Consider the following 288,358-nt stretch of genomic DNA (forward strand, 5'->3'; position numbering starts at 1 on the left):
AGGGATCAATCCAAGAAGAAATAACAATTGTAAATATATATGCTCCGAATATAGGAGTACCTAAATACATAAAGCAAATATTAGCAGATGTAAGGGGAAAAGTTGACAGTAACACAATAATAGTAGTGAACTTTAACACCCTATTTATATCAATGGAGAGATCATTCAAACAGAAAATCAATAAAGAAACACTGGTCTTAAATGACACATTAGCCCTAAATGGACTTAATAGATCTACATAGAACATTTCATTGAAAAGCAGCAGAATACACATTTTTTACAATTGCACATGGAAAATTCTCCAGGATAGATCACATGCTAGTATATAAAACAAGTCTCAGTAAATTTAAGAAGACTAAAATCATATTAAGTATCTTTTCAGACCACAATGCTATGATACTAGAAATCAACTACATGGAAAAAAAAAAACCTACAAAAACACATACATGTGGAGGCTAAATAATATACTACTAATCAACCAATGAAGGAATCAAAGAGGAAATCAAAAAATACCTTGAGACAAATGAAAATGAAAACACAATTCAAAATCTATGAGACAAGCAAAAGGATTTCTAATAGGGAAGCTTATGGTGATACATGCCTACCTCAAGAAACAAGAAAAATCTCAAATAAACAAACTAAACTTACACCTAAAGGAACCAGAAAAAGAAGAACAAACAAAATCCAGTTAGTAGAGGAAAGAAATCATAAAGATCAGAGCAGAAATCAGTAAAATAGAGACCAAAAAACCCATAGAAAAGATCGATGAAACTAAAAGCTGCTTCTTTGAAAAGATAACAAAATTGATAAACCTTTAGCCAGACTCATCACAAATAAGAGTCCAAATCACTAAAATCAGAAATGAAGAAGGAGAAGTTACAACTCACACCACAGAAATACAAAGGATCATAAGAGATTACTATGAACAATTATATGCCAATAAAATGGACAACCTGGAAAAAATGGAAAAATTCCGAGAAATGTACAATCCCCAAGACTGAATCGGAAGAAATAGTAAATATGAACAGACCAATTATCAGTAATGATATTGAGTCAGTAATAAAAAAACAAAAACTCCCAACAAACACAAAAGTCCAGGACCAGTTGGTTTCACAGATGATTTCTGCTAAATACTTAGAGAACATACCTATTTTTCTCAAACTATTCCAAAAAATTTCAGAGAAGAAACACTTCTGAACTCATTCTACAAGGCCCACATCAGCATGATACCCAAACCAGACAAAAGACACCACCAAAAAAGAAAATTGCAGGTCAATATCACTGATGAACATAGATGTAAACATACTCAAGAAATATCAGCAAACCAATTTCAACAATATAATAAAAGGATCAAACACCATGATCAAGTGCAATTTATCCCAGGGATTCAAGGATGGTTCAATATCCACATAACAAACTGTTATGATACACCACATAACAAACTGAATAATAAAAATCATATGATCATCTCAATAGATGTAAAAAAAAGCTTTTGACAAAATTCATCACCCATTTTTTATGTTACAAACTCTCAACAAAGTCAGACTGAGTGTATCTCAACATAATAAAGGGCCATATATGACAAGCCCATAGCTAACATCATACTCAACAGTGAAAAGTGGAAAGTATTTCCTCCAATATCAGGAACAAGGCAAAGAAGCCCACTCTCACCACTTTTATTCAACATAGCATTGGAAGCCCTAGCCATAGCAATCAGACAAGGATAATAAATAAAAGGAATCCAAATTGGAAAGGAAGAAGTAAAACTGTCACTGTTTGTAGATGGCATGATTCTATATAGAGAAAGTCCTAAAAAAAAAAAAAAGCCACCAAAAAACTACTAGAACTCAGAAAATCCTAAAGATGCCACCAAAAACTACTAGATCTCATCAATAAATTTGCTAAACTTGCAGGATAAAAAATAATATACAGAAATCTAAACTCTAACAACAAACTATCAGGAAGAAATTAAGAAAACAATCCCATTTACAACCACATGAAAAAGAATAAAATACCTAGGAATAAACCTAACTAAGGATGTAAAAGACCCATACTCAGAAAACTATAGGACACTGATGAAAGAAATTGAAGGTAGCACATACAGATGCAAAGATATACTGTGCTCATGGATTAGAAGAATTAATATTGTTAAAATGCCCATACTACCCAAGGCCATCTATCAATACGTATTCAATGTACTCCTTATCAGAATACCAATGGCATTTTTAACAGAACTAGAACAAATAATTCTAAAACTTGTCTGGAAACACAAAAGACCTCAAATCAATCTTGAGGAAGAAGAACAAAGCTGGAGATATCAAGCTCCCTGACTTCTAACACTACAAAATTACAGTAATCAAAATAGTACTGGCACAAAAACAGACACACAGATCAATGGAACAGAATAGAGAGCCCAGAAATAGAGACACATAGATCAATGGAACACTTATATGGGCAAATAATGTATGACAAAGGAGGCAGGAATATAGAATGGAAAAAAGATAGCTTCTTCAATAAATGGTGTTGGGAAAACTGAACAGCTACAAGCAAAAGAATCAAACTGGACTACTTTCTCACACCATATATAAAAATACAATCAAGATCGAGTAAAAACTTAAATGAAAGTTGCAAAACCATAAAACTTCTAGAAGAAAACATTGGAAGTACACTCTTTGAAATCAGTCTTAGCAAAAATATTTTGGATCTGACTTCAAAGGCAAGGGAAACAAAAGCAAAAATAAACAAATGGGACTGTATCAAAATAAAAAGGTTTTGCTTAGTAATGGAAACTATCAACAAAACAAAAAAGCCTGCCTACTGAATGCGAGAATAAGTTTGCAAATGATATATCCTATATCAGGTTAATAGCCAAAAGTATACAAAAACTTGTACAATTCAACTTCAAAAACACAACCTTATTAAACAAATAGGCAGAGGATATGAATAGACATTTTTCCAAAGAAGACATATAGATGGGCAAGAGGCACATGAAAAGATGAGCAATATCACTAATCATGAGGGAAATACCAATCAAAACAATAATGAGATATATCACCTTACACCTGTCAGAATGACTATTTTTAAAAAGATAAGAGGTAACAAGTATTGATGAGGATGTGGTGAAAAGGGAACACTTGGGCACTATTGGTGGGAATGTAAATTGGTTCAACCACTGTGGAAGACAGTATGCGGATTCCTCAAAAATTTAAAAATAGAATTACCATGATCTAGCAATTCCACTTCTGGGTATTTATCCAAAGAAAACAAAAACACTAATTAGAAAAGATATATGCATCCCTATGTTCATTGCAGCATTATTCACAATAGCCAAGATTTGGAAGAAAACTAAATGCCCATCAATAGATGAATGGATAAAGATGTGGTATATATATACAAACATAACAAATTAGAAACAGAGTCATAGATACAGAGAACAAACAGGTGGTTGCCAGAGAGTAGGGAGATGTGGGGGAGGAGAGATATAGGTGAGGGACATTAAAACCTACCAACTTCCAGTTGCAAAATAAATGAGTCACGGGTATGAAATGTACAGTGTGGGGGGGAATACAGTCAATAATTATGTAATATATTTATATGGTGATGGATGTAACTAGACTTATCATGGTGATCATCTTGAAATGTATAGAAATACTGAATCACTATGTTGTGTAATAGGAACTAATGTAGGTCATTTATTCTTCAAAAGGAAACCAACACGAACAAAGAAACACATAGAAAAGAGATCAGATGTGTGCTCCCCAGAGGTAGGGGGGTAGGTGGCAGAGGAATTGGAAGAATGTAGTCAAAAGGTACAAACTTCCAGTTATAGTATAAATAAGTACTGGGGTATAATGTACAACATGATAAATATAATTAACACTGCTATATGTCATAAATGAAAGTTATTAAGAGATTAATCCTAGGAAATCCCATCACAAGGAAACAATATATGTTTAAAAATTTCTTAAATTTTTAAATTTTTTTCACATTCATATGTGAGAAGAGAGATTCCTAGTTTTGAAAGAATGGAGTGTTTACCATTCACTTCTCTCAAAAGTCCATTGTAGTAAGCGTACATTCAAAATTTACTTTGTGGAAAACAAAAAAGATGGTATTTAAGGATAATTTATAACAGCAAAAACCACAACTCCACAAATACACTAAAGAAGGTTATGGTGAATTTGAGAGCATTTATTCCTGTGTAAGCTCTGAGAGGATCTAAATTTAGAAAAGGCAAAAGAGAGGGAGTGGGCTATAAATCTGTTGGCAAGATAATATTAAATTTATGAGTTGCCTATACATACCATTATTTTACCAGTTTACCCATGGACCACAGCATCCGTCAACTATACTCTGAGTTTTTCTAAACAAAATTAATATTTGTCTTTGGACAATATTTAGTTTTTTATTGGAGGTAAAGCATAAAGAAGATAAAAGCTAGAGATAACTTTGGTCATTTATAATGAAAATATGGAATGTGGGAGAAAAAGTAGTTCTATTCAGATATAAAGACCATTAAAGTACTCTGTAACCAGAAAATAAAAGACTCTTCTTTTTAAAAATGTCAGGTCATAAATGTAAATATAATCTATGACAGCTACCTATGTACTAATTGATAATACATTCTTAATTTGTAAGTGTGAATTTAGACTCAGCTCATACTTGAGAAAACCATTAGATACAAATAGAAAGAAAATTATTGAAAAATAAATCAATCAAATAAAAGTGCTAACCCTACAGATGAAAGAAACACAATACAAGGAATCATATATAATTCACTAACCCTGCAGATGAAAGAAACACAATACAAGGAATCATATATAATTAGAACATAAATTTAGTTACTTAAAAAGAGTCTAGAGTATATTGCCTACAAAAACAAGAATGAGTTGCTGTGAAATAAGCACTATTAGAGAACAAAAGATTTAATTGTCAACGTATAATATTTTTACATATGTAGTTATAGGACAAGTGAAGATAATCTTACCAGGACTTTTTGAAATGAGAAGCCCAATTTAGATACTAATATTCCAAATGTGTCAAGAACAGATCTACCAAGCCTCAAAAATCTTAAATTCTAAACTGTTTATACCAGCACAAGGAAACAGAAAAACTTCAACTTGTACATATACAACTTAATTTAGAGACACTCATAGTTGGTTCCAGGGTATAAAATTATTCTTTTTTAATGAAGGTGATATAATTCATCTTGTTATGAAATAAAAGAACAACAAAAGTAAGTATGTAGTTTTATTCATTAAAAAAAATGTGTTGAACAGAATACCTGAACTTGAGGTAATGAGGGAACTACGGGAAAAAAAATCTCTGCTTAGTTAGGTACACTTAAATTGCATGCAAAAATATTGTAAAATTGTAACTGTTATTTGTAATCATATTGCATTTGGTGATATAAAAGCATAATCTGAGAAATATTAACCTAATGATGGAGATGAGGAAGTTATAATAGAGCAAAAACCAGAAGAAAGAGGAGAAATTCATTACATAAAGGAAGAGAAAACATTCTAGAAAGAGGAAACAGCATATGTAAAGGCACTTACAGTGAGATTGGATGTATGAGGAACAGGTAGAAAAGGCAGGAAGTGGCCAGATCATGCAAAGCCATCCACCATATTAATGATTTGTCTTTTTGTCCTGGGAGCATAGCAAACTTATTGAAGTACTTCAATCAGGTATAGAGGTCATGGGCACTGGTGTCAGCAATATAACCAACCTTATATTTCTATAACATAACTCTGCCTGCTTTTAGGTGACTGTATTAAGGGTAGGCATGAATTAGCATCCGATTGCATTGCCAGCTGAGGGTCCTGGAGATGGGGATGCATGGCCATCTGAAACCATCCTTCCTTGACATATTCACTAGCTGTGCATGAAGGAGGAATCAAAGCCTTAGATCACTAAAATTATTAGTCATATTATAACTTAGTATGTACTACAAATATGTTCACTTATATCAATCAGAAAAGGATAAAATAATGTACCAATGAGGGCAATATCAAAAACTCTTACACTTTTGTCATTGATGCATAACTGTTTTACTTGAGAGTGATTCTGAAGAATGTTCAATTAGATCTGTCTGGGTGATCAAATATTATCCTTCCTTTTCCAGAAAAAAATCTCCCTGTCAGGTCACTGTTTTCCGTAGCTTTGATAAAAGCTTAGTTCCTGATCTGATGCTCAGATTCATTAAATTCAAACTCTAACTATACAGCTTCTTCCTTTCAGTTAGGAAACTGACATATTTTCAAGTATTATCCTTCAGAGTGGGGATAATTTGGCTGGTAAAAACTTTTAGGCTCTTGGAAAATCCTGAATGCAAGCGTAATGTTGGCAATTCCTATACAAAACTAGAAAAAGCAAAGATCAAAAACCAAAAACATATCTGGGGAAAATTACTCCCAGAACTAATTTTATAACAGAGATAATATTTTATTAAATAATCTCAAAGAATTTGAGATTTTAGAACTCATAAAATATACTACTGATTCGTAACCAGATAAAAGAGCTTGACTGATCTCTTTAATCTCCATTATCCACTTTACTGGCTGTATTTAGATTTTAGGCATGAGAGGAGAAGATTGAGTTGCTCCCAAAACTTCAAAGGCTGAGAATGTTATAAAGCAATTCAGACATAATTTTCTCCACTTGTCCCTTATTCACTCTTTTTAGATAATAGATAGGCAAGCTATAGAGCAAGCTTATGACAGAAATTTGAGTAATATCACTGAGGACACATGTGCTCATTGTATATCAGTATATTCCATGTCATGCACTTAATACCATCTATAAGAAAGTAATGGCAGTGACAATTTCCCCAAAGATGATGCAGGTGCCTGCTGAGATGGATCCTGAGCTGGCTGGTGTTTGGCCTACGCTATGATCCCGTGGGGTAGCAATGGACAACAACACATTGCTCCTAATGCCACAAGTAGCGTCCCCCTGCACTAACAGTGATCCCTCCCACTGCTGTGTACAAGCACAGCTGAAGAAGCTTTTGCTGTTCCTATGGCAGCCAGCAGTTTGAGTTTCCATTTTTTTCAAAATTTTATTTTGTCTTTTACTCACAGTGAGGAAGCTATTTTGAAATCCTAGGCAAGATTAAGGCGAAGGTCACCCTGTGGCTTTTGTGGCAGCCACAAGCACTAAACTAAATCCAAAAGGCCTTTTGAGCCTGAGGGATGCATTGCAGCATATGGGCTTCTTCCTGTCATTGCTTCTTAAGTACCATCAGGCAGCTCTTCTAGGTTCAGGCTCACGCAGCTTTCTAGAGGATGCTGATTAAGAGCATGTTTCTTTCTGGTATCTGGATTTTACTGGCAGCCTGTGTTCCGTAGATACATACTCTCCTTTGTACCTTTATTTGATGTCAAATGTATTCATATTTAAGCCACTTTTTTGTACACTCCTTAAACATTCCATTTTAAATCACATTTTGGTAACTAAAATTTTAATGGTAATGAAAAGCTTCTGCTGTGGCAAAGCTATTGTGCTATTGGGTAAAAATCTATAATAGCAACATTATACTTTTATTACAAATACCTCAGGAGTAATATTAAACCCTTTCAGTGGTTTAATTTGCCTCATTAAATTTTGTAAAGAAATAAAAGATATGGCAATGTATTTAGTTTTAGCCACAAAAACAATTTACATATTTCTCTTTTAATATATAACTACCTTTCATCGAGAGTAGCAGCTGAAAAATATCTTTAATCTTAGAATACCTTCTGATGGAACCTGGATTTCTTATTATTTAAAGAACTGTTTCATAACCAGTTAAGAAGTAAAGTATACTACACATTTTATGCAGAAGGAATCTAAAGCTCAGAATGATTAAACAACTTTCCTGCTGGTTACAAAGTGAAGTCAAATGCAGAGCTGAGAAAGTAATATATGAATCTTTGTCTCTTCCTCTACCCATTTTAGGCTGTTACCTCATTTCGTTTTTTTGTTTTTGGTAAGAGACACTTGCGTATGAAGTGGTATTGGAGTAATCATCTAATCTATATAATATTTTCTAGTCTCATCTTAGTTATGTGAACACTTCTAGATTAAGCAGTTCTATGTCCATGTTGGTGTGCTGTTAACATATTTCAAAACTATATTTTAAGTAGTCTCATGGAACATATGTCCACTTAAAGGCATTCTCATATTTTCTTTTGCTAAATTGGTCCACAGGAAAGAATTAACACACATAATGTCTTGCTGGTTCATTAAAATGTGATTTTTTTTGGTACCAATAAGTAATATTTGCTGGTTTGCTTGTGTTATTTGTAAGTAAGTTAATAATAGTGGCAGAACAAGGGGCTGCAGCAATACAGCATCATCTAGAAAACTAAGATTCAAGTCTGAGGAAACTACCAACCAAGGACAAATTAATAACTATATACTCATCTAAAACATTTATATAATTTACTTGCACTTGTACAAAAAGACTGGTTGATAATAATTTTATAAAGAAATTTGACTTTATTTCTATAATAACTCCTTCAGGATTCAGTATTTGTCAGGGATGAACTGTCAATAATATCCATTCACATTCAAAATGGCTTCAAGGGGTAATTCGTTAATAACTAGATGGCTCTAGCAAAAATAAAACCAAAGTAAGCAAACAGAACACAAATTCTCCTCTAAAAGAGAAGATAAAATATAATACTGCCTAATAATAATGGTGTTTTAGTAAATAGGGATATTTTTGTAAAAATAAATGAATATCACCATCCCCACAAAATAGGCAATAACAATTTACATGCTTTTTTCCATTCTCTAAATTAAAAAAAAAAATCAAAAGTGTTCTCAAACACAAGTAGAAATCTGTAAAGCTTAATTTTCCCTAATTGATATGCATTAGGAATATTCTGAGAATTCTCTGCATATCAGCTATAGCCCTCAACAGGATTTAAATGTGTACACGTTTACATAAATCTAAATAGCACTAGGATGGTCAGTTAAGAATAGTTTGAACACATAGGATGATAAATTTGCATATAAAACATAGGAGAAAACCCATATTAATGTATGTTCTCTTCCTTTCTCATTTCTTTTTTGAAGATAAAACCACTTCTTCAGGATATCAGAAATAATCTATTAAACACCCACATGGCAATAACAGAATGGAAAAAAGCAATGTGCCGTTCTGAAGCTCATACACATTCTCCAAATACTACATCAGCCCAAATGTGGTTTAAAATAAATATGTGATCTCCTATTCTATACTACTCAATCACAATTTCTTTCAACTTCATGATCGTCTTTTACTGAAACTGATCTCTACTCAGAAAAGCAAAGTTAGGCTGTAAATTATAAAGAAGTGGGCTGAGATTTTTCATAGATGAGACTTGAACACAGGGCTGTACTCAATAGTATTGATGATGTACTCAATAGGAACGTACTCAATAGTAGTGATGTACTCAATAGGAATGATGAAAATTAGCTAACCAGTCTATTCACTCCAAAATTTGGACTAGAAAATAACGAGGGAAATGGCCAATTAGGAGCAAGGGTGAAAGGAAAAACAGCTGAGTGAATTGGTGATGCTGTGGCAGACAACGGTAGTGCTCATTAGATGGAGAGGATAGGAGAGTAATGTATCCTGAGAATTGCCTCTGGACCAGACCAAGTTCAAGTCTAACTTAAAAAGCAAGTACTTTGATTTATTTTTTGTATTGTTCTACATTTACAAGATATATATGAACATCTATATAAAAAATTGAAAGAGCACATAAAGCTTTCCTCTGATTATCCTTCTCCTCCTCCTCTTCCTCTCCCTTTACCTCTTCTTCCTCCTTTTTGTCAACCCAGTAAAAATTTAATACAATTTGCTGAGCATTGTATCTAGGAGTGTTCATTGAAAGCAAAGGGAGAGGCAGCTGGTTCATCTGACTTGTATCACTCTCAGTTGCCTTTCTTTTCCCCTTCCATAGAACACATGGGATTGCTGAACCTCCATATTATCATGAAGCAACTTTGAGGCGAAAGCTATATAATGAGAATGGCAGAGTAGAAAGATAGGAGGAGGCTACCTCTCATTGATAATATTATAGATGAACTATACTACTAGACTTGAAACTGAACTCCATTTGTTTATAACTTGGAAGAAAAATAAATCTTTAAAATATTTACATATCTGTATTTCTGGTGACTAGGATTATCACTGAAATTTAATTCCTAATTGGTTCACCAAGTACAGTTATTCAAACTAGACAGTGGAGAAACATGTTGCATTTTTATTTCCCACTCTCATCTATAACTGTCCTCTGTATTGAGAATTTGTTAAATATCTTAGCTAAGGTCAACTTTGTCACCAGATCCATTGGAAGACTACAGGAGAGAATAGAGAACATGCCTGCAGGGCACAATCACACACTTATCTTCAACTGGGATAGTTCTTGGAGCAGTCTACAGAGCTATCCAGGAGTGATTATCCATGCCTCTCAAATGATGGTTTCAGAAGCAATGAAATAAAATTGATAAGGCAGATGTAGGAATAATATGAAACCACATGGCCCTCAGGAGCCAATATCACTCATGACAATTCCATAGACAGCTTATAGGTCCCTGCATGGGACATACCAATTTTAAGAATTACTAGGCTCAGAGAAGTCCAAAGATATGATCTATCCAATATTTTTATTTCTCCTAGTCCAGATACAGACTACTAAATTTGGATCATTTTTGCAATAACTATATGTCCTAATAACAGTTGTCATCTCCTTTTCACCAAGTTTCTAGGGAAGAGCTAAAATACTCAGGAAGAATGGGAAATGGTTGTTTTTCAGTGATTTACCCACAGACATTATGGTAGAAAACAACACGATTTTACTGATAGAGGAGATTCTTAAATGTGAGAATAAGGGGGCTGCAATTCATTCTGTATACTTTGTGGACCCATGGAAAGTAAAGGCATCTTTAAAAGAGAATGGAAAACTGAATCACCCAACATATGCTAGTCTGACCTAGAAAATTCCAGAACTTTCTTGGATTTAGAACTTATTATCATTTACTTATTATAAATGATAACACAAATTTAATGAATAATTAAATTATGTTTCCCAAGGAATAATGAATGAGATAGTGATACTAAAGGGATTAAATGTGTCTCAATATTCAATAGTTTCAGCCTCCAGCTACTCTTGAATATGTCAAAAATACAAATACATGTATATGCCACACGAATTTATAAAGTAATATAAAAGGCAATTCTAGTGTAACTTTGGAGTTTATTTCATAATTAAAACACATCCATTTTGCTATTCTTGCTATGGAATTTTACTTTCTGTTCTATATTCATATAAATTCTCTAACTTATGAAATTACTGAAGTTTTTCTGATACTGCCTTACTATTTATGGCTTTCAATTAACTGCTTAGATTTAAATGAATTTTTTCTTCACCCCTGGTGGAAGCTGTACATTTTAAGTTTTAGTCAATTTTGTTTTCTGATAATATATTCTTCTTACTTGTATTTCACTAATTCCTTTAAGGAAAATGTAGAGCCCTTATAATAAAACATGACATCTTAAAAATAATTGCTATGGGGACTTCGTTGGTGGCGCAGTGGTTAGGAATCCACCTGCCAATGCAGGGGACACGGGTTTGATCCCTGTTCCGGGAATATCCCACATGCCACGGAGCAACTAAGTCAGTGCACCACAACTACTGAGCCTGTGCTCTAGAGCCCACGAGCCACAACTACTGAGCCTGCGTGCCACAACTACTGGAGCCCATGCTCCGCAACAAGAGAAGCCACCCAATGAGAAGCCCGCTCACCGCAACAAAGAGTAGCCCCTGCTCGCCACACCTAGAGAAAGCCCGCGCGCAGCAATGAAGACCCAACGCAGCCAAAAATAAATATATAAATAAAATAAATTTAAAATGAATAAATAAATGAAAATATTTGCTATGCCATAGTTTGTATACTTTCCTTTTTTGTAGTTCCTGACACAGTTTGAAAATAGTGATTATGCTCCTTGAAATAATGGGTATAATTATGTAATTTAATGTACTATATTATAATATTTATAAAGTATTTGATTGGATTTAAAATCAACATTTTCTGAATTCACACACTGCATTTAGTATCAAGTTAATATATTGATTTTCTTTTACTTCAATTCTTCTAATTTTATCTGGTTTTAAAAGTGAATTCCCATTCACCAGCTTTGTTTTTTGAAACACTTTCCCCCAACTAATATTCTTTATTCCTCTGATCTTTTTTCCATTCAATTGCTATAACCATTCTCTTTTTGTTTTGAAAAAAAGAATCTTCAAAGAAACTATCCATTATATCTATATCCAATGATATTTTGTCTTCTTTATTTTTTCATTAGTTTTTTTTTTTTTGGTAAGTTCTACATATTGTTTTTTCCCTAGTACAGTATACACTGCTTTTTCTATTTCATTTTTCACTTTAGATTTCAATTATATTGAGAATCATAATTTCTCCATTTTATAATGGAAATCAGCAGAGAATTTAACAGAGAATTCACCAAATAAGTAATAGCAGACTTTTTACTAAGTTTTCCCTTATGTGAATATGGCCAGAAAGGAAATGGCTCTATTATAATATTGAAGCCATTTAATTTTGGTTTTAATAGATTCTATGGACTGAATTGTGTCCCTCAAAATTCATATGTTGAAGCCATAAGTCCCAATGTAACTGTATTTAGAGATAAGACCTTTAGGAGATTATTAAGGTTAAATGAGGTTCTAAGGGTATACACCTAATCCAATAGGATTGGTAGCCTTAAAAGAAGAAGAGAGATCTCTGCCATGTGAGGACAAAGAGAAAAGGCAGTGTATGCAAACCAGGAAAAGAGATTTCACAAGGAAATCTTTCATTTCAATCTTTCAATCTTTCATTTCTTTTTATGGCTATTTAACCCAGATGCATCTTGAATGACTTTATTAATTTTTACATGTTTAGGGCTTTGTTGTTATTGTTTGTGTCTTTATTTTTAAATGGGGTTTGTTATGTGTCTTCCATATTTTGCGGATCACACTTGGTGATTTGTATTTGGCTTTATTAAAAACAAACATGGAAATGAAGAGATTAAAGCATTATAAAATGTTTGAAATATTATTTCCAAACTGATACATAAACACAAATCGGCTTGCACTTTGATCTTCAACTTCCCAGCCTCTAGTACTGTGATAAAAATTTCATTTCTGTTGTTTAAGCTACCCAATTTATGGTATTTGTTATGCCAGTCCAAGCTGACTAATACAATAGATAAAGAACATCGAAAAAATTTTGTATATTTATATGTATTTTTTTCCTAAGCCAAAGAAGTTTATTAAGTTGTCAGATGGAATGGCTCAAGTCCTATACAAAGTATTATGCAAACATTTTTTAATATCTTTATTGGAGTATAATTGCTTTAAAATGTTGTGTTAGTTTCTGCTGTCCAACAAAGTGAATCACCTATATGTATACATATATCCCCATATACCCTCCCTCTTGAGCCTCCCTCCCACCCTCCCTATCCCACCCCTCTAGAACGTCACAAAGCATCTAACTGATCTCCTTGTGCTATGCAGCAACTTCCCACTAGCCATCCATTTTACATTTGACAGTGTATATATGTCAATGCTACTCTCTCACTTCATCCCAGCTTCCCCTTTCCCCGCTGTGTCCTCAAGTCCGTTCTCTACTTCTGCATCTTTATTCCTGCCCTGCCACTAGGTTCATCAGTACCGTTTTTTTTTAGATTCCATATATGTGTGTTAGCATACGGTATTTGTTTTTCTCTTTCTGACTTACTTCACTCTGTATGACAGACTCTAGGTCCATCCACCTCATTACAAATAACTTAATTTCATTCCTTTTTATGGCTGAGTAATATTCCATTATATATATGTGCCACATCTTCTTTATCCATTCATCTGTCGATGGACACTTAGGTTGCTTCCATGTCCTGGCTATTGTAAATAGAGCTGCAATGAACATTTTGGTACATGACTCTTTTTGAATTATGGTTTTCTCAGGGTATATGCCCAGTAGTGGGATTGCTAGGTCATATGGTAGTTCTATTTTTAGTTTTCTAAGGAACCTTCATACTGTTCTCCATAGTGGCTCTATCAATTTACATTCCCACCAACAGTGCAGGAGGGTTCCCTTTTCTCCACACCCTCTCCAGCATTTATTGTTTGTAGATTTTTTGATGATGGCCATTCTGACCACTGTGAGGTGATACCTCATTGTGGTTTTGATTTGCATTTTTCTAATAATTAGGGTGCTGAGCATCTTTTCATGTGTTTGTTGGCAATCTGTATGTCTACTTTGGAGAAATGTCTTTTTAGGTCTTCCACCCGTTTTTGGATTGCGTTGTTTGTTTGGTTTTTTTTTATATTGAGCTGCATAAGCTGCTTGTACATTTTGGAGATTAATCCCTTTATATGTATTTTTAAAGTGAAGAATAGACAATATGAAGTGTTTGTGACAACCTGTAATTTAAATTTCTGAAATGTTACATTAGGATAAGATTTCTCTCTTATATATTGTTAACAATGAACTAAAGGTTAGTTTTTATTGAAATTTTGTGTGAAAAGAACGATTTTATCATTACAAATAGTTGATCTTATCTGAGTATGCATCTAGTGGAAGTATTGCCATTTTGAGTATGAAAAGAAGAGCTATTCCTTAAACTTTGACTGGGTGTCATATACATTGAAATGTAATATTATCAGAAAATATTGTTTTCTAAAATGCACCCTTATCTTTTTAGAAAATATAAAACTGATTAAAAATGAAACTAAATGGTATAGGATTATTTCTTGTGTATTTTATGAAAGCCACCAACAGCAATTTGAATAAACTGAGTTTTCACTGACTAAGTTTCCAAAAGGAGAATGGTAAATATTGTGTTCCCTTTGCTAGAAAATAAGAACATAAGAGACACCCAGTGTTTCTAGCTGGAGTTTTTGGCTGAGGTAGTGCTAGACTGCCATCTGGAGACTATTTAACCCAGATGCATCTTGAATGACTTTATTAATTTTTACATGTTTAAGGCTTCGTTGTTATTGTTTGTGTCTTTATTTTTAAATGGGGTTTGTTATGTGTCTTCCATATTTTGCTGATCACACTTGGTGATTTGTATTTGGCTTTATTAAAAACAAACATGGAAATGAAGACATTTAAGCATTATAAAATGTTTGAAATATTATTTCCAAACTGACACATAAACATAAACAACACTATTGCCTGTGATAACATTTAATTCTACAGTCAACGTAATGGCTATACACAATGCGTTATGGTATAATTTGTTTCAGTTGTTGAGTAATTTAAATATATATTTTTGAGATAAATAGAGAAGTTAATCTTTCACATATATGTTATTTTCTAAAGTATACACTTTTAAAGTAATTCTTTCTCTGGTAATAATAATCAAGTTCAGTCTTTTTTAAAGATTAAATATATTTATTTAGCACCATAAAATATAAGATAATTCCTAACATCAAGATGCTCATGGTTTATTGAAGACATAACATGAATCAATGTATGCTCTGTAAAGGGCAAGTAGTTGCCTTTTCATTGTTTATGAGCACTTTTGTCTGAAATACTTTTTTAATTATAATCTAATTAAATTGATCTATCTTTTCCTTTATGCTTTGTGCTGCTTTAATAAATCTTCACTACACTGATGTATTGGAGATCTGATCAATTCCAAAATTAAGAGTACAAAATTAATTCATTTAAAAAAATTTTTAAAGAGTGTTTCCAGGATCACCAGAAAGGTTGGAGAATCAGAGACGTTCTAAAATGTTCCTAGCATCTTCTGTGGGTTCCAAAATAAAAGGTATATGTTTTTATTTTACCTAATTTTTATGGTGGCCATTCTCTTTGACAAAATTCGTCACTCAATCCAACATTATTTCTCCCTATTTTTGGCTGTGCTACAAGGAAGCAGAGCTGAGTGGTGGCCACAACTTCCAATCCATCTGGATTATCTTCTGATAGAAGTATTCCATTTTTGGATTTTCAATGCTCCAAAAAGCAGAGCCCAGAGTGACAAAGAATACTGTCAGAAATGTTGAGTATGAGCAAAGTTTATTTTTCCCTTTTTTTATTGGAACTTGGAAAATATGTTTTCCATGGTATGAAAAGCAGTATATACTGGTGAATGTTTCAGAGAATATTTTGCAATCATTAGAATAGCAGCTCAAACTTTCAAGATGTTTTCTCTGGACCATTGCTCTAATGAGCTTTAATAGGTCATCATAGCCTTCCATACAGCCAATGCTGGGAGGCTGAGGGAACATAAAAGCTATGGGTTTTAATCAATTATCTTCACATTTAATTGGAAAATAATTTCTTTGTACAGAAGTAAGATTATATGAGAAGCAATAATGATCAAAATATTCAGAAAATCCAAGAATGGCAGTGCTGATGATGTAGGCATGTTTGCAGATAAAGAAAGTGAAAATCTAAATGTCTATTCCAGTGGGGACAGATATATGATCTTTCCATAATGAAAAGTGTCCAGTGTAACCAACATTTAACCAATTGCTTAGCTAGTTCTCCTGGAAGGTAGTACCATATTAGAGTGCAGGAGTTGATTTGCTGCTTATTACAAGGAATGTCCACAATACAGTGGTTTTATTCATGTTGGGTAGACATTTGTTGTCCTTGTATGCCATTTACTCTCTCTCTCAGAGCCATATATCATGTCAAAACTATTTCTCAAAAATAATACATTTACTTGCCTAAAGGGACTGGAATCTCTACTACACTTGTCTTATTAGGACTTGCCTCAGGTTCTATGTACTTTCTCACTAGCTACAGACATGGCAAGCACCATTGATTCTCTAGATAATAAGCTTTCTCTGCAGCCTACATTAGTTTGAGAGACATTTCTTCTAAGCACCATTAAGAGTTGACAGGTTTTGAGTCAATTGTGCAGTAGGTTTGAATGGTTTTCATAAATACCACATATGAACATGAATACTGGAGGGCATGGATGGCTGGGGACCAGCTACCAGACTAGTTACCAGACTAGCTATCAATGCTTAAATGACTTTTTCCTTTTGATTTTGACTTGGTCCTTATCCCCCAGTGATATGTTGAAATTCTGACTTTAGTTAGAAATCTACAGATGACAGATAGTTTTATGGTACATGAAAACAATTGAATATGTGAACTCAAAGGGAATTTTTAAGGCAATGAAACTATTCTGCTGATATATAATGGTGGATGCATGACACTATGCATTTTTCAAAATCAGTTGAACTTTACAACACAGAAAGTGAAGCTTAATGTATGCAAATTAAATAAAAATAATTTAAGAGATATGAGGTTCCCAGGAGGCAATAAAGTCTGTGACAAAGAATGTAAGTATTTTTCCAGAAAATGAAATAACCTCACTGAAGGAGGTAAAAGAAAAAGGTGCTGACCAAAATAAATTTGGAATTGAGTGAAGAATGTAACACTAAAGGCAAAGGGAACTGGATATAAGCACTGTGTTCTAGTTGATAAAGTTGTTTTCCACAGTATAATGATTAATAATTCTGAAACCATTATACATGCATATTGAAACTGAACCATTAATAAGTGGATAGAAGATGGAGGAAGCCAATTTTCATACTTTTGGAGTGACAAGCAATGCAAAAAGTAAAAGCCTAGAATGACCTGTGTGGTAATAAATTAGCGTTGAAAACAGTAATAAGATTGTACTTTCTACCTGATTGAACTCCATTTATGAAGCTATCCCAGAAGTCCAACAGAATATTTTTAATCATATCTCACACATAAATTTATTTACATGACTGTACTTAGCTGCAAGGAAGTCTTGCATATGTGTTTAGCTGAAAGCTTTGCCATCCTCATATAAATTCAAGGTTCTTTTACTGAGGAAGAAAGCTACAATTTAATTGAGTGATACCAAATACTCTCTACCATAGATGCCTTCCTCAGTCATAAAAACAAACAAACAAACAAACAAAAAACCTCTAAATTGCTTGAAGGTATAATTATTTAAAAAAACAAAAAGAACAAAATATATATAACTATTTTTCTAATTTAGGATTGGTCACATACTTTTATGTGTAAGATAAGGAATTTTTGTAAAACAAAGGCTGATAAATGTACTTACATAAAATTTCAAGCTTATTTATGCCCCCCAAATATTTAAAATTAGTAGTAAACGTAAATTAGAAAATACTTGCAACATATATTAAATATGTTCAATTTAATTCAGTATTCAACATGTCAAAAGCCCTTAAGAGTTACTAAAGAAAAATATCTATAGAGTCTATTCCACAAGCATTGGACCTTTCCTAAAGTTTTAGAGATGCTATAGCATGGCATCATAGCAATCATCAGATTCATTATGAAATATTTTAAAATACAAAGAATTATCAAATGAATGCCAAATTCCTCACTTACTATTGGTAGTTCCTCTTTTGTTAAAATAACATGTTGTCATTCATTTATTTATGGCCAATGAGAATTTATTGGATGTCTACTATATGGTTTGAAAATTTGGGTAGATTGGGAAAGGGAAAGTTGAGGAATTAATCATACTAAAAATGGATTAAGAAATTCTAGTAATATGAAGTCACAGTTTCTCCCAATGTTGGAAGAAAAAAAAAAAAAAAGAACACAGATCATTTATTTGAGAACTGAGATTTAGGATTAAAAATTTGTCCCACCTTTCATGTTATATTAATATATGGTCATATTATATTTGATGCTCTTGAATTATTTCATATATCTAAGTTATTTCTCTTATCTGGATTTCTTAACTTTCACTCTTCAAAATCAGAGCCTCTAATTTCTTTTGTTCAATTACTTCCACATGCCCTGATTCCTAACTTGTCTTATTTTCTCCTTCACTTCTGCTTTCCACTATCTTTCAAAATTGGTAAAGGCATAGTTTGTACTGAACTTTCATTAAGTGACTTAATTGATTACATTTCCTTCTTAAAGCAAAGAACTACAAGCTAAAAACTGTAATTTCTTAAAGCAGATATTTTGCCTATCACACAATTTAATAAGGATATCTTTGGAGTAAGATCAATGGCCAAGATTACATCCTGCAAGAAGAAGTTTTACTTATCAACTTGGTTTCCTTTCATTAAAAAAAAAAAAAAATTCTCTTCAGGAACTTTTGGGTCTTCAGTTAGAAACCCAGCATCACAGAACATTATGTCTTTTATATATTTGTGTAATAGTTGGATAAAACGTCATTTTTTGACGTAAGAATATTATATTAATACATTTTGTTTATATTTAAATGATTACATTTGTTAGCGCTGTGATAGAAAAATAAAGAATCCAAATTATGTAGTAAAAATAGGCTTTGGGGATGGTAATACCTCTCACAATAAAAACATACAAGAATTTCTCTCACAGCTAAAGTAAATGACAATCTTCAGCTGAAGGTAATACTATCAGGGTAATTTAGATCAACTATGTGCTAGAATCAAGGAAGCAAGGGCGTTACTATAAAGCAAGCAGCAAAATGCTGTTGACTTTTTCCGGAACTATGCAAACATAGCAGTTTTTTGTGTTTTTTAAATAAATTTATTTATTTATTCATTTATTTAATTTTTGGCTACACTGCGTCTTCGCTGCTGCACGCGGGTTTTCTCTAGTTGCTGAGAGCGGGAGTTGCTCTTTGCTGCGGCGCACGGGCTTCTCATTGCTGTGGCTTCTCTTGTTGCGGAGCACGGGCTCTAGGCGCGCGGGCTCCAGTAGTTGTGGCTCGCGGGCTCTAGAGCGCAGGCTCAGTAGTTGTGGCGCACGGGCTTAGTTGCTCCGCGGCATGTGGGATCTTCCTGGACCACGGCTCGAACCTGTGTCCCCTGCATTAGCAGGCGGATTCTTAACCACTGCACCATCACGAAAGTGTAAGAAGTTAATTTTACTTTGTGAATTAGAAAAAATAAAACCACTAGATCAAGAAACTGCATAAATCAAAAGCAGCCCCAAATAAAAAAGCCATCAGAGGAAATGAAATAAGGCATTCTTACAGGTGTACCATGTATAAAAAGAATAATTATGTAACATATATGTTAATGACCAAACTAATAAATAAAGGTAAATGTTTTAGTCATTGAAACAATTTACTGTATTTAACCACTTAAGAATTGTGTTGCCACCAAGTTTCTGTTTCAAAATATACAGTAATACAATTAACCTAACACCTAAGACTGCATACTTTTAAGTGTTTGTTCTTCTAGGATATTAAAAAGAAACTGTGTAACAAACATTATCTGAATATAAATGATCAACACCAGACATAATATAGTTCTTATTTAACCTCCATTTGGTGTAGGCACAGTGGAAATGTTGTAAAAACTGGGGTGGGGGGGATAAAAAGACTGGTCAGAATTTAAATTTCAGGCTAATCCATAAGAATGTAGAACAGAAAAAAAAATTTACAAAATAGATGTAACTTGATATACTTTCCATTGGATTTAGTAGGCTACCATGAAGCAAACTCTAAACAAAACCATTACCTCAAAAATAAAAAGAAGAAAATGTAAATATCTTTGAGTCTTAGTTGAAGTTTATGTTCTGAAAGAAGGCTGATATTAGCTAGAACCGCAACACTATTTTAAAAAGTTCTTGGTTTTTGCTTCATATGTGTATTTTAGTTATTAATAAGAGATAAGAGAGAAAATAATAGTAAATTATGAAACCATGGGTAAGTATGTATGGCTGTTCATGAAATAAATTAAACTAAATGAATCAGTTGGATCAAGAATTTCCTACCACGCTGTTTTTATCTGTAGCTAGCCATTGTACAGTAATTCAGAAGATGTCTACCATTACTATGGACAGCATTTTTATAGTATATTAATTTTTTTCTATCTACTTTCCCCCTTGCCAAATAAATAAATTAACCATCTGACAAAAAAATTTATTTTGCAAATGCTTTGTTTTAATTACTGAAGACGTGATTTAAAATGTAAGTAGATGCATCTGCTAAACCTGAGTTAATAGTGGTGGTGATGATGATAATGATGGTAGTGAAAGCAGGAGTGGTGATACTGATGAGAAAACTAAACCCAGATTGTTACATTTTTTCTGTTTTGTGCTTTTGTTTTTGTTTTTTTGAAGATGGTTGGTAGAATGAAAAGAATAGCCAAAATCATCAGAACAAAGCCTGAGTTCCAAGAAACTGCTTCCTCTACTGTTGTAAGCTGCTATAGATTTGCTCCTGCTCTGATTGCTACAAAAGAGAGGTGTGCACCCAAAATGAAAAACATAAAACATATAGTAAAAACCACCTTGTTTTTAAAAATTAAAATTTTCTGTGTGGATAAAATTTCAAATAAGACTACAGTGATTTCCACCTTGGAAAAAAATCACTAAATGTTCAAATCCCTACAACTTTATTTCCATGTATAGAACTCAGTATTTCACAATCACCTCTTAAGGATAATGAATTTTAAAACCCAAGAAAAGTTTCTAGAGAATAATTTTGCAGCATTTATCACAGATCTTAAACAAATGAATGTGCCCTGATCCAGCAATTTCAACTTTAGAAAATACTGATGTATATAAGCAGAGATCTAGTTTCAAGAATGCTCAACAAAGCATTATTATAGTAAGAAATCTGGAAACAATCTAACTATCCCAAAACAATTTGAATAAATTGTCTTTCATCCTTGATAGACTATACCTAAAATAAGAAAGAAGTAGTAGAAGATGTATTGACATGGAAAAATATTCAAAATATGAGTAAAATAAATAGCTTATACAAGACTAAGCAAGGAATGATCACATTTCATTAAAACTCAAAACTAATCGGAAAAAAATACTTTAAAGCTGAAGTTAACTGTCTCCAGCTAAATTCACCTGTAAAATGAGGAACTAGAAACAAACAAAAAAAAAACTTTCTTCTTATTCCATGAGCATATTATTTTACAAGATTCAAAATTACCCATGCAGATGTAATTTTCAAGATTGCCAATTAATTTTTAACTAGCAATAGACAAGTTATTTCAATTATTTTTTTCAAGAAGATCAATTTCCATAAGTATTAACTGAAATTTGAAACTAATTCAGCAGACACTCAACATATGAGAAAAACCTGCTCTTTTTACTGGTGTCTAAACAATTGAACTTAAACTGGAAGGAAAAGCAGAAAACTGTTACTAGATAACCACTGAAATTCATGATACTGTATATAAATGAATCTTTGTGTCCACTGATTAACTGCAAAATTAAGTGCAATCTCCTTAAAAGTAAGAATCTTTGTTGATCCTTGCTTCTTCCACAATAAATGTTGCTTTCAATGAAATGTAAAATGGGACCAATTCTCTACTGAAAATTAAAGTTCAATATTTCAGTATTTGAAGAGATAACAAAGGAGAAAATTAGTTATAAAAAGGCACCTTGATGTTTTTTTCCCCTTCACCAGGAAAGACTGGAGTTTAAAAGTCTTACTTAATCCTGTATAATTAAAATAATACCCAGCAGAAAGTGCTCTTCTTTAAAGAGGTAAAACAAAAATATCTAAATCAACACAATCCAAAAGAAACTTCTGAGCATCTGTTTATGCAGTCCATGAACCATGACCCCAAATTATATATGATGGGGTACGTCTGCAAGGAGTACCCAACCAAGCCCAGCCATACAGTTACATATGTAGGAGCTCTAACACAGCCTGAGTTGGGGGCCTCACCTAGAAAAATGTCAATTAAATGAAACAAACCAAAACAAAAAACCCTTTCAATGGCACAAGAGATATAATCACAGGCAATGTAATAAACTAATTTGGCAGATACAGTGTTATTCTCAAAATATAATGTAGTCAAGGAGACGTTCTCTTTTATGGTCAACTGGATGTGACCACTTCACTGCTTTCTCTACTAAGTATTTGTACACGACTTGTCCTTGAACTAAATAGGAGAGCAGAATGAGGCACCAAGTCCAAAATATCACTAGGCTGAGAAAATCTTTCATACACCCAAAAGATGAAGGAGCTGCATAGAAAAAAATGGACACCAATATAAGGCACGACATTCTTGCTGACCCAGATTCTGTCCAGGCCACCTTCAGGTGGTCCACTGCCCAGCACCACAGGATGCCATGTTCTGCTGCCTGATTTCCCCCCCCCACACACACACACACTACTTCTTTATTCCAGTGAAGTAAATGGTCCTAGAGCTTCCTCCTACTTTGGACAAAATGTATTCCTAGCTCTGTACACTCTATCATACCAAACTGAAAACAGCATGAGACTCATGCTAGATAGGCCACAGAAGCCTATCTAGTCAAGTATAGACAAGTTAAAACCTTGCTTCAGAGTTCTGAACCTAATACGCAACCAATATTTAAGTTTTTTTCTTTTCCTGGGCATTTTTCCTAAGTGCACACAACTTTGAGATAAAGAAAGCTGATTACCGGCAGGATCCAGGGGTCGTGGTTGCCATAATTACAGGTTCCTTCTCTTATATCTGACATAGTTTAATCGGGCAACTAATATTAATATACCCAAGGGGTTAAGAACTTAAAGAGGCTTCTAGGGCAATAATTCTCAATCCAGATGACAGAATATCTTTTGGAGAAACTTTTCAAACTATTCTCAAATCTAAATTCATATGCATTCTCTCACAACATTATTTCCTTCTCTATTAATGTTTCTATTAAGTGTGTTTACCAGACTTTTCTGAAGGACATATGGTGCTTGGATTTAGAAAAATGGTTAGAACTCACTCTTTTAATGTTTCAGGTTCTGCCTCAAGTAGACCTGGTGGGTATTTATTAATTTAATAAACACATATTTAGCACTACTATTTCCCTAACACTGCTCTAATAGGTTTAGGTTATTAATTCATTTAATCTTATAGTAATCATAACTAATGACCACTTTCTCATTTTGCAGGTGAAAAAATAAGGGATATTAGGATAAAGAAATTACCCAATGTCACACAGCTGGTAAATGATTGAGATGTATTCGAACTCAGTCTGAATCCCTGTGTCCATGCTCTTAACCCCAAACTTTGTTTGCAGTGTCCTGAATGCAGAAAGAAAGGTCTATCATTAACAGTTGGGCAGAGCAGCATCGTCTAGACCCTCCAAGAGTGGCATGGTAGTCACCAGCAACGCGTGGCTATCTAAATTTAAATGCATATTAATCAAAATAATATAAACATTTCTATGGACTTCATACTATCCATATATCAAGTGTTTGATAAGCTACATGTCTTCAATGGTTAACATAATGGAAAGCACAAATAACGAACTTCTGTATCATCACAGAAAGTTCTACTGAACAGGGTTGAGTACCTCAGAACTTAGTGTATCATCATTTGTTGTAGAAAAGTCCCACATCATGGGCATTGTTTCTGCACTGGCAGGAAATCTGGTATACCAGTGCTTTTCAAACTTCAATGTGTATTTAAATCACTTGAAAATTTTGTTTAAATCCAGATTTTGGTTTACTAGGTCTGGGGGTGGGGCCTGAGAATCTGTACTCTGAAAAAAAGAAAAGGTGTTGCCAATGCTACTGATTCATGGATAACACTATGAGTTGCGAGATAAGAGTCAGAATCTTATCGTGAGCCATAACGGATTACTTCTTTTTTTTTTTTTTTTTGGTCTAAGGATCATTTTCCTTGGCTATCTCAGATTGCAGAAATATCGTTGCTTCTAGAGGTCAGAGCTACTTTGGGAAAAATAAAAAGTATCTCCAACATCACCTCTGGTGGCTATTAATCCAGAAACAATGCTAGTCTTATCTAGGACCAGGACAATATGCCCCGACCACAAACAGAGATGGATGCTTCATCTTTGCACCACTGGGACTGTGCACTTGTAGAGGTCATAGTGTTTTTGTACTAGCACACGTTTCCTTAGTTTCTTCTCTTCTCAATCAGGGCTTAGGAACTAATATAAAGAAGTATTAGTAGTGGGAAAATATAAAAGAATTAGATTTTGTTTTTCTACCTCTGGAGAAAAGAAGTTTATCCAAAGCCCAGTGAATTTATAATTAGATAAAAGTGAGTTTTAAGAGGAGTTTGAATTGCAGCAATAAGGATGTAACTAGAGATTATCGTACTAAATGAAGTAAATCAGAAAGAGAAAGACAAATACCGTATGATATCACTTATATGTGGAATCTAAAATATGGCAAATTGAACCTATCTACAAAACAGAAACAGACTCATAGACATAGAGAACAGACTTGTGGTTGCCAAGGGGGAGGGGAGGAGGGAGAGGGATAGACTGGGAGTTTGGGGTTGGTAGATGCAAACTATTACATTTAGAATGGATAAACAACAAGATCCTAATGTATAGCACAGGGCACTATATTCAATATCCTGTGATAAACCATAATGGAAAAGAATATAAAAAAAGAATGTCTCTATGTGTATAACTGAGTCACTTTGCTGTACAGCAGAGATTGGCACAGCATTGTAAATCGACTATACTTCATTTAAAAAAAAAAAAAAGAGGAGTTTGGAGAGAGGTAACATGTTGTACACTTTGATTTGGGGTCAAAGACCAAGTTGTTGCTCTGCTCACCATTTTCTTGCAGAATACCATACCCTCATAGGCCTCAAGAAGCAGGATTGTTCATCAGGTCAGATTCAGATATTCCTGTGTCCCCTGGCCAAAACTATGCTAATATTAGTCATTATCTCCAGTAATTACTTTTCTTATTGAAGTATGATTGATTTACAACATTATATTAGTTTCAGGTGTACAACACAGTGATTCAATATTTTTATGGATTACACTCCATTTAAAGTTATTATAAAATATTGGTTATATTCCCTGTGCTGTACAATTTCCTATTTCCTATCCTAAGCTATTTCCTTATAGCTTATTTATTTTATACACAGTAATTTGTATCTCCTAATCCCATACCCCCATTTTGCCCCTCCCCGCTTTCTTCTTCCCACTGGTAACCACTAGCTTGTTCTCTATATCAGTAAGTCTGTTTCTGTTTTGTAACATTCATTTGTTTGTTTCCTTTTATTAGATTCCATATATAAGTGATAACACAGTGTTTGTCTTTCTCTGTCTGATTTATTTCACTAAGCATAATATCCTCCAGGTCCATCCATGTTGTTTCAACTGGAAAAAAATTCATTCTTTTTTATGGCTGAATAATATTATATATATATACATATATATATATATGTATATATATATACTCATGTGTGTATATATATATATCCCACATCTTCATTCCTTTCTATGGCTGAGTAATATTCCATTGTATGGCATCTTCTTTATCCATTCATCTGCTGATGAACGCTTAGTTTGCTTCCATATCTTGGCTATTGTAATTAATGCTGCTATGAGCATTAGGGTGCATGTATCTCTTCAAATTAGTGTTTTCATTTTCTTCTAATACTGTATATACCCAGGAGTGGAATCACTGGATCATACTGTAGTTCTACTTTTAGGTTTTTTTGTTTTTTTTTTTAAAGTTATCTTCTTATTTGCATTTTTTAAATTAAATTATTTATTTATGGCTGTGTTGGGTCTTCGCCTCTGTGCGAGGGCTCTCTTCAGCTGCGGCAAGCGGGGGCCACTATTCATCACGGTGCATGGGCCTCCCACCATTGCGGCCCCTCCCGTTGCGGAACACAGGCTCCAGACGTGCAGGCTCAGCACTTGTGGCTCACGGGCCTAGTCGCTCTGCAGCATGCGGGATCCTCCCAGACCAGGGCTTGAACCCGTGTCCCCTGCACTGGAGGCAGATTCTCAACCACTGCGCCACCAGGGAAGCCCCTACTTTTAGTTTTTTGAGGCAACTCCATACTATTTTCCATAGTGGCTGCACCAATTTACATTCTAACAACAGTGTACTAGGGTTCCCTTTTCTCCACATCCTCACAAACATTTGTTGTTTTTTGTCTTTTTGATGACAACAATTATGATAGGTGTGAGGTGATATCTCATTGTGTTTTTGATTTACATTTCTCTGATGATTAGTGATGTTGAACATCTTTTCATGTCCCTGTTGGCCATCTGTATGTCTTCTTTGAAAAAATATCTCTTCAGGTCTTCTGCCTATTTTTTTAATCTGTTTGTTTGTTTGTTTGCTTGATATTGAGTTGTATGAGCAGTTTATATATTTTGAATATTAACTCCTTATCTGTCATATCATTTGCAAATCCTATACTCTGAAAACTATAAACACTGATGAAGGCAATTGAAGATGATATAAAGAAATAGAAATATATTCCATACTCTTGGATTGGAAGAATTAAAAATGACCATACTACCCAAAGCAATCTACAGATTTGATACAATCCCTGTCAAAATACCAAGGGCATTTTTCACAGAACTAGAACAAATAATCCTAAAATTTATATGAAACCACAAAAGACCCCAAATTGCCAAAGTAATCTTGAGAAAAAAGAACAAAGCTGGTGGTATCATATTGCCTGACTTCAGACTATACTATAAAGCTACAGTAATCAAAACAGTATGGTACTGCACAAACACAGACACACAGATCAATGGAACAGAATAGAGAGCTCAGAAATAAAACCATGCACTTATATGGGCAATTAATCTATAACAAAGGAAGCAAGGTACAATGGGGGAAATACAGTCTCTTTAATAAATGGTGTGGTGAAAACTGGACAGGTACATATAAAAGAATGAAATTAGAACATTTTCTCACACCATATACAAAAATAAACTCAAAATGGACTAAAGACCTAAATGTAAGACCAGAAACCATAAAACTCCTAGAAGAAAACATAGGCAGAATGCTCTTGGTCATAAACAGTAGCAATATTTTTACGGATCTGCATCCTAAGACAAAGGAAACAATAGCAAAAATAAACAAATGATAACTAATTAAACTTAAAAGCTTTTGCAAAGCAAAGAAAACCATCAACAAAATGAAAAGACAATCTCCAACAATAATTAGTTAGGAATATACAATTTTATTGTGTGTGCATGTGGGTGTGCATAGCTGTGTATAATATGTATAATATGTATAAAATAATATATATTTATATAAGTAGTTTCACTTATGTAAAAGTTTGATAAAATTGTTGTATTTGTAGAAAATATTAAATTGTCTTTTCCAAATAAAAGTATCCTCTTTCTAAAGAAATGGGTTATTTAGATGCAATGTGTGTATTTTAGTAGCTATATGTAGCAAATATTTAATTGTGATAGCCTAAATCTGAGTTCTGAGAAGGTTTATGAAAAGTCTGTTTGACATCTGAAAAAATGTATAAAAGCCATCCCTAAAATCCTCTCATTTTCTCATTCTGGCAGTAAAAATACGTAGTAATTTGCATCTCTGAAAAGGCCACAACAGTGCTAAGGCCTTCACTGTGATTATCATAAGCAAAGAAATATTATATTCCAATTACATATTCTTCCCTTAGAGGAAATTTGGATCTTGCAGGTAAAAATAATTGTAGTTTGAGGTGACAACATTTTCGAAAAATTAGAGCTATCCAATGTTTTCTGGGATCAATATCTATTGCTTAAGGCTAATTGCATCCTTTTCAGGATGACCACATATAGTAGTGACTTCCACACAAACATCATTTTTCTCTTGCAGGCCTCTTTACCAGCTGTTGTTCACCTGGTCTTAAATGGATTTAGCTGATACTGAATGAGAGCAGCTGGACTTCACTCTACGCCAAATATTGGGTTCAGGTCAGTTTCATTCCTTGCCACATTCTGGGACCAGTAGCTAGCTTGGCATGCTCTTCTCATGGTGGAAGACAGGATCGCAAGAGGTCAAACTAACCCACATGAGCACATACAAAGCCTTTGTTCACACAAAGTAAGTCACATGGATAAACATGTGGGATAAACTTTCAGTCGGAAAGTACACTCCTTCCATGAAAGGTGGAGGAGAAAGTTAGTGTTTGCTGAATATTAATATATTCTACTACACACGGTCTCTGACTTATGATTGTTCAATTTAGGATTTAATAACTTTAGAAGATAAGAAAGCAAACACACTCAGTATAAACTCTACTTTGAATTTTGAATTTTGATCTTTTCCCAGGCTAGCAATATGTGGTACGGACTCTCTCCTGGGGCTGGGCAGTGAGCCTCAGCTCCCAGTCAGCCCCACAGTCATAAGAATAAACAACCAATACACTTACAACCATTCTGTACCTATTCAACCATTCTGTTTTTCACTTTCAGTACAGTGTTCAATAAATTACATGAGATATTCAGCACTTTATTATAAAATAAGCTTTGTGTTAGATGGTTTTGCCCAAGTGTAGGCTAATGTAAGTATTCTGAGCACGTTTAAGGCAGATGAGGCTAAGCTACGATGTTCAGCAGGTTAAGTGTATTAAATGTATTTTCTAATGATATTTTTGATTTACAAAGGATTTATTGGGTTGTAACTGCATCATAAGTCAAAGAAAATCTGTATGTTTACTGACTGTCACACTTTTTAAAGGTTGAAGACTCACCCTCACTTCTGCCAAACTTGAGGTAATGAGTGTCAAGAACTGTGAAGGATCTGATATATTTATTCTGGTTTAAGCTGGCGACTTAGCCTGTCACAGTTTCATAGAAGCTGGCAAAATAGGCAAGACTCCTGGATCAGAGGCCAAAGGCTGTATCACAGTACAGCAAGCAGAATGAGCTTCATTTTTCTCATATATTCCACTGTCCCCCTAAAGTCATACTGGGGAGATGAGATGGGCAGTCCAGGCAGATGCTGCACACAGAGTGGGTTTATGTTACGGCTAATGAACTCTGAGTTTAGGGAAACCCCAATCTTTTAAGGGAACTACTAGCCAACCTGCCCAAGGTTTCCCTGAGAGGGAGACATTATCTTTATTATCCTACTCAGGAAATAAATCTGCTCTTCTTCTCCAAGAAAGGCACTATATCTTCCAAGGATTGTTTGCTATATAAATATCCTTGAATAAATATTCCAGAACAACAACTGATACAAAACATGCATAAAGAACATGGAGAACTGTCTCTCAACAACAAGGAAACTGAAAGGTCTCTTACTTTCATGCCTTATATGTATGTCCTTAGAAATGTGATACCAGTTTATTATCATAGTAATAATATATAATATTGACTGTGAATTTATTTAATGCCAGGCATGACTTAAAGTATTTTTCATTAAGTTAGTGCTCACTATAACCTTATGACGTAGATGCATTGTCGTTATAATTTAATCAATAACAAAATTGAGTCAACAAACAATTAAGTAAACTCACCAGAGAAGCACAGCTTTAAAGTGATGGGTTGGGATATGAACCTAGTTTGTCTGGCTCCAGGGTCATAGTCATTTTGCTTCAAAACGGGATTACTTTCTCTTCTCCAAAGTTTGTTTGTTTGTTTATTTTTTTGAATATTCATATAACAAGCAATGGCTCCCTTCAAATAATGGTTAATTGATGTTTCTGGAAGGTGGCTCTCCAATTTTGACACAAAATGCCTCTCATGATCAGGAAGGCCCTTTACAATAGTTCAACTTGTACTTCTAGGATTTCAGTTGAAACACAAACTGTGCTACTCAGAGATACAGGTCACGTTCACAGGAGTAAGTGTAAACAGCAAATATTCTAATATCACAGACCCTAGCAGATAATATTGTGTGTGGGGGAGGACTTTATAATTCTTTCTTTGCCAAAATGTCAATAGGAATGATCGTCCTCCAATGACATAACCTTTAGAAAACAACTGTCACAGATCATGTTAAAGAATCCTCTATGGAATAGCAATTATGTTACTCTGGTATTGCTCTATTCAACATTACCAACATCCAACCATATCATAAAATGAGCTTTTAAATCACAGAGAAGTAACCAAGAGCTACTTTTAATCATTTACAAACAGTAAATATCAAATAAATATCAGGTAATATTTAACTTATAAATCATACTTAATTCCTCACACATTCTTTGCTCACATCACATTTATCCTTAGGAAAGAAAGATATGGTTTTAGGTTCTGTACTTGGTGTCCAAGATTGTCAACACCGTGGCTAATCAATTATGACTTCCCTCTATTCTTGGTTATACACAACATATTTCCATTTTCCTGCTATAACTGACCAGAAAAAGTGTGTTTTTTATTCACTCAAATATCTGTAATGGGACAAAAAATAGTTAGTACTAGGCTCACAGGAGACCTCTAAAAGAGGACAAATAGGAGGTGAGCACTACGAGAGAGATATATACAACTTGGAGAGATATGCAACTTGGAGCTGTGGTATCTCTCAAATATGCACAAAGTAATTTGTGTACCATGGATAGACAGTAGAACTCCTTAGTTCATCTGAACAGAAAAATCCATTGCTTAAAAAGGGAAAAGGATGGAATAAAGTACATGTTGTCTGCTCCAGCTCAGGAAAGATGTTGGGTAATTCATAAAATAGAATGGTCTACTTTCATAGAATTTGCTCTGAAAATATCATGTTCCAAAATTTCTTCAGGGCTTTTTTTTTTTTTCCTAATCCATCTTTTTAAAAGCACTAGCTCTTAAATTTCTGGCTTCTGACCAAAGAATTCCAATACAGTGTCTTTCCTGGATAGATGACTTCTCAGTGAAATCATCTCCTTTCTCTTTCTACCATGCTTTATTTTGAGATTAAAACATTACAGTGCCCTTTAAAATTATATATTTGGATTGACCAAATGGTAATTCCTAGTTCTTCTAGGTTAATCATGTTGATGAGTAACAGCTGATCATTGTAAATGTCAGTTGAAGATTATTTGATTTTGTAATTATATATTTAATTTATAACATACATTTATGAGTGTCTACTACATGTTAAGTGATGTCATAGGCATGCTAAAAATAAAAGGTAAAGTTAACCAAAAATACTCTAAACTGTACATTTTGGATAAGTGGCTTTCTTAATTTAAAAAAATTAAAAAGTGGTAGATTGAGTGGAATCTCCTTAATAATCAATATGTCAGAGTGTATTAGATGTAAACAGGTTTATATAGTTCCATCAAGAACTAGGAGAATCTTTATTTGCAGGAGTCAAGGGAAAAAAGTTTTGTTAGGGGAAGAACATTGTTTTTAATTTAACCATTTTTAGATTTTTTTTTTCTTAAGGTAGTCTCTGTAATTATTTAGCAATTAATATGCTAAATTATTTTTCACGTGCTCTTATTGGGAAGAAAATATTTGCTATATTTACAATACCAAATAATTGTGTATTTCCAAATAAATGAGGGAATTACTTGTTAATTTTCCTTACCTTAAGGATAATTTTGGCACTGTATATTCACATATATTGAAGTCCCTTTTTTTCCCATATTAACAGATGAATTTGTGGGGTCAAATATTTAAAGTTATCAAAAAGTGTTAAGAAATTAAAATCTGAATATTATTGCCATCACTGCTTAGAACTACTTAGAACTACTCTTGTACATGCTACTATGCACTAACATATCAGTCAGGAGAATAGCCTCAAGTACAGAATATTCTTATAATACAAAATTAATCTATCAATATATGTACTACAGAAAGGATAAACTTGCAGGAAGTTGCATACTACTTCTATTCTAAATCTTCTTCTCATTTTGAAGCAATTGAACTTGGCTTCTAGTCATTCATAAAAAGAATAAATAGATTTATTTCTATAAATAAAAAGCTGAAAAGACTGATGCCGCCTTATACAAGAAAATAAATGTTCACAAAACAAAAACTGTGTTGCATTGTGTTTGAATTTATGCCTGATAAACTATCAGGAAACATCTCTGTAAAAACTGCCCTCTAACAGAGGAATGAAATTGTGCATCTTAATATCATCAAAGTAAATTTAGCTTTTACAGTATTTGAATAAAACATACTTTAATAAAATTTAGTGTGTTTCCATATAAAATACAGACAGCAAGTATTTAAATCACTATTAATCTTCACACTGAGAATTGTATTATGGCTGATGAAATCATCTGAAAAACACTTGTAAGCCAATTTTTAAAACATATACAGAAAAAATCAAAATACAGAATATAGCAGCAGAATACTTACTTTTTTAAGGAATGTTCTTAAAAGATCAGTAAAAATAACTACTTTTAAAATTCTGGAAAAGATGTATATATATGTTCATTTATATATATATTCATTTATTTTAATTGAATGCAAATGCTATAAAAGACACAGAGCCTGTGTTCCATTGATTAGTTCTCACAATTGAACACACTCTTGAATCCATCACCCAAAACAAGAGAAAGAATGTCATCTTTTCTGTCATCCCAGAAAGCCCTCTTGTGCCCCATTCCAGTAATCCCTGCCCCCCTTACAAGGACAGCCACTAGTTGATTTCAATCATTATAGATTAGTTTTGCATATTAGAATTCATATAAATGGAATCATACAGTATACACTTTTTTTCTGACTCATTTCTTTTGCTGGACATAAACTTTTTGAGATTTAATTATGCCATTTTGGGTATTAGGAGTCTATTCTTTTTTATTATTAAATACAAGTTATTGTATGAACATACTGGCATGTGTTTATATATTCTTCCTTTGATGGGCATCTGCATTTCTTCCAGTTTTAGGCTACTGTAATCAGGATGCTTTAAACACTGGAGTACAAGGCTTTGTGTGGGCATACATTTTCTTATTTCTTGAGTGAGTTAACTAGGAGGAGGATTGTTGACTAAAAAGGTAGATGCTTGTTGAACTCTATTAGAAACTATGAAATCATCCTCCAAAGTGTTTGTACCCTTTTACACTATCATCAGCAATATTTGATGATATTGCTCCATATTTTCATCAATATTTGGTTTGATCATCAATATTTGGTTTGTTTGCTTGCTTGTTTAGTTGTTCTATTGGGTATATAGTGTTATTTAAATGTGCCTTTACGTGAGTTTCTTTGATGGCTAATTACGGGAAGCTCTCTTATGCGTTTTGAACATTGCATATCTTCTTAATAAAATAGCCATTCAAGTTTTTTATTCACTTATTAATTGGGCTGTTTGTCATTTGTTGTTGGATTGGAGTTCTTTATATATTCCATATATAAATATTCTTTCACAGACATATACTGCAAATAATCTCTTCTAACCTATGTCTTATCTTTATTTTTAAATAATATCTTTTGAGGAGCAGAGGTTTTGATTTTTATAAAGTCCAATCTACTTATTTTTCTTTTTAAGGTTATTGCTTCTTGAGTCCTATATTAAAAATATTTTTAACCCCAACTGCACAAAGCAATCTTCTTATGTTTTTTCTTTTTTAGAAATTTTGAGGCTCTATCACTTACATTAAAATTTATGATCAATTAATAATTTTGTGTATGGAGTCAGGTGGGCAAGCGTTCTTTTATCTTTTATACATTTACCCTGTTATTACAAAACCATTTGTTGAAATATTACTTTACCATTTTCATTGACTTGTCTTTCATAAAAAATTAATTAAACAGGTGTGTTTTTGTGTGTACATGGAATATCAGTTTTGTTCCGTTACATTATTTGTATTTTATGCCACTCTGTTTTATGATGAAACTAAGTTTGAAATTGGGTAGTATAAGTATTTCAACTTTGTTCTTCTTTTTCTCAAAAAAAAAATTGATTATTCTAGATACTTTGCTTTTTCATATTAATTTTAGTATCTGCTTGTCAATTTATATTTTTTAAAAAGCCACTTGTATTAAGACTTTTGTGCTGAACACATAATTCAGTTTAGAGAAAATTGATAATAATATCATTTATTTCAATTCATGAAAAGAGAAAATGGTACATTTATTTAGTTACTTCCACTTTAACATTTCTCAGTAATATTTTGTCATTTTCTAGAGTGATACTGCATAATTTGGTTTAGATTTATTCCTATGCACTAGGTATTGTCTTGGTGGTATTATAAATGGTATATTAAAATTATTTTCCAACTGTTCATTGATGCTATGTAGAAATACAATGATTTTTTTGTACTTCAATACTGTGTGTCCTGTCACCTTCCTATATTGATATGTAAGACCTAGTGTGTTCAGTAGAATCAATAGGATTTTCTACTTACAGAATCATATAATCTATGAATAAAGCAGCTTGATTTCTTTTCCTTAATAGCTTCATTGAGATATAATTTAATACCATAAAGCTCATCCATTTAAAGTGCACAATTCAAAGGTTATTAGAATATTCACACAGTTGTGCAATCATCACCATAATCTAATTTTAAATAATCTCCCTTTTAAATTTTATGTTTTTGATATCCTTTTATTACTTTATTGCACTAAGATTTACATTAAATTATTTAATAAAAATGGTAAGAACAGATATCCTTGATTTTTTTGTGATCAAAGAGAGAAAGAGTTGTCATTTACTATTTAAGTATGTGTGCCCTGTAGTTTTTCTTTTTACTATCTTTTATCAGGTTTTTGATGCATTTATGTTGAAACTTATTATTTGAATAACCATAGATCTTATAGATAACAACTAAACTCTTTAAAAATTATTCACCAGATGTAAAAAGAAACGTAAAATTTGTTTTTTTTTTTTTTTTTTTTGAAGAAGGGCCTCTGATTCTATCATTGACTATAAAAAAACACAAAAATACACAATTTTGTCTGGATATATACTAATTTATATTAATATATAATACAAATTTATTTAAATAATGTATACACTTGATGAAAAAATAATACTGTAGATGGGCTAATAATGAAAACAAGTGTGCCCTGGTCCCTACATTACCTAGTTTGTAAATTAAGAAAATATTTGATTTCTTGAAGAGTAATTTATTTCATATATAGCTCTAAAACATATGTTTAAATCACTATTTTTTGACTTATCCATTTAGGCATACCCTATTTATTCCCTAGTACAATATCTGAGGATTTATCACAAACCATTTCTTTCTTCCACCATCACATAATTGTTATAACATGACTCTTAATTGTTCCATGTGTTTTATCTGTAATTACAAAATGTTAAAGATTTATTTCTTTTTCCATCATTTCTTGAAAACATATATGGACTTCTTACTTTATTATGTAAAGTTACTATTTTTCTTTTGTTTTATTTGCAGCTTTTCTTCTTAACTGCTTATTCAGTTATTTCTACTTCTACTTTTACATTGTCAAGTTTTCTATCATTTCTATTCACTTGTATGATGTTAGTTAACACTTAATAGCCTTGTTTGTCTATGGGTTGCTATTAAGTGTTCACAGTACACTTTAAATGTTTTTATGTCACAATTAGTTTTTAATATTATTTGTTGCAAACAAGTAATGTGCTATGATTGCATTTTTTCTAATATAACATTTTGTGTTTCCTGAAGTTTTAGATTCCCATTCTTTTTTATAAAAATTAAAATTGACATTTTTATCACCTTTTTAGGTAACCTCATATTGTTATGGATGATATAGAAATCTCTGGACTCCTTTTTGTTTCTTTATCCTTGCATCATGGTGCTCTTAAATATTTGTTTCTATATAAAGTAATTACTCTTCATGACTACTAAACATCTCTTATGGATTTTTCCCCCATATTTTATACCTTCTTCTTTCTTGGTTACACTTAGATTTTACAGAAGAACATCCTTAAGATGTTTCCTAATAAAGAGTGTGTGGGGAGGGAAATTTCTGAGCCCTTGTGTGTCTGAAAATATGGTTCATTTTTCCCTACACTTGATTAATATATTAGCTGGGTATATTATCCTACACCTAAAATAAATTTCCTTAAGTCTATTGAATTTATTGCCACATTCTATGCAAGTTTCTGAAGGTCATTACTTTTCAGATTATATTTTTTACTTTCTAGAACTTTTAATGTGCTGATCATTGATGTTCTGAAATTTTATATTACTATGATATAAATTTTCAATACACAGATATTATTTAATTTGGGGGGCTAGGCATTTACTGAGTTCATTAGATAAACTAATACTTTCATCCTTCAGCTCTAGGAATTGTTTTTACTTTAAAAAAAAATCATTCTTTCCATATTTTTGTTTATTTCCACATAAAAATCCTGCCAGGCGGAGGAGACCTTCAAGATGGCGGAGGAGTAAGATGTGGAAATCACCTTCCCCCCCACAAATACATCAAAAATACATCTACATGTGGAAAAAATCCTATAGAACACCTACTGAATGCTGGCAGAAGACCCCAGACTTCCCAAAATGTAAGAAAATCCCCACATCCTGGGTAGGGCAAAAGAAAAAAGAAAAAACAGAGACAAAAGAAAAGGGACAGGACCTGCACATCTGGGAGGGAGCTGTGAAGGAGGAAAAGTTTCCACACACTAGGAAGCTCCTTCACTGGTGGGGACGGGGGTTAGGGGGGAAGCTTCAGAGCCACAGAGGAGAGCACGGCAACATGGGTGCAGAGGGCAAAGCAGAGAGATTCCCTCACAGAGAATCAGTGCCAACTAGCCCTCACCAGTCTGAGATGCTTGTGTGCTTACCTGCTGGGGGGGGTGGGGGCTGGGAGCTGAGGCTTAAGCTTCAGAGATCAGACCCCAGGGAGAGGACTGGGGTTGGGTGTGTGAAGACAGCCTGAAGGGGGCTAGCACCACAGCTAGCTGGGAGGGAGTCCGCGAAAATGTGTGGACCTGACGGAGGCAAGAGATCATTGTTTCCAGGTGCATGAGGAGAGGGGAATTCCTGCTCCATGTGCCCACAGACAGCAGAGGACCACCTAAGCGAGATCCAGACAGCAGCATGAGCCACGGCTATCATCTTGAACCCCAGAGGTGGGCATGGACCACTAACACTGCTGCCACTGCCACCAAGAATCCTGTGTGTAAGCGCAAGTCACTACCCACACCTGTCTGGGATCCTGTGCAGCACGCCACTCCCAGGGTCCCATGATCCAGGAACAACTTCCCTGGGAGAACACACGATGCACCTCAGGATGTTGCAACATCACACCGGTCTCTGCCGCCACAGGCTCACCCTGCATTCCTATTATGAGTACCTTACCCCTCCCTCTCCCTGGCTTGAATGAGCAACAGAGCCCTAATCAACCGCTGCTTTAACCCCCTACTGTCAGGGCAGGGAACAGAAGCCTGAGGGTGGCCTACATGCAGAGGCGGGGACAAAACCAAAGCTGAACCCCAGGAGCTCTGTGAACAAAGAAGAGAAAGGGAAATTTCTCTGTGCAGCCTCAGGAGCAGTAGATTAAATACCTGCAATCAACTTGATAAACCCTGCATCTGTGAAATAACTGAATAGACAATGAGTGTTCGCAAAATTGAAGCGGTGGACTTTGGGAGCAACTGTAGACTTGTAGTTTGCTTTCTATGTCTGTTTTTGGCTTTACTTTGATCATAGTTCAGATATTAGCGCTTGTTATCATTGGTGGATTTATTTATAGGTTTGATTGCTCTTTTCTTTTTTTTTTCTCTTTTTGTGAGTGTGTGTGTGCTTCTTTGTGTGATTTTGCCTGTTTAGGTTTCCTTTTACCATTTGTTTTGGGGTTCTATCTGTTTGTTTTTTGTTTTTGTTTTTCCTTTTCTTCTGAGTCGTGTGGCTAGCAGGGCCTTAGTGCTAGGGCCAGGTGTTGGGCCTGAGCCTGCAAGGTGGGAGAGCTGAGTTCAGGACACTGGACCACCAGAAACTTCCTGGCCCCATGTAATATTAATCAGTGAGAGCTCTCCCAGAGATCTCCATCTCAATACTAAGACCCAGCTCAACCCAACAGCCAGCAAGCTCCAGTGATAGATGCCCCATACCAAACAACTAGCAAGACAGGAAAAGAACCCCACCCATTAGCAGAGAGGCTGCCTAAAGTCATACTAAGTTCACAGACACCCCAAAACACACCACCAGACAGAGCCCTGCCCACCAGAAGGACAAGATCCAGCCCCACCCACCAAAACACAGGCACCAGTCCAGCCCACCAAGAAGCCAAAAAAAGCCACTGAACAAACCTCACCCAAAGGGGGCAGACATCAAAAATAACAGGAACTATGAACGTGCAGCCTGCAAAAAGGAGACCCCAAACACAGTAAGTTAAACAAAGTGAGAAGACAGAGAAATATGCAGAAGATGAAGGAGCAAGGTAAGAACCCACCAGACCAAATAAATGAAGAGGAAATAGGCAGTCTACCTGAAAAAGAATTCAGAGTAATGATAGTAAAGATGATCCAAAAACTTGGAAATAGAATGGAGAAAATAAAAGAAATGCTTAACAAGGATCTAGAAGAATTAAAGAGCAAACAAACAATGATGAACAACACAATAAATGAAATTAAATACAGAAGGAATCAATAGCAGAATAACTGAGGCAGAAGAATGGATAAGTGACCTGGAAGATAGAACTGGAAATAACTGCCACAGAGCAGAATAAAGAAAAAAGAATGAAAAGAATTGAGGACCGTCTCAGAGACTTCGGGGACAACATTAAACACATGAACATTCAATTATAAGGGTCCCAGAAGAAGAGAAAAAGAAAGGGTCTGAGAAAATATTTGAAGAGATTATAGTAGAAAACTGCCCTAACATGGGAAAGAAAATAGTCAATCAAGTCCAGGAAGCACGGACAGTCTCATACATGATAAATCCAAGGAGAAACACACCAAGACACATATTAATCAAACTATCAAAAATTAAACTCAAAGAAAAACTATTAAAAGCAACAAGGGAAAAGCAACAAATAACATACAAGGGAATCCTCATAAGGTTAACAGCTGATCTTTCAGCAGAAACTCTGCAAGCCAGAAGGAAGTGGCAGGACATATTTAAAGTGATGAAAGGGAAAAACCTCCAACCAAGATTACTCTACCCAGAGAGGATCTCATTCAGATTCAACAGAAAAATTAAAACCTTTACAGACAAGCAAAAGTTAAGAGAATTCAGCACCATCAAACCAGCTTTACAACAAATGTTAAAAGAAATTCTCTAGGGGGGAAACAAAAGAGAAGGAAAAGACCTACAAATACAAACCCAAAACAATTAAGAAAATGGTACTAGGAATATACATATTGATAATTACCTTAAATGTAAATGGATTAAATGCTCTAACCAAAAGACACACTGGCTGAATGTGTAAAAAAAACAAGACCGGAAAAAAAAAAAAAAAAAAACAAGACCCATATATATGCTGTCTAAAGGTCACCCACTTCAGACCTAGGGAAACATACAGACTGAAAGTGAGGGGATGGAAAAAGATATTCCATGCAAATGAAAATCAAAAGAAAGCTGGAGTAGCAATACTCATATCAGAAAAAATAGACTTTAAAATAGAGATTATTACAGCAGACAAAGAAGGACACTACATAATGATCAAGGGATCAATCCAAGAAGAAGATATAGCAATTGTAAATATTTATGCACCCAACATAGGAGCACCCCAATATATGAGGCAAATGCTAACAGCCATAAAAGGGGAAATCGACAGTAACACAATCATAGTAGGGGATTTCAACACCCCACTTTCACCAATGGACCAATCATCCAAAATGAAAATAAGTGAGGAAACACAAGCTTTTAATGACACATTAGACCAGATGGACTTAATTGATATTTATAAGACATTCCATCCAAAAACAACTGAATACACTTTCTTCTCAAGTGCTCATGGAACATTCTCCAGGATAGATCATATCTTGGTTCACAAATCAAGCCTTGGTAAATTTAAGAAAATTGAAATCGTGTCAAGTATCTTTTCCGACCACAGCGCTATGAGACTAGATAGCAATTACAGATACAATTTGTACCTGTAAAAAATAAAAACACATGTAGGGTAAACAATATGCTACTAAATAACCAAGAGCTCACTGAAGAAATCAAAGAGGAAATCAAAAAATACTTAGAAACAAATGATAATGAAAACACAATGACCCAAAACCTATGGGACGCAGCAAAAGCAGCTCTAAGTGGGAAGTTTATAGCAATACAATCCTACCTCAAGAAACAAGAAAAACCTCAAATAAAAAAACCCAACCTTACACCTAAAGCAATTAGAGAAACAAGAACAAAAAAACCCCAAAGTTAGTAGAAGGAAAGAAATCATAAAAGTCAGGTCAGAAATAAATGAAAAAGAAATGGAGGAAACAATAGCAAAAATCAATAAAACTGAAAGCTTGTTCTTTGAGAATATAAACAAAATTGATAAACCATTAGCCAGATTCATCAAGAAAAAAAAGGAGAAGACTCAAATCAACAGAATTAGAAATGAAAAAGGAGTAGTAACAACTGACACTGCAGAAATACAAAGGCTCATGAGAGATTACTACAAGCAACTATATGCCAATAAAATGGAAAACCTGGAAGAAATGGACACATTCTTAGAAGTGCACAACCTTCCAAGACTGACCCAAGAAGAAGTAGAAAATATGAACAGACCAATCACAAGCACTGAACTTGAAACTGTGATTAAAAAGCTTCCAACAAACAAAAGCCCAGGACCAGATGGCTTCACAGGTGAATTATATCAAACATTTCGAGAAGAGCTAACACATATTCTTCTCAAACTCTTCCAAACTTTAGCAGAGGGAGGAACATGCCCAAACTCATTCTATGAGGCCACCATCACCTTGACACCAAAACCAGACAAAGATTTAACAATAAAAAGAAAAGTACAGGCCAATATCACTGATAAACATAGATGGAAAAATCCTCAACAAAATACTAGCAATCAGAATCCAACTGCACATTAAAAAGATCATACACCATGATTAAGTGGGGTTTATCCCAGGAATGCAAGGATTCTTCAATATATGCAAATCAATCAATGTGATACACCATATTAACAAACTGAAGGATAATAACCATATGATCATCTTAATAGATGCAAAAAAAGCTTTTGACAAAATTCAACACCCATTTATGATAAAAACTCTCCAGAAAGTAGGCATAGAAGGAACATTCGTCAACATAATAAAAGCCATATACGACAAACCCACAGCCCACATCATTCTCAATGGTGAAAAACTGAAACCATTTCCTCTAAGATCAGGAGCAAGACAAGATTGCCCACTCTCACCACTGTTACTCAACATAGTTTTGGAAGTTTTAGCCACGGCAATCAGAGAAGAAAGAGAAATAAAAGGAATACAAATTGGAAAAGAAGAAGTAAAATTGTCACTGTTTGCAGATGACATGATACTATACATAGAGAATCCTAAAAATGCTACCAGAAAACTACTAGAGCTAATCAATGAATTCGGTAAAGTAGCAGGATACAGAATTAATGCACAGAAATCTCTTGCATTCCTACACACTAACAACGAAAAATCTGAAAGAGAAATTAAGGAAAACTCCCATTTACCATTGCAACAAAAAGAATAAAATACCTAGGAATAATCCTACGAGACAAAAGACCTGTATGCAGAAAACTATAAGACCCTGATGAAAGAAATTAAAGATGATACAAACAGATGGAGAGATATACCATGTTCTTGGATTGGATAGAGAATTTCCTGCCATTTTGAACATGAAGTTAATTTTTACTTTTTAAATGGAAGAATTTCCTTGCAAAAAGGAAAAAAAGCCATAATTAGGGAAGTAAATAATTTTATGATCACATTGTCCAGTCTACTATTTATACTTTCATTCAAAAATATTAATAAATATTAATGTCTACCCACTCAATATTCCTGGTTACTACTACTATTTTTAATTATTCATATCTCATCAACTTCTTTGGATCCTATATGCTTAAAACATTTAATGTCAATAATATGTCTCAGCATATCTTAATGGTTAAAAAATGTATTTATATAAAAAGGCAAAAGGTATCTGGAAAAAAACACATCTGGTCTAGGCGGTCTATTTTATGAAAATTTCTAAGTAACAAAAGCTTTAAATTACGGAATATTTTTTGAATGTCAGACATGCTTAGTGTTTTACATTGATTATCTCACTTTAATATCTTTAGTAGAACTGAAATTAGAAAGTACTTTTCTTATTTAAAGATGTAAAATCTTAGTCTTAGGTTAAAAAACACGTTCCAGGCTACAAAGCAGATAAAGATCAAAGCAAAAATTGGAACTCGAGATAACAGTTTCTACAACTTCTGTTCATATCACATTATATTAAAATGTATTAAATTCAAATAACAACATTTAAATAAGTTTATAATTAGTTTTCTAAACCAATAAAAAACATAATTCCTAAGTAGTATACAATAAAATGTATTTTTATAATGATAAGTTAGCAATATATAAGGCACTTTTAAATAGTTTTTTTATCTTCTAATTTAAAGGATATCTTTACATTTAATAATACTGATTATGAATCTCAGTTGTCAGTCTTTCTATCATCTGACCACTTTCAAACACATAACAATGAACAACATGAATATATAGCAAGCAAAATGTTTTATATAAAAATTAGACATCTATAAAGATACCAAACATGGAAAAATACATGTCTCTATTACCACAAAAAAAGATAATATGTGATTAAAATAAAGTCACAAAAAAATTATAAATGCATTCACAGACTTACATAGTAAAGCCATCCATTCTTATTCATTAAAACAAAGAATGATAACAAACTTGGAAAAGATATAATGAAAAACATTTTACTGTAGCTTGTGCCAAAAATACTCACAGTAAAGAATTTGTTCCTGGAATTGTAAATACATGCATAGGAAAATAAGGTAATCGGGCGGAGTAGTAACTTGGTGCAGAACACAGTCATGTTGGCATTTTTGACTGCACAATTCCTTAAGTGATGCTATAGAGAACAAACTTTTCTGCAAGTGATGTGTCATGTGGTAAAAAGAAAGCTCCCACTGAAAAATGCTCATCCTTTTCTGCATTCATTATATCCTGAGACTGTTGAATTTTCAGGGCATATTTTTTCCTATTTCCACTCAAACTATGCTCTTTTTTGTAATGCAGCCACATTAGCAGACACAGCTTCAGACTCTTCATGCTGACAGGGATGCTGAAAATATTGTTGCTAAGCAACTGGATGCTGCACATTGGAACTCCATTTTTCTGACGAAAGTGACAGGAGAAAGACAGTGACATCAATGGCTTTCTGATTTTTTTTAACTTAACAGCTGCAGTGAAAAGAGAAGATGATGGGCACAATGAAAGTAAAAAGTCAAAAGACTGAAAAAGAGGAGGTCTGGACATCAAGAAAAGAACTGTGAAAGGAATGTTAAAAGAAGATTCGATTCATAGAAAGGGACAGAAAAGTATTAGAAACCAATCCAAAAAACAAATGAGCACTGTGTATGTAGAAACTGTCTTTGTAAATTAGATGGTCTACTAAAAAAACCGAAAATGAAATACAAAGTCTTGATCCTGAGGTTGAATGAATTAGTGCATCAAAACTTCCCTAGCCCTTCCAGATTCCACCTCTTTTCTCTTTTATTATGCTTCCAGGTATAAATTTTATCTCTGAATCAGAAAACATGTCTGTAGTGAACATTTTTGGCCTTTGAAATTTACCAGATGGTACAAAGGAGATTCTGAATAATAATAAAAAGTTAATAGGGATAGATAGCTTTGAACCTCTCCAAGGAATTGAAAATATGCACTCTTATTCAGGCTAATGAAGAGAGACCATCTAAGTAGTAATGCCTTAGAAAGAGAGAAAAGAAAAGCCTTTGAACGGCTTTGAATGCAATTGGGCATGTACTGAACTGTGGATAACAAAGTGGCGATAGTGATGATAGATAGACGACTCTTCCATTTCAACTTGAATGACTATAACATCAAACCAAAGTTGTAAAAAAAGATTTAAAAAGCACAAATACCATTAACAGTAAGCTACAAATGATCTGTTTGAGATATTTTAGATATGTATTTGGTTCCTGATTTCAAAACTTTCTATGTATTATGTAACTTCTCTGAACTTCAGTTTATGCCTCTGTAAAATGGCAATGACACCTAATTTTTAGGGTTTAAGTTGTAAATGAAATAATATGCCAAGCACCTACCACATGTCCTGATTTCTTTCACCAAGAAGTGCAATATATTCACTAATGCTTATAGTATAAAATGAAATATTGAATATGTGATGTGCTACATTTTATTAATTTTGCCCATTAATATTGTTGCATACTCTACCACTGTTGGTTGAGCTGAGCAGCTAAGAAATACTATTCATTGGTAACCTAAAGTTACAATTTCTAGTGAAAAAGTTCATCCTATTCTTCATTGGGAAAAATGCAGAAAAAATGCAGTGCTAAAATTTTAAGTTATGAAATACTACATTCCCAACTCTTCAATTCTTAAATATCTGGACTGTAAATTTGGTTCAGGGACTTTATCTATTCTGGTCAGTCCAGCTCTGCCTTGAAACAGTGACTGGTCCATGTTCATGATAAATTGAAAGAAAATTAGAAACCTAGGAAGACAAATAGCAAACTATTGATTTCATTCTAATTATCTTTGTAACAGTTTGTTCCTGGCTTGGGTTCGTATTAATTGCTCCTTGCAATCGTATGGTATGTTATGTTCCTGGGACATGGCTCTCACCACCCAAAAGAAGGTGCATAGAATTAGGGTATCTGATTCTGGAAGCCAGATCCTTTGAATGGAGGCTTGTAAGTTACTATAAATTTAAAAATTGCCTATCTCTTCAAGTCAAGGATTAGACTTGACTGTAGACGCCATTTAACATTTTTCAAAGTTATTTATAATTATTTAATTCATTTTTGCTATAACCTAGAGATATAAGCTATTTTCTATATTAACTATAAGTAAAGAAAGAAATATATGGAGTAGACTCTTTGTTTTCTGCAAATCTTTATTTTTCTGTGTTCTAAATCTGCATTGTTTTAGCTGTCCAAATCTACTTTGATTTTGATACTTTTGAGGTCTTTGTTTTCCTCTGCTCAAGATGCAAGTGTAATTTTTTTCATCAATCAACACACCTTTCATTCCGCTAATCAAAATCACTGTTTTCAACTCATTTAATCCTCATATCACCCCCAGAAATAGTAGTTATTATTACTGTCAATGAATAGATAAGTAACTGAGAAAGCAACTTCTCCAAAGTAACAGGGAAAATAAAAAGAAAACTCATATAGCCTGCTCCCCCCAAAAAACCATGTATTTAACTATGCTAAGTAGCAAGTTAAGCAGTTGCCATGATTGACTTCTATTCATTTTGACATCATAATATATTCAAGAGGTTGAGTTTGTTTTTACCAATACCAGAGGTTATTTTCTTCTTGTGTAAGTAACTGTAACTCCTTTCTGTTAATTATTAAGGTCGATGAGTGATATGGTAGCCAGTGAAAGTCCCTGGCTCTACCCCTGGAACATAATTTGCACTCTTTATTCCTGTTCTCCTCAAGTACACTTAATCAAGTGCTTCTTCTGCATAATTTGCACACATCTTTGGGAATATGAAGATAAATGTGAATTAGAATGTGACCCTAATTTTGAGGAACTCCCCAGATTGTAAGGGGCAATAAATTTGAAAGCAAATGAGTACAAGAGAGTGATACTGAGTTACAAGCATTGAGTATATGGATGTGATGATTAAATTTGTCAACGTGACTGAGACACAGAATGGCCAGATATTTGGTTAAATATCATTTTGGTGTGTCTGTGAGGGTGTTTCTGGATGAGATTAACATTTGAATCAATAGACTGAGTAAAACAGATTGCCCTCCTCAGTGTGGGGAGGTGGGCCTCATCAAATCTGAGGGAAGCCTAAAGTGAACAAAGGAAAGGTAAGGGGAAATTCTCTCTCTGCCTGACAACTTAAGCTGGGATATGGGTCTTCTTCTGTCCTCAGACTGGAACATACATCATCAAAGTTCTTGGTTCTCAGCCTTTCAGACTAGGACTGGCTTTCCTGGGTCTCCAGCCTGCAGATGGCATATCATGGGATTCCTCAGCTTCTATACTTGCATGAGCCCATTCCTTATAATGAATCATGTATGTTTTGTGTTTATATATATATATATATTTCTCCTATTGGTTCAGTTTCTCTGGAGAACCCTGACTAATACAATTGAAAAGTAAGAACACAGACATAGGGAGGGTCAGTTCCAAATCTGGGAGAATGAAGGAATATGATGAGGGCAGTTTTTATAAAGGGGGCCAAAAATGAATTAAATTTTATATCGAAGTATTCATTACCAGAATTCCTTTTATTCATACTTGTCTTTTTACCTTTCTTCTTTTTTCTTTCTTCCTCTATTTCTTCACTTCTTTTCCCTTCCTTTCCATTGACACTTCCTTTGAGGTTTTGGTATATCACACTGTAGTGGATAAACCCTAAGGTGACTCCATTGAGTTCTATAAGCTTATGTAATATTTCCCCCTGAGTGAAAACTGAACCTGCAATCTTCTTCTAGCCAATAAAATATGGTAAAAGTGAAGGGATTTTGAAGATATAATCAAGATTCCGAATCAGTTCATTTTGAGATCATAAAAAGGAAGACTATCCTGAGTGGGCCTGCCTTAATCAGGTGACAAATTCTTAAGAGGGACTGAGGCCTTACCCGAGGTCAGAGAGTCTCAGAAAATACAAAGAAGTCTTAATTCACACAGGAAACCACGTGAATTGACACTAACTTCAAAAAATAAAGCAAAGAATATTTATTTTCACTTCTAAGTTTTAAGTTAATTTTATATATTACTATTTGACCTAAAATCTAATTTGCATTTTAGCACTATTGATCTATATCCTATTTTAAGATATAAATAGGAAGGAGTTAAGATACAAATATCAAAATTCTCATGAGTCTTAAAATCAAATCCTTTTCTGAACCTAGCATACACCCAACACAAATAAGAAAATGCATTCTATCATAATTGGACATATAAACTGGTAACTAAATAAACAAAATGCATATTTCATTTATTCCAATAAAAAGAATCACTAATAAAGGGCCATAGGTCCCCTGGGGAAAGATTGGAAGAGGGATTAATAGTATAAATATGTGTCGGTATTGCAGGATTCCTTTTTAAGGGATCATGTCTTCCTCTTTATTCAAGGAATTCTGGGTCTTGAACTAACTCTAGTTTGACAGTTTATTGGAACTATGACTCTGTTATCTGGTGACTCAAGTCAGAATTCACTAGGTCTAGAGATTTTCTTTTAAACAGATCAATTTGGACTTTAGCAGGCTGCTCAGTTCTCGGGACACCATTATCAACTAGCCAAAGCCAAAGGTCTGTGAGAGTCAGATTATTTTAAACTGCTTTGCTTTGTGGAAATAAAGGAACACCAACCAAATGACAAAGGCAGCGTCTATTTATTGAGCGCTTGCTAGAGCAAGAGAGCCACCCATCATCAATTATCTTTTGGCAGAGACTCAAAGGTAGGCAGGGGAGTAGGAAAGCTTTATAGTGGAAAAAAAGGGAAGGTTTTGGGTATGCTCTGATTGGAGACCGTTGGCATGGACTGGAGGTGGGCTAATTAGAAGTAGAGTATTCTATGCGATTGGTTAGGAGTACGTACTTGACTTTCTCTGGTTGGTGCTAAGTTGGAAGCAGGGACAAAAATTAGGGAAGCTGTCAGTCTTTAATCAAGTCCTCACCATTTGGGGGCCAATTGCTACAGAAGTTACTGTTTACCCTCCTGGATTGTTACTATAGACTGCAATCTGCAATTATGATTTACATCATGTTGGTTCCTGGGTTGTTTATTGTACATAACGGGTTGGTTTCCTGGGTAGATTGCTGCACAACTTCAGGTTATGGGTCATAGGTCTATTTGTGTATATATATATATATATATATATATATATATATATATATATATGATTTGACCATTGTCCATTTGTATATTCAGCCTCTCAGCTTCACTCTCCTTTATGGTAAGTAAGCCCATATTTTCCCTGGTGATTAATGTGGACCCTGCTACCCCAGGATTCTAAAATTTCCATTGAATTTAGGGATCCTGGTATGATGGAAGCAGATCTGTGGCCTACAGAGAAAAGCCACCACAGATATTCAAGGGTGCTGGGGCTCCCCTCATGAATTTCTTGCAGCCTCGATGAAGTAAATGCTCTCTGGACTTTCCCAGAGGACGTAGTAAAGGGAAAAGTAGAGCAGGTCTTGCATGATAAATCTACTCAAGTATTTCAACTCCCCTAAGCCTTTGGATACATTTCTAAATAACTTCTGGCATTTTAATTTATTGTAGGTCATTCTTGGGTTGATAATTCAGTCACCCAACCAAGCAAACTACTAGAGCCATTACCAGCTTCTCAAGCCTAGCCATGAATTCAGACTTTCTGCTTATGATGTTATATCAATAAATGTGTGCTGATTCAACTTATGTATTATTTATACTCTGACCCCACATCCTTAGCAACCACAGAATTCTGTCACTATAAATTGGCAAAGTCATGCAATTCTCTTGTTATGTAGCACATTTTCTCATGGGTCACATCTTGTATCTCACTCTTTAAGGCATGCTGGGAATTCAGTCTAGTTAAAGATTTAGAAGCAGGAAAATGTGGTAGAGATAGATACTGGAAAGGATTAGCAATCTATTGTAATGAAATCACCATTGGAGAAACAGGTTCTTCGGGCAAGTAGGGAATATCCTCCATATGGAGGAGACGGAAAGGCTACTTCTGCTGGCAAAGAAAATTCTGTAGAATTTAAGAGTTCAGGTTTTCCAGCTTCGTTGAAATCTGCCCATTTGGCCACATTCTAATTTTTAAGATCTCATCCCTTCCTGAGATACATTGTATGCTTAGGTGTATAATTTGTACTGTAATTCAGTCACCTGAAGGATAGATTTTGGATATTATTTTCAGAAAGCACAGCCTTGTGGCTACAAAATGTAAGATTACTTTTAGAGTAATCACAGAAGCTTTTAGGTTCCTTATGTAGAACTTGAGTTGAGAACTAACGTAAAGGCTTGAGCTTAGCATTTTCTCTCCACGTGTTCTCCAGTGCTCTTATGAGATATCAGTATAATCCTTCTACTTACTGACATTCTCTATGGCAACAAATGCCCTGTCACTAAGAATTTTGCCTTTTGTTGGTACTTGCATTAGATTCTATTCTGTCAGAAACACTATCAATACCAAAGTTTGTATTAGAGTTCTACAGAAGAAGCATAACCACTCCAATACATGCAGTGAGAGATATATTGCAAAGATTTGACATTATGCAGTTGTGGCTGCTGGTTAAATAGTCTCTTTACTGCTGTTGCCTTTGTGTCTGATACTGAATGTTGAAGTCCAAAGAGCAGAAAATCAAGATATTAAGAAGGAGAGAATAGAGACAAGCTTAATCTCATGAGAATAAGCTAGGACCCACGAGCACAAGCAGGCTGGAATCTACAAGGAAAGACTCGAAATTTATGTTCATCCTACCATCTCCAACCTTATTAACAAGACATCCTAAAGGAGATGTTGGAAACTGTCTTTACAGTGCTAAATACACACCTGCTCCAGGAGACAGAGAAGCTGAAAGAGGTGGATCAGTTGCTGGCCCAAAGCTTTCCTACCCCAATGAAGTAAGGCAGCAGATAAGCAAAGATGTGTGAGGTACAAAAAACACCTCCCCCAAACTTCCATGCATTAAAAACAAGATGGCTGTTGCTTCACTACTGATCTCCAAATCTCATGAAGAATGTCTCTTGTCACCCAGGCTAACTAGAAATGTGAAGGGAAGGGAATTCAAGGAAATATAGTTCAGTCTAGCCAAGTTGACATATTACAAAGAGAGCACAGTAGAGAAGCAAGGTTAATCATGCACAAGTAAGTATGCCTAATAACTAGCCAATTAATTAAATTTACAAATTACCAGCATGTTTACCATAACCTGTGTTCATAATTGTATACTGCAACCCTTTCCTTTAATTCCTTTAAATATAACATACTAGTATTTTCTGGAAATTTTTATAGAAATCTTCTGCCAGTCTAATTATATCAATTTGTCTTTTGTCTAATGTTCCTTCTAACATTTCTCATTGATCTATTTTACCACTGTGCATTTAGGTATGGAATTAATTCTTATTAACCATCTAGGAATTAAGTATATCTTTTTAATCCAACATATGTGCCTTTCAACAAATTATTAAAATTGGCTGTCACTATCTCATTTAATATGGCTTCTACCATGTCCTGAGGTAATTTTTAGGACTGTTCATAAATATACTTTTCCTCTTTTCTGTACATGTTAGAATTGCATATCACATCCCTTTTGAGTTAAACTTGGATGTGTGACTTACTATGGTGAATGTACTCTGCCAAAAGTGACAGGTGTCACATTTCAGGTGAGGCTTTGAGGTCCAGTGCATAATTTCCCTGTTAGGAAAAGTGGCATTGCTCCAGATAATAGAAGTTCCATTAGTTTATGTGGGTAGCTGGAATAATTGGCCGTGACCTTCACGACTGACCTAAACTTCCAGATTTCCCAAAGGCAGTGTTCTGGCTATAATACCCTGCATTTTCAATGCTAAGGTAAGCCCTAAATTCTTACTATTAAATGGTTCCCTTTGCTTTTACCTCTGCTTTCCTAATTTAAAGATTGGCTAAAACGTTAACATTTTATAAAACATGCTGGAAATTTAAGGAGTAGTGAACATAAACCTAGCACGTGTGTGTTTCGCAAAAGCTGAGATAGAAAGATCTCCTTGAAAACTTTTCTCTACATGGCATGGATGTTTAAGGGCTAGAACTTACCTCAGCCAAGAATCAGATGACTGCACCTTTACTCTTTATGGTCAGAGAGGAGAACACAGCAATCACTATTTGTATAGATATCACTTACATTTTCTCATTCCATCTAGAGAAGCTCTGTCCAACACAGAAATCACTAGTCACATGTAGCTATTGAGTATAAGAAATGTGGCCAGTCCAAGTTAAGCTGTGTTTTCAATATAAAATACATATTAGATGCAAAACCTTAGTACCAAAAATAATAATAATAATGTGAAATATCTCATTGTCAATTTTTTATATTGAGTACATGTTACAATGATGGTTTAGATATAATTGCTTAAATAAAGTTTATGATTAATATAAATTTCATCTGTTTCTATTTTAGATTTAAGTGTTTCTATGAGAAAAAATTTAAATTATGAACTTGACTTACATTATATTTCTATTGAATAGCATTAGTCTGGACTTTGAGGATCAAATATTTCTATTATCTATAGAATGATTTCTAGTGAATTTTCCATTAAGTAATCATCACACTGAAGTTTTAAGTTTTTAGTACTTCTTCTTAAAGGAAACTCCTTTAAGAGATGTATTTATTATTGAGAATAAATTATTATTTATATATTTTTGAAAATTCTAGGGTAGTCTGAGCAGTATATATGTCTGAGTTGTGTTTACAGAGCATTTGTTAATGGAGATGTTTGATATTTTATACTAGACACCCCAGAAATTGCTATACTTCAAGGTTTTATTAAAAATGGGATTAAAGATACCCAAAGTCGGATTTTATGTCTAGAGTTTCAATATGAGACTTCTAAGATGTACATTTAATTCCTTGTCACTCAAATATATCTTTCAATTTGACTTAAAATTTATGACTTTCAAATTAGATCAGATGGCTGAAATTGTTTCTTATCCTTCACTGAAATTATTAGAAGTCCACACCACAAAGTTAGTGATATAAGTAATTGATCCAATTTCCTCTCTTTTTCAAGTATATTCGCCTATATAACCCAAGTGCCAAATTTGAATTTTGCTGAGTGATCTTAGAAAGAGAAAAAATACTGTAAAAAGTATCTTTATCTGATAACAAGTTGCAAAGTTTATGAAGGGATTTTCAGATTTCTTTGATAATGTTATATGCATGATATATATTATATTATATTATATTATATAATATTATATATTATATTATATTATATTTATGTAATGAAAATATTGAGTGTTTTCAAAGTTATTCTAATGCTGGATAGAGATGAACATACAAACAATCGAGACTACTGATAAGAGTATCTCCTAGGGACTTCCCTGGTGGTGCAGTGGTTGGGAGTCCGCCTGCCAATGCAGGGGACACGGGTTCGAGCCCTGGTCCGGGAGGATCCCACATGCCGCAAAGCGGCTAAGCCCGTGTGCCACAACTGCTGAGCCTGTGCTCTAGACCCTGCGAGCCACAACTGCTGAGTCCGCGTACCACAACTACTGAAGCCTGCGCACTCTGGGGCCTGTGCTCCACAACAAGAGAGGCCGTCGCAGTGAGAGACCCGAGCACTGCAATGAAGAATAGCCCCCACTCACCGCAACTAAATAAAGCCCGCACAGCACAAAGACCCAATGCAGCCATAAAATAAATAAATATTAAAAAAAAAAAAAAGAGTATCTCCTAGAAAACAAAATTATGGCTAAGTTTAACTTGTGTATAACACTTTTTGCTTCTTCAAATTACTTTCACATATTTTCATAAAATAATTCACTTTGAAAACAGCATTACAATAAACTTCCCTCTTAGAACTGTTTTTGCTGCATCCCATAGGTTTTGGGTCGTCGTGTTTTCATTGCCATTTGTTTCTAGGTATTTTATGATTTCCTCTTTGATTTCTTCAGTGATCTCTTGGTTATTAAGTAGTGTATTGTTTAGCCTACATGTGTTTGTATTTTTTACAGATTTTTTCCTGTAATGGATATCTAGTCTCATAGCGTTGTGGTCAGAAAACATACTTGATGCGATTTCAATTTTCTTAAATTTACCAAGGCTTGATTTGTGAGTTTATAGCAATACAATCCTACCTTAAGAAACAAGAGAGGAGCTTCAAGATGGCGGAAGAGTAAGACGCAGAGATCACCTTCCTCTCCACAAATACATCAGAAACACATCTACATGTGGAACAACTCCTACAGAACACCTACTGAACGCTGGCAGAAGACCTCAGATTTCCCAAAAGGCAAGAAACTCCCCACGTACCTGGGTAGGGCAAAAGAAAAAAGAAAAAACAGAGACAAAAGAATAGGGACGGGACCTGCACCAGTGGGAGGGAGCTGTGAAGGAGGAAAGGTTTCCACGCACTAGGAAGCCCCTTCGCAGGCAGAGACTGTGGGTGGCAGAGGGCGGAAGCTTCGGAGCCACGGAGGAGAGCGCAGCCACAGGGGTGCGGAGAGCAAAGCGGAGAGATTCCTGCACGGAGGATTGGTGCTGAGCAGCACTCGCCAGCCCGAGAGGCTTGTCTGCTCTCCCGCCGGGGCGGGCGGGGCTGGGAGCTGAGGCGCGGGCTTCGGTCGGATCGCAGGGAGAGGACTGGGGTTGGCGGCGTGAACACAGCCTGAAGGGGTTAGTGCGCCACAGCTAGCAGGGAGGGAGTCCAGGGAAAGGTCAGGAGCTGCCGAAGAGGCAAGAGACATTTTCTTTCCTCTTTGTTTCCTGGTGCGCGAGGAGAGGGGATTAAGAGCGCTGCTTAAAGGAGCTCCAGACACGGGCGCGAGCCGCGGCTATCAGCGTGGACCCCAGAGATGGGCATGAGATGCTAAGGCTGCTGCTGCCGCCACCAAGAAGCCTGTGTGCGAGCACAGGTCACTCTCCACACCTCCCCTCCCGGGAGCCTGTGCAGCCCGCCACTGCCAGGGTCCCGTGATCCAGGGACAACTTCCCCGGGAGAACACACGGTGCACCTCAGGCTGCTGCAACGTCATGCCGGCCTCTGACGCCGCAGGCTCGCCCTGCACTCCGTACCCCTCCCTTCCCCCGGCCTGAGTGAGCCAGAGCACCGGAAGCAGCTGCTCCTTTAACCCCATCCTGTCTGAGCGAAGAACAGATGCCCTCAGGCGACCTACACGCAGAGGTGGGGCCAAATACAAAGCTGAACCCCAGGAGCTGTGCGAATTTCCCTTTTTTCCCTTTTTCAGAAGAGAAAGGGAAATTTCTCCCAGTAGCCTCAGGAGCAGCGGATTAAATCTCCACAATCAACTTGATGTACCTGCATCTGTGGAATACCTGAATAGACAACGAATCATCCCAAATTGAGGAAGTGGACTTTGGGAGCAAAGATATATATATTTATTTCCCTTTTTCTCTTCTTGTGAGTGTGTATGTGTGTGCTTCTGTGTGTGATTTTGTCTGTATAGTTTTGCTTTTACCATTTGGCGTAGGGTTCTGTCTGTCCGTTTTTTTCCTTTTTTTTTTTTTTTTAGTATAGTTTTTAGCACTTGATATCATTGGTGGATTTGTTTTTTGGTTTGGTTGCCCTCTTCCTCCTTTCTTTCTTTTTTTTTCTTTTGTTTTTTTAATTACTTTAAAATTTTTTTAATAATTATTTTTTAGTTTTTATTTTAATAACGATTTTATTTTATTTTAATGTATTTTATCTTCTTCTTTCTTTCTTTCTATTTTTTCTCCCTTTTATTCTGAGCCGTGTGGATGACAGGCTCTTGGTGCTCCACCAGGAGTCAGGGCTGTGCCTCTGAGGTGGCAGAGCCAACTTCAGGACACTGGTCCACAAGAGACCTCCCCACCTCCATGTAATATCAAACGGTGAAAATCTCCCAGAGATCTCCATCTCAACACCAAGACCCAGCTCCACTCAATGACCAGCAAGCTACAGTGCTGGACACCCTATGACAAACAACTAGCAAGACAGGAACACAATCCCACCCATTAGCAGAGAGGCTGCCTAAAATCATAATAAGGCCACAGACACCCCCAAAACACACCACGAGACGTGGACCTGCCCACCAAAAAGAGATGATCCAGCCTCATCCACCAGAACACAGGCACTAGTCCCATCCACCAGGAAGCCTACACAACCCACTGAACCAACCTTAGCCACTGGAGACAGACACCAAAAAAAATGGGAACTACGAACCTGCAGCCTGTGAAAAGGAGACCCCAAACACAGTAACTCAAGAAAGATGAGAAGACAGAGCAACAAACAGCAGATGAAGGAATGAGGCAAAAACCCACAAGACCTAACAAATGAAGAGGATATAGGTGGTATACCTGAAAAAGAATTCAGAATAATGATAGTAAGGGTGATCCAAAATCTTGGAAATAGAATGGAGAAAATACAAGAAACGTTTAACAAGGACCTAGAAGAACTAAAGAGCAAACAAACAGTGATGAACAACACAATAAATGAAATTAAAAATACTCTAGAAGGGATCAATAGCAGAATAACTGAGGCAGAAGAACGGACAAGTGACCTGGCAATTAAAATAATGGAAATAACTACTGCGGAGCAGAATAAAGAAAAAAGAATGAAAACAATTGAGGACAGTGTCAGAAACCTCTGGCACAACAATAAACACATGAACGCTCGAATTATAGGGGTCCCAGAAGAAGAAGAGAAAAATAAAGGAACTGAGAAAATATTTGAAGAGATTATAGTTGAAAACTTCCCTAATATGGGAAAGGAAATAGTCAAGTCCAGCAAGCACAGAGAATCCCATACAGGATAAATCCAAGGAGAAACACTCCAAGACACATATTAATCAAACTATCAAAAATTAAATACTAAGAAAAAATATTAAAAGTAGCAAGGGAAAAACAACAAATAACATACAAGGGAACTCCCATAAGGTTAACAGCTGATCTTTCAGAAGAAACTCTGCAAGCCAGAAGGGAGTGGCAGGACATATTTAAAGTAATGAAAGGGAAGAACCTACAACCAAGATTACTCTACCCAGCAAGGATCTCATTCAGATTTGATGGAGAAATTAAAACCTTTATAGACAAGCAAAAGCTAAGAGAATTCAGCACCACCAAACCAGCTTTACAACAAATGCTAAAGGAACTTCTCTAGGCAGGAAACACAAGAGAAGAAAAAGACCTCCAATAACAAACCCAAAACAATTATGAAAATGCTAATAGAAACATTCATATCGATAATTACCTTAAATGTAAATGTATTAAATGCTCCAACCAAAAGACATAGACTGGCTGAATGGATACAAAAACAAGACCCGTATATATGCTGTCTATAAGAGACCTACTTTAGACCTAGGGACACATACAGACTGAAAGTGAGGGGATGGAAAAAGATATTCCATGCAAATGGAAATCAAAAGAAAGCTGGAGTAGCAATTCTCATATCAGACAAAATAAGACTTTAAAACAAAGACTATTACAAGAGACAAAGAAGGACAATACATAATGATCAAGGGATCAATCCAAAAATAAGATATAACAATTCTAAATATTTATGCACCCAACATAGGAACACCTCAATATATAAGGCAAATACTAACAGCCATAAAAGGGGAAATTGACAGTAAGACAATCATACTAGGGGACTTTAACACCCTACTTTCACCAATGAAGCAACTCTACGCCAGTGAAATGGACAAACTGGAAGAAATGGACAAATTCTTAGAAATGCACAACCTTCCGAGAATGAACCAGGAAGAAATAGAAAATATGAACAGACCAATCACAGGCACTGAAATTTAAACTGTGATGTATAAAACCTTCCAACAAACAAAAGCCCAGAACCAGAAGGCTTCACAGGTGAATTCTATCAAACATTTAGAGAAGAGCTAACACCTATCCTTCACAAACTCTTCCAAACTATAGCAGAGGGAGGAACACTCCCAAACTCATTCTACGAGGCCACCATAACCCTAATGCACAGGTTCAATTTTAAATTCTATACAATATCATGAGTAGAAATGCTTTGATATTAGATTTGTAACTCATTCTGTTTGCAATGCTGTGGATTCATCTCATTTAGAAAACACATAGGAATGACTAGGAATTACAATGAAAACATCTTAGGTGTAAACATAGCAAGTCTATCCAAGTTTCTTATATATTCAGTCACAACCAAAAGCATAGAAGGTGTGTGTGTGTGTGCATGTGTGTGTGTGTCTGTATGTGTGTGTGTGGACCTTGACAAACTGATTCTAAAATATAAATGTCACTGCAACGGACCAAGAAGAGCCAACATGATCCCAGACTATCTTGATGTAGATGGACAAAGTTAGTACATTTAAACTATCTGATAATTAAGAATTCATATAAGGCTGAAATAATGCAGATAGTGTGGTTTTGGCAAAAGGATAGGCTAATAGACCAATGGAACATATTTGAGACCAGAAATATACCCACAGGCACACAGTAATTTAATTTATGGTAAAGGTAACCCTCAATAAAGTGGTGGTCTTTTCAATAAATTATGCTTTGTCAATTGAATATTTACATAGAAAATAAAATAAATATTGACTCTACTTCACACTGTAAACAAAAATAAATTTCAGGTGAATTTTTGACAAATTTAAAAAGGCAGAAAACTAAGCTTCTAAATGATAACATAAGAGAATATCTTCATGACTTTAGAATAGGCAAAGATTAGTTAAACTGGACATAAAAACACTAACCACAAAGGAAAATATTATAAACTATTAAGCATTAAACTATATATATACATATATATATAAATTTGTAATAGAGATTTTTGTCAAAGAACCCATCTATATTTTAAATTCCTAAAGTATTTAAAATTTTTAAAGTTAAGGCAACTACATTTTAGAAAGCAGTCAAAAGACTTGGAAAACGTAGTTCACAAAAGATAATACCCAAAGGCAAACAAACATATGAAAAAATGAAAAAAATAACTTATCACGGAAGGTCAGAGCCATGAAGCAATACCACTATGCATCAAACAGAAATGCTAAGAAAAACAACAACAACACTGATAATTGCTAATGAGGATGCAATGAAACTAGCATTCATACTCTGCTAATGGGAGTATCAATTGATACCACTTTGGAAAACTGTTTGGAAACATCCATTATATCTGAAAATCTGAATATCCTATTACCCAAGTCCATTCCTAGGTATACACTCAAGAGAAATGTGTATTTATTTTTGCACACAAAAGGTTATGTACAAAAGTGTTTATAACAGTATTATTTGTGATAGTCCCAAGCTGGGAGAAACAAACTACTACTACATTCAACAACTGAGAGGAAACTCAAAAATAAGATATTGAGCAAAAGAAGCCAGTTAGAAAAAAGCATATACTAATGACTTCATTCATATAAATTTCAAAAACAAGCAAAAAAAATATTGTGATGGAAATCGTTATACTGGTTATCTGTTAGGGGAATGATAAATGTGAGGTGAGGAAGTCTTCCAGAGCACTGGTAATGTTCAATTTTTTGATGGATGATGTGTGTTTAAATAATTGTACTTGTGCTTTTTTATCATAACAAGCCAAACTCTATGACCCTTATTTTCCTCCTGTGCAGTTATTTTCTTTTTAAATTTTAAAGTTTCCTCCAGAAAAAGAAGAGAAGACATGGAAAAACACAATATAAGGGGTTAGATGAAAATACAATAAGTCCAAATATACCTGAGAATTATTTTGTGCAAGTACATTGCAAATTTTTAAAAATAAGAACCTAAAAGTTAAGACATGATTGAAAATTTAATACAATGTTACACATTACTGTTATCTTTGGTCATTTCACAAATGGAATCTGTCATTGCACTACCCTTTCTTATATGAGCATGAGCTTTCTCCTTCCTACTCACTCCTACTGTTGTGAAATTTCCTTCAAATTCATTTCAAACTTCACTACTACTTAAATTCTTCATTAAATTTCTCTCCCACTTCTCTACATTAACTGAAACATGAAAAATGCCTGCTTGCATTGTATCATTCTTGCATTTCCTAATAAAAATGGTGGTGACTGGAAGAATTGCTATTCTAATCCATAGTGGTCCTTTCAGATTCATTGCTGCTGTACCAAATTATCACAAATTTAGTGGCTTAAAACAACATACATAATTGTAAGAGTTATCTTACAATTCACAAGGTCAGAAGTCTCACTAAGCTAGGAACAAGGTGTCATAAAGGCAGTGCTCCTTCTGAGGTTCTAGTGGATACCTTTTCCAGCTCCTGGGGCTGTTTGCATTCCTTAGCTCACAGCCACTTCCTTCATCCTCAAAGGCAGCAGTGCAGTATCTTCATGTATCTTTCTCTGACACCCCTACTTTCCTCTCCTAAGGACCCTTGTGATTACACTGGGGCCACTTATATAATTCAGGATAATCTTCGCATCTCAAGATCCTTAACATGTGCAAAATTCCTTTCACCAAATAAATTAACATTGTCAACTGGCTTTGGGGATTAGGACATTGACATCTTTGCGGGGGTCATTACTCTGCCTACTACACATCTCTTTCAATCAGTGTGAAAGGTCTTACAATGAATTTTTTTTTGTCCCTAAAACATGCGATTCCTCATATATTACTATCCTGGTTATTATCATTACTATTCACACAAGAAATCAGCTCTTGTTAATGAATGTTAATCCTTTCTCTCTCCCTTACAGTGCATATCCAACTAATCATCAAATAACATAAACTGTAACTTCTGTTTAGTGTAGCTCCTCCTTTCTCTTGCCTATGCATTATTCATTTCCATACCATCGCTGGCTTGACCTATGCAAAATATCTTAACTAGATTTCCTATCTCCAATACTGTCTTCCTTACTCCCAAATCTATTATTTATTATGTTGCCAGATTTCTCTTTTTAAAGGGAAAATATGCCATGTTACTCTCTAAATCAACCCAGTTCAGTGGCTAACTATATACTAGAAAATAAAGTTAAAGTATTTTTCAAAGGTTACAAAGATCTTTCTGATGCTGGCTCAACCTACCTTTCACTCTCACAGGCCATCTGTGATATTTAAATTGTTATCTCTCAGCTCCAGATCTCCCCCTCTACACTATGCCTTGTGATTCTGGAACTGAGATTCTGCAAAACCATGAAATCTGAAGATAATGATTATCTTTGTGAAAAACTACTCCTATCTTGTTTTTAAACCCCTGACAGAGACTGAATACCTGACATATAACATCAAGTGATAAAGGGATCTCAGTAGCCTACTAAAAAGTGTGTGTTATCTGACTCAGCAAGCCAGTGTGGGCACTCATGGCCACAGTCTATCATCAGACAAACAGGATATTAGAAACTGGCTCCAAGAGATCCAGAGGCACGAGAAATTTGCATCAATAGGTGGTTGAGACTCCCAGAGTAACTACTCAAGGGTTTCCTCCTCTCCTTTTCCTCAATCTGCACCTACAATCTGGAAGTACATAGGCACCACCATGTGATTAAAGACATAAATTTTTGCTTGCTTAACAAATTGTTTTCATGCCATACTGGTACCAATCAGAATTGGACTGCTGAAACACCACAATCTCAATCAACAACTCCCCTGGAAGAGTAGTGTAGTTTTGCCAATAGGCAAAACCTAGAGGAGTATATTTAAGTCATCTACTTTACACTAAGAAATGGTTAGAAACATGGATCTGCACAAATTAACAGGTGATGGCTCTGATTTGGCCTTATTGTCAGGAACTGGAAAGAATAGAAGATTGGAAGAGGACAATCATAGGTTTTTAGAAAAGGATAATGGATACTAAGATGTTTGCTTTCATTTGAATGCTCACCAAAGTAAATATATATATATACATATATATTTATTTATATATACATTTATAAATATATATATACATATATATATATGTTCTTTGGACATCATTAAGCCTCTTTCCCAGCCATGCTGGTGCCCAAGTTTGTTGTGGTCATGATAAAAAAGATGGGGTCTATATATGGACTCAACAAGAGTGAAGTTTCCTCATCGAGTCTGATCTGGCTACTGCCACTGCTGAGTGCCTTCCTGCCAACAGCAGAGGCAAATGCTGTCCTGATATAGAGCTATCACAATTCTCTAGATGGGCCAGCCACACAGCTGGTGGCAGATTGATTATACTGGATCCCTTCCAATATGGAGATGTCAACTATCAATACTTTGCTTCACTGAAATAAACATGAAGCGCCTTCAGTGGACATTCATTTCATGTTCACAACTCTTCCGCCAGTGTCAAAATTCTGTGAACTTAGGGAATGACTTACTTATGTTCTAGTATTCCACTCAAAGTTGCTTTTGTCAAGGAATTTATTTCATACCAAAGTAAATGTTAGAATTGGCTCCTGCCTATGGAATTCACTAGTCTTACTGTATCTCTTTGAAGATTCTGGCATAAAAGAATGGCAGAATAGCCTAATAGTCTACTGAAGACTCAATTACATCACCAGTTGAGAGAGAACATGATGAAACTGTGTGTTTCTATCTTTCAGGATGGAGTATGTACACTGAATAATCACGTTATATGCTGCAGTTCAGCCCAAGCTAAAATATCAATAAATGAGTCCAGGAATCAAAGATTGGCATCAGGAGTTGCTCCTGCTCCTCTCATGCTTACACATAATAATCTACTTACACAAATTTGGCTTTTTATCTTTACAATTTTGGCTACTGCTAATTTGAAGGTCTTCATTCCCATGGCAGGTGACAATGCTTATGTTACATGACCAGATAAGGAACCTAGACCAATTAAAGTGCTAGTTGGGGTGATAATTAACCAAAAAAAAAAAAAAAAAAATAGATGCACAAAGGAGGAAAATATAACAATTAACCTGTTATAGAACCAAGAACTGATGAAGTTATGTATTTTCTTCCTTTTGTATTTTGTGTATGCACACACGCATATGTACACACATTCTCATGCACACAGGTTTATTTTAACTATTTTTATTTATATTAACTACACTTTTGTCCTTTACTCCTCAGTTTATATAAGAATTCTCAGTGGTAGTTAGCTTTATAGTTTGATCTCCTAAATTATAGAATATTCTGGAATCATTGTGACTGAATGAGAGGGGTAATTTACATTGCTCAGAGATGGATCCTGGGACTGTTGCCCAAAGATCATACTGTGACTCTTGGGATTTTGTTTCTCACATTTTTTGTAGAGACAGTGAATGTGTTTTATTTATATAAAAGATTATTACATCTTAGGGTGAAGCATAAATATATTGTCAGGACGTGAAAGTTAAAATGTATAGAAGGGCATGTGCAAACGCTGAGTGACCAATGAAATCCACTGTGATGGTAATTATTTTATTCCATTCCAAATTATGCCTCCTCATTGGGATGCTAAGACTGGAGACTCTATAAATATCTTTTTTTTTTTCTCTCTCATTTTACTTCTTATCAGGCTCTAAGAAGAGTTGAAAACAAGAACTAGGAAGAATCAATGGACTACTTTTCTCCTTTTGACTGCTCTTCTTGTTAGTGTTACTCCAGCTTCTTTTGGTTCACTAAAACTAACTTATCATGCACCCTCAAAGGTATCAGCACCAGCTGAGCATAATTTCCCCTCAGAGGTCTGAGCCCCAGCCTCACAGATATCCACTTCCAAGTTTCTCTGTTCTTATAATATTAATTGCTTCCATTTGTTCCTTTAGCCCAAGAGTTGGTAACTGTTTTTACTGTCATTATCTCATTTTATATTGAATTTGTTTTTCTAGCCCTCTAACACCTGTATCTAATTCCCTAAATGATATCCTCTCTGTTGAAAGCCTGATTTCTATACTATTTCTATATTATTTCTATATTATTAACCTGGGTTTCTATATTATTAACCTGAGACTGATTGATATGCTATTGCTTACAACCAGCAGCATATCCTATAACCATTCTGTAATCTTGAAGAAGTTCCTTGAATGTACTAAGTTCTTTCATGAATTAATTATTTTGCCCATCTATATCCCCTTACCTGAAATGCCTCACACTGACTCATTGTTCATGATACAGATTGAGAGTCACTCCTTTCTTCCCTTGCTCAACACACAATCAATCCTATAGAAAGTTTCTTCTTGTCAAGGCTGTAAACTTATATATCACTCTTTTAACATTCATTAAAATCAGTTGAAAAAGTTCACTTATAAATCTTTCTCATTAATCTATGAGAGTTTTGAAGGCAGAAATCCTGTGTTTTTAAATGATCATCATCTAACACAGCACCTGCACTATAATAAAACATAAATGTTTGATTTGGTCAGTGTCACAGAATTATCAAATTCTGAAATGCTAACTCATTCTAAAAAAGCCTCGTGTGGGAATGTTAAGACTCACATGTTTAAGTTGTAAGGCTATTTAAAACTATTCAGTTTGAAGTATTTATATATCTTTCATTTAAGTGTATTAATTAAGGCACATTTAGTGTGAGGCCCCGGGTAAGGTGTGGAAATTCACTAAGTTGCTACACCAAACTTATGCTCTAGTAAATGTGCCAAAATTCTACAAACAAATACTAACCCCAAACTGTTATCAAGGGGAGAAGGATGTCCAGCACTATGTGGGAGTATAATGTGGTCAAGTCTACAAAAGTGAATCAGGAGAGATTAATCAAGTAGGTGGCAATACGTCTTTACTAATGAGAAAGTTCTGTCACCTAGACCAAATAGGTTTAGGATGCAGGCAAGAATGTAGCCTTTTCATCTGAATTGTGCTTGGATGAGCACCATATAACTTTCCTGTATTTCTTTTTTCTGTATCTCTGTGTGGGCTGATCCTTCTTCTGACTGATTATGTCTTTATACTTGTTCATGTATTCAATCAAATAATAGTCCAGTTTTGTTGCCTTAAAGCCATTCTTGTGTGACATTACACACCTCTTTGTGGATGTAATACTGGTCAACTTTATGATTTAACAACAGGTAATCATGTCAATTTTCAAAAACACAAAAAAGCAATTTTATAATAATTTAAAACTCAACTATCGTCTATTTATATTTTTTCTAACATGAAAAAAATTTAGAATCGAGACCCAAGAGTATTAACACCTGTAAGAAACCCACATATCTTAAATAGGGTTTGTAGTTTCAATAACGTATTATGTATGGAAAGAAGTAAAAGAACAGTGGCAGTATGATGACAAATAGTGGATCTAAGTGAGTTATCATTTAGATAGAATTGTAATCATGTTTTTGCAATATACCTTAAAACATAGTTTTAATATTTAAACAAAAACAGGTATAAGTGTAAGAACCGAGATTAAAAACCTGGCCCAGGGCTTCCCTGGTGGCTCAGTGGTTGAGAATCTGCCTGCCAATGCAGGGGACACGGGTTCGGGCCCTGGTCTGGGAGGATCCCACATGCCGCGGAGCAGCTGGGCCCGTGAGCCACAACTACTGAGCCTGCGCGTCTGGAGCCTGTGCTCCGCAACAAGAGAGGCCGCGATAGTGAGAGGCCCGCGCACCGCGATGAAGAGTGGCCCCCGCTTGCCACAACTGGAGAAAGCCCTCGCACAGAAACGAAGACCCAACACAGCCATAAATAAATAAATTAATTAAAAAAAAAAAAAAAAAAAAAAAAACCTGGCCCAAAATACTCAGAAATTTTTATCATTTAACATAAGCTTTTCCTTATAAAGCACTGTATGTATGTATGTACTAGGTAGTTATCTTCAAAAATATTTCCTTGTAATCTTATAGAAATGGATTATTTTACCAAAAAATAATTAATTATATAAGGTATCTTTATTTTTATTATTAATAATGAAAATTGTAATGTTAAAGTAAACAAGTAATAACATTTTCTGTTTAAATTTGTTTAAAGATTTTCAAATAAAAGTCAGTGTAGAATTCCTGATATAAAAATATTTTAAATAATTTAAAATAGACATTTTAAGATATTCAAAATGACTATGTACCAAATCATAGTCAAATAGACTAATTCTACACAGCTCATATACACTCAGTACATTATAAAATCTTTTTCTCTGCTATTCTGAAAATGTTTTAGAATAAAAGATCCTGATTAAAGAGTAAATAGTTTTCCTCTAAACTCAAGTAACATGTGGGTGAATGAATCTTCCAAAAATATTTAGTATGAAACTTTGTGAAAAATAGGCTGATCCTTCAAAATATTAAGTAACAGTCTTCATAAGATCAAAAGTTATTCTTTTTAAACAAGTTTGCCTGACATTTCAATCATTAAAATTTTCAATGCACAAATTAAAATTTATAATAGCTGGTATTTTCTAAAATCCCTAAAAGAAATAAAATATAAATACCATCACTTGTTGATACATATTGTATTCCCATTATTTTGATAATCTAAAGTTTAGCAATTTTTTACTGGGGTTTTTAATAACTTTTCATATAACTAAATCAGTAAATGATAGTATAAGTAGAAACATTTACATAGCAAAGATTTCTCCCAGGGTAAGTGATCCAAGAGATAAGAGAAGGAGAAAGCTACATGTCTTTTATATCCTAATCTCAGAAGTCACACCATTATTTTCACCAAATTCTGTTTACTAGAAATGAGTCACAAAATATAGCCTAGCCATAGGTGGTGGGGAATTAGGTTTCATCTTGTGAAGAGAGAATTATCAAAGAATGTGTGGGCATGTTTTAAAACGACGGTCAATTCTCTGGCCACAAATTATTTACATCTTTCCGCATATAAAATACACTCATCCCCTCCTAGCTCCACTCCATAACATTCCATCCCATTATAGCATCTGCTCAAAGTCCAGAATCTTGTCATATAAGTCAGTTACATTTGAAGATGAAGCTCTTCAGGTGTAATTCCTTAAGTATAGTTACTTGATTATAGTATTCTTAACCTATATAATTAAAAAGATGTTATCTTCTCCACATGCACCCAACATACCAATACAATAGTGGGAAAGGCTTGGGATAAGGGTATACAGATTTATGTTCAAAAAGGAGACTATTGGGAAGCACAAAGAACTTCATAACAATTTTGAAATTCAACCTGGCATGTGTTGAAAGTTTGTTGGTGGGAACTCAGGGGCTAGGAATAATTCTCCATGGCTCATAGTTCTGACCTCTGCATCACCATTCTCTTTTCAAGAAAGGTAGCGTGTATTTGCAGGTGAATAGATTCCTAAGCCTGTTTCATGGTTATAGAAATGTGGAGGTCCAAAGTTCTTGTTTCATTTTGTATTTCCTCTTTTTCAATCTAATCTGGTGGTATTTCTGCAAATATAATACCCTTAAAAACTGCATGGGCTTCTGGTGATTTTTACTGAAATTCACTCCAGTAGATAAAAGCCTGCTATAAATGCCTTTCAGATAATCTCTGCCTTGAGCTTCTGTTGAGGGGAATGGTCCATAAGCTTATTAAATCTCTATTATTTGATTAAGATGTTGCCTGAGGAATGCCCTCAAAATCTATAGAGTATCTTTTGTCTGATTGCATGCCTTCTGAGGCACCACTACTGATCTTTCTGGGGTTTTACCAAATGATTTTATAGTAACAACCTCATTTTCATAAGTAGAGCATGTATTCTAAAAGTGCTCTAGATTTAATATTTGCCTGAAAGTAATGTTTTCTTCCCCCCTTGCTTTTTGAAGTACAATTAATAAAGTTGCATTTATTTAAAATGTACATGATTTAATATGTTTGAAATGATTACCACAATCAGGTTAATTAACTAACACATTCATCACCTCAAATAGTTACCTATTAATTTTAATTTTTTGTGATAAGAATGCTTAAGATCTACTCTTAATTTTAGTATTAGTTGCTATCTGGAGAGGCTGAAGTTTTCAAAACCATAAGCTCAGGCTCATTTTTGTTAACAGTCCTTTTACTACCTTACTTTTCCCCTCTGGAATCTTAATGCGGGTATCAAGAAGACAGGTGACACTTTCAAGATTTTGTCTGGAAATTTCCTTAGCAATATCACCAAGTTTGTTAGTCCAATTTTCCTACTTCCTGTATCACCACAGGCAGCAGAGTAGCTAAACTTTTGTTCACTACAGGAAAAGTATACTCTTTCTTCCCATTTCCGAAAAGATTTTTCTCATTTGTCTTTAAGCCCTCACGCATAGCCACTTCAAAAGTCATCATGCTTCTACAGTTTCTTCAACAATCATCAAGCTTTTAATAACACTTTCCTCAACATTCTTCCAGATTATGCCCAGTATCTAGTTCCAATGATACTAAAACTTTGCTTCCCTCTCCCTAAGATAACACTTCTGGTACTAAAATCTATTTTAGTTACTTATTGTTACGAATACATTACCTTAAAACTTAAAAACCTTAAAATAACATTAATATTAATACTTATTTTCCCACAGTTTCTGTGTTTCAGGAATCTGGGGACAGTTTAGCTTAGTTTAACTGAGGAGTCACAGTTTAGATTCTTCCTAAAATTGCAGTTAATTGGTCAGCTAAGGCTATAGTAATCTGAAACTGACGGAATAGATAGCTAGTGGGAAGCGGCCGCATAGCACAGAGAGATCAGCTCGGTGCTTTGTGACCACCTAGAGGGGTGGGATAGGAAGGGTGGGAGGGAGACGCAAGAGGGAGGAGATATGGGGATATATGTATATGTACATAGTTGATTCACTTTGTTATACAGCAGAAACTAACACACCATTGTAAAGCAATTATCTTCCAATACAGATGTTAAAAAGAAAAAAAAAAGGATCCAATTCTAAGATAGATGTTGGCAGAAGACCGCCATCCCTTGCTGGCCGTTTTCAGAAAGGCTCAGTTCCTCACTATGCAGATCTATCTACATGGGTTGTTGGAGTGTCCTCACAGCATGACAAGTGGCTTTCTCTAAAGCTGGTGTTCTAAGAGGAGGGGAGCAACACATAAGAGACAATGACTTTAATGACCTAGACTCAGAAATCATTTTACCATGAAATCTGCTATATTCCACTGGTCACAAAGAACAACCCCTACACAGTGTAGGAGAGTAGTGTACAAGGGCATGAATACCAGGAAGTGATAATCCTTAGGGACAATCTTGGAGCCAGGCTGCCATTCCAAGCAATTAAATGGAAAGCTGAAGAGGGAAATAGCATTATATACATTAAATGCAGACTGTTTGTTACATATTGTTTGAAACAATGTTATAATATTCAGAAACCATAGTGTATTCACAAATTGACAGAGTCTAAGACCTAATTTAAGCGGTGCCATATATCACTTCCATGTTCAAACTTTGTACTTCCCATTCATAAAATATAATTTCTTATTATTTATAAATTATGTGCATTACACTGTGTCCTCAGAGTACACTCATACTATACTCACACCGTGTATTTAGTTATAGATGGAAATACTCTACACATTATTACAAACTAACAACCTATGTGGAAGTTATTCTGAACTTAAAAGATAATTGTATCCATTTTATTTTAAATAATAGGGCACAGTGACTGTCTTATTTTTTCTAAGATGAAGGAAATCATTCAGCAGTTAAAATCCTAATTGGATTCATACTATTACTTGTAGTGTGGTTTAAGTAAGGGGATGCAATTTGTATTTTAAAAAGGGGGTATCAACTATGTTTCTTAAACTTAATTAATCTTAATATTAATTTCAAAACAATAGAACACATATGGGAGATATAGGAATAGATTTGATATTTGCCTACAAAAATCACAGAAGATAACAACTGCTTTGTTGTAAACATCTTGTAAACTGCAGAGAAAATGTCAAGGTCTTTGTGTGTGAATTTCTTTTTCTTAATCTCTTCTAGGGACTCATTTTGAACAAAACAAAAGAAAACAAAGACAAGTCTTGGCTGATAATAGAATCTTTATCATTAGCTTTGACCGCTCTGTTTATTAAGACTAACACATATACACACACACATAATTAAGCAACGGCAGAGAGGAAATATACAATTCTCATAAATAAATAAAGAAATAAATAACCCATCATTTTATAAGAATCATAAATTCTATGTGATTTATCTTGAACAGAGTCATTATTTTTCTTTTCCACATGGAACTGGCTAATTCTTAAACTGGTTTACATGATTCCAAATAGTGACTGAAGACTGAATGATTAAAACAGATATTTACAAATGTTTTGATGTTTAGTCATTTAAACAAAACATCCATACGATTTACTACCTTTTTTTCTGTTAGAAAATTTTGAATATAGTAGATGCAGATGTAATGGTAATATCTTATTTTTTGGCCTTTAAGAATGCCTATTTCCTACTCAGATGATTATAATTACCCAAACATCATCTGCACATATATTCATATAATATGAATAATTTTTTAAAAATATTGTATCCTTCTATATATAACCAAATTGCCATGTTCAAGGGACCACAATAAATAAAACCATTCAAAAATAACTTTTAAATGTCCTGAACTACACAAATCAAATTTAAACACAAGCAAATATGGATTGTTTGGATGTATGTGACGGTGTCTTTGGCAGAACACTTACTAAAATGTATACATTGTCATAGTAAATGGTCAATTCAATTATAATAAGACATTTCCAGGCTTATTTTTTATTAGATATTCTGACAGGAGACACAGTAGTCTGTCAGCCTGAAAGGATGATTTTTGGTTTTGGTAGATACTTCAGGAATGGAATTAGACAAAAGAACTATTGATAGAGAGTTGCCTCGACATAAAGAAATCTTTGTAGTAGGAATATATAATTATGCAAGAATCATCTGTCACATATTATATGAATACATTAAAAAAAACCTATCCTTCTATGTATAACCAAGTTGCCATGTTGAAGGCAACACAATCAATAAACCAATTCAAAAATAACTTTTATGGGCAGGACAAGAATAAAGATGCAGACGTAGAGAAGGAACTTCAGGACATGGGGAGGGGGAAGGGTAAGCTGGGATGAAGTGAGAGAGTAGCATTGACATATACATACTACCAAATGTAAAATAGATAGCTAGTGGGAGGCAGCTGCATAGCACAGGGAGATCAGCTCAGTGCTTTGTGACCACCTAGAGGGGTAGGAGGGAGGCACAAGAGGGAGGAGATATGGGGATATATGTATACATATAGCTGATTCACTTTGTTATACAGCAGAAACTAACACAACATAGTAAAGCAATTACACTCCAATAAAGATGTTAAAAAATAAAATAAAATGCTGATAATTATATAAATGGGCATATAATAAATGGACTTATAATAATAATGATAAGCAAATAAACATGGTGATTAAAAAAAAAACTTTTAAATGTTGTGTGTGTGTATAGTTCTATGCAACTGATAGGAATTACAGTAATACCATAAATCTATTTGGGGAGAGTTGACATCTTTACTATGCTGAATCTTCCAATCCATGAACACAGTATGCCTATCCTTTTCCTTGGAACTTCTTTTATTTCTTTCATCAGCATTTTGTAATTTTCAACATATAAATCCATACATGTTTTGTTAAAAGTATACCTATTTTTTTCTCTTTTTTTTGGGGGGGGGGGGAGGAAATGTAAATGATAGTGTATTTTTAATTTGTTTTCCTGTATGTTCATTATTAATAGATAAAAATCTTTTTATTATCATGTGTTGATATGGAATCCTTTGAACTTGCTGGACTTATTTAGTAGTTCTAGGAGTATACTTTTTAGTTCCTTGTAATTTTCTATGTCGACATCATGTCATCTACATAAAGGAACAGCTTTAGTTCTCCCTTTCTGATCTGCATTCCTTTGTTTCTTTTTCTTACTGCAGTGTCTAGAATTCCCTGTACTATGTTGAATAAGAGTGGTGAGACTGGATATCCCTGCCTTATCTTTGGCCTTAGGGGGGAAAGCATTCCGTCTTTCACTATTATACATGTTGTTAGTGGTGGGTTTTTTGTGGATGTTCTTTATCAACTTGAAGTAATTCTCTTCTCTTCCTAATTTACTGAGAGTTTTTATTATGTATGAATGTTTTGTCAAATGCTCTCTCTGTGGTGTAAAAAAATCATAGGTCATGATTTTTCTTTGTTAGCATATTGATATGGTAGATCACATTGATTGGTTTTCAAATGGTGAAAAACTCTGGCATACCTGAAAGATCCCACTTGGATTGTGGTGTATACCTATTTTTATACCTTGCTGAGTGTCTGGCCTGTAGTTTTACTATTATTTTTTGCTGTCCGTCTGATTTGAATAGCAGCTTAATTCTGGTTTCATAAAATGAGTTTGAAAGTGTCCTTTCTCTTCTATTATCTAGAAGAGATTGTGTAAAATTGGTGTTCACTCTAAATGTTTGGTAAAATTCTCCAGTGAACTCATCTGGACATAGGGAGTTTTTTGGGGGGAGAATTAAATGTAAATTAAATTTATTTAATTGTTATAAGGATATTCATATTACTTATTTAATCTTGTTTGATTTGGGGTAGTTTGTGGTTTTAGAGGAATTTGTCCTTATCTTCTTCTGAATTGTCAAACTTATACATGTAAAGTTGTTTACATTATTTCCTTATTATTTTTTAATGGATGCAGGACGTATAGTAATGCCCTGATTTCAATCATGTTATTGCTGATTTTTCTCGCATTTATTTTCATCAGTTTTGTTAGAGTTTTATCAATTATATTGATGTTTTTGAAGAACAAAATTTTGTTTGGTGATTTTCTACATCTTTTTATTTTTCACTTCTTGATTTCTGCTTTTACATTTACTATTTCCTTTCTTCTTGCTTTTGATTTCTTTTGCTCTTATTTTTCCTGTTTTTTAGGGGAGTTGGAAATTAGGTTATTGATTTGACATTTCTCATTTCTAATGTAAGCATTTTTTTAGTGGTATAAATTTCCCTTTTGGTACTATTTTCACCTTAAATGTTTTTATATGTGTGTTCATTTTCATTCAGTTCTATATTATTATTTTGTTTTCTATGAGACTTCCTCTTTAACTCTTAGATTATTTAGAAGTGTATTGTTTAATTTTCATGTATTTAGAGGTTTCTCCAATTGTCTTTCTGCTATTACTTTCTAGTTTGTTTCTAGAATGGTCAGAGAACACATACTGCATGATTTCAGTTCTTTTAAATATATTGAAGCATATTTTATGGTCTGGGGTATTGACTATATTGGTAAGTGTTCCTCTGGCACTTGAAAAATATGTGTAGTGTTCTATGTATGTCAATTATAACCTGTTGGTTGATTGTGCTGTTCAAATCTTCTATTTTCATACTGTTTTTTTTTTTCTAAGGAGTTCTGTCAGGACCTGAGAGAGGGTGTTAAAGTTCCCAGCTGTAACTGTGGGTTTGTCTATTTCTCCTTTCAGCTAGATCAGATTTTCTTCACCTATTTTTAAGACTGAATTTTAGTGCATACACATTTAAGATTGTTATGTCTTCTGGTGGATTGATACTTTTATCAGTATATAGTGACCCTCTTTGTCTTTAGTAATTTTCTTTTCTCTAAAGTCTACTCTATCAGATATATATCTACTTTGGCTTTTTTTGTGGTTAATTATGAATTGGTATATATTTTTCTGTCATTTTACTTTTAAACTATGTGTTATTTTTAAGTGAGCTTGTTGACAGCATATTGTTGGCTTGTGTTTTTGCACCCATTCTGCCAATCTCTGTTATTTAATTGCAATACCTGGGCTACTTACATTAATTATGAAAAATTTAGGACTTAATTCTGCCATTTGATTTTTTTTCCTGTTTGTTCCCTCTCTTTCTTGTTCTTCTGTTCTCTTTTCTTGTTTTGCTGTGTGTTACTTGAACATTTTTAGAATAACATTTTTTATATATATAGTGGTCTTTAGTATATTGATTTGTAAAGGCTTCTTAGTGGTTGCTAGAGGTATTACTATACACATAAGTAATTTATCACAGTCTATGGTATCAACGTATCACCACTTCAAGTGAGCTATAAAAACCATATTTCCATTTTGGTCCCTTTATCTTCCCCAGCTTTTAAATATAATTGTTTAGGTATTCCCTCTAAATATGTTGAACATCTTATCATATGTTATGATAATTTTTTATTCAATCATCTGGTATGATTTTATACCTCATGAGGAGAAAAGAAGTATTTTATATTTAACCTTATCTTTGTCTCTTCTGTTATTTTTCCTTTCTGAATTTACAAACCCTAATCTGGTGTCATTTTGTTTCTGTTTGGAAAAGTTACTTTTGTCATTCTTTAAGATTAGATCTGCTAGCAGCAATGTTATTCTCTTTGTTTTCCTTTGTCTAAGAATATCCTTCTTCCATCATCATTCCTAAAGATATTTTCATGCTACACAGAATTTGAAGTTGAGGTTCTTTTCTTTCAGCACCTGAAAAATGTTTTGCTACTTACTTCTACCCTCCACAGTTGCATATGAGAATTCCACTTTGTTTAAACTGGTGTTCCATTCTACATAATGCATCTTTTCTCTCTAGCTTCTTTCAAGATTGTTTTTCTTTATCTAATTTTCAAAGATGTGGTTATGATGTGCCTTGACAGAGATTTTTTTTGAGTTTGTTCTGTTGGTGATTTGCTTATCTTCTAAATCTATTGGTTTAAGTCTTTGTTTAAGTCTTTGTTTTCAGCCCCATATTCTTTTCCCTCTCCTTCTAGGATGCTAGTGGATCAAATGTTAGATGTTGTTTCATTGTCCCATAGGTCCTTGAAAATTCTGTTCCTTTTTTAATCAGTTTATTTCCTTCTGCTGTTTAAATTGGATTCTTTCTATTGAGTTATCTTCAAATTCACTGATTTCTTCCCTTGTCATCTTCAATTATTGAGGTGTCCAGTGAGGTTTACATTTTGGTTATTGTAGTTTTAATTTTATAATTAGGTTTTATATTTGTTTTTTTCCACTGAGATTTTTCTATTTATTCTTTTGTTTCAAGAGTGTTTTTAATTGTTAATTACAACATTTTTATGAATGGTACTTTAAAATCTTTTTTCTATAATTCCTAGGGGGGCTTCCCTGGTGGCGCAGTGGTTGAGAATCTGCCTGCTAATGCAGGGGACACGGGTTCGAGCCTTGGTCTGAGAGGATCCCACATGCCGCGGAGCAACTAGGCCCATGAGCCACAACTACTGAGCCTGTGCGTCTGGAGCTTGTGCTCCACAACAAGAGAGGCCGCGATAGTGAGAGGTCCGCGCACCGTGATGAAGAATGGCCCCTGCTTGCCACAACTGGAGAAAGCCCTCGCACAGAAAAGAACACCCAACACAGCCAAAGATAATAAATAAATAAATAAATAAAATATTTTTTAAAAAAAGTCAGTGGGCTTAAAAAAAAAAAAAAAGAAACAAAATTGAGTTATTTGTAGTGAGGTGGATGGACCTAGAATCGGTCATACGGAGTGAGGTAAGTCAGAAAGAGAAAATAAATACTGTATGCTAACACATATGGTTATGAAGAACCTGGGGGCAGGACAGGAATAAATACACAGACATAGACAATGGACTTGAGGACATGGGAGGGGGAAGCCTAAGATGGGACAAAGTGAGAGAGTGGCATGTACATATACACTACCAAATATAAAATAGATAGCTAGTGGGAAGCAGCCGCATAGCACAGGGAGATCAGCTCAGTGCTTTGTGACCACCTAGAGGGGTGGGATAGAGAGGATGGGAGGGAAATGCAAGAGGGAGTAGATATGGGGATATATGTATATGTATAGCTGATTCACTTTGTTATAAAGCAGAAACAAATACAACATTGTAAAGCAATTATACTCCTAATAAAGATATTTTAAAAAAATAAAAAGAGAGCAGAATAACTGCATGCATTTCTCTTCCCTTTCAAAATGTCACTAACCTGACAGTAAGAAAGAATAAAGTATTGCTTATACATATAATGAAAATAGAAAAAAAAAATAGTAGGCACGCAATTTCAATAAATTTTGAATAAGGGAACAACTGGCAGAATCTGTTTTAACTTATGAAAGCAATACAAACTTAATGTTTGGAGTGGGAGAGACAAGTGAAAAGGGAGGCAATATTACCTACCATCCCCTGAAGGGCTGGCAATTGGTGATTCCACATACCACAAAATCAGTGGTCAGCAAACGGACTAAAGATCAGTAAATATGTGAAAGTTTTGTGGTCAGACAGGACCACCTATCACCCTCTCTCTTCTAATGGAACTGATAAACTATCATCAACAGACTTCACATGTCTTGCATGCAAAATCCTCATAGTATAGTGTCTATTTCAATGCAAGACTCCAGACTTCTGAAACTAAACAGCTAAACAGAAAGATTAAAATACAAAAAAGGCAGAGAACATCTCACAGGAAAATCTGGCTTGCCACCTAATCATCCTGTAATAAAACCATTCACTTAATAAACTCAGCTCATGGCAATTCCAATCTACGTTTAATGCCTTACTTTTAAGTTAAATGCTTTATCAAAGATAGCCAGATATTTGGGGAAAGGTCTTTATCATAAAGGGGAGAAACTAAAGCAAAGAAATAAAAAAGGCAGGCAACCTGGAGGAAATATAAAAATGTAGAAGGTAGAAAATATCTTTTTAAAAGTCAAATCTATAATTGATATCCTTAGAAAGATAAAGATGTTTTGTTCACAAAATAAGAATAAAATACAGAGATTAACAAAGAACTTCCAGATATTAAAATTAGGATGCCTAATTTTTTTAAGTAAAAAGATAAAATTAATAAACAAAATTAGAGTAAAAAGACAAAGACTTTTATTACAGGATTTCCAACAAGAAAGAGGACAGAAAGAGAAAGAAATGACCTAATCAAAGGAATTTTACAAAAATATGTCCAAGACTTGAAGTACAAATGTACTGATTGAATGGGCACACTTAATTACCAATTAAATGGTTGAATGTAGATCACATGGGTGAGAAAGCTTGAGTTCAGTAAATACTTTGAACCAAAAAGTATACAAAGACTCACAAATAGTATTCAGAATAGTATCAAAAAGTTCATTAGTGGGGCTTCCCTGGTGGCGCAGTGGTTGAGAATCTGCCTGCCAATGCAGGGGACACGGGTTCGAGCCCTGGTCTGGGAAGATCCCACATGCCGCGGAGCGACTAAGCCCGTGAGCCACAATTGCTGAGCCTGCGCGTCTGGAGCCTGTGCTCCGCAACGGGAGAGGCCACGATAGTGAGAGGCCCGCGCACCGCGATGAAGAGTGGTCCCCACTTGCCGCAACTAGAGAAAGCCCTCACACAGAAACGAAGACCCAACACAGCCATAAATAAATAAATAAATAAATAAATAAATAAATAAATAAATAAATAAAATTAAAAAAAAAAAAAAAAAGTTCATTAGTATATTGTACCCTAGAAGACTTTGGAAATAAGCCTTCAGCATTCTTAAGGAAGATGACTTCATCCTAGAATTCTGTACATAGCCAACTTAGTGATGTCTAAAAAAGTAATTTTGTTATTCAGCAAAATGAGAGAGTTAATGAAAATGAAGATAGGATTGAGGAGACTGGGAATTCAACAGATGGTCACAGAGTGAAAGAAATAGCAGGATGAAGACTTGCAGAAGGCTGAGAGAGATCCCAATCCACACTCTAGCACGAAGGCAGGGAAGTATGTGAGCAAAGACTATTAAAAAATAATCTCAATTGATAGATTATTGATGTTTGGGGATTAAAAATGTATTGATATTTGGAAAAATATTTGACAGGAGTTTTGGACTCAAAAAATCAACAAACTAAGCTAATGGGGAAAAGTGAAATAATACTTAATTCAAGGAAAAAGAAGGTTGTATAACAAAGGAATTACAGTACACTAATATTGTTCTTCAAAATGTGGTCCCCTGACTGGCTGTCAGTCCTCAACTGTGCATTACCATGTAGTGAAGAGATAAGTAGCCTCAGCAAATCAACTACATCAATATGCACTTTGGTTTTTTCCCACAGGGATTCTTTTGTCATACAAGATTTTCTCTAGGAACAAAGTGTATTGATTTTCTTTCCTACCTGGGCTCCTTTTTCTGTTGTAGCCCCTGAAGTTTGAGTATTATTGTATTAGTATAGCTTTCTGGCTATGAGTTTAAACAAAAATTCTGACAAAAGTATTGTGAGGATTGAGGGAAAAGGAAATAAAAACAGCTAATGGTGAAAGAGCTATATTTTCCAATTACACAGCAAGAAGTTAACATTTACCTAAAATGTATGAATTCAAAACAGCAGTATAAGAAAAATATTAAGATATGCTGAAGAAAGTTTTTAAAAGCTAATGCTAACATTGGTTGTCTTTGCAAACAATGGTGAAGGTAAGTAAGAGTTGGGGAGGAAAGTGATTGCTATTTTTCGTTAAAGCTATTTAGCACTAGTATATCTTCAACCATATACATTTATTACTTTGATTAAAATTTAAATTGATTTTTAAATAAGAGTTTATAAAAACTTTATTAAGAGTTTGTTTATAATCGATTTCACATATATTGACAACTTATTTGCATATCAAATATCTGAACATTTTATGAAGGAAAAGAAAATAGCTGAACCATGTTTAAGAACTTTGACCAAATAAAAAAAGTAACAAAACATTAGATGAATCAGATATAAAAATAGAACTGCTAAGTAGCACTGAATAACTAGAAGAACCATTGAAGAGGAGAGGAAGAACAAAAATTATTAAAATTAAGGAGAGATACCATGAATAAATAATCACTAGCTTATAACAAGTACAGAGAAGTATAATACAGGAAACATGTCTTAGAATCCTGAATATTACAGAAATATATTGGGGACAAGAGTTAAACACATTCCATAAATATGATAGTACTTTGTCAATAACTACTAAGAATTTCTGAAATAGCATACCTTGAATATTAATATAGAGCTTGTCACAATTTTATAACTACTAACACCTTGGAACAAACACACAACTTACAAAATTTAGGAGCCTGGATTTAATGGGAAAGTGAAGAAAAATATTTATTTAAACATGTGACTAGATTCTAAAATCCTTATGGAGAAGGACTCTTATTCTAAGAACTCTGCATCTTCTAAAGACCCAACCTAAAAAAGCAACTTCAGTCTCCTGCTGAATGCTGACTAGCTTAATTAAGGTAGGTAGAACTGACTGCTGTAATTGAATTACAGTCTTTTCTAAGAATGGTTGTTGCCTTATTCTCTGTATTTTATTGACTCTTTTATGAGTTCTACTGCTAAATCAATTCTAATCACTGCATCAACTGGAAAAAATTCCACTTTCCACTGCCAGATCAATTACAGTCACACAATCAATAGCTGGTACTAAAGCCAAAAGAATGTCAAAAAAAAAAGAAAGAAAGAAAGAAAAGAAACTAAAACAGAAAGTAAGAATAATTCTATTCTGTATTAAGAGGAAAGTAAATTAATTTAACACATAAATAGTCACATTGAATATAAAGTTCAATGATAAAAATTATTTGCGGTGAAATAATATTTTCAAAGTAAGTATTTAACCTATCTTGATTTACCCTTAGTGAATCATTTCACAGTTCACAAAACTTTCTTGTGGCAGTTATATACATCAGATTGAAATTATTTACAATACCTAGATTTCACATTGAGCTTGGGACCCGCTGGCTCCTCTTCTATTTATTTCATCATTTCTTTGTCTTTGTTGTCTCTCCAAAAATTATTTCCTTTCAAGGCAACACCACCTTTTCTTTCCCTGTTAAGAAGTAACCGCTAGGATGCATTCCCATTATCCTCAATGGTATCAAAACTTGATTAATAGGTTTCATTTCTTTTAACTTTTGTTATCCTAAATGACTGCAGTACCATTTTTAGCTCACTAATAATGTACTTGTCTTGAACGTCTTTAATCTCTTCAAATATAATGACATTTACTTATATGACATAATTATAACTCAGAACATCTGTCAAATTTCCAACACATCAAATTTCATATTTTATTTTACCTTTTGTGACTGTAAACACCTTACTGCTTGTATTTTCTTCTCCATGTTGTTACTGAAAATTTATCAAGATTTCTGTTCAGTATCACAGTGATTTTCTAGCCACCACCACTTCCCTAAGTGGCTTGACTCCTGGAATAGTCAGAAACCATAGAGTTTCAGAAATAGTAGAGTCAGAAAGAGTAGAGTTTCTTCCTTGATCTGCATTACTTTGATGAGCCTCAGGTAGCACCATTTTCAGTTCTCACATGCTAAAGATGGTACAGTCATAAATAACATTAAAAGGGCATTGCACTATCAATTGTGTTCCCATGGTGCCTCAATATTAGTTAAAATACACTGTAAACATTTCGGCAGCATAGAAGCAATTCTTAGAGGGAGTCCTATATCACCACCAAATACTGTCTATCTTTTCTGGATTGCTGAGGTTCACAGAAACATAGAATTAGTGAATTCTGGTGAATTATCTTGCCTTAGGCTTTCATTAGAATGTTACAAAACAAAACAAACAAAAACAAAACAAAACAAACACACAAACAAAAAACCTTACCACTTAGAGTTCTTGGTGAGATTAGGATATGTAGCACCAAAGGTATTCCTCTAGTACTTGCTTGATATACTCATTCTAGTTATCAGTTTGCAGGTGGTGTCTTGTAGAGTGGTGGACAAAGACATGGAATCCTGGAGAGCACCCAACAGTTTCTCTCTCTGCCATTTTGTCAACATATATCCCATAATATCCCATTTAGTAACATTATAAAATTCTAGTTAAATTTATATCTTTTAAAAATACTTGAATAAACTTACACAAAATAAGAGAAATCCTCATGACAGTGTGCTAAGCAGAGTAATGGCTCCCACAGATGTCCATGTCCTAATCCCTGGAATCTGTGAATATGTTATCTTAGAGGGCAAAAGGAACTTTGTAGATGTGATTAAGCTTATGGACCTTGAGATGGAGAAATTATCCCGGATTATCCAGGTGGGACCGATCTGATTACATGAGTACTTAAAAGAAGAGAACTATTACCAGTTGTGGTTAGAAGGAAATGTTATAAGGCAATAAGGTTCAAAGAGATAAAATGTTGCTGGCCTTCAAGATGGAGAAAAAGGGTCACAAGCTAAGGAGATGAAAAAAATAAGGAAATGGATGCCTTTCCAGAGCCTAGAGAAAGGAATGCCTCCCTGATGACAACTTAATTTTAGCCCATTGAGACCCAGGTCAGATTTGTGACCTCCAAAAATGCAAGATAATAAATTTATACTATTTAAGCTTCAACGTTGTAAGAACTCATTATAGCAGCAACAGAAAACTAATACAGCCAGTAAGAAAGTGAATCCAGGGAAGAGATTCTGACTCTGCAAGATACCTTGAGTGTACCTAAAATATATAGTGAATAAATGTTTTGGTTTTAATGGCCATATAAAGAGGATGAGACAAATATTTGAGTCCCTCTAGAGTGGATAAACCAAAAATAAATAAATAAAAGTTTCAAACTTCAGATAAAAATTAGAAAATTTGTCTAGGTAAGACTTGGCTTTGATTTGAAATAAAATGAAATTCTCCCCTGGGGACTAGTTGCTGAAGGCCAGTCAAGTCGAATTTACACAACTTATAAAAATAATTTTAGCAGTGGAGGCTAACACAACATTGTAAAGCAACCATACTCCAATAAAAATTAATAAAAAAAATTTTAAAAGGAAAGGCAAACCACAGTCCAATCTTAGAATGCTTTAGATATCAATATTATCAGATAGAGGACATACAATGAGTAGTATGTACATACTTGAAGAAATAAAGAGGGAATAAAAAAGATAAGTAGGAAAAGACCAATAAAATTACCAGATGTGATTTAAAAATACAACTTCTATAAAGGAAATATAATATAATATCTGAAATTAGACCTAAGTGAAGAGAAAGTTAATTACTAAAAGATAGAATAAAAAAGTTACCCCAAAAGCAATAGAGGCAAAGAGAAGGAATATATGCAGAAGAAATCAAACAACTTCTTTTTTCTTTAATTTAATTTATTTATTTTTATACAGCAGGTTCTTATTACTTATCTATTTTATACATATTAGTGTATATATGTCAAACCAAATCTCCCAATTCATCCCACCACCACCACCCTCTCCCCACTTTTCCCCTTGGTGTCCATACGTTTGTTCTCTACATCTGTGTCTCTATTTCTGCCTTGCAAACCAGTTCATCTGTACCATTTTTCTAGATTCCACATATATGCGTTAGTATACGATATTTGTTTTTCTCTTTCTGACGTACTTCACTCTGTATGACAGTCTCTAGGTCCATCCACGTCTCTACAAATGACCCAGTTTTGTTTCTTTTTATGGCTGAGTAATATTCCATTGTATATATGTATCACGTCTTCTTTATCCATTTATCTATCAATAGGCATTTAGTTTGCTTCCATGACCTGGCTATTGTAATTAGTGCTGCAGTGTACATTGGGGTGCATATTTTCTCTGGGTATATGCCCAGTAGTGGAATTGCTGGGCCATATGGTAATTCGTTTTTATTTTTAAAAATTTATATTATTTATTTTTTATTTTTGGCTGCGTTGGGTCTTTGTCACTGAATGCAGGCTTTCTCTAATTGCAGTGAGCAGGGGCTACTCTTCGTTGTGGTGCACGGGCTTCTCATTGCAGTGGCTTCTCCTGTTGCAGAGCACAGTCTCTAGATGCACAGGCTTCAGTAGTTGTGCTGTGTGGGCTTCAGTGGTTGTGGCACGTGGGCTCAGTAGTTGTGGCTCATGGGCTCTAGAGCACAGGCTCAGCAGCTGTGGCACAAGGGCTTAGTTGCTCTGCGGCATGTGAGATCTTCCTGGACCAGGGCTCAAACCCGTGTCCCCTGCATTGGCAGGAGGATTCTTAACCACTGTGCCACCAGGGAAGCCCTCATATGGTAATTCTATTTTTAGTTTTTTAAGGAACCTCCATACTGTTCTCCATAGTGGCTGTATCAATTTACATCCCCACCAACAGTGAGAGAGGGTTCCCTTTTCTCCACAACCTCTCCAGCATTTGTTGCTTGTAGATTTTCTGATGATGCCCATTCTAACTGGTGTGAGGTGATATCTCATTGTAGTTTTGATTTGCTTTTCTCTAATAATTAGTGAGGTTGAGCAGCTTTTCATGTGCCTCTTGGCCATCTGTGTGTCTTCTTTGGAGAAATGTCTATTTAGGTCTTCTGCCCATTTTTGGATTGGGTTGTTTGTTTTTGTAATATTGAGCTGCATGAGCTGTTTATATATTTTGGAGATTAATCCTTTGTTCATTGATTCGTTTGCAAATATTTTCTCCCATTCTGAGGGTTGTCTTTTCATCTTGTTTATAGTTTCCTTTGCTGTGCAAAAGCTTTTAAGTTTCATTAGGTCCCATTTGTTTATTTTTGTTTTTATTTCCATTACTCTAGGAGGTGGGTCAAAAAAGATCTTGCTGTGATTTATGTCAAAAAGTGTTCTTCCTGTGTTTTCCTCTAAGAGTTTTATAGTGTCCAGTCTTACATTTAGGTCTTTAATCCATTTTGAGTTTACTTTTGAGGATGGTGTTAGGGAGTGTTCTAATTTCATTCTTTTTACATGTAGCTGTCCAGTTTTCCCAGCACCACTTATTGAAGAGACTGTCTTGAGAAATCCAACAACTTCTAATTACAGTTTCAGGACAGAGATAAAAAATATTGGGGGGGGGAGAGAAAACATCTGAAGAGATTATAATTGATGATGTTTTCAGAATGGATAAAAGACATTTCTTTAGACTCAATAAGCACAGAGAATTCCAATAAGAATGAACAAAATATCTTCACCTAAATGCATTATAATAAAAATACAGAATACCAAAGATATTGAGGCAATAATAATAGATATAGTAAGAATAACATGAGATATTAATAATAATATAACAGCTAAATACTTCATATGTCAAAGAAAAAATCAAAATAAAGTGAGAAAATATCTATAATACTTAAATACATATAATGTCAATGAAAATATGACATATCAAACTTTGTAGGATGCATCAACATCTGTACTTGGTGAGAAACATATAACATTAAATGATTATATTAGAATAAAAAGATGTTAAAAAATGATGACTGAAGAAACCAACAAAATAGAGATTAAAAGAGTAAATGAAAGTAAATAAAAGAAAACACATAAAATTAATATAACAGGGTAATATGTAATAAGGGGTCATCCAGAACTTGGTTCTTTGAACTGATTAATAAATTTAACATAGCACTGGGAAGACTGAGCAAGGATAACAAAGAGAAAATCCCCAAAAAGGATATATTTAGAAAAAAAGTGGGACATAGCCAGACATATTTGCAAATGATGCAATCAACAAGGGATTAATCCAAAATACACAAACAGCTCATGCAGCTCAATATCAAAAAAACAAACAACCTAATCAAAAAATGGGCAGCAGACCTAAATACACATTTTTCCAAAGAAGACATACAGATGACCAAGAGACACATGAAAAGATGTTCAACACTGCTAATTATTGGAGAAATGCAAATCAAAACTACAATGAGATAGCACCTTACACCAGTCAGAATGGCCATCATCAAAAAGTCTACAAACAGTAAATGCTGGAGAGGGTGTGGAGAAAAGGGAACCCTTCTGCACTGTTGGTGGGAAGGTAAATTGGTGCAGCCACTATGGAGAACAGTATGGAGGTTTCTTAAGAAACTAAAAATAAAGCTACCATATGATACAGCAATCCCACTCCTGGGCATATATCTGGAGAAAAGCATGGTTCGAAAGGATACAGGCACCCCAATGTTCATTGCAGTGCTGTTTACAATAGCCAAGACATGGAAACAACCTAAATGTCCATCAACAGATTAATGGATAAAGAATATGTGGTACATTTATGCAATGGAATATTACTCAGCCATTAAAAAGAATGAAATAATATCATTTACAGCAACATGGATGGACCTGGAGATTATCATACTAGGTGAATTAAATCAGACAAAGACAAATATCATATGATATTGCTTATATTAGGAATCTAAAAAAATGATAGAAACAAACTTATTTACAAAACAGAAACAGACTCACAGACTTAGAGAATGAACTTACGGTTACCAGAGGGGAAGGGTGGTGGTGGGGGGACAGATTGGGAGTTTGAGATTGACATGTACACACTGCTATATTTAAAATAGATAACCAACGAAGACCTACTGTATAGCACTGCTCAATATTATATAACAACTTAAATGGGAAAAGAATTTGAAAAAGAATAGATACACTTATATGTATAACTGAATCACTTTGCTGTACACTGGAAACTAACACAACATTGTTAATCAACTCTACTCCAATATAAAGTAAAATTTTTTTAAATTGGACAGAAGATCTAAATAGACATTTCTCCAATGAAGACATACAGATGGCAAAGAACACATGAAAAGATGTTCAACATCACTAATTATTTAAAAAATGTAAATCAAAACTACAATGAGGCTTCACCTCACACCAGTCAGAATGGCCATCATCAAAAAGTCTACAAATCATAAATGCTTGAGAGGGTGTGGAGAAAAGGGAACACTCCTACACTGTTGATGGGTCTGTAAATTGGTACAACCACTATGGAGAACAGTATGGAGGTTCCTTAAAAAACTAAAAATAAAACTACCATATGATCCTGCAATCCCAATCCTGGGCATATATCCAGACAAAACTGTACTTAGAAAAGATACATGCACCCCAATGTTCATTGCAGCACTATTTGCAATAACCAAGACATGGAAGCAACCTAAGTGTCCATCGACAGATGAATGGATAAAGAAGATGTGGTACATATACACAATGGAATATTACGCAGCCATAAAAAGAATGAAATAATGGCATTTGCAGCAATGTGGATGGACCTAGAGATTGTCATACTGAATGCAGTAAGTCAGACAGAGAAAGAGAAATATCATATGATATTGCTTATATGTGGAATCTAAAAGAAATGATACAAATGAACATATTTACAAAACAGAAATGGACACACAGACTTAGAGAATGAACTTATGGTGACCGGCGGGGGAAGGGAGGAAGGGAAGAGATAGTTAGGGAGTTTGGGATTGACATGTACACACTGTTATATTTAAAATGGATAAACAACAAAGACCTACTGTATAGCACAGGGAACTCTGCTTAATGTTATGTGGCAGCCTGGGTGGGAGGGGAGTCTGGGGGAGGATGGATACATGTATATGCATGGCTGAGCCATTCTGCTGTGCACCTGAAACTATCACCACATTGCTAATTGGCTATACTACAATATAAAATAAAAGGTTTAAAAACAAAAAGAATGAAATAATGCCATTTGCAGTAACATGGATGGACCTAGAGATTATCATACTAAGTGAAGTAAGTCAGACAGAGAAAGAAAAGTATCATATGATATCACTTACATGTGAAATCTAAAAAATGATACAAATGACCTTATTTACAAAACAGAAACAGACTCACAGACTTAAAAACAAAACTTATGGTTACCAAAGGGGAAATGTCTGGGGAAAGATAAATTAGGAGGTTTGGATTAACATATACACACTATTATATATAAAATAGATAATCAACAAGAGGTACTGTATAGCACAGGGAACTCTACTCAAATATCTACTCTGTAATAACCTATATGGGAAAAGAACCTGAAAAAGAATAGATATATGTATATGTATAACTGAATCACTTTGCTGTACACCTAAACTAACACAACATTGTAAATCAACTCTACATCAATCTAAAATTTAAACATTTTTTAAAATAAAAATAAATGGCCTTTCAAAAGGAAAAAATAAGAAAAAAAGTGGGATATAGCCAGACATACAGCAAAAATTTTTTAAATAACAAGACAATTCAGTGGACTAATTTTCTTTCTCTGAAATTTTATGATATATATAGACATTGCCTAAAGAGAACAAAAGTTGTAATAGGTACAATTACAAGTATTTGATTTTGTTTTCAATTTAAAATACCATAAATTGGAAAATGGGATTGTAATATAACTAATATATGGATATTAGCTTTTTAAACTATGTTTTCTTCCCTCACTTGCCATAGAGCACTGGTGTATCACATTTAGAGTGATATTCCCAATTTAATTAATTTAACACTCATCTACTATTTCCAGTCTTCTCGCTCTCCTCTGCATTACGCTCCTGAGATATTTTAAGGTAACAGGGGAGGAGTGGAGAATTTGGAATATGCTTATATATCTGTATATGTATACATTTCTCTGGACTGCTTCCTGCTGTTCCTCACTGTGTTCCACTGGCCCTTTTTTCTACATCTTATGATTTCCTCTCCATATCACTGTCCTTGAAAAAGTCTTTTTTGAATTACTGAACCCTTTCATTTCTGATTAACAGCTCTTTCAGTGGCCTTTTCTCTAGCAGTATTACTGCCTCATCTTCATTCCATTCTTTCCTTTATTCTGCACGTCTTCTCTTCTGTATGTTATTTAGACCTTTCAGGGATGGGCTAAACCAGGAAATGGCAAGAAACAGCTTTTAAAGTACATGTGAAATCACATGTACTTTTCTCTCCTTCACTTGAGGCTTGCTGCTGAGTGCGGCCCACACTCAAAACCTCTTCAAATTTCTCTCAGAAGTTCTATGCCCTTTTAAGTCTGACCTACATATCAAATCTCTTATCCATCCAAGAGGTGTGTACACCTCTTAAAAACAATTTTGAACTGGATTAAATTAGGGACTGTTTCACCCCAAGAAAATCAATAGTTGTGGCTACACAATGTCCTAGAACTCTTCTCAACAGGGAATAATCTCCCTAAAACCTCTATGACAATAGGCAGGTTATATCTAAAACACACAACATTTCCGCCCTAGTTAAAACACTGTACTACAATACTGATTATTTGTCTTAGCCAAAATATGCAGATTTAATATGGGAACTAGATTATACTCTAACTTCTGTGGCTTTCTCTTATACTCATTCTATTTTAGACTCTCTGGCGGGGGGTAGAGAATTTGTCATCTTTCACATTTGCTCCGTCCGTGCAGAGAGAGAGAGAAAACTGTGATGACGGAAGTGAACATAATTTGAAAATTCACCAAAATGTCATCTCTTGAACAATATTGATCCCTCAGACTTGCTACAGAAGTGAAAATTCCATTTTTTAATAACTCTCGTTTGATAATTTTTTAAAGTCATAGTACAAAAAACCGCATTATATTTGTTGGGGTTTTTACTGTGTAGAAAACACTTTTGAGGAACTTATGGTCTATTAATTTCTATAAGAATCTTCTGCAGTAGAACAGAGTAAATGCTTTGCACAAGATCAGTCAAGTGGATAGTGGCCATAAAAAATAGAAATTAGAGCATTTGTAATATGCAACACCTTATAGTAACCTACTTTCATTTTACTTGCACTCAGCCCCCAGCTAAATCCTGTTGTGGTTCTTTAAAATATATTTTAATAATTCTTCCTCTTCATATATATTACCAACCCTTTATTTCATATCATTATCAACTTATAGGTAGAGTACTGTCAAGTAATAACCAGCTAGCTGTTTTCTCCCTCCCTCCCCCAACAGCAGCTCCAGTTGTGTATCACGGCCAAGTTAAATCTCCCTACAATGCTGTAATTATCATGTGACTTCCTTATTGAAATCCTTCAATGTTTCATTATTGCCTAGAGGATAAATTCTACACACCTTGTCCTGACTTTCACCTTCTCCTCAGAGTGTTTAGTGTTGCAATATCACTAATTGTTTCATCCTGGAGAGTCAAGAGAGTATACTGTGAAAGATTATTAACTTCGAAATTGGAGTGAGCTCAACAAAATCCTCCTCCTGCCTCTTCCAGCTCTTGGACACTAGCATATTTGTATCCTCAATTAACTCAACTGTAAAATGAGGCTAACTGTTCATAAGCCATAGTATTGTGTGCTTTGAATTATTATTTATCAAGGCTTATTTTCTACTATTCCTTGACACCAAATTATTTCATTGTATAAACTTAACGAATCACATAGAAATATTTTTTTCTTGCCACATATATCATCCTTATTTGCCTACTTGCATTATGTTATGCCCAATCAAAATCTCAGAATAGAAGGAGGCAAAGTGTAAAATTTAAAAAATAAAAACACTCAGGTGAAATAACTTTGAGGATTGTATTATTTAGCAATTTTTATCATAATAAATACACAAAATGAATAATGAAATCAAAAGTATCTTTTCACACATTTAAAATACACTAACAACAAAGGTAAACTTTTTTTTACCAATTTCTACGCTGGATAGAGGTTATTCATAGTAATGCTAACAAATATGCTCAAAATGCTTGCCTTAAATGTCAGAAAAAGAAAATGAGGAGAAAAACAACTCTTGATATGGTCAAGTATGATGAGTTTTGGTTGTGAAATCACCAACCAGGGGAAGATATTAATCTTTGCTATAATAAATTTAAAAGTTATCAGTGAATAACAAGATGACTTTCAGTCTATTCAAATATTAGTTTGCTGCATCAATCTGCCTACCACTTTTTTTTTTTTAGTTCCTTAGAATGGCAATGATATATTTCTTCTAGCCTCCATTAAACTTTTATAAGCTCAGTGATCCCAGATAATGCACATCTTCATTGGTTTACCAATTGCTTATTTTTATATTCTATCAGTAAGCATATTTTGCATTTCCTAGCAATAACTCTAAATGTTTCAGTAGCTCACAGTCCATTAAATACAATTAGTATAAAATGTCTGCAGATGACAAAATGAGAAATTAAGTTATTAGCAAATCAATCAAAGAATATTGCAAGGATAGCAGAAGTGGATAATAACAGTTCCATGGCGGAAGAGCCCTTGTAAAAGCAAGTATGTTTGATTGTTTCAGCATCTGAAGATGGGGAACACTAGAATTACAGGTCCATTTTTGCAAATGACTCCCACATTAGGTGACACTTTATAGAAGTAGGATAGAGGAGTATCTTCACCACAAGGAAAATAGGTAGATTTTTATCATGGCAGAAAATTGTTATATGAGATAATGTGGTGAACATGACCCTCTTAACTATACTAGGTTCAATACTGAACTAAAATATTAGCAATTTTGCTCTCATCCTTATAAAGCTTAAGCACAATTAGAGAACTCTAATTTTTTTTCTTCTCATTTTCTGGCCCAAGCCAGCTGTATACACAACCTTCCACATCTCCTTAATAACAACTTTACCTTTCCAGTTGTTCAGGTCATAAAACCAGACTTATCTTTGACACCTCTCTTTCCCTCACAAGCCTACATCCAATCCATTAGAAAATCTCCCTGGCTCCACCTTCAAAACATAGCCAGAATCTTTTAAGTTCTTACCGCTGCCACTAAAACCATCATGACCTCAGCTTCTGCATCTATCCCAGCCTCCACTGATCTATATGCCCCTATGTTTGTCCACCTCTCACCAATCATAACACAGCATCCAGAAGGATGTGCTAGAATATGTCGCATCATGTTCCTCCTCTGTTTGAAACCCTGCAATAGGGAACCATTCCAATCAGAATAAATGAAACATTCCTTACAGTGACTTCTGATCACATCTTGTACTACTCCAGCCTTGCTCACGCTTGTTCCAGACACGCTGGCCTCTGTCCAGTCCCTAGGATAGTCTAGTATGCTGCCCACATGATTAGGGTCTTGATTTTAGCAGTTTTCTCAATCTGGAACACAATTTTCCCCAGATATCCATGAGATGAATTTCCTCACATCCTTCAAATCTTTGCTCAAATCTCCACTCTAACACTGTCACTCATTTCTTGTACTTCCATTCCTTGTTGCCTTCTAGGCCCTACACTCTCTATTCCCTCACTCAGCTGTAATGTTTGTTTTATGTTTCCACAGGACTTACTTCACTTCTGTCTTCCCTGCTGGAATGTAAGCTCCATGACGGCAGAATCCTTTCTTAGTTTGCTCATTGATATACCACAAGCCTCCAAACAGGAATTGTATTTGAGGCAAGTACTATGAAGGAATGCTCGGTAAAGTTATTAACTCTGTGTTAATAAAGTTTGATAATGCTATTTGTGCAAGAATCCCTACTAAGTGACAATTTATAATTCTCCCTTCTCTTCTCTGCCCAACAATTGAATGCCCTATCAATTTACAAAAAAAAGGGCTCCATCCATTCACAGGAAATACACACAATAAAGAATTAGAGGTCTAACTTTTCAAAGACGGCCTAACATTCACTGCTGTGTAAAATTCTAAACTGTATTAATTAAACAAACATAATAAAATATATAAAATGAAACATACTATACTACATTATATACTTCATTCTTTATTTTCTTTTCTTTTTTTTTTTGTGCAAGGTACTGATCTTTGGAATTTTATTAAGTCATCTTATTTCATTCTCACAACAATGTCTAAAGCTATTATCAGCTTTTAAGTTACTATATGTGTACAAGTCATCTTGCCTGGAAGCAAATGAATGGAAAGAGGGAAGTTTAAGCAGAGAGGTGATATTTGATTCCTCCTTAAAGAATGAAGATTTCTCCAGTCAAATAAATGGAAAGCTTACCGGAGGGATACAAAACCAGCTGTGCAGGGCATGCTGGCATGACTAGTGTGTTTGTAGAATTTCAAACATTTGTTTATATTATGTGCCCAATAAACAGTAGTTACTGGAGTGCTGACTGTTTTTCCAGGCTAGCATAAAACTTCACTCTTTTTCTTAAAACTTTTATTGGAGTATAGTTGATTTACCATGTTGTGTTAGTTTCTGCTGTACAGCAAAGTGAATCTGATATATATGTATATATATATCCACTCTTTTTTAGGTTATTTTCCCATATAGGCCATTACAGAGTACTGAGTAGAGTTCCCTGTGCTATACAGTAGGTCCTTATTAGTTATCTGTTTTATATATATAGTAGTGTGTATATGTCAGTCTTTAAAGTGATTTTTACCCCTGAGTATCCTCTTATTAGAGAGTTGATAATCGTTCAATGAGATGAAGAATTAGTGCCTTTTCCCAGTTTGAAGCAGCTCTAATGAGATTTACAATATGAACACAGAAGACCAGGTACTTTTGAGGTATTTATACAGACTCTTTCTCAAATAATATTGCTATTGTTACTAGAATATCTTGTTCCTCCTGCTGTTGTTTTGTTTTCCTTTCTACTTTTTCTTCCAACCTGATTTTGTTCTTCTACACTCTGTACTTGCAATGCAATCCTCTTTTCTACACCTATCCTTTCTCTTTCTCTTCTTAAACTCTTCTACCCCCTGTGGCTCAGACACAAGCTACTGTGTGTGGTCTTCTCAGGGTTTACCTATCTACAGTTCTAAGATTAAATAGTCTTTCAAAGGCATACTTATTCCCATTTGGATAATGTCTTTGGACAATAAAAGAGCTGCTTTATAGAAACTCAAATCTTCATGGGCTTTAAAGCATCACCAGCACAATATTTGTAACATCTCTTTGCTTATAATCCTTTCAGGTACACTACATAAATAATACAGATCTTCTTTAAAATACTGTCTATTTAATGCATTTCCTTTTTATCATCTTTCTATTATACCAATTAAGTTTTACATTGCAACTGTAGTCTTTGCCCTCCCTTTATTCCTTTTAATAATCCAAGAATTCATAAAACCCCAGTGGTCTTTTAAAGCAGAATATTTGTATAAACTTTCTTGCAGAGAGTTGAATTCATTGGGAAATTATTTCTCTTTGAATGGCCTTTACAGTTGTGGATATATACACGTGTATGTGTACATAATAGATAGGAACACACTCTATTATTATTTACTTGTATCTTTTTATGCTGCCAAATGATCTGATACAAAATTTTGTTTGGACCACTCCATCTCCTTTAGGTCATATTAAATTGTTCATCATCTATGGGCTTTATAGGAAACAATGACAGCAATTCCAACTTCCTTTTACTTAATCAAGAGATTGACTAATATTATATCAAATGATACAGATTACAAAATAATGGTAGGTGTAATAACAGTGAACTATTAGATTGTCAGATTGTTTGGAGTCTAGCTGATATTTCCCTCTTCTTATTATTTCTTCATAGTCATCCAAAGCTAGGTTCATCTCACCTCTGGGATGATGCCAATATCAAACAAACAAATAATCAAGCCTCGATTATGAAAAGACGCTTGCTCACCAGTTCTTGTGGCATCTGACTATATAAGCAATGATCAAAGTATTATCCAAATACCTCAGTGAATAATATATCCTTCTATTTTTTCTCTTTTTGCCAAGATAATTCTGCAGTATTTCTTTAGGCTGAGAACTTGTTTATTCAGTTACAAAGTCCAATTTAAGACTGTAATAGCAAACACCTTCCTAGGCAATTGAAATGATAGAGACTATCTGTGTATATTTATTTGTCTAGGTTTTTGTCTGTGCATAAATTAATAAATATCACTACATATCCCCTACAATTAAGACAACTAACAATTGTAAGATGCACCAGTATTTTATATCTTCTAAGAGAAAAAAATGCTATCAGTTATAATTGTCAGATGCCACTGATTGTGAGATGCAAACTGCTTTCAGAAATGTTAAAATGTGAAAAAGAAAAGCTAATCTAAGCTTGGATGATTCAAAGGAAAGAATGTTACTCCTTTCTCTTATGAATAGAAAACACATATTTAAGTAATACACAAATATGATTCACCTGAATGATGCTCAGATTGCAATTGAATATCATATTATAGATCAGATATTTGAAATCTCTTGAATATTAACCTCACCAACTTTAAGCTCAGCAGAATCTTATGACACAATATTTTTCATTCAAAAGTATATCCTAATGTGACCACTTCATCTCAGTTTGCTCAGGATTTTGTCAGTTGTCACACTGAATGTCCTGTACCCCAGATGTGTTAGTCTGCTAGTTCTGCCATAACAAAATATCACAGCCTGCATACTTTAAATAACAGAAATATTCTTTTTCACAGTTCTGGAGGCTGGAAAGTCCAAGGTCAAGGTTTTGGCAGGGATCAGAACCTGATGATAGCTCTCTTTCTGCCTTGTAGATGACCGCCTTCTCACTTCATTATCACATGGTCCTTGCTCTGAGTGAGAGCGGAAAGAGAGAGATCTCTCTTCTCATGAGGCTAGGGCCTCACCTTTATGACCTTATTTAAACTTAATTACTTCCTAGAGGCCCTGTCTCCAAATACACTCACTCTGGGGGTTAGGGCTGAAACATAAATTTTGAGGGGACAAAATTCACTCCATAGCACCAGGAAACCCCTCAGTCCTGGGCAAACTGGGATGGTCAATCACTAAATTATGTATTATTACATGAAAGATTAAAAAGAAAATAAATTTGGTTTTAACTCTCCCATGAAATCATTTAAAAATTAATGTAATCTTAATCAGAGATAAAACAGTTCTCTACAACTTATATTTTTCTTTGATTAATTGACATTTACATTATTTAAATACACAAATAACATTTTACATGTAGGATAGAAGATATAGGACATAGATTTAATAATCACTGACCACAGGGTAAATCATTGTGCCAGGATGTGTGAACCGTTCTTTCTCTCCTCAACACTCTCCTTGTTCTGCAGGGGCAAGAAGGCTAAAAAATGTACATTTTATAAGCTCCATTGCCAGCAGGGGTCCAATTTAAGTTTCTTTTGTAGAGAGACTTTGCACAAATTTTGCAAGACTAGATGAAGAGAATAAGATGTCATTATTGTCCCAGAAGCTTATAGCCAATAACTTCTACTGTTCTGCTGGAAAGAACGCACTATTTGTTGCTGGCAGCTGAAATCACCAGTAGTTTCCTGGGATTCCTGTTTTCTCATTTCCTGCACCCTATCAGCAGCTTTTCTGACCTTCACTCCTATAAGCTATTAATTCTTTCTGTTAAATAGAAAGAGGGTTCCTTGAACTATTTAAAGTGTTTTCTACTGTGGTAAAGGAATTATAATGAATAAAATTATGTAAATTACTTTCTGGAAATAATACAGAAATAATTTTGTTTGGTTATTTGATTTTTCTTTTCCTAATAAAACTTATAAGAAAGAAGAAAATATTTTAGTTAATTTAGTGAGGATGAGTGTGATACTGGAAGATTGTTTTTCTCATACAACTTATGGCCTCCCATATTTCCTAAAGGTAAGGTAAAAATGTAAATTTTTAAAAAATAAAGCTATAGGTTTTAAATAAAGAAAATCAAAAGAATTATTTTCCTCACTGTGTTCAATACAATATAATTATTTTTACTTTTTAAACACTAGATTTTATTTTCCAGAAGGAAAATTAAACTAATTAAAAATCTTGACAAAAATCACACACACACAAAATAGGTTTTCCCATTTACTCCATCCCATCATCTTTTGCCTGAGAAATGAGATCTCCATCTAAATATCTTAGAAAATGAAACACCAGCTTAGAAAATGACAAGGAATCATATTGCTAGAACTACTTATTTATATATGATTTCCATTTAAATCTGTTTCAAATCAATTTATTCCCATTTGAAAGAATCAAGGCAAAGAATCTCTCACTCGAGTTAGGAAGATCAGCCCACTGTAGTAGGTAGGATATCTTCAGCAGTATCTTATGTTTGCTTATATCTAAGAAATGATATCTTAGTTTCAAAAATAATTTCAAAATATTCTTATTATAACCTAATTGTCCCTATGCCCATTCCTCAAAGGAGAACTTTCTGCCTCAGAAACGAAGCAGAGCCTTTTTTTTTTTTTTTGGACACACCATGCAGCATGCAGGGGTCTTATTTCCCCGACCAGGAATGGAACCCGTGCCCCCAGCATTGGAAGCACAGATTCTTAACTACGGGACCACCAGGGAAGTCCTGAAGAGTCTTTTAAATAAAAATATTAATCAAGAAAAACTGCTTGAAGGGGAAGCTCTTTTCTAGATTTTGTCTTGTCAGCATCAAGCCAGCACAGCAGGACCACTATTTAGTATTGAATTATTTTATTTACTTATCATTAGTTACTTTGGCATTGTGTAGACTTGTTTGCATACTAACATGCTTAATTTAATTCAAATAACTTCCTACATTCCATAGCATAATCTTGTTGAAAGACTCTTTTCTCTGGGTTATCAATATAGATGATGCCATTAGCATTGTAATACAAATATATATCTCAGTTTACTTGTGATATTTTCAAATGTTACAACAAAGGTAAGATTAATATTCAAGATACAATTATAATTTGCTACCACATGCATATCTCTCTAGTAGTCCTCCATAAGTTATTGTTTGTTTTGAAAATTGTAAGTCAAAAATCACAATCAGAAAACTAATTACACTTTTGAAACGGAGCCAAAGAGAAGCTCGGCAATTTTATCCTACATCATTGGATATTTTGGAAAGGATTTCATAGATTTCTTTGTGTGTACAATTACAGTTTATTTTTATATTGTTGACTCTCAGTTACTGTCGCTAAATATGGGAATCAAAGATATACATAGGTCAAGAAAGTTTATTCTCTAAATGTCATTTATGGTTTATTCTGAAATTTACAGTGTGACATTTTAATGCATCACCTTCTTAATCTCATTTGTATAGACTAATATAATCAGAACACTTGAAGTAGCCAAAATTTTAATTTGAGTGTCTCCAAAATCAGCTATTTCAAGCTAAGGCAAGACTTAATTTGTATTATACTTGCATAAAATCACATGTTCCCAGATATGGCACCCCATCCAAACTTAAGCATGTTATTTTGCTGATTGCTGGGGAAATGTAGTATTTAGGGGACTAGTACACATCACAGTATATGGCATGGAGGTTAGGTAAACAGACAGTCTTCTCCTTTCATATAGATTATAAATATCATACATTTGATGGAATTATAAATATCTCTTGTTCTCTTGTTTAAATGTAGAAAACTGGATTGAAGTATGACTTAGATTGTAAATACAGGAAAATACAAATATTTCATATGATTCCATACTTAAATTTACTTTATGTTTACAACAACGCTCTGAGAAACAGATTGATGTCATTGTTTAAAAGACAGGATACCAGCTATCTGCAATGAAATACAAACACTTTGTCCAAAAATTAGGACTCTTGACAAAAACTGATTGGTAGGCCCTAATCAAAGGCTACACATGCACCTTGCCCAGGCACTAAAGCTAATTATAATTACTTGGAGTAGTCTATTTTCCCACTTTCTTTTTTTTTATTTTCTTTTTAAAATTTATTGAGGGAAGGACATATTGGGAGGAAATATGTTAAATCTCTCACTATGTTTCACACAAACAATTTTTCATTCTTTAAAATAGATCACTAGGAGAATATCACTTAACACTTACTTAGCTAAAATGTTAGACAAGCCAACACCACCAGCCCATTTCTAGAAGCAAAGCAAAGTTTTTACAACAATATTAACAGTAACAATAATTACTAACATGTATTGAGTACCTGGTGAAAAGCCAATATTATTAAAGCATTTGCATGCATGATCTCTTTTTGCTGTCTCAGAAATCCTGCCAGTGAAGTGCTATTATTATTTCCATTTTGCAGATAAAGAAAGTAATAGAAAGAATGTTAGAGAAAAAAAGCCAAAGTGCTGTTCATACAGTATTCAACTTCAGAAGCTGAGCTCTAAAGCTCTGTAATAAGCAATAGAGTTTATTCATTATGGCAGTGATATATCTTCCTTAAATCATCGTGCTTTTCCTTATCCTTGAAAAAGAGAAGTCAAGTATCATCGAGAAAAAACGGTATCTTTGATCAGTTTTAAGAACCTAGCAAGTGTGTAGCAAGGGAATGATTTTAAAAGGTAAGCATTGTGAAGAGCGGGATTTCCAAATTCTAAATCTCCTGTTTGACCAAGACAGGCTTGACTAAACATTAGACAAGCTTCTCCCTGACTATAGGCCCCTTGATGTCTCTTTTTATACAGCATTTCCCTTAGAAAACTTGGAATTATAAATTCTTTCTCTGTCCCTTTCTCATTTAAATCTTCTACAACTTGGGAATGTCTTTCTCAAGGACCTGGAAGCCATTCCTTTGAAATGCAATCATCAGGAAAGATAGGGACCCTATCTCCTAGTCTCTGTGGAAGCGTAACTTCAATAAGGACAATTAGCAAACACAGATGGCCTAATTGCGGTGATCTCCTCCCCTCTAATATCCTCCAATACTTTCCCATTAGCTTACCCCAGGGTTTCAAAATTCTCCCACCTTTTGTTCCAGCAGAGCTGAGTTCAATCTCTTTCCCCTATTGCAATCGTCTCAAATAAAGTATTCTTTGCTGTTTTTCAACATGTCCAATGCATTTTTTTCCCTTTACATGTTTTACACACCAAGGGCCAGGTCCTGAAGGCTGTAACTTAGTTATTATTTTCTTTTCCATGAAGGGAAACAGTGCAGAGAATCTGGATGAGCCTAGTGAGGTGAGAATCAAACTCCATGTTAAGAGTTTTGGTTTTCATTCTAAGAGCACCCACTGAAGGTCTTTAAGTTTTGGGTGCAGAGTGAAGGGGGAAAGGAGTTGACTGTGACATAATATAACTTTCATGTTGAAAAAGAAAACCCAGGCAGTATAAGTAGAAGGAGCCCAGAGTGGTTTAAGTGTATCTGTAGGCTGTGATCAATCAGATGAGAGAAGATGATAGACCCAGGTAAGTAAGAATTATAAGTATACAGTATATATTTAAGAGGTAACTCTCAGGGGTGGAGGATGGGACTGAAAAAGGGATGAGGGAAAATAAGATGAAAGTTATTCTGAAATACAGTCTATATGCCTGGAACATATTTATTTAGTATCCCCAACCTTACATGTTTTATATAAATCTGGATGATTGATGTGTTAGTCAATATTCTCAAAACATTTTATACAAATAAGTAAAGGAAAATTAATTTCTAGAAAAGGTAGTCACATAGATTAATCAAATCCATGTCAAAATTTGATTTTTCTAATTTCTTAAAGGTACAGATAGAATTTAATCAAATAGAATTAAGATTCTAATTTATCTCATGAGCAATTTTTTAAAGTTCCCACAATAAATCTGAAAGTTGCTTTTAGCATCCTTAACTAAAAAAGCCTTATAAAATATGACACTTCCACAATCATAACAATTGTCTCTTTTTCCCAAAGTTATGCATATTGATTTCTTTAATATTCAGAAACATGGGTTACTATGAATAATAAAGTAAAATGGATTATGTGAATATTTACTGTTTGATGAATGAAGGGTGTGATCATCTGAATCAGAGGAAAAACACTAAGAACAAAGCATATCAATGCACATTATTATTCATACCATAAAAGAATAAAAATGTGAATGTGATTAATATACTTTAAATATGAGGGTTGTGACTCCCCTATCCTTTCTTTCTTTCACTAAATTTTATCATAAATAACCTTTCATGCTCTCCTATAAAGGATCTAAAATTAAAAATATAATTGTGAGAAATTAAGAAAGCCGATTTTCATTTCTAATAGAAGACTGAATACCCTTCAAAAGTCATTTACTGATCCTTTTGATTTGAAATAACATGATCATTATTCCACAAATGACCCATGCATACAAACCAATAGAGAGGCCTATCCTTCACAGAGTTCTATGATGAAACTGCATTTATAACTGTACATAACAGAGCGCATCTTAAAAATGAATAAAATCAGAATTTAAAACTTATATAACATGGTTTCACTTATGCCTAGTTTTTAATCTCTAAACAGCAGATTTCATCCTGCAAAATTCTTCCACAATGTTTCATATATAAACTTAGTTTCAATAATTCTAAAATACACTAATAATCCTTCCTCCCTACATACTTTATCACTGTTTATTAAACCATCTTGCTGCTAGTAATTCGGTCATAAAATTGTTGATTCTCTTAGATGTTTCTCCACTCTTTAATATTTTATCAATCCCCAAATTCTGTTACTCTTTTTCACAATATTGTTCACCTCCATTTCTCCTTTCTCTCCCTAAACGCAGCATACTAAATGAAACAGGTCTGAGTCCAAATCACTGAGTGAGCACCTACTCTCTCTCTCTCTCTCTCTCTCTGTATATATATATACATATATATATGTGTGTGTGTGTGTGTGTGTGTGTGTGTGTGTGTGTGTGTGTGTCACAAAGTACCAAGATTAAGACCTAACTACTTCTTTCAGGGGATTCATACTCTAGATTTAGGTATGTAGGGTTTGTAATCTGAGAGATTACTATGCTGGCAGATTTTCCACTTTGTTAGGTCAATTTTTTCAAAATGATTGGGCTTCTTGTAGAAAAAGTATATAACCATTTCCACCTGGAAGGGTTTTTAAAAAACAAAGAACAAAAAGGAGAGGAAGAAAGAGATAGAATGTGTGCAATGCTTAGGAGGACATGAAACAATAGACAACAGGAGGAAACAGACAATGGGGGGAGGGAAACAACATAAAAAAGAAAAGAGAGAGTCAGAGTTGTCCACTGGAGTCCCTGAAAGCCCCCGAAGTAAACCCAACAGGAGAATAAAATGGCTTTAGAGGTAATAATTATTTCAGCAAGAAAGTTAAGTGGACCATTATAGGAAATTTCCATTTAAAAATAGCATAAGACAGGAGAGAGCTAAACAGCTGACCACCTGGTCACATCTTTTCTAATAAACTCTTTTGTCAGTCCTTTATGTAAAGAGGGAATATAGGTTTAATGAAAACTACAAAGATTTCAGAGGCCTAGTAAATATGAGATATGAACAATATGAATCTTTAATTCAAAAGATTAATCAATGTTTGACTTAATCTCAACCAAATAAGGTATCCATTGTATTATGTTTAAATTACTATTTTAAATTAAATCTTCATTTAAGATTGATATCTAATGTTGATTTATGTCCACTATTACTCATTGATTGGCTAGAAGACAGATGGGCAGAGACTCACAGGTGCAGATTTGATCCCTCTGAGTGTTGAAAATCCTCTAAGAAATTATCGGATTAATACAGTTTGGTCAAATTACTGCCTCATCTCTGTATTTTTCCACATAAATTCTTTTTTTTTTTTAAACATCTTTATTGGAGTATAATTGCTTCACAATGGTGTGTTAGTTTCTGCTTTATAACAAAGTGAATGAGTTATACATATACATATGTCCCCATATCTCTTCTCTCTTGCATCTCCCTCCCTCCCACCCTCCCTATCTCACCCTTCTAGGTGGTCACAAAGCACCTAGCTTATCTCTCTGTGCTATGCGGCTGCTTCCCACTAGCTACCTATTTTACGTTTGGTAGTGTATATATGTCCATGCCACTATCTCGCGCTGTCCCAGCTTACCCTTCCCCCTCCCCATATCCTCAAGTCCACTCTCTAGTAGGTCAGTGTCTTTACTCCCATCTTGCCCCTAGGTTCTTCATGACCTCTTTTTTTTTTTTTAAGATTCCATATATATGTGTTAGCATACGATATTTGTTTTTCTCTTTCTGACTCACTTCACTCTGTATGACAGACTCTAGGTCCATCCACCTCGCACAAATAACTCAATTTCGTTTATTTTTTATGGCTGAGTAATATTCCATTGTACATATGTACCACAACTTCTTTATCCATTCGTCTGTCGATGGACACTTAGGTTGCTTCCATGTCCTGGTTATTGTAAATAGAGCTGCAATGAACATTTTGGTACATGACTCTTTTTGAATTATGGTTTTCTCAGGGTATATGCCCAGTAGTGGGATTGCTGGGTCATATGGTAGTTCTATTTTTAGTTTTTTAAGGAACCTCCATACTGTTCTCCATAGTAGCTGTATCAATTTACATTCCCACCAACAGTGCAAGAGGGTTCCCTTTTCTCCACACCCTCTCCAGAATTTATTGTTTCTAGATTTTTTGATGATGGCCATTCTGACTGGCGTGAGATTATATCTCATTGTAGTTTTGATTTGCATTTCTCTAATGATTAATGATGTTGAGCATTCTTTCATGTGTTTGTTGGCAATCTGTATATCTTCTTTGAAGAAATATCTATTTAAGTCTTCTGCCCATTTTTGGGTTGGGTTGTTTGTTTTTTTGACATTCAGCTGCATGGGTTGCTTGTAAATTTTGGAGATTAATCCTTTGTCAGTTGCTTCATTTGCAAATATTTTCTCCCATTCTGAGGGTTGTCTTTTCATCTTGTTTATGGTTTCCTTTACTGTGCAAAAGCTTTTAAGTTTCATTAGGTCCCATTTGTTTATTTTTGTTTTTATTTCCATTTCTCTATGAGGTGGGTCAAAAAGGATCTTGTGTGATTTATGTCATAGAGTGTTCTGCCTATGTTTTCCTCTAAGAGTTTGATAGTGTTTGGCCTTACATTTAGGTCTTTAATCCATTTTAAGTTTATTTTTGTGTATGGTGTTAGGGAGTGTTGTAATTTCATTCTTTTACATGTAGCTGTCCAGTTTTCCCAGCACCACTTATTGAAGAGGCTGTCTTTTCTCCACTGTATATTCTTGCCTCCTTTATCAAAGATAAGGTGACCATATGTGCGTGGGTTTATCTCTGGGCTTTCTATCCTGTTCCATTGATCTATATTTCTGTTTTTGTGCCAGTACCATACTGTACTACAGTATTCTTTCTCTGCCCCTTTCTCATTTAAATCTTCTACAACTTGGGAAAGTCTTTCTCAAGGACCTGGAAGCCATTCCTTTGAAATGCAATCATCAGGAAAGATAGGGACCCTATCTCCTAGTCTCTGTGGAAGCGTAACTTCAATAAGGACAATTAGCAAACACAGATGGCCTAATTGTGGTGACCTCCTCCCCTCTAATATCTTCCAATACTTTCCCATTAGCTTACCCCAGGGTTTCAAAATTCTCCCACCTTTTGTTCCAGCAGAGCTGTACAGCTCTAGTAGTTTTCTGGTAGCATCTTTAGGATTCTTTATGTATAGCATCATGTCATCTGCAAACAGTGAGAGTTTTACTTCTTCATTTCCGATTAAATTCCTTTTACTTCTCTGACTGCAGTGGCTAAAACTTCCAAAACTAGGTTGAATAACAGTGGTGAGAGTGGGCAACCTTGTCTTGCTCCTGATCTTAGTGGAAATGGTTTCAGTTTTACACCATTGAGAACAATGTTGGCTGTGGGTTTGTCACATATGGCCTTTATTATGTTGAAGTAAGTTCCCTCTATGCCTACTTTCTGGAGAGCTTTTATCATAAATGGATGCTGAATCATGTAGAATGCCTTTTCTGCATCTACTGCGATGATCATATGGTTTTTATCCTTCAATTTGTTAGTATGTTTTATCACATCGATTGATTTGCGTATATTGAAGAATCGTTGCATTCCTGGGATAAACCCCACTTGATCATGGTATATGATCCTTTTAATGTGCTGTTGGATTCTGTTTGCTAGTATTTTATTGAGGATTTTTGCATCTATGTTCATCAGTGATATTGACCTGTAGTTTTCTTTCTTTGTGACATCTTTGTCTGGTTTTGGTATCAGGGTGATTTTCCACATAAATTCTTAAATGTATTTAAAATTCCATGATCACTGCCCTACCTTTTTTCCTGAAGATCCAGCTTTGTTAGAACAAATCTCTTTCATAGTCTTTAAGGAGGTAAATGATCCTACTGAAGAATTGGATACCAAAAACTATTTTAAGTCCAATGGTATTTATACAGGCTTTCTCCCCGCTAAATGTTAGAGTATTTTCTTTCAGAATAACTAGCATATGCTTAATGTGTACTTCATGCCAGACTCACAGAGGTACAGCGTGTTGTCTTATCTAAAGCCACTCCCTGTGGATATGCCAAGAGTGGAATACAGGGGTCCCACTGTGACAAAATCCTTCTCCTGCACTCTTATTTTACATATTTTTATAAGTCTTTACATTTTCCTCTATCTCATCCTTTTGTAAAGAGGCACTAAAGAACTGGTGTGAACTCTAATTATTCAAAATATTACAAAATATACTTTTATACTCCCTTCAAAATCTCTCTTGATAAGAATTCATTTAAATAAGAAACAAAATAAAAATTAAACTCCTCACAAAATATTTAATCATTGAGACTTTCAAACACAGAAAGTTTTAATACTTAAGAAAAATAATAAGAAATTTTCAAACTATAATTTTTTCAAGCTTTTCAACATAAAATCCTTATTCAGCTAGATCTGTCTTGCATGATATGATGTCTTCAGTCTATAACTGTGTAATTAGAGAAGGTGATTTGGATCCCTTGAGGCCCTTTTCATAAGCTAAAATATATTTTTCTGCATTTGGAATTTCTTTCTAGCAGGTATTCTATAACCCTAATATATGCTTCACACAGTAGCCACATCTGTTCCACCACAGGTGATATGGGAAATCTTCCACAGAATTGCTCAAGCATTCAATAAAGCAGTTAGGCAGATGTCTTTGAGTTTCTTTGGTGTACAGTTTTGTTAGATTTCATGCTGATTATGCAACAAACAACTGCTGAAAGTGTGCGATGGTGAAATATTATTGACAATATTTTGAAAAGCTGAGTTTAAATTTCAAATCCAACTTGTACAGCTACTTACACAATGTGTCTAAAAGAGAATAAAAATAGAAAGATTGACTCTTTGCTGAGCTGTGTGGAAGAAAATTAGGTAATCATACAAAGCTCTTATATGTACCTACATATTATTAGGTATGTCAGAACTTTTAAAATGTGGCGTCACACTCAACAAATGTTATCATTAAAGAAGTGGGACTTGATAGCTAATGTTGGTCTATTTTTAACTACTAAGATGAAAACAAGATAAAGAAGCTCATTAAAGTGTCTGTCTCTATTCCCCAAGCTATCCTGATAATGGTTAATAGGATCTGTGGTTCCCCTTATAAGACTGCAAAACCTGGGTAATAGCTTAGAGTTAGGTGACCAGTGTTACCTTTTCTTATCCTAAGTTGTTCTATATATAACTGAATGGATTAATGGCTTTGCATTGATGTCAACATTTTTAAAAATAATATCGGACATTATGTCCTTACTCTGAGAGGTTTAAATTGTCTGCATAGTATTTTTAAAGGTAAGAGAAAATGATCTTAAGAATTTAGATTTTTGATATGATTGCCTTTTATACTTGACCTCTGAAGTGTGCTGCTCTAACTTTAGAGAAAGGATGGAAAAATTCTTCCATCTTGTATGCGGATATTGTGGACTGAACACACTTTTATAAAATTACAGAGCTGTCCTATAGTTTCTTTCCTTCTGATTTGTTGGTGCTAATGATATGCAAACCAAGGGTTCTATTTGTTATTGATTCATAATTGAATAATTACTTTCTCCTTGAACATTCTATATTTAAAAAACTAAAATAAAACCTTAACAGAGTAACAATCATTAAGTAATATGTACATTAATTCATTTAACAAATATGTATTACGTGCCTACACTTTGCTAGTTACTACTCTAGGAACTGAGAACACAGTAGAAAAAACATTGATCTCCCCATGGAATTTACATTTTAGTGAAAGATGACAGATCATAAGTATAGGTAGAGATAGACAAATTATGTAGCTATATATATATATATGTTATGTATGGTATTTAAATAAATATAATTATATGTTAAATTTATATATTATAAATATATAAATAACATGTAGTAAATGTCAGTGAGTGCCATGTAGAAAAATGTAGAGGGGAACAGGAGAGATGCCAGGGTTAGAGAGTTGCAAAAAGATAATTATATTTTGGAGTCAAATGTTTTTGTAAAACTAATTTGGAAAAGAGAATAATGCCTGTAATTAGTCAGTTTTGCTGTGTATGTATATATACATATATGAATATATATATTGAGTATCAATATATAAATGTAGTTCTTCCATGCTTTATTCAGTTCAAATATGTCAACAATATTGCTCTTCCACTTCTAGGGGAAGTGTTTAAAAGGCATGACTTCAGAAGAAAATCAGAGTGCAAATAGAAACTATAAGATTAGAATTCCTCTTCTTCTCCTAAGCAACCTGGAAATTTGGGAGCCAGAGTTAGGAGAAGAAATACATAGGGCTGACTGGTACTGGTAATTTTAGATAGTTGAAAAGTGAATTCAGAATCTCTGAACAAGGTGAAATTAAGTTCAATATGAAAACAAATGAAGAATCAAGCAAGTCTAAGGGACTTGGTCTACAAACAAGCCCAGGGAAGACATGAAACAGGCTAGGGGTCTGATCTGGAAGAACTCTCCAGAGTGGAAGCTTTTTTATGCCACACCCACATCAAGGCTACTAAAGGGACAGTACTTGTTGGAACATCAAATATGGAGGTATATCAGGACTTCTATGTAACAGCTCTAAAGGACTTCAAAGCAGTACCTCAGGGTCACCTTGGAACTGAGAAAGGTGCCACGAATAGACAAGTTCCTTGAAATACTACCCTGATCCAATCTGGCCATCACTCTTCTATATTTTTTGCTCATTTATGCTATGTTCTTCTGAAATGTATTTGTTAACATTGCAAAACTACTTGTATGGAATAAAGATAAAAGAAATCAAAAGAATATGTAATCAATCAAGTACAATTTTCAGACACCTAGTTAAAGTATTATATAAACAGAATTCCTGTAAAAATAGCTGTTCTAATCTCAGTCTCACCTTTTATCTAGTGATAGGTTATACTCTAGAATAAATTCATAAGAGAGAATCTAAAATTTTATTTCCACAATAAACTAATTGATAGCAATTTTATGGATATTTTTATGTTTCTTCATAGAGTTAACAAAACTTTAGTATTTGTAATAACACTTAAGGCTTCAAGTTCAGAGTCTAAGGTTGTATACTCAAAAATCAGGAAATTTTATATTATCTTTTTAAGTGAAAAAGCTGGTTACAAAGAGTATGAGAGTATTTTAGTATACACACATAACACACTCATACATGCATACACACACTACAAGGATCTATAAGTTTATGTATTAGTGGATTAACAGTTATTTCCCTTGGTGAATGTGGTTATGGATACTTTAATATGATTTTACTATTTTCTGAAACACACTTCTTTATAAAAGGAAATAAACAACTTAAATGACAGGGAAGAGGGATGTGAGGAACCCATTCTATAACAAAAGTATAAGGTCTAACCTTCTTTATATTTCTGTGAGACATGTTTATCTGTTTCTTAGGTAAATGGTTTGTATGATTCCATGGATGCACTGCCTAGATTTTCTTTGTGTCCTGACAGCACTAATATGCTTTCATTGTTCCTGTTATAAAGAATTTTCATTTACTTTCTTCACACCAACTAATTTACATTTCTCTCACCATGTATCATTAATTTCTTCTCTAAAGTCAAACCATAATTTTCATTTTCATGTTGTTATTAATAGTTGCAGGAATCCCATAAAAATACTTTTATTCCCAACCACCTGTAAAAGTCATAAAATATTTAAATATTCTAAATTGTTAAAAACAGTAACCCCATAAAACCCTACTGTATAATAGCATCAAAATAACTAACTTTGATTCCTGATATGCCACTTCCTTTCTGAACATTTTGCAACACCATGACAGAGATATTATTTAACTAAAAAACTGCTGATTTGAACTTTCATTTTTAAGTACTTATATATTCTTCCTAAAATATAATTTGATAAGGTATTCTTAGAGCTATATTTTGAGTTATCCTTGATAGATTGTTGGGAAAATTTAATTTACTAAAAAATCAACTTTTGCTACAATGGAATCCTCATAAAGTATGCTTCAATAACTTAGAAGTGGCAAAAATAAACTTGAAACTTGTCATAATTTTGTCTCCAAAGACAAGTGACCTTAATAATAATAAACAATGTGAATCCTTCCAATGTTCAGTAAATTGGCTTTGCAGAAAAATGTTGATTTTCACATTAACAAAATGAAATTCAGGTAAAAGAGGGAAAAAGTTTCACACTATCTGAAATGGCTCTGAATACACAACCTCATTAGTTAGCTAAAAAGGGAATCCTAAAAGGGATAAAACTTCTGTTTGTATCAAAGAGGCACAATTTATCACAATAGGAGACAAGTTTCCAAGGGTGCTTCAGAGTGAATGACAGTTTCATATTGTTGCATTCTTAAAAAATGAAATCACTACAAATAACTCTACTGTTGTGTAAACAAAATATATTCGTTCATTGAAGATGTTTTATCACTTCTGTTTACAAAGCAGAACTGAAGCAGACAGCATGAAATTAAGGTCAGAGTTGGATCTGAAACCAGCATATGGTAATAATTGAATAGCATATATAGGATTCTTGTTTCCACTTCTCAGGAGAGCAAATTTCACTCTCATAGGCTTTACTTTTTATACTTTTGGAAGGTTTAAAGTTTTGATATCATATGTAAAATGATATAAGATGTAAATTAATTTTAGTGTAGAATTATTTCAAATAAGCCCTCTCAAAGCTAGGTGAATATGTAACTCATAAATGTGCAACTACCATACAGAAAATGTGTTGCTACAGTACAATTTACTCAATTAAATAGTGAAATACGATTTATATGTTGTCAATTAGGTAAGCAGTAAATTGTGGAAATCTTGTCGCAGAAGAAAAATGTTTCTACAAATCAGTTTTATTTCTTTGGATCTGGTTTGGAAAAAAATTGAAAAGATCAAAATATTACTCAAAATTTGCAATGTTCCACAAGATTATATCTTAGCACATAATTATTTTACACATTTTATTATTGGCATATTATATCCATCTCTATATGACAAAGTGGTTTTTAAACAATATCCTAAAATAACATTTATATAAAAAATACATGGAATGTTTACTTTCTTTATTTGAAAATGTTCCAGAAAATTTTTTTTCATTTTCATTACGTTGAAAATATAATTCTGCTTACATATTCAAAAATCAAACCTATCTAAATTCAAATAAATATATTTTTTGAGATATAAATAAAAGACTTACCCGTTGAATAGGGGTGAAATGTCCAAGTGAATAAGAGAATATAAGAATTCATTCATGTATTAATACAACAAAGTCTGCTAAGAAAGATCTAAATCGATGTTGCCTTTATTTTTACCTTACCCAACGGTTTCTCTTTATAAGGAATTCTTAGTACCAAATTTTATAACATATTTCATAAGTTCAATCAAAATATTTCAAGTATATTTCTTATATCTATCCATATCACTCAGAGAAATTGAAATTGTTTGAATTTTTCTCAAAGATATCTATCTATATTACTCACAGAGAAGGTGAAACTGCCTTAAACTTATCTCTGAATTATTTATAATTAGAATTTCACCATTATAACAAATATCTTCACTGTATCAAATTAACACCATTGGTTTGTCACCTAACTTTTGTTTTACCTAAAATAACAAAATGGTTTCCATAAGGGGAGGGGTAAGAAAATATGTCTTGACTCATATACTGAAGCAGTAGTCAATCAAAAGCTGATTAATAAAAGAATGCATTTAACTAATATGATTAACTTAATGAATTTTCATTAATAATCTACTTGTGACTTATGTATAGTGCAAATCTAGGATATACAACATTTTGGCAGTCACACTGACTATGGAGCTGCCAAATATGGCCTGAAAACACAATATTTCAGCCCATACTGTCTTTTAAATTCACATCTAATGCCCTTATTTGACACATATATGCTTTATTTACCAGTACGCCTTACCACAACCTAGTACTTGTGACAAGTGGTTACACACTAAATGTGATTACACACTTTCTTTACAGACCTGGTCCTTGACAACATTTGAATTTGTGATACGCACACCAGAATCTGGGCCTACAGCAGTGATGAAGATACATGTCGGCCATCAAGGGTTTACAGTCTTATGTAGGGGACAGCAAAAATAGCTGATAAGTAAGATGAGAGTAGCAAGGATATGGTGCTTTGGGACCATAAAGCATAGGAAAGTTACCCAACCGTGAGAGATCAGGAACATCACTCTGGTTGAGTGATAGCTAAGGTTAAAAAAGATCAGGACTTGGTCACATCCATGGAGTATAGGGGAAAATGATAACTAAGCAGAGGGAAAAATGCAAAAGCCTTGAAAAAAACATGACAAGTTTGGAGAGATGCATACAGTTCAGTGAGGTGTGAAGAGAAAGGGCTCAGAGAACAGAAATGTTAAGGGAATGATCCACCAGCCATTCCATTCCCAAGGAATTCTGCCTTTAGCTTGAGGGCACTCAGTGATATTGGTACAGTCAGGAATGAGGATGAGATATGATAATGTATATTGAAGGAGTTTCTGTAGGAGGATTCCAGTTTTAACAAGATCATCTTGACAATAGATGAAGAATAGTCCAAGAAACAAGACAGGAAGGAGAGAGAGGTTACAAGCTCTTAACTTTTGTAGGCAAGAGATAATGATTGGGATCTTAATAAAAATCATGACAAGCAGAACAAACTGGAAAGATTCAGGAAATATAAAGTACATAATCTCAACAAGACTCGGTGCTTAATGTTGTATGTCAGAGTAAGAGAGAAGCAAAAGTTCAGGACTAGATTCTAATTCTGGTTTGGTAATTCACAATACCATTCACTCAAAGAGAAATAGGGTACTGGAGGTTGAAGAAGATGATTTTTTTCAAGTGTTTGATTTTTACTTTGAAGTTACATGCTTGCAGAAAAAGAAAGTAGAGCTGTCCCTAGGGAGTAGGTCATCCAAGTCTGAAGTTTGGAAGAGACACCTGAGCCAGAAGTATCCATTTGGAAATAAATGATATGTAGATGGTAAATGAAATTACAGGAGTGGATGGAGTGAATAAGAGACACTAACATAGACAAGCAGAGGAAAAGCAGCTCATATAAAAACATCAAAAATGATAGGCAGAGATGTAGGATTAAAAACTATAAGCATGTGGATATAATATAGGATTCTCTATTCATTTGGAATTGTAAACAAGCAGGACCCTATGAGACTTTCCCAGAATAGACCCCCACCCATGTCTTACACCTGCCTTTTGTCTGCAGAAAAACTGTAGTCAAAGAATAAATTTAATCAGAGAAGTGAGAAAATGACTGTTTTCAGAAAGGAAAACAGTCAAGCAAGACAAAATAATAATACCTTAGCCATTAAACAAAGTCAAGATCTTTAGTTCTTCCCCAAGGACTATAGATAATATCCTGAGCCATGTCCTTTGAGTTGTTTTACAGATACTGAAACCCCCTCCAGGTGGAAGAAGTTAACTGTATGCTGCCCATAAGCACGGAGACCCCAGACTGGTTGAATGCAGGTTGATGATGCCGACTCCCAAATACCTCACCACCAACCAATCAGAAGAATGTCCATGAGCTGATCATGCCCTGCTCCTTGAACACTATAAGACTCCTCACTACCCCCTCCAGGGTGGGACACACATTTTTGAGGACATTAGCCCGCTGTGGCCCCCTTTGCCTGGCAGAGCATAAAGCTTTTCTTTTCTACTTCACGCAAAACTCTGTCTCCACGTTTCAATTCTGCATTGGTGAACAGAGGCCGAGTTTCGGCAACAGAATCCGTACTTTCTATCAAACCACATAGATTTTCTCCATTAATTCCTCCTGACAAATATAGGCAATATTAGTTTGTGTCCTAATTCTGATATTTGAATTATTCTCCGGCTCATAGTCACTCTTTGGATTTTCTGAAAATGACAGCAACAAATATAAACACCTGTCACTTAAGCAAGAAAAGATTGATTACACCTTTCACTACAAATGCAGAGCAACACAGATCTAGAAGATCGTTAACTACAGATAAAGCAATCTCACTGATGTTCTCTTAGCTCTTTAACTATCTTTCATTTCATTCATCCTATTTTAGGTATTCAACCTCCAGAGTGTAGTCAACAAAGGATGTCAAAATTGATTCTAGTCTCCAACCCTTTAGATGTCACCCAATTAAGTTACATGTTTCAATTATATCATTACTACAAGAGTTAGGGTTGCTACTCCAAAATGCCTTTAACACCTAGGGCTATTGACTGTTACCAATGACCACAAACTTGGTGGCTTAAAAACAACAGAGATATAGTCTCTTATAGTTCTTAAAGCAAGAAGTCCAAACGCAAGGTGTTGATAGGGCTGCTCTCCCTCCAAAGACTCTAGTGGAAAATCATGTCTTGCCTATTGCAGCTTCTGGCAGACTCAGGCATTCCTTGTTTTGTGGCTGCATAACTCCAATCTCTGTCTTTGTCTTCACATGGGCTTTTCCTCTGCTCCCCGGTCTCTCCTTTGTAATCTTTTATAAGGATTTTTGCCATTGGATTTAGGATCCACCGGAATAGTTCAAAATGCTGTCATCTGAAGACCCTTAACTTAATTATATTTGTAAAGACCCTCTTCCAAATAAGATCGCAGTCACAGGTTATGGGGATAAGATACAAACATATCTTTTGGAGGGCCACCATTCAACCCACTGCAATACCCTATATACAGTATTAGGTCAAATCTGCCTGATGGTATGGGCTGTCCTTCCAATTACTGGTAATCGGAGAGGAGACTAATTTTAGAGTGTAAAGGGATCCTGAGATGCCAAAATTTGAGAATGGCTGCACAGCCTCGTGGAATGAGTTGCGAAGCTTCAAGAGATGAATAATTAATGCATTGATTTTCCAGTCTTTTTATTTTTCAACATATTTAGTGTAGGTCATAAATGTCTAATTACTGCTTTCACTGAAGCCAACATGTTGATACGTAGTAATTTTTATATCATTCAGTTCAAAATAGTTTCTCATTTCAATTTTGATTTCTTCTTTGACCTATGGGTTATTATATAATGTATTTTTAATATCCAAACATAAGCACATTTTGAGCTGTACTTTTGTATTAGATTTCTAGTTTAATTCTATGTGGTCAAAAATAAACAAAGTTGATTGCATTCCTTTTAAATTTGTTGAGAATTGATCATAACTAATTATTTGGTCATTTATTCTAAATCCTCCTTATGCTTGAAAAAAACATGTATTTTATTTTTTAATTTTTTTATTGAAGTATAGTTAATTTACAGTGTTGTGTTAGTTTCTGGTGTACTGCAAAGTGATTCAGTTATACATATATACATATATTATTTTTCATATTCTTTTCCATTATAGTTTATTAAAGATATTGAACATGGTTCCCTGTGCTATACAGTGGGACCTTGTTGTTTATCTGTTTTATTTACAGTAGATTGTATCTGCTAATCCAAAACTCCTAATTTATCCCTCTCCCTCCCCCTTTAGTAACCATAAATTTGTTTTCTGTCTATTTCTGTTTTATAAATAAGTTCATTTGTATCATATCTTAGTTTCCACATATAAGTGATATCATATGGTATTTGTCTTTCTCTTTCTGACTTACTTCACTTAGCATGATAATCTCTAGGTCCATCCATGTTGCTGCAAATGGCATGATATCATTCTTTTTTATGGCTGAGTAATATTTCATTGTATATATATTACATATACCACATCTTCTTTAGTCATTCATCTGTTGATGGACATTTATTTATGCTTCCATGTCTTGGCTATTGTAAATAGTGTTGCTGTGAAGACTGTGGTGCATGTAAAATAAAGTGTATTTTAAATAAATATATAAATATATTCCTTGAACATATAAAAGCTGTTAAACATTTAGCTTCCATTTACCCATTTATTCCCTCCAGTAACACCTTTACCCAAAAGTTTTTGTGTTTGAAAGTCTTCTCTTTTTTGTTTTATTTTAACCTCACTTGACTTCATTATTACTGTTTAATACAGCTAATCTTCAAATCATATTGTTTATATATTTACCACTTATTTTGCTCATCATTCTGTTTTTATTTTTAGACATTCCCTCTGGGATCACTTGTCCATTCCTGAAAAAATATTGCTTAAGTAAAAGACTTTAGGAAAAGTCCTCAGTTGACAAACTTAGATTTTGTTTGTTTCATAAAGTCATTATTTTCATTTAATTTGAAATATCTTTTCTGAGTATATAATTCCAGTTTAGTATTTATTTTCTTTCAGACCACTGAAAAATCTGTTTCACTGTTTACTGACTTGTACTGTTGCTATTGAGGGGTGTGCCAACCAATTATTTTTGCTTTTTCTATTTCCTCTATTATTTTTAATATTTACTTTTTAAAAATTTTTATGTAGCTTTTATTATGATTTGTCTTGATGTATATTTAATCTTTACCTATTACACCTGGAATTTGTCAGACTCCTTTAATGTATGGGTTATAATCTTTCCTCTTAGCCATTAACTCTTCAAATATTGATTCTATGCCATCCCTTCACTTCTCTCATTTCTTTCCTTCTGGAATTCCTATCAAAAATATGTTAGATAATCTGATTCTGTGGGTCTCCAATCTTGTCTCCTATAGATTCCATGTTTTTCCTTTCTGCTTATGGCTGATTTCACGGATCTATCTTTCAAATCACTAATTCTTAATTCTATTCTCAGAATCTGCTGACTAACATATATCCAACAGATATTAAATTTCAGTTATATTTTTATTTATTAAAGTTCCACTTGATCCTTATTTACACTAGCCATGTCATTTTTAGTTTCCTGTTTCCTAGAGATATTTTCCATTTGATACATTTTTGAAAACTGAAATATGGCTTGTTTAAACTCTATTTTTGACAGTTCCACCATTGTAAGTCCTTTGAAGGTGTGTTCAGTAATATCTATTGGGTTTGTTCATATTTAAACATTATTCTGTGCTGGTAAACTTTGACTGGTTGCTGGACCTATACTTGTATATTTATTTGTAGCAACACTTAGAAACCATGGATGAATGTGCTATCCTCTTTAGAGGATTTGCATTTACCTTAAAGACTAAAAGCTCTGCAAGTAATGCTTGTCTCAAATCAGGTTCAAGCTCTTGAGGGCCCTTCTGTGTCACTACTCAGACATATGCCCAGAATTGTTTCTGTCTTTTTCTTCTTTGCTTGTTTTTATAAGTTTATTGAGGTATAATTCACATAACAAAAATGTGAGGAAAGGGAATTTAAATCTTTGGCACGTGAATAGCCATGTATCCCAGCACTATTTGTTAAAATGACTACTCTTTCACAACTGTATTATCTTGGCACTCCTGCTGAAAATCAATTAGCCATAAATGCAAGTTTATTTCTAAGCCCTCAATTCTATGCCACAGATCAAAGTATCTACCCTCACACCAGTCACACATTGTCTTGATTACTTACTTTGCAGTAAGTTTTAAAATCTGGAAATATGAGTCCTCCAACTTTTCTTCTTTTTCAAGATTATTTTGGCTATCCTAGATCCCTGCATTCCCTTATGTATTTTATGATCAGCTTACCATTTTCTGCAAAAAGAAAGCTGGGGATTATAAAGATTGTGTTGTTGTATATCAAATTGGGGAGCATTTCCATTTTAGCCAAATGGAGTTGCCCAATAAATGAGTGTGGGGCATTTTTCCATTCATTTAGGTTGTTGCAAAGGTGTTGACAAAAGACTGGAACAAGTTAATAGGCCACAAAGCTTATCATTCTTACCAAAATTCAGTAATTGTTCTTGATTAAACACTTCGTGGGTTTTTGCAAACATTTGGTTAATTTTAGAGCTCTGAAAAAGTTAAATTTTAAAAATTTCCCCTTTGTTCTCATTATTATACCAAGGAGTGGAGTTTTGAAGGTTCTTACTTTGCCATTCCAGAAGTGCTTCTGCATTTTTAATGTCGTTTTGGCAAGGAGTGATTTTGTAGTCCAGATATAATGCCCCCCCCAAAAGTCATTGTCCCCTCTGACCCAACTCATTAAACTGTATCTCTCACAAGACTTCCTACCCTAAGCGGCTCTGGTCACAATCTTTGCTATATAGGTATAAATGCCTATATGATACAGTAAATAACTTTAATGCTCAGAAACTACCTTACCTCTTTGACCACAGACTTCATGCAGAAATTGGTCTTTGAGTTTCTCATTGTGTTATATCTTATTATCAGATTTCACTAATATGAAAATGTATTTTATACAGCATTGTTTGTTATTATCCATGAATGGAATAATCCCTGAAAACTGAGTAAGGTCTCCTCAGGTGAGGATATGTGGAAGGAGAATTTTGAACAAGAAAATAATATGAGGGGAAAAAAAGCAAGTTTGAAAAAAATCTTTTTTTCCTGAGTGTGGATAGATAAAGAGGCAAAATACCATTAATGCAATGAATAAGGATAGTGGTGGCAGAAAATGTGAGCGAGAGAGAAAGATTTTACATTAATATATTATCCTTAAAATAATAATTATCTAGGTCAACATTTTCAAAAGCTGTTCTGCTGATTAGAAAGGGAATTCAATATGGTAAAAATACTTAGGAAGCACTTTATTTTCTTTCTCTAAGATTTCACAATGACAATAGCCTATAAGTTAAGGTTTCTAAAACTTATTTACTAGTATTCTAGTTCAATAGTATTTACCTTAGGAAAATCTGGTTTGGTTATTGCATACCAGATAATTCTTCTGATTCTCTAGGTTTTAAGTAATATGTTTAATTTTTGATGAATTAAACATTAAAACACTCAGACATTTTATTTTGTTTTTTAGATTTTATGTGATGGTTTATAAATTACAATTTTATTGAAGACAAGACCTGAGAAGCTGTGTCATCTGAACTGAGGTCATTGAAGCCTTGTTAACAGATGTTATTTGCAATGGTATTGTTGTTTTCATTTTGTAAAGGTATTATCAGAGTGAGAATTCTACAGAAAGTGTACACAGTCGAGTTCATACAAAGTTTAACGCTTATAATAGACCCACTCATGAGACAAATGCACATACTATGTATTTATCTGAGTCAGTACCATTTTATGGCCATGTGTTTCTGTAAGATGAATAAAACACACAGGTGTGAATTATCTCTCCTTCTCAAGTGTTTGATAGTTTGAAAAAAAAATTGAACCATGAGGGGTGGCATTTTTTTCTTTCATTGCAACTAATTTTCTTTTAATTACATGTAGTAAGCTTGACAACTCAATTCTCCACGTGCTTATTATTTATTACTACAACATTTTCATCTTCATCTTCCCTTGGAGAAATGTGTTTATCTGGTTTGCCCAAGTCAATATGAATTTGGAAGTTATGATAATTAATTCTACTCTTTTATAAAATATTTAACTATTCTGAAAAACACTGCAAACTTTCAGATAATTTTAGTACTTTTTGCTTTGCTAATTAATCATACCATTTTGATACTTAAGAGAAATGCAAGAAAATGGTCATGTCCAGTATTAATGTGACAATTATACCAAAGTTTTTCTTTTAAAGGTTATTTTCTCCTACATAGTTTGATAACCACATCCAACTGGTTTTGTGTTTTTGAATTATATTCCACCATACTTACCTTTTACTATAAGCAGAACAACTAAAAATGTCAACACTTTAAACCACAAAACCACATGAGATATTTTGCCTGAAAATTTGCTTTTATTAAAAGTGAAAGCATGGCACTTCCCTGGAGGTCTAGTGGTTAAAACTTCACCTTCCAATGCAGGCAGTGTAGTTTCAATCTCTCATAGGGGAGCTAAGATCCCATGTGCCTCAGGGCCAAAAAAACCAAAAAACATAAAACATAAGCAATATTGTAACAAATTCAATAAAAACTTTAAAAATGGCCCCCATCAAAAAAATCTTTAAAAAAAAAGGTGAAAGCTTTTCTCTTTATATCATTAGAAAATATGCCTCATATTAAAAGAGTAGAAAAAATAAGTGTCAGGAGTTTCTCTTTCACTCAGGAATTGCCATGGGAAAGTAAACAATTTACTTAAATTTATTTTGGAATGAAGGCTTTTAGGGAGTTTATATTCATCTCAGAGCGAGGTCTTGATATCTCAGAGTATATCGTTTTCAATAGCAGATTTCACTCACCTTTCAGAAGAAAGATTTTAGACATTTTGGAGACAATAAATGGCCATTCACTTAAATACAATTTTCCAGCCGCTTGAAGCTAATTGTCCCCAAAGCATTAAATTGAATAACTTTTGCTATATTAAACTTCCTTCTTGAATAAGCTGATATTAAAATACCACTAAATATATTCACCTCTGTACAAAGATACAACTTTTTGACCTCTAAATCTTTCTGATCATAATATACAACTGAGAGTTGAATGACTGTTCTTGCTCCAGTCAAGTTCCGATTTTCTTTTATCTCCTTACTCTTCTCTCTTAATTTTCTCTAAATCAAAGATTATGTATAATTTATATTTCATTGAACTACTTAAAATTAATTTTTGGAAATACTTGAATTCAGGATTAATAATAATTAAGAGACAGATGTGCAGTATCTTACATTAACAGATTTTTTATAAAGAATCAAGAATTTTTTGGATATATTATCTTTAAGGCACAATCCTAATAATAAATGACTTCAAATAATATCCTTCAAAATATTTTTGCATAATATTTAGTAAACAAGGAGTAGGAATTATGTTTCTTGTGAAATCTGGCTGCTTTGTTGTAAAATCTCTTGGCTATTTCTGAGATAATTAACCCTGTGAAGAAACTGAAAAACAACTCACTTTCTGGGAATACTGTTTTGTGTTGTTTTGTTTTTTCCGCAGATTCCATCATTGGCCTTCTCTTATTTTTATTATCTTGTTGTGACTTTCTCCCTTTCATTTTATAAATATAAGTTGTAATCCAGGGCAATTCAATTCTCTCTCATGGTTTAAACTGCCATGTATACATTGATGTAACAAATCATAGTTCTATCACTTCCTCCACTGTGCCACTTACTGACTCCTAAATTCAAGAACAAATCCTCAAACTTGTTTTGTTTAATCTTCATTTAAAAGGAACATAATGCTAAAAATCTGACAATTATTTTAAAGTACTTCTCTCTTCTCCATTACTCAAATATTATGATTTATGTACTATTATTTCTCATTCTGAGTGTTTCTCCTATTTATCTTCTCCTTTTGGTCTCACTTCTATAATCCAGTTTGAGTCTTCATTATTGTTTTCTTTGACATGTATAAAAGCCACCAAATAATTTTCTCTGCTTCCAGTTCCTTCCTCTCTCCAGTTAATCTATTAAAGACTACTAATGTTATATTTCTAAAATATGGATCTGATTATATTTTCACATGATAATTATAAAAGAGAAGATTTTAATGGCCCTTTAATATCTGGAGTAAATATTGTTAATCTTAAGCATAGCCTATATTGTCTTCTATATTCAGGCCCCAAAGCTAATGTTCTATATACTGATATTTCCCCATCAATCCATTTCAATTAACCTCTAGCAAGTTCAGGATAATTGCTATGTTTTGGTCTCATGCGTCCATGCAGTTGATTAAATTTTATTTTCTACACAAGGTATTTTATATATAAAAATATAATTCTACCCAACATCTCAGGTCATACATTATCTTTGTAAAGCCCTCCCCTTTTTTTTTTTCATAGAATTAATTGTGTCTCCCTATGCTTTCATAGCATTTGTGTATAGCCTCTCTAAAGCACTCATCACAAAATATTGGTGAGTTAATTTCTTTTTTTATTTGTGGTAGCAGGGTTTATATATGATTCATAATCTATCACCTAACACAATGCTTACCAAAATTACACATTTATTTCAATAAAAATATATTTAAAAAATTTTTAATCTCATGAGAAGTCTTGACATCTAAAGATAGTTATTGCTTATATTTCTATTCAAATGCTTTCTAAATGGTAATAGACACAAATGTGTTTGTAGTGAAAAAATGTATTCTTCATTTAGCTAATAAAATCATAGCTACTGCCTAAATTACTTAGCCTCCCTCAAAGTTTCTGAGTACAAACCAGTAAACAACTAGTAAATTAATATATTAAAATGTACAATATTTTGTCATATCCTAACAATGTCATTATTGAGTAAAAGTATATTGCAGAGGAGTAAGTGAAGGAGGGCAAGAGTGCCAGTATGTGGTTAGATATTTAGGGTGAGTAGGCCTCTGGTTAGCACTCTAGACATAGGAAATATTTTAGTGTGCTGCCTTGTTTCTGAAGTTTCTTGTTCTTCATTCAGTTCAGTATACCCTGGCCCTCCATTCAGTTCAGGACACCTAGGCCTTGGCCTCTCTGGCTAATGCAGCTTAACTAAGCTCAAAAGAGGTGTTATCATTTTTATCAGTAAAGCTACCTCATTTCTTCCTTTTCAGAACAAACTTATAAGGACATCGAATTAAGAGTCAAAAACATGGATTCTTAAAGCATGCAGTAGACAAGAACAAGAAGTAGCACAAGAGCTACTTCCCAATCTTTTAATATTTATGAAATGTCTTCGTAAGCTTGAATGAGATGTAGATAGATAGATAGATAAAATAATATATAAATAATATGTAACAAAATAATCTGACATTTAATATGCAAAGTTACATATGAATATAATTCATTATAATTGAAAAGTACAAAGGGCTTGAAGCAGCCTTGTTATTTCAAAATTTAAGTTTAGGTTCTTCTAAAATATTTTAGAATTACTGGAGAGATTTCAAATGGATAGAACATTTCCAATAAATTAATAATTATCTAAGAAATGTGAACTGCAGTTTACAATGACTGGAAATATTTTAGCACTTTTTTTTAAACTCTGAAAAGCCTTTTAAGTTATTTTGTGTCACTCTTTGTACTATTTTTAAAGATATTTCAATTTCATATTTATGCTAATGAGATTTCAAATATAAGGAGCTCTTCAGTTATTCTTATTGTTTCATTACTATTTTCTCTATCTATGGCAAGAGAATGCATACATACTTAACAAAATATTTACGAGTTCCAAATGTATGGTGCAAAAGGTTGATCGAACAAAGGCAAATTCTAAAAGATGTTCCTGTCTTCTAAGTGTGACCTTAAAAGCGATTGACCTCTTTTCAGTTTAATCGTAATGTATTAATTGTCTTATTGCTTTCTTTCCATAACCTTTTCCATTTTCTTTTTGTTTTGAAAGTAAGCATGTTTTCTATAGTAAGTGAATGGGAAGAGGGGAATAAAAGAAAAAATTAACAGTATCTCTTTACCTAACTTCTCCAAGTCTACTCTCTTAAAATAATGAATCTAACAGTTTGGTGTGTATGTACCTATACTATACCCCATAAACATATAAAACATATACATGTTATCTATCTATCTACCTAACAAGAATTATTATTTAATGTTTAATGAAGCACAACACATATGTGTAAGATGTTTAAAAATATACAACTCAATGAATTATGACAAGCAAATACCCATATGACCATCACCCAAACAAGAAACAGAACACGGATAGCCCCTAGAAGCTTCCTCCTGCTCTTATCAATACCATCTTTAGCCACATTCCAATGCTAATTGCTATGCTGATTTCTAAGACTATATTTTAACTTTCTCTGTTTTTTAGGAAACTTATCTAGCAATATTTATTAAGTATGTATATTTTTGTGTCTGCCTTCTTTTGCTAAATATGTTTGTGACATACAGTTGTTACATAGAGTGATATTTTATCAATTTTCATTGCTGCTTTGTTATTCCACTGTATGACATACCACAACTTAATTATCACTCTAATATTCTTGGATATTTGGGATGTTTCTGGTTTGGGACTTCTTATGGGCTGAATTGTGTTCCTTCAAAATTCATATGTTGAAGTCCTAACCCCAATACATCAAAATGTGATTTTATCTGGCAATAAGGTCTTTACAGAGGTAATCAAGTTAAAATAAAGTCATTAAGAAGGTCCCTAATCTAATATGACTGGTGCCTTTATAAAAACTGGAAAATTGGAGACAAACACCCACAGGATAAAGCCCATGTGAAGATGAAGGCAGCGATCTGGGTGATACTTGTATAAGCCAAAGATTGCCAGAAAACCACCAGAAGCTTGGCAAGAGGCATAGCAGAGATTTTCTCTCGGAGCCCTCAGAAGGATGCAATACTGCCAACACCTTGAGATTTTGGAGTTTTAACCTTCAGACATATGAGACAATTATTTCTGTTGTTTAAACCATCCAGTTTGTGGCACTTGTTATAGCAGCCCTAGCAAACTAATACAGGACCACTATAAATAATGTGACTGTGAACATTCTTGTATCAGTCTTATTATATGCATAAACATGGATTTATATTGGGTATATAAATATGAGTGCAATTGGTGTGTGATAGGGAATTTTTGTGCTCAACCTCAGCAGATAATGCCAGTTTTCAAAATGTCTGTGTCAATTTACTACAAAGCGTGTGAAAAGATTTCCATTTCTTTCTATCTTTAATACAACAAGGTATTATAATGTATTTAATCTTAGACATTTTGATGGATGTTTTACTGTGTATCATAATGACTTTAATAAAATTCCCATAGTTATTAATAAGGTTGAATACTTTTTCATATTTTTATTGGACATTTCATACATTCTTTTATGAAATACCTTTTCATATTTATTGCCTATTTTTCTTTTGTAATATTGTTCTTTTATCATATTGTGAAGATTCTTTATAGAGTCAAGAAATGAGCTCATTGCCTGTTATACATCTTACAAATACCTTCTCCTTATCTATATCTTGCATTTTCATTCTCTTAATAGTTTCTTTCAATGAATGAAAGTTTTTAATTTTAATGTAGTCCAATCACTTTAAGAAAATAAAACAAAAATTGTCAGACTCCCAAATCCTAAAAATAGTCTCCTTTTGTAACTTATAGAATATTATTTTGTGTTTTGCATCTAGCTTTTTCTTTCCTATATGATATATAGCAGTGATCGGATTTCATCAGTTTGCATATGGATATCTAATTTGCCTAGCATGGTTTAATACAAAGTTTTTTGTTTTAAATCAAATTTTCATATATGCATGGCTCTGTTTCTGGATTGTCTAATTAGTTCCAATTTTCTATGTGTGTATTCTTGTACTATAAAAAGCTACCTTCCTACTATAGCCTTTTAATGTCTTTAAAATAAATCTTGATAATCAAGTTCTCAGAAAATGTTTCCACCTTCTTCAAAAGGGCTAAAAGGGCCATACCAATTCTATTTTTGACTTTTTGCATCTCCATAAATTTTTGGAAACATCTTGGCATTTTACAAATACACACACACACACTCTACTGAGATTTGATTCCTACCAAAGTGAACCCATAGATCACTGGTAAGAATTGATAGCTTTACAATATTGAATTTACTAATTCATGAACAAGGATCTTCTCACATTTAGTTAAAATTTTTAATTTTTTTAATGAAACTTCGTTGATAGTTTCTGTGTAGAGGTATTGCACATATTTTGTTTGACTTATTAATTGAAGCTCTGTGCATCTGATGTTATAAATGGTAACTTTACTTTTTATTTCATTATAAATATTTATCTGTACACACAAAATATTTTTCTATTTAACCTGCATTGAGAAAACATGCAAAAAATCACTTAATTCTAATAATTTAACTGCTTATTCCTTTAATATTTTTACATAAACATGATGTCATCTGCTAATTGTGGAAAAAAATTTTTTTGAAAACTTTAAGACTTTAAATTTGGGTTCTTTTTTTTTGCCTCTGCACTGATTAGAATATGCAGGGTGAGGAACAGTAGTGTTGTTAGAAGGTACACTTGTCTTTGAACATTTCTCCTTCAGTAAGATATTTGCTATTTACATTTTACAGATATCCTTAATCAGAGGAAGAATTTTCTCTCTAACTTCTACATAGTTAGTAGTTTTAATCACAATTAGATGTGAAATTTATTAATCTCTTTTCCTGCATCTATTCCCATAGTTATTTGGAATACAGGCATACCTTGTTTTACTGCATTGAACTTTATTGCACTTCACAGATATTGTGTTTTTTACAAATTGAAGATTTGTGACAACACTGCATCAAGCAAGTCTATCAGCAGCATTTTCCCAACAACACTTGTTCACTTAGTGTCTCTGTCTTACATTTTGGTAATTCTTGCAATATTTAAAACTTTTTTTATTATTGTACTTGTTATGGTGACCTGTCATCAATGATCTTTGATGTTACTACTGTAATTATTTTGAGGTGCCATAAACTGTGCTCATATAAGAAAACAAACTTAACCAAAAAGTTTTGTGTGTGTTCTGACTGCTCCACCAATCGGTCATTGCCCCATCTCTCACCTTTTCCTTGGGCCTCCCTATTCCTGAAACAATATTAACATTAGGCCAATTAATAACCTTACAATGACCTGTAAGTGTTCAAGTGAAAAAGAAAGAGTCCCACATCACTCACTTTAAATCAAAAGGTAGAAATGATTAAGCTTAGTGAAGAAGGCATGTTGTAAGCCAAGACAGGCCAGAAGCTAGGTCTCTTGAGCCAAACAGTTAGCCAAGTTGTGAATGCAAAGGAAAAGTTATTGAGGGAAATTAAAAGTGCTACTCCAGTGAGCACAGGAATGATAAGAAAGCAAAACAGCCTTATTGCTGATATGGAGAAAGTTTCAGTGGTCTGGACAGAAGATCACACAGCCACAGCATTCGCTTAAACCAAAGCCTAATCCAGAGCAAGGCCCTAACTCTAATCTATACTAGGAAGGATGAGAAAGGTGAGGAAGCTGCAGAAGAAAAGTCTGAAGCTATCAGGGCTCAGTTCATGAGGTTTAAGGAAAGAAGTCATCTCCATAACATAAAAGTGCAAGGTGAAGCAGCAAGGGCTGATGTAGAAGCTGCAGTAAGTTATCCAGAACATCTAGTTTCGATCATTAATGAAAGTGGCTACACTACACAATAAATTTTCAATGTAGATGAAACAGTCTTCTATTGGAAGAAGATGCCATCGACAACTTTCATAGCTGGAGAAGAGAAGTCAATGTCTGGTTTCAAAGGACAGGCGTACTCTTGTTAGGGGCTAATGCAGCTGGGGACTTTAAGTTGAAGTCAATGAGCATTTACCATTCCAAAAATCTGAGAATTATGCTAAATCTGCAGCCTGTGCTCTATATATTAAACAAGAAATCCTAGAGAACAGCACATTTGTTTACAACATGGTTTACTGAATATTTTAAGCCTACTGTTGAGACCTACTGCTTCGTAAGATTTTTTTTAATGTCACTGCACCTTGTCACCCAAGAGCTCTGACGGCGATGTACAATGAGATTCACATTGTTTTCCTGCCTACTAACACAACATCCATTCTGCAGCCCATGGATCTGGAGTAATTTCAACTTTCAAGTCTTATTATTTAAGAAATACATTTCATAGGCTATAGCTGTCATAGATGGTGATTCTCTGATGGATCTAGGCAAAGTAAATTGAAAACCTTCTGGAAAGGATTTACCATTCTAGATATCATTAAGAACATTTATGATTAATGGGATGAAGTAACAGTGCCAACATTAACAGGGGTTTGGAAAAAGTTGATTCCAACCCTCATGGATAACAAGGAAGGGTTCAAGACTTCAGTGGAGAAAATAACTGTAGATATGTTAGAAAGAGCATGAGAACTAGATCCTGGAGATGTGACTGAATTGCTGCAATCTCATGATAAAACTTTAATAGTTGAGGGGTTGATTCTTATGGATGAAAAAAGAGAGTGGTTTTTTGAGATAGAATCTACTCCTAGTGAAGCTGCTCTGAAGATTGTTAAAATGACAACAAAGGATTTAGAGTTTAGGATTACATAAACTTAGTTAATAAAACAATGAAAGGATTTGAGAAGACTGACTCCAATTTTGAATGTCCTCCTGTGGGTAAAATACTGTCAAACAGCACTGCAGGCTACAGAGAAATCTTTGGTGAAAGGAAGAGTCAATTGATGCGGCTAACATCATTGTTGTCTTATTTTAAGAAACTGCCACAGCCACCCCAACCTTCAGCAACCACCACTCAGCTCAGTCAGCAGCCACCAACACGGAGGCAAGACCCTGCACCCGCAAAAAGTTTATAACTCGCTGAAGGCTCAGATGACAGCATTTTTAGCAATAAAATATTTTTGATTATAATATTACACTGTTTTTTTAGACATAATGCTATTTCATACTTAATAAACTACAGTATAGTGTAAACATAACTTTTGTTTGTGACTCACTTTAAGGTGGTACTCACGCTATAGCAGTGGTCTGGAACTGAACCCACAATAACTCTGAGGTATGCCTGTATTTTATCTGTATCTTAATCTTAATTTTGTTACTTTGCTTAGATGTATTTTCTAATTTTGAAGCAAACTTCTTTTCTTGCAAAAAATCTAATTTGGTTTGTGTTATGTGTGTGTGTGTTTATGTGTATATGTATGTTTGATTATACATTTTATACATTGCCAGATTTGATTTGACAATATTTTGTTTAGAATTTTTGCATTTATATTCAGGACTGAGACTGGCCTTTAATTTTCTCCCCCATTTTTAAAATCCCTTTCAGCTTTTGTTGTCAGAATTGTATTGAGCTTATAAATTAAATTAGGCAATGTTTTCTCATTTCCTATTCTATGTAAGTGTTTCTGTGTTTAACATTATTTAGTCCTTAAATATTTGAAATGAGTTCCTGGTGACATTATATGTGTCTGAAGTTTTCTTGAGGAAAAGTTTTTAATAATATATTCAATTTCTGTAGTCTCTCCAATTTTCACTTTCTTGTATTGTTCAGATATTCTATTTTTCCTTCTGACAGTATTTATATAGAAGTGGATATTTCACCTAAATTTTCAAATTTACTAATATAAATTTACTTATGATATCCATTTATGGTCATTTTAATTTGTACTGATATCCTCTTTTTATCCCTTTAAGGGTTTTTTCTCCTTTATCTTTTCTCAATTTTCCTTGATTAGGTAAGTGTATGCCTTTTTGAAGAAACAACATTCTTTTTTGGTATTATTTTCTTTTATATCATTAATGTCAACTCTAATTTTTATAATGTCTTCCATCTTTTATTATGTTGAATTTGCTTATCCTTTTTTGAGACAAATATTAATTCATTTTAATTTTTTTCTAATGTATGCATTTAATGCTTCAAATTTTTTTGAAGCATAGCTTCAACTCATCATATGCTTTTAATATGTTGTGTTCTGTCATAATTTATTCTAGAATATTTTCTAAGTTACAATGTGATCCCTTCTTAGAACATGATATTTAGAAGGGTATTTCCTTTCCAAAACATAAAAAGACCTTTTGTTTTTAATATTTAGCCTAACTTCACCCATAACTTTAACTGTACTCATAAGATGTTCTTTTTTTAAAAAATTTTTTATTGGAGTATAGTTGATTTACAATGGTGTGTTAGTTTCTGCTGTACAGTAAAGTGAATCAGTTATATATATATATCATAAGATATTCTTTTTGATTCCATTCCTTAGAAATATGTTGAGATTCTTTTTAAAGCACCACACATTTTAATTAAAATATGATATGTAAATGAAAACAATAGTGGAGGCATTCTCTAGCTATTGAGTATAATCATAAATGTCACTAGGTCGTTTGATATTCAAGTTGTTCAGTTCTGCTATATACTGATTTCTGATTTTCGTATGCTTCTTATACTTTACAGTGTAATATATACTAAAATTTCCCCCTCTGGTAACAAATTTATCAATTTTCTTCTTGCAGATTATCAATTTCGGGTATATGAATATTTGAACTATATTATTGGTCACATGAAATTTAGTTTGTTTTGTTTTACCTTTCTTAGTCTTATAGTTCATAGATTATGAACTACTGGAATGCTCATTTCAGAAGAACTTGGAGAAAATTTTCATAACAGTCCTCTATTCCCTACAGGTCACCTAGTCAATTAAGGCTGCATACTGCTTAAACCAAGTATAAATCTTCAATCTACTCAACCTTAAGTAATGAGACAACTTGGTTCTGCATATCAGCAGGAGAGTTTTGAACTTTAAACAACATGATATAAATTACTAGCTACCTCAGTCCACCCATACCATGGCCAGGAGTCAGTACCAGAATTCCAGACATTCTTGGAATAAGCATAGTAATCTATCTTACATAAGACTTGAAAAAAACAGGCTAATTAATTACTGTATACTGGCCTCAGAAATCTGAATTGAGAATAACAGATTGGTACGTATAAAATTGGGATCATGTTACAGCCATATAGGCTAAAAAAGAGATATATATTTTATAAGAAAAAAATGACACTGATGAAGTACATATGGGAAACGGAAAGACAGAAATTCTTTTGTAATATTCTTATTAGATCTCATGCATATTTGGGGAGCAGGAACTTCTACCTTCATAACCATCTGCCTCTCCTACTCAAAGAAACACTAAACAATAATGACCAAGAAAATAGATAGGACAGCCTAGGACCTAGTTACAATTTATCTATTTCTTCACTTTTTATTGATGACATCACATCTTTTCAAGTTGATGTGAAACAGACCACAATATTTTAGTTGGAAAAACCTTAAGAAATTTGTACAAAATGTGTATATTTGAAATAGTTTGTTCAGTTTGCAACATAGATATTAAAATTTGACTACTGGATTACTTTACTTTAATGATTTTTAATGTATTTTTTAGAATAGGATAAGTTTATGGGAGTATAATATAACTTTATAGGAATTACATGAGTGCTTCATGAATTGTAGAATCCAAGAGGACAGACAAACACTTCTCAAGTGGTAAAAGAGTTACGTTTCTCTAATACCTTAATATTTGTAAAAGTTTTATCATTAAATACAATATCTGAAATATTTCAGAGTTGCTCAGCAGTCATCAATTAAGAGCTCACAGACATCCATAAGAAGGTTCATAGGTCATGCTATTATTTTAAACAAAAAAGGAGATAATAAAGCTAAATAAATTTTGTACTATTATAGTTGAGCTCAGAAAACAGAATAACAGAATTGAAAGTGTGTCAAGAAAGAGCTCTACTTAACTTATGAATCAAATGATTCAAATTAATCATTATCTTTTTATAGGAAATTGATGGTCCTGAGCTTTTCCATTAATTATTGTACTGAGAACATTTCCTTTGGAGACGTATTTGATGTCATCTCTTTCTAATAAAACCATTCATTCCATTTAACAATACACTTATAGACATTTAAAATAATTAGGAAAGGTTAGCAAAAAACTCCAAATAAGATATTCATTAGGAATACAATTTAATTTATATAAAAGGAACCCAATAAATGACATAATTTACCATATGGCTTGAAATATTCATTAGAATCCACTTTCTTACCTTTAGTGTGTGTTCTGCCTCATAGACACAATCATTTTGAAAATTACCATTTTGAGTACTTCTTCATAATCTGTATTTTATTAAATGCTAATATAATTGCAAAAGGAAATGAACCAAAACAAATTGTTCATAGAAAATGAGACATATTTGAAGTTTTGTGGACGCATCCCACTGAAATTTAAAGAAAGATAAAAACATGCAACTTTTCATGTTGTCACAAAATCACGAAATATGGATATGCACATCTTCAATTGTTAAATGTTTTATTATTCATTGACATTTCTGTTTAAAAATTATATAATGAGAGAATGAAGTAAATTTATCAAGAATTCATGTCTCTTTCACAGGGATTGTCACAGGCAGAGGATGAGGGAAAGTAAAAAAGATGTGTACTATACTATTGAAAGAATCATGGCAATTATACTAAATACATATTTGATAACTAAGACTAGAGGGAAATAACAAAAAAAAATTCTCCAACTTGAAACCAGTAGATCAATATTTAGATAGGCAGAAATTACACTCCTGTTTAGAATATTTTCCTTGTTTTCATGCACTGACACCAAATCAAACTAAAACTAAAATATGTAACATTACATCTCTCTAGAAAGTGAACTCTCACTTTAGATTTACTACATAACATTGGAACACAGGTTATTTTGAGTTTTCAAATCTACAGAATATAGATAAAATACTTTTAAACATGAAAGGGGAGATACGAAGAAAATTTAAGCAAATGTATGAAGATTAAATCATTTTTAATATGACTCCTAAATTTGATACTCCTACCCATGTGTTCAATAAACTGATAGTTATAAATATATATATCCATTAAATACAAATCCCTAGAACTCAATAAAAGTGATGCCTAACTTTTTTTGCTCACTCTGGGACCAAGAACCATGACTTAAATGATTAGATGTACCTGACATAGTGTCTACGTATAACAATATCTGAAGAGTTTTTATTTCTTTAAAACAATTATGAAAAGTACATCATAAAGGTTACATTATTTAGTCTAAACTTGCCACCAGTTCTCCCTTCCTTACACTAATAATGCATAATTTACTATGCCTGAGGGCAAAGGTCTGAACAAGTCAGGACTTTCAGCTCTCTGACCTACATTACCTTCAATTACAGCATTTCTCTATTGTTGTGTAACATACCACTGTCAAACTTAATGGGTCGAAACATTAACAATCATTTATTTTGCTTACAAATCTGCAATTTGTTCAAGGTTTGGGATAGGCAGTTTATTTTTGCTCTGTATGACATCATCTGGAACAATCTGATTGGGGACTCTCAACTTTCAAGATGGCATATTTTCATGGCTGGCAAACTGATGACAGCAGTTGGCTGGGATCTCAGCTGGGGCTATAAATCCTGGGCCTTTGTTCTCACTATTTACTCTTCCCAAATCATGGTGGTTATGGTGTTTGGGGGCATGGTTTTTGTGTTTTTATGTGTGTTTCTTTTTGCAGAGGCAACAACTGCTTTTATTAAAATGAAATCAGAAGGGTCACAGGTACTAGGAAGTTGGGTAGATGTAGGCACAAGAGAGAGACAGTGGAAGAGACAAGATTTCAGTTCTACCAAAATTGCTAGAAGGGTCAGCAAGAACCCTGAGGGTGAATAAAGGAAAGGACTGTTCTTTGTACCAGATGAAGCTGAAAAAATGAGATCTTAAATATGAATGGGAATCTTATTGTTCTTGACCCAAGGTATAAATACAATGTATTTGTACAAGATACAAAAGATTGGCATGGGGGTATTTCTCTGAGGATAGTGGAGGATTAAGACACGGAGATCACCTTCCTCCCCACACATACATCAAAAATACATCTACATGCGGAACAACTCATACAGAACACCTACTGAACGCTGGCAGAAGACCTCAGACTTCCCAAAAGGCAAGAAACTCCCCAAGTACCTGGGTAAGGCAAAGGAAAAAAGAAAAAACAGAGACAAAAGGATAGGGATGGACCTGCATCTCTGGAAGGGAGCTGTGAAGGAGGAAATGTTTCCACACACTAGGAAGCCCCTTCACTGGCAGAAACAGGGTGTGGGCAAGGAGGGAGCTTCAGAGCCATGGAGAAGAGCGCAGCAACAGGGGTGCAGAGGGCAAAGAGGAGAGATTGCTGCACACAGGATCAGTGCCAACCAGCACTCACCAGTCTGAGAGGTTTGTCTGCTCACCTGCCGGGGTGGGTGGGGGCTGTGAGCTGAGGCTCGGGCTTCGGAGGTCAGATCCCAGGGACAGGACTGGGATTGGCTCCAGGAACACAGCCTGAAGGAGTCCAGGAAAAAGTCTGGAACTGCCTAAGAGTCAAGAGACCATTTTTTCGGGTTGCACAAAGAGAGGGGATTCAGAACACCACCTAAACGAGTTTCAGAGACAGGTACGAGCCACGGCTATCAGCACGGACACCAGAGACGGGCATGAAACTCTAACACTGCTGCTGCAGCCACCAAGAATCCTGTGTGCAAGCACAGGTCACGATCCACACCTCCCCTCCAGGGAGCCTGTGCAGCCTGCCACTGCCAGGGTCCCATGATCCAGGGACAACTTCCCCAGGAGAACACATGGCACACCCCATGCTGTTGCAATGTCACCTTGGCCTCTGCAGCTGCAGGCTCACCCCACGTTCCGTAGCCCTCCTTCCTCCCAGCCTAAGTGAGCAATAGCCCCCTAATTAGCCACTCCTTTAAGCCCGTCCTGTCTGGGCAGGAACAGGAGTGGGGCCAAAACCAAAGGTGAACCCCAGGAGCGGTGCAAACAAAGAATAGAAAGGAAAATTTCCCCATGCATCCTCAGAAGCAGTGGATTAAATCTCCACAATCAACATGATGTACCCTGCATCTGTGGAATACCTGAATAGACAATGAATCAACCGAAAATTGAGGCAGTAGATTTTGGAATCAACTGTAGACTTGAGGTTTGCTGTATGCGACTGACTTACTTCTGATTTTTATGTTTATCTTAGTATAGTTTTTCACGCTTGATATCAGTAGTGGATTTGTTTATTGGTTTGATTGCTAACTTCTTTTTTTAAAAATTACTTTAAAAAAATTTATTTTAATAATTTTTTTAATTTTAATTATTTTATTATTTTTTTAATTAATTTTTTCTTTCTTTTTCTTACCCTCTTCTTCTGAGCCATGTGGCTGACAGGGTCTTGCTCTGCCTGGTGTCAAACCTCAGCCTCTGAGGTAGGAGAGCCAAGTTCAGAACATTAGACAACAAGAGACCTCCTGGCCCCATGTAATATCAACTGGCGAGAGCTCTCCCAGAGATCTCCATCCTAACACTGAGACTGAGCTCCACTCAACAGCCAGCAAGTTCTAGTGCTGGACACCCCATGCCAACAACTAACAAGACAGGAACACAATCCCACCCATTGGCAGAGAGGCTGCCTAAAATCATACTAATTTCACAGACACCCCAAAACACACCACCGGACATGGCCCTGCCCACCAGAAATACAAGATCCAGCCCTACCCACCAGAACACAGGTACCAGTCCTCTCTACCAGGAAGCCTTCACAAGCCCCTGAAACAACATTACTCACTGGGGGCAGACACAGAAAACAACAGGAACCACAAACCTGCAGCCTGGGAAAAGGAGAACCCAAACACAGTCAGTTAAAAAAAATGAGAAGACAGAGAAATACACAGCATACGAAGGAGCAAGTTAAAAACCGACCAGAACAAACAACTGAAGAGGAAATAGGCAGCCTATGTGAAAAGAACTCAGAATAATGATAGTAAAGATGATCCAAATTCTTGGAAATAGAATGGAGAAAATACAAGAAATGCTTAACAAGGAAATAGAAGAAGTAAAGAGCAAACAAATAATGATGAAAAACATAATAAACAAAATTAAAAATTCTCTAGAAGAAATCAATAGCAGAGAAATTGAGGCAGAAGAACGGATAAGTGACCTGGAAGATAAAATAATGGAAATAACTACTACTACAGAGCAGAATAAAGAAAAAAGAATGAAAAGAATTGAGAACAGTCTCAGAGATCTCTAGGACAACATTAAACGTACCAACATTTGAATTATAGGCGTCCCAGAAGAAGAAGGGAAAAGAAAGGGTCTGAGAAAACAATTGAAGAGATTATAGTTGAAAACTTCCCTAACATGGGAAAGGAAATACTCAATCAAGTCCAGGAAGAATAGAGAGTCCCATACAGGATAAATCCAAGGAGAAACATTCCAAGACACATATTAATCAAACTATCAAAAATTAAACACAAAGAAAAAATATTAAAAGCAGCAAGGGAAAAGCAACAAATAACATACAAGGGAATCCCCATAAGGTTAACAGCTGATCTTTCAGCAGAAACTCTGCAAGCCAGAAGGGAGTGGCAGGACACTTTTAAAGAGATGAAAGGGAAAAACCTACAACCAAGATTACTTTACCCAGAAAGGATCTCATTCAGATTCGACAGAGACATTAAAATCTTTACAAGCAAGCAAAAGCTAGGAGAATTCAGCACCACCAAACCAGCTTTAAAACAAATGCTAAAGGAACTTCTCTACACAGGAAAAAAAACAGAAGGAAAAGACCTACAATAACAAATCCGAAACAATTAAGAAAATGGTAATAGGAACATGCATATGGATAATTACCTTAAATGTAAATGGATTAAACACTCCAACCAAAAGACATAGAATGGCTTAATGGACACAAAAACAAGGCCCGTATATATGCTGTCTAAAAGATACACACTTCAGACCTAGGGACACATACAGACTGAATGTGAGGGGATGGAAAAAGATATTCCATGCAAATGAAAATCAAAAGAAAGTTGGAGTAGCAATTCTCATATCAGATAAAAAAGGCTTTAAAGTAAAGACTATTACCAGAGACAAAGAAGAACACTACATAATGATCAAGGGATCAATACAAGAAGAAGATGTAACAATTGTAAATATTTACACACCCAACATAGGAGCACCTCAATACATAAGGCAAATGCTAACTGCCATAAAAGGGGAAATCAACAGTAACACAATCATAATAGGGGACTCTACCACCCCACTTTCACCAATGGACAGATCATCTAAAATGAAAATAAATAAGGAAATACAAGCTTTAAATGATACATTAAAAAAGATGGACTTAATTGATATTTATAGGACATTCCATCCAAAAACAACAGAATACCCTTTCTTCTCAAATGCTCAAGGAACATTCTCCAGGATAGATCAGATCTTGGGTCACAAATCAAACCTCAGTAAATTTAAGAAAATTTAAATTGTAGCAAGTATCTTTTCCAACCACCACACTATGAAACTAGATATCAATTACAGGAAAAAAACTGTAAAAAATACAAATACATGGAGGCTAAACAATACAGTACTAAATAACCAAGAGAGCACTGAAGAAATCAGAGAGGAAATCAATTACCTAGAAACAAATGACAATGAAAACAGGACGACCCAAAACCTATGGGATGCAGCAAAAGCAGTTCTAAGAGGGAAATTTATAGCAATACAATCCTACCTCAAGAAACAAGAAAATCCCAAATAAACAAACTAACCTTACACATAAAGCAATTAGAGAAAGAAGAACAAAAAACCCCACAGTTAGCAGAAGGAAAGAAATCATGAAGATCAGATCAGAAATAAATGAAAAAGAAATGAAGGAAACAATAGCAAAGATCATTAAAACTATAAGCTGGTTCTTTGATAAGATAACCAAAATTGATAAACAATTAGCCAGACTCATCAAGAAAAAAAGGGAAAAGACTCAAATAATAGAATTAGAAATGAAAAAGGAGAAGTATCAACTGATAGTGCCGAAATAAAAAGGATCATGAGAGATTACTACAAGCAACTATATGCCAGTAAAATGGACAGCCTGGAAGAAATGGACAAATTCTTAGAAAAGCTCAAATTTCTGAGACTTAACCAGGAAGAAATAGAAAAAATAAACAGAAAAATCACAAACACTGAAATTGAAACTTTGATGAAAAATCTTCCAACAAACAAAAGCCCAGGACCAGGTGGCTTAAGAGGTGAATTCTATCAAACATTTAGAGAAGAGCTAACACCTATCCTTCTCAAACTCTTCCAAAATATAGCAGAGGGAGGAACACTCCAAACTCATTCTATGAGGCCCCCATCACCCTCATACCAAAACTCTGGTTGTCACAAAGTTCTCACAAAGAAAGAAAACTACAGACCAGTAACACTGATGAACATAGATGCAAAAATCCTCAACAAAATACTAGCAAACAGAATTCAACAGCACATTAAAAGGATCATACACCATGATCAAGTAGAGTTTATCCCAGGAGTGCAAGGATTCTTCGATATATACAAATTAATCAATGTGATACACCATATTAATAAATTGAAGGAGAAAAACCATATGATCATCTCAATAGATGCTGAAAAAGTTTTGACAAAATTCAACACCCATTTATGATAAAAACTCTCCAGAAAGCAGGCATAGAGGGCACTTACCTCAACATAATAAAGGCAATATATGACAAACCCACAGCCAACATTGTCCTCAATGGTGAAAAACTGAAACCATTTCCTCTAAGATCGGGAACAAGACAAGGTTGCCCACTCTCACCACTATTATTCAACATAGTTTTGGAAGTTTTAGCCACAGCAATCAGAGAAGAAAAAGAAATAAAATGAATCCAAATCTGAAAAGAAGTAAAACTGTCACTGTTTGCAGATGACATGATAATATACATAGAGAATCCTAAAGGTACTACCAGAAAACTACTAGAGCTAATCAATGAATCTGGTAAAGCAGCAAGATACAAAATTAATGCACAGAAATCTCTTGCATTCCTATACACTAATGATGAAAAATCTGAAAGAGATATTAAGGAAACATCCCTATTTACCATTGCAACAAAAAGAATAAAATACCTAGGAATAAACATACCTAAGGAGACAAAAGACCTGTATGCAGAAAACTGTAAGACCCTGATGAAAGAAATTAAAGATGATAGAAATAGATGGAGAGATATACCATGTTCGTGGATTGGAAGAATCAACATTGTGAAAATGACTAGAGTACCCAAAGCAATCTACAGATTCAGTGTAATCTCTATCATACTACCAAGGACATTTTTCACAGAACTAGAACAAAAAATCCCACTATTTGTATGGAAACAAAAAAGACCCTGAACAGCCAAAGCAATCTTGAGAAAGAAAAATGGAGCTTGAGGAATCAGGCTCCCTGACTTAAGACTATACTACAAAGCTACAGTAATCAAGACAGTATAGTACTGGCACAAAAACAGAAATCTAGATCAATGGAACAGGAGAGAAAGCCCTGAGATAAACCCACGAACTATGGTCACCTTATCTTTGATAAAGGAGGCAAGAATATACAAAGGAGAAAAGACAGCCTCTTCAATAAGTGGTGCTGGGAAAACTGGACAGATACATGTAAAAGAATGAAATTAGAACACTCCCTGACACCATACACAAAAATAAACTCAAAACGGGTTAAACACCTAAATATAAGGCTAGACAGTATAACACTCTTAGAGGAAAACAAAGGCAGAACACTCTGACATAATCAGACATAATGAAATAAATCACAGCAAGGTCTTTTTTGACCCACCTCCTAGAGAAATGGAAATAAAAACAAAAATAAACAAATGGAACCTAATGAACCTTAAAACCTTTTGCACAGCAAAGGAAACCATAAACAAGAAGAAAAGACAACCCTCAGAATGGGAAAAAATATTTGCAAATGAAGCAACTAACAAAGGATTAATCTCCAAAATATACAAGCAGCTCATGCATCTCAATATGAAATAAACAAACAACCCAATCCAAAAATCGGTAGAAGACCTAGCAGACATTTCTCCGAAGAAGATATACAGATGGCCAACAAACACATGAAAGGATGCTCAACATCACTAATCATTAGAGAAATGCAAGTCAAAACCACAATGAGGTACCACCTCACACTGGTCAGAATGGCCATCATTAAAAAATCTACAAACAATAAATGCTGGAGAGGGTGTGGAGAAAAGGGAACCCTCTTGCACTGTTGGTGGGAATGTAAATTGATACAGCCACTATGGAGAACAGAATGGATGTTCCTTTAAAAACTAAAAATAGAACTACCATATGACCTGGCAATCCCCCTACTTGGCATACACCCTGAGAAAACCATAATTCAAAAAGCGACATGCACCCCAATATTCACTGCAGTTCTATTTACAATAGCTAAGACATGGAAGCAACCTAAGTGTCCATCAACAGATGAATGCATAAAGAAGATGTGGCACATATATACAGTGGAATATTACTCAGGCACAAAAATAAATGAAATTGAATTATTTTTAGTGAGGTGGATGGACTTAGAGTCTGTCATACAGCATGAAGTAAGTCAGAAAGAGAAGAACAAATATCATATGCTAACAAATATATATGGAATCTAAAAAAAAATTAAAAAGGTTCTGATGAACATAGAGGCAGTACAGGAATAAAAACACAGACAGAGAGAATGGACTTGAGGACACAGGGAGTGAGAAGGGTAATATGGGACGAAGTGAGAGAGTTTCATTGACATATATACACTACCAAATGTAAAATTGATAGCTAGTGGGAAGCAGCCGCATAGCACAGGGTGATCAGCTCAGTGCTTTGTGACCACCTAGAGGGGTGGGATAAGGAGGGTGGGAGGGAGATGCAAGAGGGAGGAGATATGGGGATATATGTATATGTATAGCTGATTCAATTTGTTATAAACAGAAACTAACACATCATTTTAAAGCAATTTTACTCCAATAAAGATGTTTAAAAAAAAAAAAAGATGGGCACAAATATTAGTTTGAATAGGGAAATGGGAACGCTTTCTCTGAGCTCAAAAAGACAGACTTAAAGCCATGATTATGGCTGAACAGTTATTCCAGAGTATAGGTGTAGGAGAGAAAAATTAACCTAGTGACCCACATGTAAAACAGACCATAACCAAGTGAATGAGATCTGAGGTTAACAGAGAGTTATCTTCTAAAATAAAGGAACCAGGTTGTGACAGTAAGAAATATGTATTTGGTCTCTACTCCCAGCTCCTGCTCAGAGCTCCTAAAACCACTGTAATTTCTGAAATGACAAGAATGATAGGAACATCTTTTGCTATAATATAAGCAATAAAGATGAAAGGAGAATCTTTTGTTATTCATATCAAGGCCCTTTCAGCAACACCTGAGTTTGTTAATGAGGTGACGTCTGCTAAGCTCCTAAGGATAGGGAGCTGGTTATAAGAGGAACCAATCAGATGATTAGAGGGATGGAACTTTCATGCCCACCCTCCAACCTCCAGGTAGGGGAAACTGACTGGAGGTTGAGTTAATCAGCAAAAACTAATGACTTAATCAATCATAACCTATGTCATAAAGCCTCCATTAAAAACACTTACCAAAGGTATTCAGAGAGCTTTCTGATTGGTAAACACAAGAAGGTGCTGGGATGGTGACACTCCTAGAGAGGGTATGGAAGCTCTGCATCCATTCCCCACAGTTTGTCCTATGTATCTCTTCCATCTGGCTATTCCTGAGTAACGCCCTTTATGATAAACTGGTAATCTAGTAAGGAAAAAATTTTCCTAAATTCTGTAAGCCACTCTAGCAAATGATTGAACCTGAATAGGGGGTCATGGGACCCTCCAAATTGTAGCCTGTTAGTCAAAAGCACAGGTAACGACCTGGGCTTGAGGTTGGCATCTAAAGTAGAGTGGGGATGGGGGGCATTTTGAGCCCTTAACCCATGGGATCTTACAGTATCCTTAAGTAGATAGTGTCAGAATAAATTAAATTGTAGGACACCTATCTGATATGGCAGAATTACTTGGTGTGGGGGAAATTCTATACACATTCGGTGATCAATATTGTCTAAAGTGAAGTATTCTGTGAGTGGAGAATTGACAGTAGAGGAGAGTAGAAGGTGTTTTCCCTAAACAAAGAAGCATCCATAAATGAATAAATGATGCAAGTTATTTACAAATTTCATCTGATGCTTTAAAAAATTGATCTTTTAAGATAATTTCATGAATAAGTTGATCATTTTACTCATTAGAATCAAAACTTTGGGAGTTCATTTTTCTAAAAGTTAAAATAATAGACTCCATGTAACTACTATTGTAAAGTCAGTTAAAATGTTCAAACAAAAATTTTTGTAGTGAAAACATGAATGCAACTTTGGTATATCTTGGCACTATGAGAAATGCCATGTTGTTACTAAATTAATGTACTTTGAATTAGTTGTGGTACAAACATAATTTGTTGCATCCAAAACATGACATTCTCTACCAATAAACACTGGAGTTATTTTCAAAGTGTAAAAATATATTATGCATACATAAAACAGTTGAACTACAATTTTTGTGACAAAGCTAATATTGAAATATATATTTGCTAGTTTACATTTTAAATAAAGAAAAATAATTTAAACTATTTTATCAAAAAGAACCACATTTTAATTAGAATTAAGAATAATAAGTCTCTTTGAATTAATATGTACACCATTAAATGTCTGAGCAACACCATTAGATAATTTGCCTATCTCTAATAATGATAGCTAAAAAGGAATCCAGGGTCTTAATAAATGAGTAGCTTTATGCCAATATTTTGTGGCTGATACTGGCTTCAAGCTCAGCAGGAATATAGCATTTTGTTCATTCACTAATTCAAAAGTTGTTTATTGAACTACTAACATATTCCCAGTACTGGGATAGATTTTGGGGACAATATAGTGAACAAAACAGACAAAAAGCCATGTCCCCATATCTCTGTGGAGCTTATACTCTAGTGGTTGGAGATAGACAAAAAGCACACAATGTGTAAATGATATAGGATAGTAGGCAATAAATGCTCTGGAAAAAAATAAAACATAGTATGGGGATTGGGAGTGGTTGGGCATGGGCAGTTTGCAATTTAAATGGAGTAGTCAAGATAGGGTTAATGAAATGTTTGACATTTAAGAAAAGGCTTGCAAGAGGAGAGGGAGAGTTCCATGAAGATAGCTATGGAAGAGTGTCCTAGGTAGAATAACAGATGTTTACAGTTGCTTTATTCACAATTACCAAAACTTGGAAGCAACCAAGATGTCCTTCAGTAGGTCAATGGATAAATTAACTATAGTACATCCAGATGATGGAATATTATTCAGTGCCAAAAAGAAACTGAGCTATTAATCTATGAAAAGATATTGAGGAACTTTAAACGCATATTACTAAGGTAAAGAAGCCAATCTGAAAAGGCAACATACTGTATGATTGCAATTCCATGACATTCTGGAAAAGGCAAATCTATAAAAACAGTAAAAACATCAGTGCTTGCCAAGGGCTATGGGGTGGGGAGGGATGAAGAAACGGAGAGTGGAAGAACTTTATGGCAGTGAAAATACTCTGTATGATACTCAGAGCTCAAACAGTTGCTTCATCAAAAGTAGATCATAATGGCAGGCCCCACATGCCCAAGGACATTATTAGCAGACACACACAGAAACCGGAATGGAGCTGACTGGTGAAGATCTGTCTCTGTCAAAGCAATCCTATAAAGTTGTAAAGAGGAACCTGATTACCCAAATGTGTAGATACCAAGGTAAGGAATCAAGGACAATGAAAACTCAGGTAACTATGATATCACCAAAGGAAATTAATAAAGCTCCAATACTCATCCTAAAGAAATGGAGATCTATGAACTGTCAGGCAAAGAATTCAAAATAATCTTCTCAAGGAAGTTTGGTGAACTACAAAAACATACAGACAACTAAGCAAAATTAGGAAAATAATGCTTGAACAAATGAGAAATTTGACAAAGAAACAGAAACCATAAAATAAAACCAATCAGAAATCTTAGAGTTGAAAAATATAATTACTGAATAATTCAATAGAGACTTTCAAAAGTAGACTCAACCATGCAGAAGAAGGAATCAGTGACCTGGAGAATAAGGCATTTAAATTTTCTGGTCAGAGGGACAAAAAGAAAAAAAAAGTAAAGAAAAGCTGCAGGACTCATGGGACACAATGAAAATAAATAATATTCGCATTATGCAAATTTCAGAAGGAGAAGAGAAAGAGAAAGGTACAGAAAGTATATTTAAAGCAATAATGGCGGGAAACTTCGGAAGAGAAATAGACTTTTCTTCTCTTATAGAGTTAGTTTAAATAAAATTTAAACTAAAAAAAAAAAGGCAGTTTAAGAAAATAGTAACCAAAAAAAAAAAAAAAAACAGGGGTAGCTATATTACTATCAGACAAAATAGACTTTATGTTAAAAATCCAGATCCAGGGACTTCCCTGGTGGTCCAGTGGTTAAGACTCCATGCTTCCACTGTAGGGGGCAAAGGTTTGATCCCTGGTTGGGGAACTAAGATCCCACATGTCATGCTATGTGGCCCCCCAAAAAAAATCCAGATCAGTGAGCCCTAAAGGACACCAAATAGATTGAACCTGAATAGGGCTATACCAAGACATTATAATTAAATTGTCAAAGGTCAAAGACAAAGAAGGAAACTTAAAAAGAAGCAAGAGAAAAAAAGAAAAAAAAAGAGAGAGAGAGAGATGTTACATACAAGGGAATCCCCATAAGACTGTTGTCAGATTTCTCAACATAAACTTTCCAGACCAGGAGAAAATGGAATGACATATTCAAATATTGAAAAAAAACCCCAAAAACAAAAAACTGTTAACCAAAAATTCTATACTCAGAGATAAAGAAGGGATAAAGAATTTCCTGAACAAACAAAAGCTGGAGAGAAATCATTATCACTAGACTTGACTTACAAGAAATGCTAAAGGGAGTTCTTTAAGTGGAAGTAAAAGGACATTAATTAACATCATAAAAACATAAAAAGTTAACAAAAAATTCACAGGTAATGGTAAATATACCATTAAAGTTAGATTCTGTAATGTGTTATTAGTGGTGCATAATACTTTTATGACTCCAGTTTAAAAATTAAAAAAACAAATGTTATAAAAATAACCATAACTGCAATAATCTGTTGTTAGTTACACAATATTAAAATACATAAATTGTAACAGCAATAACATAAAATGTGAGAAGTAAAAGTTTAAACTTTAGGAATGCTGTTGAACTTAAGTTGTTATCAGCTTAAAATTGGGTGTTACAATTTTAAGATATTTCATGTAACCCTCATGGTAACCACAAGGGAAAACCTTATGGCTATTACATAAAAGAACATGATAAAGAAGTCAAAGCATACTGATACCAAAAGACATCAAAACACAAAAAAAGACAGCAGGATAAGAAACAAGGAATAATGGATCTCAAAACAACTAGAAAACAATGAACAAAATGACAATTGTAAATCCTTGTTTACCAATAATTACATCAAACATAAATGGATTAAATTCTCCAATCAAAAGACAAAGAATGGCTGAATGGATAAAAAAAACAGGATCCAAAAATATGCTGCCTACCAGACACTGACTTTAGCTTTAAAGACACACAAACCTACAAGGAAGGGATGGAAAAAGACATTTTAGGTAAATGGTAACAACAACAACAACAAAAAGCAGGGTAGCTATACTTATATCTGACTTTAAACTAAAAATAGTAAACAAAGACAAAGAGGGTCATTGTATAATGATAAAGGAGTCAATCCATACAGAAGATATAACAGTTGTAAATATCTAAGCACCAAACATTGGAGCACCTAAATATATAAAGCAAAAAAATAACACAGCTCAAAGGAGAAATAAACAGCAATACACTAATAGTTGGGGATTTTAATAACCCACTCTCAACAATGGATAAGTTATCCAGACAAAGACAATAAAGAAACAGCAGACTTGAACAATACTGTAGACCAAATGGACCTAATAGACATATAGAACATTGTATCCAGCAACAACGGAATACACATTGTTCTTAAGCACACATGGAACATTTTCTAAGATAGACCAAATGTCAGGCCACAAAACAAGTCTTAGCAAATCAGGAAGACTGAAAGCATACCAAGTATCTCCTCTGATCACAATGGCATAAAACTAGAAATCAATAGCAAAAGGAAAACTGTAAAATTAAGCAACATTCTTTTGAACCACTAATGAATACAAAAAAAAAATTAAAGGGGAAATTAAAAAGTTTATTGAGACAAACAGAAATGGAAATGCAACATACCAGAACTTATGGCATTCAGCAAAAACAGTTGTAAGAGGAAAGTTCATGGCAATAAATGCCTACATTAAGAAGCAAGGAAACAATCTAACTCTACACCTTAAGGAACTAGGAAAAAAGAACAAATTGAGGTCAAAGTTAGCAGAGGGAAGGAAATAATAAGATTAGGGCAGAAATAAATAAAATAAAGAATAGAAAATATTAACCAAACTAAGAGATAAATAAAATTGACAAACCTTAGCTACACTAAACAAGGGGGAAAAAAAAGAGAAGACTGAAATCAACAAAATTATAATGAAAAAGAGAATATTACAATGGATATCACAGAAATACAAGGAAAATAAGAGGCTACCATGAAAAACTATACACCAACAAACTGGGTAACTTCTTTGAAACATACAACCTACAAAGACTGAATCAGTAACAAAGAGAAAATCTGAGTAGCCTAATTACTAGTAAATAGATTGAGCCAGTAATCAAAAATCTCTCAATGAATAAAAGCCCAGCACCAGATGGTTTCATTAGTGAATTTTACCAAACATTTAAAGGATTAATACCAATCCTTCTCAAAAGCTTCCAAAAAATTGAAGAGGAGGGAACATGCCCAAACTTATTTTACAAGGCCAGCATTATTCTGATAACACAGCCAGATAAGGACAATACTAGAAAATAAAACTATAGGCCAATATCCCTGATGAATATAGATGAAAAAAATCTCAACAAAATCCTAGCAAACCGAATTCAGCATCACATTAAAAGTATTATTCTCATGATTAACTGAGATTTATTCCTGGGATGCTGATGGTTCAACATATGCAATCAATCAATGTGATATATCGCATTAAAAGAATGAAAGAAAAAAAATGATTTCATCATCTCAATAGACACAGAAAAAGTATTTGACAAAATTCAACATCCATTCATGATTAAAACATTTAAAAATTAGGCATAAAAGGAATATATCTCAATATAATAAAGGACATATATGACAAACCCACAGCTAATATCATACTCAATGGTGAAAGGTTGAAAGATTTTCCTCTAAAATCAGGAACAAGACAAGGGTGCTCCTCTCACCATACCTATTCAGCATAGTACTGGAAGCCCTACCTAGAGCAATCAGGCAAGAAAAAGAAATAAAAGGCATCAGAATTGGAAAAGAAGAAGTAAAGTTAACTCTACTTTCAGATTACATGGACTTTACATATTTTAAAAATCCTAGAGACTGAACCATAAAAACTGTTAAAACTAATCAATGAATTCTGTAAAGTTGTAGGATATAAAATTAACATACAAAATTCACAGTGTTTCTATACACCAACAAAAAAATTCCTTAAAAAAAAAAAAAGAAATGATCACATTTACAATAGCTTCAACAACAGTAAAATACTTAGGAGTAACTTTAACCAAGAAAGTGAAAGATCTCTACTCTGAAAACAAGACATTGATAAAAGAAATCAAAGAAGGCACTAATAAATGGAAAGGTATCATGTGTTCATGAATTGGAAGAATTAAGTGTTAAAATGTCAATGCTACCAAAAGATATCTATAGATTCGAGGCAACTATCAAGATTCCAATGGTAATTTTTACAGAAATAGAAAAAACACTCCAGGGACTTCCCTGGTGGTCCAGTGGTTAAGACTCTGCACTGCCAATGCAGGGGGCACAGGTTTGATCCCTGGTCAGGGAACTAAGATCCCGCATGCCACATGGTGTGACCAAAAAAAAAAAAGAAAAAGAAAAAACACTCTAAAAGTTTATGTGAAACCACAAAGACCCTGAATAGCCAATGAAATTCCAAGATAGAACAAAGCAGGAGGTAACACATTTCCTGATTTCAAGCTATATTACAAAGCTATAATAATTCAAACAGTATAGTACTGGCATAAAAACAAATAGACCAACAAAACCAAATCAACAGCCCAGAAATAAACTCAAGTGTATATGATCGACTAATATTCAACAGTGGAGAAAAGACAGTCTGTTCAATAAATGGTGCTGGGAAAACTGGATAGTCACATGTAAAAGAATGAAACGACACCTATTTTACACCACTCATAAAAATTAACTTGAAATGGGTTAAAGACTTAAGTGTAAGACATAAACTCCCAGAAGAAAGCATTAGAATAAAGCTCCTTGACATGGGCTTTGGTAATAATTTTTTGGAAATTACACCTAAAGCATAAGCAACAAAATAAAAAAAAAAAAAAAATGAGACTACATCAAACTAAAAAGCTTCTGCACAGCAAAAGAAACCATCAACAAAATGAAAAGACTACCTATGAAATGGGAAAAAATTTTTGCAAACTTTATATCTGACAAGGGGTTAATAATAAATATATAATAGCAAAAAATCAAATAATCCAATTAAAAATTAGGCAAAGGAAAAGTGAGTGGACATTTTTTTCAAAGAAGATACACAAATGGCCTACAGGCACAAGCATACCATGGAGATATTGGGTGTTTGTTTCCAGACCACCACAATAAAAGCAAATATCATGAAGTATGTCATACAAATTTTTTGGTTTCCCAGTGCATATATAAAAGTTATGTTACACTATACTGTAATTAAGTGTGCAGTAGCATTATGTATAAAAAAACAATGTACATACCTTAATTAAAAAATACTTCATCGCTAAAAACTGCTATCCATTATCTGAGCTTCAATGAGTCATAATCTTTTTGCAACAGTAGCATCAATGATCACGGATCATATCACCACAACAAGTATAATAATAATGAAGAAGTTTGAAATATATGCGGGGAATTACCAAAATGTGACACAGAGACACAAAGTGAACAACTGCTGTTGGAAAAATGGTGCCAGTAGAGTTACTCAATACACTGTTGCCACAAACTTTCAATTTGTAAGGAATACAATATCTGAGAAGCCCAACAAAACAAAGCACAGGAAAGCAAGGTATGTCTATACATGAAACGATGCTCATCATCACTAGTCATTAGGAAAATGCAAATTAAAACCAAAATGAGATATCACCTCATGCCTGTTAGAATGGCCATCATCAAAAAGGTAAGAAATAATAAATGCTGGTGAGGATATGGAGAAAAGGGAATCTTTATGCACTATTGAAGGGATTATAAATTGGTACAGCCACTGTGGAAAGCATTATGGAGGTTCCCCAAAAATTAAATATAGAACTACCATATGATCCAGCAATTCCACTTCTGAGAGTATATCTAAAGGAAATGAAAACAAAAACTCAAAAAGATAGTGGCATCTTCATGTTCATAGCAGCATTATTTACAATAGCCAAGACATGGAAACAACCTAAGTGTCCATCAGTGGATGAATGGATAAAGATGTGGTGTATATATACACAAAAGAATATTAGTCAGCCATTAAAAAAAAAGGGGGAAATCCTACCATTTGTGATAACATGGATGGACCTTAAAGGGATTATGCTAAATGAAATGTCAGAAAGAAACAAATATTGTATGATCTCACTTACATGTGGAATAATAACACACATACACATCCAACTTATAGAAAAAGAGATGAGATTTGTGGTTACCAGAGGTAGTGGGCGGAGGACAGGGAAATTGGAGGAAGGTAGTCAAAGGGCACAATCTTCCAGTTATAAAATAAATAAGTACTAGAGATGTACAACATGTTGACTATGGTGAACACTACTGTATGACATCCAGAAAAGTTGCTAAGAGAGTAGATCCCAAGAATTCTCATTACAAGGAAAAATTGTTTTCTCTTTTTATTGTATCTATATGAGATGATGAATGTCAACTAAACCTACTGTGGTAATCATTTCACACTATGAGTGAATCAAACCATCATGCTGTACACCTTAAACTTATACAGTGATGGATGTCAATTATCCCTCAAAACTGAAAAAAAAACTAAAATAAAAAATAGTTTAAAATAGTCTCTAAAAAACATATATATATTTATTTATATAGATAAATAAATATATATACATATATTTTTATATATAATTTATATATAATTATGGAGTTTCTACATAGCTTTTCAACATCTCCTTTTGATCCTCTCCCTTTAAAATCCTATGTTCCAGACATATCAAATTATTGATACATGCTGAATGTAACATGCTATTTTCCTCAGTATTTTTGCAGAGATGCTACATGTACCTAAAACACCTTCTACTTTCCTCCTCCACTCACCCACATTCAGCTGGCTCATCTCTGATTCTGATAGTGCTAACTATAAAAAAAAAAAGAATATATTTTTCTATATTCCATTTTCCAATTCACTTTTTTTTTTCTTTTACTTGTTATTTTTTTTTAAACATCTTTATTGAAGTATAATTGCCTTACAATGGTGTGTTAGCTTCTGCTTTATAACAAAGTTAATCAGTTATACATATACAATATGTTCCCATATCTCTTCCCTCTTGCATCTCCCTCCCTCCCACCCTCCCCATCCCACCCCTCTAGGTGGTCACAAAGCACCGAGCTGATCTCCCTGTGCTATGCGGCTGCTTCCCACTAGCTATCTATTTTACATTTGGTAGGGTATATATGTCCATGACACTCTCTCACCCTGTCACATCTCACCCCACCCCCTCCCCATATCCTCAAGTCCATTCTCTAGTAGGTCTGTGTCTTTATTCCCGTCTTGCCACAAGGTTCTTCATGGCCTTTTTTTTTTTTTTTTTTCCTTATATTCCGTATATATGCGTCAGCATACTGTATTTGTTTTTCTCTTTCTGACTTACTTCACTCTGTATGACAGACTCTAACTCCATCCACCTCATTACAAATACCTCCATTTCATTTCTTTTTATGGCTGAGTAATATTCCATTGTATATATGTGCCACATCTTCTTTATCCATTCATCTGTCGATGGACATTTAGGTTGCTTCCATGTCCTGGCTATTGTAAATAGAGCTGCATTGAACATTTTGGTACATGACTCTTTTTGAACTATGGTTTTCTCAGGGTATATGCCCAGTAGTGGGATTGCTGGGTCATATGGTAGTTCTATTTTTAGTTTTTTAAGGAACCTCCATACTGTTCTCCATAGTGGCTGTATCAATTTACATTCCCACCAACAGTGCAAGAGAGTTCCCTTTCCTCCACACCCTCTCTAGCATTTATTGTTTCTAGATTTTTTGATGATGGCCATTCTGACCGGTGTGAGATGATATCTCATTGTAGTTTTGATTTGCATTTCTCTAATGATTAATGATGTTGAGCATTCTTTCATGTGTCTGTAGGCCATCTGTATATCTTCTTTGGAGAAATGTCTATTTAGGTCTTCTGCCCATTTTTGGATTGGGTTGTTCGTTTTTTTGTTATTGAGCTGCATGAGCTGCTTGTAAATCTTAGAGATTAATCCTTTGTCAGTTGCTTCATTTGCAAATATTTTCTCCCATTCTGATGGTTGTCTTTTGGTCTTGTTTATGGTTTCCTTTGCTGTGCAAAAGCTTTTAAGTTTCATTAGGTCCCATTTGTTTATTTGTGTTCTTATTTCCATTTCTCTGGGAGCTGGGTCAAAAAGAATCTTGCTGTGATGTATGTCATAGAGTGTTCTGCCTATGTTTTCCTCTAAGAGTTTGATAGTGTCTGGTCTTACACTTGGGTCTTTAATCCATTTTGAGTTTATTTTTGTTCATGGTGTCAGGGAGTGTTCTAATTTCATACTTCTACATGTATCTGTCCAATTTTCCCACCACCACTTATTGAAGAGGCTGTCTTTTCTCCACTGTATATGCTTGCCTCCTTTATCAAAGATAAGGTGACCATATGTGCGTGGGTTTATCTCTGGGCTTTCTATCCTGTTCCATTGATCTATATTTCTGTTTTTGTGCCAATACCATACTGTCTTGATTACTGTAGCTTTGTAATATAGTCTGAAGTCAGGGAGCCTGATTCCCCCAGCTCCATTTTTCGTTCTCAAGATTGCTTTGGCTATTCGGGGTCTTTTGTGTTTCCATACAAATTGTGAAATTTTTTGTTCTAGTTCTGTGAAAAATGCCAGTGGTAGTTTGATAGGGATTGCATGGAATCTGTAGATTGCTTTGGGTAGTAGAGTCATTTTCACAATGTTGATTCTTCCAATCCAGGAACATGGTGTATCTCTCCATCTATTTGTATCATCTTTAACTTCTTTCATCAGTGTATTATAATTTTCTGCATACAGGTCTTTTGTCTCCTTAGGTAGGTTTATTCCTAGATATTTTATTCTTTTTGTTGCAGTGGTAAACGGGAGTGTTTTCTTAATTTCACTTTCAGATTTTTCGTCATTAGTGTATAGAAATGCAAGAGATTTCTGTGCATTAATTTTGTATCCTGCTACTTTACCAAATTCATTGATTAGCTCTAGGAGTTTTCCGGTAGCATCTTTAGGATTCTCTATGTATAGTATCATGTCATCTGCAAACAGTGACAGCTTTACTTCTTCTTTTCTGATTTGGATTCCTTTTATTTCTTTGTCTTCTCTGATTGCTGTGGCTAACACTTCCAAAACTATGTTGAATAATAGTGGTGAGAGTGGGCAACCTTGTCTTGTTCCTGATCTTAGTGGAAATGGTTTCAGTTTTTCACCATTGAGGACAATGTTGGCTATGGGTTTGTCATATATGGCCTTTATTATGTTGAGGAAAGTTCCCTCTATGCCTACTTTCTGCAGGGCTTTTATCATAAATGGGTGTTGAATTTTTTCGAAAGCTTTCTCTGCATCTATTGAGATGATCATATGGTTTTTCTCCTTCGATTTGTTAATATGGTGTATCACATTGATTGATTGATCATGGTGTATGATCCTTTTAATGTGCTGTTGGATTCTGTTTGCGAGTATTTTGTTGAGGATTTTTGCATCTATGTTCATCAGTGATATTGGCCTGTAGTTTTCTTTCTTTGTGACATCTTTGTCTGGTTTTGGGATCAGGGTGATGGTGGCCTCGTAGAATGAGTTTGGGAGTGTTCCTCCCTCTGCAATATTTTGGAAGAGTTTGAGAAGGATAGGTGTTAGCTCTTCTCTAAATGTTTGATAGAATTCGCCTGTGAAGCCATCTGGTCCTGGGCTTTTGTTTGTTGGAAGGTTTTAATCACAGTTTCAATTTCAGTGCTTGTGATTGGTCTGTTCATATTTTCTATTTCTTCCTGGTTCAGTCTCAGCAGTTTGTGCATTTCTAAGAATCTGTCCATTTCTTCCAGGTTGTCCATTTTATTGGCGTAGTGTTGCTTGTAGTAATCTCTCATGATCTTTTGTATTTCTGCAGTGTCAGTGGTTACTTCTCCTTTTTCATTTCTAATTCTATTGATTTGAGTCTTCTCCCTTTTTCTCTTGATGAGTCTGGCTAATGGTTTATCAATTTTGTTTATCTTCTCAAAGAACCAACTTTTAGTTTTATTGATTTTTGCTATTGTTTCCTTCATTTCTTTTTCATTTATTTCTGACCTGATCTTTATGATTTCTTTCCTTCTGCTAGCTTTGGGGTTTTTTTGTTCTTCTTTCTCTAATTGCTTTAGGTGCAAGGTTAGGTTGTTTATTCGAGATGTTTCCTGTTTCTTGAGGTAGGCTTGTATTGCTATAAACTTCCCCCTTAGCACTGCTTTTGCTGCGTCCCATAGGTTTTGGGTCGTCGTATCTCCATTGTCATTTGTTTCTAGGTATTTTTTGATTTCCCCTTTGATTTCTTCAGTGATCACTTCGTTATTAAGTAGTGTATTGTGTAGCCTCCATGTGTTTGTATTTTTTACAGATCTTTTCCTGTAATTGATATCTAGTCTCATAGCGTTGTAGTCAGAAAAGATACTTGATACGATTTCAATTTTCTTAAATTTACCAAGGCTTGATTTGTGACCCAAGATATGATCTATCCTGGAGAATGTTCCATGCGCACTTGAGAAAAATGTGTATTCTGTTGTTTTTGGGTGGAATGTCCTATAAATATCAATGAAGTCCATCTTGTTTAATGTATCATTTAAAGCTTGTGTTTCCTTATTTATTTTCATTTTGGATGATCTGTCCATTGGTGAAAGTGGGGTGTTAAAGTCCCCTACTATGATTGTGTTGCTGTCGATTTCCCCTTTTGTGGCTGTTAGTATTTGCCTTATGTATTGAGGTGCTCCTATGTTGGGTGCATAAATATTTACAATTGTTATACCTTCCTCTTGGATCGATCCCTTGATCATTATATAGTGTCCTTCTTTGTCTCTTATAATATTCTTTATTTTAAAGTCTATTTTGTCTGATATGAGAATTGCTACTCCAGCTTTCTTTTGATTTCCATTTGCATGGAATATCTTTTTCCATCCCCTCACTTTCAGTCTGTATGTGTCTCTAGGTCTGAAGTGGGTCTCTTGTAGACAGCATATATATGGGTCTTGTTTTTGTATCCATTCAGCCAGTCTGTGTCTTTTGGTGGGAGCATTTAATCCATTTACATTCAAGGTAATTATTGATATGTATGTTCCTATTCCCATTTTCTTAAATGTTTTGGGTTTGTTATTGTAGGTGTTTTCCTTCTCTTGTGTTTCTTGCCTAGAGAAGTTCCTTTAGCATTTGTTGTAAAGCTGGTTTGGTGGTGCTGAACTCTCTCAGCTTTTGCTTGTCTGTAAAGGTTTTAATTTCTCCATCACATCTGAATGAGATCCTTGCTGGGTAGAGTAATCTTGGTTGTAGGTTTTTCTCCTTCATCACTTTAAGTATATCCTGCCACTCCCTTCTGGCTTGCAGAGTTTCTGCTGAAAGATCAGATGTTAACCTTATGGGGATTCCCTTGTGTGTTATTTGTTGTTTTTCCCTTGCTGCTTTTAATATGTTTTCTTTATATTTAATTTTTGACAGTTTGATTAATATGTGTCTTGGCGTGTTTCTCCTTGGGTTTATCCTGTATGGGACTCTCTGTGCTTCCTGGGCTTGATTAACTATTTCCTTTCCCATATTAGGGAAGTTTTGAACTATAATCTCTTCAAATATTTTCTCAGTCCCTTTCTTTTTCTCTTCTTCTTCTGGGACCCCTATAATTCGAATGTTGGTGCGTTTAATGTTGTCCCAGAGGTCTCTGAGACTGTCCTCAGTTCTTTTCATTCTTTTTTCTTTATCCTGCTCTGCAGTAGTTATTTCCACCATTTTATCTTCCAGGTCACTTATCCTTTCTTCTGCCTCAGTTATTCTGCTATTGATCCCATCTAGAGTATTTTTAATTTCATTTATTGTGTTTTTCATCGTTGCTTGGTTCCTCTTTAGTTCTTCTACATCCTTGTTAAATGTTTCTTGCATTTTGTCTATTCTATTTCCAAGATTTTGGATCATCCTTACTATCATTATTCTGAATTCTTTTTCAGGTAGACTACCTATTTCCTCTTCATTTGTTAGGTCTGGTGTGTTTTGACCCTGCTCCTTCATCTGCTGTGTGTTTTTCTGTCGTCTCATTTTGCTTATCTTACTGTGTTTGGGGTCTCCTTTTCACAGGCTGCAGGTTCGTAGTTCCCGTTGTTTTTGGTATCTGTCCCCAGTGGGTAAGGTTGGTTCAGTGGGTTGTGTAGGCTTCCTGGTGTAGAGGACTATTGCCTGTGTTCTGGTGGATGAGGTTGAATCTTGTCTTTCTGGTGGGCACGTCCACATCTGGTGGTGTGTTTTGGGGTGTCTGTGGCCTTATGATTTTAGGCAGCCTCCCTGCTAATGGATGGGGCTGTGTTCCTGTCTTGCTAGTTGTTTGGCATAGGGTGTCCAGCCCTGTAGCTTGCTGGTCGTTGAGTGAAGCTGGGTCTTGATGTTGAGATGGAGATCTCTGAGAGATTTTTGCCGTTTGGTATTACGTGGAGCTGGTAGGTCTCTTGTGGACCAGTGTCCTGAAGTTGGCTCTCCCACCTCAGTGGCACAGCCCTGATGCCTGGCTGGAGCACCAAGAGCCCTTCATCCACACAGCTCAGAATATAGGGGAGAAAAAAATAGAAAGAAAGAAAGAGGATAAAATAAAATAAAATAAAGCTATAATAATAAAAAATAAGAAAAAAACTTATTAAGAGTAAATGTATTCAGAAAAAAATTTTTTTTAATTTTTTAAAAATAGATTTATTAATTTTTTATAGTAAAAAATAAGAAAAAAATTTTTAAGAAAAAATTTATTAAGAAAAAAAATTTTAATTTTTTACAATAAAAAATATGAAAAAACTTATTAAAAAATTTTTTAATTTCTAAAAATAGAAAATACGGAAAAAATTATTAAGAAAACATATATTAGGAAAAAAAAATTTTTTTAAGTAAAAAAAAAAAAAAAAAAATGGACGGACCTAACCCTAGGACTGATGGTGAAAGCAAAGCTATACAGACAAAATCTCACCCAGAAGCATACACATATACACTCACAAAAAAAGGAAAAGGGGAAATTAATATATCCTGCTCCTAAAGTCCACCTTTTGAATTTGGGATGATTCGTTGTCTATTCAGGTACTCAACAGATGCAGGCACATCAAGTTGTTTGTGGAGCTTTAATCCGCTGCTTCTGAGGCTGCTGGGAGAGATTTCCCTTTCTCTTCTTTGTTCGTACAGCTCCCAGCGTTCAGCTTTGGATTTGGACCTGCTTCTGCATGTACGTCGCCTGAGGGCGTCCGTTCCCCGCCCAGACAGAACAGGGTTAAAGGAGCAGCTGCTTCGGGGGCTCTGACTCACTCAGGCCGGGGGAGGGAGCGGTACGGAGGAGGCGGGGCGAGCCTGCGGCGTCAGAGGCGTCCTGACGTTGCAGCAGCCCGAGGTGCGCCGTGTGTTCTCCCGGGGAAGTTGTCCCTGGATCACGGGACCCTGGCAGTGGCGAGCTGCGCCGGCTCCCGGGAGGGGCAGTGTGGAGAGTGACCTGTGCTCGCACACAGGCTTCTTGGTGGCAGCAGCAGCAGCCTTAGCGTTTCCTACCAGTCTCTGGGGTCCGCGCTGATGGCCGCGGCTCGCACCCGTCTCTGGGGTCCGCGCTGTTAGCCGCGGCTCGCGCCCGCCTCTGGAGTTCGTCTAGGCGGCGCTCTGAATCCCCTCTCCTTGCGCGCCGCGAAACAAAGAGGCAAGAAAAAGTCTCTTGCCTCCTCGGCGGCTGCAGACCTCCTCTCTGGCTCCCTCCCGGCTCGCCACTGCACGCCAACCCCTCCAATTCACTTTTTATAGTTTATTTTGGTATCAGTGCTCACTGATACTTGGATTATCCATGAAAATACCTGATATAAATTACTTTTAATACCAAATAAATATAGCATAAAATAAATGGGAATATAGAACTACATCTTATGTATTTAATCAAAGTGATAATTTAAAATAAGTAGTTCAGAACTGAAAGTGAATATTTTGCTCACTTTTTTCAATTTGCTGGCCTGAACCCTCATTTTGTTTAAAGATTAAAAGCCATTTTCACTTCTCCCAGTGTCATTAAAAATAAATTAATCTTGTGAAGTACATTTTAAAATTTATTTCAAATTAAACCTAAAAAACTGTAACTAGTAGAAATCCAGGGACAAGAGCCTCATTTTCATCATGTATCATTTAAAGGAGGTTTCACTTAAGAAAACAAAAATAATTACACATACACAGACACACACATGTACACACGCAAAATAAAAGAATCTGATATCATTGGTATGGCCTTGACTCAGACAACCATTGAGGAAGTTTCAGGATCTTGGAAGTTCACTAAAATGCTGCAGCTTTCTCATAATACTTGCTCTATCAATGTAGTCAATTTTTTTCCTAAAAAATATAAATAATTCTCAAAATATACTAGACATTTGAAACTAAATTTTAATGTTTATTAAATGCCAACAAGGAAAATAATTGTTAAGAAAGGCATTATGAAACACCCTGCTTAAGAGGAAATTGTTTCTAAGATTATAGATTCATTTTTACTTCATAGACATGTGATAAACCTGATTATGACTGAGGTCATATTTTAAGTCAACAAAAGGAATTTTCAATACAAATACTGGCCTGTAATCAAATGCTATCTTCTCAACTAAGTCTACTCAAACCACCCTCCTCCATACACCCTAATTTCTTAGCCCTTAGCCTGTTCTACTTTTCCCCATAGCACTTTGCTTTCTAATATCCTACAAAATTTATTTACTTGTAATATATATTTTTACTTATGTTTCCTCACTGGTATATAAGCCTCACAAAGGAAGGAAATTTTGTCTATTTTATTTCCTGATGTAGCCAAGAACAATATAATAGTGCTTCTGAATAAAATTAGGGCAAGTCAATCAAATTAAAGAATAAAATAGCAAAAGGGATTTTCTCTTGGTTGAAATCCAACATAATAAGCAAACAGAACTGTATTGATCCTATATCATGTCACAATCTAAACTTCTCTGTCATTAGAAAAAGCCATCACCACCCATTACATCATCTTAACACAGCAACAGAAGTAACTGTGTTTAACATGTCCTGGTTTCTGCACTTCAGAATACCATGGATTTACTACATCAGATACCTAGGTCACTTCATTTTTGTTTATTTTTACTCTGAATTCTAAAAGTTTAATAGTAAAACCTACAGGTATAATATGTATGACTCCTTCTAAGATCCTCAAATTAAATGAAATTTTTACCCAGAAAATTTTAAAATATTGAAACTTATCTTTTTCTTGTTGAAGGTATCTTTGATTTATCAGGTTTAAAACTGTAATGAAGCAAGAAAATTGCAGTTGTCGAAGAGGAGCAAGATTTATTATTTGCTCTTTTTGATATGATGGATAGAAAATGAATCTTAAACTATAAAAAATGCATAATAAAATTACCAAAGGGCTTCCCTGGTGGCGCAGTGGTTGAGAATCTGCCTGCCAATGCAGAGGACACGGGTTCGAGCCCTGGTCTGGGAGGATCCCACATGCCGCGGAGCAACTAGGCCCGTGAGCCACAACTGCTGAGCCTGCGCGTCTGGAGCCCGTGCTCCGCAACAAGAGAGGCCGCGACAGTGAGAGGCCCGCGCACCGCGATGAAGAGTGGCCCCCGCTTGCCACAACTAGAGAAAGCCCTCGCACAGAAACGAAGACCCAACACAGCCATAAATAAATAAATAAATAAATAAATAATTAAAAAAAAAAAAATTACCAAAGTTTTTATGCTTTCCAAGCTAATAATTACAAGACTAAAAGAACATCAGTACTTGATAGATGGAATAACCCTGTTATTTACACGTCAAGGTTTGTTTGACATTGAACAGAAAGTGTTGTTGATGGCTGTGCTTAAAGTGTAATAAATATGCCACCCATGTTTCATTATTGAAAAGAAGCAAAATTTGCCTGTGTTTGTTGGTTGGTGCATTTACTTTTTTTCTGAGAATTTTCCAGACATTTTACATCTTACTATTAACTCATTTTGAATATACTGCTTTGAATTAAAACACTAAGTCTTTCATCATAAGCCAAAGTGAGATTTACACAGATGAGATAAATATTTCCAAATATTACCTCATGAAAGTATTAATATCATAAAAAATAAAGGTGGGCATTGGTATGCTTCATAATGTTGAAAGTGGTGAAAAAGTTCAACATTAAACTTGATAAATATTTTTTCTCACATATGGAATATAATTAAAACAAGATACATTTGCTGCTATATTCTACTATTAATAAAATAGTGGCAGGGATAGAGGTAATCCCTGAGCTCAGCATGTGGACTTCCAAGGCCAACCTAGCTACAGACAATGCTGAGTGCCCAATATGACAGCAGCAGAGGCCCACATTAAGCCCTCGATATGGCACCTTTATCCAGGGGTGATCAGCCAGCTACCTTGTAGCCAGTTAATTATACCGTACAGCTTCTGTCATGGAAGTGATTTTTTTTTTTTCTCATTTGAATAGGCATTTACTCTGGGTATGGATTTGATTTTCCTACATGCAGTGCATTTGCCACAACTACCATCTGTGGACTTACAGAATGCCTCATCTACTGTAATGGTATTCCACACAGCACTGCTTCTGATCAAGGAACTCACTTCACAGAAAAATAAGTGCAGCAATGGGCCCACACTCTTGAAATTCACTGGTCTTACCATTTTCTGCTCCATTCTGAAGCACCTGGCTTGAGAATGGTAGAATAGCCTTTTAAAGACTCAGTTACTATGTCAGTTAGGTGACAATATTTTGCAGGGCTGGGGCAAGGTTCTCCAGGAGACTGCATGTGCTCTGAATCAGTGTCCAACATATGGCACTGTTTCTCCCACAGCCAGGATTCACAGGTCCAGGAATCAAGGGATGGAAATGGAAGTGGCACCAATCACTATTATCCCAGTGACCCACTAGCAAAATAGTTGCTTCTTATTCCCATGACTTTATGTATTACTGACCTAGAGGTCTTAGTTCCAAAGGGAGGAATACTTCCACCAGGAGACACAGCAGTGATTCCATTGAATAAGCAGTTAAGATTGCTACCCAGCCACTTTGGGCTTCTCATGCCTCTGAATCAACAGGCAAAGAAAGGAGTTACTGCTCTGGTTGGGTTGATTGATCCTGACCACTAAAGGGAAATTGCACTGCTACTCCACCATGGAGATAAGGAAGAGTATATCTGGAGTAACAGGAGATCACTTAGGATATTAGTTTTACCATAACCTGTAATTAAAGTCAATGGAAGACTACAACAACCCAATTCAGACAGGACTACTAAAGGTCCAGACCCTTCAGGAATGAAGGTTTGGATCACCCCTACCCCCATCCCAAGTAAAGAATCACAACCATCTGAGGTGCTTGCTAAGTGTAAAGGGAATATGGAATGCATTGGATAATACATAATAATAATGGAAAAAGGCAGTTTATAAATACCAGCTATGAGCACGTTACCACTTACAGAAATGAGGACTGAAACTATCCCGAGTATTTCTTCCTTATTTTTTATGAATATGCTTGTGTTTGTGTGTATGTGTATGTCTGTCTACCTACCTATCTAGTAAATATCTTTGTTTTTTCCCTCTTTTATTCGCTTATCATATAACCTAAGGAGTACTGACTTTACATCACAGTATTTAAATTACAGGATATCAAGGAGAATAGTAAACATTACCCAAGGACTTTTCATCCTCTTCTGTGCAAAGGGTTAGTGTGTTTTCAGTGGTACACAGGATAGTTGCATCATGTTAAACAGAAGTATGATATTGTCATTTTCTTTAGAGATTAAGTATGGTTTAAGGAAGTGCATATGAGTATCAAGTTGACAAGGGGTGGATTCATCATGATTAACTTTATGTCAGCTTGGCTAGGCCATGGTCTGTAGACTTTGAGTAATGTAGATTACTATCCTGAATACGGGTGGACTTCATTCAATTGATTGAAGCTGCGACAAAGTGAGAGCGTGTCATGGACATATATACACTACCAAATGTAAAATAGATAGCTAGTGGGAAGCAGCTGCATAGCACAGGGAGATAAATCAGCTCGGTGCTTTGTGACCACCTAGAGGGGTGGGATAAGGAGGGTGGGAGAGAGGGAGATGCAAGAGGGAAGAGATATGGGGATATATGTATATGTATAGCTGATTCAGTTTGTTATAAAGCAGAAGCTAACACCATTGTAAAGCAATTACACTCTAAAAAAGATGTTAAAAAATTTTTAAAAAGAGAGAAAAGAGGCAAAGCTCCTCTTAAAAAGAGAGAATTTGCCTCCAGGTTGGCTTCAGACTTGAGCTGCAACATTCACTCTTTCCTTGGTCTCCAGCCTGCTAGCCTATCCTACAGAATTTGGGCTTGGTATCCTCCAAAATTATGTAAACCAATTCCTGAAAATAACTCTCTCTCAGCATACACATGTACACATGCACACACAGTGCATACACACTCCCTATTAATTCTGTTTCTCAGAGAACCCTGATTAATACAGGAAGTTATCTCTATTTTACGGATAAAAAAGAACCGGATGAGAATGAGTTGATTGACTTGCTTCCAATTATCTATTCAGCCTCACCTCCCGGCAAATTACCCCCAAATAAGTTCCCACCCCAAAAAGCCATGCTTCTTCATGCCTCTGCAATTTTGTCCATTCTGCTACCATTCACTGGAATGTTATTCTGCCACTCCTCTGGAAACCTAATTCTCGTCCTTTAATGTTCAGCTCAAGCAGCACTTCCCAGCATGGTTCCTTGACATCATCCCTGGTAGTCCAATCTGGGTTACTTGCCATTCCTATAGAATGGTAATCTTTTGAAAATTGTGTCCTCTCCATTATCAAAGTAAACTCTAATTACTTGTTTTATTGTTGGTCTCCCTTAGTGACTTGTGATTTCCTTTGAATTAGTAAATTATTTTATTTCCCTAGTATTTTCAGTGCTTATGTTATTGTACTGTATGTTATAACCACTCATTCTTATGAATGCTGAATGAAAATAAGCTTAGAAAATGATTACACTCATTATACAGCTCTCTGTCCTAATTATAATAATGATAATAAGATACCCTTCCATCCCTGTTTTTAATGGGTTGGCCTTCTAGTTATTTATGTGTTTTATCCCATTATCAGTGAAGTATTGTTAGGTTCTACTCTAGGATAAGAGAACATCTATTTTATACCATAAGCTCTTTTGTTTCTCAACCCTGATATTATGGCTGAACTTGAGTCAAACAATTTATATTTTTCAGAGCCATGCAGGCAAAAAGCCCAAAGTAGCTACTGAATGTAATAAACGTTAACAATGTTTAGCCACATTTCTGATGTAGGCAGAAATAAAATTGTCTAAACTATCTGAATCTAATCCCAGGTACCCATGAATAGAGCTCTGTTCCAATATTGGCTTGGGTTTTATGAAACTGTTAAAGAGTATTGTTTAATAAATATTCTCATTAATTGGCCTCCTGGTCAGCTCAGTTTACTCCTTTTTAAAAATCATTCTGTTCCCATATGGTTTCCTATTGTAAAAGCATTAAACTTTCTCGAATGTTTCATGCACTTTGTATTAATATTGGGGGCATTGTCAGAGCAAGTGATAGTAATGGTGAAAATTCCAGCATTATGTTAAGGAAATAAAAGTCATATAGGATATAAGTCCCTATCTTTCCATTCACAAGCAAAGAAAAACAATCACATTAAGATTGGTCGTAGGGGCTTCCCTGGTGGCGCAGTGATTGAGAGTCTGCCTGCCAATGCAGGGGACACGGGTTCGAGCCCTGGTCTGGGAAGATCCCACAAGCCGCGGAGCAACTAGGCCCGTGAGCCACAACTACTGAGCCTGCGCGTCTGGAGCCTGTGCTCCGCAGCAAGAGGGGCCGCGATGGTGAGAGGCCCGCGCACCGCGATGAGGAGTGGCCCCCGCTTGCCACAACTGGAGAAAGCCCTCGCACAGAAACGAAGACCCAACACAGCCAAAAATAAATAAATAAATTAAAAAAAAAAAAAAAAAAAGAGTGGTTGTATAATTTTAGATCTAATTACGTAATGATGATATTGCAGTCATTAGAATTTATAGAGTGTTTGGGGCTTTCAGGCATGGGTAAACAAAGTTCCAAATATATTTTCATTAATCAGCTCTCAGCTCCCTACCTATCTACACTTTCTTGTGATTTGATATCTTAGAATATAATAAATTTGTGAAACGAATCTCTCTGTGGAGTGTTTTTCCTGAGATCGCTTCCGTTGTCAAAGGAATTAATATGTTAACTCATTTTCCTTAAAACATAACAAACCTATTTTAAAAAATCTAAGAATCCAATTATCTTGTAGTATATCCACATAAGTTTAGGTTGGGTGAACTTCCAAATATTTAGAAAACTATATTATTACTCTACATTATATGAACTAGACAAAAATGGAGCTCACTTATCAATAAAAGTGTTAAAAGAAATTTACTGGCTATTTACAATTGGCATACATTTCAGATTTCAGAAGATTGTTTCATACATTCTTTCTGAAATGTTATTTAGCATAGAAATCTCCATAGAGCATGTAAACAAAATCTGATTCCCAACTATGTCAATCCTTGTTTGAAAGAGACTGGATTAGATCTGAGCATTCATGATTCTATAAACATTTATTTAACCTTCCATGATTGGTTACAATCATATCATTGATACTTTTGTATAGCTGTTTTAGTATATATATAACTCTATACATTTGGGCTATATACCTCTAGAATGTAACCCACCTGAGAATAGCTAGGACTGTTCACAACTTCAGCTGTGCCTAGGACATCTCTAGACACAGTAAGCACTCAGTTTATAAACAGTACTTTATAATAATGACTAATGTTATAGCACCAATGGCTACATTCATTTGAAATCATATAGTGTTTATGTAAGCATTGGGTAAACAAAGTCTGAATTTTTGCTATAGTATGTAGTCATTCTAAGGTTTTGGTTTTTTGTTTGGGGTTTTTTTGTTTGTTTGTTTGTTTTGGAGCCACTATACAGAAAACCGAACCTAGAAAGGTGAAAAGCAGAAGTCAAATAGTCTGTCTTCAACCAGGTTTCCCCTAAAAAGTGTAAAAATAAAAACACGCATGCTTAAGTCCATCATTATATAGCTATACCAGATATGCTTTGAAAAATACTATCTAAATGCTGTTGTGGCAGATTAATACATGACAGTCCTACTAAGTTTCAGAAATCAAGCAAGCAGCTAGGGAAACTAGTGAAATTTTCGCTAAAGGATACCTGCAGTTAAACAAACTGTACTTTCCACCTATAGCTTACAGAGCAGTGGATATCATCTCTTAATTCCATTCAGTTATTGGAATCCTCTAGATGAGATTAAATAAACAAGTTTTGTTTACTCTCTTCCCCCCCTCACAACCAGGACTCCAGGTTCTAAATGATTCTGACCAATGGCATGTATTAAGAAATTATACCCAAATTAGCCATTATATTGAAATTATCATTATTTTCCATTTCAGCAATGACACAAATATCTCAATAACATGAAGTTACAAAAATGCCTGTTGGCATTATACTAATACTGAATGCGAAGGAAGCATCCATAAATTGATTGTATTTAGTTAAATTTGACTGTCACTTGCTTCTTTAGCCTCAACTCCAACAAATGCCCTGAAGCACAACTGAGCCCTTGTAGTTTCCCGCAATAAATGATGCTCTGCCCTGCCTCAATATCTTCACATACCTCCCATCTGTAAAATCACCTTAATGGTTTTTACCTAAATTCTGATTGCCCTTTTAGATTGGGCTCGGGCACTGGATTTCCTAAGAACCAGTGTCTATCTCAATTCCTAACTTAACCTGGCTTAAGGATCCCTGTTAGGTGCTCCCCTGGGGCTCAGTGTTTCCTTTATCAGAGATGTGTCATGGGGTCCTGCACTGCTGTTAACTTGCCCCTTTTTCCCACAATAAGTGTCTTGAAGTAAAAGAAAAATATTTCATCCATCTTTATATTGAATGTAATGAGAATAGTCTAAACTCAGTCTATGAATAAAGATCCAGTTTCTGTGCTATTACTACCTAGAATTGTATCCTGGAAACTCTTCTCTTAAAACATTCTAATGATATGCTAAACTTTAGTGTAATCTCAGCAATGCTTAAAGAGAACTTCTCATTATATGATACTGGGGTTCACAATTATTTATCTTATTTAATTTCAGCCTAATATAGTTTGATATATTAGGAACCACATATGAAATTTGTGATTACCATTAGTTTTTAATAAAAAGTAGGTAAGAGCTAACCCAACTACAGGTTTCATAGAGTACTAACATTCCAAGTGCTTCAAATCCTAACCTATTATTTAGATGTTAAGAGTCATCCTGTCCCTATAACATGTTTACCAAAGATCTAAGAATTAGAGGGAAGTCTGACGCAGCTACACAGTAAATGCTCTTAATCTCATTCTCATGACCACAGAACCTCAAACTCTTCTTTAAAGCTCCCTAAAAGGAAGAGTGGGAACAAAATGGATGTAGTATTTTTAAAATAAAAACTTCATTTCCATTTCACCAAGCCAATACTATGATTATAATTTTCCTGTAGCCTTGACCATATTTTATTGAAAGATCAATAAACACAGACAATCAAACCAAGGAAACAGCTGAAGTTAAATAATATATAAATATATTTATTCTTATGAATAAATATTTTTCAAAGTCCCATGGACAAATATGCAAATATAATTTTGCTAAGACTCTAGCTTACATTACATATTACTTCCTAATCAATATCTTCCATGCCCTTCAAAGGAAATCATGGCTGAACTACCCACAGTTATATTACAATTTTTTTTAACAATTAATTTTGTTAAAAATATATTCACACAAAATATACTTCAATTGCTTTTCAGGGGGACTAAAATTTTTATCTTAGATCTTTCTGTTAAAATATACCATCCAGGATATTATGTTACTTTTACTTCTCACATCTCCTTAACTCATCTTGACTATGACAGTTTCACAGACTATTCTTGTTTGTGATGACCTTGACAGTTTTGAGGAGTACTGGTCAAATATTTTATAGATTGCACCTCAATTGAGTTTTGTTTGCTGTTTTTCTCGCTATTAGACTGGAGTTACTTTTGGGGGGAAGAAGACCACAGAGGTAAGTTGTTATTTTCATCACATCATATCAAAGGAATCTTCCATCAACATGATTTATCATTGTTCATGTTGACCTTGATCACCTGACTAAGGTAGTGTTAGGCAGGTTTTTCCACTGGAAAGTTATTTTCTTCCCCCTTTCCATACTGTATTCTTTGGAAGGAAGTCACTATGCATAGCCCAAATTTAAGAGGTTAGGAGTTATGTTCCACTTCTTTGTGGATGGAGTTTCCACATAAATAAATGGAAATGAACTGATCAAGAGATTAGTCTGTTCCCTCCAATTATTTATTTATTGAATAATTTATGTATATCAGTGTGGACTCATGGATATTTGTTTTATATTTTGGGTTATAACCTAATACAACTTAATTTGGGGTGGAGAGAGGATTTACTAGGGAAATAAGTCTAGTTTGTTGTTGCTTAAGTTTTTCAAATTGTTCTTTAGCTTTGGCCAAGTATTCTTTTTAATAAAGCAATTTTTGAATCAGAATTTTGTTTGCAAGGCTCTGTATAATAATACTGTCCATTGTGCCTGGGAAATCTTATTCCCTTTCTTTTCTAAGGAGTTTCTCAAATAATTTTGTTCAAATTAAATGTTTCCAACAGATCATTCTTGTTGACATTATGTCAGTTAGAGAAATGGAAATAATTAGGATTGTAATGAGAGTATACACAAGAAGCAGGAGATTTTTCCTGGAAGAGGACAGGATTTAGACTTACAAGACCCCATGAAAGGTACTAATGGTAACTCTAAAGCAATATTTCTGTACTTTATGTCTTGGTCCCCCAAACTCATCACCAGCCACCTCCAAATACAGACCTAAAAATTTGCACCCCCCCAGAAGATGGAAAACTAGAGAAGACGTTCTTACTCTATCATAGCCAAGTTCTCAGGACAAAAGTTTGAGGTGGAAAATTAACCTCATCCAGTTTTATTGGTGTCCCACAGCAAAAAGTTTACTCAAATAGATACCATTTTGATGAGAACCACAAACTCAACCAGTCTGTAAGGCCAGCTCTGACAACAGGCTTATAAGGCCTATGCCTAGTTTTAAACTGTGATTCAACCAGTGATTCTCTTTCTGATGACATGCAACACTGTTTTGTAGCACAATACAAAAATGGAAGCACAAAAGAGCAATAATGGAGAAAAAAGAATTGCCTGTTTCTTCCAAGGATGCTAAACAAATTGAAACGAATAACAAAACCTGAGTACCAAACTGAGACAATAGCCAAGGATTTTAATGCAGAGAGACTACAGTTCAGACCTGAAGTGACTTAGTACATCAGCAGGAAGTCTACAAGCCAAGAGCAACAAGACGCAAGTGGCCTCTGTGAATATCATACCTGGTTGAAGATGAATCCACAGCAATGGGCAGTACAGACAGTATCTCCAATGAACCTCCAGGAAAACTGTGGAAATAAAAAAAGACCACCAAATGAGAATACACAGAGGCTATTTATTTAGAGCTTGCTATATCAAGGGAATCAGCCATCATGACTTAAATTCGGCAGAAACTAAAAGACAGGCAGAGGAGTAGGATAGATGTAGAAAGAGAAAGAGACAGAGACAGAGAGAGACAAAGGAGAGAGATGCTTCAAGTATGCTCCGATTGTAGGTTGCACATATAGGGAAACTGGCAGTGGACTAACTAGAAATGGGGCAACTTATGTGATGGGCTTCGGGAGCATATTTGGCTCTATCTGGTTGGTCCTGTGTTGGAAGCAGACACAAAGTTGGCAAATCATTGAACAAGTACTGTCCATTCCAGACCAACTGCTATGAAGGTTGACGTTTGGCTTCCTGGGCTGGTTGCTATAGAGGTTGTAGGTCATATGTTGTCATATATGGTCTGACCACTGTCTATTTGTATATTCACCCGTCTAATATGTTTTTCCAGATAAAATTTTGTCAAATTTAGTCATATTTAAGAATTATTTAACTGGAATAATTTAACTGGCATGTATTAATATCCTTACACTACTAAGCATCCCTTATCAAATCAGTCAAGGTCTCCACATAAACAGAACCAGTAGGATATATAGGGAAATATACACACAGACACACACACACACAGACATGTATGTATATATGTATGATTTATTTCAAGGAACTGGCTTATGCTCAAGGTTTGGCTTAAAAAATCCATAGGGCATGCCAGCAACCTGGAACTCTTGGGTAAGAGTTCATACTTCAGCCTTGAGGGAGAATTTCTTTTTTTTTCTTTTCCACGGAAAAGCAGTTTTTCTCTTAAGGCCTTTCAACTGATGAGGCCCATCCATATCATCAAGAAAAATCTCCTTTACTTACAGTCAACTGATTGTAGATGTTTACCACATCTACAAAACACCTTCACAGCAACACGTAGATTAGTATTTGATTGAATAACTGGCTACTATACCCCAGGAAATTTGACACATAAAACTAACCATCACAGTCCACAACCCGGATTATTCTTTCCATTTGGTCAATTCTCTCCTTAAAATGATGGTTTTATTATTTTAAGTGAAGTTTTAGCATTTTTTGTAGGTTTCACTTTTCCTGTGTAAATTTCTTCTGAAAATGTGATGGGATCTTTATAAATTGTATATTATGACTGGTTATTACATTGGACAGCAATTTTAATATAGTTATGTTGAACCAGCCACCTACTTAGAAAAGTGAATTTCATAAAAATGTTTGTCTGGATTTGGAAATGCAGGTGCATCATTTGTTGAATTCTAACTTTTTTATTATATAAAGAGACATTAATAATTTAAATTATGACAGGTGCATTTAAATACCATTAGTCTCATCCAAAAAAAGAGACAAAACTAACATGTGAGAAATTTTTGTTAAAATTCTGGGAGTCTTTTTCTCTTTTCGATTGCTTTTCATTGAATTTTTATATGTGTAATAGAATACAGAATAATGGAATTGATGGTGTTCTAGAACAAATATATCAAAATATAGGTTACTGGAGACACTTTCCTGAGTTGAATAGTGCAGAAAGCAGGTGATAAGACCAAAGACAGAGGGTAGACACCATCTCCCGACTATTAACTTCAGCACAGCATGAACATCCCTGAGACATACTTGCAGGGGGTTGGAATTTTCCACAAGACAATGAGACTCCATTGCACCCTATATGAAGTTTAATTCCATTGGCCATATTTTAAATCTTGATAACATGAACTCATTTTCATTTAGTTTTCTCTCCTCAGATTTTGCCATAAATTAGTAGAATATAGATAGATGACCCACATTCAAATTTCTCAAGAACAATTTGAAAATAATTCTAAAATTTACTTTTATTTTTGGAGAAGAGACAAAATAAATGCCAAAGACCTACAGATGGAAAAAAATCTTTAAATTTTATTTTATTTCCTTTCAATATTACTTTCCACAGAAAGACAGGTCCTAAACATAATTCTAGAGTTACTTAAGTCTTAGACAAATTCGGACACTCCTCCCAAAAAAAGGTAGTAACATATGGTAATAAAAATCCCCAAAGTTAGAACTTCATTTTGCATCACTGCCATTTCTACATGGCCTTGAAAATAATACAAAAGTATGACTAAAGGAGGGAGCAATAGAATCACCATGTATATAGCTTAAGAAAACAGATGGTGTTGGAAAGCAACAGGATAAATATATAGAGTAACATATGGGGCGAAAATATTGTGTGTGGTGGTAGAGAAGCAGGGGGAAGGGAAGAAAAATACATGTGGTTATTTATATGTTATGTATATTCTGAAGTACCACAAGCAAGGTGCCATAGTAAAGAAGGGGAATTTACACTAAACCTGTTGTTTGAGTGCAATTCTCCAAATAAATGGACTTTTTAGTGTTATTGGAGAGGTCACTTTACATGGCCCAACCGGTTATTAAGAAAAGAACTGGGAAACTGTTCCTTCTACTGAACCCATTTGAACAGGAATTATAGACAAAATACCAGTGAGAACTATTTAACCAATGATTGTATTGGAAAGTACTTGCTCTACAAAGAGATATTCTTTGTAGATATATTCTCACAGTGTTTTCATGAAGTCCCTAGTTTGCTGAGCTTGAATTAGATGCTTTTTTTTTTTAAGTTTTAAGACTTGAATCTCTGATTAGTAGCCATGGGTAAGCTACAGACAAAGAAAGCGAGACAAGTTGAATGCCCATGGCCACCAGAAAACCCACTGTCTACAGAAACACCTGGATTAGGGCATTAATTTTAGGGTATGAGTGGAGATGCTTCTTGAGTAAAAATATTTCAGTGATGTTTCCTGAGTTTCTTCCAGGTGATGATGGTACAACTATCAGAGGAATGGGGTTACACCACTCTAAATCTTTTGTCCCCTCAGTATCTACCCCCTTCTAACCTTTACTTTGAGGGATCATTCTAGAAAATCTTACCAACCTACAAGATTCTGAAAGCCTTCTAAATTACTGAAGAATAAATACAGATTTTAAGTTAGGGTTTTGGGGTAAATATATTGCTGTTCTTTGATTGCCATCAATCATGTAAGACATAGATAGTAAATATTAGTCAGAAAATATCATTCCCCATTATTATTTTACTAAACTTATGATAAACAATAATTTTTCAATTTCAGCTAATTTGCGCTCATTTATCATCTACCCACACTAAAAAGGCACACATTAAAAATGATCCATCCCAACAACAAAATGAAGTAGGATTTGTAAATACAAATTATTTTAGCAACCAGCTCCCAAATTCTGACCTTTCTTTCTTAAACATTTTATTTTCCTTCCTTTCAAAATATATTTTCTTTTCTTTGCCTATGATATCTCTTCCTTATCCTCTATACTATTTATATCCCTGATATTTTTGCCCATATTCCCTATACATAATGGTCAAGTAACAAATCGCCTGCACCTTTGCAGACACAGGTTTGTGTATCTATAGCAAGCCCCCTTCCTGCTGACTAAAAAAACCAAAATCATTAGATCCTATTTTTTCAGTCACGTTGCTCTACCTCCTACTGATATACTATGGATTATAGGCAGATCCTGCCGCCATAGCATAATTAAGTGACATATTCTAACAGCAAGATCTCTGAAAACATCAGTTTCAAATGCTTTTAAATAAATAGATCTCATATGAAAAATGCATAGTTCTTTTAATAAAAGAACTATCAAAACACATGTTTGTTGTGTATCTGCAGTACCTATTCTGGCTCCATCAAAGGACAGAGAAAGATTCTATGAACTTTAAGTAGCCTATCTGACAAAAGGAATCATGCAGTCACCTGGGTCAGCATGTTTTCTTGTTCTACTGAGAGGAGATAAAACAAAACAAAACAGAAAACAAAAGCTAATGTCAACACAAAATGTTAGGAAAATTTCTATCATTACAATTCATCCATTTTGCACTAAGCAAAGCAGGTGCACTACTAAAAATTTTAGGAGAATAGAGAAGGTGCTGCATTTCTAATGTTTTTCAAAGAGTGTATACATAAATTTAATCTTTAAGGTGTTTTGTAATTGGCAACACTAAAAATTCCACTTTTATTTGGCCTTGATCCTCTAAATACAAATAATTAACGTTATAGGAGAACACATCCATTGCTTAGATCACATGTGTGGGTATGAATAACTAAAATTATCTACTAAGAGATTTCCATGTGGAATATAAATTAAAGCCTATTTGCCAGCTTTGTATCTGCTTGCTATTCACAGAATTTGTGCCAGAGCATTCTGATTCTCTCACAGATTGCACATCAGTACACCGCATTAAATACTCTTTACTGTATGTTAAGATAATAGAATAATAAAAATGATTTTATATACACATTAGCACAGTACCCTGTTTACATATATATTAATCAGTGAATGACTGCTTTATAATATAATCCATTTGTTCTACGTTAAAGAAGCCAAGGTATATACACCATACAATAAATTGATAGAGTAATTTAGGGACATTTTTTAATACTTAATAGTAACTATATGAATTATATCACATCAGTAACAGAACTTATTTCTTTGAGCCCAATCCTTGCCATTTAGTGTTTCAGTGTTCCAAATTCACTCTAAGCAATGTGTAAATGTTCTTAGAATTGGGTTTTGTGCTCTTTTTATACTTTTAGTGCTCAGAACATGGCCAATGTAATTCTGATTATTTAGTAAAACTTTTGGATTAATATAATAACATACCAGGAAACAGGTCAGGCATATAAGATCATGGTATCAATCAAGGTTAGGAAAACAGAAACTGCATCTTTTTTTGACAATGAATTTAATGGAAGGAATTGTTTAAACAGGTATTGAAGGACTAACAAGAGCACCTCACACCTCTAGAGCAGAAAGAACAAAGGGAAGAGTTTGAGGTTATTAGAACTTAGGAGCTTACAGGAGCCTCATGCCTCTGAAATGGAGGTGTCATCTATTGATGCTGATTTATCTGAAGGAGTACATTGGGGAATGCGGAAAAATTAAATTGGGAACTGGAACCCACTGCCACTACTGAGGATTTGCTGAGGCAGTGTTAATGGGAATAGGAACAGGCAAGTCTCTTCTCCCCCTACCTGCCTTGGGCCTCCCTCCAGTGCCCCCCTAGTGATAGAGCTTAAGAGGGATCCAGCTGGTAAAGGAGAAATGTGATTTACAGAATCACAGCCCCAGCATCACAAAGCATAATACAAAAGGATGAGTTAAAGCTAATACACAGTAGCTTAGTAATCAACACACTGATAGAAACCTCAGTTTTTCTGAGAAGTTCCAATGTATTCATACTTAGGGTCCATTTTACTCTTAAATATGTGGTGATGTGGATGACAAATTATATGAGCACTCTATAGATAAAGCTCTTAATATAAATTAAATCAAATACAGCCTCTATGGTAAATGGGTTCCAAAGATGGCCGCTTTCAATCTCTTCCCCCCTGTTTGTACATGCTGCTTCCCACGTGAAGAGTTGGAGTCTACATCCCCTCACCTTGAATCTGGGCTGACCTTAGTAACTTGCTTGATGAAAAGAATATGGTAATACTGTAGCGACGTTCTGAGGTTAGGCCATTAGAAAGCATTGCAGTATCTGCCTGGGTCTCTTGAAATGCTTGCTCTTGGGACATTCCCACTCAGAACCCAGCCACTGTGCTGTGAGATGCCCAAGCCTCATAAAGAGACCATGTGTAGGTGCTATAGTGGACAGCCCAACTAAAGTCCCAGCTAAGAGCCAGCATCAAGTACCATGTAGTAACTCTTTCATGCATCCAGCAAAGTTAAGCGTTCAGATGATGACAGCCCAGCTGACATACATTATCACCACATGAGAGACCCAAGTGAAAACTGTTTAGTTGGACCATGTTAACACATGTAAATATTCAAAGTAATAATAAATTGTAGTTTTGAACCACTAGGTGTTAGGATGTTTATTTATACAGCATACGTAATTAGAACAGCCTATCTATTTAGTTTTTCAGTGAGTCCCATATGTGAGTTGTGGCCCACCAAATAAATATCTCTATCCTCATCCAACTAATGCTGGGTTTATCAATAAAACTTGTTTTCCTGACCACAGTCTCCTGTATTTCCCCCTTAGCTCACCAAGTAGATTATAAACATTTGAAAAGAAAGGGTCATGTCCTATTTTGCTTCTATATCTCCCACTTGATAACTAATAATTATTTACTGCCACATAACCACTAAACTCAAAATCTAGCATTCATGGGTCAGCAGGTTGACTACAACTGGGCTGATCAAGGTAAGAATTAGCTACACAGTTCTGCATCAGGATGTGGTTTATCTGAACTTGTTTTCAAGCTGTGGGTTGAATTTAGGTCTACTCTGTATCTTTTTCTTCTGAGTCCAAGGCTGAAGTGCTGCAGCTGCTGAGGTCATTCTCTTCTTTTGAAGGATCACTAGAGCACGAGGCAAACCAAATATTCCAACACATTCAAGCCTTCTGTTTATATCACACCTGTGGATATTCCACAGGCCAAAGTCACACAGTCCCTGAAATCAATGGACTGAAGAGGTGCACTTTGTCCAAGTGGGAGCATGGAAAATAAATATTTGAAAGACAAAAATCTGAATAATTAAAAATACCATCAGAAATGTCTTATCATTGATTCTGGGAAATTCAATTAAAAACCTGTAACATTTTAATATGGCCATAGTGGTAGATTTATTATATTTTAAACATATTCAGACTTGGAAATTACTTTCAAGATCCAGTGATAAACCCGAGTCTTGTGTGTGTGTGTGTGTGTGTGTGTGTGTGTGTGTGTGTTTCAGATGTACAGCATTATAGTTCAACATCTGTATATATTACAAACTGATCATCACAAGTGAAGTGGTCATCCATCACCACACAGTTTACTCCCTTCACCCCTTTTACTCACTCCCTAACCCCCTTTACCTCTGGTAACCACTAATATGTTCTCTGTATCTACATGTTTATGTTTTACTGTGTTTGTTCAATTCTTATGTTTCACAGATTCCACATATGAGTGAAATCATATGGTATTTGTCTTTCTCTATCTGACTTATTTCACTTAGCATAATACATCAAGGTCCATCCAAGTTACTGCAAATAGCAGGTTTCATTCTTTTTTATAACCAAGTAGTATTCTATTGCATATATATATATATATATATATATATATATATACACCACATGTTTTTTATCCATTCATCCATAAATTGACACTTAGATTGTTTCTATGTCTTGGCTATTGTAAATAATGCTTCAATGACCATAGAGATGCATATATCTCTTTTAAATTAGTGTTTTCATATTCTTTGAATAAATACCCAGAAGTGGAATAGTTGGATCATATTGTAGTTCTAGTCTGAATGTTTTGAGGAATCTCCATAATGTTTCCATAGTGCCTGCTCCAATTTATAGTCCCAAAACCAGTGTATGAGGGTTCCCTTTTCTCCACATCCTCTCCAACGTTAGTTATTTCCTATCTTTTTGATAATAGATACTAGCCATTCTAACAGGTGTTACGTGATATCTCATTATGGTTTTGATTGCCATTTCCTTAATAATTAGTGATGTTGAACATATTTTCATGTACCTGTGGGCCATCTGTATGACTTCTTTGGAAAAATGTCTCTTCAGATCCTCTGCCCATTTTTTTTTATTGAATTGTTTGGGTTGTGCTGTTGAGTTGTATGAGTTCTTTTTATATTTTGGAAACTAACCCCCTATCAGATACATGATTTGCAAATATATTCTCCCATTCAATAGATTGCCTTTTCACTTTGATGATGATTTCTCTCACTGTGCAGAAGTTTTTAGTTTGATATAAGTCACATTTGCTTATTTTTGCTTTTGTTTCCTTGCCTTTGGAGTCAGATCCATAAAAACATTGCTAAGACTGATGTCACTGAAGTTACCATGTAGGTTTTCTTCTGAGAATTTTATGGTTTCTGGTTTTACATTCAAGTCTTTAATCCATTTTGAGTTAAATTTTGTGTATGATATAAGACAGTGGTCTAGTTTCATTCTTTTCATGTGGCTGTCCAGTTTTCCCAACACTATTTATTGAAGAAACTATCCTTTCTCCACTGTATGTTTTTTGCTCTTTTGTAGTAAATTAATTGTCCATATATGTGTGGGTTTATTTTGGGGCTCTCAATTCTTTTTCACCAATCTCTGGGTCTTTTTTTGTGCCAGTACTTTACTGTTTTGGTTACTATAACTTATTAGTATAGTTTGACATCAGGGCACATGATACCTATTGTTCTTTCTCAAGATTGTTTTGGCTATCTGGGATCTTTTGTGGTTCCATACAAATTTTGGGATTATTGTTCTAGTTCTGTGAAATATGCCATTGGAATTTTGACAGGGATTGCATTGAATCCGTAGATTGCTTTGGGTAGTATGGATATTTTAACAGTATTAATTCTTCCAAGCCATGAGCATAAAATATTTTTCCATTTATTTGTTTCTTCATCAGTTTCTTTCATCAGTGTCATAATTTTCAGTGTACAGGTCTTTCACCTCCTTGGTTAAATTTATTGCTAGATATTTTATTCTTTGTGATTCAATTGTAAATGGGATGGTTTTCATAACTTCTCTTTCTCATAATTTGTTATTAGTGTATATAAATGCCACAGATTTCTGTGTATTGATTTTGGATCCTGAAACTTTAATTTTGGGCTTTATTCTTTTTCTAGTTCCTTTAGATGTAAAGCTGTTTACTGGGGATTTTTCTTGTTTCTTGTGGTAAGCCTGTATTGCTGAGAACTTCTCTCTTAGAACCACTTTTTTGATGCATTGCATAGATTTTAGTATGTCATATTTCTTTTTTTATTTGTCTTTAGATATTTTTTGATTTCTTCCTTTTTTTTTTGATGACCCATTGGCTGTTAAGTAGCATGTTGTTTAATCCTATGTGTTACTTTTTTTTCCTGTTTTTCTCCTGTGATTGATTTCTAATTTCATACCATTGTGATTGGAAAAGATGCTTCACATGATTTCAAACTTCTTGAGTCTATTGTGAATGTGACCTGTCCTGGAGAATGTCCCATCCATGTTCACTTGAGAAGAATGCAGATTCTATTGCTTTTGGATAGAATGTTCTATATATACCTATTAAGTCTAACTGGTCTAATGTTTCCTTATTGATTTTCTGTCTGGATTATCTATTCATTGTTGTAAGTGAGGTATTAAAGTCCCCGCTTTCAATTTCTCCCTTTAAGTTTGTTAATATGTTTTTTATATATCTTGGTGCCCTTCTGTTGGGTGCATATACATTTATAAATTTTAATCTTCTTGCTGGATTGACTCCTTTATCTTTATGTAATGCCCTCTTTGTCTTTTATTACAGTCTTTGTTTTCAAAGTCTATTTTGTCTGATACGAGTTTAGTTACTTGAAATTTCTTTTCATTTCCATTTCTTCAGGATATATTTTTCCATCCTTTCAATTTCACTGTGTGTGTCTTTTCTTCTGAAGTGAGTCTCTTGTAGGCAGAGGGTAGATGGGTCTTACTCTTCTATCCATTAGGCCATTCTAAGTCTTTTGATTGGCAAATTTGGTACATTTACATTTAAAGTAATTATTGATAGGTATGTATTAATTGTCATTTTGATAATTGTTTCCTGGTTGTTTTTTGTAGTTCCTCTCTGTTCCTTTCTTTTTCACTTTTTCCTTTTCCTTATGTTTTGGTGGTTTCTTTAGCATTATGTTCCGATCCCTTTCTTATTGTCTTCTGTGTATTTAAGATTTTTTCCTTGTGGTTACTGTGAGGTTCACATATGAAATCCTAGGTATGTTGTAGCCTGTTTTAAGTTGGTAGCGACTTAAGTTTGAACACCTTCAAAGCTTTATCTTTTTACTCCTTACTCCACGTTTTATACTTTTGATGACACATCTTACATAGTTTTATTTTATGCATCCCTTAATATTGTAATTTTATTTTTACTACTTTTGTCTTTTAAATTTCATGTTTGCTTTATAAGTGAATAATCTACTACTTTATTATATATTTACCTTTTCCAGTGAGATTTTTAGTTTTATGTTTACTTATTATTAATTAGTACCATTTCTTTTTAGCTTAAAGAAGTTCCTTTAATATTTCTTACTTAGCGACTGGTTTAGTGGTGTGATGAATTCCTTTATCTTTTGACAGGTGCTCAAGAGGTGTTCCCTATGTGAGCTGTGTGCTCTCCTATTGTGTTGGGGTCAGGGCTGCTACAGGGCACTGGTGAGCCAAGCTGGCCCCCAGACTGGCTATGAGGCCCAGTCAAGGTGCAGAGGTGGGCGGGTCTCTCAGCAGAGTCAACCCATTGGCACTAACAGGTTAAATGGAGAATTTTTAAATGGCACCTGACAGCATCAGCATTAGCAAGGTAGCCTGATATCATATAAATGGCTCCTGTCAGTGACTCAGTCCCTGGGGAGTGTTCCATCTCCTCCACAGCAGATACTTTAAGACTAGTAGGTGGGTCCCCTTCACTTACAGTCCTTGTGCTTTTTGATTTGTGTTTTTGTGCTGGTTTTTGGGTTGAGTCAGTCTGTGCACGAGCCCTTTAAAAGCAGATTTCCTGTTCCCTGAAATTCCATAATTTTCCTGGGTGTATTTCCTGTTGGTTTTCAAAACCATGTGTTTGGGGGCCTCATCTCTCCTGTGAAGGATCTATAGAGTTGGAACCACTCACTCCTCAGGGAAAAGGTCATACCTTTGTGATCCCTATTGATTGTGCATTGCCACAGCTAGGGTGTGGGTTTTTGTTTCGTGACCCCACATCTCTACCTCTCCTATTCATCTCGATGCTTTCCTTTTACCCCTTGTTGTGGAGGCTCTGTTCATCCAGTTTTCAATTTCCTTTCTGAGGGAATTATTCCATATGTAGTTGTAGCTTTGTTGTGTCCATGGGAGGAGGCTCTTTCTTTGCCACCATCTTGAACCACACTTAACTTGAATTTCTGTTTCAGAAATACACATAGGATATTATTTTAGAGAAAAATGTTCATTGATATGGTTATAATAATTAAGACCATCAGAGTCATTATTTCCCCTCAGTTAAAAATAATTCAAAATAATAGACCACTGATCTTTACAATACAGCCAGAAACTAACTGGTATCCTAAATTTATATTTTTATATAGTATTTATTATTAGGATGTCTTATTTAAATGAATATTGGTCAAAATTTAAAGGTAAGCCCTTTAAAGCACTGAAAGTATACCTTGCAAAAAGTAACTGTGCTGGAAAAAAAAGTATAATCTAGTATTGTACAATTTTTCTTCTAATTCTGTAAAAAAAACATAGTGATACCATTGACACATCAATGCCTTCAAGATATACAATTAAAATATATAAGTTCAGATATTATGAACATCCATATTTGTCCAAAATAAACACACAGAAAGCATCAACCACATGTATACAACATGAATATTACTAAATAGAATAAATCATTAACTCCAAATACTTTGTATTTCCTGCTGTAAATCACTGATTCAAGTACAATGATGCATTATTTTAATTCACAGTGAATTATGGAGGCATGTCTAAGATTTATAAGTTTAGCCATGATAAGTATCTTTATTTTCAAGGTAATGATGTGACCTAAAGTATGAAAGTAATAACTATGGGAAAAAAGTATTACTTTTATTTCTCTAAACTTAGATTTATACATTTAAATATTTGTAGACTTTGCTATATCAAAATATTATTGAATTTTTTAGTAAAAGTATTGAAACACTAGAATTTTATTTTTTTCTGGCAAAAACTATGTAGTTCTGGTCTCCATGTTTTTTTATTTCATTTATTTTATGATCTACAACAGGTATAACTAATCTATAGTGAAAAAAATTAAAAAGTGAGCTTTTATGAATGTGAAGCATTAACTATGAAGACACATGTAGGAACTTTCCAGTGTGGTGGAAATGATCTATATTGTATTAAACGTTTGGATTATACGGTTATGTGTGTATGTCAAGCTCATTGAATAGTACACTTAAGTTTAGACATTTGGGATGTTTCCAGTTTGGGATTATTATGAATAAAGCTATTATAAATATTTTGGAACATTTCTTTCTTTTTTTTTTTTTTTTTTTAATTTGGTCACACTGTGCAGCTTGCAGGATCCTGGTTCCCTGACCAGGGACTGAACCTGGGCCCTCAGCAGTGAAAGCCTGGAGTCCTAACCACTGGACTGCCAGGGAATTCTCTGGAACATTTCTTGAAATATGTGCATATATATCCATTGATTATGTACTGAGAAGTGAAATTCCTGGGTATATTAGTCTGCTAGGACTGCCATAACAGAATATCACAATGACTTAAACAACAGAAATTTATTTTCTCAGAGTTCTAGGGGCTGGAAATCCAATATCAAGGTGCTGGCAAGGTTGGTTTCTGGTAAGACCTCTCTGTTTTACTTACGGACATCTACCTTCTTGATGTGCCTTCATATAGCCTCTCCCCTGTGTATGCACACTCTTTGTGTCTCTTTCTCTTCTTATAGAGACACCAGACCTATTGATTAGAACCCTATTTGTTTAACCTCATTTAACCTTAAATATTTTTTGAACACACTATCTCCAAAGACAGTCATGATGGCAGGGCTTAGGGCTTCAACATATGAATTTGCAGGAGGGTGGAGGACCAAATTCAATCTATAACACTGGGTCATGGTAACTATGTTTGTTTAATGAAAAAGGAATATCTTGCAATTGCTTGGGGGGCAATTTGGACTGAGGCAGGCATAGGCCCTTATATGTCCAGGTCATAATTTTACAGGAGTATAATTCCTACAGAAGCTTATTTTGGAATTTTTAATTTTAGTGTCTGCCCTGTGTTTTATAACTCAAAATAGAAAAGCAACATATCACACTATTCCTCAGACATAGATCACTACATCATTTGATAATCTTATTATAACAGCTACAACTATGCTTCAGTGACCAACTATAACAACACAATGTGCCCCGCTGTCCAAACTCAAACATATATTACTATTTCACAGTTTACTTAGCTTGGAATATATACATTCAGAAAACAAGACAGTACAGAAAATGCTGCAATCAGCATTAATTTATCCAAGTGCTGCAGAGGTTCCGAACCTTGATCTAACCTTGGCTGCATATCAAAACCATCTGGGGAGCTTTTAAAGTCCCTATGCTCATTCTAAACCGAGACAAATAAAATCAGAATCTCTAGAGGTAAGACCCATGCATCAGAATTTGTTTAAAACACCTCAGGTGATACCTATGTACAGCTGAGGCTGAGAACCACTGATCTACAGCTTCAAATAACTACAGTTCATACTAGGATAATTTTATTAAGTCCAATTATTCACTCAACATTATTCTTAAACTCTTGCTATACTCCTCCCTTGCATGAAAAGCACAGCTGGTACTTACATTAATGATAACATATTTCAAATTAACAACCTACATATGCATATAATATAATGCATTCAAAGGAAAAATGTGTATTATATTATTATTGAATGAATCATATGTTCTATATAAGAAATGTCCCACACATCGATGGTGCCAAAAGAGTAAATATAAAAAAATAAACTGAAATCAAAATTTTAAAATAAATTATATTTAGCTAAGTTTCTCACTTTCGAAGAGAGATGTGATACATAAACAAAAAGGAAGGTTAGACTAAATCATGTGGTACTAAATTAGAGTCAGAAACATCAGAATGAACTAATATTTAGCTTAATATATAGACAGATAGATATAAAAACAATTATAGATATGTTTTTCACATAGGTTATTACGCCTACATATATTTATAGTCTGTGTGCAGATAAGTCCTAGAAACAATAACATTCCATCAACAAGCACACCCAGTGTCCAGATCTTAGTTTCTAAATATCATTCTCTAATAAAAAGAACCAAGTTCCTTGGAGAAATGGCTGGTTCTAGGGATGGGGCAGGCAAAATACAAGATGAGCTTTGAGCATCTTATAGTACCAGAAAGTAAGGAAGTGCTCAAAATACAAAGGAATGAAGACGGGTTAGAGGAACAAAGGAGCCAACTCTAAAGAGACCCCTATGGACAAAGCTGGAACAATTTGAGCAGCAAAACAAATAATGTAGTATTAGATTATAACCCAAAGTATAAAATAAACATACATGAGTCCATATTGAAATAAATAAATGATTGAATAAATAAATGGTGGGAAACAGTTGAATATTTCTTACAGAAGGAATTTATTTCATATATGTAGATATTCTTGCTTCGAGAGAGTGAAGCTTATAACACACACACACACATACTCACATATACACACACAAACACTCACACACACACACTTTAGGGTGGACTTGACTTAGTAACTTGCTTCCAAAGAACAGAATAGGTAAGGGGATAAATAATAACTTACACTGGAGAAACCTGGCAAACAATACCTTAATCAAGTGATGAAGCTTAATATCCCCAGTGATGTTGGGTGCATATCATGTACCCCCTGATATAGTTTGATAAGAAGGGCATTTAACCTCTGTGGTATTCTTCCTATAAACCCATAAACTCGATCTAATTATCAGAAAAACATCTCAAGAACCCAGGTTGGAAGATGTTCTACAGGATGCTTGGTCAGTACTTCTCAACATTTGAGGTCATAAAAAACAAGGAAGGACTGAGAAATTGTCAGTGACCAGAGGAGACTAAGGAGACATGAGAACTAAATGCAATGTAGTGCTCTGGATTGGGTCCTGGAACAAAAAGAGAACATCAATGCAAAAAACTGGTGACATTGCAACTAAAACCATACTTTAGTTAAAAGTAATTTACCGAGAGAGGAGAAGATGGCGGAAGAGTAAGACGCGGAGATCACCTTCCTCCTCACAGATACATCAGAAATACATCTACACGTGGAACTGCTCCTACAGAACACTCACTGAACGCTGGAAGAAGACCTCAGACTTCCCAAAAGGCAAGATACTCCCCACGTACCTGAGTAGGGCAAAAGAAAAAAGAAAAAACAGAGACAAAAGATTAGGGACGGGACCCGAAACAGTGGGAAGGAGCTTTCAAGGAAGAAAGGTTTCCACACACTAGGAAACCCCTTCGTGGACGGAGATTGCGGGTGGTGGAGGGGGGAAGCTTCGGAGCCACGGAGGACAGCGCAGCCACAGGGGTGCGGAGGGCAAAGCGGAGAGATTCCCGCACAGAGGCTCGGCGCCGAGCAACACTCACCAGCCCGAGAGGCTTGTCTGCTCACCCGCCGGGGTGGGCGGGGGCTGGGAGCTGAGGCTCGGGCTTCGGAGGTTGGATCCCAGGGACAGGACTGGGGTTGGTGGCGTGAACACAGCCTGAAGGGGCTAGTGCGCCACGGCTAGCCGGGAGAGAGTCCGGGAAAAAGTCTGGAGCTGCCGAAGAGGCAAGAGACTTTTTCTTCCCTCTTTGTTTCCTGGTGCGTGAGGAGAGGGGATTCAGAGTGCTGCTTAAAGGAGCTCCAGAGACGGGCGTGAGCCGTGGCTATCAGCACAGACCCCAGAGACGGGCAGGAGACGCTAAGGCTGCTGCTGCCGTCACCAAGAAGCCTGTGTGCGAGCACAGGCCACTATCCACACCGCCCCTCCCGGCAGCCTGTGCAGCCCGCCACGGCCAGGCTCCCGTGATCCAGGGACAACTACCCCAGGAGAACGCACGGCGCGCCTCAGGCTGCTGCAACGTCATGCTGCCCACTGCCGCCGCAGGCCCGCCCCACATTGCGTACCCCGCCCTCCCCCCAGCCTAAGTGAGCCAGAGCCCCCGAAGCAGCTACTCCTTTAACCCCGTCCTGTCTGAACGAAGAACAGATGCCCTCAGGCGACCTACACGCAGAGGCGGGGCCAAATCCAAAGCTGAATCCTGGGAGCTGTGCCAACAAAGAAGAGAAAGGGAAATCTCTCCCAGCAGCCTCAGGAGCAGCGGATTAAAGCTCCACAAACAACTTGATGTACCTGCATCTGTGGAATATCTCAATAGACAATGAATCATCCCAAATTGAGGAGGTGGACTTTGGGAGCAAGATATATTATTTTTTCCCTTTTTCCTCTTTTTGTGAGTGTGTATGTGTATGCTTCTGTGTGAGATGTTGTATGTATAGCTTTGCTTTCACCATTTGTCCTACGATTCTATCTGTCCATTTTTTTGTTTGTTTTTTTTTTACTTAAAAAAAATTTTTTTTCTTAACTATTTTTTATTTTAATAACTTTATCTTATTTTACCTTACTTTATTTTATTTTATTTTATCCTCTTTCTTTCTTTCTATTTTTTCTCCCTCTTATTCTGAGCTGTGTGGATAAAAGGCTCTTGGTGCTCCAGCCAGACATCAGGGCTGTGCCTCTGAGGTGGCAGAGCCAACTTCAGGACACTGGTCCACAAGAGACCTCCCAGCTCCATGTAACACCAAACGGTGAAAATCTCCCAGAGTTCTCCATCTCAACACCAAGACCCAGCTCCACTCAACGACCAGCAAGCTACAGGGCTGGACACCCTATGCCAAACAACTAGCAAGACAGGAACACAGCCCCATCCATTAGCAGAGAGGCAGCCTAAAATCATTATAAGGCCACAGACACCCCAAAACACACCATCAGACGTGGACCTGCCCACCAGAAAGACAAGATCCAGCCTCATCCACCAGAACACAGGCACTAGTCCCATCCACCAGGAAGCCTACACAACCCACTGGACCAACCTTAGCCACCGGGGACAGAAACCAAAAACAACAGGAACTACGAACCTGCAGCCTGTGAAAAGGAGACCCCAAACACAGTAAGATAAGCAAAATGAGAAGACAGAAAAACACACAGCAGATGAAGGAGCAAGGTAAAAACACACCAGACCTAACAAATGAAGAGGAAATAGGCAGTCTACCTGAAAAAGAATTCAGAATAATGATAGTAAAGATGATCCAAAATCTTGGAAATAGAATACACAAAATGCAAGAAATATGTAACAAGGACATAGAAGAACTAAAGAGGAAACAAGCAATGATGAACAACACAATAAATGAAATTTAAAATACTCTAGAAGGGATCAATAGCAGAATAACTGAGGCAGAAGAACGGATAAGTGACCTGGAAGATAAAATAGTGGAAATAACTACTGCAGAGCAGAATAAATAAAAAAGAATGAAAAGAACTGAGGACAGCTTCAGAGACCTCTGGAACAACATTAAACGCACCAACATTCGAATTATAGGGGTCCCAGAAGAAGAAGAGAAAAAGAAAGGGACTGAGAAAACATTTGAAGAGATTATAGTTGAAAACTTCCCTAACATGGGAAAGGAAATAGTTAGTCAACTCCTGGAAGCACAGAGAGTCCCATACAGGATAAATCCAAGAAGATGCATGTAAAGACACATATTAATAACACTATCAAAAATTAAATACAAAGAAAAAAATATTAAAAGCAGCAAGGGAAAAACAACAAATAACACACAAGGGAATCCCCATAAGGTCAACAGCTGAACTTTCAGCAGAAACTCTGCAAGCCAGAAGGGAATGGCAGGACATATTTAAAGTGATGAAAGAGAAAAACCTACAACCAAGATTACTCTACCCAGCAAGGATTTCATTCAGATTTGAGGGAGAAATTAAAACCTTTACAGACAAGCTGAGAGAGTTCAGCATCACCAAACCAGCTTTACAACAAATGCTAAAGGAACTTCTCTAGGCAAGAAACACAAGAGAAGGAAAACACCTACAATAACAAACCCAAAACATTTAAGAAAATGGGAATAGGAACATACGTATCGATAATTACCTTAAATGTAAATGAATTAAATGCTCCCACCAAAAGACACAGACTGGCTGAATGGATACAAAATCAAGACCCGTATATATGCTGTCCACAAGAGACCCACTTCAGACCTAGGGACACATACAGACTGAAAGTGAGGGGGTAGAAAAAGATATTCCATGCAAATGGAAATCAAAAGAAAGCTGGAGTAGCAATTCTCATATCAGACAAAATAGACTTTAAAATAAGACTATTACAAGAGACAAAGAAGGACACTACATAATGATCAAGGGATGGATCCAAGAAGAAGATATAACAATTGTAAATATTTATGCACCCAACATAGGAGCACCTCAATACATAAGGCAAATACTAACAGCCATAAAAGGGGAAATCGACAGTAACACAATCATAGTAAGGGACTTTAACACCCCACTTTCACCAATGGACAGATCATCCAAAATGAAAATAAATAAGGAAACACAAGCTTTAAATGATACATTAAACAAGATGGACTTCATTGATATTTATAGGACATTCCACCCAAAAACAACAGAATACACATTTTTCTCAAGTGCTCATGGAACATTCTCCAGGATAGATCATATCTTGGGTCACAAATCAAGCCTTGGTAAATTTAAGAAAATTGAAATCATATCAAGCATCTTTTCTGACCACAACGCTATGAGACTATAAATCAATTACAGGAAAAGTTCTGTTAAAAATACAAACAAATGGAGGCTAAACAATACACTACTTAATAATGAAGTGATCACTGAAGAAGTCAAAGGGGAAGTCAAAAAATACCTAGAAACAAATAACAATGGAGACACGATGACCCAAAACCTATGGGATGCAGCAAAAGCAGTTCTAAGTGGGAAGTTTATAGCAATACAATCTTACCTTAAGAAACAGGAAACATCTCAAATAAACAACCTAACCTTACACCTAAAGCAATTAGAGAAAGAAGAACAAAAAAACCCCAAAGTTAGTAGAAGGAAAGAAATCATAAAGATCAGATGAGAAATAAATGAAAAAGAAAGGAAGGAAATGATAGCAAAGAACAATAAAACTAAAAGCAGGTTCTTTGAGAAAATAAACAAAATTGATAAACCATTAGCCAGAATCATCAAGAAAAAAAGGGAGAAGACTCAAATCAATAGAATTAGAAATGAAAAAGGAGAAGTAACAACTGACACTGCAGAAATACAAACGATCATGAGAGATTACTACAAGGAACTCTATGCCAATAAAATGGACAACCTGGAAGAAATGGACAAATTCTTAGAAATGCACAACCTGCCGAGACTGAACCAGGAAGAAATAGAAAATGTGAACAGACCAATCACAAGCACTGAACTTGAAACTGTGATTAAAAATCTTCCAACAAACAAAAGCCCAGGACCAGATGGCTTCACAGGCGAATTCTATCAAGCATCTAGAGAAGAGCTAACACCTATCCTTCTCAAACTCTTCCAAACTATTGCAGAGGGAGGAACACTCCCAAACTCATTCTACGAGGCCACCATCACCCTGATACCAAAACCAGACAAAGATGTCACAAAGAAAGAAAACTACAGGCCAATATCACTGATGAACATAGATGCAAAAATCCTCAACAAAATACTAGCAAACAGAATCCAACAGCACATTAAAAGGATCATACACCATGATCAAGTGGGGTTTATCCCAGGAATGCAAGGATTCTTCAATATACGCAAATCAATCAACGTGATACATCATATTAACAAATTGAAGGAGAAAAACCATATGATCATCTCAATAGATGCAGAGAAAGCTTTCGACAAAATTCAACACCCATTTATGATAAAAGCCCTACAGAAAGTAGGCATAGAGGGAACTTTCCTCAACATAATAAAGGCCATATATGACAAACCCACAGCCAACACTGTCCTCAATGGTGAAAAACTGAAACCATTTCCACTAAGATCAGGAACAAGACAAGGTTGCCCACTCTCACCACTATTATTCAACATAGTGTTGGAAGTGTTAGCCACAGCAATCAGAGAAGACAAAGAAATAAAAGGAATCCAAATCGGAAAAGAAGAAGTAAAGCTGTCACTATTTGCAGATGACATGATACTTACTATACATAGAGAATCCTAAAGATGCTACCAGAAAACTCCTAGAGCTAATCAATGAATTTGGTAAAGTAGCAGGATACAAAATTAATGCACAGAAGTCTCTTGCATTCCTATACACCAATGATGAAAAATCTGAAAGTGAAATTAAGAAAACACTCCCATTTACCATTGCAACAAAAAGAATAAAATATCTAGGAATAAACCTACGTAAGGAGACAAAAGACCTGTATGTAGAAAATTATAAGACAATGATGAAAGACATTAAAGATGATACAAATAGATGGAGAAATATACCATGTTCTTGGATTGGAAGAATCAACATTGTGAAAATGACTCTACTACCCAAAGCAATCTACAGATTCAATGCAATCCCTATCAAACTACCACTGGCATTTTTCACAGAACTAGAACAAAAGATTTCCCAATTTGTATGGAAACACAAAAGACCCCGAATAGCCAAAGCAATCTTGAGAATGAAAAATGGAGCTAGAGGAATCAGGCTCCCTGACTTCAGACTATACTACAAAGCTACAGTAATCAAGACAGTTTGGTACTGGCACAAAAACAGAAATACAGATCAATGGAACAGGATAGAAAGCCCAGAGATAAACCCATGCACATATGGTCACCTTATCTTTGATAAAGGAGGCAAGCATATACAGTGGAGAAAAGACAGCCTCTTCAATAAGTGGTGCTGGGAAAACTGGACAGGTACATGTAAAAGGATGAAATTAGAACACTCCCTTACACCATATACAAAAATAAACTTAAAATGGATTAAAGACCTAAATGTAAGGTCAGACAATATCAAACTCTTAGAGGAAAACATAGGCAGAACACTCTATGACATAAATCACAGCAAGATCCTTTTTGACCCACCTCCTAGAGAAATGGAAATAAAAACAAAAATAAACAAATGGGACCTAATGAAACTTAAAAGCTTTTGCACAGCAAAGGAAACCATAAACAAGACGAAAAGACAACCCTCAGAATGGGAGAAAATATTTGCAAATAAAGCAACTGACAAAGGATTAATCTCCAAAATTTACAAGCAGCTCATGCAGCTCAATAACAAAAAAACAAACAAACCAATCCAAAAATGGGCAGAAGACCTAAATAGACATTTCTCCAAAGAAGACATACAGAGTGCCAACAAACACATGAAAGAATGCTCAACATCATTAATCATTAGAGAAATGCACATCAAAACTACAATGAGATATCATCTCACACCAGTCAGAATGGCCATCATCAAAAAATCTAGAAACAATAAATGCTGGAGAGGGTGTGGAGAAAAGGGAACACTCTTGCACTGTTGGTGGGAATGTAAATTGATACAGCCACTATGGAGAACAGTATGGAGGTTCCTTAAAAAACTAAAAATAGAACTACCATATGACCCAGCAATTCCACTACTGGGCATATACCCTGAGAAAACCATAATTCAAAAAGAGTCATGTACCAAAATGTTCGTTGCAGCTCTATTTACAATAGCCAGGACATGGAAGCAACCTAAGTGTCCATCATCGGATGAATGGATAAAGAAGATGTGGCACATATATACAATGGAATATTACTCAGCCATAAAAAGAAACAAAATTGAGTTATTTGTAGTGAGGGGATGGAATTAGAGTCTGTCATACAGAGTGAAGTAAGTCAGAAAGAGAAAAACAAATACCATATGCTAACACATATATATGGAATCTAAGGGGAAAAAAAAAAAAGGTCATGAAGAACCTAGGGGCAAGACGGGAATAAAGACACAGATCTACTAGAAAATGGACTTGAGAATATGGGGAGGAGGAAGGGTAAGCTGGGACAAAGTTAGAGAGTGGCATGGACATATATACACTACCAAACGTAAAATAGATAGCTAGTGGGAAGCAACCGCATAGCACAGGGAGTTCAGCTCGGTGCTTTGTGACCACCTGGAGGGGTGGGATGGGGAGGGTGGGAGGAAGGGAGATGCAAGAGGGAAGAAATATGGGAACATATGTATATGTATAACTGATTCATTTTGTTATAAAGCAGAAAGTAACACACCATTGTAAAGCAATTATACTCCAATAAAGATGTTAAAAAAAAAAAAGACAATGCAATCATTTAAAAATATGTGACTTGCCATATATTGATGAAAACATTTAAAATGCAAAGATCTCCTATAACGTTGTTAATATTATTTTTTTTTAAATAAAAGTAATTTACCAAGGCCACGTTCTCTATTTTGACAATGGCACCATGGAAATGTAAGATGTTAACAATGGGGAAAATTGGACAAAGGTTACATAGGACTTCTCTCTACTATGTTTGCAATTTTTCTGAAAATCAAATATTATTCCAAAATAAAGGTTCATTTAAAAATCTATGTAATTAGAAAGATATTCCTCTCAGTATAAAAACATGAATAAACACATTTAACTATTATAGGTACTGCAGAGATTTCTTCTTTTTCCTCTATTAAAGAGTATATTTTTAAAAGAAGGAAATATGATAGCCATTAAAACCTAAATTGCTCTTGCAAAATAAGTAAAATTGTATTTTATATTATTCCCAGTGCAGCTTACTTAAAGACATGTGTTGTGCTTATTCTCAGTATAAATCAAACATTGAAATTAAAAACCCATTTAGATAAATATTCCTTGGAGATTATTGTCTCTATTATGTGTATCTGAGATTCCAAGTACATTGAAGCAGAGGGAGGAAATCAGTTGTCAAAATCTTTGTCTTGCCACAGATTTATTAGATGGAATTTTATTTCTCTCAACATCTCTTGAAACTGATTTCCATTGTGCAATATTATTTCTTTAGAAAACAGTTTAGTTTAATATCGCCACAGCTCCAGCACATATTGTTTCTATTGAATTTTATTCAGGTCTTGAGAATCTTGGGTAAGGAAATGGTCCAGAAATTACATTTCAACTTTATTTAAGTTTTAATTCTACTAATCCACAATGGGCCTTAAGATTGTGTGAAAGACTGCTGCATAAAATTTAAAGCTTCAGCTAGTCAAGATCTAGATATTAAGAGTCAGCTGAATGGCCTCTTCAATAACTTAACGCAAGAGGATGCTACAACCATTTTTTCACAGATTCATATAATTACATTAAATTAAATGTTATAGTATTATATAAGGAACACCTTTTTTCGCAAATGCAGTAGAACAAAGACAATCCTAGCTTTTAGTTTGGTTTTTGAGTGTATACATGTTTCTATGCTCTCCTACCTCTATCGTATTCTTTTTCTTTTCATTCATTCTCTTCTGCTGTTTTCTATGTCTACTTTCAAATAAGAGTCATATTTTTTTGCCTAATGATCAAATAATTGATAGATAAAAAGAAAATAAATGTTAGAAGTGAAATGACAATTAACTAAAAAGTAAATTTAACCAACTTCTCAATAACTACATTCATTCTGTAAATATCTGTGGGGGATTATTGATTTAGTGATTCCTCAAAGGACCATGTTTCCCAGATTTCAAGGCTTATCTAAGCCCTCTCACTACTTGATTGATTTGACATAGAAAAAATCAGTAGAAGTGACACTGTGCCATTTCTGGGCTTGGCCCTTAATTTGCCTGATACCTTTCTACTTTCTCCTCTTTGGAATGCTTGCTTTAGGATGCTTCCTCTTGAAATCGTGCTATGAGGGAGCCCAAGCAGCCACATGGAGGAGAACTAAGGCTCCTGACTGATTGCCCCAGCTGAGATCCCAGTTAAGCCTCCAAATGACTGACAAACCAGTTAACCTACAGAATCATGGGGGATAATAAATTGCTGTTTTAAGTCACTGTTTGGGGATGGTTTGTTTTACAATAACAGATAACTAAAACAACTTTATAGTGAATACTTAGATTTATGGACGAGCCATTGTTACACATGGCTTTGAGGATGATTGCTTCTATTGTCAATGAGTCCCTGAGACAAGGAAAGATAAATGACAGTTTGGAAATAGCCCAGAAAAAGGATGAAATATGTTAATTCCTCTTATGATTGTGTTCTTCTAAGAGGAATTAGGAGGTCTTTGACCAGTAATTTAGAACTATAGTGTAGCACATTGCTACTGAAAATATAGTTCTCAATTGGCAAAATTAGCATCACCTGGAAGCTTGTTAGAAATACAGAATTTCAGTTTCCGCAAAGACCTATTAAATTAGAATCTGCATTTTAGCATGGTCCCTGGTTGACTAGTTTGTACATGGATCTAATAATAAGTTATCTGATAAAATTAACACAAAATTACATGATAGTATATGAATCTATCATTCCAACCAAATGAAAATTTTCTATCCAGACTAATGGTTCTGCAAATAAAATTTACCTTAGTCAGAAATTAAAGTCTAATCACAGACTTCTCCTACCCTCATTTCATATGGAAACTATAACTGCACTTCTTTGATACATGTTATATCCTCCTATGGCCTACATCATCACTTGCCTGATCTATCCAGTGGTCAGTACCACATTTAGAATGGGCAAGTGAAACCCTTGCTCTGGCTCTTATGCCTCAGGGTGCCTGTGTTTTGAAGTCTTTCCTCAAAACTTTTAAGTCCTCCTCTGATGGCTGGGACTAATCATGGCCAACAGTACCACCCAGCAGGGCACACAGAGACTGGTCTATTGCCCATCTTGGCCCCAGACTGGTTCTCCCCTTCAACTCCATAATTGCCCCTTCCCCTCCTCTTACACTCCTCACCACATGGGATCACATGGGGTCAATCAGATACCCCAAGGAGCTTTGGAATCCATGCCTCTGAAGTCATCCAAGGCCCTAGATACCAAGAAGATTGCTCCTGCTGACAGGTGTGATATTTCTTTTATGGAATTGTATAAGATTAGGCTACCAGAATGCTGCTGCCATATTGATGATTATTACACTAATTTGTCTCATTGAACATGGGATGAGTTCAGGTCCCTAGGGCTTAGATGACATCAACAGCATGCAAATGACCCCTGAACTTAACTGTGTGTGTAGACCCATGACTCAGCCCACTCCTGTTTATGTCCCCAACCTGGTGACACCTCCAGTCTACAGCATCTGAGGGTGGCAGGAGTGGCATCAAGTGTCATTTATCGAATGCCTCCCTTCCCCACCCCTGTTCTTCCTCCCAGGTCAGTCATTAACTATGATGCATAAATGGCACCATTCTTCTCACTCCACCCACAGGCCCCTCTCCTATATTCCTGACTAGTGGGAGTATATGCAAAGGACTTACATGTGGAGTCATCATCAGCTAAGCAGAGTAAAAACATTGGAGCAAGTCATTGGAAGCCTGCATTCATGGGTGGCATGATGAATGATGCAGTGTCATGACTAATAATATACCCTGCACTAAATAGTGTTAGAGATTGGCAAAGGCAAAATCTATGTTGTTTCAGTAAATCATGTCCCCGAGAGCCATGGTGTTGAATTAAAAAGTGTAGCTACTATTTATTTACTCAAGGTGGGAGAAATGAAATTAACCAGAAATAACACACTTGACAATAAAGAACACAAAGAGGTGGTTCTTAGACCTGAATAGTAAGAGATGGAATCTGGATATTGCAAAAAATCTTCATATGACTGATTGGATTAAGTACCACACCTTCAGATTGCAAGCTCCTTGAGGGAAATGATCATGTGTTATCACTCTATTTTACAGACATGATGTCTGATATACAGAGATCAAAAATAAATTTTAAATAAATAAATAAGTGAATACACATAAGTTTGTGATTGGACCACCTACAAATTATTTTTGTAACATTTAGTTTCATTGATAATGCAAGATACTTATTGTAAAAAAAACTTGAAAAATATAGCACATAATAAAGAAGAAATTGAAAATCATTCATAATTCTTCCATAGTCATGTTAATATATTTCTTCCTAATTTATTTATAAAATATATGCACTTTTTCTAAAATTATAAGATAAGTGCTGGACAATGAGAAAAAATCAATTTTTACCCTATTTTTGTACCAATTAGAGAGATGAGTGAGGATTAGAAGTAAAGTCAATCTAAAAATATTTTCTGGTTGAAGTTAAAGGGAGAAAATATCTATTTTAACACTCTTCTTGTCTTTATATTGTAAATGGGAGCAATTGTGGATAGACGGTACAGTAATGGGCTGGTACAGTTCATGAGAAACCAGAAACATCTGGTCCCTTATTTTATATAACAAAGAATTAATTTAATGTTCTCTTACTGATCATTAAGTTAATCTGTTTTTCAGAAGAATGTTTTTTTTAATACTGGTCTAATACTTGCTATTTACTTAAGAGGTTAAAAGTTAGTTTAATTGGCTGTTGAGACTAATACATTTTCAGTAACATTGTTGCTTTTTAATAATTACAAGTATAAATTTGGCCAAAACCCAATTAGATTAGAAAATAAAAACTTTTATTTCTCATAAAAGTTTAAAATAAATTATAATGTTTTACTCTAATGTTAAACCATTTGTAAATTTAATATCTTTAGTAAATATAGCATCTCTAATTTTTATGATTGAAAAAAACTGACTTTTATAAATCTCCATCCTTTCCACCAGACATGATTTTTGAGAAGAGACAGCATAAAGAGAACTCGATTTACCTAATAAAAAGGATTAGATTTGGGTATCCTTAGATTTGGTGTTCGTCAATAGCTCCAGTGCATGCAAAAAATTTGTAACAGTAATTGCAAGTTTATTGGAGATGGTTTTAGATAGGTGCCAGGTCTTCTTTAAAGGAAAAGCAGGTAGTTATAAATAGATAAGTGCAGAATTAAGCAACTTGGCTTAAAGTTATATATTCATGCTAAGCCAAGTATCTAGGATCGGAAGAGAATTAAGAGACCTCTAAAAGTCTGTCATCTTGATTCACCTCAGCTTCTGAAAATCTTCTGAGAAATGACAAAACCATTTCTAGGGTTGAACTAAATTAGATTGACCAAGTACTTTGATCACATGTATTTAAGCATGGTTATTCTGAAATGTCTGGAATTTGTTATGATTTGTTACCTTTAATTCTCAAATATAAGACATTTGTGAAACAGTCACTCTTAACTGTCCATGATTTCTTTTAAATCCTTGACTTTCTTGTGATTTTTTGAACTAAGAAATAGAGACAAAGAATAGATGTTAATTTATGCATGCCAAGTGCTGTGATAAGGAAGCAGATGGAAACTGCTCCTGGTACACCTAGACAACTGCTGACTGCAAAATTTGATTTCACAATGTTTTTAAACTTTTTCTTCACTAAACAAGATAAGCATTGAGCCAAAATGAATAGGATCTGTTTCTAAAGCAGTTGCCTTAACAATAAATAAGCCAACGAAAAGTCAGTCCTGGCATCTCATGTAACCCTGTAGGGTAGACAGACGAATGAGGTCCAGGCCATGATACCTAGTGGGGGGATAGGGCTGAGAAATGCTGTGAGAATAGTCAGTTCTGGACACAGGATGAGAGGGCTTCTGTAACACATGGGTTTGTTCTTACAGGACTGTGTGATTCCTCACTTCTAAAATAGCAACTGGATATAGAGGCCCAATTTGAAAGATGCCAATGCATAGTCTAAAAAGAATTATTTGCATGTTATCTACTGTCAGCCCTATCTATCTAAAAGAAACATGCTCAAGAGCATTTCACTGTGGTTCCAAGGTAGACAATGAGGGTAACTTGGGGATTGACCTCAGTTCTTCCTTATTTTACCACCCCAGACAAACCATTATACTGCTTTCCTTCCATCTATCATTTATGTGCAAGCACTCTGCCAAGAACTAAAACACATTCTTTTATTTAATGCCTCACAAAAACTTACCTATCAGATGCTATTATTGTAATCCCCACTAAAAGAGGAGGAAAGGCAAACTAGAAAGGATATGTAACTTGCCCAAATTTACCCTGATATTAAATTTCAGGGGGGAAACGTAATTCCCAGATTGTTTGATTTGAATTCATGCTCTTAACCAGGGTCATTTAGTCACCATCATTAACCCTAAAAGGAGGTCAAATTTATCCTAGATTTGAAGATGAGGAAACTGAGAGTATGAGAGAATAGTGCCTTGCCTTGAGTCAGGAGAATTTAGAGGTTATAGAGAGTAGCAGTTCCTTCCTCTCTTCCCTTCCTGCCAGTCTTTTCTTGATCTCTCATCTTTTGTGACATTGAACTACTCACTGAAATTCACTGATTCCTTCACATCCACTCACTGACTGTTTAGAAAGATGCTCCTTTTAAGGGAAAATTTAAATGTACTGTAAAAAACTATCTTCATTGTATTACTGTTCATGTTTACTTTATTTAGGAGTTGCTTGAGTTTACTCCCCAATTCTGGCCAATTTTCTCATATTTCATATTTCTCGGGAAATGGTAGGCCACTTTTCTATTTTACTCATTCTGATGTCTTATGAGTATGGGTCCTTGGATGCTGGCTGCTTCTTATAGGACTCAGAGAGCATTTGTGTACAACACTTAATCTACTTACATACATTCCCAACTTTATATCTTCTTGATCCTTTTTTTTATTTGCTTGTTTAGTTTTGTACCCATCAGAGTTTTTAGTTGCAAGGAACTACTTGTTTGATTTAATAAGAAAAGGAAGTAATTGAAAGAATATTGGATAGTTTACATGACCTCCAGGAAAGCAGGAGACCTCTGGGAAGGTTCAGACAAATTGGGAGACTAGTCAATTAGACCTAGAGCTGAAGACCCTGCTGCTGCTGCCCCTCAGCACAGGACATTGGCACCACACAGGCTGCTGGCCCCATGGGCAGTGCCATTCCTGAACCTGGATGCAGCTGCAGCTGGTCCAGCTGCAAATGAGTATGTAAATATTAAGTACAAAAACTGCAGTGCTGGAGGAAACATAGCCAAGTCTAGAACGATTTTCTATTTTTCTGGGGAATACACAGTAACAAATGAAACCCATAGAACATATCATCTTATTCCCTGGGTCAGGGGTCAGCAAACTTTTTCTGTAAAAGTCAGACCGTATTTTAGGTTTTGCAGGACATATAGTCTCTGCAACAATTACTCAACTGCTTTTATAATGCAACGACAGCCATAGAAAATATATGAATGGATGAGTGTGGCTGGGCTGATAAAACTTCACATTTGAACACTGAAATGCGAACTTTACATAATTTTTACATGTCACAAAATAGTCTTTAAAATTTTTTTTCAGCCATACAAAAACAGTCAGTGGGCTAGATCTGATCTGAAGGTGGTAGACTGCCAATACCTGCATTAGAGCATTATGATCTCTCACATTAGTGGGGAACTTTAAATGCATTTACATGAATTACAAATATACTCACACTTTAGACCCAAATGTCTGTGTCATTAATGCTCCAATCTTGTCCCTTCCAGGTCTGTGATCTACCCAATAAAACCATTAGGTGTATAGATACTAAGCTCAGGTTAGCTTTATTTTCAAATACCTATAAGTTTGCTTTTGTTTAAACAATTAGTTTTCAATTTATTAAAGTTACCAACTTTAAAAAGGAGTTCATTAGGCTATGAAATTTAGTGAGATAATTTTTCTTCTGTTTGCAAGAAAAATATATTTTAAAAATCACTTTTTAGGGTGTTTGGTTCCATTTTACAATATTAAAGAAATACCTTCAAGTGTTTCACAACACACCCCATTTAAATGAGTTTGCCCATCCAGGAAGAACACAGGCACCATCCCAGTTAATTGAAGTTATTCACAATCAGGTGTCAGCTGAGTGTGAGACCTGGAGCTGCAGATATGCATATTGAGTATTCTCAATGAGCCATTTTTAAAATAATTATTGCATCTTCAGCTATAATAGTCAAAGTGAGATTATCTAATCACAGAAGCATATAACTCCTACCTAGGTTTATCAGTGAAATGAAATTTTATTAACTGTTCTTAAAATGTATGCCTGTTTTTACCCATTTATCTTTAATGACCCTTAAGGGATGATGGGATCCTAAGGTTTATTTCCAACCTAATAACAAAGGCTTTTAAATGTCATGAAATATTACATTTTTTCGTATATCTACTATCAATAAGAATAATTATTATGATATTCTAATTGAATTTTGGATAGCTCACGTTGGTTCATCTGACTTGTGATTAAAATCCTGGCACCATTCTAATAAACCCCGCTGAGATGAACAGTGAGCTGTAATGCTCAGAGTTCTGCTTTCAGTGTAGCTTTTTCTCTCCATTCTTTTTTAGAGCCACCTGTGGCTGGTGCCAATATATCCCACAGAGTCATCTGTGATTCACACTCAGTTTCTCCCCTCACCTCAGTTAAGCAGTCAAGGAAACATTCCATGAAACCACAGCTGTGCACTGAGAGAGAGCCAGCGGTGTGGCACAACAGACATTTGGAAGATCCTACTTATGCCAACTACTTACACACACTGAAGCCCTACAGTAGGGATGCTGGTTGTAATCAAGTTTATGACTAGATGGATATGATAACATAAGAAGCCATGAATTTATCTGCTGTCAAATATTTAACTCTTTAGTGTACATGAAGTAGCAGGAGTATGCCAAGGTATATTTCTGAGGAGCAGAATGGTTATTAACCCAAGAAAGTTTGGCATCATTTCAAAACACTGGTGCCTTTCACTGTGATTTTCATATTGTGTTTGCTACAGATTCTATACAGTATCTTAATCAGCCATAGAACTTCCGACTACCATAAGATCCAGTGGGTCATAAAGGATGAGTTGGCACAGATTATAGTGCAGCCTGGACCCATTAAAGATCCTTCTTATCAAAGCTAGCAGCATTTTAGGACACTAGGTCAATACTATGAGCAATACACTCAAACTTAGTATATGTTGAACACAAAATCAAAGATTTCAATGTCATATTTCTGTTGCTTAGAAGCAGAACCAGTCACTCACTTTAGTGATGATATCCTTATGAGTCCCATTATAATGAACAGCAGAAATTTACTGACCTAAGTATTACCATTCTGTTCCTGCTGCTTTCTGCTCTTCAATGCCCATGATCAGTATATTATTAAAATAGTGAAGCAGCATGATACCTTGTCATGTGAGAGTGAGATTGTCATTGTCACTGCAGACTAAATTGTGGCACAGAAATAGGTAGTAGGTGTGATCTAAGACATGATGGTGAAGGTGTACTGCTGTCCCTATTGGGTAAAAACAAATTACATTTAAAGTTCAAGTCTTCCTGGAAGAGGAAAAAAAAAAAGAAAATAAAACCAACGAGATCAATGGCTTAATTTCAGATATCTAAGACCACATTGATCTGTTCCTGCAAGAATACCACATTGGGCACAAGGTCTGCAACTAAAGTCACCAGCATATTAGACTTAAAACAATCCATCATCATTCTCCATGTCTCATTTATCTTCTGTATTCATCAAACTAGAGAATTAAATGTCAATGTGATACCCATAATCACATCTCAATCTTTCAAACCTTTGACAATTACACTAATCTCGCCATTCCCTCTGGAATGTGACATTACCTTCTCTTTCATTATTTGAAGAAAGGGCAAATCCAAGGACTTCTTCTAGAATCTTCCAACCTTTACTTTATTCACCTTCATAATTTATTCACCTGTGTAACCAACGGGATGATACTGATATTGCTACTTTCTGAAGAGACACATATATATCTTATTTCTGGATTTTTGACTACATATATATATACACACATGTATATCAAATATTAAATGTATATATATGTATAGGAAAATTAACTACCAGCAAAATTAAAATATCAGATCAATAAAATAGTATTTAATAAGAATTTATTGTGCATATAAGAACAGTTCATGAACTAGGACCTTTCAGATCAACAGTGGAATGAGGCTCAGAAGTATTTTATTATAGGGCAGGTTATACAGTAAAAATGAAAAGGCTGTTTATTCTTCAAAATGATTGGTTAGAGCATTAGACTTTTCCTAGTGATAAGGAATTGGTTAAAAGTAGTTACCTCATGTCAATTTTGGGGGACCAGCTTAAGTTTCATTTATGATTTTCAGAGGTATTTGTAAGAAATAACCTACAAGCTAGATTCAGATTTGCTTACATGGCTTAAGTGGTTTCATCTGCTCAGGGAATTTTCAACTCTTATCTCCATTTTGTATTTAATTTTATTTTATTTTATATTATATTATATTATATTATATTATATTATATTATATTATATTATATTATATTATATTATATATAGCCATATACTCAGAAACTGAGAGAATGGTCATAGGAGTCTTTGGAGAAAATGATTCACAGTATGTATCTCTAAGGTTATAGCAAGGACCTTCCTCAAGAATACCTGGTAGGCATGAGAAAGAGCAGCAGGGTTTGTCAGGTTCCCTGAGCAATCATCTCAGTCCAGCCACGTATTCACCCCACAGGCTGGTGCCCCAAAGTGACTCAGCTGTCGTGCCATTAGATCGTGGGGCTGGAAGAGCTGACCACATTCTGACTGATGCAGTAACTTGTAAACAGGTCTCTGTTTCTGAAATGTTGGTGAACATAGCTAGCATAGTTGTCAGGACCCGGAGTGAGCCCCCATGCAGCAGTCCAGCAACTCTTCTGACTCTATGTATGTTACCTAACGAACCCACTGTGTGAGCCTTCTGTTCAGTTGCATCGGAGCTGCGGGCAATGTGGCTGACAGGGTCTTGGTGCTCCGGCTGGGTGTCATGCTGAGCCTCGGAGGTGAGAGAGCCAAGTTCAGGACACTGGACCACAAGACACTGCCCGGCTCCATGTAGTATCAATCAGCGAGAGCTCTCCCAGGGATCTCTGTCTCAATGCTAAGACCCAGCTCCACTCAACAACCAGCAAGCTCCAGTGCTGCACACCCCATGACAAACAACTAGCAAGACAGGAACACAACCCCACTCATTAGCAGAGAGGCTGCCTAAAATCACAATAAGTTCACAGACATGCCAAACAAACCACCGGACATGGTCCTGCCCACCAGAAAGACAAGATCCAGCCTCATCCACCAGAGCACAGACACCAGTCCCCTGCACCAGGAAGACTACACAACCCACTGAACCAACCTTACCCACTGAGGAGAGACACCAAAAACAATGGGAACTACAAACCTGCAGCCTGTGAAAAAGAGACCCCAAACAGAATGGGTTAAGCAAAATGAGAAGACAGAGAAATACGTAGCAGATAAAGGAGTAAGGTAAAAACCCAACAGACTGAACAAATGAGGAGGAAATAAGGAGTCTACCTGAAAAGAGAATTCAGAGTAATTATAGTAAGGATGATCCAAAATCTTGGAAATAGAATGGAGAAAATACAAGAAATGTTTAACAAGGACCTAGAAGAACTAAAGAGCAACAAACAAGGATGAACAACACAATAAATGAAATTAAAAACTCTCTAGAAGGAATCAATAGCAGAATAACTGAGGAGGAAGAACGGATAAGTGACCTGGAAATAACTACTACAGAGCATAACGAAGAAAAAGGAATGAAAAGAATTGAGAACAGTCCCAGAGGCCTCTGGGACAACATTAAAGGCACCAACATTCGAATTATAGGGGTCCCAGAAGAAGGGAAAAAGAAAGGGACTGAGAAAATATTTGAAGAGATTTTGGGTGAAAACTTCCCTAATATTGGAAAGGAAATAGTCAATCAAGTCCAGGAAGCGCAGAGAGTTTCATACAGGATAAATCCAAGGAGAAACATGCCAAGACACATATTAATCAAACTATCAAAAATTAAATACAGAGAAAAAATATTAAAAGCAGCAAGGGAAAAGCAACAAATAACATACAAGGGAATCCCTATAAGGTTAACAGGTGATCTTTGGGAAGAAACTCTGTAAAGCAAAACGGAGTGGCAAGACATATTTAAACTGATGAAAGGGAAACACCTACAACCAAGATGACTCTACCCAGCAAGGATTTCATTCAGATTCAACGGAGAAATAAAACCTTTACAGACAAGCAAAAGCTAAGAGAATTCAGCACCATCAAACTACCTTTACAACAAACGCTAAAGGAACTTCTCTAGGCAGGAAACACAAGAGAAGGAAAAGACCTACAATAACAAACCCAAAACAATTAAGAAAATGGTAAAAGGAGCATATATATTGATAATTACCATAAATGTAAATGGATTAAATCCTCCAAACAAAAGACATAGACTGGCTGAATGGATATAAAACAAGACCCATACATATACTGTCTACAAGAGACCCACTTCAGACCTAGGGACACATACAGACTGAAAAGGAGGGGATGGAAAAAGATATTCCATGCAAATGGAAATCAAAAGAAAGCTGGAGTAGCAATTCTCATATCAGACAAAATAGACTTTAAAATAAAGACTATTACAAGAGACAAAGAAGGACACTACACAATGATCAAGGGATCAATCCAAGAAGAAGAAATAACAATTGTAAATACTGATGCACCCAACATAAGAGCACCTCAATACATAAGGCAAAAACTAATAGCCATAAAAGGGGAAATCAACAGTAACACAATCATACTAGGGGACTTTAACACCCCACTTTCACCAATGGACCGACCATCCAAAATGAAAATAAATAAGGAACACAAGCTTTAAATGACATATTAAACAAGCTGAACTTTATTTATAGGACATTCCATCCAAAAGCAACAGAATACGTTTTCTGCTCAAGTGCTCATGGAACATTCTCCAGGACAAATCATATCTTGAGTCCCAAATAAAGCATTGGTAAATTTAAGAAAATTGAAATCGTATCAAGTATCTCTTCCTACCACAACGCCATGAGAATAGATATCAATTACAGGAAAAAAACTGTAAAAAATACAAACATATGGAGGTTAAACAATACGCTACTAAATAACCAAGAGAGCTCTGTAGAAATCAAAAAGGACATCAAAAAATACCTAGAAAAAAATGACAATGAAAACACGACGACCCAAAACCTATGGGATGCAGCAAAAGCAGTTCTAAGAGGGAAGTATATAGCAATAAAATTCTACTTCAAGAAACAAGAAAAATCTCAAATAAACAACCTAACCTTACACCTAAAGCAATTAGAGAAAGAAGAACATAAAAAACCCAAAGTTAGCAGAAGGAAAGAACTCATAAATATCAAATCAGAAATAAATGAAAAAGAAATGAAGGAAATGATGGCGAAGATCAATAAAACTAAAAGCTGGTTCTTCAAGAAGATAAACAAAATTGATAAACCGCTAGCCAGAGCCATCAAGAAAAACAGAGAGAAGACTCAAATCAACAGAATTAGAAATGAAAAAGTATAAGTAAAAAAGACACTGCAGACATACAAAGGATCATAAGTGATTACTAAAATCAACTATATGCCAAAAAAATGGACAACCTGGAAGAAATGGACAAATTCTTAGAAAAGCACAACCTTCCAAGACTGAATTAGGAAGAAATAGAAAATATAAACAGACCAAATACAAGCACTGACATTGAAACTGTGATTAAAAATCTTCCAACTAACAAAAGCACAGGACCAGATGGATTCACATGTGAATTCTCTCAAACATTTAGAGAACAGGTAACACCTATTCTTCTCATACTCTTCCAATATATAGCAGAGGGAGGAACACTCCCAAACTCATTCTACAAGGCCACCATCACCTTGATACCAAAACCAGACAAAGATGTCACAAAAAAAGAAAACTACAGGTCAATATATCTGGTGAACATAGATGCAAAAATCCTCAACAAAATACTAGCAATCAGAATCCAACAGCACATTAAAAAGATCATACACCAAGATCAAGTGGGGTTTTTCCCAGTAGAGCAAGGATTCCTCAATATTTGCAAATCAATCAATGTGATACACCATATTAACAAATTGAAGGATAAAAACCCTATGATAATCTCAATAGGTGCAGAAAAAGCTTTTGACAAAATTCAACACCCAGTTATGATAAAAACCCTCCAGAAAGTAGGCATAGAGGGAACTTACCTCAACATAATAAAGGCCATATATGACAATCCTACAGCCAACATCGTTTTCAATGGTGAAAAACAGAAACCATTTCCACTAAGATCAGGAAGAAGACAAGGTTGCCCACTCTCACCACTATTATTCAACATAGTTTTGGAAGTTTTAGCCACAGCAATCAGAGAAGAAAAAGAAATAAAAGGAATCCAAATCGGAAAAGAAGAAGTAAAGCTGTCACTGTTTGCAGATGACATGATACTATACATAGAGAATCCTAAAGATGCTACCAGGAAACTCCTAGAGCTAATCAATGAATTTGGTAAAGTAGCAGGATACAAAATTAATGCACAGAAATCTCTTGCATTCCTATACACCAATGATGAAAAATCTGAAAGTGAAAATAAGAAAACACTCCCGTTTACCACTGCAACAAAAAGAATAAAATATCTAGGAATAAACCTACCCAAGGAGACAAAAGACCTGTATGCAGAAAACTGTAAGACACTGATGAAAGAAATTAAAGATGATACAAACAGATGGAGAGATATACCATGTGACTGGAAGAATCAACATTGTGAAAATGACTATACTACCCAAAGCAATCTACAGATTCAGTGCAATCCCTATCAAACTACCAATGGCACTTTTCATAGAACTAGAACAAAAAATTTCCCAATTTGTATGGAAACACAAAAGACCCCGAAGAGCCAAAGCAATCTTGAGAACGAAAAATGGAGCTGGAGGAATCAGGCTCCCTGACTTCAGACTATATTACAAAGCTACAGTAATCAAGACAGTTTGGTACTGGCACAAAAACAGAAATATAGATCAATGGAACAGGATAGAAAGCCCAGAGATAAACCCACACACATATGGTCACCTTATCTTTGATAAAGGAGGCAAGAATATACAATGGAGAAAAGACAGCTTCTTCAATAAGTGGTGCTGGGAAAATTGGACAGGTACATGTAAAAGTATGAAATTAGAACACTCCCTGACACCATACACAAAAATAAACTCAAAATGGATTAAAGACCTAAGTGTAAGGCCAGACACTATCAAACTCTTAGAGGAAAACATAGGCAGAACACTCTATGACATACATCACAGCAAGATCCTTTTTGACCCAGCTCCTAGAGAAATGGAAATAAAAACACAAATAAACAAATGGAACCTAATGAAACTTAAAAGCTTTTCCACAGCAAAGGAAACCATAAACAAGACCAAAAGACAACCCTCAGAATGGGAGAAAATATTTGCAAATGAAGCAACTGACAAAGGATTAAACTCCAAGATTTACAAGCAGCTCATGCAGCTCAATAACAAAAAAACAAACAACCCAATCCAAAAATGGGCAGAAGACCTAAATAGACATATCTCCAAAGAAGATATACAGATTGCCAACAGACACATGAAAGAATGCTCAACATCATTAATCATTAGAGAAATGCACATCAAAACTACAATGAGATATCATCTCACACCAGTCAGAATGGCCATCATCAAAAAATCTAGAAACAATAAATGCTGGAGAGGGTATGGAGAAAAGGGAACACTCTTGCACTGTTGGTGGGAATGTAAATTGATACAGCCACTATGGAGAACCGTATGGAGGTTCCTTAAAAAACTAAAAATAGAACTACCATACGACCCAGCAATCCCACTACTGGGCATATACCCTGAGAAAACCATAATTCAAAAAGAGTCATGTACCAAAATGTTCATTGCAGCTCTATTTACAATAGCCAGGACATGGAAGCAACCTAAGTGTCCATCATCGGATGAATGGATAAAGAAGATGTGGCACATATATACAATGGAATATTACTCAGCCATAAAAAGAAATGAAATGGAGGTATTTGTAGTGAGGTGGATGGAGTTAGTCTGTCATACAGTGTGAAGTAAGTCAGAAAGAGAAAAACAAATACAGTATGCTAACACATATATATGGAATCTAAGGGAAAATAAAGGTCATGAAGAACCTAGTGGCAAGACGGGAATAAAGACACAGACCTACTAGAGAATGGACTTGAGGATATGGGGAGGGGGAGGGGTAAGATGTGACAGGGTGAGAGAGTGGCATAGACATATATACACTACCAAATGTAAAATAGATAGCTAGTGGGAAGCAGCCGTATAGCACAGGGAGATCAGCTCGGTGCTTTGTGACCACCTGGAGGGGTGGGATAGGGAGGGTGGGAGGGAGGGAGATGCAAGAGGGAAGAGATATGGGAACATATGTATATGTATAACTGATTCACTTTGTTATAAAGCAGAAACTAACACACCATTGTAAAGCAATTATACTCCAATAAAGATGTTTAAAAAAAAAAAAAAGATGGAGAGATATACCATGTGACTGGAAGAATCAACATTGTGAAAATGACTATACTACCCAAAGCAATCTACAGATTCAGTGCAATCCCAATCAAACTACTAATGGCACTTTTCACAGAACTAGAACAAAAAATTTCACAATTTGTATGGAAACACAAATGACCCCGAATAGCCAAAGCAATCTTGAGAAAGAAAAATGGAGCTGGTGGAATCAGGCTCCTGACTTCAGACTATATTACAAAGCTACAGTAATCAAGACAGTATGGTATTGGCACAAAAACAGAAATATAGATCAATGGAACAGGATAGAAAGCCCAGAGATAAACCCATGCACATATGGTCACGTTATCTTTGATAATGGAAGCAGGAATATACAATGGAGAAAAGACAGCCTCTTCAATAAGTGGTGCTGGGAAAACTTGACAGCTACATGTAAAAGAATGAAATTAGAACACTTCCTAACACCATATACAAAAATAAACTCAAAATGGATTAAAGACCTAAATGTAAGGCCAGACACTATCAAACTCTTTGAGGAAAACATAGGCAGAACACTCTGACATAAATCACAGCAAGATTCTTTTTGACCCACCTCCCAGAGAAATGGAAATAAGAACACAAATAAACAAATGGGACCTAATGAAACTTAAAAGCTTTTGCACAGCAAAGGAAACCATAAACAAGATGAAAAGACAACCCTCAGAATGGGAGAAAATATTTGCAAATGAAGCAACTCACAAAGGATTAATCTCCAAACTATACAAGCAACCCATGCAGCTCATTATCAGAAAAACAAACAACCCAATCTAAAAATGGGCAGAAGACCTAAATAGACCTTTCTCCAAAGAAGATACACAGATTGCCAACAAACATATGAAATGATGCTCAACATCACTAATCATCAGAGAAATGCAAATTAAAACTACAATGAGGTATCACCTCACACCCGTCAGAATGGCCATCATCAAAAAATCTAGAAACAATAAATGCTGGAGAGGGTGTCAAGAAAAGGGAACCCTCTTGCACTGTTGGTGGGAATATAAATTGATACAGCCACTATGTAGAACAGTATGGAGGTTCCTTTAAAAACTAAAAATAGAACTACAATACGACCCAGCAATCCCACTACTGGGCATATACCCTGAGAAAACCATAAATCAAGAAGAGTCATGTACCACAATGTTCATTGCAGCACTATTTACAATAGCCAGGACATGGAAGCAACCTAAGTGTCCATTGAAAGATGAATGGATAAAGAAGATGTGGCACGTATATACAATGGAATATTACTCAGACATTAAAAGAAACAAAACTGAGTTATTTGTAGTGAGGTGGATGGACCTAGAGTCCGTCATACAGAGTGAAGTAAGTCAGAAAGAGAAAAACAAATACCATATGCTAACACATATATATGGAATCTAAAAAACAAAATGTTTCTGAAGAACCTAGGGGCAGGGCAGGAATACAGATGCAGCTATTAAGAACGGACTTGAGGACCCAGGGAAGGGGAAAGGGAAGATGGGAAGACGTTAGAAAGTGGCATTGACATATACACACTACCAAATGTAAAATAGAAAGCTAGTGGGAAGCAGCCACATAGCACAGGGAGATCAGCTCGGTGCTTGTGACCACCTAGAGGGGTGGGGTAAGGAGGGTGGGAGGGAGATGCAAGAGGGAGGGTATATGGGGATATATGTATATGTAAGCTGTTTCACTTTGTTATACAGCAGAAACTAACACAACAAGCACTTATATCCAATAAAGTGTTAAAAAAAAAAAAGAAAGAATAACTACTCATTCTTTCAAGGCCTGTGAATCTGTAAAGAAACTCAGGTTTTAAAATCAGATAAATATCCATGAATTTCAAGCATTTTGACTTAAGACTCATGCCTTTTCCCACAAGTTGGGAATTAAATAGGACCTTAACATTCAGTGTAATCCTAGGGATACAGGGGCCAAGACGAATTATTCCTTCAGCTGGGCCCTTTTGATAATCATAAATGTTCTGCTAAGCATTATGTTAATTAATAGGTAAACACTGATAAGGTAACTCTGTGGAAGCATGTAGAGGTGAGCTTATTTTTTTTTCCAAGATGGAAAAGTGTTAAAGACATTTATAAAAGTAAAGCAATATTCTTATCTAAAAGAATAAAACAGGAAATGTTTTAGTTGAATAAAAACAATATTACAATGTGGTAAAACATAGGAATAATTAAACATGGGTAAATTACACATACATTTGGTGATAATCTTTGTAATGGGTGGAATAGGGGAACTAGTTTGTGGACATGTATTTGTGTTGTGATCTTCATTAATGGCATGACCAGAATGGATTTGCTAATGTTCTTGTTTCTCTGCATCAGTAGCTCTGAATTCGAAATCATGGATGATTGTTTCTAACTGGCCAAGGCTAAGTTAAAGCTCTTGCCCATGCTGCAAATAGTCTGTGTGCGTAGATGTGTGGAAGGGGGAATACTCAGTGGACCTGAAAATCAAAGGTCTTTCTTTTAGTTATAACAGGTGGTGACCTCTCTTTTCCTATTATAAACCTCTAGAATTTAAGTTTAATGAAGGCAGTGACCTTGCCTATCTTATTACCACTGCATATCCTGTCCAATGTTCACATAGTTAGCAATCCATGTATTTGTTAAATTAATTTGTATATGAACAAATGGCAGCACTTGCCTAAATACATTGAGGATTTTCAGATGCTCAGTCGCCAGAAAAATGACAACTGATACATGGTGTTTTCAATGTTGTTTTTCCTACATTAAACAGTCTTCTTTATTCTACTGCATTTATCTATACTTCCACCCCCAAAACCACTCTCTTTCCCACTCTGAACTAGTTCAGCAGACCAAAAAAAAAAAAAAAAAAAAAAAAATTGTGGGCTGGATATCTGGGCATCATAAATTCATAAAGACTCCTTGCTCTAGAGATAACAGAAGGTATAAAGCATCTGCTCATATAATTTTTTTAAATTAGAAATAAATACGATCTTTTATAAATATGGTCACTCCTAGCCTTCAATGACTAAATATGGATAAAATAATAAAATAACATCTCAATATGCATATCTCAGTGTATGTATTTGGTACATTTATTTTTTATTGATCACAATTTGATCAAATATTAATTATACTATCAATTGCATGAATACGTCTCAAATTTTTATTATGTTTAAACAGTTAAATCTTTTTATATATTTTTGTTTTCTTATTTATTCTGTTTTGTAATAAAAAGAGAATATACAAACTATTTAAGTAATTTAAAATAGGGACAGATATTTAAAATTTTACAGACAATTTTACATAAATAATGTCAGAATCCAGTTGAGAAATTCAAGATACTATGTGATAAATATTCAATGACTGAATTGTCTATGACTCAGTTTGTTGTATTATCACTATTAAGCTACCCAATTCAGCTTTGCAGAAACATCCTTATGCTTTGCCCAGATGATAGGGGCTACCCACTCCACCTACATAATTTAGGGAGAGTAAAGAACAGAGCACATACTTTACATCATCTTGTTACTACTGAATCGTTAAGAAAGAGGGTGGATGGCAGTGAGACAGGAGATAGATGGGCCCCAGGCTGAGCAGATGGAGTTCGTCCCCTGTGGACAGAAACTCCATAACAGCAGGATAATAGAGGCTGGGCCGTGTCCAGATAAAAGATAAGAGACCACATATTTCTCATTCTTGGAGTCAAGGCGACCTTCCTGTCTATAAAGCTCCTTGGAGATCAAAAGGGGAGTGATGTCAATCTACCCATAGGCCTCTTCTCTGGAATCCATCTTGGCTAAGAGATGCATGCAGACACATGGGAGGATCCTGAGATATAACAACTATGGACTCAGAACCAGGCAAATCAAAATGATTGGCCAAAGGAAGCCCAGAAGAAATACCCCACATAAGTGATTCAAACTACTACTAACTCTCTCTCTGAGCCCACCCATGTGTCTATCCACACGTACTCAAACACTTTACTTGTTTCACTACTTTCTGTCTTTGCGGGAATTCTTTTTTGCAAAGCCGAAGAGCCAGGGCCTTGTCACTGGCAACTGGTCCCTGGTGGTCTAGTGGCTAGGATTCGGCACTTCCACTGCCGTGGCTCGACCTCAATCTCTGGCCAGGAACCGAAACCCTGCTTCAAGCTGCTGGCAAGCTGAGGCCACCCGAGATCAGCAGAACCAAACTGAAAACAATTAGATTTCATAAGAAAACTATAATAATACCGTATGTTAAGTAAGAGTTAATATAGTGTGAAAATGTGGGTCATTCCATTAAGACAAGAAATGCTCTTGTGTCCATTATCTCCTCCTCACAGAAATACAGTAAAATCTATATCATTCCTTGATAAGCTAAATAGTTGATGAAGAAATACTAATCTGAATCTCAGTTTCTGGAAGCAGAAATAGAGAATCAGGAAGAAGAAAAATTCAGTTAAGATTAATAAAATTCACTCCTAATTCCTGTGCAAATGTTTTGTGCTATTTTTCTCCACAGTTCTGGATGTCATTCTTTGCACAGACTTTTGCTAACAGGCAAAATATCAAATCAGCCTTTTCTATTGTAACAGTTCTTTTTTTAAGAAACATACTATGAAATTGATCCTAAACTATTACAATGATAACAAATAGCATTTCAAATACAATCATTCTGGTTCTAAAGTTATTTCAATTTGGACATCTAACTTTTGAAAGCATAAAACTGTAACTTAAATATTACACTGTAATTATATCAAAAAATCATTCAAACTTACCATGAGTGGGAAAATATGCTAAATGCTTTATATGGATTTCCTCATGTAATTCTTAAAGCTGTGACATTACTGTAACCATTTTATAGATGAAGTAATTGACTGAAGACTTTGAAAGGTTAATGACCCAAACAAATGAAATTAGTTTGATTTGTTGATGTCCATTAAATTAGTTGAGGCCCCTATCAAGGAACAAGAGAAGTCCTTTGCTTAAGGTGAATACAGAAAAGGTAGTGGGAAGGTGAGAAGTCTAACCAATACAGAGAGACTCGAGAGGAAGGCAAGAACCATGTAGAAGGGTGACAAGGATAAATTGTGTACATTACAATTTTGGCTCACTTCAGCCTGTTCCTAGACATAGCAAATAACTTAAGCATCCCCCTTTTGAAAGTAAGATTGCTAGTCTACACTTTATTCTATAAGTTACTGAAGATCATCAATGTTGTCAGGGAGGAAGAAATTTTCCTCTACCCTTCTTGTCTATGAATTAAATTGACATCTGACAGATTAACAGGAGAAAATCAAACAAAAGTTTAATAACATGTACACATGGGAAAGATTAAGGAAAACTGAGTAACTCATCAAAATGGCCAAAGCCCTCACCTTAAATACCATCTTCAGCTGAAGACAAAGGAGGATGTTGGGGGTAGAGGTTAGGGATTTCAAAGGGGAGGAAGGTAACTGACATGGAGCCTGAAAAGCAAATGTTTGGTAAACAAGTGTTTGCTGGGCTATACAGAGACAGTGGGACACAGAGAGATAAAAAAAAAGTTTGAGAAGGATATGTGTTAGCTTTTATCTAAATGTTTGATAGAATTTGCCTGTGAAGCCACCTGGTCCTGGGCCTTTGTTTCTTGGAAGAATTTTTGTTTTTTTAAACATCTTTATTGGAGTATAATTGCTTTACAATGGCGTGTTAGTTTCTGCTTTGTAACAAAGTGAATCAGTTATACATATACAAATGTCCCCATATCTCTTCCCTCTTGCGTCTCCCTCCCTCCCATCCTCCACATCCCAGCCCTCTAGGTGGTCACAAAGCACCGTGCTGATCTCCCTGTGCTATGCGGCTGCTTCTTGGAAGATTTTTAATCACAGTTTCAATTTCAGTGTTTGTGATTAGTCTGTTTATATTTTCTATTTGTTCCTGGTTCAGTCTCGGAAGGTTGTGCTTTTCTAAGAATTTTTCCATCTCTTCCATGTTGTCGATTTTATTGGCATATAGTTGCTTGTAGTAATATCTCATGATCCCTTGTATTTCTGCAGTGTCAGTTGTTACTTCTTTTTCATTTCTACTTCTGTTGATTTGAGTCTTCTCCCTTTTTTTATTTATGAGTCTGGCTTATGGTTTATCAATTTTGTTTATCTTCTCAAAGAACCAGCTTTTAGTTTTATTGATCTTTGCTATTGTTCCTTTCATTATTTTTTCATTTATTTTTGATCTGATCTTTATGATTTCTTTCCTTCTGCTAACCTTGGGGTTTTCTTGTTCTTCTTTCTCTAATTGCTTTAGGTGTAAGGTTAGGTTGTTTATCTGAGATTTTTCTTGCTTCTTGAGGTAGGATTGTATTGCTATAAACTTCTCTCTTAGAACTGCTTTTGCTGCATCCCAGAGGTTTTGGGTCATCGTGTTTTCATTGTCATTTGTTTCTAGGTATTTTTTGATTTCTTCTTTGATTTCTTCAGTGATCTCTTGGTTATTTAATAGTGTATTGTTTAGTCACCATGTGTTTGTATTTTTTACAGGTTTTTTTCCTGTAATTGATATCTACTCTCATGGCATTGTTGTCGGAAAAGATACTTGATACAGCTTCAATTTTCTTAAATTTACCAAAGCTTGATTTGTGACCCAAGATATGGTCTATCCTGGAGAATGTTCCATGAGCACTTGAGAAGAAATTGTATTCTGTTGTTTTTGGATGGAATGTCCTATAAATATCAATTAAGTCCATTTTGTTTAATGTGTCATTTAAAGCTTGTGTTTCCTTATTTATTTTCATTTTGTATGATCTGTCCATTGGTGAAAGTGGGGTGTTAGAGTCCCATACTATTACTGCATTAGTGTCGATTTCCCCTTTTATGGCTGTTAGCATTTGCCTTATGTATTGAGGTGCTCCTATGTTGGGTGCATAAATATTTACAATTGTTATATTGTCTTCTTGGATTGATCCCTTCATCATTAGGTAGTATCTTTCTTTTTCTTTTATAATAGTTTTTATTTTAAAGTCAATTTTGTGTGATATGAGAATTGCTACTCCAGCTCCTTTTGATTTCCATTTGCATGGAATATCTTTTTCCACCCCCTCACTTTCAGTCTGTATGTGTCCCTAGGTCTGAAGTGGGTCTCTTGTAGATAGCATATATACAGGTCTCTTTTTTGTATCCTTTCAGCCAGTCTACGTCTTTTGGTGGGAGCATTTAATCCATTTACATTTAAGGTAATTATCGATATGTATGTTCCTATTACCATTTTCTTAATTGTTTTGAGTTTGTTATTGTAGGTCTTTTCCTTCTCTTGGGTTTCCTGCCTAGAGAAGTTCCTTTAGCATTTGTTGTAAAGCTGGTTTGGTGGTGCTGGATTCTCTTAGCTTTTTCTTATCCAAAAAGTTTTTAATTTCTCCATCGAATCTAAATGAGATCCTTGCTGGGTAGAGTAATCTTGGTTGTAGGTTTTTCCCTTTCGTCACTTTAAATATGTCCTGCCACTCCCTTCTGGCTTGCAGAGTTTCTGCTGAAAGATCAGCTGTTAACCTTATGGGGATTACCTTGTATGTTATTTGTTGCTTTTCCCTTGCTGCTTTCAATATTTTTTCTTTGTATTTAATTTTTGATAGTTGATTAATATGTGTCTCGGCGTGTTTTTCTCTGGGTTTATCCTGTATGGTACTCTCTGAACTTCTTGGACTTATTGACTATTTCCTTTCCCATGTTAGGGAAGTTTTTGACTCTAATCTCTTCAAACATTTTCTCAAGACACTTTCTTTCTCTTCTCCTTCTGGGACCCCTATAATTTGAATGTTGGTGCATTCAATGTTGTCTCAGAGGTCTCTGAGACTGTCCTCAATTGTTTTCATTCTTTTTTCTTTATTCTGCTCCCTGGCAGTTATTTCTACCATTTTATCTTCCAACTCACTTATCCGTTCTCCTGCCTCAGTTATTCTGTTATTGATTCCTTCTAGAGTATTTTTAATTTCCTTAATTTTGTTGTTCATCACTGTTTATTTGCGCTTTAGTTCTTCTAGATCCTTGTTAAATGTTTCTTGTATTTTATCCATTCTATTTCCAAAATTTTGGATCATATTTTCTATCATTACTCAGAATTCTTTTTCAGGTAGGTTGCCTATTTCATCTTCATTATTTGGTCTTGTAGGTTTTTACCTTGCTCCTTCGTCTGTAACAAACTTTTTTGTCTTTTCATTTGTTTTGTTTTTTTTTTTTGATGGGTCATGCCGTATTCCTGTCTTACTGGTTGTTTGGCCTGAGATGTGCTGCACTGGAGTGTGCCGGCAGTTGGATAGAGTTGGGTCTTGGTGCTGAGATGAGGACCTCTGCGAGGCCTCACTCTGACTGTTATTCCCTGGGGTCTGAGGTTCTCTGTTAGTCCAGCGGTTTGGACTTGGAGCTCCTACCACAGGAGCTCGGGCCCAACTTCTGGCCTGGGAACCAAGATCCCTCAAGCTTCATGGTGTGGTTAAAAAAAAAAAAAAAGGAAGAAAGAAAGAAAGGATCAGTACAATATCAAAGAATAAAAAACAAAATAAAATTAGAAAGATAAAAAACATATTAGGAAAAATAAAAGTATAATTGAAATAACTGCAACAAGGTAAAAAAAAAAAAAAACACAACAGAAAAAAGAAAATAAAGGCAGGGGGGGAACAAACCAAAAGGAGAGAGATCACTAACAAAGTATAAAGAATAAAATCAAATCAGAAGAATAAAAGATTAGGAAAAATAAAAATATAAAAGAATCAACAACAATGAATCAACAAGTTTAAACAGAACCCCAATGTAAAAGAGGAAAAAAGAAAAGCAAAAACCCCAAAAAATCCTTGGCTATGGGTGTGTAGTTTAGGTGGGGCGTGGAACTTAGGCAGGGGTGGGGTTTTGGGTGGGGTAGGGCCTAGGTGTGGTGACATTCAAGCGTGGGGCGGGGCCTCTGCTTAGGACCTGCAGAAGGGGAGAGGCAGCATGTGGAAAGGAGGGCCTCTGGAGTGTGGAGTTCCGGAGCTTGGAGGTAGGGTCTGAGTGAGGGTGTGTGGGTGGGGTTTAGGCCCAGCTCGTTGGAGGGGGTCTCTGAGTGTGGAAGTAGGGCCCTGGGTGGGGGTGTAGGGGCGGGGCTTGGGCTCTGGGCAGCAGGAGAGAGGCTCCGAGGGCAGAGAATTAGGCCTGGGAGCCCAACAGCTTCCCCCGTGCCTAAGTGGACGGGGAAAGCATTGGCCCTGTTCCCTTCCATTCCTTGGTGCCATCCTCCACTATCTCCCCCAGGGTGTCCCCCATCACCAATGGACCTCTACCCATGGGTGGACCCCACTGGGTGTAGGAACTCCTCCCCTCCCCCAGTCACCCCTCATGGGTGCCGGTCTCAGAGGTCTGGCCTTCACTTTTGCTCCCCCTTCCCTCCCTCCCACTCCTTCAGAACCTGCGTGGGTGGCGGGGGCCTAGGTGGGCAGAGGATCAGGCCCGGGATCTCAACAAGTTCCTGGGGGTCCAAGTAGGTAGGGGAAACCTGGCCACACTCCTTTTTGATCCTCTACCCTCCCAATGGTCCCCCAATTTCCCCCTTCGGGCGTGGGATCCCTTTCCCTTCCACAGCCGCCCCTTAGGGGCACCAGTCCCATCCTGCCTCCACTTCTCCTCCCCCTTCACTGCCCCCAAGCCCCACGTCCTACCTGGTCTCTGGGGGTTCCTCCCCTCCCCTTAGGTGTCTGTGGTCCCCCACCAGTGCTTGGTAGGTGCCCTAGTTGTAAGGAGACGTGAATTCTGCATCCTCCTAGTATGCCATCTTGACTCCACCCCACAGGTATGAATCTTTGTGTATCTGCTTTAGAGTTTTTAACACACGTTTATATACGTGATTTCATTTCATTTTTGCCACAACCCCGCATAGTAGAGAACATAACTGTTTTAATTTCTGTATAATACATTTGATAATTAAGTCCCTGCTAGAAGGAGAGTGGCTTGGCCAGATTTCCATAATTAGCAATTCATAGAATTGGGGCTAGACCTTAGTTCTTTCCCCTGTATTTTCTTCCTTTGGGATCTGTACCCTATAGAATCCTCCCACCCCACCCTTAACTTTTCCAGCAACAGAAGAGGAACGTCTTTAAAGGTTACATTTCTCTTGTAATGTCCAGTGTCTATTAAGTGTCATTTTGTTATCTGTAATTTTATGCTTGCTCTAAACCAGGAAAATGGAAAATTAACCAGGTAATGAACTGTTTTATCTCTGATGCCAAATAGTCCATGTTCTATTTGCCTCCTTTTAAATTTGCTGCTTCAGTGCTTTGTGGAGAGTCCTGGTCTTTATTTGTAAGAGTAGGCTGCAAGCAGTTAGCTGGAAAACAATTTGCCTTAGTCTTTGCACAGCTAGTGTTTTATATTTGAAGTGGTATTGACATAACACTTACAGCATTTGATAACTCAACTGCACGGACAAGAGAAGTTAACTGAGGAAAGAAAGAACAGCTGAGAATGTTTCAAGGCACTGCTATCTAATCAGGTGTTGCTACAAGACAAGCTAGAAGCTCTGCAGAAAGGAAGCCACCATGAAGAATCAGCTTGCACAGGATCAGAGAACATCTATTGCTCTGTGGCCTCTATATCCTTTTATATGTTGCCAATATTCTCCTACATACTATGTGATATGTTTCTTGGGGTTGAAAAAACAAGGGCTCTAGACAGAAGCAAAGCCAATTCTACATTATTGAAACTTCTTTTTCTCTCAGAGGAGAGAATCTGTTTACTTTATTGTTCTGAGAAAGAACAGTAAGCACACATGAACACAACCCAGTCCCCACTTCCTAACTGCACAAAGAAGCCTCTAAGCTTCTTAGCTCAGCAGTCTTTTAATATACCTATATGCAAGCTCTACACTGTGGTGCAATGCCATTCTAACTAAATGAGGGGCAAAGATTCTCCTTTTTTATGCAAATGAAGTCACCATTGAGCACTCAAAATTGTAATTTAGCAGATGCCTGGCAACTGCAGGTTGGTAATAAAGGTGAACAAACATACAGGCAGTTGCCTCCAGGGATGTAAAGCTTCAGATGCTGTGGAGAGCCTTGAAAGCAGAACAAATCCTACGCACACTGGAGGGGCCCTAAGTTGTCCCACCCTGCGTGTTGGTTTTTTTGTTTGTTTTTTTTTTAATTTTTTGCTGCATTGGGTCTTCACTGCTGTGCACGGGCTTTCTCCAGTTGTGGCAGGTGAGGGTTACTCTTCATTGCGGTGCGTGGGCTTCTCAGTGCGGTGGCTTCTCTTGTTGCAGAGCACAGGCTCTAGGCACATGGGCTTCAGTAGTTGTGTCTCACGGGCTCTAGAGTGCAGGCTCAGTAGTTGTGGTGCACGGGCTTAGTTGCTCCGCGGCATGTGGGATCTTCCTGGACCAGGGATGGAACCTGTGTCCCCTGCATTGGCAGGAGGATTCTTAACCACTGCGCCACCAGGGAAGCCCCCCACCCTGCATGTTGAGTCATGTTTCTCTGAGGCTGTTGTGTTTCCTGTAGTCTAATATGTTGCCAACACCTGACTTTACGGCAGGGACAGCAGCAGAGTCTGAGATAAATGAAAAGGATAAACATCAGTAGAGTTAAAATGAAGTATGTGTCATTTTAGACACTTTAAACGGTGAGAACCAGAAAAACCCAACTCAGGCCTGAAAAATTAGGAAATGTGTTCACAAAATTAGAAGTTCAGAGGTAGAGCAAGGTCCAAAAGAACAGTCAGTGGGATCATTTTGCTCTCTGCTCTGTCTGCCTCAGCATCGGCTTTATCCCAAGGTTGTACCATCCCTCCTCCCAGTGGTTACAATACGATCTCTGTGGCAATCAGGGAATCATATAAACTGAAAAAGAAAAAAAAAAATGCCATCCTCACTGGAGAACAAAACATTGCTTAGCCATGGACAACTAAATTTTCAATGAATTACTTCAGCAGAACATAAAGGGAAAACAACAACAACAATCAATTGCCTAATTTCTAGTGTAGCCTTGCAGGTGGGAAGTGAACTTTCAAAGGTCATTTATTCTCTGAAAGCCCATTACTTACAGTTTATTATTTAAAACTTGAAATAACCCAGCAAAATAAATATTATTAACCCAGATTATATAGATGAGAGGGTTAAGGCTCGAATGGAATTAATAACTGATATACATGGTCACAGATACAATATCATCATGAAAAACTTCTCCAGATTCATTAGTTGGAATAGAATCAAACACTAAAATGAAGAGAAAAATAGTCTTGTCTTTAACAAAGATTCATTTCATTAGGGCAACCAGAGATCCCTGTACTGGGATATATGAGTTAGGAGGAAGAAATAGCCTCTTATTAATGGGACAAAATCAAGGAGGGATAATTTGAGCTGGGAACTAAAGGATAGTTGGAATCAGGATAGACAGAACTGAGAAGAAGGGCACCTGAAAGTACAGATTAGCTTGATCAAAATAAGCAAGTGGGAAAGCAGAGATCAGATTTGGTAAATGGAAAGTAATCTAGTCTGTTAAAATGTAGGATAATTACAATGAACCAGATATTTCTTACTCACTGCTTCACGTTCTCTCCACTCATCTCTTATGTTGGCAATGACTGCAGCTGTTAGCGTCAAGCATTTTTGACCAGCATAGGCCAGCTTCTGGTAAGTGTAACTCAAGTGTACCTGCCCTGGCTGCCTACTGTGAGCCTGTTCTTTCTGCCCTGAGGCTTCTCAGACACCTGGAAATCAGAAAACTGCAGAATCCCTCGGTACTCAGATGCTTACAACTCAGAGGTCTGGAAGAATTAACAAGTACAGCAACCCTTTTCCAATAAAGCACTAAAGATTTTGGCTAAACACTTATCCCATCCATTCTTCCAGTTGATGGATTTTTAGCTACACACCATAAAGTTTCTCTGAAGTCCTGTAATCACAAGGTCATGGTCTCCAACTCCAACTCTAATCTGCTTGCATCCTATCCCAGAATTTACATATATGTCTCTCCCACTAATCCTTTGAGGTGTAATGGTTTCAAAATTCAGAAAGAATGAACAAATAAAAGCATGACAAATAGTGGTGTCATTTAGAGAACAGAAGTAAGCTAGAGGAATATCAGATATTGAAGAGAAGACAAGTTTGTTTACAGACTTCTTAAGTTTGAAAAGTAAGTTATTCACATAAAGCTGTTAATACAAGACAGATTTGCATTTATATTGGAATTAAACTGAACAAAATGTGACAGTGTCGCAAGAAAATGGTAGTTGAAGTGACCTAATCAAGTGGAAGACTATAGAGAGAGAGAACAAAACAGAATCTGAAATAAAAGAATCATCAGAGAGTATGGAGAAGATCTAGACCTGCATAAAATTATTTTCCAAGAGAGGAAGGGGATAATCAACAGGTATAAATGTTAAAGAAAGTCAAAGAAGAAAGGATGACAAAAGATGCTTAATTTGAAGACTAAAATGACTTTAATGATTTGAGAGTTTAATTTCATTAAAGGGACAGGAAAATAATACAAAATACAAAATTTTGAGGAGTAAGAAGATGATAAAGTAAAGTTTTATCAGTTCCGGTCTTTGGAAAATTTTTCACTGAAGGCATAGAAATGGGGCAAGCCAGGGGATGGCAGTTTTGAGACTTTGGAAAATGTATGTTTGTTTGACACTCAAGGGAAAGGATCTAAAATAGAAGGAAAAATCAAAAGCACAAGGAACAGATCTGGTTAACATTAGACCATGTTTCTAGAAGAACTGGATGATAAGTAGCTCTCAACACGAACGGGTAAGAAGAGTTTACCTTGAAAATGAGATGATACACAACTTTCTCTGAGGTAAGATGGTAAGAAGAGACAATGGGTAAATGTTAAAAAAAAGAAGATTTTAGGTAAAAAGATAAAAAGAAGATAAGGGTAATTATATTTGGTCACACTGGTATTTAAAGCAAATTTTTAAAATAAATAATTTAGAATTAAGTAATTAACTCAAGCGATATAAAAGTCTATTCATGTTCTGTTAGACTTAGGAAACCCCCTGCCTTCAAAAATATAGATAAATATATTTGTTTTATTTGCTTTATATATATATATATATATATATATACACACACACACACACACACACACACACACACACACAAACACACACATAATGATGCAAGTAAAATAAATAGTGATTTTTGGAAAACTATTTGAAAGCAATTCCAAATATTAACTTGTTTCTCAATAAAATAAAACACACTTGAAATATAAAGCATATTTTAAAAATTGTGATGAGAGAAAAAGAAAGCACTGATTTAACTCTGAGAAGAAAATCTCTTCTCTTGACCCTTCTCCTTCTCTGCCTTCAATTCCACCTATCCTCTAATCTCTCTCCATTTGTTGGTAAGTTTCCACGGACATGAAGAAAAAATCTGCTTTACTGACTTGCTAGGGCTACCCTTCTCACTCCTTGATACTTCAGTCACATATACCTCAAACTCTGAAGTCATTTTAGACCCCAGATTTTTCTTTGATTTTTCAATTAAACACTAGGACCTCTAGGTACTTATCCAAAGAAAACAAAAACAGTAACTCGAAAAGATATATACAACCTTATGTTCATTGCAGCATTGTTTATAATAGCCAAGGTATGGAAACAACCTAACTGTCCAACCATGGATGAATGAATAAAGAAAATGTGGTATATATAATGGGATATTATTCATCCATAAAAAAGAATGAAATCTTGTCATTTGCAACAACATGGATGAACCTTGGACCTTAAGGGCATGGTGCTAAGTGAAACAAGTCAGACAGAGAAAGAAAAATACTATCTGTTCTCACTCATATGTGGAATTGAAAAACAAAAAGAAAAACAAAAATTAAAAAAAAAAAAAACCCAAGCTCATAAACATAGAGAACAGATTGGTGATTGCCAGAGGTGGAGGTTAGGGGTAGCAGGTAGATGAAAAGAGTTAAGGGGGTCAAAAGGTACAAACATCCAGTTATAAAATGAACAAGTCATGGGGATGTAATGTAAACCATGGTGATTATGGTTAATAATAGTGTATTGCATATTTGAAAGTTGCTAAGAGAGTAGCTCTTAAAAGTCTTCATGACAAGAAAAAAAATTTTCACCTATGTATGGTGACAGATGTTAACTAGACTTATTGTGGTGATCATTATGCAATATGTGGGAATCATTTTTCAAATATCAAATCATTATTTTATACACCTGAAACTGGAACTAATATAATGTCATATGTCAATAATACCACAACTAAAAAAAAAAAAAAAAACTAGGACCAATATATTCTACAATGATCCTTGGATTTTTTTCTATCCCTGCTTTCACTATTCAGAGTGATTTCCTTATTTACTCTCATCTAGGTTATTACTATACCCTCCAGAAGATCAATTTACTATAAGCTTTCCTTTCTAATCCATAAAACATCAGTAGTAGTTTAATACTCCCTCTATTGCCTAACAAATTAAATACGTAATCTTCTTCCTAGTTAAAAAAAAAAAAAAAAGTCCTTTATAAGGTAGCCCCACCAACTTCTAAATCTCGTCTTACATTTCTTTCAGATTTTTATTTTACAAAACTGGCAAACAGTATGACCAGCTGTTATTTGGAAACATCTCACAGTTTTCAGCAGTTCCTTTTCAGCACAAGTAATCATCTTTTCCTGGAGTGCCCTTGTCTCACTCTTACCCTTAATTTTCCCTGTAACAAGTATAGCCATTCCCCAATCCTTTAAAACCCTTTTCAGTTGTTTTCACACTGATACTTTTTTAAACTACAGGCATGAACTTCATCTTTAGATTAAAGGGTTTTCCCTCTTTTTTAAGCATGTAAAGAACATAGACTGGAACTTTGTCACAATGATTAATTTATGCCTTGTATTGAAATTATATATCAAAGTGTGAAAATATATTAAATTTAAGAGTGAATACCCCTGCAACATCTACTTTAGACTGCTACTTCCTTGAAAGAAGTGCTAGGTCTATACCTTATTTTTTCCCTATCACAGTGCCTCTTGCACATTTAAATTGGAAAATATTTTACTAAAGCAGAGTACACATGTATTCTGAGAACTTTACACTCAGTTAAATGACAAGATTTAGTGCTTCTAAACTCTTATCTTTTTTACTTAACATTATTTGATTTTTTTAGGGGGGAGGGAGGTCCAAGAGTGAGGGAATATATGTATACATATAGCTGATTCACTTCATTGTACAGCAGAAACTAACACAACATTATAAAGCAATTATAATCCAATTAAAAAAGAAAAAAACAAAATTATTTGATTTTATGTTGTTTTAAACTAGTGTATGTGGGACCTCCTCAGGCAGTGAGAAGATTGTTTTGTTAATTGTACCAGAAATTTAAAATTTGTTCCATCCAATTTGTTGATTAAATTCTTTGCATCTGGAATATATTTGTTGAGTTGCACAATAATAATCATATCATGAACTAAATTGTTTATCTTTTTATAGAAGTACAGTTTCATAAGAAAAGTGCACAAATAAGTGTATAGTTTTACTATGCTGTGTATTCTTCTTTTGCTAATTATACTTGTGAGATTCATGTTTTTTAAATTTTTCATAGCTGCAGTGTACTCATTCTATGAATGTACAGACTTTTTATTGTCCTTCACTTTATAGCACTCCGCAAATACTGTGGTTTTTTTTTTACAGATTGAAGGTTTCTGGCAACCCTGCGTCAAGTAAGTCTATTGCTGTCATTTTCCACAGCATTTGCTAATGTCATGTCGCTGTATCATATTTTGGTAATTCTTGCAATATTTTCTTTTATTTTTTTTTAACATCTTTATTGGAGTAAAATTGCTTTACAATGGTGTGTTAGTTTCTGCTTTATAACATCTTGCAATATTTTAAATATTTTCATCACTATTATATTTGTTATGGTGATCTGTGATCAGTGATCCTTGATGTTATTATTGTAATTATTTGGGGGCACCAGGAATCACACCCATATAAGATGACAATCTTTTTTTTTTTTTTTTAAAGAATGCACACATATTTATTCTGTTCAGTTAAATCTGCTGGATCTATTTGTCTTTCAAAACATAATTAGCATACACAGATCTATTGTTTTTCCATATGACTTACTCATGTGGCATAATTAAAAGCAAATGGAATTGACAAGTGTGGAAGATCTTAGGATGGAAAGAAAAATTTTACTGTTTGTTGAGGATGTCAAGAGCGCTCTTGTATACTCTTTGATAGCTGCTACATTTTGCTTCAGAATTTCCTAATAAGTTTTTGTGAATAATCCAAATCTAATTGTTTTTTTCTTGTACCATATTCAGAAGGAAAAATTATTTTTCTCAATGAACAGATTTGGAAAACTAAAGAGGACCCTTATTTTTATTGCAATGTTAATTGGAGAAGTAGGGAACCTCTCAAGAATGAATATAGGATGCATTTCATAAATGAGCAGTCACAAATTATATCATGGTTTATTTTTTCCCCAAACCATTGTCCCCACAATTAGTTTGTGATTTTACAACACTGTTGAGTTTGTCCTGAGAAGAGCTTAGGGTGATGTCTGTGTGGTAGGTTCCTTCAGCTGAATTAAGAAGCTAAAGCGGGCATGTATTTTTCAGTTATAAATATCAGTGTGTGTGTGTTTCCTGGTGACTGTACCTTAAACCTACTCGCTTCATTGCAGTTAACATGCTAAATTGTAATTTCTGTGTCATATATTTACTTCTCCAACTAGATTGTAAACTCCGTAAGAATGTACACTTTCATAAGATGACAATCTTAACTAATAAATGCTATGTGTGTTCTGACTGCTCCACTGGCCAGCCATTCCCTAGCCTCTCTCCCTCTCCTTGGGCCTTCCTATTCCCTGAGACACAACAATATTGAAATTAGGCTTATGAATAACTATACAACGGCCTCTAAGTGTTTAAGTGAAAGGAAGAATCAATGTGGCAAACTTCATTGTTGTCTTATTTTTAAAAATTGCTACAGCCGCCCCAATCTTTGGCAAACACCCCTCTGGCTATTCAGCTGCCATCAACACTGAGCAAGACCCCTCACCTGCAAAAAAAATTATGACTCTCTGTAGGCTCAGACGATAGTTAGCATTTTTTAGCAATAAAATATTTTTAATTAGGGTATATACATTGTTTTTTTAGAAAATACTCTTGTACGTTTCATAGACTGCAACATAGTGTAAACAGAACTTTTATACACACTGAGAAACCAAAAAATTCATGTGACTCACTTTATTGTGATATTTGCTTATTGTGGTGATAAGGGACTGAACTTACAATATCTCTGAGGTATGCCTGTATTATGATTTATTTTACAGTTGATGGAATTCTGGATGGTTTCTAAAGTGAAGCTATTACAAACAAAGCTTCCACAAACATTCTTGTGTATGTGTTGTATGGCATAAATGTGTGCACTTTTGAGGTGTATGCATATCTGGGAGTGAAATGGTTTAGTGAAAGCAACCCTTTTGCCTCTTTCCCATCTGTCTATCTCTGTTCTCCTTAAGTCTTAATTACAAAAATAATTCACTAGGTAACATTTAACCTAACTCCTGACTTATGTTCTACTAAATGCACACAATACCTTGCCTAACCTGTCGATCCTTTCCCTAGATTAAAAGAAGTAGGAATGAAGAATTAAGCAGTTAAAGAACGACTAGCTCTCAGCCCCCATCAGCTCCCTTAGCAATCCTTCAGGCAGACCATCTGAAGAAAGATCATGAGGAGTCAGCCAGTCTGCACACAGTGGAAAATGATGCAGAACCTAACCTTCTGCCTCAATGATTAACTGAGATTACTGCCCCCTCTTTTTCCCGTTAAAAACTGTCATGGGGGGTTTCCCTGGTGGTGCAGTGGTTGAGAATCTACCTGCCGATGCAGGGGACGCGGGTTCGAGCCCTGGTCTGGGAGGATCCCACATGTCGCGGAGCAACTGGGCCCGTGAGCCACAATTACTGAGCCTGCGCGTCTGGAGCCTGTGCTCCGCAACAGGAGAGGCCGCAACAGTGAGAGGCCCGCGCACCGCGATGAAGAGTGGCTCCCGCTGGCCACAACTGGAGAAAGCCCTCGCACAGAAACTAAGACCCAACACAGACAAAAATTAATTAATTAATTAATTAATTTTTAAAAAACTGTCGTGGCTGAGCAGAATCTTGAGAGCTGGTTTTCAGGATACAAGTCTGCCTTCTCCCCAGATTGCCGACCTTCTGATTAAAGTAACCTTTCCTTTCTACCAACACTTGCCTCTTGAGTATTGGCTTTTGAGTGGCAAGCAGCCAAACCTGAGTTTGGTAACATTAGTAATAAGGTATATATATTTTGAGTTTCAGAAGATAGTGATAATTTTCCAAAGAATTTGAACCAGTTTACATTATTAAAACTTGGTAGAATTTTGCACAAAACAAGATCTTAGTTCCAATATATCTCTTTCCAGTTCATGCATTTTTGTGTTCTATTTAAGAATATTTGCTTAACCAATGTTCATGAAAACATTCTCTCATAAATTATACTTTTTAAGCAAATTATTAAAAATGGCCTATGTTGACTAGTATTTGGTTTCTTTTCCTTTGGATCTTTGAGTATTTTTAAACATAGCTTCCTAGTATTTCACATTTATAAATGTTCTCACAGAAGCTCTGATCCTATAGCAGGTATTTGTATTGAATTTAGCTATTTTTTTCCCAAGCTGTTGATAGAAAATGAAGTTTCATAACTTTGCTTTCAATTGAATTTTAATGGCTCCATGTAAATTTTCAAAATGTGGATATTCAAATGAAGCTTAAATAATACAAATATTCTTTTTTTTATTACATGAGAACTCATCTACTAGGAATTGTTTGCCTTTTCCAGAATGTTACTTTGGCAATACCTAAAACTGCTTAATTTTCATTATAATACTATTGCTCAAAGTCTTCTAAAATCAGAACTAATGCCACTATAAATGGTAGGTAGGCGTTACCATTTAAACAAAATTCTAGCAGGTTAATGACATGCCAAAACAAATGTATGATTGATAAGATGAATAGTAATCACACATATATGATTTGTTTTATTTTTCAAACATCCAAACAATGGGATAAATTAATAGCTAATGTCAATCACCATGACAGAACTGAAACTATTTACCTGAAATATGGTGAAGTAAATATTGAGAATGTAAGTGGCAGACACAATTTTCATAAACAGTGACTAAATCCAAATGTCTTACTATTTATCATGTTAAATATATAGTTAAGCACTTAGCACAGTGGCTCTCAAAACTCAAGAGTATATAAAAAGCCCAGGGGAGCTGGTTAAAAATATAGATTCCTAAGTCCTACACTTAATGATTTTAGCTCCATAGACCAGATGTTGGGTCTAGAAATCTGAATTTTATCTGGTACCTCAGAAGATATTGATACAGGCAATGAGTACAAAATCCACTCAGGGTTGAACTTGTCCTGGGTAAATCTATAAAATAAAAGGAGTCTATTTACTGACGTCCTTGTGGTTCCTACTTATCTCCTGCTCACCCTTTCTGCACACTTATTCATGGTGCTGGCACTGACCAGACCCAGACTGAGCAATGTGTGTGGCAAGGGAGGCTCTCTCCTAACTGAGATTTACCATCGGAACTTACCTCTAATGAAACCCCCTGAAGAAATTTCTCCAAAATTGTATACATTATTATAAAAAGTTTTCTTAAAAGTACTTTACACTAAATGTTAATAGCTGATACATTTATTGATATTTTACTATCTTCACAAGGCTATTTCTATTCTAACAAAAAAATAAAACTTTAATAATTGATAATGTAATATAAGGTCTCCTAGAAACTTGTTAGAATTGTGGGTAGAAGGAAAAGTGGCAAATGACAAGATTCTTATATTTTCTTGTGTGTGTGTGTTTACTTTGATATGTCCTATAGAAGTAGAAAGTTTGGCTCTGTACACACTGAACATTAAGTCCCTATAATGATAGGGAGCCTGGCTTGGAGTTGGTCTCTAACAAATATTCTTTGAATAACTGAAAGGAAAACTAGTTTGAGAAACTAGGGTTTATAGGCTCTATGACAGGAGTCAGAGGAGGCAGATTTGAGGGTACCACATAGACATGGAATGGAGTCTCTGAAAGAATAGAACACTCTACAGGCTATAGCTACAACTGCAAGCTGGAAAAGCAAGTTCACACAAAAGGTATCATTTTCTCTCTTTGAAGTCATAAGCACAGTTTATCTGCTAAAATTGAACATGTGTGAATAAAGTCTGAGAATTTGATAAATAACTGAATACTTGTTATGAGGAGTGGAAAATTTTTCATTTGCTTTCTCTTTTTTTTGTTATTGTTTCTTTCGTTGGTTGTTTGATTGTTTTGTTTACATCGGGGCAAACAGAATTGCCTGGTGAATTAATACAGTTGAGTGGATAAACATAGAGTGGTGCCAATCTGTGGGTCTGTGATTGCCTACAGTGGTGCTCTGCAGCCTAAAAATATGAATAGATGTGGATGGCAGTATCGCCCTCTGCTGTTAGGTTAGAGAACTACTGAATTAGAAAGAAAAGGCAGCAAAAGGAATAAAATTTATGATGAACACACAAATAGAGTATAAAGGGAAAGAGGTAAAAACAGGGATAGTTTGATAGTGAGAGAGACAACAAGGATGGATTTTAAGGGCATTATGCTAAGTGAGATAAATCAGACAGAGAAAGACAAATACTATAATGGTATCACTTATATATGGAATCTAAAAAAGCTGAACTCAGAAACCGAGCAGAATGGTAGTTATCAGGGGATAGGGGATGAAGGGAAAGGGAAGATGTTGGTCAAAGGGTACACACTTGCAGTTAGAAGATGAATAAATTCTGGGGCTCTAATGTACAACATTGTAATTATAGTCAATGGTACTGTATTATATAATTGAAAGTTGCTAAGAGACTCAATCTTAAATGTTCTCACCATAAAAAAAAAACAATTATGTGACATGGTGTAGGTGTTAACTAACTCTACTGTGGTCATCATATTGCAATATATAAATGTATCAAATCAACATGTTATACATCTTAAACTTCTACAATGTTATATGTCAATTATGTCTCGATAGAAATGTCAACTTGCATTTGAAGTGAGAGTAAAGAATATAGAGAACAAAAAAATGTTGGAAGTTGTGGATGGAAATTTGAGTATTTATTGTTACACTTTCACAATAGAGTTGTTCTAGTTGTGTTCACTGAGATCCAATGGACAAGTGGATTACCTTACAGGTGTGATTTAGAGGTAAGGGGAGAGCATACCGACTATGAGGGAAGAGAATGGTACAGCTGAATAACATGAGTCACAATGGGAGAATGGATTTAATGTCAATGGAAGAATGATGGAAAAGAAGTGGCAGTGGAGAAGAAAGATAATGTCAACCTCCATCTTTTTAATTGACCAAGAGGTTTCTACTCAAGACATGTTATGAAGAATTATATCATAATAGAATGTACAAGTTTCAATTAAGAACAAAGACTGATAAAACATTTTTTAAAAAAGATTTGGGTTAGAATGAGATGACAACCCTGTGCCTTGTCTCACAGCCCTGCTACCAACACAGAGAAATACTGAATTACATCTACAAAAACATGTACCAAGGCTCTTAAGAAAGTAAGATCCTTAGGAGCCAAATGAAAAAGTAACATAACCAAGATATGCAAGCCGACTCTGTCAGTTCTATTCCCATTGGCCTGGGAATAAAAATCCTAGTACTGTATCTTGGAAATGCAGGGGATGAAGGAACAGGTTAGCCAGCGCCATGAGAAAATGCAAATATAAGTGTCTCCAAAAATCAGTCATATAAAAAGGGTTTGTGGACTCTTCTAGAGTGAGAAAGAGAGAGAATAATCAAATGCAATGATCCTGTTAAAAAAAATAAAAAGCTTCAAAGTAATATTTTAGAAAAATCACAGAAATTTTAACAAATCAGGATATTAAAGGAATGTTTATTAATTACTTTAAAACATTGGCAATTGTTGGATAAAGGTAGCATATACAAAACTGCTCATTATACTGTTCTTTTTTGTTTTCTTCTGTTTAATAACTTTCAAAATAAAAATTGTTAACAAAAGCAGAAAAATAAAGTACAATGCTATCAACAATTAGCTATTCTGAGATAACTTATTTATTTTAGAAAATTTCATTTAAAGTAAAAAAAAAAACTTAGGTTACAACAGAAAATTAATTCTGGTAAACATCTCTTTTTTAACAAGATAGCTGCCTTGTAGCTGTTATATTAAATAATAATATTTTACATATATAAAATGTATAGTACTGGAAGATTAATACTAAAATTATGGGAATTTTTCTGCAGCTATGTTGTTTAAGCCAAGCAATATATTTTGCTTGATTTCAAGGCAAACTTTAAAACCTTTTCAACATTTCATTTAATTAGTTTCCTGCCAAAACCACTCTGCTTTAGGTAAAATATTCAATTGTTATTTCTTTCATATAATTTCTTAACCAACCTGCTGTATATGAACTCTTCACCCAAAGTATTTAAACTAAACTTTTACTTTGGGATTACCAAATTATTCAAACTTCATATTTCAGAGATATCCTTTCCTCATACCAACTTGTCTAATAATATAATAATATTGACACATTTTGCTATGTTGAAGATACTCATCCTTATATGCTTTTTACATTAGGATGTAACCTATAATAATCCATACCATACACTTTTTTTAAATTGAAGTATTGATTTACAATGTTTCAGGTGTACAGCAAAGTGATTCAGTTATATATACATATTTTTTCAGATTCTTTTCCATTATAGGTTATTATAAAATATTGAATATAGTTCCCTGTGCTATACAGTAGGTCCTCATTGTTTATATCTATTTTACATAGAGTAGTGTGCCTCTGTTGATCCCAAATCCCTAATCTATCTCTCCCCCCCATTTCCCCTTTGGTAACCATAAATTTGTTTTCTATGTCTGTGAGTCTATTTATATTTTGTAAATAATTTCCTCTGTTTGATTTTTTTTAGATTCCACATACAAGTGATATCATATTTGTCTTTCTCTGCCTGATTTACTTCACTCAGTATGATAATCTCTAGGTCCATCTTGCTGCAAATGGCATTATTTCACTCTTTTTTATGACTAAGTAATATTCATACCATATGCTTTTATACAGTGCCTTTTCTCAAAGTAACGGCCATAGAATTCCTATTTCCAGTAATTGTTCAATGAATGATTCTCCTTCTGAAAGTTTTCATTTTATAGTAACTGGTATACTTCTTATTTTTATTTATTAAATGTTTGTTTAAATACTAATTTTATGACATATAGAAATGAGTAAATCTAATTAAATTTTCAATATCTTTATAATCATGTAATTCAATCGGAAAAAAAAAAGACAACTCAATTTCCTTCATCCATCGTATGTTAAATTGGATTAATCCAGTAGAAGAAATATATTTATGCCTGAATAAGACCTAAGTATATATCCTTTTAGTTTTTTACTATCTTTATGATGTGACAACAGAACAAATTTTAAAAAATGAAAATTACATTGTTTGTTACTGTACACTCCTAAACTTATGTCATACATCATGGAATTAATTGACTTGACTAGATCAGTGAAGACTAGGCCAGTGCTATCCAACAGATTTTCTGAAATGATGGAAATGTTCTATAACTGTGTTCTCTGATATAGTTTGGCTATTGAGTACTTGAAATGTGGCTAGTCTGACTGAAAACTGAGCTTTTAATTTCATTTAATTTTACTTAACTTAAATATATATTTAAATAGGCATATGTAGCTAGTGGCTGCCATACTGTATCATTCAGCATAGACAATAAAGACTACAGACATAAGATATGGTCTCTATTTATTTATACAACCTTTCTCTTTAAAAATACTTTTATGTAAACAATGCTTATGAAAAGTTTATAATTTTTAGGTTAGAATGTCATATCTTAGATCAATAATCATAATAATAGCAAATATTTATATCCACCTACTTCATGCCATGCACTAATATACTAATGTTTAATCTTTATAACAGCCTTTGATACTGATACTAGTATTATCCTTATTTTAAAACTGAGCAGACTGAGACACTGTGCACCTATGGTTGGTCACACAGTAAACAGCAGGGATGTGATCTGAACCAAGATGATCAGGCTCCAGAATTTTTAAACTGTCTCTGGTTAGAAATATTTCTTTCCTAATCTAGTCATTTTCACTTATAAAATATACAGAAACAAATATACAGTTATTTGATATATCTTGTGCCTATTCTTTGAGATGAATTGAAATCAGTTTGGGAAGCTTTATTTTCAAATGACAGAGTGTTCTGTGCCCCATCTCTCCAGAGATCTCATTAAAATGGCAGAATAGATATAAATAGACACACGCACAGATATACACATACACATTTATACGCATACAAATGTGTGTATATTTTCATACTTATATAGATCTTCCTCAACTTACTATGGGATTAAGTCCCAAAAAACCATCGTAAATTGAAAATATTGTAAGTTGAAAATGCGTTTAAATACACCTAACTTACCAAATATCATAGCTTAGCCTAGCCTACCTTAAACATGCTCAAAACACTTACATTAGCCTACAGTTGGGTAAAATTAACATAAATAATATTTTATAATAAACTGTTGAATAATGTAATTTACTGAATATTGTACTAAAAGTGAAAAAGAGAATGGTTGTAAGGGTACAAAATGGTTGTAAACATATCAGTTGTTTATATTCCTGACTGCCTGGTTGACAGTGAGATACAGCTCGCTGCGGCCACCAGCATCACAAGATATCCTACCACATATCACTAGTCTGGGAAAAGATCAAAATTCAGAATTTAAAGTACAGTTTCTACTGAATACACACCATTTTCACTTTACCACTGTAAAGTCAAAAAATAGTAACTCGAACCATTGTACCTCTGGGACTATCTGTATAATGAAACCATAACAGGATTTAAAAATAGGGAAGTCTGAGATCAGCAAATCCAAAACTTTAAGGAATACTTGGATTGATGAAATGTAATAACAGAGGCAACCATAGTCTGGTATAAGTTCTTTCCAACAAGCCCTAGAAGATGCTTCAAGGTTGGAGTCAGCACACTGAAGAGCATCTGTACATCATCGATCAAACAGGAAGATAACTGAAGAACTAAGCACAAAAACCTTGAGTCACTCATGCCATTCCTTCTTTCAATTGCTGACACCAGGGCTCACAGAAATATTTTCTAGAGGATATGAGACATCTACTAGAGATTCCTATTATAAGTATTTGGGGGAAAAGGAGAAACAGATAGCAGAAAGGAAGAAAATGTAGCTCTAAGAGTGAGAACTTCAAATATCTCTGCTGCCAAAGTAAAAGCATCCCTTACTTTGGCAACAGTGGGAGGAAAAAAAACCTGCCTGTACGTAACCTACCCAAATGCCTGAAAGGGAATCCAACCACTTAACATCATCTGTTCACTTATGCCAATCTGCAGTGCCCCATCTAATTCAAGGAGGAGGCCTGTTGAGAAATCAATCCTAATCTTTTACAGATGAAACAGTACCAGCCACTTCTATAAATCAATATAATTATTTGATTATTTAAAAAAAGGGAAGAACTTTACCTTTAATTTTAATTTCTTTGCTATTTGAATACTGTAACATATGCATGTGTTACTTTTATAATTATAATATCAATTACATTCTAAAATATGTAATTCCTATTTTAAAATGGCTTTGGTTTGCTATACATTTTTATTCATAGAATTAAATTTTATCATAATTCAGAACCAAATCAGTACACATGTTCACCTATGAGAGTTTTGTGCCATGCTCAAGGAGTTCTCAATATATGAGTAGCATATTTAATTTAGCAAACATTCATTAAGAACTTAACTATAACTGGAGCTCAGGTTTTTGAAGCATGAGCCACGTGTTCTCCTTGCTTGGCCCTGTAATAAGTCTTTCTCTGCTCAAAAAAAACAAAAAACTATTACTTATTTTCTTTATCTGGATGTATGGACATATCAAAATTGTCCTCTGCAGCAAAAGTTAGTGAACTTTTTTCTGTAAGCGTCCAGACAGTAAATATTTTAGGCTTTGTGGGCCACAAGTTCTTCACTGCAACTACTCAACACTGCTGTTGTAGCTTAAGAACAGCCATGAACAATACCTAAAGAATGAGTATGGCTAAGTTCCAATAAAACTATTTACAAAAACAAGTGGCAAGCTATATTTGGCACATAGGCCTTATTTTATCAACACCAGTTCTAAAGTAATCCAGACTTGTGTGCTTTCCTTCATGCCTACTTTCTTGTTACCTACTTGCACAATTTTGATCCATTATAACATACATGTCGATATTAAATTGCTGGGTATATTGTAGCAAAATTATGTACCAGTAGGTCTATAAATTTATTTATTTATTTTTTGGGGGCTGCATTGGGTCTTCACTGCTGCACGCAGGCTTTCTCTAGCTGTGGCGAGCCAAGGCTACTCTTTGTTGCACTGCACGGGCTTCTCATTGCAGTGGCTTCTCTTGCTGTGGAATACAGGCTCTAGGCATGCAGGCTTCAGTAGTTGTGGCACGTGGGCTCAGTAGTTGTGGTTTGCTGGCTCTAGAGCACAGCCTCAGTAGTTGTGGTGCACGGGCTTAGTTGCTCCGCGACATGTGGGATCTTCCCAGACCAGGGCTCAAACCCATGTCCCCTGCATTGGCAGGTGGATTCTTAACCACTGCACCACAGGGAAGCCCTGTACCAGTAGGTCTAAATCATTCACAGCTGTCTCTGCTTCATGCTGGGCACATACAACCTTCCCAGTTTTCTCTCATCAGTTAATAGATTTATAACTGGTTTCATGATCTTGGTCCTTTACACTGATGAGAAACAGAAAGGTTTCCCACACTGTCCCTTCAGAGAATGTGAACCACATTTTATTTCATTCTGCCTACCTGGAAAATATACTTGTGTTCAATTCTAATTTCCTGCTGCTTATAACTAGAGTAAGAGGCCAAAACACATTGTGAAGTATTTTGTTTTTTAAAAAAAGCTTGCTATACTAAGATAAAAATGATGTGCATTGTAATTCAATTGGGTCACTGACAGAATGACCTTAATTTCTATTCAGAATGCTCTGGTACAATTTCAGATGTAGATGAGAGATAATAGGCCTACAATGAATATTGCCCGCCAGCTTGATAAAACTGAGGAGATGAAGAGATAAGGAAGTTCCACATCCTCTTATTTTCAGGTTTAGCCCTTGGGATGTTTTGTATGAGTATTGCTGTTTTGTCTGGTAAAGCCAAGTGAAGATATTTATGGAAACACTGTGATATGCTCCGAAGACAACTGACAACAATTTGAGACACACAATGAAGATGGAAATTTCTAAACAGAAATTTATGCTGATGCTAGGATAAAAAAAACAAGTCATTTGAATCCACTTAATGTTTAGCTTTAATGATAACACCACAGAGGCACATTATATAGTGGGCTTTTCCTTTATTTCTCAGAACTCAAAAGGGTGTGTGCATAGAGTTTTATGTTATAGTGTTTTATAGTTCTGCCCTCTAAAGTTTAGCAAAAGGGTCTGTCTTCAAGTAATGGAACCTTAAGCCCTCACAGAAAAGAGGCTGAGTTTATAGTAAGCAGGATTAGAGTAGAAAGGCCTTGTATTACACTATGCTCTTTCTTGCATCCCCACATAAACCTAGGCTGCAGACTGGAATGTCACTCCTCTCTATTTACTGAATCCTCACAATTTGTCTTCTCCCCTACTTGCATGCTTTGCTCCCATCTCTGGAAGATCCTCACTATGCACATACCTTCAAAGTGCAAAACATGTGGGTTTTTTTGCCCTTCTAGAAATACTTATCTCTCTCTACTTTTGGCTAAGCAGGGATGAAGACTGCTGGATCCTAAAAATGTATTCTGTAGTATGTGTGTACTTTGTAGTCCTTCCATTTACAGCCCAATATCTCCTGTCTTTCCTTCTTTCACTAAGAGTAAAAGATTTCTCTCAGAGATTTCGTAGGTACTGCAACTCAGAGTTTGACTGACTGCAACACAATCCTTTCACATAAACCTTTAAACTGGAGAATGGTGACTTCCCAAGGAGCAAGAACAGATTACTGTTTAACCTCCTCTAGCACAAAGACTTATATCTTTAATCTGGAGAGGAAAACGTTGCTTAGTGCCAGTAGACACAGGCTATCTCTCTTAACCACCTCTGAATCAAGTACTAGATTATCACATCCTCTAAAATCTCATATTATTTTCTACACACGGGGCTTTGTGGAACATCATGGGCAAATGCCCAAATAACTCTGCTACTCCACTTTGGAGCTCTTAGCCTCTCTGAAATCAAATCAGGTGTTGCAGCCCATTTTCCAGACACTAAACCGGCTCTGGAGGTACTGAATTAGAATTTGTTGACCTTCCTATCACTACCTGCTAAAGACTGATTGAGAATTGTTGGGAAAATTTAATGAAAAACAAAATCTCCTGCCAACCAAGAAAATCTCTCCAACAGAAGAGAAAGAAGACAGTTTTATTACTGAATAAGCATTAAACTAAAATGTGATGAACATCACAGGCAACCATTGAAGAGTTTGTAAGCACAGAAAGAAATCTCACCCCTTTAACCAGACCGATACAAACCATTACATACATGTTCTCAAGACAATCAATAACTAACCCTCAAGTAAGAGGACATGACAGCACCATTCGTCACACATAGTTCATCTTAAATTCACATGGCAATTGAGTCAGCCATTTGTGTTTGCTAATTGCCTTTATTCAAAGGAATAATAAAATTCCTCACTCATATTTCCAGAAAGTTAGGTAGAATTTGCAGCCAGATGACCTAAATTAAACTCTCATGGGGATAGGGATATAGGGGTGGACACTACCTTCTTTGATAACTATATTTCCAAGAGATGGCTCCCAGTCCTTGAGAAAGACATTTCCAGATTGTAAAGCTGATAAAAGGCTTTTACTTAGCTTTTTAAAAGATTTATATACATCTCACTGGGGTAGAGAAAGAATTCACAATTACAAGTATACTAAAGTAAATACTCTAAGAAAAGGGAGGTGGGCAATCCCTTTCCCTTTCTGCATGGGGAAAATTCTGGGTTTTGTTTTGTTTTTCTTACTTAGGTTTGTATTTACCTTACAGAGTCTATCTTGAGAAGGTGTCTAGCATCATGCATGTCCAGCCTCCTGTGTCTGCCCTAGATGCTGCTCACTGTGGCATCATGAGATATGCCTCTGTTTTCTTCAAATCCTTGAATAAATTCAGTACACTGAGAATCCAGACAGCCCTTCTCAAAAGCAATTAGATCCAATATTATTTAACTTCATGGGTTTTCTCCTCCAAGTTCCCTAAAGCCTTGAAAACACAGTTTAGAAACTTTTGAGTCTCCTAGTCTCATCTTTCTATGATTCTCCAATAAAGAAAATGTCACTAAGTTACTGATGTGCCCCCTTTGAATACTCATATAAGTCTCAGTCACTAATTTAAGGTCACTAGTTTAAAGAACAGCAAAGAAAGTCCATGAGATGTTAAAAAAACAAACAACAAAAACAATTTTTAAAAAATAATTGCAGTATTACTACCTGCAAGTGAAAAATTCTGTGAAGGGGTTAGTCCACAATGAAGTTATTACTGCTGGGAACCATTGGCTCTAGGACTTTTTTTTGTTGTTTTTTTGATGTGGACCTGTTCTAAAGTCTTTATTGAGTTTGTTACAATATTGCTTATGTTTTATGTTTTGGTTTTTTGGCCTGCAGGCATGTGGGATCTTAGCTCCCTAGCCAGGGATCGAACCCACACCCCCTGTCTTGGAAGGTGAAGTCTTAACCACTGGACCACCAGGGAAGTCCCGGCACTAGGACTTTAAAATAGAAAATCCATCAATCAACATATGTGTACTTTCCTATAGACATATATAGATGGATAACAAACAAATACAGGGAAAAGGAGAGCTGCACTGCAGTACTGAAGATGATAACATACTTGTTCAGTACTTTATAGATTAAACAGCAAAAATTACTAAGTATTTAGGTCATATGAGTAAAAATATTTGTTTTATTAAATAAAAGTAAATCAAACTCTTTCTCTAAGAAAGAGAGTTAACTTTCCTGTATATGTAGAATATTTATATAAAATTTACTGACTTCAAAAATTAAAAGTAATACGAGCAACAAAAATGAATTACAAAAGTATAAACAAAGAAAAGAAAAATATCATTTAGGGGAAAAAAAATCTATCTATCTGAATCAGTGAGTAAAACCAAAAGTTAGTTACACAATTTTTAAAGATAAACAATAATCAGAACAAAACATCAAAATGTATACAATTTTCCCAAAACTGTACTCTTAGAGAAAAAGATACAATATTGAATGGTTTTTGTTATTAAACAAGAAACTATAATACATTAACTAAGATTCAAACTAAAAGTATAAATCCTAATGTAAATTGTACTTTTTAAGGATATAAAAATAAGAACAAAGTCAACAAAAGCTTACAGACTTTTCCCAAAACTGTATTCAGAGAAAAATGCAGTATTTAATCATTTTTAATGTTAAACAAAAACTATAACTAAGCTTGAATTTAGTTTCAATAATTTTAAACAAATGTAACTGAAGTAGACTTGAGCAATGTTAAGTGACATATAGACACATATATAATTTTTAATAAAAAAGGAACAAAGGCAGTATCATGGAAGAATTTATGATTACATGTAACGTATATCTGTTTTTTCCAGCAAGCCTAATCCAAAAAGCAAAGATTAAAAAATTTACATATTTAGAAGGACTAAATGTTTTAACCATGAATATAAACAATTTAAAATGTAAAAAATAGTAATATCCATTAACTTGGAAACTAATTTGAAAAATATAAAAATTATAATTTTAGGCATGTGTAATATACATATAATATATTACATGTATATTTTTATACATATATATATTCTCACACTTTTTCCCCAAAAATGTTTAAAATGAAACAGAAAAATAAATATGGAAAAAATGAAGACATTTAAAGATGAGAATCTTTCCTTATATTAACTCTAGCTCTGATAACTCCATGAGGCAAGATTTCCAATTTTAGTTACCAGTCTATAGAACTTCCTAAGAAAATAAAGTAAAAACAACAAAAAACTATAATCCTCTCAGAGATTAAACTGATCTGTATCGCTAAACTACTATTGCACAATTCTAATGACAATTCTCAGGCCCCATGATTGTGACAATAAGAAATGCATTGATAAAGTGGTGTGGACCCAGAAATGAAAAGTCTTCTGGTAGACAGGACTTGAACCAACTAAGTTTTTTGATCAATGAATCATTCCATTGCCAGAAAAATATGACTTTTAGTGTTTTTGACCAGCATATGCAGCAAATGATATGGAGCAGTCATCATTATGAGTTTTTCCACTTTTACAAACAAAATTTTACATGGACTTTATTTTTAACCATGTATTTTATTGGGAATTTTGAGGTCTTACATCTACCTGTTGGTTTCTATAAATGATGTGTTAAAACAGCTTTTCGGTTGTGAAGTTCAACCATAGGTTAATACCTAGTATGAAAGAGAGGCCAAAATGAAAAGATAGAAAAAAAAAAAAAAGCCTAAGAGATATCTCTGAGAACTGGGAACAGGTGCAGAGGGAGTGAGAGTTAAGCAGTTGGAAGTTGTTGTTGGAATAGGATAATAAAATTATTTATTCTTCAGAATTTTAGATGATAACATGATCTTGAGTGTGACCATTATTGAAGCAGACAGGAGATAAGTGTAAAATGTGAAGCAATCCAGAAATTGTGATGGTAGAGTGTTCCAGGGTCTGTTCAGAAGAAACAAAGATATTGGAAATGAAAAGAAAATGAGAAAAAAAAATACGCAGCATATAGATATAGACAAAGATTTAAGTAGCAAGTTAGGAAATAGAATCATTTGCCCAGTTTAAAACAGAAATGAATTGAGGTATGGAAAATATAAAATAAAACAGGAAAAATAAAGAATAAATGGTAAAGTATAATATCTTATTAACAGGATGTTCAGAAAGAGAAAGAGAAAAATAATGACATTTTTGAAAAATTGATAGTAAAAGATTCCCAGATCTAAAGTATGCTATATGTTTTCATAGTGCATATTTAAAAGGAACAAGGTAGTATAAGAAAAATAAATAAATAAAGAGCAACCTTTTCTATTTACATGGGAGTAAAATTTCTGAAATCGAGGATAAAGTGAAGCTTATAAAAAACTCAGAGATTACTAAAGTATCAGAAGTTAATTAGTATAAAATTGATAACTGATTTATCTTTAATGACACTGTAGGCAAACAATGCATAAAAGTTGAAAAAAAACTCTGAAAGTAAAAGTCAATTTGTAGCAGAGTAATATTTAAATAGTAGCTATTTTCAGACACATATATGATTCAGACAGTTTATCACCCAGAGACCCTTTCCAAAATGATTATTATATGCTATCCAATAAGAAAAAAATATATATCCAGGAGGAAAATTAAAACATATAAAGAGCAAAAGTAACTAAAATTGTTTGTTGCCTATCCAGTAATAATAGTATTTTCCCATAAAAGTCCAGAACTAAAATGCCAGAGGTAAAAATTTTGGAGCTGTGTTGGGAAAGGAAGAATAGAAGGGTAAGAGGTAGAAGGGAGCAAAAGGAAGGGAAATAATATTTAAAATAAGCACAAATAAAAAAATATGCTAAGAGATAGAATACAGTTAATATTTGTCTTTAGAACTTGTAGATAAAATAACAGAAAAATATATATCAGACAAATATTAACCAAAGAAGGAGAGAAGAAGAGGGAATAGGATGAGGAGGACCAGCAGCTGAGGTGCCAATGAAGGGGACAATGGTTAGTTTTGAAATCAACCTATTTCTCCCATAAGCTAACATATCAAGCAGACAACAAATTAGAAATGATATAGTTACATACCTTCAATCTTGTTATTCCAAAGAATTTATACATAAGGAATAGAAAATAAAAATTTTCATCACATAATAAAAATATTAGGAAATACTGGCCACATATTACAGAATAGTGGCTTTCTCAAGAAATTATAAGAATTTTAATTTTAGACTATAAATTCTTAGCTTACAATGCAATGTAATTAGAAATCAATAGTAGAAAGATAATTTTTATAATTCCGTAAGAAGAAGAAAAAACCCACCCATGTTTCACACACTCACCCCTGAATAATCTAAGGATACAGAGGAAATCTATGGAAGTTCTGGAAGAGAACTCCAGTGAAAGCACTACAAAACAAAATTTGCTGGAACAAACTAAAATTTACATAACAGGAAATGTTAGAGGGATAAAGAAAAACAAAAGAGCTAATATGATTAACTATAGAAGATAGAAAAAAGTGCCATAGATAAATAAACCATTTTATGTTTGAAAATATATAATAAAAGATTAGTAGTGAGAGAAAACAAAGCAACATGAATATACAAATTCATACAAATAGAAAATGATAACTACAGAAAATATGGGCAGAGGCTATGAGGAGGCAATTCCTAGGTGAAACATAAAGATGCCACTCAATCAATATTGATATTGATCAATCAATATTGATCAATAAAGATGCCACTATTACTCAAAGAAATGCAAAGTGAAACAAGGAGAAAACATTTTTCACCCACTAGACAGACAAACTTAAAAGTATGATTGCACCTCCATTTAAGGTTATGGGGAAAACAGAAACTCAAATATGTGGATGGTAAAGCTATATCACAATAATATTAAAGAAAAATTTGGTAGTATACGTAAAGTGAAAATTTACCTTTAGACCAAAGCAATACGCTTAGATATACAACCTAAAGAAATCTGTACATAGCACACATGGAAATATGTGTGAGGATGTTACTCATGCATCCTAAGAAACAGCTTAACGTACTTCAATTGTGTCAATGGCTAGATGAAACGTGGCATAACACGAGTTGGAATACTAAATAATTAACGAAATATATCACAAAATCTATTGATTTTTTTCAGCAAGGATTATTTCAAAAAGTGCTGAGTGAAAAAGCAAGTTGCAGTAGAATATTGCATTAAACACGTATAATTTTTTTTCTCTACAGCAGGATCTTATTAGTTATCCATTTTGTACATATTAGTGTATATCTGTCAATCCCAATCTCCCAATTCATCACACCAGCCACCCCGCCCCCCGCCCCCGCTACTTTCCCCCTTGGTGTCCATACGTTTGTTCTCTACATGTGTCTCTATTTCTGCCCTGCAAACGGGTTCATCTGTACCATTTTTCTAGGTTCCACATATATGCGTTAATATATGATATTTATTTTTCTCTTTCTGACTTACTTCACTCTGTATGACAGTCTCTAGATCCATCCATGTCTCTACAAATGACCCAATTTCGTTCCTTTTAATGGCTGAGTAACATTCTATTGTATATATGTACCATATTTTCTTCTTTTTTTTTCAGATTTTATTTTATTTTATTTTTATTTTGATTACCAAAGCAAAGACATTGATAAAGCAAATACAATCTGCATTAATGAATACATCTGCAATAGATGCTAAATATCATTAAATTATTATATAATTTAGACAGTAAATATGGTCTATTTTTGCTTCTTTCGAATAGAATACATTTGATCACTTTTTTTTTTTATACAGCATGTTCTTATTAGTCATCAATTTTATACACATCAGTGTATACATGTCAATCCCAATCGCCCAATTCATCACACCACCACCCCCACCCACCTGTGGCGTTCCCCCCTTAGTGTCCATAGTTTTGTTCTCTACATCTGTGTCTAAATTTCTGCCCTGCAAACCGGTTCATCTGTACCATTTTTCTAGGTTCCACATATATGCATTAATATACGATATTTGTTTTTCTCTTTTGTTTTTCTCTGAAGTCTTTCTGACTTACTTCACTCTGTACGACAGTCTCTAGATCCATCCATGTCTCAACAAATAACCCAATTTCGTTCCTTTTTATGGCTGAGTAATATTCCATTGTATATATATATATATATATATCACTCTTCTTTATCCATTCGTCTGTTGATGGGCATTTAGGTTGCTTCCATGACCTGACTATTGTAAATACTGCTGCAATGAGCATTGGGATGCATGTGTCTCTTTGAATTATGGCTTTCTCTGGGTATATGCCCAGTAGTGGGATTGCTGGGTCATATGGTAATTTTATTTTAGTTTGTTAAGGAACCTCCCTACTGTACTCCACAGTGGCTGTATTAATTTACATTCCCACCAACAGTGCAAGAGGGTTCCCTTTTCTCCAAACCCTCTCCAACATTTGTTGTTTGTAGATTTTCTGATGATGCCCATTCTAACTGGTGTGAGGTGACACCTCATTGTAGTTTTGATTTGCATTTCTCTAATAATTAGTGACGGTGAGCAGCTTTTCATGTGCATCTTGGCCATCTGTATGTCTTCTTTGAAGAAATGTCTATTTAGGTCTTCTACCCCTTATTTGATTGGGTGGTTTGTTTTTTTAATATAGAGCTGCATGAGCTGTTTATATATTTTGGAGATTAATCCTTTGTCCGTTGTTTCATTGGCAAATATTTTGTCCCATTCTGAGGGCTGTCTTTTCGTCTTGTCTGTAGTTTCCTTTGCTTTGCAAAAGCTTTTAAGTTTCATTAGGTCCCATTTGTTTATTTCTGGTTTTTTTTCATTACTCTAGGAGGTGGATCAAAAAAGATCTTGCTGTGATTTATGTCAAAGAGTGTTCTTCCTACGTTTTCCTCTAAGAGTTCTATAGTGTCCAGTCTTACATTTAGGTCTCTAATCCATTTTGAGTTTATTTTTGTATATGGTGTTAGGGAGTGTTCTAATTTCATTCTTGTACATGTAATTGTCTAGTTTTCCCAGCACCACTTACTGAAGAGACTGTCTTTTCTCCACTGTATATTCTTGCCTCCTTTATCAAAGATAAGGTGACCATATATGCATGGTTTTATCTCTGGGCTTTCTATCCTGTTCCATTGATCTATATTTCTGTTTTTGTGCCAGTACCTTACTGTCTTGATTACTGTAGCTTTGTAGTATAGTCTGAAGTTGGGGAGCCTGATTCCTCCAGCTCTGTTTTTTTTTCCCTCAGGACTGCTTTGGCTATTTGGGGTCTATTGTGTTTCCAAACAAATTGTGATATTTTTTGTTCTAGTTCTGTGACAAATGCCATTGATAGTTTGATAGGGACTGCATTGAATCTGTAGATTGCTTTAGGTAGTATAGTCATTTTCACAATGTTGATTCTTCCAATCCAAGAATATGGTATATCTCTCCATCTGTTGGTATCATCTTTAATTTCTTTCATCAGTGTCTTATAGTTTTCTGCATACAGGTCTTCTGTCTCCCTAGGTAGGTTTATTCCTAGGTATTTTATTCTTTTTGTTGCAGTGGTAAATGGGAGTGTTACTTAACTTCTCTTTCAGATTTTTCATCATCAGTGTATAGGAATGCAAGAGATTTCTGTGCATTAATTTTGTATCCTGCTACTTTACCAAATTCATTGATTAGCTGTAGTAGTTTTCTGGTGGCATCTTTAGAATTCTCTATGTATAGTATCATGTCATCTGCAAACAGTGACAGTTTTACTTCTTCTTTTCCAATTTGTATTCCTTTTATTTCTTTTTTTCTCTGATTGCTGTGGCTAGGACTTCCAAAACTATGTTGAATAATAGTCGCAAGAGTGGACACCCTTGTCTTATTCCTGATCTTAGAGGAAATGGTTTCAGTTTTTCACCATTGAGAATGATGTTTGCTGTGGGTTTGTCATATATGGCCTTTATTATGTTGATGTAGGTTCCTTCTATGCCCATTTTCTGGAGAGTTTTTAATCATAAATGGGTTTTGAATTTTGTCAAAAGCTTTTTCTGCATCTATTGAGATGATCATATTGTTTTTCTCTTTCAATTTGTTAATATGGTGTATCACATCGATTGATTTGCATATATTGAAGAATCCTTGCATCCCTGGGATAAATCCCACTTGATCATGGTGTATGATCCTTTTAATGTGTTGTTGGATTCTGTTTGCTACTATTTTGTTGAGGATTTTTGCCTCTATATTCATCAGTGATATTGGTCTGTAATTTTCTTTTCTTGTAGCATCTCTGTCTGGTTTTGGTATCAGGGTGATGGTGGCCTCATAGAATGAGTTTGGGAGTGTTCATTCCTCTGCAATATTTTGGAAGACTTTGAGAAGGATGGTTGTTAGCTCTTCCCTAAATGTTTGATAGAATTTGCCTGTGAAGCCCTATGGTCCTGGACTTTTGTCTGTTGGAAGATTTTTATCCACAGTTTCAATTTCATTACTTGTGATTGGTATGTTCATATTTTCTATATCTTCCTGGTTCAGTCTTGGAAGGTTATACGTTTCTAAGAATTTGTCCATTTCTTCCAGGTTATCCATTTTATTGGCATAGAGTTGCTTGTAGTAGTCTCTTAGGATGCTTTGTATTTCTGCAGTGTCTGTTGTAACTTCTCCTTTTTCATTTCTAATTTTATCAATTTGAGTTCTCTCCCTGTTTATCTTGATGAATCTGGCTAATGGCTTATCAATTTTGTTTATTTTCTCAGAGAACCAGCTTTTAGTTTTATTGATCTTTGCTACTGTTTTGTTTCTATTTCATTTATTTCTGCTCTCTTTATGATTTCTTTCCTTATACTAACTTTGGGTTTTGTTTGTTCTTCATTCTCTAGTTCCTTTACGTGTAAGGTTAGATTGTTTGAGTTTTTTCTTGTTTCTTGAGGTAGGCTTACTGCTATAATCTTCCTTCTTAGAACTGCTTTGGCTGCATCCCATAGGTTTTGAATCATCGTGTTTTCAGTGTAATTTTTCTCTAGGAATTTTTTGATTTCCTCTTTGATTTCTTCAGTAATCTCTTCATTATTTAGTAACGTATTGTCTAGCCTCCTTGTGTTTGTGTTTACTTTTTTTTCCTTGTACTTGATTTCTACTCTCACAGCATTGTGGTCAGAAAAGATGCTTGATATGATTTCAATGATCTTAAATTTACTGAGGCTTGATTTGTGACCCAAGATGTGATCTATCCTGGAAAATGTTGCATGTGCACTTGAGAAGAAAGTGTTATCTGCTGTTTTGGGATGGATTGTCCTATAAATATCAATTAAATCTATGTGGTCTATTGTGTCATTTAAAGCTTGTGTTTCCTTAATAATTTTCTGTTTGGATGATGTGTCCATTGGTGTCAGTGAGGTGTTAAAGTCCCCCACTATTATTGTGTTACTGTTGATTTCCTCTTTTATAGCTGTTAGCAGTTGCCTTATATATTGAGGCGCTCCTATGTTGGGTGCATATATATTTATAATTGTTATATCTTCTTCTTGGATTGATCCCTTGATCATTATGTAGTGTCCTTCTTTGTCTCTTATAATTGTCTTTATTTTAAAATCTACTTTGTCTGATATGAGAATTGCTACTCCAGCTTTCTTTTGATTTCCATGTTCATAGAATATCTTTTTCCATCCCCTCACTTTCAGTTTGTATGTGTCCCTAGGTCTGAAGTGGGTCTCTTGTAGACAGCATATATATGGGTCTTGTTTTTGTATTCATTCAGCGAGCCTGTGTCTTTTGGTTGTAGCATTTAATCCATTCACGTTTAAGGTAATTATCGATATGTACGTTCCTATTACCATTTTCTTAATTGTTATGGGTTTGTTTTTGTAGGTCCTTTTCTTGTGTTTCTCACTTAGAGAAGTTCCTTTAGCATTTGTTGTAGAGCTGGTTTGGTGGTGCTGAATTTTCTTAGCTTTTGCTTTTCTGTAGAGCTTTTGATTTCTCCATCGAATCTGAATGAGATCCTTGCTGGGTAGAGTAATCTTTTTGTAGGTTCTTCCCTTTCATCACTTTAAATATATCATGTCACTCCCTTCTCACATGTAGAATTTCTACTGAGAAATCAGCTGTTAACCTTATGGGAGTTCCCTTATATATTATTTGTCATTTTTCCCTTGTTGCTTTCAGTAATTTTTCTTTCTCTTTAATTTTTGTCAATTTGATTACTATGTGTCTCGGTGTAGGTTTATCTTGACTGGGACTCTGTGCTTCCTGGACTTGGGTGGCTATTTTTTTCACATATTAGGGAAGTTTTCGACTATAATCTCTTCAAATATTTTCTCGGGTCCTTTCTCTCTCTCTTCTCCTTCTGGGAACCCTATAATGCGAATGTTGTTGCATTTAATGTTGTCCCAGAGGTCTCTTTGGCTGTCTTCATTTCTTTTCATTCTTTTTTCTTCATTCTGTTCCAAGGCAGTAAATTGCACCATCCTGTCTTCCAGGTCACTTATCCGTTCTTCTGCCTCAGTTATTCTGCTATTGATTCCTTCTAGTGTATTTTTCATTTCAGTTATTGTATTGTTCATCTCTGTTTGTTTGTTCTTTAATTCTTCTAGGTCTTTGTTAAACATTTCTTGCATCTTCTCGATCTTTGCCTCCATTTTTTTTCCAAGGTCCTGGAACATCTTCACTATCATTATTCTGAATTCTTTTTCTGGAAGCTTGCCTATCTCCACTTCATTTAGTTGTTTTTCTGGGGTTTTATCTTGTTCCTTCATCTGGTACAAGCTCTCTGCCTTTTCATCTTTTCTATCTGTGAATGCAGTTTTTGTTCCACTGGCTACAGGATTGTAGTTCTTCTTGCTTCTGCTGTCTGTTCTCTGGTGGATGAGGCTATCTAAGAGGCTTGTACAAGTTTCCTGATGGGAGGGATTGGTGGTGTGTAGAGCTGGGTGTTGCTCTGGTGGGCAGAGCTAAGTAAAACACTAATCCGTTTGTCTGCTGATGGGTGGGGCTGGGTTCCCTCCCTGTTGGTTGTTTGGCCTGAGGCAAACCAATACTGGAGCCTACCCAGCTCTTTGGTGGGGCTAATGGCAGACTCTGGGAGGGCTCATGCCAAGGAGTACTTCCCAGAACTTCTGCTGCCAGTGTCCTTGTCCCCACGGTGAAACAGAGCCACCCCCCGCCTCTGCAGGAGACCTTCCAACACTAGCAGGTAGGTCTTGTTCAGTCTCCCCCAGGGCCACTGCTCCTTCCCCTGGGTCCCGATGTGCACACTACTTTGTGTGTGTCCTCCAAGAGTGGAGTCTGTTTCCCTCGGTCCTGTCGAAGTCCTGCAATCAAATCCCTCTAGCATGCAAAGTCTGATTCTCTAGGAATTCCTCCTTCTGTTGCCAGACCCCCTGGTTGGGAAGCCTGACATTGGGCTCAGAACCTTCACTCCAGTGGGTGGACTTCTGTGGTATAAGTGTTCTCCAGTCTGTGAGTCACCCATCCAGCAGTTATGGGAATTGATTTTATTGTGATTACGCCCCTCCTACCGTCTCACTGTGGTTTCTCCTTTGTCTTTGGATGTGCGGTGTCTTTTTTGGTGGGTTCCAGTGTCTTCCTGTCAATGACTGTTCAGCAGTTAGTTGTGATTCCAGTGCTCTCGCAAGAGGGAGTGAGCGCATGTCCTTCTACTCCACCATCTTGAACCAATCTCCTAGATAGATTCTTTCTATGTGATGGTTAATATAGATGCCCACCTCTCTAGAACCACATTCTACCTGCTTAGCAACACCTGAGTCTAAATATATACAATTTTTGAAACCACATATGACACAAAATTAAGTATTAATCACTTATATGTACATCTGTCAATAAAGGTAGAAATGGAGAATTGGCAGGTTATGTATTTTATTTGTGATAATGTGTTTGTATGATGAGAAGGAAAGTTATTGAAATGGGAGATTAAAAAAAATGAAAAAATTAAGGAGGATGACAAGGTGAATCAATCCAAATCTATGCATATAAGATCCAACATGAAATGAATACCTCAAATGCATTAAAAATATGCAACATGAGCCAAGGAAACTTTTTTGTTTTTCATAGTCAGAAAAATATGCATGTATACCTATCACATAATAAATGTCCTGGGTTTTGTCTTCTGTATCTATTAATCTATGAAATGATTGTGAATATGACTTTGACAAGAATGTATGTGTGTGCTTATATATATATATATATATATGTGTGTGTGTGTATATAACATTTTGCAATATTTCCAGCCCATATCAAACAGAAATATAACCAAATTGAGGTTGTTCCTCCTTATGTCTACAGAGTATGCCAGCTGGCTGGCTGGCTCAAGGCTGAGTTGTTAATTGTGCATAAGAGACTACTGCCCTTAGACATAAAAATGTAGGAATTTCACTTTTTCAGGTAAGTAACTCCTAACAACACAATGGGAATTTAAGTGGACATGCTGAAATGCAAAAAAGCAAAACTTCCTTCAAATAAATAGAGTAGAATGGTTTAAGTTTAGGCTAAGTAGAAGGCAGTAACATTTCTAAGTGGATGACTAGTATAGTTTTCAAGACAGAAACTTTCCATGAGGAAATGGATTGTGTACTCCAGTGCAGAGGACTTGATTAGATACTTATGATAATGTGCTTTATTAATTACATTCAGACAGATGCTGAGCAGAAGTAATTAAAAAACAAAACAACTTTGAAGATTCTTCTAGATTAAGGTTTAACTAATATTAATAAATTGAGATAAACAAATCACATAGTTATCCTGTGTGCTGCAAATGACTGATAAATTAATGAATGAATATTGGTCCCATTTCCATAGCTTCCCTAGTCTCTTTCTCTCTGCTATTTCTTATGCCTGTGCCTAGGGACACCCGTGGTCACTTCATCCCTTCTCCTGGCCTTGATGTTGCTTTTGTTGCTGCCTCATAAAATAGCTTTTCCAGTTATCCTTGACTTTGCATACCTGCTCAGTGTATATATGAAAATTTTTGTCAAAATAACATCTTCTGAATCAATAATTATAATCTTCCTATTGAGCTGAAATGTGTTTAAAATTCATCTAATAGGCCAAAAATAGGGCCCTACGAATTTCTTACAACCTCTTATATAATTCTTGGATTATTCTTGACCTCATACTATAATATTTTGATTCAAATTCTTCCAAAGACAGGGTCAAAAGACAATGGATGTGGCAATACACAAGACATCCCAAGTCACCCATTCTCATCAGCAGTTCTCATGTACCCCTAAACCAACTTGAAGCACTCTCACTCTTCTTCCCCTAAATGAGTCTGTTTCATTTCAGGCAAAATGCTTTGGAGCTTAAGGATTGTGCATACCACCAGACCTGTTCCTGTTCATTCTGATTGGGAGTTATCTCTTGATCTTTGAATAACTGACTGGGTACCTGGGCTAAAAAAATACTAATCCTATCATCTTGCCCCCAAATTCCTGGAGTAACACATAAACAATAAACACTTCCTCTTAACTTTAACTTGCTGTTCAAATTTAATCTTTATGTATAATTGAAGAAAAGTGTGGCCTATATTGTGACAGTAGAAACATCGTGTCTTATTGATAAAACATATTTCAAAAGTATTAATTCATTAAAGATCATTTAAAACACTACATTGTGGGGCTTCTACATACATCTTCCCTCCATTTATTTCCCTAACACATAGTCTACAAACCAGACAAAAAAACTAACTATAGTAAGTTGAATATGATATCTTGTTTTATTTGTCTATGTTTTGCATCTCCTATTTCTTATTCCAGTAGTGCAAAAAAAGAAAAAAAACTTTTAAAACTTTTTAGATGTTGACTCCCAATATGATATGTATTTTAAAGACCAGCCAAGTACACAAATATGTGCATGTATGCCTCTGTATACATATATAAGAAAAACAGTTTCACATAAAAATCCTTAACCTTACTACTTGATACATCTCATAATTTCTATTCATCTATTATTTTAAAATATTGATCACAATTTACTGGACTGATTTTATGAATCTTTAAAGTATCATGTCTCTAAAGTTAGGGGGAAAAAACCCAACAGAATTGACTTCTCTTTCCACTTAGGTAGATCTGTGTTTCTTATCATCATTGTACCTAGTGTCTACACTTATTATAGACATTATGCCTTATTAAAATTTACTTGACTGTTATCACCATGTACTCTTTAGATCAGGGCCCTTTTTAATTCATCTTTGTATCCCCAAATCTTAGCACAGTGATTGACATATAAGAGGTATTTAATAAATGTTTCTTCATTGAATTTGAGAATACTTAAACATTTCCCCAAACATATTTCAAATGCCTGAAATGAAAAAAGTTATATTACTGATATTTAGTTCAAGTAAAATAAGACGGACTGGAGAAAACATGCTATATAGTTCATTATAATAGAGGCCCAAATTAGATAACATATGAAAATATCTGACCCATTTAAGGGTCACCTAGTGTTACAGACTGAATGTTTGTGTCCCCCCAAAACTGACATGTTGAAATCCTTGATTTAATGATATCAAGAGGTGGGGCATTTGAGAGGTAATTACGCTTAGATGAGGTCATGAGGGTTGAGTCTTCATGAATGGGATTAATGCCCTTATGAGAGTCATGAGGGAGCTTGCTTCCCCTCCTTACTCTGCCATGTGCGGATATAAGAAGTTGGTAGTCTGCAACCTGGAAGAGCATCCTCACCAGAATGTGACTGTGTTAGCACCCTGATCTTGGACTTCCACACTCTAGAGCTGTAAGAAATAAGTTTCTGTTGCTTATTAAGCCACCCAGCCTATGGTATTTTTATTATAGCAGCCTGAGATGTGTAAGACTCCTAGAAATGGCCAAGTTATCCTCACTAGTCTCTAAGAAGGCAGGAAGGGTTTTGAAATAGTTCCCTCTTATTTACATCAAAAATAATAAAATTAAATATTTTGATGTTTAGTTAGTTAGGCTTCAGTTACCTGGAAAATGTTCCTTGCCACGCTGATTTTTTTCTTCGATTAGGCTAGAAATAGAAAAAATAGGGTTATTTTTTCTATTCCTCAAAATCTTTACTCAAAAATGCCTGGGTAAAAATACATTTAGAGTCTGATGTGTTTTAAAGTGATAAAATTAATTCTTTTTAATCTGAAATAATTTTGTAAGAATATTACAGACTTTTATAAAATTTCAAGATTTTATTCCTAAAGATTTAAGCCCTCGTGTAAGGGCAGATAAATGTAGTTAGATTAAATACTGTTTTTTCTAAGATCTGGAGATGTCACAGTTACAGTTTACTGTCCTCCTATGAATTATTATGGATAAATGATTTGTGAACTCTGTAAGTCTATAACCCTCGGAGAAATTTTTACTCTTAGAAGCTGGGAAAAAGTTTCTTAAAATGAGTTCATTGAAATTCAAAGTTTTCTTCTCACCAAGTATCAGAACTAAACATAAGTGGACTAAGAAAGTGTTCTGGAAATGAAATACAGTTGGCCCTCCATATCCATGTGTTCCACCACAGATAAAAAATATTCAAAAAAAAAACCAAAAAACTCCAGAAAGTTCCAAAAGCAAAATTTGAATTTGCCACATATCTGCAACTATTTACACAGCATTTACATTGTATTAAATAGTATAAGTAATCTAGAGATGGTTTAAAGTATGTGAGAAGATGTGCATAGGTTATACACAAATACTACACCATTTTATATAGGGGACTTGAGCATTGCAGATTTTAGTATCTGTAGGGTGTCCTGGAACCAATCCCTGATGGATACCAAGGGATGACTGTAAATCCTTTTTCTTCATCTTTTAGCTGTCAGACTAGTATAGAATAGAAAACAATACTTCTAAAAATTATAACCCAGGTAAAAATTATTTTATGGATATTTGATGCAAAACCACCAAGTGATAGCTTTCTTGATTAGAAATGTATTTACTTGATGGACAAACTAAATCAGAATTACAAAAATCTTAAGCTCAAAGTTAACTTTGAAATTTAATTTAAATTAAATTTGCATGTAGTCAATGTGAAAGCATTGCATATATTCACACGGAAAATTTTTCAAGCATATATTGTTTTTATCTTGGGGAAAAGAATAAAATTAATATATTACAGTACCCACGTGACTGTAAATAAAGTGCACTTTGGGGCAACATGGAGTAAATTGCTTGACATTACTATCATCATCAAAGTTCAGGCTAACAAGAAGCCTCCCAATGTCACAATTTAAACTGAATAATTTGTAGTCACATCGTACTCTCTAGTCAAGCACAAGTCTTGATTTCAGTATACAAGGCACAAATAAATGCATTAACAGGTTATTATCACAGTTAAACGTAGACTTTTGATGTGTGTATAAATTTAATGCAAAGTAAAAGTGAAGTAAAATTACCTAAACCTTACCCTACAAAGCTGAAGATTACTTTTTTAAGACAATGTTTACTGAAATATATCATATATACCAAGAAATGCACAGACCATGAAATTACAGTTCAACAAATTTTCACAACCTGCACATACACAAGTATAGACTTGTGAATGTGCAGAAAACTCAGTACAAAAGCTCTCATATGGCCCTCCCAGTTTCTTTACTTCCATTGCCAAGAGTAGTCTCCATCCTGACTTCTATCACAATCAGTTGGATGTTGTTTTTATAATTCATATAAATTGAATCAGTAATTCATGCTCTTGCATAGGGTTTCTCTGGCTCAACATCTATGAGATTCATCTTTCTTCTTGAATGTAGCAATAGTTCATGAATTCTTATTGCTCTTTAGCATTCCATTACATGAATATACCAAATTTACTTATCCATTCTACTATTAATAGGCATTTGGGTTGTCTCCAAATTGGGGCAAATCCAAATAGTGCTGCTATAAATATTCTCCATATCTTTTGATGCATACATGAGGGTAAATACCTAGAAGCAGCATGCCTGAGTAATAAGATTTGCATATGACCAGCTTTTGTAGACACAATTATGCTTTTCTCCAAAGTGGTTTTACCAAATTACTTTCCTGACAGTAATGTATAAAATTTCCAATTACTCTACATACTGACCAAAACTTGGATTGTCAATTTTTAGGTTTCTTTTAAATTTTAGCCATTCTGGTGGATGTGTAGTTGTATAATATTGTGGGTTTAATTTGCATATTATTAAAAATTAAGTTAAACAAATTTTCATGTTTATTGGCTACTTATTCTCTTTTGTCACATTCCAAAAGTCAGTTCTTCACATATTGTGTATGAGTTCTTTGATATATATTGAAAAGTATCTTCTAATTTGTGCATTGTACTTTCACTTTCTAATGGTACTTTTGACAAATACAAATTAACTTAAAATAGCCAAATTTATCTATGTGTATGATTAATGCTGTTTATTTCTTACTCAAGATATCTTTGCTGAACTCAAGGTCCTAAAGATATTTCCATATGTTATCTTATATAAATTCTATTGTTTTAATTTTCACATTTAAACATCCAGTTCATTTGGAATTGATTTTTGTGGTATGATGTAAGGTAGGAGGTGAAGATTTGCTTGTTTTCAATTTTTTTCAAGGTAACTATCTAATTGACACACCATTCTTTATTGAAAATACCATCTTTTCTTCAATGCACTACATTGTCATCTTTAAACCAAATAGCAGTTCTACGTGTGTGGGTCTGTTTCCTGTCACTCAGTTTTCTTCTATTACCATATTTGTCTATCCTTGAATGAATAATAGACATTATTAACCAGCTTTATAATTAACCTTTATGACTGGTGAGTTCATCCTTAGGCTTAATTCTTATGCTTAGGGAATACTGTGGCAGACAGAATTCTAAGATGGCCCTCAAGTTTCCCAACCCCTGGTATACATACCCTGCATAGTCCCCTCCCCTTGAGTGTGGGCAGGACCTGGGGATATGATGGAATAATTGCTCCCTTGATTAGTTTATGTTATATAGACAAAATGATGGCATTGTCATTCCCATGATTACATTACATTATCTGACTATCACGTAGCAAAGTGAAGATTCTCCTGCTGCCTTTGAAGAAGGCTATGTGATTAGGTCATGAGGGCTACCTCTAGGAGCTGAGACTCACCCGTGGCTAACAGCCACTAAGAAAACAGGGACCTCAGCCTCACAGCTGCAAGGAACTGAATTCTACCAACAACCTGAATGAGCTTAGAAATAGATTCTTCCCTGGTCACTCCTCCAAATGAACATGCAGCCTAGCTGACACCTTGATTATACCCTTGTATAACCTTAAGCACAGAACACATCTGACCTGTGCCTGGTCTTGTGATCTACAGAAACTGTGAGAAAACAAATGGATTTTGTTTTAAGCCACTGTTCGTGGCAACTGTTTGCAGCAATAGAAAACTAATATCAGTAATTGGACTTTTCTTGGCCATTTTCATTCCCATATACATTCTAAAATCATCTAATGAATTTCTAATTTAAAAACCTGCTAAAATTTGAATGGAATGGTATTGAATTTGTAAATAAAATAGAGGAGATTTTAGTTTTTCTTTAGTTCCTTTTAATAGAATTTTGTTTTTTTCAGCCTAGAAGACTTCCATAACTTGTGTTAGACTTATGCCTAGTCATTTAATTTTCTTTAGATGCCATGGAGTTGAATATTTCAGCTTTATTTGCTAATTATTTTTTGAGATTATATAAAAGTATTAAATCTTGGACACTGATTCTTATTAAGAAACTTTGATTAACTGTTAATTTTAATAAAGTCTGTAGATTCTTTTGGATTTTCTGTATACATTATAATGATATAGTCATTCGTTTTATTTATTCTCTTACAATGTTTATATATTTTGTTTCCTAGCTTACTGCAACGGCTAATAACTCAAATAAAGCATTGAATATACTGAATCTTATGACTCAGAGCATCCTTTTAATTTTCCTGGTCTTAGGATAAAAATTTTCAATATATAATCATTAAGAATGATAATTTTTAAAATAAGTCAAATTAAGATAGCTCCATTCTATTCCAAATTTTCTATATTTTTAAACAGTTTAAGTGTGGTTGAATCTATCAGATGCTTCTCCTACATTTATTGAGATGACCATTTGCATTTTCTCCTTTATTCTTTTAATGAGGTAACACGTAATAATTGAGTTTTGAATACTAAACCAAACTTGTATTTCTGGTATAGGTCCCACTTGGGCAAATATATTATCCTCTTTATATATGCTGGAATTTATTTGAAATATTTTGTTTAGGCTATGCATGCATGTATGTTAAGATGCAGAAAGAAATTAACTTGTAATTTTCCTTTCTGTAAAGTTTTTTTCATGATTTGTTATAAAAACTATGCTAACCACTAAAAATGAATAGATTAGGCAATGCTCCTTTTTTCTATTCTCAAAAAAGATTCATGTAAAAATGACATTTTATTATGCCCTTAACTATTTAGAAAAATTCACTAGTAAAATTGTATGAACTTTACTTCTTTGAAAGAGGACTTTTTTGTTTCAATTTCTTCAATACAGGTAAACCTTTAATATAAATTTTAAATCTCAACTTGTGTCACTTTGGGTATATATAGCCATAAAGTTATGCACAATACTATTTTATTACCTTTAATATAGTTTATTATCTTTTCATTACCTTTTTAATCTGTAGGTCTAAGTCATTTCATTTTTATTCACTGAAATGATATATATAAATTATTATATACATAATTATATATTTTTATTAGTCTTATCAATCTTAGAAGGTTGTCAATTTTACATTTAAATAAACCAACTTTAACCTTTGTTGATTTCTTGATTGCATATTTGTTTTCTATTTTATTGATATCTGTTCCTAACTTTATAATTTATTTTCTTCTACTATCTTTAGGATTAATTTGCTGTTATTTTTCTAGCTTTTAAGAGAGGTGCCTATATCAGTAAAACTCAGATATTTAAAATTTCTAATATATGTCTTTAGGTCTATAACTTTTCTTCTGAAACACAAAGAAAATAATACAGGCAAAATTAAAATGAAGGAAAGTTCAGAGAATGTAGAGTTTTCTATTTTTACTAGAGGGTTGTTGATGTCAAGGAAAAGAGCAAGGATCACCTCCAGAAATGCTGGTTGAAATCACAGCATAATAAGATTGGAATATTTGATTAAGAAATTGTACTTAATTCTTATGTGATCTAATTGGCCCCAGAAAACATATCATCAGCTGTTTTAATAAGGTTATTTTTAGCAGTATGCGGAATACATTGGGGCATAGGGGCAAGTAATTGCAATTTCCCATGCAGAATGTTCTGCTGGTTTGTATTATTACAAAAGCTTCTCATGGACATAAAAACATGAAAGAAGTCTCACCAATCTGAGAAAGATAACTTAACATTTAAACTGTGAAGCCATTAATTAGATTTTAAAACAAAGTAAAGGGCAGAATCAACAATGTCTCTAAAGTTTTAGCCTGAGTAAAGATGGTAGAATGGGGTAGCTATGTCATCTAGGGAAAGAGGGACTTCTAAAGAATAATTGTCTTGAATGAGGCTAAGAATGGTGGAAATAAGAAGATAAAAAGGTTAAGGATTAAAAATGTTTCTGCTACCCCCTCTATTTGGTTTAGGATTGATTCCTTAAATGGTAAGTAAGGAGCAGGGACAACTCTTACTAGCAATTGCTCCGAAATGAACTAGACAACAAAGATAAGAAATTGGGTGCCATAATAATGTCAAAGTACAATGCAAGCACAACAACAGGTTGTTGTTCCACAAAGCTAGATAGAGAGATGAAATGAAGATGTAGATTGGATGTGTTTCTCAAGGAATCAAAAAAGCTAAAGATGAAATTAGCAGCAAGCAATGAGGACTTGTTGAACACTTTGGTAAACGATGGGCTTCCTCCAAGTTTTTCTTTTTTTTAAAATAAATTTATTTATTTATTTATTTCTCGCTGTGTTGGGTCTTCGTCTTTGGGTCTTCATTGCTGCGTGCGGGCTTTCTCTAGTTGCAGCGAGTGAGGACTAGTCTTCGTTGTGGCGCGGGCTTCTCATTGCAGTGGCTTCTCTTGTTGTGGAGCTCGGGCTCTAGGTGCATGGGCTTCAGTAGTTGCGGCACGTGGGCTCAGTACTTGTGGCTCACAGGCTCTAGAGCAGAGGCTCAGTAATTGTGGCACACATGCTTAGTTGCTCCGTGGCATGTGGGATCTTCCCGGACCAGGGCTCGAACCCATGTCCCCTGCATCGGCAGGCAGATTCTTAACTACTGCGCCACCAGGGAAGTTCCCCTCCAAGTCTTTCTAAAAGCGAATTTCTCTATTTGAAGAAAGTCAAATCTCTACTTTCATTACCTCTGTTTTGGAATCATGAATGTTTCTCTAGCTAAAGCTAGAACATTTTCAAGGGTATGGATTAGTAGTTCTGAAGGTACTTTAGATGTACACTAGGATTGGCCAAATAAGTAAACATAGGAAAAGAAAGCCAAGTTTCTCACTGTCAGAGAAGAAAGTTACAAATAAGGATAGGTGGAGGGCTAAGATGAACCTGGTAGAATAAGATTGAATTTAGAGTTATCAATATAAATTTATGTTTTTGTTAAAATTATACATATGGACACAGAAATATAGATGTCTATGTGCTCATGAATTAGAATACATACATATATTTCCTAGTTCTGTCTGATGAGAAGGCCTAGAAGCAAAACCCCCTAGTAGCAGTAACAAGAAGCACACCAAGTACCCATATCTTGAGATAGATAGATTTATATGTGTGTGTAATTTCATATATATATGAAATCATGTTAGGTATCTAGAAATACATATCCAACATAGGATAAGCATAGTCTCAATTCTTTTTGTTTTAAAGTATTTATGGTTACCTATACATAGTCATCGATTCTATCTATCACTCATCTATACTGCAATATAATGTCCCAGGCATGTGTTATATTCCTGTTTTATAACTTACACAATACAGAAAAGTTTTCTTTCCTCTTGCCTCTTATGTTCATGTGGGGAAGACAGATATTAAATAACAGAAATGAAATATATCTTCAGATTGTGATAATTACTAAGAAAAAAATGGAAATGTATCATAAGACAGTAACCTGACTGGGTTGATAGGTTAAGAGTGGTCTCAAAATGATTAGGAATGACAAACCTCTCTTGCTTGGACACCTAAAGGACATGAGTGAAAAAATTATTTTCTAGCTGGGGAAGTGGATTTAAGCCCTTTGTGAACAAGGCCTAGAAAATATTTTGATATATTGAACAAGTAGTAAGGAAACCACTGTGCCTGGATCTTAAAGCAGCAGGGGATGGGAGGGGAGTGGTAGATTATGAAATTAAGAGGTAGGCAGAAATAATTTTGTGAAACACTCAAAACCTGGATTTTACTTCAAAACTTCTAGCAAAGGCTCAAAATAATCAGAGATAAAAAATTTCCAACTTAGTACGGGCAACAGAGGGTGAAAAATTTACTCTTATCTTCCTAAAACTAGAATCACATTTTCTTACACGCAAGGATATTTTACTTTGGGGGATTAAATTTCAAGTTTCGAAATTGAGCGGAAGTATATAAAAATTTTTCCAATTTGGATTACATGACAATTAATCCCCCACGCCATTCCCAAACTGAGCCTGGAGCTCTTTCCACACAACATTTTTGAACACAAATAAATACCTCTAGAAAAGTGTATGTACCTAAGGAATATAAATATCCTCTGGCTGCAGAAAATAAATACTACTGCCAAAAACATAAGTTATTAATAATAGGTTAGACACTGATTTTTCTTTAATTTAAAAGAGAAAGAAATACATTAAATGAGTATTTCCAAAAAGCTCTTAATTGTACCCTACTTTTATGAGAGCTGTCGGTATGATGTTTAACTCTGTAGAAGAGTATTTCAGGTCATTTCCTCTTTAACAATGCCTTCATTGTTCATGGTTCTCTAAGAACAGCAGATATTAGTTAACAAATGGATGTATTCAGTAACTTTGTTGCCATTTGTGCCTTTCTTCATGAGCTGATTTTGGAAAGGCTATGATAAATGGTTATCTGTTTCTGTTCCTCATTAGGTTATCTCTGAATTCACGGTCTCCTGGTCTCAAGGACGATTGCAGGAAATATGACCATAAAACGGTAGCTTCTCATTACACCTGGAAGCAGTAGGAGTATAGTATTTATAATCTCATTATCTCAATGGATAGCTGTAGCTGGGCATATGCTCTCATTACCTCTACTGGGGATTGTAATGATATATATAGTCTCATTTTCTGTGCTGTGGAATTGGAGAGTTACATTTAAAATTGAGTGTTCTGCACCGTAAGTAATACGAGGTGGGTGGATAACTGTTTGAAAGCTCATCTAGCTTTTTAAAATCTTATTAGAGTTTCCAGAGTTTCCATTTTTCATTTACATTTGATATTTGCTCCTCAAATTTTTACAATTAGAAAATTCTGGTAAAAGTAGACAAATAAGAAAAGGAGATGAATAAAAATACCCCCCAAAAATGAGTTAAAAATATAAGACAAACTATTAATATCATGCATGACACCCTCTCTTCTCCACCCCCATCCCACCCCCACACACAAGATTGTCATTCAGGTAAAATACAAATGAGAGATAACATGCTTAACAAGTTCCCATGACAAAGAAATGATATTTTAGTTCTGACTTTCCTATTCTCATTGCAATCTTTTAGCTATCAGCTTTCTTACATAAGGCATTATGGAAAATACATTTTGCTTATAATAATCCAAAATGTAGACAGTTTGGTTTTGAGCACTTTCATAAACATGATGTTATACAATCTCATAGCACTTTCAGGGTGGTAACTAAAGCTCAGAAGGAGAGACAAAGAAAAACCCACAGTTCACATAGTTTATAAATTATGTCTCCAAATAAACCATTCCAAAATAAAACCAAAAAAAGGGTAAAATTTTAGACCTCAATGTGTATAAATGGTGGTACATGTTTCCAAGTAGCCCATTAATGTGTTATATAAACAAATCTCCTGAACTGACATTTTCCTACTTTTTATTGAGGAATTTAATAATTATTTAGACTCATGGCTTCAAATAAAGAGGAAGCATGTAACATAAAGGTAGCCAATTCTAGTATTACTGGTAGGTTCCAACTCACTAGTCTTGGGAATAATTAAATCATTTCTCTTTTCCAAAATTACATTAAATTCTGGAGCCCTCACCTGCTCATATTAACAGGACATCAAATCTCTCCTTATTTAATTTCTTCATTAAGATTATATGAGACATCAAATAAGATGAGACAATTTTCCTTCTTTTCTATTCTCTAATACTGCATAGGATTAGGTTACTTTTATAGAATAAGAGAAAAATTATTCGTCCCAGATGTTATTTTAGCATAGATTTCAACTATTTTAATGGTTATAGATAATTGTTTCTCCTTAAAAATATCATTATATTTTCCCCCTAAAAATTATTTAGTCTACTCTTTGCAAAAAAATTCCAGTAAAAACTTTTACATTATTTTCAATCCTTTTTTATAGACACCTTTTATTTATTTCTAACATTATATTTTTTTCTTGCTTTGATTCAACAAATAATTTCCTATTTAACCAAACTCTTCAGAGGAACAACTTCAAAAAGCCTAATAAAATATTTCTTTGTTTTCTATCTCATTAAGTATATTCCTATATTTATTAACCCTTCCTTCTACATTGTGTATGTTTATTTTTCTTTAATTAATGACTTTTATGGGGCTAGATTATTAAATTGTGATTTTTATTACTTTTGTATATAATTAAAGCTATAAATTTGTTTTAAATATTGCTATATTCCTTCATATATTATGAAATATGTAAATTTTTCTTTATTCTTTAGCATTAAGTATATTGCTAAACTCTATCTTTTTAGTTCCATCTCCCTCTTTACTGTTTTAGATGTTATACATTCTATTTCTTCATCTTTATGGATGGCAATATATTTTGAACTTGTATATTTGACATAAAAATTTAAAGTTAAGCAATATAAAAAAATCTTAGAAAGCTTTAGCTATAATTATCACCTCATGTCTTCTTTGATGTTTTTCCCATTATTTTTTTTTGACCTTGTTTTCACACTTCAAAATGAGTGACTATTTTCATTTCTTATGTGGATTTAAGTTTACTAATTTATTTGCTAATCTTTCCTACTTGCATCTCATTTCTTCCTTTGGAATTCAACTTCTTCCCCCTGAATTACTGTTTTCAGGTATGACAGGCTCACTCAGTCTTTACTTAATGGAAATATGTTTAGTTCATCCTCAATCTTGAATGCTAATTTAACTGGGTACAAAGTTCCTGATTGATAGTTATTTTATCTTACCAGTTTTAGCATTTTTAAGTTATTATTTTTCTTACTTTTGGATTCTATTATTGTTGTTGATATATCTGTTGTCAGGTTAATTTGTAATAGTAGGTCTTTTCTCACTGTCTTTGGTAAGACTTTTTCATTTTTGTGTTCTGCAATTTCACTACAATATTACAGGATGGTTTTATTTTTAAACTGTTCTGCTAAGGATTTCCTGTATTTGTTGATTGTGAAAATGTTTGCTTTTTATTAACTCCAGAAAATTTGCAGCTTGTATACCAGCATACATTTACTTTCACTAATTCTAATACCTTCCTGAATATTATGTTTGGAACTTGCCAACTTATTTCCCATATCTCTTACTATCTCACTTAATTTCCACTTCTGTATTTCTCCAAACTGCATTCTAATTCCTAAGTCAGATCAGCTCCAGTTAACATATTGTTTTCAGCTGTGTCAATCTGCTGTATAACTGATCCACTAAATTTTTGTTAACAATAGTGTTTTTTTCAATTATTTCTAGAGATTCCATTTGGTTCTTTTCCAGATCTGAATTTGTAAGTTTGCTTTCCTCATGGTTTTATTGTATAACTCATTTGGGTGAAGACATTTTTTAAAGAATAGTATTTCTCAACAGTGAAGAAAGAAGTTAATAATAGTGTTAACAGCGTGATAATAATGATAATCATAGCATAAAAATTAGCTTCTCTATTTCCATTCTTGCTCCTTTACAGCCTTTGTTCAAGAGATCAACCAAAATATTTTAAAAATATGTATTAGAGCATGACACATCTCAGATTGTGGCTTCCTATCTCCTCCATCACATTTAATAAGATTCAAGTCCTTCCAATGACTCATAAAGCTCTACATGATCTGGTCCCTACCTATCTCTCTGATTTCAACTCCTACCACTCTCTCCCTTCTTCCAGCCATACTGGGTTTCTTATTGTTCCTCAAATGTGCCAAGCACACTCCCTTCCTTGAAAATTTGCTTATGCTAGTCTTTCTCCTGGAACATTCTCCCAGATAACCTCTGTACGTGCAAGCCTTTACTAAAATTCATCTCATCTAAGAGGTGAAGCTAAATCAATCACTCCAGCTTAAGTAGCACTCACTTATCACTCTCTATCACCTTATCATGCTATATCTATTTTTGTAACATTTATCACTATTTATGTATCAAGTGTCTACTATGTGTTAGATGATGTTCTAATGGCTAAGCAAAGCAGACAAAGATCCTTGCTCTCATAAAGCTTACATTTTAATTTCATGTCAGATGACACATGTTTATTTTTTATTGCCATCTTCTGCCATAACTACCCCCCTGGAAACTTGAAGTTTTTATCTCCCACTTTTACACACTGAGCCTCCAGAAATTCATCAATTATAGTTCAGGTAAACTACTCCGGCCCTGACTTCCGTGGAAGTTTCAGCTGGTAGGTTTCTGCTTTGGTAAGCTCGATTCTCTGTATCAGCATGTCAGTCTCTACAACTTGGGGAAGGGGGCAGCAGTTCACCCTGTGACCTCATTTCTCTTATGGAGCTAAGAAGAGTTGTTGATATTTTACTTTGTTCAGCATTTTATTTGTTGTTAGGATGGAGTGGTGTTTCCTAAGCTTTGTACATAACAAACTGGAAATTGGAAGTCTGCTTAAGGATGTTCAGAAATATATTTCTCCTAATAAAAATAGGACTACATATATATATATATATATATATATATATATATATATATATATATACACACACACACATATATATACACACATATATGATTGTATATATAAGAAGTATATGTATATACTATTGTCTTTATCACCTACCCCTCAACATCCTTCTTCCTGCTTTTGAATGTGTTTAGAATGTGATGATTGGAGCTGCTGCAGCCATCTTATAACCAGGAAGGATGACTTTGCTGACATACTAAAGATGGCAGATCAGAAAGATGAAAGGAATTTGGCTCCCAAATTACAATCTTGATCTCTGTGCTATATCTGGGCCTGTCCACCTCTGGAATCTTGTTATGTGAGATAAAAATAGGCCTCTGTTGTCTAAGTCATTTTTGATCAGTTACTCTGTGAAGTTGCAGATAAAACTAGTCAGATAGATTCAAAAAAGAAGAATCAATGCTAAAAAATTAGCCAGTTTATGGTATTACAGCCTCTTTCATTTTAAATTATTAAATCAGTCATCTCTCTATGCTCTGCTCTCTATTATTCCTCCTAAGATGATATATTGGGGCTATAGAAAATATTACTATATTCTTGAGATCTCTGAAAAGAACAGAGTTCCATCTGTCCACTGTTTTCTGGCCCTTCTTAGGTCCCTGCTACTAAACTGGTGAGGATCAGTTTCTGCTGAGTACGACTACTCCTTCTGACCCTGGCAGCATTAGCATTTACTCTCCACCTAGTCACTGTTCACCTTTTTGCTGTTTGAGAATAGTTTACTCTCCACTAGATAAGCTCCACAGGTCACCTCTTCCTGTTGACTCTGTCTTACATCAACTATTGCCAGTGCTTCATATCCCTTGAGTTTTGGCTATAACTTCTACTCTACTCTTACCAAGCAAGTGATGTCCCTGTGCTGTTGACCTCATAATCACATCTTGCTACATGACCCATGAGGGAACTACTTGATAATTTTTGTGTCTCATTGGAAACAATGAAGTTCAAGATCAACTCAAGGAAGCCAAAAGAAGGCATTCATGGTGGCTAAACACTCTATAGTACAGGTAATATTCAGGTGTACTTATCCCATCTTGTCATATTTCAGTAAGTTTCCAAAGTCCAAAATAGATAGTTGAGGAATAAAAAGCCCCTATTTCTTTGACTTTGCCCACAATTCTTTTAAATACTCCCTCCTTCAGTAACTTCCATCCTGATAAGGGAGAGGAGGACACATTTATCTCAACACCTGCCACCTTTCCTCCATGCTCATTCTTCTTAAAATTTATCAGGGACCAAAAGAGTAGATTTTCCACTTAATCATTTTTTTTCCACCTAGACTTCCTTAACACCTTAACTTCCACAATCCTACCCCTTCTCCAATGTTGTGATGATAGAATCATACTGAGGAGCATGATTTAAGGGGAAAAAAGTGAAAAGACTTAGCAGTTAAACAGTGCAAGACAATACTGCCTTTACCAAAGCAACTTAAAATGATCAGTACTAAGTTAATTAGAGAGGAAATTTATTGGACAGATAGTCGGTAGCTCAAAAATGTAAAGGGGATGCTTTATAACTAGTCAAAAGGAAGCTAAGAGTAATTCAATGGGTAATGAGAACCAATGTAAGTCTCTACAAGGTACCAAGAATTACTTTAGATGAGTAAGTTCCAATCTTGCTCAGCTTTTTACATTCATTTTGTCCGAAGTTCAAATTCCCAGGGAAGAACGTCAGCTCAAGTTTCATTCCCACTGATTAGCTGAAACAGGACTGGGACAGACTCTCTTACTAGATCAACTGGTAGAAGGGTAATTTCCCACACACAAAAAAAAGCTGTTTTCAGAAAGTTATACAGATGCTGGGCAGCAAAATGGCAGACGTCTATTACATGAGGAGAGATTTGGACATGGGATATTTTTCAACTTCTTTCTTCCTTTGAAAAATTTCCTCACTTAATAATCCTTAACATAATGTTACTGTCATTACCTTTAGGGCAGAAGATATAGTTCCACATCAGTGAACAAAGAGAAATAAGGATTGTTTTACTAGTAAAATATTTTATTTTCTTAATCACTTTAGGGGATGCTAAGGGAACTCAGAAACATTAGGGTTCAACAAAGCAGCACAATTAACAAACAAATACAGGATGTGGATTTAGCTTTGGGAGCATCTCACCATCATCATTTAAAAATAAACACATATTTTTAGTTTTTTAAGGAAGCTCCATACTGTTCTCCATAGTGGCTGTACCAATTTACATTCCTATCAACAGTGCAAGAGGCTTCCCTTTTCTCCACTCCCTCTCCAGCATTTACTGTTTGTAGATTATTTTTTTTAAAGAGATAGATTTTTATTTTTATTTATTTTTTAATTTTTTAGCTTTAATTGGCCTTTATATATATATATATATATATTAAACATCTTTATTGGAGTATAATTGCTTTACAATGGTGGGGTAGTTTCTGCTTTATAACAAAGTGAATCAGCTATACTTATATATATATCCCCATATCTCCTCCCTCTTGCATCTCCCTCCCATCCTCCCTACAGCACCCTTCTAGGTGGTCACAAAGCACTGAGCTGATCTCCCTGTGCTATGTGGCTTCTTCCCACTAGCTATCTATTTTACATTTGGTAGTGTATATATGTCCATGCCACTCTCTCACTTGGTCCCAGCTTACCCTTCCCCCTCCCCATGTCCTCAACTCCATTCTCTATATCTGTGTCTTTAATCCTGTCCTGCCCCTAGGTTCTTCATAACCTTTTTTTTTTTTTTTTAATTCCATATATATGTGTTAGCATATGGTATTTGTTTTCTCTTTCTGACTTTCTTCACTCTGTATGACAGACTCTAGGTCCATCCACCTCACTACAAATAACTCAATTTCGTTTCTTCTTATGGCTGAGTAATATTCTATTGTATATAGGTGCCACATCTTCTTTATCCATTCATCTGTCGATGGACACTTAGGTTGCTTCCATGTTCTGGCTATTGTAAATAGTGCTGCAATGAACATTGTGGTACATGACTCTTTTTGAATTATGGTTTTCTCAGGGTATATGTCCAGTAGTGGGATTGCTGTGTCGTATTGTAGTTCTATTTTTAGTTTTTTAAGGAACCTCCATACTGTTCTCCATAGTGGCTGTATCAATTTACATGCACCAACAGTGCAAGAGGGTTCCCTTTTCTCCACACCCTCTCCAGCATTTACTGTTTGTAGATTTTTTGATGATGGCCATTCTGACTGGTGTGAGGTAATACCTCATTGTAGTTTTTATATGCATTTCTCTAATGATTTGTGATGTTGAGCACCCTTTCATGTGTTTGCTGGCAATCTGTATATCTTCTTTGGAGAAATGTCTATTATGGTTCTGAAGAACCTAGGGGCAGGACAGGAATAAAGACGCAGACGTAGAGAATGGACTTGAGGACATGGGGAGGGGGAAGGGTAAGCTGGGTGAAGTGAGAGAGTGGTATGGACATATATACACTACCAAATGTAAAATAGATAGCTAATGGGAAGCAGCCACATAGCACAGGGAGATCAGCTCAGTGCTTTGTGACCACCTAGAGGGGTGCTGTAGGGAGGATGGGAGGGAGAAGCAAGAGGTAGGGGATATGGGGATATATGTATATGTATAACTGATTCACTTTTTTATACAGCAGGAACTAACACACCATTGTAAAGCAATTATACTCCAATAAAGATGTTAAAAAAATAAAAAAACACATATTACTTCTTTACCCTGTGGGCAAAGAAGCAAGAGTTTCCAGTCTCAGTTACATAACTAATAGAGAATTATGGCAATAGAGTTTAATGAGCTTGGGTTCAAAACTTGACAGTCCTTGGGTCAGTTTCCCAATCTCTGAAATTGGGACAATAATAGTTTTTCCCTAAACTATCTTTTAGGATTCAAGAAAAATCAAATAATATAAATAAAATGCTTTAGAGTACAAATTATGTTTTTTATCATCAATACTAAAAGCCTGCATTAAATTAATGCTAGACATATGAAGACTTTCATCAAGAAATAATGCACTGAATATGGCTATATAGAATACATTATAAAATGAATCTTCACAGATAAACAATTTTTGAGTCAATATTGTATTTGTAACTCTCTCAAGGCTAACTTCAACATATCCAATTAACTCACTAAACTCTACCTCTTCCCCAGAGGAGACAACATTTAGTAAACTTCAACAAAACATTTTTTTCTTGTCTTTCTGAAAGATAATCAACTGCCAGAGATTAAAAATAAGGCATATCAAAGATACATATCAACATACCAAAAGGAGAATAATCTTATCTGTCTTCTGCAATGCAGCTTTACTCAAATTCTATAATCAAGAGTAAAATAAGCTTTGCTATTTTGTTGACAATCAATTTTTGTAAAAGTGAATTTTAGATTACATACATTTTTTTGTTGAAAGGTTAAATATACAATTTGTTTCCCAAATGTAGCTTCAACTTTCCATCTGAATTTCATAAAGAATACAGAAGGATATTCTCTTTTCTCATAAAGGGTTTGGCAGAAGAAATACCTACAATATTATGAACAGAGTCCTTAAATTACATTCCAAGGCAAAACAGATCTCTCTAGGGTAATATGATGTTCTAGGACCTCAGAAATTTACAGTTTTAAGAAGTTCCACCTTAGAGTATCCATTTTTCAGTCTGTCCCTAATGCCAATATACAAAACACAAGCAATTTATCATGCAGTAAACAGACACTCAGATTGGTCTTTTTTTGCTGAGCAGTTTAAACAAGGCCACTAAAACAATGACACCCTGAAAATAACCTCTTTCATCTGTGTATAAGCAATCAACATTAAGACACTAGAATGACTATAATGCCAAGAGAAGTAGTTTAAAATACTTTGCTCTAGAAATAATGGCATGGAAAAGAATATAGAGTGTGGAAATTTATTCTAGAAATATGAAACATATGTAATATGAAAATGTATACATTTCTATATGAGAAAAAATGCAAATTAATGCATGAAATGATGATTGTGCTTAGTCATGTGACAAAAATCACTTGAACAAATAAATAATTACATAGGTCACCTAGTTGCTTTGTCTGGCCAAAAGCAAACCATGTCTTTTTCCACTAATTTATAATTAAAAAATAATTATAGAACACATTTTTTGCTTACATTTATGCATGTAATTTAGAAACCATAAATCTTATAACAAACCTAATGTTTATTTTTTCTGATATAAATATGAGATTTACTTCATTAAAAATGTGACATAATCTCACTTCAATTCAGATAAATGAAATATACTGTTGACTATTCAAATATCTTCTAAGAATAGCATGAGTTATATCTGGATCAGCAACACAACAAATTCAGTAAAGAAAGTCATAGCTTTAAACATAATTATTTCTCAAAATAATAATATTCAGGATTTTTTTGAATGAAGGTAATAACAGTATTTATTATTTATTTATAGGTCCGATTTGAAACAGCAGATAGTGATGTGGAGAGTCATGTTTCCAAGGAGTACAAAGGAAAGCTGTAATTTAAATTAGGACTTTATCTGGAATTTGTAGAGGCTGGTACAATTTGCAAATATACTTTATTCCCAAAGAATGAAGAAACTGATATCCAAGGAGCAGAAATGTCGTGAGTCTGTATTTTAGCAGAGATTTATTTTTGGAAATAGCGGTTTTTATTAAACTAAATATAATTGTTAGTAATTTTCAATTTATGATCAGTAAAATATAAAAGTAAAATCAGCAGCTCTCCTTTATTGAATATCTAATCTTTACCAAGCATTGTGCTAGTCACTAGCAACATGAATACAATATCTCATTTAAAGATCTCATTTAAAGATTTCATTTAAAAATTATAACAATACAGTAAGTTAGATAATTCCCATATTATTGATAGGAACTTGAGGTTTAGAGAAACTAGCAACTTTTCCACAATAGTAACCTATATTATCCTAAAATATTAATTAGCATATTTAAGTACGGTAAATAATAGTCTCTTTTATTTCTTGGATAACAGAAGTACTAGCTAGTTCTTGTTTATTTATCTAACTCAACCTCCAATCTAGTCAGTGAGCTTAACTTTTCCCAAGACAGGTAAAGATAAGCAAATTTAAAAAGAAAAAGTACAGTTGACATATTTTTCATATTCTTTATCTCTGCAGTACAGTAAACAGCAAGAAAAGTGAGGCCATAGCATGAAGGAAGGAAGAGAATGGAATACTAGCCAATTTAATTTTCTTCTGTGATTATTTCTTCAAACTATGAATTAACCATTTTTTCGTTTAATTTATTGTAAATTTACATAACAATTTAAGTTTTACATAGCATTTCAGTATAAGAACTAGACAATTCTCCTGCTGATAGATTTTAGAAATTTGGGAATTATCTATTCCTTTCTTTCTTAATAGCAAACAGAAACTTGGGGTGCAATAGGAATACCATGTACTTACAGTATTCTTAAAAATATTTTAATGTGTTTTCATAACCATTACTTATTTTTTGAAACGCCTCTTGGAGGATGTGAAAGCAGATACAACTCCATTTTATAAAGGAAAGTTAATGATAAAGTTATTGTAAATAAATTCAAGAGTGTAATGAAAATTCACATGCCTTGATTATGTTCTTTCTTTTTGCAATTACATGCATAATTCAAAGTTCTTACTTGTCATTTGATTTGGTTTATCAAGTGTTAGTGAAAAGATATTCATCAAACATCACTGAATTTAAAATGCCATAAAATTTGACTATATACTTGAGTTGACTGATACATAGACATACCTCATTTTATTGCACTTCACAGATATTGCATTTTTCACAAATTGAAGGTTTGTGGCAACTCTGTATTGAGCAAATCTATCAGTGCCATTTTTCCAATAGCATTTGCTCATTTCATGTCTCTGTATCACATTTTGGTAATTCTCCCAATATTTTAAACTTTTTTATTATTACTATATTTGTTATGTTGATCTGTGATCAGTGATCTTTGATGTTACTACTGTAATTGTTTGGGGGCACTATGAATTGCGCCATATAAGAAGATGAAGTTAATGGATAAATGTGGTGTGTGTTCTGACAGCTACATCTATTGGCCATTGCCCTTTCTCTCTCCCTCTCCTCTGGCCTTCCTGTTCCCCAAGACACAACATTATTGAAATTAGCCTAATTAATAAGCCTCAAAACTCTCTAAGTGTTCAAGTGAAAGAAGAGTCACTTCAAATCAAAAGCTATAAATGATTAAGCTTAGTGAGGAAGACATGTCGAAAGCCGAGATAGGCCAAAAGCTAAGCCTTGTGCCAAACAGTTAGCCAAGTTGTGAAGGCAAAAGAAAAGTTCTTGAAGGAAATTAAAAGTGCTGCTCCAGTGAACACAACAATAAGAAAGTGAAACAGCCTTATAGGTGATATGGAGAATGCTCTGAAACAGAAGATCAAACCAGCCATAACATTCTCTTAAGTCAAAGCGTAATCCGGAGCAAGAACCTAATCTTACTCTTTTCAATTCTATGAAGAATGAGAAAGGTGAGGAAGCTGGAGAAGAAAAGTTTGAAGCTAGTAAAGATCGGTTCATGAGGTTTAAGGAAAGAAGTCCTCTCCATAATATAAAGTTATAAGTGCTGATATTAAAGCTGCAGCAAGTTATCCAGAAGATCTAGCTAAGATCATTAATAAAGGTGGCTACACTAAACAACAGATTTTCAATGTGGACACAACAGTTTTCTGTTGGAAGAAGATGCCATCGAGGACTTTGATAGCTAGAGAAGTCTGTGGCTGGCTTCAGAGCCTCAAAGGACAGGCTGACTCTCTTGTTAGGGGCTAATGCAGCTGGTGACTTTAAGTTGAAGCGAATGCTCATTTACCATTCTGAAAATCCTAGGGCCCTTAAGAGTTATGCTAAATCTATTCTGCCTATGCTCCGTAAATGGAACAACATAGCCTAGATGACAGCACATCTGTTTACAACATGGCTTACTGACTATTTTAAGCCCACTGTTGAAGCCCACTGCTCAGGAAAAAAAAAAAAAATTGCTTTCAAAATAGTACTGCTCACTGATAATGCACCTGGTCACTGAAGAACTCTGATGGAGATGGACAATGAGATTAATATTGTTTCCAGGCTGGTTAACACAGTACACATTCTGAAGCTCATGGATCAAGGAGTAATTTCAACTTTCAAGTCATATTGTTTAAGAATTACATTTCATAATAGTATAGCTGCCATAGATACTGATTCCATTGATGGATCTCGGCAAAGTAAACTGAAAGCCTTCTGGAAAGGATTCACCATTCTAGATGCCATTAAGAACATTTGTGATTCATGGGAAGAGATGAAAATATCAACATTAACAGGAGTTTGGAAGAAGTTGATTCCAACTCTCACAGATGACTTGGAGATGTTCAAGACTTCAGTGGAGGAAGTCACTGCAGATATGGTAGAAATAGCAAGAGAATTAGAATTATAACTGGAGCCTGAAGGTGTAACCAAATTGCTATAATCTCATGATAAAAATTTATCAGATGAGGAATTGCTTCCTGTGGATGAGCAAAACAATGTGGTTTCTTGAGACAGAATCTACTGCCGGTGAAGATGCTGTGAAGATTATTGAAACGACAACAAAGGATTTAAGGTATTATATAAACTTAGTCAATAAAGCAGCAGCAGGGTGAGAGGTTGACTCCAATTTTAAAAGTTCTCCCACGGGTGAAATACCATCAAACAGCATTGAGTGCTACAGAGAAATCATTTGTGAAAGAAAGAGTCAATTGATGCTGCAAACATCATTGTTGTCTTATTTTAAGAAACTGCCACAGCCACCCCAACCTTGAGCAACCACCACTCAGATCAGTCAGCAGCCACCAACACGGAGGCAAGACCGTCTACCAGCAAAAAGATTATGATTCACTGAAGGCTCAGATGATGGTTAGCATTTTTAGCAATAAAGTATTTTTAATCAAGGTTATGTACATTGTTTTTTTTTTTTTAGACAATACTATTTTACACATATTAGACTGCAGTATAGTATAAATATAACTTTTATATGCACTGGGAAACCAAAAATTTGTGTCACTCACTTTATTGTGATATTCACTTTATCTCAGTGGTCTAGAACCAAACCCACAATATTTCCAAGATGTGCCTATAATTAATGCTCTATTTTACTTAGTTTAAATACCTCCAAATAAACTGTGTAATTACATGTCATCAATGACCTCTCAACAGCTAGTTCTAAAAAAATTTTTTTTCTTCAATTCCCTTAAGCCTTCAAATCATTTGAACACCTTTTACCAATGAAACCCTAACCTTTCACTTTCTTTCTCCCCTCATCTGTTGAACCGCATTTTCTTTGTCTCCGTACCCAGCTGCTCTTGTTTATTCTGTTCTTGTATATAAATTCACAGCTTCATTCAGAGAAAGTCTTCCTTTCCTTCACAGCTTCATAAATTCTCACAGATTGCCCTAGCACCTTCATGCAGATGACTCCAAACTTTTATATAGCAATGATGGTCTTTGTTTTGTTTTGTTTTATGAATATTTCATTGTTTTGTTATCGACCACATAATTACATTGCTATATAGTTTCTACCTTGAGTTTTGTACAAGAAAAAAAGCATTTCAAATAGAAGGTTTGATAAATATTGGCAGGTACCTTTTTCTACAAACTTTAATTTTTTCCTTTAACACATGTTTAATCTGGGATATATTTTTATGACAGATGTTAGGTTAAAAAGCTTTGGTTAGTTCACTCTATTAAACAAAGTATGTATATTTTTAAGCTATGATCTTACTGAACTTTAATTTGGGATAATAATGCTTCAGTTAATTTGTTGGATTTACCCAGAAGATATTCATATGATTAGAGGATTATAGAAAAATGAGAATTTTACTGTCACTTTTCAGACATTATTTTAATTTTTTAAATATTTCTCTTATTTTTGCATTAGATAGATATAATACTATGAATAACAGTAAATAAAAATGGTGATATTAAGCACCCTCGAATTGTTCCAAAACAACTTGACTTTTCTCTGCTCATTTTCAGCACCTTCCCTACCATTCTCCACACTAAAAGATTATTTTGAAACCTAGATCTGATTTTTCTTAATGTCTTCTAATGGCATCTGACTATTCTTAGTAAAAGACTAGACCACTTAACTTGGCTTATGAGACCCTAACTGATCTAATTTATCATTCCCACCTCTTCAGGTCTATTTCTTTCCATACCATCTCCTCTCCTGGCCTCAGTCATCCTGGCTGCCTTTTAATGACTCACTTTCCATAAGACTTCTAACATTCACTATAAGGACACTGAACTTCATCTAGTTCGCATTCTTCTTCCCGAGACATGTTCATGAAGAATATGTTAGCGGTACAATTTCTAAACTCTTCTATGTTGTGTCTCACACAACATTAATACACTTTCTGTGTACAAAATTCTGAGATCACTATACTTCACATGAAAATATGCAAGAATTATCTCAATAAATTTATTTAGAAAATTTTTTCAATTACAGAAGAAAACTGTTATCAATCTACTTCTTTTTAAACTACAGGGATTTTTTTTCTTTTCTTTTTTTTTAAATATGCTTAAAGGATAGATTCATAGTCTCATAAACCACAGATATTTCATTATAGTAAGTTTATGGTGGCATTTGGTGAGACGCACTTCTTTCTTCAGCTCAGAGAAATTTTCTCCTGTTTTCTTCTCTCTTCACTAATTTCCCTTATCTTGTCTGTTTTTCTACTTCCCCTGTATTAAATCAGCAATGATACTACTGTAAAAGAAATATATCTGTAGTTAGGTAGTTTTTTTAGTATAGTGATTAAGAATGTGGCTCTGCACTCAGAATAAATGTATCTGAAAACTATCCCCACCATATTCTAGCTCTGATGACTTTAGGCCAGTAACTTAAGCTCCCTGTGTCTTAGTTTTCTCATTTGTAAAGAATTAAATGTTAAAAAACAAATTGCACCCACTTTACAGGGTTATTGTGAAGATTACAGTGCTTGGTATATTAAAAAATGGGAAATACAGTGCTCAAGGTTCAGAACAAACAAAAGGATGCATTTGATGTAAAGATATCTCACAGAAAAAATTAAATTAATTTAAAATTAATTTTGGAAGGCATTTGTTTTCAGTGTACTCTAATCAAAGTAATGGAGGATGTTCATAGATCCAAGAACATGAGACCTATGATCAAAAATAAGAAATAGCAATAAACTACTAGAATTTGTCAACTCCTATGAAATCTAAGAATTTCCTACTGTCTATATGCACTCAATTTTTTGTGCAGTCACACTAAGAAATGCAGGTCTCTAGACATACTGGTCCTTGCTACTGGTTCTTAGTTTTTGGCTTGAATCAGAGTTTGCAAGTATCTGCCCTAACTAAGCTTGACCCAATGAATTACATAGCTGAAAGAAATGGAACATCTGTTCAACCAACAACAGAATCTTTTTCATTTCTTTGAATGTGCCGTGTTCTCTCCTCTACATGGGCCTAATTGGGTATTATATATGGTATTTCCTCTGAAACTCTCCACACCATTGCTTTCTTTACCTATTACTCATATTTCAGATCTCATTTTAAATAGTACTTCCTCTAAGAAGACTTTGTGACCCTATTAAGAGTACTTTCATATAACCATTATTCACTCTCTTAGCAACCTGTACTACCCTGATCAGATAATTCATCATGCTTTACCATAATTACTTAATTTTCTGTTTCATTTGCTTGACTTTAGCCTCTTTCAGAAAAAGGACAGTGTCTGCTATGCTAAGTGTTAGGTCCCAAACAATCAGGATAGTGCTTAATATAAAATGATAATAGATGCTCACTAAATACATAAAAAGATTAATTAAATGAGACTACATTGGGTATCTGAGATCTATTCTGTGTCTTCTATATTTTGTTTTTATGATTCATCAATTTCTTAACTTTATCCTCTATTTCACAAAATGGGTTTTCCTACTACCCTGTCTTATTTACTCCCTCCAAGTGTGCTTTTTAAGCAAAAATAGTCAATCACATTTTCCTTGCAATTACCTTATATTTTTTTTTTCACGATTATGCTTTTATGCTATTCAATCTCATCAAACGTCCTTCTGAATTTTATTAAAGAAATGAGTTGAAGTTTTATAAAGTTCTCTTGTTTGTTATAGGAACACTGTTTCAAAGGTCTGTGATTTTGTCCCAATACAGAGATTGGTTCCTTTTCTCTGTGCCTTGTACTAAGGCTTTTACAAGTATGTGAATTATTTTCATATGATATTCATAAGATGTCACCAGGCCTTTGACCAGGGAATCCACATTAACCTGGGTCCTGACTTGGTCCTGGCTGTCACACTATTTCCCAAGAGGACTCAAGCAGAGGAATAAATACCAAGAAGTGAAGGAATTAAAATAGTATGCTAACTCTAACTTGACCTTTGGTCCCAAACGACAATGTAGTGCACTAATGATGTGAATGAACTGACATGGAACACTTTTTTTGGCTCATTTGCAATAGACTAGTATCCAGATCAAAGCAAATAAAATGACCTATTTCCCCTAAGCCACACAAATATCAAAATTTTCAATTCCATTGAGATGAGATGTGCCAGCCCTTGATAAAACATATCTAGAGAGAGTAGGAAACAGAGTTCATCCCCAATGTCTATAATCTCCCACCCAGCCATTCCTAAACTGTAACAACTCTTGGCAAGGCTGTTATGTAAGAACAAGATGGAAAAGGAGGAAGCAACAAAGGTGGACACAGAGGAGGGAGGTAAGAAGGAGAAAAAAAGGGACAGAAAGAAAGACAGAAAGATGCACTTCAACAAGCAGCACTGACCTGCTTACCATAAGTGATTTTATTTTCCAAAGAGAGATGCAACAAAATCCCTCAATCTCTTAGATCTTCTCCAGTGTGACCTTTCCACTCTCCAAACAAAATGTGAAGTCTGTTTCTCTACTACCTTGAAATTGGGTAAGCCCTATAACTGCTTTGATTAATAGAATATGGCAGAAATGACACTATACCAATTCTAGACATAGCCCTTATTAGGCCTAGCAGGTCCTGCTTCCTGATACTTCTTGCACATTTCTTTGCCCCCTCTCAGAACCCAGTTACCATATTTTGAATGGCCAAAGTCATGTGGAGAGGCTATGCTTCAGTCAACAGGCCCAACTTAGCTTTCAGCCAACATCAACTGCTCGCCATATGAATGGGTCACCTGGGATGTGCAGAATTGATTATACTTTGATATATAAGAAATTCACAGTCTTCTTACCCACATTTTTTCCAAGCCAAGGCATTTGTGAGTCCTGTCCATATTCAAGGGTATGGAGAAATATTCTCCACCTTTTTGATGGGGTGAGAAGTTCATGTATAATAATTATATCAGCTTGGACTGAAAAGAACAGAGATATTCATTAGAAGTAGAAGTCTCTGAGCCCTCAGGTTTCTAATGCAAACATGGGCCATTTCATGTAGGGAATGAAGGATAACTCAAAGGGTGAAGCCAAGGTCCCCTGAGCACTACTTCCAAAGAGCAGGATGGGGCCCTAATCAAAGAAGTGGTAACATGTGCTTGTGCTGGGTCCCAGAATGCTATGGATCAGTGCCTGCTCAAAAGCCTCCTATTCCATGGCATTATTGAGCAGGAGGGTCTGTGGATACTGTGGATATACTATGTAGATGAACACTGCGTGTTGGGTCTGAAGCGGATAAATAACAATTTTTATAGGTTTCAGATCAAGAGGAACTACTTGAGAAACTGTTACCAAGGAATCAGCACATGAACCTGGTTTAGATGTGAGATCTTATACTCATGGATTTGACTGCCATAATTATGAGAATTTAGTGAGGGTAAGGAAGGAGGTAGGTGTGTTTTTCTTGGGGGAAGGATGTGAAATGTTTTGGTAAGAGAGTAAACTGTAACTTATTGCATTTTCCAAAAATGACTACAACAATATTTCCCATTCCACATGCTCTTATGCAATGTCAACTTCTCACCCCATCAAAAAGGTGGAGAATATTTCCCCATACCCTTGAATATGGGCAGGACTCACAAATGCCTTGATCAATAGTTTCATTATGTGCCAGGCTATACTGTAATTCCCTACATACAAACGAGTTCTGTTCCGAGAGCATGTTCGTAAGTCCAATTTGTTCCTAAGTCCAACAAAGTTAGCCTAGGTACCCAATTAACACAATTGGCTATATATACTGTACTGTAATAGGTTTATAATCCTTTTCACACAAATAATATATAAAAAATAAACACAAAAAATAAAGAAAACATTTTTAATCTTATAGTACAGTACCTTGAAAAGTACAGTAGCACCAGCTATATCACCACTGCTTTTAAGCTTGCTTCCAGACATCCTGGGCTTGAAATACAGATACTGTACTACCATACTCTATACAGTACTGTACAGTTAAGTACACCAAAGCACAACCACTTGTAGAGGATGCACGCACGTGACAATGTGTGCCAGACACGTGAACTAACTTACGTGACTGGACATGTGAACGCACGTTCACATCTTTGAAAGTTCGCAACTTAAAGGTTTGTATGTACAGGACTTACTGTAAACCAATTGCTTACATTAATACCATATTTATTCTACAGATCAACCTATGAGGTATTATTTTTATATTATTTTTGTTATTCCTCTTTTACAAGTAAGTTGATGCTTAGTGAATTTAAATATCTTACCCAAAGTCAAATACCTATTAATTAGTAGCAGATCAGAGATCCATACCCAGGTTTGTCTGACATGAAAGGCTATGCTTATTACTACTACCTAATATCTTGTGTAACTAGATTCTCACTATTATCCTGTAAGCAGAGGTGTTTGTTGTTCTTGACAGAAGTAAGGCAAGGAAGATTACTGAATAACTCCTAGAAACAAACACTAAGTCTAGTAAGTTTTCTTACTCTTTTATCCGTAAAACAGAAAGTCTGTGTTTGCTATATTGGAAGGTGATGCCAGTTTATGCTACCAGTTAAGTAACCCAGCCTCTTGAAAGGAAGAGGAAGGTAGCTGAACCATGGGCTGTCCCAGTAGGTAAATGTTGTCTGTGTGTAGCCTCTCCTGTTTCTAGAGAGTCCTATGCACCAGGGCCAGATTCCATGACACAAATATGAGACCTTGTTCCTGGAGTTGCTGAAATAGTTGTTATCCCCAATGTATCAAGAAAGAGTCACAATGGGGGGAGGTCACAATTTTTATCTTTATTGTCACACGTACCTTTGCTCCGCATATTCTAAATATATGTTGTGATTAATCTATAGCTTCTCAGGTATTTGACTGCCATACAAATAAAGGGCAGTTCATTTTGAAACCACTGATACAGTGGAGTGCAAAAAGGTCGAAGCTAGATTTCCCAATCTGTCCTATGCATCACACTGTCTTCATCTCTGTGGTCTCCAAATAGATGTAACAGGATCTTAGTTTGTTTTCACATTTTTTAGGAAGGTGAGTTGTGAGTCAACAGTTGATGTCACCCTTCAGTGTCATGCTATATGGGCTTCGTCTAGCAAAAAGGCATTGATATTTATGGCCTGTAGATAGGACTCACTTTTTTTTCCAGTCTTACATAACTTTCTGTTTTTATAGTGCTTTTAATTATTACAACATTATTATATATAATCCTTTCAACAAGCTTAGGGTGGATGTTATTATCTACATTTTTACATGTAAATAAATTGAAACTCACTGTGGTTGAGTAATATGTTCCAGGTAGTAGAACTGAGAAGTGGCAGGGTGAGAGTGTGCACCCTGGCCTGTCTGGCCCTTCTTACACATCCTCTAGTCCTTTACAAGATACAACCTGTCATACTTACATTGACAAAAAGAAAAGTGTGCTTTATAGAAAAGAACTGCTGTTTGAGACAAAATTCTTGAGTTTAAATGTCTGCTTAGTAACTCACAGATTATGTGACCTTAGTCTCTTTTAGACTTAATCATCTGTAATATAGGCAAATTATCATGAAGGGCTCTCTAATAAGACACCACCACCTGAAAATCAGGAGGTCCAAAACAAACAGTAATTTCTTCTTTAAAATCTGCTCTTTGTTTTTCCCACATTTTGTTAAGGCAGAACAGCCCCAGGGGATTTAAGTTTGAGGTCAGCTATCTTTGACTCTTTTCTCACATTCATTTTTAATCAGTTACCAAACAATATTAATTCTATCTGTAAAACCTATCAAAATCTTCTAGTTTTTTTAACTTATATTGCCAAAAAGTATTTTCCTATTTCCTAGACAATTGTAGCTACTTCCTTACTTCTCCCAGGCCAGAAATATTTCCAGAATAATGTTTCTAAATTCTGAAGCCGTGTCTTCAACAAACTGGCCATACCAAAGTATCAGTTTTAAATTCTAGTGATCATGTATCTTCCACTGACTGAAACGAAAGTGAGTATTCTCTCCTATAGAGAACATTTTCCACATCCTCATGCTATGTGCTAATGTTCACACTGCCCTCTCAACCTCTAACGCTTTCCTTTATCCCTGCCTACAGGAAACTTTGAAGTCAGGGCTCAGTTGCCACTTCTTCATATAGACTATTAATGATAAGTCCAAATAGAGATAGCTTCTTCTACTGTGACTCTGTTTTATTTCATTATAAAAATTTATTTTTACTAAATTTATTAAAGCATTACTGAATTCGGCCTTGAACTAAGATGATTTGAATGTAAACCTCAACTGAGTGTAGAACAACATAAATAACACTGCATTACTATTTCCCAAAGTCCTTATACATCATGTGAGTTTAAATTTGTTGAAGATTATTTTCCTTCATAATTTTTTTATCTTCGTCATATATTTTCATTTAAGCCCTTTTAAAAAGTCCTCTCCAGTCTTATTATTCTGGAAAGATTCACTTTCAGGACTGCAAATATGAATGTGAGGATGCATCAAGCCATTTCCAGTGAAGTCCAGGAAACAAATTAAGATGTGACTTTGAGAAATAGCACCAGTCAAACATAATTCTAGAACTGGGCAAACAAGACACTTCTTGTTTCTTTGGGGAGACTTTCATTGCCAAGCCTGAAAATGATGAAGTGTTGATTTCTGTGAAAAGAGGCTCAGGCACCTTGAGTTTCTAGGTGGGAACCGGCCATATGTATGCATCAACTTAGTCATAATTTTCTAGTTACTACACCACATAAAACTTACTGTGCCTTTTCCCTTTGATATTTTTTAATCTGAGTGAACAATATTTTCTTAACTACATCTATAAGTCATAAATCAAAGCACATCTATAAAAATTCAGTGGCATTACTAAAACTGAGATATTTACAAGAAAATGTAAAATTTTTGTCAAAGTAATAAATGGCTAGTGATTTCACCTTTGGTTGATTTAATGTTAATTTAATAATAATTGTTTATTATTTTAATAGTAATTAGATTTCCGCTAGAATTTTTTTCTTAAGGTACTTAAATGTGATTTAATTTTATGAACAAATTAGCAATTTAGGCCAAAGAAACCTAGCCATTTTGGTTCTGAATTGTACTGGAAACATGTCAGATATAGAGTATAATACACTGCCAAAAGGAAATTGGATTTTAAAGTAGGGTTATTTTGAAAATATATCTGAATTATTGTATCTCTAAACTAAATTCATAAGAAAATGAAATTGAAATGTAGACAAGTAATATATAAGAGTAGGAAAAATATCACTTGATAATGTAATTATTCCATATACCTTAAGAATTTTGAAGTATGCCTATCTGTGCATCAGATTATTTATAGTACCTGTATGAATAATCTCTCAAATCAATCATTAATATAGGTTAAAGTCTACTTGTTAAAATATCAAAAAATCAACATCGTGGGATGCTGCTATAATTCTCTACTGGTTTGTGACTGATTCTATTTTTGGCTCCCATTTACTTGTGAAAACTGTAGAATCAGCATCTCTAATTCATCCTCCTAGGTCTCCAATTTGTACAGTAGCAGAATGAATGGAATTTGCTGCAGATTTAGTTATAGTGTCACGATGATTTATTTTCCCCTTTAACATGAAATTTATATTTTTAATGTGAGAAAAACCTTTAAAAGGAAAAGAAAATAAGCTGTCTTTCCCTTTTGATCAATGCCTAGAGTATTAATGGGACATCAAGATGTTCTCTTCAAAGTAGCAGAGCCAGCAAACTTCAAATGCCTCTGCTGCCTTAGACAGCTAGCATTTCAAACCAAATTTACTTAGCCCTTATTTGGAAAAAGGATAATAACACTTTTGTAAAGTCATTGACAGAGAAGTCCTCAAGTATTTAATAAATCTGTATTCAAAAAAATCACAGTTAATTGCTATAGCACATACCAAAAAATGTGTTTCATGCACTCCAACCAAACATGGTTTTGAATATATATCTAGTATATTTGTGGAAGATTTTAAAACATTTAATAGAAATATCTGAACATTTCAGCATGAATTTCTATTTAAGATTCCATTAAATGTTAGCAGAAGCATGTCCCAAGATATTTAATGCAAAAATAAAATTGCTACAGCGTACTTGATACTGCTCAGGTATTCTGAACTAAAACCAGTTGAGATGGCAATACTTAGACATTTACACTACTTAAAATCAATTTCAAAAAAAAAATTAGAAAAAGAGGCAGAATGGGCAATTCTACCTTCAGTTTAAAAATATAAAGATCTTAGAAGTGGTCACTCTGATCCTTACAACAAGAAAAACCTGGACAAACTGAAAATTGGTGACATTTCTTGGATCCATTAGAAAACTGAGGTCTCAGAGGAAACCACCACTGTTAAGTCTAGACAGAAAGGTGAATCCAGAGAATCAGAGCCAAGATCTGCTTACCTGAAGCAGAAGCTGCTAGAGCCATAAGCTGGTGGGAACACTTAAATGGTAATTTTGATGAATTGCTACACAGAATGTAGACTAACATGAAAGTGAAAAACTTCTGGTGGTCTCAGAATCATGGGGCCCATACTTTCATGAGCATTCCTTCCAGGAACCCTATCATGTTCTTATGGTGAGTACCCAAGAAAGATCCATTGTAGCAATGGCAGCGGAAGAGGAGAGTAACATTATGAAACATGTCCAGAGCTTTCTCCATAACAACGGCCTATTCTCCGTGGGATAGTACTCTGTTAGAGCACAAATTTGAACTCTTACCCAAACTGGGGAGAGGAATTCCTCCCAACTACAATCGCCACTAGACTTATTATTTCACCTAAGAATTAAAAATAGTAATCATGGCTCAGGATGGCAAGGAAATAGATTGAGAACATTGCAATCAGGGAAATGAGTAGGGGTGGGAGACAGAAACACTTGTGAAGGCCTGAGATACAGGCCTACTGAAAGACTGACACTTAATTGGATTGCAGAATGCTCCCTCTCCCCCACATTTTAGCACCACACTAAGGCTGCTCCAGGAGATAATAGCTGAGAGAGCTACCAGATGCTTACTCTTTCTGAGTAGCAGTATACAGAAGCTCCAAAGTCAAGAGGAGAGATAAAAATAAGGACATAAGAGGAATTTGAACACTCTGGCACGTACAGTTACAACAAACATTAAACACAACTCAGCTCCTAGCCAGATTAACATAAATTCTCACACTAAAAGCCTATTTACTTTACTTTCTATTACCCAGTATAATCTGTCTGATCTATAACAAAAAAAAAAATTAAAAGGTATGCCAAAAGGCAAGAAAAAAGCACTGTTTAAAGAGACAAAGGTGCCTTACTGGTATTGATTTCTAATCTAATTCTAATTCTATTACAGTGAGAGAACTTACTATGTGATATTTCAGTTTTCAAAATGTATTGAGAACTTATTTTGCCTCGAAATATATTTCGGTAATTGTTTTATGTGTGCTTGAAAAGTATTATGTTATCTGAGTTATTGGCTCCATCAGTGTAAATCAGGCCAGATTGGCTGACAAATCTGTTCAAATCTGTTGTTCAAATCTGTTCTATCAAATACTTCGAGAGAAATGTTAAAATCCTCAGCCACATTGGTGGATTAATCTACTTCTCTTTAATCCTATTAATATTTGCTTCATATTTTTCAGTTCTTTTATAAGTGGTAAACATTTTAAGCATTGTTGTGCCTTCATGATAAATTAATCCTTTTTCCCTGATACTAATATAGGCAATGTTTTATTGTGTTTATTGTCTGCATAGCATATCTTTTACCATTTTTTGCCCCTCTATGTCTTGTTATCTGTCTCTCGTACATATAATTTAGTCTTTCTTTTTATCCAGCCTGAAAATATCTTTCTAAAAATTAGACTGTTTAGTTCATTTATATTTATCAGTATGTAGGATTAAAAATTCAGTGGTGCTATTAATTCATGTTTTATTTGTGTTCTAAGTAATTTTTCTTTTATTTTGTCTTTGTGTCTCTCCTTTACTAACTTCTTTTGGGTTATCATTTCTTTTTTATTAATTTTTCATTTTAATGCCTCAATTGGTTTTTTAACTATACCTCTTTGTATTATTTTTACAGTTATTGTAGCAACTATAATAAACATCCTTAAGTGGTCACAGTCTACAGAGTTAGCAATGTACCATTTCATATAAAACATAAGAACCTTAAAAAGTAAAATTACATGTATTACCCACATCTTTGTGTCACTGTTATGTATTTTACTATATATATAAAATAAATCTCAAAATCAAAATTCCATGCTATTATATTTGCTTTAGGAGTTGCTTCTCAAACAAAATAAAATAATTTTAATAAAGTAAAAAGTAAAATAAAAATAAAAAGACAAAGCAATATCAGAACCAGAATCTGATAGGACACAGATGCTGGACTTAGTGAATTTAAAATATCAATGGTTAAAATGTTAAAGGCTCTAATGGAAAAAAGTAGACAACATGCAGTGACAGATGGGTAATATTATCAGAGAGATGGAAACTACAAGAAGAAGCAAAAGTGAATGCTAGAAATCAAAACACAATAGCAGAAATGAATGTCTCCAATGGGCTCATCAGTAGACAATACAACTGAGGAATCAGTGAGCTTAGAGGCATATCAATAAAATTTCCTACACTACCAAGAATGAACTATAATGTAAACTACAGACTTTGGATGATGATGTGCTAATGCACATGCATTGATTGTAAAAAATGTATCACTCTGTTATGGGATGTTGATTGTGAGGAAGGTTGTATGTGTATGGAGGTAGGGGGGATGTGGGAACTCTATGTATGAGTTCCACTAAAAATTATGTTCCACTAAATTTTTCTGTGAACCTAAAACTGCTCTAAAAAAATAAAGTATCTTTAAACAAACAAAAGCACCCCAAACTGAAGTATAAAGAGAAAATACTGGAGAAAAAAAAAAGTTATAGCATACCTATAATTGGAATAAGAGAAGAAGAAGAAAAAAAAGAATGGAGCAGAAAAAAAAAATATTTTAAGTAATAATGACTGATGACAAATTGAAATTGTAATGCAGTAATCATAGTTCAGACATACAAAAATGGGGTGATAAAGCCATTTAGGATCTGGCCCCAGATGCACCCATAGACCACTGAGAACTTGAATTTTCTCTGAATTGTATCAAACCCAAGTATTATCACCAGGTGTATTTGGAATAACATCCACAAGCTGCAACTTTATGGTGTCAAGTCCCTCCCCCCACCCCTTGTAACTATGCAACCATTTCAGGCCCCAACCAATCTTTGCTTAATAAGGGCCCTTCTTGCCAGCTCCAATCATAATTTTTGACAAACAACTTTGTGACTAAGTGTGGCCTTGCAGCTTTTGCTTTTATAAGCTTCCTCCATCTTACAATCTAGCAGAACACAATTCATGTGCTTGTTGAATCTGTCTCCCGGGCTGCAATCCTAACAAACCACAAATAAATATGCCGCTTTATTTCAGTCAGGTCTCCATTTCTGAAATTTCGGTTAACATGGTCAGGCTTCTATTAATATTAATGGCAATCACCAAAACACATATTATGTAAGTTCAGAGAACACCAAGCAGGATAAACGTAAAACAAACAGAAAACCACCCAAGTGTAGTATATTTAAATTGTAGAACACCAGGCAGAAAAAGTAAATAGTGAAAGAAGAAATAAACAAGGATTATAGTAAGTAACAGGAACAAGTATTATAGTAAATTTCTCATTAGAAATCATGTAAGGAGAGAATTAAGCAAAATAAAGAGTTGAAAGAAAAAAAATATGCCAACCTGGAATTCTATATCCAGTGAAATTACTCTTCAAAAGTGATAGAGAAATGAAGACTTTCTCAAACTAACATGAAACAGGAAATTAATTGCCATCTGACTTGCCTTTCATGAAATGTTAAGATCTTCAGGCAAATGAAAAATGATATAGGTCAGAACTTCAATCTGTGTAAATTAAAGAAGACTATCAGAGAAAAAAATAAAGGTAAAATAAATCTTTTATTCTTAATGGATCTAAAAGATTGTAGTTTGCCTAAAGTAATACTAGTAAAAATGTACTGGGTGATTAGAGTATATTGGTAAGTGAAATGAATGACACTAATTACTATGGACTGAACTGTGTCCCCCTAAAATTCATAGGCTAAAGCCCTAATCCTCAATGTGACTGTATTTGGAGATAGGGCCTATAAGGAGATAAGTAAGATTAATTGAGGTCATAAGAGTGGGGTCCTGATCCAACAGGATTAGTATCCTTATAAGAAGAGACATGCGAGAGCTCGGGCTCTCTTTCTGCCCTGTGAAGACGTAGCAAGAAGGTAACCATATACATGCCAGGAAGAGAGTTCTCATCAGAAACTGAACTGGCTATCACCTTGTTCTTGGACTTCCCAACCTTCAGACCTGAGAGAAAATAAATTTCTGTTCTTTAAGGCACATCAAATATCACATCTGTAGTATTTTGTTATGGCAGCCCAAGCAGACTAATACAGTAATATAAGAAGCAATAAGAGAAATTGGTAATGTTCCGAGTATCTACACTACATTTGAAATGGTATAGTGCTTTTTGAAGGTGGACTTAGATTAGTTAAAAACTATATCTTGTAAAATCCAGGGACACCACTAAATAATAGTTAAAAAATTACAATTGATATGCTAAGAGAGGAAATAAAATGGAATCATATAAGTGCTCAATTAAAACTAGCTAATAATCCAACTATAATAACAATCACTTTTAAGGTGGTCTGAAAATATCAACTGAAAAAACTGAAGTTTTCAGAGTGGTTTAAAAGGAAAAAAGAAAAAACACAGAAATATGTTGTCTACAAGAAATATACTTTACATATAAATACTACATGTAGGTAAAAAGTAAAGGAATGGAGAAAGATATACTAACAACAATCCAAAGAAAGCTGGAGGAACTACATTAACTTCACATAAAGCATATTCAGAAGGAAGATTACCTGAAATAAAGAAGGGCATTGCATAATGACAAAAGGGTCAATCTTCAAATGACATAAAAATCTTAAATATGGATGTACCTAACAGAGCATCAAAATACAGGTGGAAAAAAATGATAAAACTGAAAAGAGAAATAGACATATTCACTATTACAATCTGAGACATCAACATCCCTCTGTAAGTTGACAGATCGATTCAGCACAGATTTGCATAACCTGAACAACAATAAACTTGATCTAATTGGCATCTATAGAATATTCTATTAAACAACAGCAGAATCCGTATTTTTCTCAAGCTCATGTTGATATTCACCAAGATGGACCACATTCTAGGCCATAAAACATACCTTAATTTTAAAAGAATAGAAATTATACAGAGTATATTTTCAGTCTGCAATGTAATTAATTTAGAAATCAGTTAACAGAAAGATGAAAATCCCTAATAATTTAGAAATCGAACAACACATTTCTAAATAATTTGTGGGTCAAAGTGAGACAGGCTGGGAACTGGGACCCTCTACCAGAGTGCTTGCACCTGGACAAATGTCTCCTTGAACAAGAGACTACAAAGAAACTATTAGGGACTAAAAATAACTACACACTTACATGGTTGGGTCAATTGTGAACAAACCAACTGTCTTTCTTAGGTGCCAGGAGGAAAAACAGGCTACTGCTTGTGATCTCTGCACACAGCACCACCAAGGGGGTGGGCAGACCACTTAAGCTATGCCTCTGGCCCAAGCCAAAGACCCAACCCCTCCTCCTTACTGCATTTAAGGAACCAACTGGCCAAGGGCACCTGTTTGTTGTTTTTGCTCACTCCTGCTGTAGCAGGAGCTCCATTAAAGCCTTGCCTGAAATCCTCACTGGCCTGTTGTCAATTTCTATTGATTAAAGAGTCCAAGGGCCTAGGTGGGTATCAAAAGAAGTCCCAAGAGAAATTGAAAAAAATATTTTAACTGAATAAAAATTAAAATACAACTTACTAAAATTTACAAAATGCAACTAAAGTGTGGCTTAGAGGAAAGTGTTTAGGAATTTAGAAAATTCCTAGATCCCTCAAACTCTCCCCGGACCCTGGAAGTCTTGAAAACCAAGAGGCATCTCCAGCACAAATGTCTGGCAGCCCTGAGCAAGCCTTGCAAGAACACATTAGTTCTTATCACTTAGAGAAAGACATTACATCCACCTGCCAAATCCTGGAAGGCCCTCTGGGAATGGCCTCCCAAGACAGAAGAGAGGACCACACAGCGCGGAAGGGGAAAGGTGGCCGCGGACTCTCCTCCTCCGCTGCTTTGCCCCTGGGTACTTGCCTGGAAGGAGCCCCGCGCAAAGCCGGCCCCTCGCAGACCTGCTTGGCGAGGCTGCAGCCACCGGGAAGGATGCTCCTAGTCCTGAGAACAGGGACAGGCCTGCCCTCTGAACACTGGAAGGGCCACGTCTCCATGGCCTCAGAAGGAAGCGGCCAAGGGCCAAATGGCTGACCCTTCCAGGAGTGGGCTCATAGGCCTAGAATCTGAAGTCTCTGAAGACGCTGCCAGCAAAAGTCCGCCCCCACCAAGGAACCTGGGAAAGGGGGCCGGCCTCAAACCTCCCTCTGGGAGACGTGAGGCGAGGCAGGAAGAGGCCCCAGAGCAGGCAGAGGAGGGTCCCATTCTCCCTCCTCCGCTGTCTTACAACCCGGACTGGGACAAGCTGGGTGACCCAAACTTTAACCTGTTCCGAGGTGGCGAAGAGACCCGGTCCCCAGAAGACCCTCCGAACAGGCGGGCGGGGCCTGCAGCTCCACTGCTCAGAGCTGGGCCAGCAGCGGCTGGAACTCACCTCGGTGGAGCAAGCTGCTTTCCGGCTCCGCGGGATGACACGCCTGCGCTGTAGAGCGGGGCGGGGCCGCCAGGAGCCGCAGGCACGCCGGGGATTCTTCCGCGCGCGGGCTCCTGCCAGTGGTGCGGTCAGTGAGCCTAGGGCTTACCCGCGGAGCCACGCGGCCAGAGCTGCCTTGCCTCTGAATGAGGAGCACCTCCGAGACCCGTCTGAGGTTCTAGGCACCAGGCGGGGTGGATTCTCTGGAGCAGTTTGGGGCTGCTCCCGGTTTAAGGAATCAGCCTGGAGGAAACAGTCCTTAGGCCTCAAGTTCCATGGGCTCCTTTACGGAAGGCCCGTTGAGACCGACGCCCTGCCCGGGCCCCTGAGAGAAGCCTGTGCCCCACATGCTTTCCTCAGGAAGTCCGCCAGAGGCCAAGCTGGCAGAACCTGGTTTTCTGGGAGCTCAGGGTGTTCCCGTGCCCAGCTGGCTCCTGTGTGTTCTCCTCAGCATGCGGACCAGCTGCTGCCCATGGGACCCATCATGGACGTGCTGCCGCTCAGCCAGAAGGACCGGGATGCGGCAGAAAAGAACCTGTCGCTGAAGAGCAAGTGTGAGGAGGTCCACGTGAAGAACCTGGAGATGGGGAAGGTCACGAACGGGTTTGAAGGGATCTTGTACCAGGCGATGGAGGAGACTCAGAAAAAGAAGAATTTGGGCTTCCCTGGTGGCGCAGTGGTTGAGAATCTGCCTGCCAATGCAGGGGACGTGGGTTCGAGCCCTGGTCTGGGAAGATCCCACATGCCGCGGAGCAACTAGGCCCGTGAGCCACAACTACTGAGCCTGCGCGTCTGGAGCTTGCGCCCGGCAACAAGAGAGGCCGCGGCAGTGAAAGGCCCGCCCACCGCGATGAAGAGTGGCCCCCGCTTGCCGCAACTAGAAAAAGCCCTCGCACAGAAACGAAGACCCAACACAGCCAAAAATAAATTAAATAAATGAATTTACAAAAAAAAAGAAAGAGAAGAATTTGCAGAAGTCAAAATCCAGAAGGTTCGGAAAGAAAAAGATCCAGCTTACTGCAGACCTAAACTCCATAGAAAAATCTTTCTCTGACCCCTTTAAGTAGCTTGAACAGCAGAAGGTGATGGAAGGCTACCTCAGGAATGAAGAGTCACTGCAGACGTGTGTCGAAGATTGCAGAGTAAGAACTGAAAGGGAGGGCCAGAGATACCGGGCGCTAAAGGCCATGCAGGAGAGAAACTAAAGCTGGAAAACGAGGAGATCGCTCAGGTCCCAAGCCGGGCCGTCAGATGTGCGTAAGGAGGGAGCAGAAGTGCGTCCACTCACTGGAGAAGACCATTAATAGAAGACAAAAGACAGCAATGAACAGAATCTGTGATGACCTCATTCCCAAGACGGAGATCTGACGTGAAAGTCGGGAAACTGGGAAAGCAGAGCAGAAATCAACACCATACTATAATCCGTGCATATAGAGGTAAAAAGTATGACTATATTTACATTTGTTCTTAACTGTTCATGACCTATTTTTGGTTACCTTTAATATCAGAGAAATACTTTCAGATCTAGATCCCATGGACTTTGCTTTAGATTACTATGAAAGTCAGGGTGTGAGGCAGGATTTTAGTAAGCATGAAAACATAAAATAATAAACAACTTTGCCCCTTAGCAGTGATAGACCAAGATCCTAATATTTTCACAATTTTCTTTATACTAATTTTGAAATGGAAGAGTAAGAGGCAGGATGATGCAAACAAATATAGATATAATTAAAGACTTAAAATTCTCTAATAAAAAGAGTACATTTGGAACTGAGGAAACAAGTGTGTTTTAAGTATAGAATTTAAATTTGTTAAATATAATATTTTTTAATTACTTTAGAGGTCCAGGGAAATACGGCATACTTCTACCAGTCTGAAATAACAGTTTAAAACAGTCCCAGGTGAGGGGCTTATTCATTTGTCCATAAGCATTTAGAAGAGACACTTTTTTTTTAATAAACTGAACCTGGAGAAAGTCAAGCTATTTGCCAAGATCCAGGTGCAATTAAAACGCTGATGGAGTAAACATGCATTTAGGTCAGGACCTTCATAATGGGCTATTGAGTAAAAAGGTATGTTTTCTGGCAGCAAAATCTGTACTTAAAACTTTTAGTAAGGACAAATTTAACATACTAAAGTAGACACCGTAATGAAATCAACCCCCATGTACCCATCCTACAATTTTAATAATTACCAATTCATGGGATCCATGAGCTCATCCATTTCCCAACTCCATATCATTATGAAGCAAATCTCAAACATCATGTCATTTTATCCATAAGTATTTCACTGTATCACTCAATGACAGTTCAAAAAACCATAACCATAGTACTATTATAATAAGAAAAAGTTGATTCTTATTATCTTTAAATAAGTAAAATTTCCAATTGTCTCATAAATGTCATTTCTTCTAGACAGTTTGTTTAAATCAGAATCCAAATAAAGCCCACACTTTGTGGTTGGTTGACATGCCTCATATTTCTTTAATCTGTTTTTCCTTGCCACTTTCTTTGAGAAAACCAGGTCCTGTAGAATCATCCTCCGTCTGGATTTTGCTCATTGTGTTCTCAAGGTATAAACATCTTCCTCTATCTTCTAGATTTTCCATAAAATATGCATTCAACTTAGATCAAACTCCAGTATGACTTGGGGCATGGGGGAGTGGATTACTTTATAGGTGATAATTGACCATCAGTACTTAGAGCCAATAAATTGATTAGGCGTTACAAAATGTTGATATTCTGATCATACCACTCCTTCTTATATTACTACCTGTAAACTTCCCATAAAGTACTTCTCCCCTTCATCTATTTTTCTTGCTTAATTCTTTCACCTTATTTTCCAAGTTTCAAAATAATGGATTGATATACTTGTATTCTGCAACATTGGAAAATTAGTATTTTTATGTATTAGTATTTTTATTAGTATTATTATCTCACTTCAATATATTTGATATAAGGATTTTAAATATCTATTATTTTCAGTGAAGGGCAGTTATTATTGGTCAAATTGTTCTATATTTGGGCAATGGAATCCCCTTCATGTTGGCTCTTGAGTCCTTTTGACACAACTGTTACCAACCTGGATCCTCGGACTCTTTAATCAATAGAAATTGATTACAGGCCAGCCAAGGATTTCAGGCAAGGCTTTACTGGAGCTCTTGCTGCAGCCTGAGGGAGCAAAAACAAGAAACAGGTGCTCCTGCTTGCTCCCTGAGTGGGGGAGTGAGCTGGTTCCTTAAATGTGGTGTCAACAGGGGCAGATCAGTAGGTCGGCCAGGAGGCATAGCTTAGGTGGTCTGTCCACCCACTTGGTGGTGCTGTGTGCAGGGATCATGCACAGTAGCCTGCTTTTGCTCCCAGCACCTAAGAAAAGTGCAGGTGAGACTAGCAGAGGTCAAGAGTGTGGCAGCGGTCCTCCGTTTAGATCATTAATCACCACTGGAACTGACAGATTCAGAGAGAATGCAAGCAGGGGCAGTACCCAATTGAGGGTGCTGATGGCATAACCAGCATTCCCTTAAATGTTCCCCTTCAAGTATGATTTTGGCAGTGTTGATAAGTGAGCCTTTGTGCCATTGTCCCCTGATTACAGGGACTAGTAAGGTGGACAGAATCAGTAGGAGAGGCATTCTTGTGGTGGTGTGTTTCCCTAAGAGCCAATGTGGACAAAGGAGCTGCTTCCCTAGCGAGGGTGGCTGAGCAAACCAGCAAAATGCAAGCAAAAATACACTAACAAGAATGGCAAATAAGAATCCAATCCACCATTTCACTTTTTACTTAGCTATCGATTGTGCTTGTCTTTTGAATAGGTATCTCAGATCTTCCACTGGCTCACAGGTGTATTGTTCCTCTGATGTGGCCTGCAAACTTTTTGGAGGTAAGAGCTTTATTCTGGACAGATGTACCCAACTAGGTATCCCTTGCAGTTTCACAGCGGTGGGGGTGGCTAGGATTACTCTCTAGGGACCCTTCCATTTTGACAATTGTTGATCTTCTGGGGATCTTTCCTTCCATGTATTAAGAAGAACTTGGTCTCCAGGGTTAGTTTATGAAGAGACTGCCCCTTCCACTGTATTCTTAGCAGGAGCTGGCAGTGCTGTTGGCGTAGTCCAGGATTGCCTTTTGAATTTGTCCTAGATTAATAATATACTGCGCAGTTTGGCTCATTTCCTCATCAGGTAGAATGTCAGTAGTAAGGAGAGGTCTCCCATAGGTCATTTCAAATGGGCTAAGCTGCAGACTACTCCTGGGGGCTATACAGACCCTGAGGAGTACAACAGGAAACAGGTTGGTCCAAGGTTCA

The 288,358-nt window shown here is 35.1% G+C and overlaps 1 long non-coding RNA gene across 2 annotated transcripts; it reads right to left on the bottom strand.

The window, feature by feature from the left end:
- Positions 1 to 74,787: 74,787 nt before the first annotated feature.
- LOC309625128 lies at positions 74,788 to 237,247 on the bottom strand. Of its 2 annotated transcripts, XR_014242335.1 has the most exons (5): positions 236,032 to 237,247; positions 234,580 to 234,647; positions 164,014 to 164,079; positions 76,547 to 82,795; positions 74,788 to 76,204 (listed from the first exon to the last, which is right to left on the bottom strand). It is a non-coding gene; the product is annotated as an uncharacterized lncRNA (long non-coding RNA). The 2 variants fall into 2 exon arrangements; XR_014242336.1 differs by having other exon boundaries at positions 234,580 to 237,247.
- Positions 237,248 to 288,358: the final 51,111 nt, after the last annotated feature.

Source organism: Balaenoptera borealis (genome assembly GCF_965194805.1).
Source record: "Balaenoptera borealis genome assembly, chromosome: 3".
In the NCBI taxonomy this organism is placed as follows: domain Eukaryota; kingdom Metazoa; phylum Chordata; class Mammalia; order Artiodactyla; family Balaenopteridae; genus Balaenoptera; species Balaenoptera borealis.